At 46.7% G+C, this 288,358-nt stretch overlaps 1 protein-coding gene across 2 annotated transcripts; it reads left to right on the forward strand.

Annotated features, from left to right (window-relative positions):
• The first annotated feature begins 19,308 nt into the window (after positions 1–19,308).
• COPS4 (COP9 signalosome subunit 4) lies at positions 19,309–207,272 on the forward strand. Of its 2 annotated transcripts, none has more exons than XM_078676188.1 (10): positions 19,309–19,460; positions 66,658–66,737; positions 78,078–78,229; positions 108,979–109,082; positions 110,554–110,707; positions 115,491–115,641; positions 160,432–160,608; positions 176,912–177,027; positions 186,211–186,295; positions 206,820–207,272. In XM_078676188.1, exons 1-10 carry the CDS (start codon positions 19,387–19,389, stop codon positions 206,951–206,953), a joined length of 1,227 nt encoding a protein of 408 aa, XP_078532314.1. In that variant the 5' UTR covers positions 19,309–19,386; the 3' UTR covers positions 206,954–207,272. The 2 variants fall into 2 exon arrangements, with proteins under 2 accessions (XP_078532314.1, XP_078532315.1); XM_078676189.1 differs by lacking the exon at positions 19,309–19,460 and adding an exon at positions 19,712–19,783.
• The last annotated feature ends 81,086 nt before the right edge of the window (positions 207,273–288,358 follow it).

Raw genomic sequence — 288,358 nt, forward strand, 5'->3', positions numbered from 1 at the left:
CGCTTGGATCAATACAATGCCGTTTTTGTAAAGAGTGATGGTAAGGTCAGCTCGCAGGGTTGCGGAGGGCGCTGTTGTGAGCTTAGTGCCTTAAGGAATGTTCCTGGTTGAGTGCACATTATGGAGGTGCACAAAGGTATTGCGCCAAGAGGGGGTTCTTCTGTAGTAGAAAACAAGGTCATTGATTACTGTGCCGTTGTCCGCACTGAAACGCAGGTCAGAGATCAGAGTCTCAGGGTGATTTTTCAGGGTGAGGTGCTTGAAATATTTTGCTGCGGTTTTGGAGAGGGTAGGGCGGTTAACCAGGGTGTATGAGTGTACTCCAGTAGCGGTCAGGCCAAGACCAACCATGTTGACAAGGGTTGAGCACTAAAGGAGAGACCTGGGTCAGTAATCAGCAGAATTCCTTATGTTCGTAGTTATTGGGATAGTAACTTAAGAATTTTGATGGGTTGTAAGTGAGACAAAATTCCTGGAGCTTTCCAAGGACCAGCAGGCTTTTGTTGATTGCTATAGCAGGTCAGTGCCACTTCAAGATGGCCGCCACCTGAGCGAGCATGGCTCAGGGTGCAGTTGTGGGCTCTTGTTTGTTGTGATGGTGCAGTCCTCTTTCTGTTACAATTGCCTGATCAAGCCTGGCTGGGGTGCAGCTGTGGACCCTTGTTTGTTTTTATTGTTCAGTCCTCTTTCTATAGCCATTACCAGGATGCTGCCATTTTCGTTGGAAGACTGTCTGAGGCAGTGTGAAGGGGCAGTTTTGTGTACAAAATGGCTGGGGCAACAAAGCTGCTGTTGTGCCATAGACTGGCAGCTTCAAGGTACCGCCAAAACGCCGATAATAGACCCACCCCTGTGGCGGACTGCCAATGCACACTGCTCACTCGGTGCCTGCCAAACTGTAAGGGGGGGGGGGTGGGCCCTCATCCGCTGTCACAGTCAACACTCCGCTGGTGCTCTCCAGGAGCAAATCCTCAGGGCAGGCGCACCGCTTCACAGCCTCCGAGCCTACTGCTGCTCCAAGTGTGGTCACTGTGTCGGGGGCGGGGCCCTGGCTTGAGCCGTGTGCTCGTTCAAACAGCCCCTCTCAGCTCCAGTGTGTCCCAGCTGCCCGAGCACGATCGGAAAGGCAGCGCTGCATGATGTCCAACCGCTCCGGGCACGATCGGGAAGCCAATGACCCCCTTCCAAAGACCATCGGGGTTTTTGTGCTGTGATTTGAATAGCGATAGGGAGAGCCAATGAATATAAAAACTGTTTATGTTTTCGGATTGTACCCATGCCAACACTGGACATTTGCAAAAACAACAGTTGATGAACAGAATGCAGAACAATGTCATACATTCACCCCAGTACAGAAATCTGGGCCTAAATCCATCGTTTTTTTGCACTCCATACCACCCCAGTTCAGACATGGCCATATGCAAATCAGCCTTGACCCTGTGCCTCATGGGAACAGTCCAGCTCGAACTGCCAAGCCATGTCTTTCCTGGACCGGAATCAAGCATCCTAGGACCGGGTTCTGGCTATCAGCCGACTTCAGCCAGGATAGCTTGACTCCAGTGGTGTGGAGAGCATGGGACTCACGTCTGAGCATACCCATCCCACTCGGGGTGACAAATGCAAAAACAACAGTTGATGGACAGAATGCAGAACAATGTCATACATTCACCCCAGTACAGAGATCTGGGCCTAAATCTATCGTTTTTTTGCACTCGACACCACCCCAGTTCAGACATGGCCATATGCAAATCAGCCTTGACCCTGTGCCTCATGGGAACAGTCCAGCACGAACTGCCAAGCCATGTCTTTCCTGGACCGGAATCAAGCATCCTAGGACCGGTTTCTGGCTATCAGCCGTCTTCAGCCAGGATAGCTTGACTCCAGTGGTGTTGAGAGCATGGGACTCACGTCTGAGCATACATCCCACTCGGGGTGACAAATGCAAAAACAACAGTTGATGGACAGAATGCAGAACAATGTCATACATTCACCCCAGTACAGAGATCTGGGCCTAAATCCATCTTTTTTTGCACTCCACACCACCCCAGTTCAGACATGGCCATATGCAAATCAGCCTTGACCCTGTGCCTCATGGGAACAGTCCAGCCCGAACTGCCAAGCCATGTCTTTCCTGGACCGGAATCAAGCATCCTAGGACCGGTTTCTGGCTATCAGCCATCTTCAGCCAGGTTAGCTTGACTCCAGTGGTGTGGAGAGCATGGGACTCACGTCTGAGCATACCCATCCCACTCGGGGTGACAAATGCAAAAACAACAGTTGATGGACAGAATGCAGAACAATGTCCTACATTCACCCCAGTACAGAGATCTGGGCCTAAATCCATCGTTTGTTTGCACTGTCTGTCCATCACCTGTTGTTTTGCAATTGTCACCCCGAGTGGGACGGGTATGCTCAGACGTGAGTCCCATGCTCTCCATGCCACTGGAATCAAGCTATCCAGGCTGATGAGGGCTGAAAGCCCGAAACCGGTCCTTGGATGCTTGTTTCCAGTCCAGTGAGGACCTGGCTTGGCAGTTCGGGTTGGACTGTTCCCATGGGGCACAGGGTCAAGACTGATTTGCATATGGCTGGGTTCAAACTGGAATGGCATGGTGAGCAAAAAAAACGATGGATTTAGGCCCAGATCTCTGTACTGGGGTGAATGTATGACATTGTGGAGTGTGGAATTCACAGAAGAAGACTAAGACAGAGGTGTTAACTATACAGCGGAGTTGTTCTGTAGTCCCCTGCTCCAATTAATAAAATGTTATTTTCTTCATCAGAACTATCTCACTCCAAGGAAGCTCAGTAAGATATACCGTCTAAAGATTAATGTCCTAGAATTAAAGGGTCTGCAGACAGTTTTTATCATAAGGTGTAGGACTGCTTGAATCTACTGGAAATATATAACTGAAAGAATAGTACAAATGGTGGGCAGAAGAACAGACTATACTCTGAGGGTGGGCATGCTGTGCCTGATACCCAGACCCAAACAAAGTAAGTATGAATGCAAGTGTACAGTTTGACCATAGTGGTGACAAAATGTTGCTTAGCCATGTCAGGAAGATCAACAAAAGCACTTGACAAAAAAACCAAATAGTTGAGGGAGACAAAGAAATGGGCGTATGCAGAATGTAGAACAGGAGAAACTCAGACATACACCTACAGGTACCAGATAGGGGAACCAACAGTGTTGGAAAAGGAAAGGCTTCTTGATTATAGGCCACCCAGACTGACAGGCTCTCACGACTGACTAACAGACTGTACTAGCGAGTGATTAACATTTATATATAGATTGTATAAGAGGCAGAAGAATATCAAGGGATGCAGCACACACCTCTTACTGGAAGGGCAAAAACAACTTTGAGCGTAGTAGACTTACCACTGGCGACAGACCGAGTTTACATAGGGTCCAAATCAGTATCCTATGGTATTGTATAGTTGTGACTACCCACTAAAACAGGATAAAGCTGCCCCAACACCGTTTTTCTGTATTGTTTATTGAGTTGTGCATCTATTTTCCGCACTTATGAAAGCATTGGCTATGTCATAAAGAGAAAACCTTAAAATAACAATGTACGTGCTTTAGGGTGATTTTCATTTGCAGCACAACAACATGTAGTTGGTATGAGAATAATATACAAAAAGGTTTATTATAGAAAATCAATAATTTGGAACAATGTAGCACTGAAGATACTGCACAGGTGTGGGTCACATTTTTTCTGAGAGATGATAAACAGTCCACTTCCCCCTGTGTCAGTAATGTTCTCAACCAGATTCGCTTGTGAGCTCCTGGTAGCTCTCCAGCTACCTGCCAGTAGATAGATAGATAGATAGATAGATAGATAGATCGATAAATAGACAGATAGATAGATAGATAGATTTCTTATTCAGTTAAATGAACAACCGTAAAAGATATAAAACAGAAAAAAACAGATAAAAATACACATGTAAAGAAAAATGCATTATACGCAAATCTTGAGACGTAAATGGCAAATCAGGTACAAATAAAACAGTTGATCCATTTGTCGTGTAGATATATGAGTGAAACCAAAGTGTACAGATGTTATATAAACAAGTAAAAAACCAGGCGGTTAAGACCAAGCCCCACGAATCTTGACAATGTTGCTATAGAAGTAACCCATATTTACGCAATTGTGAACGTCTCCTAAGATGGAGAGAAACAGCATTGCTGGCCTTACTTGGGGAAACCGCGCCTCTCTAAGGATAGGAACCATAACCTTTTTCATTGAGAGGGTGTATAGACTGTAGAACATGACAATGTGTATAATAGACTGCACTAAGATTTTGTCACACTCACAACGGCCTAAAAATGCTATCTGCCACCCAACCTTTAGGAAAACTTATCAGTAGGAAGAAAGAGTTCAACCTGAACCTGGATAAAAGCGGATGATGGTAAACATTATTCATCAAAGTCAGGTATGGTTCGATAGAGCAGTTTTTGTCAGACAGAAAGCCTGAACAGATGATTTGCACAATTGATGATTCTCTCTAAGAGGGGAGAGACTAGATTAAAAAAACGTTTTGGGACCCACAGATAATCAGCTGTAACAATTTTCACAGGCTGCATAAAAAGGCCGGGGTGACTCAGGGCTGTAAATGCAGACTTAAAGGAACTCAGTGAAGGGATGGCTATAGAATTATCCAAAGAGAGGCAGTCTCTGATTATCAGTTTATTAAGGATTGGATCACTCTTGATCCATATTGAGATCCAACATAGTAACAGCCTAAGTTTAATAGTGTCTGAAATGTAACTAATACTAAGTTCCTCGTACACAGCAAGTGTAAGGGGACTTTAGGGGACCCCCCAATAGCTGCCTTAAGAACGTATTTTCCTCTAGCTGTATGTATTAGGCCCCAGTCATGATACCCCCAAATATCACTGCCGTAGCAGGCAGCAGAAACACACTTAGCTTTATAGATATGAGTCAAATCTTTAAAAGGTTTCTTGCCCACCCTTAATCTGAAATCCACAACCACTCCTCATGGTCTGGCTAATGTAAACGTATTCGATTGGAAGGAAGAGACCCATGAGGAGTTGTTGTTGAACAAGATGCCCAGATAGTTGAAAGAGTGGTCTGGTTGATCTTAGTTTTGAGATAAAAATTACTTTTCGTTTTAGTGGGCTTAACTCCCATAACCATCACAAAGGACTTTGAAGTATTCACAGATAGATCAAGGCCTTCCATAAAATTATAGTAAGAATCTAGAAGCCATTGAATGTTTAATACTGTTCTTGACATAAGGACGGCATTGTTGGCGCATAAGAGGGCTGGTAATGCCCTTGAACCCATGTGAAGGGGGTCTCCTTGTACTTCCCGCAATGCAGCCTCTACGCCATTGATATAGATGGTAAATAGGTAACCTGTGAGTAACTTTCCAGTGTGCAGCTCAGCCTACTAAATTAGAAGCTTTTGCTTGGTTGAATTAATATATGTATACCAAAATTGAAATGTGTGTATTTGAGATAAAAATGTGTGTATTTGAAGAGCCCATAATTTCAAAAATATATTTAGAGCTGGTATTTGAATGAAAATCATGCAGCATTGGGATGCTTTTTAATAATATTAGTACCTTGGTGCCAGGGAGCATTGTAGCTGTGTTGTTACGATACCACTACATTATAATTATCATTACCACTGCATTACCATTACCGCTGAAGAGGCATTTCAAATTGACTAAGCCTTTTTTTAGGTCTGGTATTAGCCAATACCTTTTGATTTTACTAAAATTATATGTATCATATACTTACTTAAGGGGGCTTTCAGCTGCCTCTATTCATCCATTGATCTGTTGTTGTGTCATTCACATTGTACTTCCACCCACTACAGCATACTGCATGGGGAAATGGGTCAGCCTTTGAGCGACTGCATTTTGCCCTTTCACAATGAGCACATTCGCCCACAAGGTAGTACCATCAGTGCTTGTGTTTGTTATTTTACTTTATATTTACTTTTGTGTTGCCTTTGTGTTTAGAGCTTGAGGTGAGAGCAGGACCTTTTTACCAGATGTGAGTAGAGGCCTCATTCCACACTTGATCAATTCCTATCTCCTGCCAATGTTGCTGTAAATTCCATTTGAAGTATCCTTTGTGTATCTTATCACTGGTATTTCACAGCATAACATATTGTGTCAATTCAACACTGGTCTGTATTTATTTCTTTTCTTTTTTCTATGCATGCAGTACACAAACTGAAAGCTTCAATATTATACATGTGCATTCATAAGCAGACAATTCTTTAAATCACATTTATTCTAGATTCAATTCCACCAATTGTTCTTTAATAAACTTTGCCCAGGAAGAAAATCAGCCTTACTTGTGTTTAATTTGCAGCACTTGTAACACCTTTTGTTATTTATTTCTGTCTTTTTTTGTTTCCTTCTTTCTTCTGTTGGTTTGTTTCTTCCTTCTTTCTTCGGTTGTTTCTTTCCTCCTTTCTATCCTTCTTTTCTTTCTTTCTTTCACTTTTGTTCCTTCTTTCTTTTGATATTCTTTCTCTTTCCCTCTTTTACTTCTTTCCTTCCTTTCTTTTTTCTTTCTTTCCTTCCTTTCTTTTTTCTTTCTTTCCTTCTTTCATTCCATGTTTCCGTCTTTCAATCTTTTGTTCCATCTTCCTTGCCTTCTTTCCTGCATTCTTGCAGTTTTTCTTTCCTTCTTTCTTTCTTTTTCTTTCTTTCAATCTTTCCTTTCTTCTTTTTTCTTTCTTTCTTTCCTTTCATCTTTCTAGCCTTTCTTTCATCCTCTCTTGTGTTATTTCTTTCTTTTTGATTTTTATCTTTCTATCCATCCTTCCTTCTTTCTTTTCATTTTTCCTTCCTTCTTTCTCTACTTCCTACCTTCTTTCTTGCTTTCTTTCTTTCTTTCTTTCTTTCTTTCTTTCTTTCTTTCTTTCTTTCTTTCTTTCTTTCTTTCTTTCCAAGAGGTTGGCAGCCAATGGCAGAACAATTAACTTCTTTAGGTCTGTGACCTTACTAAAATGATGTGTATGACATACTTATAGGGGTTTTCAGGCACACTTGATCCATTTGTCTGATGTTGTGTCATGCACATTTTCTCCAACCCACTCAAGCATGTATCAAGGGGCAATGTGTCAGTTCATTTCAGCCATCAGCTGGCTTTACTATGAGTTATGGCATGCTGCGATTTCACAATGAGAACATCCACACACAAAGTAGTTTCCTTCAGTGCCAGGGAGTACTAAGGTAATGTCTGCTTTTTTAGTCCACAAGACATGTTTATCTTTTGTCAATATGTTTTTAGATTGACATACACCCAGCAGCTTCCTGAACAATAAAGTTTTGCAGAAACTATGACAAAACAAATCAAGAATTGCCAAAAGGCTGACACACAATGCCAGACATATTGGCTTTGCCAATGCTTACTCCATTACTGCTGGCAATCATACACTGAGGTGATCATGGCTGGTAATACTGCATAGGGTGGCCAAAACTGTAATCTTGTCTGATGTGTACAACAGTCATAACATTAATAGCTCAGGATGATTTTCATTGAACATAAGTAGCCCTTGGTAGTAAAAAGGTTGGAGAACCCAGTTCTAAATCTCTCTCCTGTAGAATACCTCAGGGCGTCTCTCTTAGCCCTACACCGTTTACTCAGTATCTCATTATGTTCGTTTTATTTATAGAACCCTTTGGTTTCTCTGTGATGTCCTGTGCAAATGATATCCAAAGGCTCATATTCTTCGCAAATTCTCTGGGGTGTGCCCAAGAGAAAACATGATCCTGCTTCCTAACAATTGCCTCCTGGATTGGTCTAATTAAAACTCCATAGTGACAACATAGAGGGCCTCATCTTTAGGGAACCTCTAGGGATATGGTCTTCTTTTGGTGATGGGGGAGCTGGGCCCTTCGCTCACTCTGGGTTGAGCCATCATAAAATCTTGGATTAGTTTTCAACTATTTTATCTCATTCTTAGAGCAGATGTAGCATACTTTTCCACCTGCTTTTCCAACATCCTCATAATATGCTAAATAATCAATTTTCTCCCCTCTTGCAGTCATAAGACTTCTGTAAATTTAATTATCTTCTCACGACGAAAGGATGGACTATCTATCTTGGACTTCCTGCCTTGTGCATTTACTGCCTTCAAATGATTAAAAAAACTCCAGAATGACTCATCTAAAGAATGCCACCTTGTTTCACCGTCTCTTCTCACTGTTCTACTGTCTATCGCCTTCTGATTGCCAAACAGTATAACTTTAAAGTGTTGTGCCTAGATCTTTGTGCTCTCCACAAAATAAATCCTCTGCTTCTTTAGCATTGAATCCCTCTTTATATTCCTTCCAGAACCCGATGCTCTGCAGAAGCCAACTGCCTGTATCTACTTAAAATGAGACAGGTACTAGTTGATCCTTTCTGGCTGCAAAGTACTGGAACTCTTTGCCTTCCTAGCCCCAGTGACTCCGGACTTATGTCCTTCTAGAAAAATGTGAAATCTGCCTTTTCCACATTAATGGAGTTCCTTAAGTTATCGCTTAGAGTCAGGCTGCTCTGTTGTCTGAGCAAGGCATTTTAGATATTATTTTCAATCATTTATTCAATAGCACAATAAATAAAAAATATGCCTAAACTGTACCATTTTCCGCAATTTCTGAAACGCCCTAGGAAGGTGGGAAGACGAAGAAACCCAAATATCTTCTAAAAGTATTGTGAAGGACTAGTGGGTTGACAGCAATGCAGTTAACCAAGCGTTTTTAGGGCTCGCCCGTCGCGATGCAGGGCGCAGCGCTGCCCGCACAGGCGAGCCGTTTTGTAGGGGGTTTAGAAACGAACCCTGGAAACGCACACGCTCGTGCGTGTGCTTATCTTTTTGGGTTACGCTATTGGGCTTTGCGTGTGTGTTTTTTATAACAGAGCCCGCAATAGGCCAAAGGCGGGCGCATTGCTCCGCCCGCGGCCTATTGGTGTCTGTTACATACACCAAAGCCCATGTGGTTTCAATTATCGTGCCAGACACGGGCGCGATAATTGAAAGCACATGTCCGCTGTGGCCACTCGCTGGCGTGTTTTTTTTTTTTTTACAATAGCGATCGCGAAAGCGATCACTTTCAGTGCCGCTTTTTTTTTTATTCTGGTTTAATTTGGAGGAGCCTCCTCGAAATGCGAAAGAGGCTCTCACGTGAATGTACTGGCTGTGAATCTTACTGTACTAATGGACACGTGGGCAATGCACACAGCTGCAGACATCATTGAGAGCTATCTGTCTTTCTCTAATATCCATTTTAAAGCGGCGGGGGCTTTAGATTATGACATTATTGTATTCCCAGCACCAGCACCAGTCAATAACTAACGTTATTTAACCTTAAAGAGCGGCATGAAGGCCCGTAATGTGGTTGGCACATGAATGTTCTGCCTGCTGCCTCCTATAATATCCCGGTCGGCACTTCCGGAAACCAGGAAGCTTAGAGCCTATCATTATAGCGCTGCACACGCGCTCTCCGCTGAGTCACTAATGTGTTGGACAAGTTTTAGATGCATGCGCGTTTTGCTGTATTAATATTATTAAATTTAACATATTTTTACAAATGTAGCTGTGCGTGCAGGGTGCTGTGGGTGTTCATAAAGTGCAGCTCATGCTGTATTGGCACATGAATACCTATCCACACCATGATACATTTGAAATGTGATGCATGCCCCTTCGTTGTATTCACAACATGTTACAGTGCAGTTTACCCTGTGTTTACAGACGCCGTTCTCACCCATCCATGCCAAGGCGCCTGGCGCTCTCTCCTGGTCCCTCCTCTAGGTCTCGCAGCTGCTTCCCACACCTGGATCACCCCTCTATCGGTCTGTGTCCTCCGTGGCTCTCCAGAGCGACCCCTGGCGGAGAGTGAGAGTCCGTCGGCGCTGCCCTCTGAGCGCAACCTCTCACCGGCTGCTCCCCGGCATTGTGCGGGTAGCCTGCACTCCTTGTTGTGGCTCTCCGACCTTTCTGGGGTGTCCCTTGGGGCTGCTCCGGATCCCCCCTCCTTGGGTCTGAGTTCTCTGCTGCGCTCCGGCCCCCTCTTCGCGGTGAGTTCGCGGCTGCAGTCGTCTGCTCTCTTCCCCTGAACTCGGACTCCCTCGGCCTATTATGCCCGCACACTCTCTGATCCCTCTCCTAGACCCCGGAGGTCTCCGCTCCGCCTCCTTTCCCAGGCCCGTGCTTCCATCTTCACAACTTATCCTCCTCGCCCCCCTCCCCTGTTTTGGACTTCCCTTTCCAGAACCCCCCTCCCCTGCGCCGCCTCCTTCTCTTGGTCTCACCACCCCATGCTTGTTCTTTTTCATCCTCACTCTTTGAATCTTTCCCTCTCTCTTCTCTCATCCTTTTCTCTCTCCCTCCTCTGCCCCAGATCTTGTTCTAATCTTCCTCCGTGTCCTCTTTCCCACTCCATCCTCTCACATTCCCCCCTCCTCACATTGTCTCCCCCTTGCTAGCTTTCAATGTTCTGGTTCCCCCTTCCCTTTCGTTGTCTGTTCTCTCCTTCCTGCCTCTTTTTACCCCCTGTATTTGCCCCATTCCTCTCCTTCATCTCTTCTTCCTGGAGTGCCTTTACCCTCACTGTTCTCGTCCTTCCTCCTTTCTGGCTTCTCTCTCTACGATTTCTCCTCCACGTATCTTTCTTTCTGTCGCCTCTTTCTCCCCTCGTCCTCTCTGCTTCTCAGCTGTCCTTGTCACGTTCTTTTATTTTGGTCCCTTCTCTTTTCTCTCCATGAGCACCTATCTTCTCCCATCTTTTCCCCCTCCTTCTCTCCTCCTTGGTGTCCTGTCTTTCTGTTTTCAGCATCTCCTCTTCTCATCTGTGTTCCTTTGGTTCACTTCCTCTTCTATCCATCTTTCTCCCTTCACCCTGTACCCCGTCTATTCAGCCCCCCACTCCGTATCTTCGCTGTTCATTAGTTCTATCGCTTGCTATTGTCCTCAGATTCATCATTTTCTTTTCCCTCTCCCATTGTCCCCTGTCTAGTCACTCACTCTGGCTATCGCCTTTCACCTGCCTTGTTTCTGTTTGGCTTCTTTGCCCTGTCTTTTTTTACTATTTGTTTCTCCTTCTCTTCCTCTCGTATGCCTCCTGTCTGCTCGGTTTCTCTCTTTGCTCAGGCTTGTCTCGTTCTTTCTTCTCTCTGCTGTATATCTTCCCCTTGCCCTGCCGCTTCTCTCTTTCACTTTTATAGGCCAGGTCTCTTTCCCTTTCTTTTCGCATTTGAGTCTCCCCCCCCCCTTTTATAGCTTCTGCCTCTTCCATCACCTCTCTCATCTACCTGTCTCGCTTCCCACTCCTTCATTCTCTGTACTCACCAACTCTTCTGCAGCTCTCCCTTCCTCCATCCTGTCTCTATTCCCTCTCTGTTTTGCTTTCCTTCCTCGCCCCACCTGTTTCTACTTCTCTCGACTCTTTCCATATCTTTCTGACATCTCTCTTCCCATCTTATTTGTTTTACTCTAACTCCTGTCTCCTCTTCTCTGTGATTTATCTTCTTTCCCTCACCCTCTTCACTTCTCTCTATTATGCACCTCCCTGCTGTTTGTTCCATTCTTTTCTCCGGTCATCTGCATTTTATGCCTCTCATTTCCAACTCCCTTCCAATGTTCCATCTTTTCTCCCCTCTCTCATATTTTCCTACCTCTTAACTTTACATTCTCTAGTAATTGGCTGTCTCTTCTTTCCTTGTTTTCCCTCTCTTTTCTCTGTTCGGCCTCGTTTCACCCTCTTCTCTTGTCTTCGAGGCCCTTGTTTCTTTTTTCTGTCTTTTGTCTTGCTTCCTCAATTATTTTCCCTTTTCTTTTCTCTGTTCTCTTTTCTTCCCTCTCTTCCCTTCCACTTTCATTCCATTCTCTGTGTATGTGTTCTGCCTCCTCTTCCCTCTTTTTTTTAATGTGCTCACAACATGCAAATCGCTGATCTTCACTCATACAAAACCTCCCCATCTTTGAGACTAGTGTAGTTATTTAAGAACACAAAATCCTTCAAAGGATGAAATGGCTGTAGTCAGACATGAGAAATCAAAACAAGCATTTGCAATGCAATAGGTCTCGCATTATTAAAGTTTGAGCTATTGGTGTTGCATTATTTAGCAAAGCCAATAGCTCAAACTTTAATAATGCGAGACCTATTGCATTGCAAATGCTTGTTTATAGTGCATCATATATCACTAATTGTTGACAAAACTAGACTAGAATTACAACCATAAATGCAACCTTTAAACACATCAAACAGATTTACCTACTATAGGTAAACCTGTGTAATGTGTATTAAATAATTTTTAGTCTAACTCTGAATTTGACTCCGCCTTCAGCATTAGAAGTGTTAGCCATCCCATCACCCTTGAAATGTGGTTTAGACAGAAAGATGAGAGGCAATACAATTTATATGGTAATACTACAATGTTCAATTGTGTACGTAGAAGATTCTTCATTCCTTAGATTAATTTGACAGGTACAGCCAACGCATTTCGCTCTAGAGAGGGCTCCTTCAGGGCAAATTATTTTAGTGAGCGCTGTCCAAATATTCTAGGTGGGAAACGCAAGCATTGAATTATGTCAGTACCGTCCCTTGGTCAATCATAATATTCTTTTAGTGAATCAAGTGTTACACTGTGGTATCCTTAATAAAACAGGTAAGATATAGATCAGTGGTGCCTCGCTTAGCGCCTCTGGCGTTTCCGAGTCTGTGGTTTATTTCGATTAAGTGACAGTATATGACGGGACTATATGTGTTCGGTCTCCTATGCTACATTTGATGTAGCCATCAATTTAGTCAGGGAAGCAGGGACAGGAGCCCTCATGGTGAAAGCAGATGATGAATCAGCGTTCAGGCTGTTGCCACTGTACCCCGACAGTTTTAATTTGCTGGGGCTCCAGTTCAGAGGAAAGCTGTACTATGACAGGTGCATGCCCATGGGATGTTCAATCTCCTGTGCTTATTTTGAGGCATTTAGTTCCTTTTTAGAGTGGGCAACAAACAAGTTACAGCCGGTAAGTGGCAAGCTCCATTATCTTGATGACTTCTTGTTGTAGGCAAGGCAAACTCATCCGAGTGTGCTCAAGCATTGGCAGCCTTCTAGTTCACGTCGCAAGGATTAGGAGTGACATTGGCTGCAGAGAAAACAGAAGGCCACCCAACTAAGGTAACATTTCAAAATTTTTGGGAATTAAGTTGGATTCCTTGGAAGGGGGTCACGTCTCCCAGTTGAGAAGGTACAGGACTTTGCAGCAGCTATTGAAAAGGTATTGGCAAAACAGAAAGCAACAATAATGTATATTCAAGAGTCATCGGGTGAGCATGTGTCTCCGGTACAATATTGAAATAAGAGCAAAGCATGTGCAAGGGGTTGAGAACAAGGCAGCTGATGCTCTTTCTCGCTTGCAGTGGGACAGGTTCTGGGCAGAATGGCCAAAGGGGCAACAGGAAATGATGCCCTTCAAAGAGGAATACTGGAAACTAATGCATGAGAAATTCAACTGCAAGGCATAGCGGAGAAGGCTCTGGCTGTTGGAACAAGGCAACAGTATTGGCGTTGTGTGGAGACTTTTCTGAACTTTACAGCTCACGTGTCCCAATTTTCCAAACTATTTTCAGAAACTGGTGATGCAGGACAATCAGTTTGTAGTTTGGGTAAGGGGAGCCAGTAAATCTAGGTCAGGGGTTCTAGAGCACCTATCAGTGATAGCATATCATTCAAAGCTAAAGGGTTTTGATGATCCCACTAAAGGATTTGTTCTTAGGGAAGCCTTAAAAGGTTGGGCCAGAGGGGAAAGCAAAAAGCAGGATACCAGGTTTTCGATTGATTTAAAACAATAATACTTCCGATTGACTACCTCCCTTTTAGTGTGCCACTCGGACTTTGAAAGTACACTATTTCGTTTAACTTTCTCTTTTGTCTTTTTGGGGGCTTTTCGCATTAGTGAACTAGTAGCCAGAGCCAAAGGAGATACAAGCAGCAGGGCCCTGTTGGTTAAGGCCATATGCTTAGGCACACACAATGTATCCTTACGGGTGAGACGCTCTAAGACAGATCAAGTGGGAAGGGTACAGTGCATTACACTGAATAAGATGGAGGGGTACAGCCCATATTGTCCATTGAAGCTTCTGGCAGGGTACTTGAAGGAACCGGAAGGGGTTAACAGTGACGCATACCTCTCACCCATAAAGATGGGACTCCTGTAACACTTTATCAGTTCAAAAGGGTGTTACGGCAAAACTCCAAAGGGCAAGGCTCTAAAGGCATCACTATAATACAACATTCTTTTCGCATTGGGGCAGCAACCAGAGCCTTCCAGGAAGGGATGTCAGCAAACGCAATAAAACGAATACAAAGATGGGAATCAGATAGGTTTTGGGTGTACATTCGCCCAAACACTCAACAGACAAATAATTAAGAGGCAGGTTTGGGTGGGCGAGTTTTTAGGGGACAGTACCACAACTATGTATACAAAGTTTATACTTGTAATGAAGGGTTTTAACGACTCATTATTTACCTTTCTGTGCTTCTGTTCTACTTCAGAGTGTAAAACCGTGTGGGTCGTCTGGCACTCTTACATGTCCAGGGCTGCAAACATAGCTCGCAACAATGGGTGGAATGCGGCATTCCTGTTTCAACGAACGGACAAGTGTGAAATGGTTTGGACAGATAGGGTTAGAGTGGAGAGAATTGGACAGTGTCATTCAAGCGTGCCAAACCCACTCAAAGGACCCGGATGTTTTAGAAATTCATTTAGGGGGAAATAACCTTCCAGTGATGGGGAGGGGTACTACTTCACATGCTAAAGAAAGATCTCACCAATTTAGCCAGGAGCATGGATGCCACAGAACTTGTATGGTCTGAGATCATTGCTAGAAGGGTATAGGCTGGTGCTCGCTCCTAAATGGGCATAGAGTAGTCAAGGAAGAGGCTAAACAGCCTCACAGGCAAATTTCTGTGCTGGGCAGGTTTACGAAGCATTAGGCATAGCCTAATTAACTTGCAGTAGCCACACTATTTCAATGCGGACGTGGTGCACCTATCCGATACTGGGATAGATGTCCTGCTGGGGAATATACGAGCAGCATTCAATGCAAGGGGCTGTTGGTTGTTTTGAAGAATTGGGCCGCAGGTATTGCGGGGGGCATCGTTGGCAGCGAAAGCTCCCAGCGAGGTATGGCAGTACTTACAAAGCGATCCGACAAAAAATAAAACAGGTTGCAAAACGGGAACAGGCCACAACAAACGGGACAGTCAGGACCCAGGGGGTACTGGCAAGCTCCCCAATTGCCTTGTTCAGGAGAACCAGAAGCAAACAATTAAATAAACAATTAAGGGCTGAGCCTGTGGCATGGAAGAAGTTGGGTGCTGGGTCACCGTCGCAGAGATGGGTGGGGGGATAGTTCACCCATGGTCTGGTGGGTTGGAAGCACATATGCTTGCTCACGTAACAAAAGTGTGGTAACACCGGAAGTGAAAAGTCACCCGGTCGGGTTGGAAGCAAACTCTTACCCTGAAGGAGATGTGTGGACACCGGAAGTGAAAGGTCACCCGGTTGGGTTGGAAGCAGACACTTACCCAAAGGGAGTGTGTGGAAACCAGAAGGTAAAAGGTTACCCGGTCGGGCTGGAAGTAGATGCTTGCCCGGAGTGAAAGTGAAAGGTTGCCCCTGTGACCGACCGGCACTGAATCTAAGGCACAGTGCTTAGCTTATGGGTCAAGGACACAGGCACACCTAATAAGTTAAATGGTGTTCAAAGGATCGCTTGTAAGTTGAAAAATGCCTAATAAACTGTGCCTCAATTCTCCCATAAACATGAAATTGGTGTGGTCTGAATTTATTGGGATCCGGGTGGGGCGACTAAGTGGGGGGTGCCTCTGCAATGCCCCTTGGTTCGGCCCCCCACTCCCCAAGGGGAGGGGGATAGTGGCTGGACTGGGGGCCTTAGTGGAGGCCACCCCCAAGGAGCACAGAACCCAGACAGTACTGGGTGGGGACAAGGGAATGGAGGCAGGGAAGGAGCTGGACCAGCAGATCACAGAGCTGGGTCAGCTCAGTCATAAATTTAATCTTAGGAATTTGGCAGAGAGGTAGGGGTATTTAAGCCCAGGTGTCTGGCACAGGGTCCTCTTTCTCCTGTGAATTTTACAATAGAAGACCCACCCACCTGCTCAGGAACAAGAAGTAGAGGGGGGAGACAACAGGAAACATTTGTCGCAGAGGCATAGGTGACTTGCAGGAGGTCCTTTGGTATCAAAGGTTGGGTACAGGTTGCGAAACGGGAACCGGCCACAAACGGGACAGTCACGACCCCGGGGGTACTGGCAAGCTCCCCCAGTGGCCTTGTTCAGGAGAACCGGAAGCAAACAATTAAGTAGACAATTAAGGGCGGAGCCTGTGGCATGGAAGAAGTTGGGTACCGGGTCACCGTCGCAGAGCTGGGTGGGAGGAACGTTCACCCGCGGTCTGGAAGCACATATGCTTGCTCACGTAACAAAAGTTTGGTATCACTGGAAGTGAAAAGTCACCCGGACGGGTTGGAAGCAAACTCTTACCCGGAAGGAGATGTGTGGACACCGAAAGTGAGTGATCACTCGGTCGGAAGCAGATGCTTACCCGGGGAGTGAGTGGACACCAGAAGTGAAAAGGTCATCCGGTTGGGTTGGAAGCTGATGCTTACCCAAGGGGAGTGTGTGCATAGCTGCCAAGGTTTCAGATTGCCATGTGTGACATTTTTTAAATGTTAGTGAAATTATGAGTGACATTCAGACGACTATGAGTGACACTTTTCTGCGAGCAACAATCATGCAATGAAGACTAGGGAAACTTCTAAATATCAGAAATTACAGCCATTTGAGCAACAAGAAACTCCAAGAACAACTTGAAACTGCTCCGGAGCACCAGAAATGGAAGGACACTAACCGCAGTTGTAACCGACCACTCCCTGCTCTCACCCCCCCTCACCCCCAGTGCCGAGAGAGCGAAGATAAAAGTTAATCAGGGGCACCCATGATAAGGATGAGGAGACAGAGCAGCCCTGTGGCCGGGCCTACAGATTTACTGTGATTAACTCAGATCTGCACTTGCAGATAAACCAGGCTCACTCAGAAGGATAAATAAGACAGAGCTGCCCTGCCTGCAGATTTTAAACTATATTGATTGTATGTGACTGAAATGTTTTATTCAGAGATGATCAGACTGCGCGTGCCGCCGCCGCGCTGACACAAGCACTAATGAGCTGTGTGAAGTAAATTCCGGACAGGGTGCCTCTGAGGAATGACGCTACCTAGCCCCCCCCACCCCCACACCCCCCCTCGCCGGGCCCCAGTGCAGACAGCAGAGAGAACCCTGCCCTGCCTGGTAAAACTGTCACGTACTGAGTCAGGAAGGATAACAGAGCGAGCAGCCCTGCCTGGAGATGCTAACTCTGAACATGAGAAGGGACAGTGAGGGGATCACGGTACCCCCTCCCCCGCACTCCAGGTGTCCACATGGTTCCTCTGATGAGCTCCATTTCCATCACCAGATCTTTTATTTAATTTCGTTCCACAGATGCGGACCACAGGAGGTGCCGGATGGTCATAGTCGCCCCGGTGGCAACCTGGAGGAACGCATGTAAATCCGCCCAGAAATTAATGTTCATTAAGGGCACCTACACCCACACATACTCACTTACGCCCACACACACTTTACACACAGTGCCCAGAGCAGAGAGCCCTGCCTGGTAAAACTGTCACGCACTGACCCGGCCGTTAATATAATACCTTACTACTGCCCTAAAATCAATGATGAGAGTCAGACAGAGCAGCCCTGCGGCCCGCCTGCATTTACTGTGATAAATCAGTGATCAGACTGCAGATAAACCAGGAGGCTCGCTGACTCAGGAAGGATGATGAGACAGAGCAGCCCTGCATGCTATTGTGTGTTAAATAATTTTTTTCAGATGACTCATCGTGTAGTATAAAACACTTACTAGACCAGTTCAGAGACTCGGGGACCGGCGGCACAGCGCTGCAGCACTGTGACTGCACTGCTGTATGATGCACTCTGCAGCCGCACTAGCAGTCTTCAACTTCTTCTCCCGCCAGACACTGCAGGCTGCTGACTCACTCGTCACCCGCTTGGCCGCAGTAATTTGAGCCGCCCATGATCACCGATGATGGCTCTTGCACAGCGGGCGGCCATGATGAGAGTCACTCACTGTTCTGTGTCGCCGGTGAGTGAAATTAATTCACTTTTTCACTGTGTCACTCAGTCACTTACCGAGTTGGGGGTTTAATTAAAGTGTGGCGCTGTGCACCGCAGAAAGAAGAGTCAGCACTGTGCACTCGGCGAGGAGGATTCGACTGACTCCGAATGAATCCCCCGTCGTTCTGCCTCACTTCCTCTTCCTCAGACGTGAGGGCACTGGGGGTCACATCCGGATTAAATAAATCTGGGCGCCCTGGTAGGCCACAGTGACTGACAGCCAGTAGCATCGTGGACAGAGAGGGCAGGACCCGCGCCCCTCCCACCCCCTCGTCGGTAATTGGCAGCAGTGTGTGAAAGGAAAGCCGCGCGGCGCCAGCCAGGCGCACGCACATGTTGGGAAGATTTGTTACTTTGTAGCGCTCTCAGCCACTCCAGAGCTGAGCGCAGAAGAATCTTTAACTATTTATTGAACTCAGCTCAGCAAGCAGCTGCTGGCAGCACGTCTCTCTGAGCACTAGAGCCGGTGCACAGGTGCCGCTGGAGGCGCGGGCTAGCCAGTGGCAAAATGCGTGACAATGCATTTCAGTGCGGTGATGCGGAACACCGCACTGAAATGCGTGAGTGTCACACCTGTTGCATGATACTTGGCAGGACTGTGTGTGGATACCGGAAGTAAAAAGGTTACCCGGTTGGACTGGAATCAGATGCTTGCCCAGAGTGAAAGTGAAAGGTTGCGTCCCCAGGTGATAGGGCAGGGGCAAATGGAACAGCACTGAATGTAAGGTACAGTGCTTAGCTTATGGGTCAAGGACCCAGGGTCGCCTAAAAAGTTAAATGGTCTTTAAGGATCGCTTGTAAGTTGAATAATGCCTAATAAACTGCGGCCTCAATTCTTTCATACACATGAAATTGGTGTGGTCTGAATTTGTTGGGATTCGGGGGGGGTGCCTCTGCTAGGGCTGTCGCTAACTAAACCTGGCGTTAGACCGAACCTAAACATCCATTCATTCGTTCACATACCCGAGGGTGAATTCTTACGTTAGTCCCTCTTCTCTTTCAGTTAAGACCTAAGCACACATCTATGCGGCCATCTTGAAACGGGTCATTTTTCCCCGGGTAAACCTCTTTTAGCTTCTATTCGGTAGACGGCTTGGGCCCACGAGAGTAGTCGCTGCCTGTGACGTCACGAGTAGCCGACGTTGGCAACATGGCGGCGACTGTGCGGCAGGACCTAGCGCAACTGATGAACTCCAGTGGCTCCCACAAGGATTTAGCCGGCAAGTGAGTTTTACGGGCGCCGTCGGGGAGAAGAGGAATGTCATGGGCTCCTACAGAGAAGAAGGGAGTGCGAGAGAGGGATGATACTTGTCACTAGGCGTCGCACTGCGGACGCCGCGCTGTGCTTCGCCTGCAGAGGGCGCTGCGCTCCAGCTGGTGCTGGCGGTGTACCTTCTGTGCTTGACCTGCAGTGGAGATGGGAGAGCGTGGGCAGGGTGTTAGGACTGGGCCTGACAGCTGCCCGTGAGGGCAGGGGAGGGCGTAGGAAGCGATCAGAGGATGGAGGGTGAACACAACTACTATGTCACTAGACCCCGCGAGCTGGGGTAAGTGCTGGTAGACATGCAGGGGCCAAGGCTTACTCTTACAGGTGGAACTTCCCTGTGTTGCCCCAACTTTGCGCCCATGTTTTCGTAGTTTAATGCCCTTTATCACTCTCGAAGCTTTCTTCTACAGGACTCAATTTTAATTAAAACTTTCTTGCTGCGGCCAACGAATTTGTTCATTCATGTCAACGCATCTACATTTAGAGTTCAAGGAGATTTGCTAGAATGCGTCCTACGTTCGCACTGTTTACTACTCTAACAGTCTAACTGAACGAGAGACTTGAGTGTAACTTGAGCTCCTTCAACGTAATCATCATCAGTCCTAGCATATGTGAATTTTCACCAGTGTTTCTGTTTCGATTCACTTTGAAGCAGCCGAATGTATTATGATCTCCATGCATTTAAGTGCTACTTTCAAGACGCTACGTTTATTTAATGATGTTGAATTCCGAAATCCAACTGCCCTAATTTTTTAGTCTAAGTAGTCTAATATATTCAGGAAACCTAATAAAGTGTACGTTTTAATATAAAATGAAAGTCTCGTTTGAAAATACTTTTTAATTGTAATTGGCATCAGGTTTGTAATGAAATTAAAATGTATTTCGATGTTTCCTAGATAAAATATTTAAATTAGGTGATTGTCAAACGTCTTAAATTTGTCATTTGCGTTGACTTCTCTAGTGAATCGCTGTCAGTTAGTAGTATATACCGATAGACTGAAGTGATCTCATGCGAGTGTTCTTGTATAGTGGATCATGCAGACTCTTTAGGAGTTTTTGAGAACTTGTAGGGTGCGGTAGTCTTGTTCCCTTACCATTGCCCACACGTTTTCCTTGGGGGTGTGAGACGATAGTCAATGCACCATGATAATTTAGCTCTTTGTAGCCGAAGAGACAACCATAAGGAGTGACAGTTTTATGCAAAGTATTTTGATTCTGCAGTATTCATCGAAATATTATTGCAGGTATCACAGTTTTTGGAAGTAATATCTATTCTTTTCCACCTGTTGCATATGATCACTTAATTAGGTCTTTGATCTATTGGTGAATCCACTTTTTCCCCTTCATGCCGTTTTGGAAATTGTACTCATTTTGAGTTTAAACTACACTTGTGTCCCAGGAACTCTGGAGGGATTGTTAATTAACAATTTACCAGAGAAAAATGAGTTGTACAATTAAACTGCCTTGCAACAAAATCATACTCGCATTGCAAAATAGGTAATGCTAAATTCATCAGGTGTGGGGAATTTAATAAAGTTTCTACTTGTCCAATGGGCAGGTTGCTTCTTAAATCTACTTGTCCTGTAAAAAATCAAGTCCCTTTGGTGCCACATAGTATGACAACAAACTATGACAGCAATCTCGTTATTTAAGATCCCTGATAATAGCCCCTTTGATTATGCCAGAGTTCATATAATAATATGATTTGAATACTAAGTCCCTTATTTTGTTACCATTCTGCCTACCAACATACTGGAGATGGAGGTAGTGGGAAATAATAGTTCCAGGATGGAATACCCTTTTCAGATTTGCAAACCCACTAACTTGCATGTTTTAAGGTTTTCACCAGATCTTCTCTAATCTTTTCCCTTACAGAGAGAGGTTGTACATTTACTCTTGACAAGGGTAGAAATAAAACTTCTTGCAGGTTGGAGGAAAAAAATGGTTGAAGAGAAAGTTAACTTGTAAACGGTGAACAGTTTTGCATGAGCAAATCTACACATAAAATGCAGTTCACAAATATTTTCTACAATGTCCTAGTCTACTAATGGAAATTCTTGTGAATTCATGAAAGCCATAAACCTACATTAATGCAAGGAGATATACCATGGGTGCACTTTTGTCCATGGCAGCTCACACAACAATAAAGTTTTACAAAAACTGTGTCAAAACAAGACCAACATTGACAAAACCAAAAGGCTGACTACCGATGTCAGAACATATTGGCTTTGCTAATGCTGGTTTATTTTCATATTTCCCATAATCTTGTTGAAACTGGTTATGCTTATTTTCCATTGTGAGTAATATTTGGAAATACTAGCATGCAGAAACACGTTTTTACTAAATAATGCCTTAAAGAAAAGGTACCTATAATTTCAAAATAGTTTTGCAAAACGTTTATTTTTTCTTGTTGCATTTTTTGTGAACGTTTTATTATGAAAAAACAAAGAATACATTTTGCTTTCAGGCGTCTGCAAATATTTACATCATATCGGGGAGCACTATACGTAGCTTCATATTGTTAAACTTTGCAAATGTGTGTACACATTTTTATATTGGAACTAGTCAGTAGTGCAGTCGAGCTTATAACATTTCCTTAGAGCGCTCAGCGTTCACCCTACTAATAAAGGCTTCGCATTAATGAACCATAAATACAAGTTTGAACAGCATTAACTTATGGACAAAAGCATTAACTTAACTGCTGACAGTGTCCTTCCAGATCTATAATGTGGTGCTGTAAACTGTCAGCCAAATGGTTTGTGCTGCAGGGGGGTTGGGCCTACAAAATAAACATTAAACCATGGGGGGCAAGGGGAGGGTGTTTTTACCTAACCGAGGCCTGGTAGATGTGGTTTTGGACATGCTGATCACTCATCCAAAGTATCTGGAAAAGATGAATTAGCTTATTGTGCTGTTAACTCACCAACCAAGTTGCTGCTATATTTTTGTATGTCTACCTCCATGCATCTTCAGTAAGCCAGTTAACACAATGTTGCAGTAATCAATTTGGACTCATTATTATGAGTCTTAAGGCATTAACCAGGGTGGCTGTGTCCATTATGGGATAACTATAATAGTTGAGGCAATAGCATTATGTTTTAGTTGGATGTTAGCTTTACCACCCGGTATGTTTCAAGATTGAAATATTATGTAGTTCGAGGCTTGAATGATGTTCAAGCCTGCTGGCTCGTTAGTTTGTGATGTTATTGTTAGTGTCCGTGTTTGAGATGATGTGCTAGTAATTTGCGGATTTGGCGTAACTGATAATGCCTGATTTTTCAGTTCATGCCAGTGTTTTTGGAGAAATAAGAATCGGTCACCAAGGTGACATCTCTGTTCAACTGCTCGTTTTGCAATTGGCCAAGGAAGTGATTAAGCTGTGTCTGGACTAATTTGTCCAGTATAGGGGCCTGTGTTGGATCTCATGGTCACAGATTCAAATACTGGTGGGTCCCCTCAGCCTTTTATCTAGGGTCAGCTCTAGGGCGGTGCGATCGCTGCCACCTCACTAGGTGCTGCCTCCAGGGGGTGCTAAGTTTGCAGGTTTATTTTGGTTTTAAAAGCACCTGCTGCCGCGTTCCTTGCCTTCAGCAATTTCCAGGCAACAATAAAAATGTCAAGATAACTCCTGTGATTAATGTTCTACTTAGAGATAGATCAGAGTTTTGGCTAGTTGAGGTTTTGACTGATCCTAAAATAGCACAGAGGGTTAATATGTGTGCTGCCAAGAACGTGTACCATGTAGCTCACAAAGTGCATATAATGTAAATAGGTCAGTGGGTTACTGCTTTTCTACGAGACATCCTTTTGATACTTGCTGTTTAAAAGTTAAAATCCTAATATAGAACATTAACTGTCATCAAATAACTGCAAGCACCCTGCAAATTGTAGCTTAGAGCATACATCAATTTTGCAAAAGGTCTTATTTGGGTAGAAATTGATTCTTATTAAAGAGAACCCCCCAACTACGGTGTTCCTTTATCAATTCTGAGTTTGTGCTTCTCCAGACCAAGCTATCAAACTATACTGTCTACCAGTATGAATAACATGTCACTCCTACACCTTATAGTCCACTGGCTTAAGTAAAATTTCCTATACACTGATTTTTACACATATGATTGATTGTTTCTGTGTAGTGTGTGCGTGTGATGCAAAGTGCTCTGACAACCTACCCTGATATGAGTGAATCTATATAATGAATTAAATGCATCTGAAAGAGAGTGGTTATGGAGACTTGAGGGGTGATGTTAAAAGGTGGTGGTGAGGGAATCTGTGGTGGAGGTAGTCTCCACCTCCACCACCAAGGAGGGGCACTAACAAAGATTGTCACACCAGTCGCCACCAGGGCTGAAGCCAGCACTGTTATCCTTCTGAGGTCGATAAAATGAGTACCATTGAGTTGGATAACAATAAGCATCTGTTATTCAGCACCAAGATGCCCTGCTGGCTGAACATTATTTTATAAAAATTAAAGGAATGGGATTTCTTTAGTGCGACAGTGGGACAATTGAAATTATCGTTGGTCATACATTTAGAAATAAACTGTGTCTTCTCAAAAATTGCATGAGATACACATTTGAAGTAACAGCCCCTATGTATTCTAGTTTCACCCTAGTTGCTGCTGGGCAGTGACAGTATTCAGTGTAGAAAGATATATTGCATGGGACCCATATGTGAGCCCAAATATAAACACAGCTACGCGAAAGAGAATGAATTGAGAACGATACTAACATTCATTGATATTAATCAACTTTTATTTCACAATGCTTAGCCTATCCACTGAAAGCAGCTATTAAAAATAACTAAAAGTGTCAACTTCATAAATAAAAAATATTTGCTTTATTTGCCAGGCATAGCCTACAGGTGTTGTGGATCAAGTACACCTTGTACAATTTCTTGCTTTTTAGTGAACAGAACTTTCTGGGGCTAATGGTTTTACATTTATCAATCTATGCATAGGCTTTAAAATGCCATCATAATTTGAATGTTTTTAGAAACCCAGTATAGTATCACATTTCATGGGGCCACATGACTGTATTGCAGTGTCCATTTGTGTGTGTGTGTGTGTGTATATATATATATATATATATATAATTCCAAACAGTTACCTCATGAGGAAGAGCCACTTAGGTAGGTAAAATAACTTCTTTATTTCACACGAAGGCTGCATACAGGAGGTGAAAATGTCATCTTAAAAATTGAACTGCTAATGATGCCAGACGCGTTTCAAATCTGAATGACCCTTTTTCCATGGCAGCATTTGAAATTGCATCACAAAGCCGGTTTTTCTGCAGCTACTTGTATTCAACATTCACCGCCCCAGTGGGCGTGGCCACTTCACAGGCCTTCTGGTCTCTGTAGTTGCACCCATCATCTCAAGTGAGTCCGTTTTGTGTGAGGCATAATTAATTCGTAATAAACCACAGTGGGAGGGATGTACACCTTCAAAACATCCTGCTGCATGTTCGTTCCTTCATGCGGAAGACCCACCCTCCTTTCTGGCGACGTCGAAATAACTTCACCAAAGGAACGCTGCACTTTCCAGCTGGGCTCTTCCGCGACCGAGGCAGGCCGCACAACATAATTCCAAGAAGAGCCCAGCTGGAAAGTGCAGCGTTCCTTCGGTGAAGTTATTTCGACGTCGCCAGAAAGGAGGGTGGGTCTTCCGCATGAAGGAACGAACATGCAGCAGGATGTTTTGAAGGTGTACATCCCCCCCCACTGTGGTTTATTACGAATTAATTATGCCTCACATAAAACGGACTCACTTGAGATGATGGGTGCAACTACAGAGACCAGAAGGCCTGTGAAGTGGCCACGCCCACTGGGGCGGTGAATGTTGAATACAAGTAGCTGCAGAAAAACCTGCTTTGTGATGTAATTTCAACTGCTGCCATGGAAAAAGGGTCGTTCAGACTTGAAACGCGTCTGGCATCATTAGCAGTTCAATTTTTAAGATGACATTTTCACCTTCTGTATGCAGCCTTCGTGTGAAATAAAGAAGTTATTTTACCTACCCAAGTGGCTCTTCCTCATGAGGTAACTCTGTTTGGAATTTTTTATATATATATATATATCTATCCAAGAAAGAAGTGACTCAAACAGATATATTCACCAAAGAACAAAAATATATTTCCACTACAACGTTTCAGCTTCCGCCTTCCTCAGGTAGTTTCAAGATGGTAAGCTCAGTGGCTGCACAGATGACACAGCTGAATTTTCAAAAAGCATCATGAGTGAAGATTCCATTTGGAATGTGGAATCAATGCAGTCTTGAGAGTTCTTGAGATATGCAGTAATCAGGATGTGTTGTCAGTAATGTTCAGTCCATCTGGATGCAATGATTTTAAACGGTACATCCAGAAGTTTTCCTTGGAGTCCAGTAGTTCTTCCTTTGAGACATGTTCCACAGGGAAAATCTTCAAATCTGATAGTGAATGATCCACAAGGTTAAAATGATTGGCTACAGGCTGGTCAATTTTCTTATTAATTATGGCTGATTTGTGGTTCCTGAATCGTGTGCGGAGGTCATTCATTGTTTGGCCTACATATTGTTTTTTACAGCTTTGTCGTTGGCACTGAATCACATAAATAATGCATGTTGAGCGACATGTAAGATGCTGTCTTATTGCATAGGTCCTTCTGGTAACATAACTAGTAACTGATGATGTTTGTAAAATGTATTCACATGTGAAGCACCTTTTAGAGTCACAGCAATGAACCCCTGCATTTGTTACAGCTTGCTTAAGTTCTGCTCTCACAATAAGAGATCGTAAATTTGGAGCTCTGCGGTAAGCAATGACTGGCGGTTTTGGAAAAACCTTTTGCAATTTTTCACAAGTGGACAGTAAGGGAAATGTTTTTTGCATTATATTTCTGTAGTTGGGAGCTGATGGATGATAGTCAACTACAAATGGAGTTCTGTCGCTTTTGTTTCCGGCGTTGGTATTCCAAATAAGTGCTTCTCTGGGTAACTGCAAAGACTTGTCAATTTGTTGCTGTATGATATGAACAAATTGACAAGTCTTTGCAGTTACCCAGAGAAGCACTTATTTGGAATACCAACGCCGGAAACAAAAGCGACAGAACTCCATTTGTAGTTGACTATCATCCATCAGCTCCCAACTACAGAAATATAATGCAAAAAACATTTCCCTTACTGTCCACTTGTGAAAAATTGCAAAAGGTTTTTCCAAAACCGCCAGTCATTGCTTACCGCAGAGCTCCAAATTTACGATCTCTTATTGTGAGAGCAGAACTTAAGCAAGCTGTAACAAATGCAGGGGTTCATTGCTGTGACTCTAAAAGGTGCATCACATGTGAATACCTTTTACAAACATCATCAGTTACTAGTTATGTTACCAGAAGGACCTATGCAATAAGACAGCATCTTACATGTCGCTCAACATGCAATTTTTATGTGATTCAGTGCCAACGACAAAGCTGTAAAAAACAATATGTAGGCCAAACAATGAATGACCTCCGCACACGATTCAGGAACCACAAATCAGCCATAATTAATAAGAAAATTGACCAGCCTGTAGCCAATCATTTTAACCTTGTGGATCATTCACTATCAGATTTGAAGATTTTCCCTGTGGAACATGTCTCAAAGGAAGAACTACTGGACTCCAAGGAAAACTTCTGGATGTACCGTTTAAAATCATTGCATCCAGATGGACTGAACATTACTGACAACACATCCTGATTACTGCATATCTCAAGAACTCTCAAGACTGCATTGATTCCACATTCCAAATGAAATCTTCACTCATGATGCTTTTTGAAAATTCAGCTGTGTCATCTGTGCAGCCACTGAGCTTACCATCTTGAAACTACCTGAGGAAGGCGGAAGCTGAAACGTTGTAGTGGAAATATATTTTTGTTCTTTGGTGAATATATCTGTTTGAGTCACTTCTTTCTTGGATATTTTATTTCTTTGTGACTCATTGTATCCTTTGGGATCCAGATTTTTGCCCTGGCTGGCTGTTGTTTTCTTGTGATCCTTCATCTTCAAGTGTGTATATATATATATATATATATATATATATATATATATATATATATATATGTATATGTATATGTATGTCAGGTGCTGTGTCTGTCAGTTTGAGAATTCAACCATATCTGAAAATGAGCATAAAGTTTGATGCTCCTTGTTAGGCTTCATATGTTACCATTAAGGAATATGACAGGAGGTTGGGAAAGAATTAGTAGACGTAAACAAACATGCAATTTTTGTACTCAGGAAATTTCAAGATTTTGATTGTTGTTTGTCTGCCCTGCTCTGTACTTACTGCGTGTTAAGTTCTTAGTCGCTGTTTAACCACAATAGTATTCATGCTATACATAAAGCATATTTATACAATAGCGCCAAGAAACCGTCTGGTGAACGTGCACTCAAGTAATACCCTTTAACATAACTGAACCTATACAACCCAGTAAAGGCCTCGATGACATGACAAAACACTCAATCAAATACCGCAACAAAACAACAATTAAGAACATATTCCTGGAATATAAACGGCCTAGGGAACAAAACTGACGACATTCAGCTTTTTCTATATCTCCAAAAATGTGATATAATTGCACTCCATGGGACCTGGCTATATCAACCGCACCAAATTCGGGGTTTTAAATCAGGGCTTTAAATCATATTATCTACCAGCGACAAGAAACGGCAAATATGGTCACCTAAAAGGTGGCCTAACAATATACACCGCCATAAAGAGCTTCAACGAACTAAAGAACAAAGACGCGAAACAGTCCGGCAACAACAGCATTTTTACAATAGAACTGGAGGTACGGGGAAAAGAACAAAAACAAAACACTGATAAATGTATATTTACATCCTTGTGAGAAAAAAGCCGTGATGAACCTCCTGACGGTAGAAGTGATAAAAACACTGGCAGAAGAGGCAACATCCAATCTCATAGTAACAGGGGATTTCAATATGCATCTCGTAGGGCCCCAGAAAAGGGATTGACTTCTGGAAGATCAGTTCTTGGCGTGGGGCATACCACAACAGGAGCCAAGCAAATGGGGCAAACAAAATCGGTTGGCAACGGACAGCATAAAGGACTTAGAACATCTCAACCTGGTAGCTCTAAATGACCGCTTCAAAAATGACCCCCCCCCCCTCCCCGGCAGCCACTTTTCACAACTCAACCGTCAGCTCAACTATAGATTTTTTTCATTTTCATCCCTACAACTTTTCGGTAAAGTCACAGACTTCCAAATAGGAACAAAGTCAGCCAGTGGCCATCAGCCGCAAGAAATCACTCTTAACTTCCAGGGGGTAGTGCTAACCACGCCAGTAGTAAACTTAGGATGCTCCCTTTCGGTGGTACATAAAAGAATAAAATGCAACACGCAAAACCTGGAAGTCTTCGTTAACGAAGCGAAAAAGCTGTGGGAAAGAAGCACTGCAAACCAGACAGACAACCTAAGATGCTGGGAGCAATTTACGAGCAGTCTTGGGTTAGCCCATACAAGGAAAACTAAGACCCACACAACACTGTAAGCTCTAAACTCTCAAAGTCTTACAAAGTGTCCTCACTCAATGGGTGGCCATGACAAGGCTATAAAACAAAACGCCAATCTAAAGCATCTCGAAAGAAATATCAACAAATTATTGCGCTAATTACACCGAGATGGACTGGACATCGCGGTCCAAAAGGAACTGCAAAAACAAAAAATCTGCGAAAAGAAATTAATTTGGCATGTAAAAAGGGAAGCAGAGGAAGAGCTATGGGCTAAGCTCCTTCATGACGCAAAAGGAAATAACACTAGCGGAAGATTCTGGAAAATGGATAACACCCTACAGAACCCAAGAAGTCCCAGCATTGATTCTGATCTTACTGAGGAAGCTTGATCCAAATACCTCCAGCTTCATTTCAACACAGCACCAAAGTTCGCCACAACTAGGTAACTAGAATGCGACAGCAAAATCCAAGCTCGTGCCCCACAGTTGGTCACTACTTCACTGGCCTTCACTGAAAAACAAATCATACGTAGGATAGCGAAAGGGAAGCCAGAGGGGGCGCCAGGACCCAACGGGATCCCGCCCATTTTGTATAAAGGAAACCTGGAATACTGGGCAGCTGGACTACTACCACTGTTTAAACAGATCACAGACACCGAGACAATTCCAGCATCATGGAAAGGTTCTATAATAGCTCCAATTCATAAGCAAGGTGTTAGAACCGGGAGTCTCTGGTTGGCAAAGGTAAGTACCTTGGCCCAAGTAGGGACCCCTAGCTCCGGTCAGGGCGACGGAATAACCCTCTGAGATAACCCCTGCTCACCCTCTAGGTAGCATGGCGCGAGCAGTCTAGGCTAAACTCGGAGACAATGTGGATAACATTTGCACTTAACACAACAGCAATTCCCAATCCACCACAAACTGAGACCACACAGGTAAGTATATATAAAATATAACTTTATCTAGTTTCAGCATGTAAATGAAGCAGTTGCATGATAATCACTTCTTTAGAACACATATCATTTCTAGCTTAAAGGGTGCACGTAATTCTCTAGGATGGTACTTGTAAATAGGCAGTTCTGGTCATTCAAAACAATAGTCTCAGGTTCCTAATCATAAAATAGTCTCTAGTCCCTTAAATCAGCACTTTAGAAAATATGGCCACTGATTTGTACCTGTGATGCTCTCAGCATGAGCAAAGACTACAAGGCCCACGTGTACTTATATCCGTGGGCTTCATGCGCTGTGGCAACTCCCTCGCGAAGCCCAGGGACTCTTTTTCGTCCCCGGGGCAGCCTCGCGTCTTCCTGAGATACAGGCGCACCACTGCGCACCAACCGTGCAGACTGCACGCGTCCCCGCCCCGGCCGGTCCCCTTTCCTCTCCCGCCCGCTCTCGACAATCCAATGAGCGGCGGGGGAGGCGGTGAAGCTCACCTGATGGAGGGACGGCGGGCCAGGGGTGCGGGACGCTTCCAGGTCCCTCGGCGGGGTCGGAGCTCTTCCCCGGTCCCGGCGGTGATTCTGGGCAATCCTTCGGCACCTCCCGCAGCTTCAGCGGAGGCAGCCAATCCGGTCGCGGCCCTCGGTCGAGCCCCTCTGAGCGCGAGGCCGCCAACCAATGGCAGCGCGGCCTCGCCGATGACGCTCCGCGGGCTCAGCCAATCACGGCACACCACAGCTGATGATGCTGCGCCGCGCGGGCCAATCCCGTCGCGGCGTTAGCGAGGGGGCTCGGCTCCCTCAGCCAATGGGGTCGCGGCGGCTTCGTTCTTCGCCGCGGCCGCTCCTGGTCACGAACAGCAACTTCCAGGGGTGATCCTGGCCCCGGGCTGCGACGGTGATTTGGCGGCAAAGGGTTTTAAAGGGCGCTGGTCAGAACTAGACCCCCCTCTCGACCTTGCCACCACCGGGGAGCAGATTTCACGAGGGGAGGCTCCACAAGCCTCCAACCCTCACGATTAATGTGCCGATGAGCACACCGATCTCCTCCTCACGCTCCGCAGTCCAGCACCACGCGTCCCGGGTCCCAACAGCACGATTTTGCAGCTGTTTCCTGGGATAGCTTTAGGAACCTTTAGCCCTGGGTTCCAAGCAGGAGGCCAGCTCTTCTCAGGCCCTTGGAGATTCAGTTGTAGACACAGCACACAGCAGAGTCTTGGCAGTTTCAAGTAGGCAGGGTCACAGCACACAGCAAAGTCCCTTTCTTCTCCTTAGCTTCCAGGTGGACAGCAGAACAAGTCAGCCCTTAGAGCACACAGCAAGGCAGTCTTCCTTCAGTGCTCTAGCTGTCCTCCTTCCAGCGAGGGTTCCTTCTTGCTTGCAGAATTTCAGAATCTAATTCTCTGCAGACAGGGGTCCTTTCCTTATACCCCCCAATGTCTTTGAAGTTCTTTGTGCATGGAGGCCCTGGGTCCAGTCTAAACCAGTTCTGGGGGTTGCGGAGCACTGAGGTGTCTCTGGCTTTCTTCTTCCTGTCAGCTTCAGGGCCAGTGGGGTCAGTTGACCACCAGGAGAGAGCTAATGTGGGGGAGGTAGGCAGGCACAGCCCAGCACTTATCTGGCATTCCTTCCTCCCTCCTCCTAAGCAGGCAGATGTGCCCTTTCATCCCCGGGATGGCTCCGACCCTCTCCTCTGGGGCTCTGCAGCCCCTTCCTGTCACATCCAGACCAGGCAGACATTCCACAAACCCAGGCACACAGAAAGGTTTAGACAAGAGAATAGCCACTTTCTAAAAGGGCTATTCTCCAACCCAGGATTTAAAAACACCCTTCACTAAAAGATGTGTCATTAAATTCTGAGTCCAGGGATATCTTTCACTTATGTCCCATCTTGTTCCTATGGGGAGATAGGCTGGTATCACATGGGCCCAGCCCCCCTCCATGTTACTCTATGGAGCAAGATAGCCTTACAGTAGTGAGCACACAAAATGGCTGTAGCCCACTACCAGAGCATAGTACCTGCACTAGCACATGCTCTACCTTATCCATACACTGCACCCTGCCCAGGGGGGTACCTTGAGCCTTCCATAGGGGTGACTGATGTGCACAGACAGGGAAGGATTAGGCCTAGCCAGTGGGGACACTGGCCAGGCTGACATGGCAGTCACTGACTGCACACAGGCCCTGCACTGGCAGGCCTGAGTCACCTTTTAAAAGCTACTCATGTGGGTGGCGCAATCTGCGCTGCAGGCCCACTAGTAGCATTTGTCATCACCAGCCCTGGCACACACAGTGCCCTCTACTAGGGACTTCGTGGTGATACAAATATGCCAATTAGGTATACTCAATCAATATCACAATTTACAGAAGGAGCACTTACACTCTGACACTGATCAGCAGTGGCAGAGTGTCCAAAACATCTAAATCAGCAAAAACGAAATCCAGCACAGCATCAAAACACATGAGTCAGAGGCAAAAAGATGGGGGAAGAACCACGCCAAAAGGTGTCAGGTCTAACACGTGTCCCCTCCAGCTGAAAGTGGGGAGAACTACCCAACCTCTTGGGAGTCCTCATCACTAAGGCGGAAGAATCTGGACAGACCGTCAGCGTTGGCGTGTTCTGTACCAGGGCGGTGCTCCACCGTAAAGTCCATCCCCTGTAGGGAAATGGACCACCTCAACAATTTTGGATTCTCACCCCTCATCTGCATTAACCATCTGAGGGGCCTGTGGTCGGTCTGAACACGGAAGTGAGTCCCAAACAGGTAGGGCCTCAGCTTCTTCAGAGCCCAGACCACAGCGAAAGCTTCTCTTTCAATGGCACTCCATTTTTGTTCCCTGGGGATCAGCCTCCGGCTAATGAAAGCCACAGGTTGGTCTCCTCCCTCGTCATTGATCTGTGAGAGCACTGCTCCCACGCCTTGCTCTGAAGCGTCAGTTTGCACAATGAACTCACTTGAAAAGTCAGGTGCCTTAAGCACCGGTGCTGTGCACATGGCAGTTTTGAGGGTGTCAAAAGCAGTTTGACAGGCCTCAGTCCAATTCACTTTCCTGGGCTGATTCCTAGATGTCAGCTCTGTCAAAGGGGCCACAATGGTGCCATAGCCTTTGACAAACCGTCTGTAATACCCGGTGAGACCTAGAAAGGCTCTCACCTCAGTCTGGGTCTTGGGGGGTTCCCAAGCCAGAATGGTATCAATTTTTGCCTGTAGGGGCGCCACCTTGCCGCTCCCCACCTGGTGTCCCAAGTACACCACAGATCCCTGCCCTATCTGGCATTTACTGGCCTTGATAGTGAGGCCTGCCTTCTGCAGAGCCTTCAACACTTCAGTGAGGTGTTGCAGGTGTTCCTCCCAAGTGGAGCTGAACACCGCAATGTCATCCAGGTAGGCTGCGCTGAATTGCTCCAGCCCTGCCAGTACCTGGTTGACCAATCTCTGAAATGTGGCGGGGGCATTTTTCAACCCAAAGGGCATGACACGGAACTGGAAGTGTCCTTCCGGCGTTGAAAATGCTGACCTCACCTTTGCCCCGTCAGTTAAGGCAATCTGCCAGTACCCTGAAGTCAAATCAAAAGTACTCGGGTACTGGGCAGCTCCCAACCGATCCACCAGCTCATCAGCTCTGGGGATGGGGTGCGCGTCAGTCTTCGTGACCGCATTGAGCCCACGGTAGTCCACGCAGAACCGAAGTTCTGGGGGGCCACCGGGGGTAGCAGCTTTCTTAGGCACTAAGACCACTGGGCTAGCCCAGGGGCTGCTGGAGGGCTCAATAACCCCAAGCGCCAACATCTTGGAAACTTCTTCCTTGATGCTAGCTCTGACCTTGTCAGCCACCCTGTAAAACTTCTGTTTCACAGGCATGCTGTCTCCAGTGTCCACGTCGTGGACGCACCATTTGGTGACACCTGGGGTCAGGGAGAACAGTGGGGCGAACTGACCCAACACTTGGCAACAGTCCTCCTGCTGTTCTGGGGTCAGGGTGGGGGAGAGGACCACACCATCCACTGACCCGTCTTGCTCCTTGACTGCCAGGAGGTCAGGGAGAGGATCACTATCCTCCTCCCCGCCAACATCTGTAGCCATGAGCATAGTCACTTCAGTTCTTTCAAAGTGGGGTTTGAGGCGGTTCACATGTAGCACTCTCAGGGGCTGCCTGGGAGTCTTCAGGTTAACCAAATAGGTAACCTCGCTCTTGCGCTCCACCACCTCATATGGCCCAGACCACTTGTCGCGGAGCGCACAAGGCTCCACTGGCGCCATCACCCACACCTTCTGACCAGGTTGGAACTCAACCAGAGAAGTGTTCTGGTCATACCACCTCTTCATTTCCTCCTGGCTAGCCTCCAGGTTCTCTTGAGCGAGCTTCCTGAAGCGCTTGGTCTGGTTGCGAATGGCCAGCACATAGCTGAACACATCCTGAGGGGTTTTCCCACGGGATTTCTCCCACCCCTCCTTCACCAGAGCCAGAGGCCCTCTGACAGGGTGGCCATACAGCAACTCAAAGGGACTGAACCCTAAGGATTTCTGAGGCACCTCCCTGTAGGCAAACAACAGGCATGGCAACAAGACATCCCATTTCCGCCTCATGGGCTCCTCCAGGCCCATGATCATGCCCTTCAATGTGCGGTTGAATCTCTCAACCAAACCATTTCCTTGAGGGTGGTAAGGAGTGGTGAATTTGTAGGTCACCCCACACTCACTCCACAGGGACTTCATATACTTAGAAATGAAGTTTGTCCCGCGGTCCGAAACGACCTCCTTCGGAAATCCCACCCGGGAAAAGATCCCCATCAGGGCCCGGCCCACCACTGGGGCGGTGACTGTCCTGAGTGGAAGGGCTTCCGGGTACCGAGTGGCATGGTCCACCAAGACCAGGATAAACCTGTTGCCTAGGGCTGTCTTGGGATCCAGGGGCCCCACGATGTCAATGCCCACCCGCTCAAAAGGGGTGCTCACCACGGGAAAGGGTTGGAGGGGTGCCACGCGCTTCCCTCCACTCTTGCCACTGGCCTGACAAGTCTGACAAGACTTACAAAAGGCAGAGACGTGCGTCTTCATCTGGGGCCAGTAGAAATGGGTGACAAGCCTGTGATAGGTCTTGTCTTGCCCCAGATGTCCTGCGAGAGGCACGTCATGAGCCAGACCCAGTAGGAAATTCCTGAAGCGCTCCGGTACCACCAGCACACGGGCTGCGCCGGGCTCAGCGAACTTAGGCTCACTATAAAGTAAGTCATCCTCCCAATAGATCAAATGCTCCTTGGACCCCAGGCCGGCGGCCTGGTCTGCAGCCTGCTGCCGCACACCAATGAGAGAAGGGCACTCCTTCTGAGCCTGGCAGAATTCCTCCCTGGAGGGACCACCCTCTTGCTGCCACTGGGACAGCTCAGGCAATTCCCCTAGTTCGGCCACCTGCTCCCCCTGTAGGTTCCAGGGCATCCCCCTCTGGGTCTGCCTCCTCCTGGACCGTGGGAACAGTGGGGGCCGGTTTCCCGCGCCCTCTACCCCTTCCTCTCTTGGCAGGTCCCTGGGCCACTGTTCCAGGCTCCAGTTTTGCTAGACCGCCCTCTCTGGCTGTCATTGCACGGGTGGACACACAGATCCACGCAGGCAAACCCAACATCTCCAAGTGAGTCCTGTGCTCCACCTCCTTCCATGGGGAGCTCTCCAGGTCATTACCTAATAGACAATCTACAGGCAAGGCATCACTTACAACAATCTCCAAAATACCGGAGACTCCTCCCCACTCAAATGGAACTTTCGCCAGCCTGCAGTAGCGCACTGAACTGTCAGCTGCCACCACAGGCCGGAGTACCTGGGGAACGATTTGCTCTTCAGACACCCACTGACACCTAACAGATGTCACGCTGGCCCCTGTGTCTCTCAGAGCCTCCACCACCTGTCCATTGATGGTCACCTTCTGCCCGTATCTCTTAGTGTTTTGGGGCAGCAAGGTTTCCTGGGCCATCTCTTGGTCTCCTAGAGAGACAAGGGTCATCAATGCTAACCCCTCCTCCCCACTAGAAATCAAATCCCCTCCCAAAGCTACACTGGCTATCGCCGGAGCTGGAGCTGGAGCACCAGTGGGTGCAGATTTCTTCTTTGGACAGTTTGGAGCAAATGCCCCACCTCCCTACATGCATAGCAAGTGAGGGTCTTCTTGTCCTGCGGGCCCTTATGGGGCCAGGACTTCTTAGCCTTGGGGGGTTGAGACACCTTCTCTTGGGAACTACTTTGGGGCCCTTTAGAAGACTCCTTTTGATTACCCGTGTCCCCCCCACTCTTCTGCTGGGGACCCTGTCCACCTTTGGCTGGGGTACTTACCACCCCCTTGTGGACCCTGGTGCTAGTCCACCGGTCCGCCTCTTTAGCAAGCTCACTGGGATCAGTTAACTTACTATCCAAAAGATGCTGGCGCAGCTCTGGGACACACAAACTACTTAAGTGCTCCCTACTAATCAAGTGACACAACCCCACATAATCAGTAACTTTGCTGCCCTTCATCCAACCTTCCAGTGCACGCGTGTACATACTCACACACTCCACCCAAGTACTTGAATCAAGCTTCTTGAAGTTCCTAAACTTCTGGCGGTACTGTTCAGCAGTGAGCCCATACCTGAGGCACAAAGCCTCCTTCATGGCGGAGTAGGACAAAGCATCCTTTGCTTCTAAGGGTGCCAAAACATCCCTCCCAGAGGCCTCAAAATGCTTCCACAATCCTGCTCCCCAATTCTTTTCAGGCACCTCATTCATCTTCAAGGCAAGTTCATACGCTCTGAACCACGCATAAATATCCTCACCCCTCTGATAATTCTGTACCAGATCCTTTGGTATGTATACCTTACCCGCCTGTACTGGTTGTGCGCTGCCACCATTAGAACTGGACCCCCTCTCTTTATATTTGAAATCCAATTCCTTCATGCTCCCCTCATGAGCCAATTGGAGCTTCTTCTCCTCCAAAGCGAGAGCATGCCTTCTCTCCTGTGCCGCTCTCTCCTGCGCCTCTTTCTCAACTTCTAGGCGCAGTCTCTTCTCGTCGGCTTCCGCTTTGAGCTTCAAAAGCTCAATCTCATGGGCCCTAGCTCTCTGATTCTCCTCCACCTCCTCTGGAGAAATAATCCTACTGGAGTGGGTGCTGCCGGCCCTAGACGCTGGCTTCGCCACTGGCAATTCACTGGGCAAAAACCCATTCTCCTGTGTGTCTCCCTCTCCAGTAGCCGCTTCCGGGGCACCATGTTTGGCCTCCCACCAGGCCCTCAGAGCTGTCCGTAGCTCTTCCTTATTTGCGCCGCCCCTTACTGGGCATTCCAGCTGTCTGCAGAATTTTCTCAGTTGCTCCTTGTTATAGGTGAGCAACTCCTGGCTTTCAAATTCCACTTCCCCTTCTGCATTCATGCTTTGCGCGGTCTGAGACATGTTACCTCCTACCCTTTTTCAACTAAAAAGGTTTCACCAAAAAGAAAAAATCCTGCGCAACCTGTTCCGCTAAACTAGACTAGTGATGTACAAGAAATCACTGCAGGTCAAGTGCAATTATTAGTTCAAAATCCGCACCGCGAGCCACCAATGTTAGAACCGGGAGTCTCTGGTTGGCAAAGGTAAGTACCTGGGCCCAAGTAGGGACCCCTAGCTCCGGTCAGGGCGACGGAATAACCCTCTGAGATAACCCCTGCTCACCCTCTAGGTAGCATGGCGCGAGCAGTCTAGGCTAAACTCGGAGACAATGTGGATAACATTTGCACTTAACACAACAGCAATTCCCAATCCACCACAAACTGAGACCACACAGGTAAGTATATATAAAATATAACTTTATCTAGTTTCAGCATGTAAATGAAGCAGTTGCATGATAATCACTTCTTTAGAACACATATCATTTCTAGCTTAAAGGGTGCACGTAATTCTCTAGGATGGTACTTGTAAATAGGCAGTTCTGGTCATTCAAAACAATAGTCTCAGGTTCCTAATCATAAAATAGTCTCTAGTCCCTTAAATCAGCACTTTAGAAAATATGGCCACTGATTTGTACCTGTGATGCTCTCAGCATGAGCAAAGACTACAAGGCCCACGTGTACTTATATCCGTGGGCTTCATGCGCTGTGGCAACTCCCTCGCGAGGCCCAGGGACTCTTTTTCGTCCCCGGGGCAGCCTCGCGTCTTCCTGAGATACAGGCGCACCACTGCGCACCAACCGTGCAGACTGCATGCGTCCCCGCCCCGGCCGGTCCCCTTTCCTCTCCCGCCCGCTCTCGACAATCCAACGAGCGGCGGGGGAGGCGGTGAAGCTCACCTGATGGAGGGACGGCGGGCCAGGGGTGCGGGACGCTTCCAGGTCCCTCGGCGGGGTCGGAGCTCTTCCCCGGTCCCGGCGGTGATTCTGGGCAATCCTTCGGCACCTCCCGCAGCTTCAGCGGAGGCAGCCAATCCGGTCGCGGCCCTCGGTCGAGCCCCTCTGAGCGCGAGGCCGCCAACCAATGGCAGCGCGGCCTCGCCGATGACGCTCCGCGGGCTCAGCCAATCACGGCACACCACAGCTGATGACGCTGCGCCGCGCGGGCCAATCCCGTCGCGGCGTTAGCGAGGGGGCTCGGCTCCCTCAGCCAATGGGGTCGCGGCGGCTTCGTTCTTCGCCGCGGCCGCTCCTGGTCACGAACAGCAACTTCCAGGGGTGATCCTGGCCCCGGGCTGCGACGGTGATTTGGCAGCAAAGGGTTTTAAAGGGCGCTGGTCAGAACTAGACCCCCCGCTCGACCTTGCCACCACCGGGGAGCAGATTTCACGAGGGGAGGCTCCACAAGCCTCCAACCCTCACGATTAATGTGCCGATGAGCACACCGATCTCCTCCTCACGCTCCGCAGTCCAGCACCACGCGTCCCGGGTCCCAACAGCACGATTTTGCAGCTGTTTCCTGGGATAGCTTTAGGAACCTTTAGCCCTGGGTTCCAAGCAGGAGGCCAGCTCTTCTCAGGCCCTTGGAGATTCAGTTGTAGACACAGCACACAGCAGAGTCTTGGCAGTTTCAAGTAGGCAGGGTCACAGCACACAGCAAAGTCCCTTTCTTCTCCTTAGCTTCCAGGTGGACAGCAGAACAAGTCAGCCCTTAGAGCACACAGCAAGGCAGTCTTCCTTCAGTTCTCTAGCTGTCCTCCTTCCAGCGAGGGTTCTTTCTTGCTTGCAGAATTTCAGAATCGAATTCTCTGCAGACAGGGGTCCTTTCCTTATACCCCCCAATGTCTTTGAAGTTCTTTGTGCATGGAGGCCCTGGGTCCAGTCTAAACCAGTTCTGGGGGTTGCGGAGCACTGAGGTGTCTCTGGCTTTCTTCTTCCTGTCAGCTTCAGGGCCAGTGGGGTCAGTTGACCACCAGGAGAGAGCTAATGTGGGGGAGGTAGGCAGGCACAGCCCAGCACTTATCTGGCATTCCTTCCTCCCTCCTCCTAAGCAGGCAGATGTGCCCTTTCATCCCCGGGATGGCTCCGACCCTCTCCTCTGGGGCTCTGCAGCCCCTTCCTGTCACATCCAGACCAGGCAGACATTCCACAAACCCAGGCACACAGAAAGGTTTAGACAAGAGAATAGCCACTTTCTAAAAGGGCTATTCTCCAACCCAGGATTTAAAAACACCCTTCACTAAAAGATGTGTCATTAAATTCTGAGTCCAGGGATATCTTTCACTTATGTCCCATCTTGTTCCTATGGGGAGATAGGCTGGTATCACATGGGCCCAGCCCCCCTCCATGTTACTCTATGGAGCAAGATAGCCTTACAGTAGTGAGCACACAAAATGGCTGTAGCCCACTACCAGAGCATAGTACCTGCACTAGCACATGCTCTACCTTATCCATACACTGCACCCTGCCCAGGGGGGTACCTTGAGCCTTCCATAGGGGTGACTGATGTGCACAGACAGGGAAGGATTAGGCCTAGCCAGTGGGGACACTGGCCAGGCTGACATGGCAGTCACTGACTGCACACAGGCCCTGCACTGGCAGGCCTGAGTCACCTTTTAAAAGCTACTCATGTGGGTGGCGCAATCTGCGCTGCAGGCCCACTAGTAGCATTTGTCATCACCAGCCCTGGCACACACAGTGCCCTCTACTAGGGACTTCGTGGTGATACAAATATGCCAATTAGGTATACTCAATCAATATCACAATTTACAGAAGGAGCACTTACACTCTGACACTGATCAGCAGTGGCAGAGTGTCCAAAACATCTAAATCAGCAAAAACGAAATCCAGCACAGCATCAAAACACATGAGTCAGAGGCAAAAAGATGGGGGAAGAACCACGCCAAAAGGTGTCAGGTCTAACACGAGGCAACACAAAGGACCCTAAAAATTATAGACTTGTTACCTTAATTGACAACAAGGCCAAATATTATGCTGGTCTTCTACTAGAGGAGCTCACGGAATGGACGAACAAAAATGCTGTGATCCCCATCACCCAGACAGGCTTTCGCAAACAAATGGGAACAACCTCAAACATTCTGGCTTTATCACTTCTTATTGACGCCGTTAAACTAGCCAATCTGTCCCTTTATGTATGTTTCATTGATTTCACTTCAGCGTTCGACAACATTAACAGAAAGCTACTATGGGAGAAGCTGGCAAACAGGAAAATTCCATCAATCCTACTAACATTGCTGATGTTAATACACACGGATACGTGGGTACAAGTAAAGCTAGGACAAGGAGGCCGCCTGTCAAGGAAAATACGGACGACCAAGGGCCTCAAACAAGGGTGCGTGTTTGCTCCGACATTATTCAATATATTTGTCTGACCTTTCACAGAAGCTCGACGAAAGCAACTCTCATGCCCCAGGCTTAGGTGGTCTTACCCTCTCTAATCGGATGTACGCTGATGACATCGTGCTGATCAGCCGGACGCCGATAGGGCTACAACATCTAATCAGCACGACATACAATTACTCGACAGCGAATAGCCTAAGCATCAATCTCTCAAAAACAAAAATAATGAGGATAAACGCTAAGACATCACCAAGGTCCGCTGGTACATGGGAGGATTCACACTGGAAACAGTGGAAGAATACAAGTACCTGGGCGTAATCGTGGACAGAGAAGGTTCATTTCAACAACAGAAGGAAGCAATAAAATGGAGAGGAATCAGCACAGCGATCTCACTAAGGAGCCTCAAAACGAAAGCAGTCGGCCGTAGCTACCCCCCACTGCTGCAAGTGATTCAGGCAAAATTAACACCGGCCATTACTTATGGGAGCGAATGCCCCCGCGGGAGGGACGCACAGCTGTTGAATAGCACAATAGCCAAGGCTATGAGAATGATCTTCAATCTGCCCTATTATACCTCGCAGCCCCAAATAAGGCTCTAATTCGACCTGAGAAACCAAGAAGCAGAACGAATGGGCGCCTATGTTAAAAGATGGCACAAAATCCAGAGAGGAGAAGACTCAAGTCTGAATTACCATGTGTGGAAAGAGATAGGAAGCAAAAACAATTGCCCAGCTGCAAAATATCTAAAGCACTCGATAGACTCCTTGGAATTACAAGAAGCCTGAAAGAGCATTGGGTCCCAGAACACCTTTAAACAGCTAGTAAACAAATCAGTGAGAATAATCTCGCTAATAGAGGACAAAGCAAGTCTAGCCAACAGGGCTCACGGCTGGACAGTCATCCAAAACTACACCAGTCGCTCCTGCCAAAGCTATTTAGGAGTCGAGTTCACTCAGCGCACAAAGGAGAAGCTTATACACCTATGGCTCGGCATAATTCCGTCACAAAACCATCTTCCCCCATGGAAAAGTCCCCAAATGACAATGAACTGCGGAATATGCGGGAATTCAAAAGAGGACATCCTCCATTTAATATGCACTTGCAAAAGTCTGGACATAGAGCGCAGATACCATCTAAAACCGTTCCTAAAGAAGTTAGGAATAAAAACATGCCGGCAGACGGTCAAGACATGCTTTGATGGCAAAAACATTCAACTAGCAAGCCGTCTTGTCAAATTTCTGGAGAAAGCGGAAATGAAACAAGAAGGACAGAATTACTCACTCAGCACGGACAAGGAACAACCACCCGAATGCAAGTTTGCACATAACAAAACAGCAGAAACAGTCTGCAACGAACCAATAAGGCTCCGTCGAAAACCAATCTTACAAGCGTCAATCTAACCTGACAGTGCTGCTTAAACCTGTCCCTAGAACATTGCAGGTGAAAGACTTTTAACACAGTCACTTTAGGCCACATAAAGGACTTTTTCTATCTTTAATCTACGCACAGCGCGAAAGAAGCTTAACCTCTTCAGAAAGCACCTTTTAGCCACATGAAACTTGTTTTAATGTTCTTTTATAAAAAAAAATTAATAATTGTATCAATAAAAACGGCGGCAACAGATCATTTTTTATTTAATGTATTATATGCTACTGATTGCAATGGTTTTAATTAACTGAGCAATACAGATTTAATCACTTACTTACAATCCAGTAAATAAAATTGTTATAAGATGTTTTTTAAGTATGTTTTTTAAAACTATATGGAGGTTGAAAAAATGTTGTTTTATGAAATTTTGTTACCAACACCATTATGCTTTAAGTCAGTTGGTATTGTGCAGTATCTTTGTGTTTGATGCAAGGTATAGGGGTGAGATGTATGCGTAGGGTTAACTTTATTATTGTATTTTATTTATTATAAATATTTTGCTATGTACTTTGCGGTTTCAAGAAGTCTGTCAACATTGACATTTCTTTTGTTTTCAGGTTATTGCTTACTATTTATGTATTGTAAAGAGGGGTGTCATAGTCTTACTTTTTTTGTGGTTTCAAATTTGTGGCTAAAACAAAGGATGTTGTCATTTGTACTTGAATGTTCTGCCTTAGTAAATTAGTATATCACAGATTGATGCTTCAATGTAAATGGAAGCATTAATTCTGTGAGTGAATTATCTTTTTTGTTGCTTTCTTTTACTGGTTGTTACTGTCTATGCTTTCAAGAGCTAGTGTTGAATCACTTTTTTCTGGATGTTATATCCATTGCATTCCTACCAAATTGGACACCCCTCTCCTCTGAAAGCGAATTGTAAAAAGGACGTTGAGAATAAGCTATTATGTTGCAGATACAAATAAAATCTCAACAGTTGCCTCCATGTTAGCTTCTTTTTTTATTTTTGTTTATTAAATCTTTTGTTTGTTTCTTCTGGGAAATTGTGAGTAGCAATTATTCTTAGTGGCTGATTTGAAATCGGATACATTATATCATATCGTATGCAGGTGTTGGTCCCAAAGAGAAACCCATTGTTTGAACGAATCTGTTAAACACGTAAATAGTTATTTCAGAATATCAAATAACAATCCTTGTTATAAACCTATGTCCCTGTAAGTGGACACTTTGTGTTTTCAACTTACTAAAAAAGAATGCAATTAGCTGATCATTATTTTTTCCTTTTTTTTTAAATTTTTATTAAATGCTTAAACATTTCTTTTCATTCTTAATTCTTTTTATATAGGTTTGTGGTACATTGTGAGAAAATGAGCCTTCATTAGTGATTGGCACATTTATTTTCATTTAATTCCAAATAATTAAAAACATCTAACCGTTCCATTGTTCATTTTTTAAATAGCCAACACCTAGAGTTTGAATCAGTTGTATACTTACGTTATTTAGACAAAAATGTTTGCTCCAGTTGTTTTTTATTTTATTATGCTTCTGAAAAGAAACCATCTGGAAGTAGATCAGCCAACATAAACATACACTTGGAATATTTGAAGAATCTTAGGCCAATATGTTAAGAAGTCCATGAAAATGAAAGATTCAATATAACCACAGGGGGTGGCAACCGTTCACCCAAGATGAAATGTATTCTTTGGTTTATTCATATGTAAACAAGAATATATTGTATAATCTCCTTATTTTTCTCAAATATTTCAGATAGTGCATTCAAACAAAAAGTCTGTACTTTTCAGTGAACATGTTGGTTTGCTGTGACCTTTTAAGGGGCAAGATTCAACTCTGCTTTGTAGGTTCTTAGTAGTACAGAATTGTTATTTCAGTGTCAGAATATGGAGGTTAGGTGTTCTATTGATAGTTAAGTACTAACCTTGAATGTTGTTTCTTAAACACACTGGTAATATTAATATTGTGTTTTTTTAATGGGGGGTACATGTTGCACCTATATACACATTTTATTAAGTTATTTTGATGGAGCCATAAGGGCTTGATGCAGAACTAGTGATTTGGCTATGATTACGTTTTTTATCTTGATTATTTGTGTGTCGAAGACATTGAGGATGTGTTATTTGTACTTTTCAAAATCAGTGCTTTTCAGAGGACACTGTTTAAAGATTTACTTTTCCTCTGCTGAGTACCTGACATATCCAGATATGTGTACGCACAGGCTCATGTGTTGCACATTGACAACCACTTGAACGATCTTTGCTGTAACTTCAAGCTGTTGATGCAAACAAATAGCTAGGTTCATGACCAACGTCACACCATTAGCCACTGTGCCAGCTGACATCAAAGCCAATGAGTTTAACCTCCTGCATTGCTGCTTGAGTTCCACTTAAGGCATTCTCAGAAAATATCTCCAAACTGCAATCCTCATTCAAAAAGGCAGCCCTTACTTCAAATATCCCTTATGTAAAGATAGAGAACATGGTGTTCCTGCACCAACGACCTCAGTGCCTCACTTCAATTGATTGCCCCCGCAAGCATGGGATATTGACTTCTCTTCAAAATAACATGCGGAACCACAATATTCCCACCCATGTACCACTCTCTGGATTATCAGGAGGCCCTCTTAACTGTGGTAATAGCCCTACTTTGCATCTGTTTGGAAGATAATTTGTGAAATTATCTCGAGTCCAGACACGGAGGACAAACACTGTGTAACGGCAAGGCAGTATTAGAATTGTGTTTTAAGGCTTTTGCTTTGGTCCCTGTTAAAGAGAAGATAAAGATTAAGAATTCTTTACAATCCTGTAGGATGTGCTACAGTATTTACCATCAGAAACTATATTAGCATCCAACTTTAAAAATAAATAAATGCCCTGTGATTTATAACCGGATCTCCAGCTAAAAAAACTCAGCAATGTCACCTGAGATCACAATCCTCCCATTGGGGTACAAAACACTTGGCACGACATCCTTCCAGGACCTAGGCCCTGCGCTATTGAACTCTTTTACCTCATCTTGGGCTCGAGGGTGAGCCTTTAACATTTTTCGAAGAACAAACTTCTCACAGTCTACAAGTAGGAGCAGGGTTCTCCCTTCCGTGCCTCCCTAAAATTACCCAAATATCAAACACAACAGAATGCCCCTTGTGCATTAAATAAATCTATTAATGATGCATCCCCCTATTTGACCTTTTCCATTAAAAATGCGAAAAGGAGAGAAAAAAAGTTTGATTGTTCTACACTTTTATACAGATACCATATCTATATCTCCTTTAGGGTGGAGTAAACAAACTCCATCACAACTTCCCTCTAAAACACATAATCACTAAATATGTAGACAAAGTTATAAAACATACAATAAAGGAAGGAAGCCCAAGAGCCAAGGGATAGTGTCCTGCAAGTCCAGCTGTCTTCAAAATGAGGCGTCAGTATCTTCCATCATTCAAATTCATTACTGCCCTCTAGAGCTCATTGTCTGTTGACGTTTGTCCCCTTTCTTTTTTTGTATTTTTTAAATTTCTTTTTATTGAACAATCAAAAAAGTGCTCATTGCATACAAATAGCAGTACACAGATATGTGCTTCATTGTCAGGCAGAAGTGCATTACATTATGATCTTGAACATTTCCAAGGTTAGCACATTCTAGTCACATACCTACATCATGGTGTTGGTGGTTCGTCAAGGGAGGGGACAAGTGGGGGTTCACACACATTCCCTCGATATTCATTCCATTTGGTCCAGAGCGCTGTCCATTTTCGGGGACAGCCTCGGGCTACATACACTGTTTTTTCGTGTGTCATGCACCAATCCTTGTCATCTCTCCATGCGTTGAGTGTTGGTGGCGTTGCCGCTCTCCAGAGGCGAGCGATGTTCCGCCTGGCAACCATCTGTCCCAGTGCTACCCAAGTTTTCCCCTTCGCATTTAAGTCCGTATTCAGGAGACATTTTTTTAATCTCTAGTCGAAGTCCACCCCCCATACGGTGCTCATACATTATGAACTTTTTTCCAGTAATGTTGGATTAGTGTACACTTCCAGAGTATGTGTAAGAAAGTCCCCTTCAGGCCACATTGCCTCCTACACATTCCATCTGTGCTCCTGCCCATAAACACCAATCTGCGCCCAGAAAGGTACGCCCGATGTAGGATCTTTAACTGGATCAGCCGTAGCTTGGCAGAGATGGCTACTTCCTTAGGGGAAGAGAGTGCTTCCTGCCACTCCTCATCGTCTATTTCTAGACCCCCCCCCCCCAATTCGTCCCTCAGTACCATAAGGGGATCAGCAGTGTGGTGTATGAGCTTTTTATATGTAAGGGAAATTTATCTTCAAAGGGTGAGGACTCCGGGAGCATTGCCCCTGCCAGGATGTTTGCCTGAAGGGAGTAAATGTAAATGTAAATGGATTTGTATAGCGCAAATCACCACTGGTTTATAAGCGCTTGCTTAGGGAACCCGTCCTGGTATTCCCCTGTGAGAGAACCCCGGCAGGGTATCCGCAAGGTGAAAGCCAGGCATCCCGCCGCGAAGGGCCGTTGTGGAGATTAAGCAATCTATTGCCCAGAGTCGCAGAGTGTGAACCCATGAATCGATTAGGCACCGGAGCGAGAATTGTCGAGTCCATGGACATTTTAGGTCTCAAGACCCCGCCGAGCCGGGAATTGAACCCTGGTCCCGGGCTGACCTCTGCTTCCAGGTCTGCCTCCTCTAACCAGTGAGCCACACTTCTCCACTAGGGAGTGTTGTACTTGTACGTACCGGGAATATTCTGAATCGGCCATTTCACGTGTCTGCTTTAGTGAAGCAAATGGTACTATTCCGTGAGGTCCCCAAAGGTCTCCTTTGCGTGAGAGCCCTATTAGGTCCCACTTATCGAACCCCTTGGTTCGGCCCAGTGTACCCAGGGATTCAGAATCCCAGAGCAGAGTAGCAAGCGTAAGTTTGTTGGCCCAGGTTGCGATATACCGCGTGTCAAATTTGAACCGAGTGTTTTGTGGGTCCCGTAAGGGGATATTTGCTGAGCTTGGAGTACAATGCCCTTGTGAAATCGCCTCCAGGCAAAGTCCACTTGTCCATGCAATATGCGGGGTCGTCTCCACAGCGGTATTTGCATTGGTTGATGGCTAAAAGGTGTGCCGCCCAATAATATTTTTTAATATCGATGAGAGCTATTCCCTCATCATACCAACCAAGTGTCAGTTTGTGGAGTGAGATACGTGGCTTCCCGTCCCACAGTAGGTCTTTTTGTGTATTTTCAATATTTTAAAAAAACTTCGGTGGGACCAGATCTGGGTAATTTTGGAGGGCATAAAGGAAACGCGGCAGTGCCATCATTTTAAAAAGTGCTGCCCGTCCCAGCAGGGACAACGGGAGCGTTTTCCAGGTAGCGGTGTCTCGGTTGAATCTCTGCAAGGGTGGGAGGAGGTTGCGTTCGTAGCGGGTCCTGGCATTAGTGGAAATGAAGATGCCGAGGTATTTAAATCCTTCTGTGAATCGGGCAGTCCTTTGGCATGGAGGGAGGACTTCCATGTAGGATGTATAACAATGACTTGCTCCAATTAATTTTGTAACTGGAGTTTCTTCTGAAGCTAGTAAATATGTGGAGAACTACATTTAATGACTTTTGGGGGGAGGTGAGATATCGGAGGATGTCATCCGCGTTTAGGGAGATACTGTTCTCCCATCCTGAAGTCCTTTTAAATCCCTGTATAGAAGAGTCTCTCCATATCCAGGCCTCGAGCGGCTCCAGGGATAGTGCGAAGAGCAGGGGCGAGAGCTGATAGCCCTGCCTCGTACCTCTACTGAGCGCGAACCCCTCAGAGGTTTTGTTGTTTCCGATCACTTGAGCCAGTGGTTCAGTGTATAGAAGTCGCACCCAACCAATGAAATTAGGACCAAAGCCAACTTCCTAGGGTCCGCCATCAGGTATGCCCATTCCAATGTATCGAATGCCATTGTTGCGTCTAGAGAGACTACTATTGCGTCTTCCTGGATAGAGGAGCTGAGCCCCAGCACTCCGTGAAGTCAACGTAGAATAAGGGCAGTGTTACAGTGTGGCATAAATCCCGACTGGTCCGGGTGGACAAGTTTGTCTAATACAGGCCTGAGTCTGGTTGCTAAAAGCTTCGTGATTATCTTGGGCTCTGCGTTCAATAATGAAATCGGTCTGTACGAGGCACATTCGTCTTTAGGTTTCCCTGCCTTAGCAATGGCAATCAGTGTGGCGATATGTTGGTCCCGTGGTAACACTCCCACCTCTCTACTCTACTGTCCTCAAACATACTTTTAAAACGTGCCAATTTATCGGGCTTGAGCTTGTACAGCTCAATAGGTAGACCATTTGGACCCAAGGCTTTACCTGGCCGGAGATCCCTAATGGCTGTCGCCAGCTCGTCATTGGTGAGTGCGCTCTCCAATGCTTCTCGATCGGGGTTCGAGAGAGTGGGCAGTCGGATGTCGGCCAGTAGGTTGGAGGAATCCTCCTCCGGTAGGTCCGAGCCCATTCGATAAACTCGCTCGAAGTGTTCAGCAAATTCGCAAACTGTTGTGAGGTTCCGTAAGAACCGCACCGGAACTGCCTTTTAGCTCCGACACTAGTCTGTGTACTCGTTTGTCCAGCCAGGCTATGAGTTTTCCCGCTTTGTCCTCCAGATCGTATTTGCGTCCGTACCTGTCTCTTGCAAGGGTTTTGGCAGCGTCGGGCGCTATCGCTTTATATTCGGCCGCCTTTATTTGCATTTGGTGAAGAGCAGCTTGATCTTCGCCGTCTTTTGCTACCTCCGCAAGACGAAGGAGGTCACCTTCAATTGCGACTAGTTGTTTTTCTCTTTCCTTTCGCAGTCCTGCTTGTGTCGAAAGAGTGTGCCCCCTAATCACTGTTTTAAACGCCTCCCACAGAATGGTAGGGGAAGCCACAGTACATTCGGTTTCCTGGAAGTAGTGCTCAATCTCTCGGGTAATGACGATTTTGGCCTCCGGCTTGCATAGGTGCCAAGGATTGGTAGGCGCTATACAGCCCACTCTCCCCTCCCCGATCGTGAGGTGAACCCACAGGGGGGAGTGATCAGAGATGCCCCATGCCAGGTGTTTGATTTCTTGAGTGATCGTGTTTAAGTGGAGAGGCATGAGAATATATTCCAATCTGGAGAGGGTGCGGTGCGATCCCGAGAAAAATGTGTACTGCTGGAGGGTTGGGTAGCATCTCCTCCAGAGGTCTGTGAGGCCAAAAGCTTCGATGAAATTAGAGAGCCAGTTTTGCCCAGCACTGATATCTCTTGGCTGGTGTCGATCTTGCAGGCCAGATGCAACTGAGTTGAAGCCCCCCCCATTACGAGTTGACCCTCTGGAAGGGAGAGTAGGAGCGTCCCAAGATCTTTGTATGATTGTGTTTGGAGACCTGGTGGTATATAGACTGTTAACAATGTGAGTGTAAGCCCTTCTTATTGTCCCGAGATCGCTGTGAAGTGCCCCAGGGGGTCAGGCCAAGTGTGGTTAATGCTTAGTGGGAGTGTACGCCTGATGAGGATGCCCACCCCCTTGGACCCGGAGGTGAAGCCTGCGTAGGTAACCATTTTGTATCCCATCTATTTAGTACCTTACATTTGTTTCCGATTAAGTGTGTTACCTGGAGTAGAGCGACATCTGGGAGGTGACTCCTAATGTGTTGGAGGACAATACCTCTTTTTATTTTATCTCCTAACCCGTTGACATTCCAACTCAAAAGTTTAAGCTTTTATCCCACTTCATACTGATTGTGACAATATAAAGTGCTATACAACCTGTGAGATTTGCAACACCACAAGATCGGAGTAGACAGTTTCTTGCATGACCAGAGCACCTCCCCTCCTTGACCACCACCCCAACCCCCACAATGAAAATCAAATACATTCAACCCAAGAATGACTTTTAGGTTAGCACCTCATGACCGATCGTGTAATTGACACGACCTTCGCTGGCAAGACTTCTAATTTATCCTGACTTTCCGGACGCTGACCGAGACGCCGACACCACCTGACCCAGCACTGCTATCAACCCACCCAGTCCTGATGACGATCCCAATTAAAGTGGATTGAAACGCCGTCGACTACTCAGCAAGACCATAGGCGCCCCTCGCAAAGTGGTTCACGCAGAAAAAACAACATCAGAATAACAATTTAAAAGCATCTGGAACCTTTCTGGCTTTTATGCACTGTACATATCTATGCACAAGTCACTTCGCGCCGTCCACGCTGACCACATTGTCACCTGCGTCGCTTCCGTGTTTTTCACTCACACACTTGAGCACCTAGTACAATTTGGGTTGTTTTCAATTTTGTATACCTGCAGTGCTGATACAACTGCTAATTGTTTTGACCCCCAGTCTGAATTGTTTATATAAATGATGCCACGAGCACTTGCTACAATCAAATAGAGTCTCCTTGTCTCACTTCGGATAATGTTGTATTCATATCCTTATTAATTGTCTTCAAAATTATACCAGTGGGACACCATGTGTTATATATATATATATATATGGTCCTAGGGGCCGCTCCCGGTTTGGGAATGGGCGCCTGGTGCGCTCTCTCGATAGTGAACAGTGAGGTTTTAGGTGGTTGAGAATTAGGTCTTCGAGGAAAAGTTCAACACCCCTCCGCACCTTCCGGGACTCCAACCACTCTAATGTTGCGACGGGCCCTCCCTTCTTGGTCTTCGAGCTTCAGTGGCATTTGACGATGCTGGTGAACCAGTGTGTTGACCCGGTCCTCGAGCTTCTTCGTGGAGGTTTGGAGGTCCAGGACATTAGCTTCGTTAGTTTTGACTTTGTCTGCAGTCTTATTCATATCAGGTCACAGCAAGTTCATTTCAATGGAGACTTTATCGATTTTAGTTTCTAGAGTGGTCCCCAGCCCCTGGATGGCCGCCATTATGGAGGTGAGAGATGGTTCAGTAGGATCTGCCTGATCCCCAGTTGCACCCTCGTCCTGTGCAGCAGACTTCAGGACTGTGTATTTGTCAAGTTTGTTGTCTTGGAACAGACGTGGTACCCTTCAGCTTCATTTTGGATAGTTGCGTGTTTTGGCTAAACAACAATGGGATTAGGGTTCGTCCCGTGGGATTGCGATTCCCCTCCGAGGGATTACAGTTCGGCCGCGCAATAATCCTTCACAACCGCTGTGCACGGCAGGTACCAAGAAATGTGCCTCCGCCCCCCCCCCCCCCCTGTTCCCAGGGGCTCCTCACCACCCAGCCCGGCACTTGCCTCCCCGTCTCGCGTTTTCCGGCTGTCCTTCTGTTGGGCAGACAGAAATGCAAAGTGCACCGTGAAAGAGTGCAGTCTAACAGCGTGTGCCACACAGTACAGATTACAGCTGGTGCCTGACGCTCTGGCACAGTGTTCCCAAGTTAAAGAAGGACGACGACCTCATGTCTCTAGCGGTGTTTCCCCCTTCACACACTGCAGTACCAGATGTGGCCACTCATTCGCTCAGGGCTTTACCGGTAGTGATTCAGTTCCAGGTTCAGGGCAGGCCGCATCCACGATGTGTGGCGCCGAGAGCCCTTCGTTGCATCGCCGCAATGCCGACGTCGCTGCGCGTCTTTGTTGTTGCCGCCCGCGTCGCTCCACTCGGCCTCCGGACGTGGCAGTGCGCTAGGCAGGCGGGCGGGCGGGTCCAGAAGAGCCCGCACCCGCCTGATGGTGGCGAGAAGTTGTGTAGACAGCAGTGCCGCAAAGTCCATTTAGTCAATTCACCCTACCAGTAACAGTCACCTGGATGGCCTTTCTGAAGTCCAGGGTCCGCGATCTCCGCTCCCCGCCAATTCCGCTGATAGTTAATCCGGCTACCCGGGTTGACGGCGGATGGCCGCCGAGTGTTACAGTTGGAGCCGGGGGGGGGGGGCTGGGGGGGGGGAGAATGGGGGGCCCCCACACAGGGGCAGCCCAAGTTTTTCAGCCGTCCCCCGGGACGCCGCTCTGAGAGCGCACACCAGCGGCCGAAGGCGTCTCTCCCAGGCCACTTTCGCTTTCGCCGGGTCCCCGCCTTAGCGGTTCCAAGATGCAGGGCGGCTTCCAGGTAACGGCTAGGGACCAAACCACGTGGCGATCCAGTCCCAAAATGCTTTGTAGACCCTGTGCACGTTAAGGGTCCCCTCCTGCAGGATTTTGGATGGAGTTATAGGTGGTTTAGGGCTCTGCTCCGGCGGAGCTCGTTCTTCAGGCAGCCATCGTTGTTGACGCCAAGCCACGCCCCCCAGTTTGTCCCCTTTCAGCCATTTACAGAGACCATCCTCAGTACTTGATGGAGGTTCGACAGTTATAGGGTATACTGTGAAATACAGCTTCACCAATTAATCAACAGTCTGTAAAACAATTTTCTTTTAAAGGTAGTGCATCTTAGATACTACAGAGAAACTTTGTAATACTTTGTTTTAACTACATCAGTTACAATCCACGAATTATTCACAGGTCGTCAACATAAATCCCACATGTTTTGAAGGGGGCTCCCATCACCTACTCTACATTATTTCTTTTTAAACATGTCACTTGTTGCATTCAGTACACCGTATTTCCTTAATCAATATTGTGATTCTAAACCTAACAAATAGTTCAGTTGTCTTGAACCTCATTGAGGCCCATCACATCATGATTGCAAGAACACTTCATAGTGTACACGAACATGAATTAAGAAATAATACTGCATAGTAATACTAGTCTTCCATACCAATTATTGCACACAATTACATGCTATTCGACTTTATCATAGTATGAACAACACAGGGTCTTGACTCTTAACCCAGCAAGGCTAAGTCAGATATAAGGAATAAACAACACAAATGCCAATACTGGAACTGACTTACAAAATTTTTAGTAGTAACCCCTATATGAATGAAACATAACGGTCCGTTTTTTTCTAAAGTCACTAGTTTGTTTATTTATTTCACTAGTCACTTTTAACTTTTTGTTTCTGAGAAGTACTTTTTTTAGGTGCATATACAAAAATATACAATAAGAAAACAATCAAATACAATAACATATATTCACTGTACATATTTACAACACATCCACCCCACGCTATTGACTAGTCCATTCACCTCACATTCACACATGCATATATATAACAAAAAACATATAATATGGCCCTTTGCCAAAACAAATATTTCAACGTACAATTTATGTACCCTACTAAATTGCTAATGTGACTATATTACATGAAAGTATACAGTTAGAACTCAATTTCTTATTATCCTAACACAGTCCTTCTAGCCTTATTATTGACTCAGGGCCAATTAAGGTCGACGCGTTTCGAACCCCCTGGTTGCGGGGCTCTGCCCAGGACCATAAAGTTCTAAAAAAATACAAGAAAACAAATGTGCCAGATTAAGTCACCTATTACATGAAACTGCCTCTTTATATATCAACAAGCAGCCGCCACCCGGCTCAAAACCGCCTACCTTTTGTCTAAGGAATTGAAGTCCCTTGGAAATTCATATGGTGTAGTCACAATGTGCTGGACAAAAAACAATTACATAGATACATTTATTATACATAAAACCGGCCTCTACAAGCTAGCCATGACTAATAGGGCGGCGGTTTAATGCAACTCACCTCCTTCAACTTGTGCTGAGCGGTGACACTAAATGGAACAGAAACTACCAGTTAGTCGGGAGGGAAACCTGCTAAATTGCTTAATAAAGTAACTGGGGTTAAGACTGACCTTAGTCATACGTTGAAAGGGCTCGTAGTGCCTAGAGAAAAGAAAGCGTGTGTCGATAATTAATGAACACAGCCCTTCGTTAGTGGTCACAGTTCTTTGAGAACATGGAAGTCTGAAAAAAACAGACTTACCCGGTCTCGGGTTAGTTGATAACTGCCGGTAATCGAATCACTAAGTGGTTCTGAAAAATAAAAGCGGGGAGGCTGGGTAAGAGCATTGTAAGATACCGGCAAGGCAAAGGAACAAAAAGATCCTCTAGTTTGCACTTACGTTAACGCCCGATGCTTTTCTCGAAAGAAATCCGGAGGTTTGCTGTTGGACGCCGACTTGTACGTATATCACGCACTAGTTCTGACCACGTGATCGGGTATTTTCTTAAAGGTGCATAGCCTATTGAGCTCAATGCAACTTTATTGCGAGCTCAAGCCAAAGTGAGTGAACAACTATTTAATAACGCCGTACTGCATGCATGCATCAGAAATAAAGAAGTCCTTTCCGTTAAAGAATCACAGCGTGTGCAACCTCTTTGAATTATCACTCGTCATCCCCGTGGTCATTGAAAACGTCATTATAAGGGCCAAGACCCCAGGGGCATGGGCATAGGTCTTCAAGCTTTTTCATTCCATGATAAAAGCCTTCCTAAAGCGTCCCGAGTAGTGTATACGTGGAATAAATGCGCTAACTAGAAAGTGTTACTTAGGCTAGACAAGGGGGCCTGTCATACACTAGCCTTATTGCGGGAACTGCATCATGCGTTCTGTCTCTAGTTGCAGCCTGGGCGAGCTGTGATATACATCCCGTATTAGTGCAGGTAGCTTACCAATGTCACAGGTATGGTGTCTTAAGGAGTCGTTCTGAAAATTTCAGTAATCTCGTTCAGACCAGTGAGGGCAGTATTGTACTTCATTATTAATAGCGCCTCCCGCTGTCCCAGCTTCAGATCAATATCACCACCTCGGGGGTCGCAATCAATTTTTGAGATGATGGTCCAGCGTAGATCTTCCTCCTTGGTTTTTCTGATAACCAATGTTGGACCAATGGTGCGTTGGGTACTTCTCTTCTTATGCACGATTTGTGCTGCGTGATCCGCTGGCGTGCCTCCTGCGTAGTTTTCCCAATATATAGCTTTGGGCAGGGGCACAAAATACCGTATACCACATTCCTTGTCTGGCAATTAGTAAATTTATCATGTTTCCAATGGATTCCATCAAAACTGAACACTGCGCCCTCCTCCGTTTGTGCACAACAGGTACAATTTCCACACTTATGATGTCCTGTAATTGGGGGTTGCCCCAACATTCCTCTTAGTGGGGGTTTAGTATCACGAGTTAAGGCAGCCCGTACCACATGGTTGGCCGCACTTTTCTCTTTTCTAAATGCGAACAGCGGTGGTTCTTGAAGGTCACAATGTAGATTTTTAACCAAGTGCCAGTTCTGCATTACCATTTTGCGCAGTTGGTGTGAGCTGGGGCCAAATGTGGTCACACACACCAACCTTTTCATATCAGGTCGTTCCTTCTTTTGTAACAAAGATTCACGAGGAACCCACCAAGCTCTCCTTAATGAGTGTTTTAAAAGTTTTTTGGGATATCCTCTTTCACGCAGCCGCTCCATCAATCCATTGGCATGCTTGAAATATTCATCTTTGTTGGAGCAATTGCGCCGAATTCGTAGAAATTGACCAAATGGCAAATTTTGCTTGAGGCTTCTAGGGTGGTGGCTTGTGTGATGGAGGGCTTTGTTTCTATCGGTTGGTTTCCGAAACAATGTTGTTCCTAATGTGCCTTCCGTTGCATACACTTCCACATCAAGAAAAGTGATACTTTAATTAGATGCAGTGTGGCTGAATTTAATGTCCTTAGTTCTTTGATTGAGCCATGTCGCAAAATCATTTAATGTCTCTTGGGTCCCCGACCAGATAAAAAATACATCATCGATGTATCTGATGTACTTAGCGATGGATTCAATGAACGGATTGTTGTTATAAACAAATTTGGTCTCATAGAGCCCCATGAACAATACTGCTAATTCTGGTGCAAAGGGGCAGCCCATGGCCACCCCCTTCGTTTGGAAAAAGAAATCAGTGTCGAACTGGAAATAGTTTTTTTGCAGAGCAAACTTGGCCAATCTAACCAAAAAACTTGTAGGTACTCTAGTAGGTTGTTCTCTTTGCTCCAGGTAAAATATTAAAGTCTCTAGAGCTTGGTCCTGCGGGATCTGGGTATACAATGAGACAATGTCCATTGTGACCATTAGCTGTCTGGTTTCATCGAATTGTATTGATGTTATTTCATTCAGGATTGCTGTTGTGTCCTTTAAATGAGCCTGAACATTTTCAATCAGTGGTTTCAAGAAGAAGTCTATATACCTTGCCACTGGTTCTGTCAATGATTCGCACCCCGATATTATTGGGCGACCTGGTGGATCATTTGCGTTCTTATGCATCTTGGGAAGAACGTAAAAAAACGGTATCCTAGGGTTTTTCTTTTGGAGGAAGGCCATTTCCTTTGGTCCTAGGATCCCTATATCATAGTGGTTCACTCACTTTGGCTTGGGCTCGCAATAAAGTTGCATTGAGCTCAATAGGCAATGCACCTTGAAGAAAATACCCGATCACGTGGTCAGAACTAGGGTGTGATATACGTACAAGTCGGCGTCCAACAGCAAACCTCCGGATTTCTTTCGAGAAAAGCATCGGGCGTTAACGTAAGTGCAAACTAGAGGATCTTTTCGTTCCTTTGCCTTGCCGGTATTTTACAATGCTCTTGCCCAGCCTCCCCGCTTTTATTTTTCAGAACCACTTAGTGATTCGAGCACCGGCAATTATCAACTAACACGGCGTAAGTCTGTTTTTTTCAGACTTCCATGTTCTCAAAGAACTGTGACCACTAACGAAGGGCTGTGTTCATTAATTATCGACACACGCTTTCTTCTCTGTAGGCACTACGAGCCTTTTCAACGTATGACTAAGGTCAGTCTTAACCCCAGTTACTTTATTAAGCACTTTAGCAGGTTTCCCTCCCGACTAACTGGTAGTTTCTGTTCCATTTAGTGTCACCGCTCAACACAAGTTGAATGAGGTGAGTTGCATTAAACCGCCGCCCTATTAGTCATGGCTAGCTTGTAGAGGCCGGTTTTATGTATAATAAATGTATCTATGTAATTGTTTTTTGTCCAGCACATTGTGACTACACCATATGAATTTCCAAGGGACTTCAATTCCTTAGACAAAAGGTAGGCGGTTTTGAGCCGGGTGGCGGCTGCTTGTTGATATATAAAGAGGCAGTTTCATGTAATAGGTGACTTAATCTGGCACATTTGTTTTCTTGTATTTTTTAGAACTTTATGGTCCTGAGGAGAGCCCCGCAACCAGGGGGTTCGAAACGCGTCGACCTTAATTGGCCCTGAGTCAATAATAAGGCTAGAAGGACTGTGTTAGGATAATAAGAAATTGAGTTCTAACTGTATACTTTTTTTTTTTTTTTTTTGGGTTATAAACTTTTATTCAGAGACAGTACATACACACAGCTCTATGCCTACAACCCTTGGGCCGGCAGCAATGTAAGTGAACTTCAAGACCATCATGTTAGGATCGGCAGATCTTACAGAGCAATAGCCCCCCAGGGAAAAGTGGACGCCCCACCTCTTCACCTCTGCTGTGCACACTTTCCCTAGGTACTATGGTCTTCCCATCCTAACCGCACCCCCCCCTCGTCAGTGCCCACCCAACGCCACGATGTGGTCAGGTGTGTTGGTGTGGAATGTCTGTCTAAACCCTGAAACCCAGTTTATAACCTCACCTACAACTACCCCCCCCGAACCTTCCCCTATCCCCCCCCTTAACTACCCCCGTGCTTGCCTCTGCATGACTCCCAAAACCATTTCACCTCCTAACCTGTTCTCCCAATCTGTAACCTACACTCTCCACCCGCACCAAACCTCAGTGAACCCTGAGTCCTGCGACGACCCGCCCTGCAAGTAGTACCCTGGAAAAAGCGTTCAAATGGCACGCTACCACTAGCCTCCCACAACCCTCGAAGTCCCACGCAGAGACACACCCATGCATTCACTAATCACCTAATCCGAGATAATCGAGCCCCGAACCTCAGTGTCCTCCTCCCCGACCTGGTTCTCCTCTTCTTCATGTCCCGAATCCGCGTCAGTCCTTCTGGTAGCATACGTCAGGTACTGATCCCAGAAATTTTTCGGTCTGCTGCGAGGAGGTAGAAGCTCGCTATAGAGCTGCGACTGAGTGCACCCATAGAGCATATCCCTGGACCACCTATCTTTGGTCGGGAGAGGTCCTCGCATCCAGCACCGCGCCACCAACCGTCGGGCCATGATTAGTCCCAGATCTGCAAGGCGTCGCGTTGCCGGCGGGAGAATCCTGGAGTGACCCAGAAGCGCCAACGCCGGGTCAACCGGTAATTCGGTCTCCAGTATGTAGCCCAGCTCCTCAAAAATGTCCGCCCAGAATCTGTTGATGCCCGGGCATGACCACGCAAGATGCATGAAATCCGCTACTGGGAAGTGGCAGCGCTCGCACTCCGCTGATTGTCGGAGGCCGTACCTGTGTAGGCGTTCAGGGGTGTAATATACTCTATGCAGGAATTTAAAGTGGATGAGTCTATGTCGAGCGTTAATGGAAACCCTTCTAGTATTGCGGCAGCAGTATTCCCACATAGAATCGTTGATTTCCGCCTGCAGATCCCGTTGCCATGCCGATCGAGCTTTGGAGGCAGTCTGTTGGCCGCAACGCTGGCCTATCCGATACAACCGGGAGACAAGGTGGCTAGGGGACGGCGTTTTGATAACGTACGTCAGTTCCGGAGTTTCAGGAGGCTCCTGCATGGTAACACCCAACAAGTCCCGTAACGCCGCACGGATCCTGTGGAAATGAAAGCGTTGCATTAGTGTGGCAGACGGCCTGGAACATGCCAGCTGTGTCCAGGTGATCGCCGTACCCTCTTTGAATAGATCTCCCAGCTTGAATATGCCCAATTGACGAAGCGCACACAGGACCCCCTTCTCCCGCAACGGCGAGAGCCACACTGCCCAGTCTATAGGGACAAGCGGGGAATACAGTAGGTCATGACCATGACTCCGAGCCAAAGAATGCCACGCATGATTAGTCGCCGTGATGGAGTCCAGCGTGCCAACCCGACGCGAGGCTGGTTCAAACACTGTGGCCGGAGGGGGGAGAGGGGCAGCGAAAAGGGTTTCAAGTATCACGTGGGGGATGTTGCGATCCCCGTGAGTCCAAGTATGCAAATGTGTTGCTTGCGCAACCCTGTAGTATCTCTCCAGGTCAGGCGCCCCTAAACCTCCTTGCTCATATGGAAGCGTTAGGATTTGCCACTGTATCCTCGGTTGCTTGCCCCCCCAGGCCAGCCGTATGAGTGCCTGGGTCAGCGTCTTGAAGAAAACCTTCGGTAGGGTCACCGGGATGGTATTGAACAAAAACAGGAACCGGGGCAGGACAATCATTTTCATCAGGGCTATGCGATCCGACAGGGATAACGGCAACCTGCACCATCTATCAACGTCATCGGACAGTTTGGAATAGGCCACCCCATAATTCTCCCTCACCAGAACATCTGGGTCCGGGTGTAGCTGTATGCCCAGATATCGGACCGGGTCATCCGACCACTGTAGTGGATAATCCATCTCAAACTCGCTCGTTGCCGGGGTCAGTGGGAATGCAACGGATTTGCTCCAGTTTACTCTCAGTCCAGATAACGCCCCAAACTGCACAACCTCCCGCAGCACAGAGGAGAGATTGAGCTCTGGGTCTCTAACATAGAGGAGGGTATCGTCAGCATACGTAGATATGCAGATCTTGTACGTAGGGAAACTGATTCCCTCGAGACTATGGTATTCCCTCAGTGCGCACGCTAGAGGTTCAGCCACTAGTGCATATAGCAGCGGCGATAGAGGGCAGCCCTGCCTGGTGCCCCTGCGTATTGCGAAGGCGTCCGACACTCTGTTGCCCAGGCGAATTCTAGCCGATGGTTCATAGTATAACGCACCTATCATCTGCAGGAAGGGTTCTCCCAGGCCCAGCTTCCGTAGTACTCTAGACATGAAGGGCCATTCGACTGAGTCGAACGCCTTTTCCATGTCCAAAAATACAGCTAGCGCCTTACACTCAGGTTTAACATGTTGCATTGTCCCCAGCACCGTGCGTATGTTGTAGGTAAGGCTCCTGGTAGGGATGAAGCCGGCCTGCTCTGGAGCGACCAATTCCGGGGTCAAGAGAGCCAGACGCGTCGCCAGAACTTTGGCGTAAAGTTTAGCATCGACATTTATTAACGAGAGTGGCCGGTATGAGCTCCGTTCTGTCGGGGGTTTTCCCGGCTTAAGGAGAGTAATAATGAGTGCCTCTCGCATGGTCGGCGGCATACAACCGTCCTGACATATGCCGTCGAACAGAGTCGACAGGTAGGGAACCAACTGGTCACTGAAGGCCTTGTAGAAGCTGACCGTCAGCCCGTCGGCACCCGGAGCACTGCCCGCGCACATACTGTCCAGTGCATCAACTATCTCTTCCCTCTGAATAGGCATCATCAGGAACTCCCTCTGTGCGTTTGATAGCTGTGGCATCGTAATGAAGCCTAAATAATCATCTATCGCCCCCTCCATGCCGGTAGATTTGGCCTCATAAAGAGTGGAGTAGAATTGTCGGAACTCGTCTAGAATTCGCTCTTCGTCAGTCAGGAGCTCCCCCGTACTCGACACCAATTCGCCAACTACAAGCTGTCGTCTTTCGCTGCGAACCATGTTGGCCAGCAGGGATCCAGGCCTCCCACCTTCGCCATAGGAGCGTGCCGTAGCGTATTTGCCCATGTGCTGGACCTCCCTATCAGCTTCCGCATTGTATTCTGATACTAGCTGTTTAATAATATCCAGTGTGTCCCCGTCGGGGCCTGCCTGCAGCCTCTGCTCCAGTTCCGCCAGGCGCGTTTCCAGGTGTTGAAGCCGCTGCCTGATGGACTTAAGGACGCTGGAGTGTTTGGCCATAGCTACACCGCGTATATACACCTTGAATGTCTCCCACAACGTTTGGAAGTCATCAACGGAGCCCACATTGTTGTCAAAGAAGTTCTGGATCTCCTCCGCGAGTTCGCCCCTAAACACTTCGTCTAGTAAAGAATATGGGGGAAAGCGCCACGTGAACGGAGGGAGGCGAGGCGTCGGCAGTTCGAGAAGCATGAGGAGAGGAGAATGATCTGAAAGTGTGCGGGGAAGTATCAGACAGTCCCTCACTCTACTAGCTAGAGGCCGCGACGCAAACCAGTAATCAATTCTTGTATGTATTTCGTGATAGGAGGAATAGTGCGTGTAGCCCCCTCTGGCATGGTGCCTATTGCGCCAAACGTCAAGTAAATCCAGACGTGCCAATGCAGTCTGTAGTACCGCTGCCGCTGCCGAGGGACTCCTATGTGGGCCCGCCGACCTGTCCAGCATCGGGTCAAGAACCAGATTGAAATCCCCGCCCCAGAGCATCCCTGAACATTCATACTGCTCACATTTCTGAGCCAATGTCGTGTAAAACTCCGGGGAGTCAAAGTTTGGGCCATACACATTCACCACCATGCAATCAAGACCCCTGCCCTTACATCTGCAGAGTACATATCTACCCTCGGTGTCGGCTTCCAGGAGCGTCAGTTTTAGTTTGGAGCCGGGGTTAACCCATATGAGAGTTCCCCTAGAGTGTGTTGTGAACCCAGAAGCTACACTACAATCCACCAGACCCTTGTGGAGAAGCATTTTGCTGGTCAAAGGTAAGTGTGTTTCCTGTAATAGCGCAAGGTCTATATGGTGTCTGCGCAGGTAACTGAGGACTTTGCGAAGCTTCCTGAAGTCATTTAATCCCCGAACATTCCAAGTCAATACTCTTAAGTGTGTAGGTTCCGGCTCCCTCAGTGCCGTGAGCTCTGAAGCATCAGACCCACCCGCCATGGCAGAATGTATTAAAGATATAGAGTGGGTTCACGTTAACTGCAACAACGCAGTCAAGCAGGAGAAACGGCAGGGGAGCAACAGTTGAATGTATATTGGGAGGTCCACGCATAGATTGGCAAAGCACATTATCAAGCAATAACAAAAAGAACAGTTCAAGTCCAAAAACAAACCCCAACATTCCACCCTCCTCCCACAGCTGACCCTCCCCAACTCGGCCACGCAGGTCCCTGTCCCACCCGCCCCTCCCCAGCCACCAGTCCAGAAACCCCATAGCCAACGGCTCGTGGGCAAAGGTAGCCAGCCACTACAGACTCACCTAGTAAGTCACAACTCTGGTGCCCTGAGACCCTACCACCCGTCGAACACCATCTAGTATGCATCAGCCCATCAAACCACAGATATCACTTCAACATTACCCCCGGTCATGCCGGGAATAGCGCCCCCCCCCCCCCCAACCCGACCCCATCGCTGCAACCACAACCCATCAAATAGTAATAGGCCAGCAAGAGCAGCAGTCACAATGGGTGTAGTCTAGCACAACAAGGGGCAATAACTGTGCCCGCCTCCCACGACCTCTTAACTGTGACATCTCGGCAGCAAACAGTTCCTCCGGATCCAGATCACTCCAGGCACACACGACCTCAAAAGGAGCAGTCTGCAAACCCTGCACCACAGAGCGGTCACCGCCAGGTCACTCCTGATTGTCCTCAGGTTGCTGACCAGCTCCTTCCTGATTATCCGCCTGCTCTTCCGGCTTGTCTCGAGCCCATTTCTTCAAAGCTTTTTGCAGCTCCGCAGGGTCCGTGAAGATGTGCGAATGTCCCTGCCTATTCACACGCAGCTTGGCTGGGTACAGCATGGCGTAATCAAGGCCCATGTCTCTGAGTCGTTTCTTGTGCGGCGCAAAGTGTTTGCGCGCCTCCTGTACCCGGGCCGTGAAGTCAGGGAAGATGGAAATCACTGATCCCTCGAAGTGCAGATCACCTTTGGAACGTGCCAACCGAAGTGCCGTGTCCCTGTCTCTGTAATTCAACAGCTTCGCTATAATTGGCCGCGGAGGGAGACCAGGATTAGGACGTGGGCCCAGAGACCGATGAGCACGTTCGACCACGAACATGGACGAGAACACTCCTTCTCCAAGCAGGTTGGTGAGCAGGGTTTCCACAAACTGCTCCATTCTTCCAGTCTGAGTGGTCTCCGGCAGGCCAAGGATGCGGAGGTTGCAACGCCGGGACCGTGCTTCTAAATCCTCCGTCTTGTCTTGCAGAGTCTTGATCAACGTCTCCGCCCGGCGCCTCGCGGTATCCAAGTCTGTCTGGGCCTCCTCCACCTCCGTGATGCGCCTTTCCGCCATGTCATGCCTCTCTGTGTGTTTGTCGAGACGCTCCGCCATGCGGTCCATCCTATATGACATGGCGTCCATCTTGGTCCCCAGCGCCGTGATGTTCGTTTGGATATTCGATTCCATGGAGCGCAGCATCGTTTTTATTTCCGAATTGTCCTCCTGACGTTCCCCCGTGGGCAAAGCCTCATCCTGGTGCGTTTGCGGACTCAGCACCTGGACCCTCCGCTGAGAGAAGGGGAGCTTGCTCTGGGTCCTGTCTCCCTTCCCCATGGCTCCTGTGGTCCTGGTATGCCTTCGCCTCTGCGTGAAGGGGAATCTGGCCACCAAGTAATTACTGCCGCCTTCAGACCACAAGATCAGCACTACTGGGACTTTAAGGAGATCGCCCAGCGCCAGCTATGGGCTCCGGGACCGTCGTGGTACCGCTGGGTCGGCGGAGCAGCAGGTCCGCCACCCTCAGATATTCAAACTGCCGTTAGCAATGCGGTGGGGCCTGGGTCTCGTGCTGGAGAAGCAGCGGGAGAGTGGGGGAGGCGCGCGGTCCCCTGTAAGCCAGTGCTCCAGACCAGGAGAGGGGCAGATCTCGGGCCAGGCGAGCCGTCCCGGGCTCCCTGGGTAGGTAGGAGGAGGGAGTCCACAAGTACCTTCGCCCCCCCTTCCGCTGCAAAAATCTATGACCGCTGCCGTGCGTGCCCCTGGCGCCCTGGGTCCGCGGGAGGCCACGCGTGCATTCAGCCCCCTCCCGACCTCTCACCGCTGGCTGGAGCGAGGTCCGGGTCCGCAGTGCAGGTAATGATGGCCGCACTCCCCGCGGCTACTCTTCCGGTGCTTTGCTGTGCCCAGCGGGGGGTCCCGACAGCCGCCCGCTCAGCCGCTCAGTCTCGGCCGCACAGTCTCAGCCGCACGTCGCAGCACTCAACGCGAGCACGTCGCAACTGGAGACCGCGGATCACGGGCCCTCCAAGAGTCTCAGCGATGCAGCCCGCCCACTCCGCCGGAGCTGAAGGGATCCGTCTCAAGTCGGGTCGGCCGGGCCCCCAGGTAATCCGCAACACTTTAGGGGGAGGGGGGGTCGCAGATCACGGATTGACGCAGGATAGTGTAGGATTAATAAAACAGTGTCGACGGAGCCCCGGGACTATGCGGCCATTTTCCGCGGCTGCTAGCTCCGCCCCCTTCTAACTGTATACTTTCATGTAATATAGTCACATTAGGAATTTAGTAGGGTACATAAATTGTACGTTGAAATATTTGTTTTGGCCAAGGGCCATATTATATGTTTTTTGTTATATATATGCATGTGTGAATGTGAGCTGAATGGACTAGTCAATAGCGTGGGGTGGATGTGTTGTAAATATGTACAGTGAATATATGTTATTGTATTTGATTGTTTTCTTTTTGTATATTTTTGTATATGCACCTAAAAAAAGTACTTCTCAGAAACAAAAAGTGACTAGTGAAATAAATAAACAAACTAGTGACGTTAGAAAAAAACGGACCGTTATGTTTCATTCATATAGGGGTTACTACAAAAAATTTTGTAAGTCAGTTCCAGTATTGACATTTGTGTTGTTTATTCCTCCATTCGACTTTATCATAACATTAAAACAACCTCCCCGCATCCTGAAGCAGTAGGCAAGGAATTTCTCATAAGTGTATGTACATCTTAAATAATAATTGCATCCCAAAGTCATTGCATTGTTATATCATACAGTTGGCAAACAGTACAGAGCACTTCATTCAAATTGATTTTCGCAGTAAAAAATCGGAAAAGCATAAGTGGAGATGAGAAAAGATAAAAAAAAAAGGAAACGTACCAGAGGCTTACGATAGAGCCAAGGAGGCAGTGGTTCAGGATAAGTGTTCACCTAATCACCTCTGAGCCTCTTCCATAGAATATGTGTTCGAAATTAAGTTAAAACCTTTGACTAAAAATCCTTGCTCATATAAATTACCCGTGCTATGAAAGAAAAATGAAACCGCATCTGAAATCATTTCATAAACATACATGCAGATGTAACAATATGTTGGTCAGAATTGAAAACCAGCTTGAACAAGGCCAAAGTCATTCAGCTATATGATGCCACTCGCTGTATATTTGTATAAACATGGTATTAAAATTCTCCTCTGTTCATCAGTTGCTTCCTAGGAACATAAAACAGCAAAAGACAAGGAGAACTTGAATATCTAAGAAAGTATACTGCTGATAAATCATGTTCCCCTGGAATCATTACATCGCCCCTAGTACTCTCACTTTATCCTCAGAACAACCGGTAACACTGTGTTCCTACTCGGAGAGTTGGAAAAAGCATTTCTGAATGAGGCTGCTAATTTAACCAAAAACTGGACTATCAGGGAAAGACACGAACAACTAGCAATACCTAACTAAAAACCACTTGCCATGGACAAAAGACTTTCACGATGCCGCTCTAAAACATGCAGGAAATCATTGTTGTGTCTCCAGCAGAATAACTGCTCTATGTACAACCTCAAATTATACCAATATTGTAAACAAATACACAATATATTTAAAATATTATACTTCTGAGAGGCATAGACTTCTTCATGGGACTCGAGGTGGCAGTTTTTCAGGTGAAGGGTTGCCCCCAGAAACACTCCAAGATATGGCAGAAGTAGGCAGAGTACAAGGGGGATGACACTTGAACCCGTCCATACTATGAGCAAACACATTGATGAGGGAAATACACCCAAATGCCAGGAATGCTTAACAGGCTTTATTGCTACATGCCATCTGTATGTCATACATTGTGGGTGGTGGTTTGGGGCAGGTACAGTGTCTCATGCGCAACTCTTTCTGTTCAATTATTGAAAAATGTTCCTTTTTGTTTCTGTTAATGTTTTCATCCCACCAAACCCTCGGGGGATTCGAAGGTATAGTTATATTATTTCTCTGGCAAATCTTGTATTTATGACTGGCGTTATTTGTTCAAAAACTCAATAAAATCTGTTAAAATAAAAAAAAATATATATATAAAATTCTGGAACACAATTATTATTATTAATAACAAATGACTCGGCATTCTCTGCCTGCCACTTGAAATAGCTGAAAGCATTGCAACTCACTGCATGCACAGTATGTTGCGCACACACACTGCAAATAACCTAACTCCCAAGAATGTATAATGATTAAACCGTAAACCATTTTGGTATAATACAAACCCAGCTACTAAAGTAACGGTTAAGGGTTCCAAAAACTAAATTAGCATTCTGGCTCTCAAACAGCCTTCTCTGTCAATCCTCACTAGGGCAGTCAGTCATGTGTCTAAATCCATCCATTAACAATTTGCACTACAGAGGATTCCCAGTCGCCGAAAACCCACTACTACTCTACTGTCCACATACATATTCCTACCTTTCCAGGGAGTTGTATAGCACATGGGTCTGGGAGCACTTGCTTCTTATAGATTCTTTTTATATTTCTTCAGTGTCCTTCGTTTAGTACTCAAAGGCAGCTTGACCGTTTAAAATGAATGGAAAAAAACGCTAGGCTCAGCTTTTGCATGCTATCAAAGTTTATTAAAGTTCAACAGTTCTTAGTTTTTTTCACTCTTGTTTTGACAGGTACCGTCAGATTCTTGAAAAGGCTCTTCAGCTGCCTGGGAACGAACAACTGGAAGCTTTAAAAGCCTTTGTTGAAGCAAGTAAGTCTTACTTCGGCTGCTTATTTGTTTTACAGTATTACACATACTTCTTGTATCAAGTTTGTGTTCAGTTCGATCATCATATTTTCTCCTCACCTAATGTATGAATTTGGACACTGGTATCCAGCGCTGTGTGTATCTTTAGTAATTCCACCAAGAATACTCTTCTCCAGTTACATTTAAGAGGTTCAATTTCAAAACCGAGCTCCTCAAAATTCTTTCTTTTAGGCAACGGTTGAAGTTGCAAAGTTTTAATTAGAATGTTTAAGTGAAAGTGCCTAAAGTTTCTCTAAAGGTCCACAGCATTTAAAAGATTTCAAGTTAATTCCCTTCCAGATCAACCATTTAATTGTTGCACACTTGGAGAGTTCATGTTTTGTGTGTCTAAGGGTGGTGACAGGTAGAGTAGACTTTGATTGCTGCTGATGTAAATTTTTCTCTCTCGGTGTGGCATGTACTGCCGAATGGTCTTTTCATGTAGTGTAAATGTTAGTGGGAGTTTGTTTGCAGGACACTGCCATCTAAAAAGTTACTTCAGAGTAGGGGCAAAGCCTTTGATGTACTCGAAAAAGAAGCTACACAGTTGGGCCTATTCTAACTGAAAAGCTTTCTTGAAAGGCCTTCTTGAAGTATTTAGAAATATCAGTAAGTAATTACGAAGTTTATTTCAGTGTGCGAGTAAGTTGCACACACACTTCAGGGGCTGTGCAGGTAAATTGTTTTGAGCATTGTACTTCACCACACCTAATGTGTTGGCAGTTGTCTTTGCTGCATGTCCGGTCACGTACTAATGGGTGTTGGAAATATTGATAGGACGAAAGATTATATTGGTTTCACTTTTACATATGAAAGCAAGTAAAACAGCCCTTTAGAGCTGTTGACCAACCAAAGGGGAGAACGTTTTTTGTAAATATAATTTCTTTAGTGGAAATAATTTTATTGTAACAATTATCGTGTATTTATCAATTATACAGTTTATTTTAATGTTAGGTGCAAAATGTAATTTTTAAAATCTGTTAATTGAATTTTGTCATGCAAATACAGCAGTACAGGATATTTAGTAGCATAAATGCTTCTGCTAGTCGTTCACAAATAACATACAGGTATCTTACAAGATGTTTGAATCCATCGGGTTTCCACAAATACTAGTAGCAAACTGTGTGTTCAATGCTTATATAACCATTGGTGGGATGGAATGTTGCAAGGGTGGGATTTTATGTTTCCTGTAAATGAACCCACTTGCCTTTCCTCAGGATAACTTATTTTCCCTGTTCCAGGATTTTCGAAGATCAGTAAAATTTGGTCCCACTTGAGTGAGCGGCCTTCTATGTAGACCTCTTCTTTCCTGCCATTAGTGCAAGACTTTCTGACTTTTCCCATCTTGCCATACTGCGCCGCCATTTGTCAATAGAAGGGGTGTTTTGGCACTAAAGTTTATAGATTTTTTTAAAAAACATATTTTATTGATTTTCATTGCGGCAATCAGATATTCATCATCACATTTAACAAACATTCTTCCCCCCCATTAATCAGGTATCCGTGGGTTCAATTACATATCACCTATTCTGCTAATTAATGGTCATGTCCAATGTTCCCCTTGCAGTACAATAAGAAACTGCACCGTACCGCCAATCCTCATGCATTGTGTCAGACAACCAACACTGTTTACATACTATGTCTAATCAAATGAACAACTGAGAACTCCCTCCCCTTTCCCCCCTCCCCCCTCCCTTCCACTGGTGTGTTCCTTATATCTACAACAATTCAATAGATAAGGCTCGTGCTGACAGAAAGCCTGGATATCCCTACTGGGTGTTAGTTACCCCCTGTGCGCCCCATCACTCTATTCCCTGTCTTCCCCAGTGAATTGGCTTATCAGCGTCTGAACCAGCTCCTCCCATGCTCTTGCCTCGTCCAGCGCCTTTTCATTATTCTGACGTCGCGCCTGCTGGAAGCGAATAGCACCCTCACTACTAGCCCACTTAAGCAGCTCAGCCCTCCATCTCTTGCTGCTGGGACCCTCTTTCGATTTCCAGCGCATCGTTATCTAAAGGGCATTGATGTGTACTGTATGGTCAAAATTAATCCCAGATCAATGTGTCTGTTGCCTGCATTCCCTATTTTAGGTCTTTGGAACAGGCCTGTGGTAGAAATAAACCCTCTACCCAAAAAGAATTTCAACTGCTCCCTGATTCTTCTACAATACACCTATATCTCGCTGGCCGAGGCCATATGGTAATATGATAGTCACAAGGAAATTTAATATCCTTTGTTCATCATCAGGAAGCCTCAGATCTTAAAAATGTTACCAGACCTGCAGATCTAGTAACTTGAATAATCTGCTTGAACTAACTGTAATGCTCTTGATCCATGAACTGGTCTCAAATTGTGTGTTCCGGGAATTGGGTAAATAATTTATTTCACAGTCACCTTTTTCTTCTTTATCACATGAGAGCACCTTCAAATATGGGAGTTCAGCAAGTCTGCTGTACATAAAAAACTCTTTGTTTTAATAGACAAAACCTTTGCTCCATGTATAATTCAAATCTAAGCTACATATAGGGTACACATGACCCCTAACTTGCCTCTTAGTTTAGTAATAGCTTTGTCATTATGACAGGTGCAGGAATGTTTCTCAGTTTGTTTAAATACTCTAACTTTAAATAATTATTTTACTAAAGCATGATGTGGTAACACACTGTCATTTTTAGTCGGCACATTTTACATTGACATGGCACCAAAATATCCCACTGACCTACAGTTTTACTGATAAAACTTTATAGCATACAAACTGTAGTGTTTCGAAATCGGGTTTCTGAAAATATTTATCATTTGCACATCACCAAGTAAAGTTCTGATTTGTTTTGACCCCATTAAAATGCTTATTTCCATCACACTTCTAAATGCCCAAAACTGTGCTTTTCCAATTGCAGATATATTTTGAAATATTTGTTCTGTTAATTTACAAGCTATTTAAATGTTTGTTGAAAAAGCTGACCTCCTTCACAGTGATACAGTTCACAAAATCATCTAACGTTGCAGTGAGAGACAGAACATTAAACAATTCTCCTGGATAAAATAATCAGTAATTTGTAAGCTGACATTTGATCTCTCCTTGAACACACAACAAATGTGGCCAGATACAAGAAAAAGATTTAAAGCCATATTTAGTGCTAATTCACTTTCTAACTCAAAAGAACACCTGTTCTTTGCCAGGTCAAGATCTCGCTCCAAAATGGGCAAATAGGCCACAAAAATAAAATCTGAGCCACCATAGAGAGTTGGTAAATATATTTTCGAGGCCTGAGCAGGTTTATCCACTTGGCTGACATGTAGGTCATGAATATATAGTTATATTGAGTGCATTTGAGTCTCCTATACATTGAAATCTTTTGCGAGTGTTTTAAGACTTTCCCCTATTCTTTGTTTCTAAGATATCTGCCCAGTTCGTTCTCCCATTTAACTTTAATATGCAGTAGATAACGTTTAGTCCTGTCTAACAGCAGGTGATAAAATCAGGTCACCAATTTGAGTGTTTTCTGCTGTAAACAATAATTGCAGCACCTCATGTGTTCTAGATCTGGCTCTTTGACATTACGTTTTATTCTTGACACCATCCGCCTCACCACCCATGCAGACGACCTCTCAGCCAACATGGAGCACCTCCACTTCCAGACCAATCAAACACCACCCTCCACTGCATCCTCATCTACAGACACCATGGACCCCACCCACCCTTCAGCGACTCCATCATCGACTTCATTGCACCCCATGCTCTTGCCTCTACAGACTACATCCTCCTCGTCAACTTTAACTTTCACCTGGACAACTGTAACGACAAAAACATCTTGTCCCTGCAGGTAAACCTCGCCACAGTTGGACTCAAACAGCTGGTCTCCCCCTCCACCCCAAACACACACAGAAGGACACATGCTCGACCCAATCTTCTCCACCAGCGACATCGTCTTTAGCCAAACCACCCAGCTCCAGTGGACCGACCACCGCTGCGTCCACTTCCTCGTCACCAAACCCACCATACACCACCACCACAACACGCCCACCGCTACCTTCGTAGAAGCTGGAGCAAAGTCACAGAATAATAGCTCACCACCGCTGTCGGCAAAACCCCTCCACCGACATCCACAGACTCCAACACTGCAGCACGCAACCTCCACAGATGGGTCTCTGACTGCATCAACACCTTGCCCCCGAAGATAACCACAAGCAAGCAACACTTCAAGAAAGCCAGCTGGTTCTCTCTCGCCCTTCTTGAGTCCAAACGCACCTGTAGACAGCTCGAGAATAGATGGTAAAGAAGGAAGACACTGGAAGACCCTTCGGCCTTCAAGACCGCTGTCACCACATACCACTACCTCATCAGAACAACAAAGAAAGTGGCCCCTACAAAAAAGGATCAATGCACTCCACAGCAATGAACTTTTCGCCCTGGTCAAAGAATTCACTAGACCCAGCACAGAGACAGTAAACGCCGCCCCCCCCCCCCTCCCCGGCGCCAAAAATCTTTTCAACAACCTGTGCACCTACTTCCACCTCAAGATCAAGGAGGAAAGTGACAGCTTTTACAGCTTCGATACCCAAGACCACCCCACCCACCTCACCCTATGATTCTTGACCCCAACAGACCCTACTCAGCTTGGACCCCTGCCCGCACCACATCTTCAACAAAGCAGGCATCCCCATCGCCCCTTAACTCTGTAGCAACATCTACTGCTCCTTCAACTCCGCCATCTTCCCGTAAGACTGGAAACGCACAGAGATCAACCCCTTGCTGAAGAAATTCCCTGCCAACCCGATGGACCTCAAAAACTTCAGACCCATCTCGCTTCTCCTCTTATAAAGCATAAATCACAATACAAGCAGCATTGTGAACTCCTTGTATGGCAACAGTACATTAATTCATAGAGCGACCCCTTACTTATTAGTCAGTCCCTTATTCCCCAACTGAAATTAACAGGTCAAGAATATCGGACTACAATTCCAAATCATCCTGCAATTTCGTATCTGGTTTGACCATTTTCATTATGATCTCCTCTTCTATATGGAACTCCCGCAGTTCCCTTTAACAACTTGTCAAGGAGGAGCCCCGCATTCTCATCCAGTGAATAGCAGTATGTCGCTTCACCAGCATCAACCCCAACATATCAAATTTATAAGTAAACTGCAGATCTCTTGGCATAGGTATTACATTGAGGGGTTAGTGGCAAAGCAAAAGCGCCACAGTGATTTTGACTAGTTGCTCCAATCTCTGCACCGTTGCCTGCCAAACCTATTGAAGCAGTCTACAGCTCCATTTCGTGTAGAAAGGCAGCGCCCACCTTCTCACACTTAGAACATGTGGATGATCTATCTGGATAAATTCTGTGCCTTCTTGCAGGGGTCATGTACATTTTTTGAAGAAAGTTAAAACGATATAGCTGAAATCTGGCGTTACTGGAAATATTCGTCATGAGTCCCCTGGTTAAAGCTGCTTCTCCCAGTTATACTCCGCTATGCATCACAGAGCCACATGTTCCATCTGGAATCCATATAATATAATTCCAAATCCAGGAGTCTGAGCCTGCCCTCCGATCTGTCAAGTTTGAGGAAAGGTAACTGAACCCTGCTTCTTTATCCGGTCCATACCAGCAAGACCACAAGAGAATCTATCACTTTGAACTCAAATCTGGGAGCGGCGCATAGCATGTTCTGCATATGATAAAGACGCGTGGGCAGGGGTACCGTTTACGCAAGTGCGAACCATAAGCAGGACCACAGGAATTCTGCAGCAGGAGAGGGCCAAATTATGTGAACGAGTTTAGTAAATTATGCAAAAAGAAAAGGCAAATTATGTGGCAGATTTTTGTAAAAGTATTACTTTATTATTTCATATTTTAAAAACTTGGTAGCAGTGTTGCTAGTCCAGTTTTGCAAAGGGCCTACCACTGTGCGGCAACACGTGTTGCTGCATTTTAGTAACTTTTGAACCTTTTGAGCTAGAAACTAATTTTGTTTTGGTTAACCTCTGCAGATTATGCGGCAGATGGTGGATTAGCTGACATGCGGCAAATCTATAATGATGCAAAAATCCACACAGCTGCACAATCACATCATTCCAGGGACCCTGCATATAAGAGAAAGAGGGAGTGTATACTAGAAATAATTGGAGCCCAAAACGCCTCATATGACCTTTCCCATATTGTACTTCTATTGATTTCTTTGGATCATGTTCACATTATTTGTCTAGGTATGCAACTCTCCATTTTGATATAAATCACAAACCATTGTCAGACTAGCGTCTATCCAGTGGGCCACCTTTTGAGGCTTGAACAAAACTCTATCATTTAGAATTCCCACCTGGGATATGGAAGGGGCATAAGAAGGTTTGGATATCAACTTCAGTTTTAAGCTTATTAAAGCCACCTTTTGTTGGCCTTCAACCCAAATGATGGCTCTCATAGTCTCCTCTACCTCTCCAAACCAGGACACTGGTATCCACGTGGGTACATTACTAAAATGATAATGCTATATTGGAAGCACCCCAATTTTTAGGTCTCGCCTGCCAATGCGCTTGCGCATTGCTGGCGAGATTATAGTAAGGGGAAAAGAAAAGCCTACCAAAGACCTCTGGAATGCGGTTTATGGCCTGTGCATATGAGGCATTCAAGCGCGAAGCTGGCAAAGACTTTCGCCAGTGCGCGCTCGGCCTCACTTCCTGCTCCCCCTCTTACTTTCGTTATCGCTTACACCCCATATGCTCATTCCCTCCCACCCTTCCGACTTCAAAGGATGCCCCCCCCCCGCCACGCAATGCAGAGAGCTTGTTTTAAATACAGCTCGCACTGTGCAATGTTGAGCCCATGCTGGGACTCGAAGCAGTTACAGCAGTTTCTTAGTCTGCAACTAAGGCCATATGCTCTCCCTTGGCTGCCGTGCTTCCGCCGGCTTTTCTAATTTTTACCACATGAGATCATTTGACTCGATTTAGAACAAAGCAAGTCAATGAAAAAGAATTTGTAGAAAACACGTTTCTTTTTACAAACCATATTCTCTCCGTCAGTGAAAGATATGGAAGCGCCATCGTCCCCGTTGAGATCTCTCTTGCTCTCACACTCCCTTTTGTTTGTTGCCCCAGACATGCCCATCTCTCTCTTCCTGTAATAACCTATCTCTCTTTCGTGCTCTCACACTCTCTCTTTTGCCCGTTGCCTAAACCTGCCCGCCTCTCACTCTGTCTTCCTTTAATAACCCCTCTCTTGTGCTCTCACACTCTCTTTTGTTTGTTTCCCAGACATGCCCGTCTCTCGCTCTCTTCCTGTAATAACCCCTCTCTCTCTTTCTCTCGTGCTCACACTCTCTCTTTTGCTTGTTGCCCAGACCTCCGTCTCTCCCTGTCTCTTCCTGTGATAACCCCTCCCCTCCTGTAACCCCTGTCTCTGTTTCTTAGTTCACACTTTCTTACCAGGCATTGTGAGCTCACAAGGGTTACCAGAGCTTGACTCCTGGGAGTAGTGGCCTGTGAGGGGTTGTCACGGTGTCACACACAGTCCTAGAATATTTGGGGGAAACACCGGAACAATAGTGTCACGTGGGATTTGTTCTTGTTTTTCGTTTGTTACCTAAACATGGTAGTCTCTCATTCTCTCTTTCTGTATTAACCTATCTCTCGTGCACTCACACTCTCTTTTGTTTGTTGCCCAGACCTGCTTGACTCTCGCCCTCTCTTCCTGTAACAACCTCTCTCTCGCTTTCGTGCTCTCAGCTCTCACTCCATCCCTAGAATATTTTGGTGGAAGTTATAAATTCCCGAGGTATTTTTATGAAGGGCTGAGAAGTTGCCATTTTGAATTGCAGAAAGCAAGTGTCTCAGGGCTGACGGATGCCCTTTATATCTCCTCTTTCAAGGACGGTCTGCTCCGTCCTCTTTCAATCCGAGTCTGTTATCACTGACACCATACTTGGATGTTAATCTCTTCAGTTATATCTTTTACTTTCTCACCCTGCCCATATCTCTTTCCCTCTCTCTCTTTTACTCTTTTTCATTGTCTTTTACAATCTTTCTTTTATGACCGAACAAGATGTTTCTCCCATTCTCTAGTATTTTTCTCTTTCTCTCACTCTTTGCCTTCTAAGTCTCTCTCAATCTTTGCCTTTGTCCATCTCCCCCTCTCTCCATTCATCCGTTCTTTTCAACTCTCATTTTCTTTGCCCCTCATTCTCTCTCAATCAAGCTTACGTGTTCACCCTCTGTCCCTCTTCAGCATTCCCTTTCTCTCTCTCTCTCTCTCTCTCTCTCTCTCTCTCTCTCTCTCTCTCTCTCTACCTGTTCTCTTTCGCTTTCTTCTGTTTCTAACTCATCATCTATTTTTCCCTCCCTCTTTATTACTTTTCTCTTCCTCTGTCCTTCCCAAGCTCTGTCACTGTCTGCACTCTCTCTTACACTTTTCATCCATCCATCCATCCATCCATCATCCATCCAGCCAGCCACGCCACACAATTACACTCTACTGAATACAACACACACTCCACACACTCCACACAATACCACTCAGTGCCACATAATTATATGCTACATAATTACACTGCACTCAACGCAACATACACTCCAAATACCACTCAGTGCCACATAATTACACGCCATATAATTACACTTCACTCAATGCAACATACTCTCCAAATACCACTCAGTACGACATAATTACACGCCACATAATTACACAGCACTCAATGCAACATACACTCCAAATATCACTCAGTGCCACATAATTACACAACACATAATTACTCTACTGAATGCAACACACACTCCACACAATACCACTCAGTGCCACATAATTATATGCTACATAATTACAATGCACTCAATGCAACATACACTCCAAATATCACTCAGTGCCACATAATTACACGCCACATAATTACACTGCACTCAATGCAACATACACTCCAAATACCACTCAGTGCCACATAATTACACAACACATAATTACTCTACTGAATGCAACACACACTCCACACAATACCACTCAGTGCCACATAATTATATGCTACATAATTACACTGAACTCAATGCAACATACACTCCAAACAATACCACTCAGTGCCACATAATTACACGCCACACTATTACTCTACTGAATACAACGTACTCTCCTCATAATACCACAGTGCCACATAATTACACGCAACATAGTTACATTCTACTCTATGCAACATAAATAAACTCCATATAATACCACACAGTGCCACATAATTATATGCTACATAATTACACTGCACTCAATGCAACATACACTCCAAATAATACCACTCAGTGCCATATAATTATATGCTACATAATTACACTGCACTCAATGCAACATACACTCCAAATAACACTCGGTGCCACATAATTACACGCCACAAAATTACACTCTTCTCAATGCAACGTAAATAAACTCCCCAGATTACCACTCAGTGCCACATAATTACACGCCACATAATTACACTCTACTCAATGCAACATAAATACACTTTATCTATCTGTCTATCTATCGCCCTCCCTCTGTCTATCGCCCTCCCTCTGTCTATCGCCCTCCCTCTGTCTATCGCCCTCCCTCTATCGCGTCACCATAGCATCACTCAGCACCACCACAGCATCACTCAGGGGCACCACAACATCACTATGTGCTACCACAGCATCACTGAACGCCACAGCATCACTCGTCACCACCACATCACTCGTCGCAACAACAGCATCAATCTGTGCAACCATTCAACAACAACTGGTTTAAATATGTTCTCTCAATGTTTCAAGCTTTATTACAAATGTCACAAAAAAAAATTAATATTTCACTTCTGTTCTTGGATTTTCGTCACAATAAAATACAATGAACATAATCTTCACAAAAGTTATTTACAAAAGCTATTGCCATTATAAATTACAATAACTTTTATTTAAGCATTATTAAAAAAAATAAAAGCCATTTTTATTTGTAATATCAATACATCTAAGTCACGTAAATACAACACATATTGCATTACAAATGCTATAGGTGTCACATTTGCGAAAGGTATAACTATTGGCATTGTAAATGACAAAGCTATTAATTTAGCTATTTTCAAAACCAACACATAAATAAAAAATTTGTCAGTTACAATACCAATAGCTCAAACTTTCCTAATGCGAGACCTATTGCATTGCAAATGCTAGTTATAGTTGCTGCCCTGCCAATGACTGATAGTTGTAAAGATTAACAGAAATTAATGCTACCTCTTAAATTCCTTATTGAGCTCCCAGATTGCTCCCATCAACTTCTCTGCATTAGATATATCCCCATCTACCAGTATTGTAATGTGTGTGGTTCCCACCCAATGCCCCAGTGGTGTAACATCCTAAGCCCCACCTGCCCATTTGGGTGTATGGTGTAGGCCCATGTTTTCAGCCAGTTGGCCGCAGAGGCCAGCCAGCTCAACAAATTCTTCAAGATAATCCACTGTAAGCTGTAAACCCTCTTTCCAATTTCTCAAATAATAACAAGTCGTCTGTATAGAGTGAAAGAATAGTGGTCCATCTGGAAGGGATATTTATCTGCCTTTTTTTCTCTCCCCTTATAACCTTATAAAAAGCTATATGCCCGAAGCAAAAAAGCAGAGAGGAGAGTGGGCAACCTGTCTCGTCCCTTGACAGATTAGATAAGAATGAATGGAAATTTTAAAGCGCGGACTTAGCCCAAGGGCATCAATGCGACCAGTTTTTTGGAGGCCACCAGTTTTTTGTTTTAACTCTGGTCGTGGGATTGCAGCACAAAAGCCTTATTCATTTGTTTCAGTTTTACCCAGGTGTCTATGTACCCCACATAAGAATGAGAAACTCTGAGCATAACATTTTTTCTCTACATTAGTCTCCTCTCCGGTGTTTCTTCCATTAGTCTCATGAAGTGTCTATTTTTGATAGCAGTATTTCTTGTTGATATTAAACTATTCTAGTCTCTGTGTATCGGTGATGTCATATGTTGGTGGAATCTCAGAACCAATACTTTGCTTAGAATTTTATGGTTCAGATTCAACATTGATAGCAGTCTATTGTAGGACTTATAACCTTTGTCTCCTCCAGTGGCGGCTCCTCTGCTAAGGCGGAGGAGAGTCACCACATTGCTAGAGCAGGAGAAAGGAAAAATAAAATGATAACTTTATTATCATTTTATTTTTCACTACGGGCTGAGTTAGGGTGGGGCTGGTGGCACAGGTGGAGGAATGGTTAGCAGACAGGCATGAAGCAGACCTCTTTCATAGTGGAATGTGCATGCCCTCATAAGCACTCAGCCAGTCTTTCTAATTCTTGTATGTGAATGTCTCTTTCAGTGGTCAATGAGAATGTCAGCCTGGTGATCTCACGGCAATTGCTGACAGACTTCTGTTCGCACCTTCCCACTCTGCCCGACGGCACAGCCAAAGACATCTATCATTTCACCTTGGAAAAGATCCAGCCGCGTGTTATCTCCTTTGAGGAGCAGGTCAGAACAGAGCAAATGTTTACAGTGCAAGGATATATTACTTTAAAACAGACTGTCGTTACCTTATTTTTTTGGTTATTTTAAATTGGTGTGTTCAAATATCTCTTGTTACAAGATCAGTAGCTAGTAATGATAAAGTAGTTAAATAGTGTTTTGTATGACAGTGTAGTTACTCATATATGCAAAAACTGCTATTCTATTTGGATTGTGTCCTCCTGTGTCATTTTGCAATGGTGGTGGAGAGGCTTTATTGTTGTGCAAAGCCTCTTTCCTTTTATAAGATTGCTAATTTCTACATGAGTACGATGACCAATCAGAAGGAAGCTGTGTGCATTAGTACACCGATCTCCTGTCTCCCTTTTTTTTAATTTTTGTCCTCATTCTTTTTTTTTTTTTTTTTTTGAAAACCTTTATTTGGACAAAAAGGATATACAAATACGGGCCTACAACCAGTCAGGCCGGCCACTTATATGAGAGGGCAAGCAATAAGTCCAGGATGACAGTGTACGGAATATAACACAGTAAATCGCAATCATTACGGCAGCAAAAAGGGGGGGGGGGAGCACAGACGGCCAGCAAAAAAACAATGAAGGTTAAATTTATAATAACACAAAAAGGAATATCGCAGGTTCGACTACAACACCAGACATTACCGTGTTCCCAGAGCGAATCATTGACCACAATAAGGCCAAAGGGTGACAATGTGAGAGAACAGTGTAGCAACGCACAGCAGTGTAAGAGCAACTATCAATAAATCAACGCCATAATTAGTTTCACTCACCTCATTCAGACCACCACCCATTAGCATATTAGAGACAAAACAGGAACCGGAATATTGACACCGTAAAGGAAAATCTAACCCGCCATATTGACCTTAAGGAAAGGAAAGAAAAAGAAGAAAAACAGAGCTGAAGGGGAAGAACACCGCGCTGATACCAGTACCCCATAGCAGAAACATTTAAGGATTGGGAACATCAGTAATAAGGAGGGCGTGAGAGTCGCGTTCAAAATGCAGCAGAGCCCCATAGAGGAAGCAGCGGGTATGCAAACCCCACCCACACAGCCCATGGGAGACAGGGACAGACGCGGCACCCCTATAAGAGACACAAAAGGGCCATAGAACTAAGAAGGAAGACAACGAAAAGAGTCCCAACCCACCCATCCCACCCAGCACCCCTGCAGAAGGCTACGGCCTAAACCCCCCCAGCAGCGTGCCTGTCGCCCTAAACCGAACCCGAAATATAGAAAAGACAAAGAAAAATAAATGAAGACGAAAAAAACAAAACAAAAAAAAAACATAAGGACAAGAAGGAAATAGGAGGGGGGAGTAAAGGATCAATAACAATATGTTCGGCCCCAACCCTCTGCCCAACCATGCAAACGCAATATTTTAAAACCAGAACGACACATTCTCGAGAATCGTAAAACACACTAGGGGGTCACCCACAACTCCATGAGTACGGGCCGGTCCGCCGCTAAGCTGTACCCCGGCGATCCACCGGGAATAAGTTGCCTCACCCCTGGCCTGTCTTAGTGACCACCACCACCCACCACATAGCGGCAGGAAATGGGCAACTCAGTATGAAGAAATCACTCGAATGAAAAGATATTAGACAAAGGTGTAGATCAGGGAGGGCCATCAACAGACAAGAGAACAGAAGTCCGGGTATACAATTCAAGCGTCCCAGAAAAATTAACCCGAGCCACAGAACACAGGAGTTCAGTCTCGCCATCCGAAAGAACCGGAGCTCCCCCGCAGCACAGGACAACGACCCCACCGAAGCAGAGATAGACGACAGTCCACCATGTCCGTTGGGTGCGCGGATAGGAACAGGCCCGAGTCCGGGGTCTAAGTTTCCAAACGCCAAACAGTGAGTCACCAAAGGTTCCAATGCCACCGGATTGCAGACCTGTCGATGAGCGGCAACAGTAGCCTTCGCCACGACCAGGGGGGGCGAGGTAGCGGCTCCATCGAAACAAGAAGATACAGTGGATAGCCGTCCACCCAAGATGGCGGCGGACCGCACAGGGTCCCCCTGGCACCGGGGGTCAGGGCCGCGTGCAGGGATCACAAGGCGTTGATAACATCACCGATAGTAGGCTCATGGCCACACAGCAAGGTCTCCGTGCCGTCCAACATCTCAGGTCCACCGATTTGGGGATATCCATAGCCCCGGTCGTCGGCCCCCATTTTGTAGTGCCGCCGCTACACCATTCTCTACGGCTCACGAAGCTGGCACACAGATGCGGATCCCTTCCGGATCCCCTCCGGCACACAAAGGGGGAAAAAATGAAGGGGGGGCGACCCCGCCAATGACAGCCTTGGTGCAGAAAGGAGAGCCGCCAAAGTCGGGGGTCCGCCGCACTAACACCTGTGCGGTCTACGAACAGAGTCCAGGGCGCATGGCTCCAGGATGGATGGACGGGACAGTGGCGGGGGGCATCCCCTCACACGATTAGTCCTCGGAGCTCCGCACCCCGCACCAGCACCACTGCCGCCGCGGCAGGCCCGGGCCGGGTCCACCGGGTTACTCGCACAACGGCCCTTCGCTGTCAGGCACCTCTCTCGGCCGGGGCTATCATCGACACCACCGCCGGGCTGAGTCCAGTAGGCGAGGCCCCGGTCCCGACTCCACGGAGGCCCCGCTCTCTCCGGGGGCAGAACTTCGGAATAACGGCACGCAGGAGCCTCCAGGTCAAACGGTGAGTACGAGCAATAATTCACGCATCTTTATCCACTCGAGTGTGTCGTCCTGGGGCAGGATAGAAAGCAGGATATGTGTTGCAGGCCGGATGGCTGACGGAGCCGAGCTACGAAGCGACCATTACGATCGCGAGCTTGGCTCCTCCCCCCTTTGTCCTCATTCTTGTTGCATATCTGCTGCACAAAGTGGGATGGCATCTGGCTGCTGGTGGTGCCTGCAGGTGCCTTCCTGGTCATTTCCGTCTCCCTCCTGAGAAAAGTGCCCATGAAGAATACCACACCCCTAACATCAATGTTGTACTTGAGGAGGAGTGCTGTTTTTTTCAAAAACTTTTGATTAGGTGTTAGCAACCGAGAAACCAGTAAGACATTGTAAGGAAATGCCTCTTTTTATATAGTCGACCCCATGTTTTTTAGACAGCTGGTCCTGTTTTTTATGACCGAGAATGTTCTGAAGCTTGCTAACTAGAACTCCGTGCCGGTGCCCTGACCCTAAAACATGTATATTAAATTGGCTTGTACACAATTGGCATAATCCCAGGTCTATGGTAAACAGGGTACTCTGTGCATGTATGTTGGAGGTTCACCCTAGGAATTGCAGCACTGGTTGAGCCACTCTGGGTGTGACCTTGGTAAAACGAGCCTCCCCGTCCGCCACCGTAGACTGGAAGAGTAGTTGTAAACTGCCAGTCCCACTTTGCCATTTAAAAGCAATGACCCACCCTGGGTGTGACCTTGGTAAAACGAGCCTCCCCGTCCGCCACCGTAGACTGGAAGAGTAGTTGTAAACTGCCAGTCCCACTTTGCCATTTAAAAGCAATGACAATGCCAAGCCCCCCCCCTGCAGTATGTGTAAATCACCCCTATAGCAGGTCTACTGAGCCCAAAGTCAGGGTGTAGTACATTTCACATGTATTTTACATCTTCTAACAGTAAAAACGCAAAGCTGTCATTTTTACTGTTGAAAGACTTTGTCCCCCAATTGGCGAGGACAGAGTTACATGCTGACCCATCAGCGGTGCCAACTCTGGAACTGTGATACCACAGTTGATACTAGATATCAAACTACTCGTAACAGTAAGCCTGACATTCTAGTCCAAATTATCGTAACTTGTTGTTGTGCAAAGCCTCTTTCCTTTTATAAGATTGCTAATTTCTACATGAGTACGATGACCAATCAGAAGGAAGCTGTGTGCATTAGTACACCGATCTCCTGTCTCCCTTTTTTTTAATTTTTGTCCTCATTCTTTTTTTTTTTTTTTTTTTTGAAAACCTTTATTTGGACAAAAAGGATATACAAATACGGGCCTACAACCAGTCAGGCCGGCCACTTATATGAGAGGGCAAGCAATAAGTCCAGGATGACAGTGTACGGAATATAACACAGTAAATCGCAATCATTACGGCAGCAAAAAGGGGGGGGGGAGCACAGACGGCCAGCAAAAAAACAATGAAGGTTAAATTTATAATAACACAAAAAGGAATATCGCAGGTTCGACTACAACACCAGACATTACCGGGTTCCCAGAGCGAATCATTGACCACAATAAGGCCAAAGGGTGACAATGTGAGAGAACAGTGTAGCAACGCACAGCAGTGTAAGAGCAACTATCAATAAATCAACGCCATAATTAGTTTCACTCACCTCATTCAGACCACCACCCATTAGCATATTAGAGACAAAACAGGAACCGGAATATTGACACCGTAAAGGAAAATCTAACCCGCCATATTGACCTTAAGGAAAGGAAAGAAAAAGAAGAAAAACAGAGCTGAAGGGGAAGAACACCGCGCTGATACCAGTACCCCATAGCAGAAACATTTAAGGATTGGGAACATCAGTAATAAGGAGGGCGTGAGAGTCGCGTTCAAAATGCAGCAGAGCCCCATAGAGGAAGCAGCGGGTATGCAAACCCCACCCACACAGCCCATGGGAGACAGGGACAGACGCGGCACCCCTATAAGAGACACAAAAGGGCCATAGAACTAAGAAGGAAGACAACGAAAAGAGTCCCAACCCACCCATCCCACCCAGCACCCCTGCAGAAGGCTACGGCCTAACCCCCCCAGCAGCGTGCCTGTCGCCCTAAACCGAACCCGAAATATAGAAAAGACAAAGAAAAATAAATGAAGACGAAAAAAACAAAACAAAAAAAAAACATAAGGACAAGAAGGAAATAGGAGGGGGGAGTAAAGGATCAATAACAATATGTTCGGCCCCAACCCTCTGCCCAACCATGCAAACGCAATATTTTAAAACCAGAACGACACATTCTCGAGAATCGTAAAACACACTAGGGGGTCACCCACAACTCCATGAGTACGGGCCGGTCCGCCGCTAAGCTGTACCCCGGCGATCCACCGGGAATAAGTTGCCTCACCCCTGGCCTGTCTTAGTGACCACCACCACCCACCACATAGCGGCAGGAAATGGGCAACTCAGTATGAAGAAATCACTCGAATGAAAAGATATTAGACAAAGGTGTAGATCAGGGAGGGCCATCAACAGACAAGAGAACAGAAGTCCGGGTATACAATTCAAGCGTCCCAGAAAAATTAACCCGAGCCACAGAACACAGGAGTTCAGTCTCGCCATCCGAAAGAACCGGAGCTCCCCCGCAGCACAGGACAACGACCCCACCGAAGCAGAGATAGACGACAGTCCACCATGTCCGTTGGGTGCGCGGATAGGAACAGGCCCGAGTCCGGGGTCTAAGTTTCCAAACGCCAAACAGTGAGTCACCAAAGGTTCCAATGCCACCGGATTGCAGACCTGTCGATGAGCGGCAACAGTAGCCTTCGCCACGACCAGGGGGGGCGAGGTAGCGGCTCCATCGAAACAAGAAGATACCGTGGATAGCCGTCCACCCAAGATGGCGGCGGACCGCACAGGGTCCCCCTGGCACCGGGGGTCAGGGCCGCGTGCAGGGATCACAAGGCGTTGATAACATCACCGATAGTAGGCTCATGGCCACACAGCAAGGTCTCCGTGCCGTCCAACATCTCAGGTCCACCGATTTGGGGATATCCATAGCCCCGGTCGTCGGCCCCCATTTTGTAGTGCAGCCGCTACACCATTCTCTACGGCTCACGAAGCTGGCACACAGATGCGGATCCCCTCCGGCACACAAAGGGGGAAAAAATGAAGGGGGGGCGACCCCGCCAATGACAGCCTTGGTGCAGAAAGGAGAGCCGCCAAAGTCGGGGGTCCGCCGCACTAACACCTGTGCGGTCTACGAACAGAGTCCAGGGCGCATGGCTCCAGGATGGATGGACGGGACAGTGGCGGGGGGCATCCCCTCACACGATTAGTCCTCGGAGCTCCGCACCCCGCACCAGCACCACTGCCGCCGCGGCAGGCCCGGGCCGGGTCCACCGGGTTACTCGCACAACGGCCCTTCGCTGTCAGGCACCTCTCTCGGCCGGGGCTATCATCGACACCACCGCCGGGCTGAGTCCAGTAGGCGAGGCCCCGGTCCCGACTCCACGGAGGCCCCGCTCTCTCCGGGGGCAGAACTTCGGAATAACGGCACGCAGGAGCCTCCAGGTCAAACGGTGAGTACGAGCAATAATTCACGCATCTTTATCCACTCGAGTGTGTCGTCCTGGGGCAGGATAGAAAGCAGGATATGTGTTGCAGGCCGGATGGCTGACGGAGCCGAGCTACGAAGCGACCATTACGATCGCGAGCTTGGCTCCTCCCCCCTTTGTCCTCATTCTTGTTGCATATCTGCTGCACAAAGTGGGATGGCATCTGGCTGCTGGTGGTGCCTGCAGGTGCCTTCCTGGTCATTTCCGTCTCCCTCCTGAGAAAAGTGCCCATGAAGAATACCACACCCCTAACATCAATGTTGTACTTGAGGAGGAGTGCTGTTTTTTTCAAAAACTTTTGATTAGGTGTTAGCAACCGAGAAACCAGTAAGACATTGTAAGGAAATGCCTCTTTTTATATAGTCGACCCCATGTTTTTTAGACAGCTGGTCCTGTTTTTTATGACCGAGAATGTTCTGAAGCTTGCTAACTAGAACTCCGTGCCGGTGCCCTGACCCTAAAACATGTATATTAAATTGGCTTGTACACAATTGGCATAATCCCAGGTCTATGGTAAACAGGGTACTCTGTGCATGTATGTTGGAGGTTCACCCTAGGAATTGCAGCACTGGTTGAGCCACTCTGGGTGTGACCTTGGTAAAACGAGCCTCCCCGTCCGCCACCGTAGACTGGAAGAGTAGTTGTAAACTGCCAGTCCCACTTTGCCATTTAAAAGCAATGACCCACCCTGGGTGTGACCTTGGTAAAACGAGCCTCCCCGTCCGCCACCGTAGACTGGAAGAGTAGTTGTAAACTGCCAGTCCCACTTTGCCATTTAAAAGCAATGACAATGCCAAGCCCCCCCCCTGCAGTATGTGTAAATCACCCCTATAGCAGGTCTACTGAGCCCAAAGTCAGGGTGTAGTACATTTCACATGTATTTTACATCTTCTAACAGTAAAAACGCAAAGCTGTCATTTTTACTGTTGAAAGACTTTGTCCCCCAATTGGCGAGGACAGAGTTACATGCTGACCCATCAGCGGTGCCAACTCTGGAACTGTGATACCACAGTTGATACTAGATATCAAACTACTCGTAACAGTAAGCCTGACATTCTAGTCCAAATTATCGTAACTTGTTGTGGTGTGCAAGTTTTGTAAAGTTGGCACTTTGTTGCCTTTAATCTACTGTACCCTTTACGGTTGCACATCGGTCGTCTGTCCCCATGACCGTTTTCTGCGCCCCCTGTGGAGACCTGTTAACAAGACTCGGGGAAAGGAAACCATGGATGCATGCATGAGAGAGTCCCCTCTCTCTTGCAGGAAGCCACTTGGGTGTTAGCCCAAAAGGCGAGCATCATAGGAGAAGACTATTTTGAAGGGTAAATGGCTAACACTTCGGAGAGGGGCTTCTCCACTGTTTAGGAAGGCAGACTGGCACTAGGGACAGAGAAGGGGAAGCCAGTTGCCAAACTGGTTTTCTTGGGGCATGTAGCCCCCTTCCTAGCCACACCACTAGCATGGGCTAGGGAGCGCTTGGTGCCAAGAAAGGGGTTCGCCAAGTTGTGAGTGGGTATAATGGTGCCTCCTTGGATTGCCAGATGCCACACTGAGCAAGAAGTGGTCATCAAAAAGGAGGGAAGCTAGTAGCCTTTTGGCTACTAGCTGTAACCTATACAGAGAGCATTTACTGAGGATAAAAAGGGCAACCCTGTCATCCAGACCTCAGCTCTTGACTGGTCTGGATGAAGGACTGCCATGCTGCACCAATCTCCTGGCGAAAGAGGTTACCCTGACATGGGCTGCACCTGGTGGCTAGCAGAGTAGCAGAGACTGTGCCTGCTGTGTCATGCTTGTGGAACATTTGTTTCCCAAGGCCAGCCAAAGGAAGAGACCCTAAGGGTCAGTCGGCTAATCTATTGTTCACCGCCCAGTGCCACAACCGACTGGCTAGTGGCAGCCCAGGTCACTGGTCCTTGCCGTTGTGCAGCACCAGGGATGCTCAGAAGCTGCGCCTGAGTCTACTGAACCTGAGGAGTCATCAGAATGCAGCTTGATCTCCAGAAGGCAAGCTACAGCCGGAAGATGGATTTTGCGGTGTCTGCGACACCGGGCGACTCATAGCCCGTGACGTTGTGGACACAGAAGTAGCTACAGGAAGGCCCCCCGTCGACCGCCCTTGCATCCACAGCATCTTTGAGCATCTTCTACATCCTTTATCCCTTGCATCAGGACCACTTCCCTAGAAGTCTGTCAAGGAGATAAAAATGCCTCCAGCTGATTGAAGACTGTTTTTTCTTTGGCAGTAACTGTTTCTGATGGCTTTACTTATTCCCCTGGCTGGCTCTCTGCAGGAGTTGGTCACTTCTCCACACCGTTTTGCTTCATGCCGAAGCTTTGGCACCGCAGAGAGCACTGCAGCAACACTGCACCGCGACCCTGGTCTCACCGACGGTGCCTGCTGATGCCGCCACCGAGTTGTTGCTCGCACTGCGACCTGTGGGAGCCGCATTCAGCACCGCCTCGCTTCACAACGACGCCTTGGCCTCCCCGACGCCACTGCTCCACGTCGAAATTAACGCCACTACTTGCACTGTGGTTCAAGGGCACCACTCGTAAAGTTACATGACGCACCACCCTCATCCCGCACCGCAGCTTTGGCCTACCGGCGCGGGCACCATCGACTCCCTTTCGACAGCGCTTCAGCAACGACGCCGCCGCTGCTTGCACCGTGACCTACCAGCACACTGACGAGCATCCCCTTCACCTCGCACCGCAACCCTGGTCTCACCGACAACGCCATCTGACGCCGCCACTGAGACCCTGCCTGCACCGCGACCTGAGGGCACTGCACTTTGCACCGCAGCACCCGACCCCTGCCGAGGCCAGTGCTCCTGATCACAACAGAAAGGAGCTCGACCTGCAACACGAGTGACTTCAAGGGCCTCTGCTCCCTGCATCTCTAACGGGTACTGCTTGCGTGTCTTTCCGACACCGTAGCTGGTCCGCGACGCCTCAACCAGCCTGAACTGTTTGGATTTGTTTGCTCACAACGCCGTGATAGCCCTGGACGGAGCTATCGACATCAAGGAACTGTTTTTAAAGCGTATTTTGATAACTGTAGATTTTTAAGTACTGTATTATGGATTCTTATAGTTTTTGGTCTTGTATATACAAATATTGGCTGTTTTTCTAAACTGGTGTGGTGTCCTTTTGTAGTGCTTACACTGTATTACTGTTGGTTAAGTGCAAATGCTTTACACACTGCCTCTAAGATAAGCCTGACTGCTCGTGCCAAGCTACCAAGGGGATGAGCAGGGGTTATTTTAGGAGTGTAACTCCCTTATCCTGACCAGGAAGATGGGTCCGTACTTTGACAAAGGTGCAAGTCCTTGCCAACTACAGACCCCCATTTCTAACAATCTTTCTTTCATATACCAATAACCATCAAAATAACTATTTAATAGCACAGTGTACAGTGATTCATTTTTAACATTTCATGTTCAGTTCACCACAGTATCTCCTAATATTCGGTTTGCTTGTATTTTAACTAGTGATCACACAAGAGTGTTCCTGTTGTCATTTCCATCATGCCTATTCTTGTGTTTTGGTTATCAATATCCGAATGACCCGGGCTTAGCCTGCACTCTAATGTGGGGCCTCCTCAGGATGGTCGCACAAAAGGAGGTGTCAACCATTCTGTTGTATGGGTCTCCTATACGGAGCTCAGGTAGAGTTCAGTTTTGTTTCCTCATCCCAAGCAGTGAACTTGCTATTGGGTCCCTGGCTCTCTCAGTTTCACTTTTACACAGCCTTCACTTAACTTCCTATGCAAATAGGAGCTTTGGCACGCCTCTGTGCCACACTTTCAAGTTTTGACCCTTACTAGATTTCCAGGTCATTGCTATCTGCTGTATTCCTACGTTCAAGGCAAGATCTATGATCATGCTCGTTATTTTGTATGCCTTTGTTCCTTTAACCGCAAAAAGAAAAATTGATGGACATAATGCAGAACAATGTCATACATTCACCCAAGTACAGAGATCTGGGCCTAAACCCATTGTTTCTTTTCTCCCATGCCATCCCAGTTGACATCCAGCGATATGCAAATCAGTCTTGAACCTGTTCCCCATGGGAACAGTCCAGCTCGAACTGCGAGGCCAGGTCCTTCCTGGACTGGAAACCAGCATCTTAGGACCGGTTTCGTAACTAGCGCCCGGAGACTTTTTAGTTATTTTTGTATGTTCTGCTGGTCACACCATTGATGGTCTCAACTACTTGTAACCAATACTCCTAATATTTCAGTCTAGCTTCCGATTACATGGATAAAGTCTGAATTGGATTCTCTGCACCTGGGGCATTTTGCTAATGCATCTGCAGGGAATTTTTTTTTTTTTTTAATGTAATGTAAGTTCGGTGGATATAGTAAAAACTATTCAATTAAATTGGGCATTTCTTTTTATTTTAGGAGCAGTGTTTAAGAATGTAACTGGCATGTGTCCCATCTCTATCTCTATGGAGCATTTACCTGCTCTAGGAGTTCCCAAAACATAGTGATTTAAGCTCTTGGTGTATGTGTGGTTGCTCTTTTTGGCCTGTCTTCCAGAATGCCCTTGTAACTCCCCTGGTTGCACCATATAGGCGAGGTTGTTCTCCTGGTAAATCATAATCCCATTGTATATCTTCAAACTCCCTTAAACCCCACCCCCCACTTCTCACTTTCCCCCCTTCTTGTATAGATCTCCTACCCTGGTCACCCCATTTTCAGCTCAGTACTTTATGGCCTGCAGACACGTTAGTTGCAGTTGTCGTGTATTTGGTACTTGTGTGAGTCCTCAGTGGGCTTTCGCAGCAGTATCTACATGTTTTAACAACTGTCACTCCCTTACTTTCCCCAAGGTTTTGGTAATCTATTTAGCAGAGTATTAATCGTGGGCTCTCTTAGGATTACTCTCTCAGGGTCTGCCATCTGTATTATTATCCATCTTGTGACCCACTGCAGCGAGTTGCCAAATAATACAGTGTGAAGTCAGCAGCAGTTAAAATGCCTTCTCTCACTAGTAGTTTCAGTTTCGATAGTGCTACACTGCGTGTATTCTTATGGCAAATTAGCTCTTTCAATATGGAGTATACTGCATGGGACATCCCTTTGGTACCTTAACTGAGAGAGACAAAATAATACAGTAGCTTGGTAGACCCAGCATTTTTGTGAGAGCTGTATTCCTCATTGATGCTATTGCTGCATTTATATGCCCTTCCAGTCATTAGGTTGGTCTCTGCCCTGTAAATATGCACCCCAGGTATTTCATTTTGTTTGGTTCTCACTTACAGCCATTATTAAGTTTCCAGGCTCATTGTGCTTTGAGACTTGGCATACCGGGTACACAGTAGACTTGTTCCATTTGACTTATAACCCAGATATGTCACCATACCTCTCTAGGGTTCCATGTCTCCTCTGTTGTTTACCTGTCTGCTTTGCAGGTATATTAACATATCAGCATATAGTATGTGAAGGTTTCTTTACTGAGACTGTGATACCTCTGTAGTACCTCCCTTCACATGACCTGCATGCATGCAAACTGCTCTATCGCCCTGTCTAACATTATATCTGGTGTGCCTCCCCCAACACTGTAGAGTCTCAATATTATCAATCTGCTTTGGACATGTACCATAGGATTAGTTTATAGAAGCTTAGTCCATATACTGAATCATTTCCCCAATCTCATTGCCTCCATTACAGAGTAAAGATAGCCCTAGGTTTAGGTCACAGCCTACCAGGTTTGCTAAATAAATCTTGGGGACTTTCAGAAACTTGACCATGGAATGCATTCCGCTCTTTGCTTACCATTGGCTTTGTGGTTTATAACTCGCATGTTCTAGCTTTTTATTTGCTGCCTTTATTTGCTTTCGGCTGCCCAGCTTGAGTTCCTCCCTCTCGCTGCCCAAACTTTGTTTACTGTATTCTTCCAAAAACTTGTTTTCTGTAATCATGCCTTTAAATCTTGTTCTTGTGTTATAATTGCTATGCATTCGAAGACAGAGGTCAAATGTCAGGCTCTTCTTTTCTTTCTCTGACTTCAGAGTGAGAGTTTACGAGACAATCCTGCTAAATACCCATGTAAGAGGAGAGGGTGTAGAATGTTTCTTTTACCAGCATAAAAAAAAACGTACTGTGCTGTTGTTTCAGAATATTTCAGAATTATTACAAACAAAGCACATTTTTCTGTTAAGTGTGGTGGAAACAAATATTTGAATACGATCAATACAAGATGACATTTGCGCACGTTATCGTTTGTGTGCAGTAAAATCGTATTTTGGTGCAAATGTAATGGTCCATTTCAATTGAAAATGTGTTGTCTGTAATGGCAGTGTGCCTACCACACCATGCATACTCCACACTACGCCACTCCACTCTTCCACGGTATGCCACTCCACTCTATGCCCCCTACACTCCAATATGTCCCACTGACATCTACTCCACCCAGAGTTTCCCACCCTAATCTACCCCCACCCAAATGTGTCCAGCCCACCCTAATCTACCCCAAAGCACTCCAATTTACCTTACTTCAATCTACCCCACTCAATTTATTCCACTCTTACCCAATCTACTCTTTTCCAATCTGACCCACTCCACTCAATCTAATCCAATCTACTCTCCTCTGCTCCAATCTACCCCTCTGCTCCAATCTACCCCTCTCTGCTCCAATCTACCCCTCTCTGCTCCAATCTACCCCTCTCTGCTCCAATCTACCCCTCTCTGCTCCAATCTACCCCTCTGTGCTCCAATCTACCCCTCTGTGCTCCAATCTACCCCTCTGTGCTCCAATCTACCCCTCTGTGCTCCAATCTACCCCTCTGTGCTCCAATCTACCCCTCTGTGCTCCAATCTACCCCTCTGTGCTCCAATCTACCCCTCTGTGCTCCAATCTACCCCTCTGTGCTCCAATCTACCCCTCTGTGCTCCAATCTACCCCTCTGTGCTCCAATCTACCCCTCTGTGCTCCAATCTACCCCTCTGTGCTCCAATCTACCCCTCTGTGCTCCAATCTACCCCCCTCTGCTCCAATCTACCCCCCTCTGCTCCAATCTACCCCCCTCTGCTCCAATCTACCCCCCTCTGCTCCAATCTACCCCCCTCTGCTCCAATCTACCCCCCTCTGCTCCAATCTACCCCCCTCTGCTCCAATCTACCCCCCTCTGCTCCAATCTACCCCCCTCTGCTCCAATCTACCCCCCTCTGCTCCAATCTACCCCCCTCTGCTCCAATCTACCCCCCTCTGCTCCAATCTACCCCCCTCTGCTCCAATCTACCCCCCTCTGCTCCAATCTACCCCCCTCTGCTCCAATCTACCCCCCCTCTGCTCCAATCTACCCCCCCTCTGCTCCAATCTACCCCCCCTCTGCTCCAATCTACCCCCCCTCTGCTCCAATCTACCCCCCCTCTGCTCCAATCTACCCCCCCTCTGCTCCAATCTACCCCCCCTCTGCTCCAATCTACCCCCCCTCTGCTCCAATCTACCCCCCTCTGCTCCAATCTACCCCCCTCTGCTCCAATCTACCCCCCTCTGCTCCAATCTACCCCCCTCTGCTCCAATCTACCCCCCTCTGCTCCAATCTACCCCCCTCTGCTCCAATCTACCCCCCTCTGCTCCAATCTACCCCCCTCTGCTCCAATCTACCCCCCTCTGCTCCAATCTACCCCCCTCTGCTCCAATCTACCCCCCTCTGCTCCAATCTACCCCCCTCTGCTCCAATCTACCCCCCTCCGCTCCAATCTACCCCCCTCCGCTCCAATCTACCCCCCTCTGCTCTTCTCCCAGTCTCCCCCGCTCCAGTCTCCCCCCTCTCCGCTCCAGTCTCCCCCCTCTCCGCTCCAGTCTCCCCCCTCTCCGCTCCAGTCTCCCCCCTCTCCGCTCCAGCCTACCCCCTCTCCGCTCCAGCCTACCCCCCATCTCCGCCCCAGTCTACCCCCTCTCCACCCCAGTCTACCCCCTCTCCACCCCGATTTCACCTAATTCAACCTACCCCACTCTCACGCTAATCTACCAAGCTTCCCCACTCAAATCTACCCTACTCCATTTTACCCCACTCCGTGCCAGTCTGCCCCTCTTCACCGTACTCTGATCTACCCCATTCCACTTTACCCAATCCAATCTACCCCACCAAATTTTTGCTGTGCTGACAGCATCCACACTCGTGTAAAACCTGGCTAAAACCCATTGCCAAAGCCAATAGCTCTTGCATAGGAGAGATCGATTGGCTTCACCCATGCTTGTTTCAGTATCAGTTCACAGTATAAATGTATTTGGAGAGTATTCATTGGACTCTCCAGTATTTGTATTAGATTTCTAATGTCCGTCTCTGTATTGTGCCCGGGGATTATACCATTCCCAGTGGGATCGGCACCTGCACTTTTTGGAAGGAGTTAAGTGGCTAAAAATGTGCACAATATTTTCATAATCCGTGTTGAGCATTGTGAAGGGTCTGTATGTGTTTCAAGTTTCTCTCTTTCCTGCTTTGGGAATGATACTATGATGGCCTCTTTGATCATAGTGGGTTTTTCCTGATTTTCACTGCCATGTTCTACAATTCCACTACTATTGCTGCCAATATAGTTGCATAGACATCAGTGGGTAAGCCACTTACTTTCCCTCTTGCCTTTCCCTTTACTGCTGCATTCACAATGCACACTGCAGTGCCTCCTCAACGATTGAGCCTCATCTTGAGGTAATGTCACTCCGGCTTTAGTCCTGAAACCTCCATATAGTAATGTCATTTGGGGCCGCATACAATGCAGCATAACATTTCTCAAATCCTTCATTTATCTCTCTGTGAGTATAGTATCTCTCCCTATTCTCTTAACTGCTTGTAAACGGTGCTCATTTGTTTTTTCTGGGTATGCTAGCCAAGCTAATAGCCTCCCCATTTTAGCTTGATCTTCTTGGAATCTGAACAAATATTCCCTATAATAGAAAGTCATCCACTTCTTGTAAGTTACCTGCTGTTCCAGTTGCAGGGATCAGGTTTCCCTTTTCATTTTTCTTTAGTGCCCACTCTTGTCTTCCTCCTTTGTGGGTCACAGGTGGTCTTATCAATGCTATTGTCCTAAAGCAATGCCCTCGTTTCACAACTTTGATGGCCTCCTACTCCACCAAGGCAGGTGAGGCAGTACCTCTAGTTTCTCTAAAATAATTTTGGATATTTAGCTCTCTTTTTTTGATGAAAGAACCTCTACTTTTTATTTTCAATTTGGGATTGCATTTCTCTGTTTGACTCATTTTATCGGTGACATTAGCTGTGGGTTATTATGAGAAAGGGTCCTGACCAAATATTCTATGTCGTTTATCCTGCATATATATAAGGCGCTCCTACTATTTTATCTTATCTAATATTTAGCTCGTGCGTACTAGAATATTCCAAGAAGTTCCTGATGTCAGGGCGGTGATTCAGTCATGCCTGCTGTGTTTGTAAGGTGTTTAATGTTGTTGCTGTCTTATGTGTGCTGGATGTGGTGTATTTGCACTACGGAAGTCCACATCTGCAACGCAATTGACCTCTCCTCCCTCTAGTTTCCTAGTGGAGATGCTAGTTTCCAGGATAGCATCTTACTTGTTTTTTTGTTTCTGCAGTCATCCTTTTTGCTTGTGCTTATAGTGAGCTGGTCCAGCCAATCCTTTCTCTTTAGAGTGCTTTTCCAGTACAGTGTATGCCTTAAATTTTGACTGACTCAGCATTGGAGGGGGCGCGGGCCTTTGGCTTGAAGGGTGGAGACCATGGTTTCTTGCATTTGACCTGACAATCCTTCTTTATGACAAAAGTTGTTTCACTTACCGCAAATATTTTATATTTTACTTACCCTTCTCCTGACGGTCCAATTCCAGTGGATAGGTGCCTATTTGTACTCACAGGCGTAGCTCCTGTTGTTTATGGTACTCCACCTATTGCTGTTCCTCATGTAGTTGCCTTCTTAATTGCCCCCTACAGGTAACTGTTTGTTTAGCGATTCTGGTTCTCTCCCCGTCTGGACATCAGATCTGTTGAGTTTTATTGTTCTCTCCCTTCTTCATTGTTTCTCTGACCACTCTTTATCCAATTTCAATAGGTTGCGCGTAACCCAGGAAGTTTTTGGGCTTTCAGTGCTGCCTTCCACCTGCTGGACTCTGCAGGGCAGATTATCAGCCCACAAGGCTTCTAATTGGTGGTGCTCTCAGGGTCTCGCTTCTCTCTCCATGGGGATCAGTAGCCTCCTTTCTTTTGGGCTGCTCAACCTTCAGTTAGGGGGAGGGGATCTACCAGTACACCAGTGTATGTCTGGGTCTGCTCTTCACTTGTCCCAGCTCCCCACTGCTAGTCTCCATGTGCTTCAAGTTGACACCAGGCTCGTAGTGCCTCTGTCAATCAGCCGAGGTAGGAAGTATTTCTTTTATTTGATTTAAATCATAAAAAGAGCGGATTAACCGCTAAAAACACGTTAACGCTTGTGACTTAAAATTCATGAGTAAAATAGACATTAATTAATGACTTCACATTAAAACCTTTTTGATCAGTGAAACAGAGGAAACAAAGAAAAACAACAGTGCACTTAGTGCTTTTAGTCTTATGCTAATTGTTCTAGTTTGTAGTGACTGTTTCTTATTCTTAAATTGGCTCAAGATGATTATCTAATCGTTTTTCAAAATCAGTTCCATCTCTTTCTTTTCTAGTGCTTTTGTCGCCAGGCTTAGGAACTTTAATGATTTGCATGCCAATTGCACTGTTGATCCTCCTAAACATTTTATTACTGCGGATCTGCAGGTCCTTATCTGCTCTTTTTTCATTAACGGCCGCAGCAGTTCTTTCCGTTTGGAGGATAATGCCGGACAAATACAAAGTAGGTGGAGCACTGATTCATTTCCTTGTCCACAGAGGCGGCAGTCCATTGAAGGCCAGGTGCGTTTCCATATTGGTGTTAGATCTTTAGTCGGGTACACTCCCAGTCTCATTAAAATGAGTTGCTGTTTCATTCGGTTTGCAAAATGTTCCAAAAGATATGATTGGGGCTTTAGCTTTTTATATGTTGGCAGCACCATCCATGCATGTGTTTTCTTGGATAACGTGGCTTTATCCTGTTCTTGGGACCTTTGATTAATTATTTTGTTGACCAATTGTTTAAACTCCGGATAGACTGTTATGGTGTGCCATGCTTCCTCCAACTTTAGAGCTTCGATCGATTTCTTTAGGATTGGATAAACGGAATTAGTCAATTTGGATTGTTTTTCGACCTCCAGCCAACAGTAATGTGCCAGAGAGTCGTCCTTTGCTGCCCGCATTCTCCAATAGTATTTTACCAGCGCTCCTTGTCTTGACATAATTTGATTTTTTTAGCCCAAATTCCAGTCTAATCCGATCTTGAGAGATGTGACGTGGAATATTAAACAATTTTTTAAAGAGGCTGGTTTGGGCGATATTCAGAGATGTTGCATCCTTTAAGTTTAAAAGTTCAGAACCGTATGTAATTGCAGGTAGAAATTTTGATGCCACAACCTTTAGTAAGTGAGTGGTAGAACTAGCACTGAGTTTCTTTTGCAAAGTTTTAAATGCAAATAATAGCTGTTTGGCTTTTATTTTTTGCTGTTCTTGGTGTAGTTTGTAATTAAGATGACGGTCCAAAGTAAATCCCAGATACTTGTATGTCCCCTCACGGTCTAAACAGTTGCTGTCGATTGTCCAAATAATTTTTGGTATTTTTTTCTGTGGTCTAGAAAAACACATGACCTTTGTTTTTAGGTTTCGCCTGGAGAACGGAGCGTAAGCTCCGCATCCAGAGAAAACTCTTGATTTCAGTAAGGACTCTGGAATACGCCCCCCTGTCCCATTGGCTAGCTCCATAAATGGAGGCTAGCCATTGGAACAGAGATCTGTCCGTCATTCACGGACCAGATTCGGGGGCGTTCCCGAGATTTTTTCCATCTCCACCCTTTTTGGCTCGTCATCGGGCGGTGGGCGTGTTTATTTTTTTTTTCTATCTGCAGCATCCTTCCTCACACCAGCTGGATGGCTTTCCATGTGAGGACGCAGACCTGACCGGCTCTCTACTCCGAGCCGACACAATGGAAGGTGATTTGTTGCCAGTGCCCATTCCCGCCCCTGCCCCCCCTCCCGCTCTCCGTGTGTTCGTTCCCGCCCCCCTCCCCCTCCCGCTCTCCGTGTGTTTGTTCCCGCCCCTGCCCCCCCTCCCGCTCTCCGTGTGTTCGTTCCCGCCCCCCCTCCCCCTCCCGCTCTCCGTGTGTTCGTTCCCGCCCCCCCTCCCCCTCCCGCTCTCCGTGTGTTCGTTCCCGCACCCCCCCCCCCTCCCGCTCTCCGTATGCCCCCAGGAGGGGCATGGGAGGTGAAACTGTCTGTCAACGCGGACCCGTTTTCGTGTTTTCTTCCGTGCTCCAGCTGGGCGTTTTTTTGCTGTCTGTTTCTTCCGGCCGGCCAATCCCTGCGCGGCCGGCCGGAAGTCCCGCCCCCCGCAGCCCGTGAGACAGGAGAACAACCATGGGGGGCGCTCTGCCGGGCTCCCGTGAGCTGAGGGAGCCCGGCGGCATCAGAGGCGGGAGAGCCCTGCAGCGTTATCCACTTCCCTGGTTCACGCACTGATGGCGGGGTGGGGTCGGGACAGGGAAACCAACCCGTACAGGCCGCCTGCTTCCCCGATCCGATGTCTGCGTCCAGAACCTCTCAATCACCGAGCTCTCCTCTCCTGTGGAAGGCGATCCGGTCTTCGGTACGTTTCCTCGGGTCCCGCATGACCGAACTGCTCATCTCCTGTCGACCGCTCTGCTCATTCTTAGCAAGCGAAGTCCTGTAGATGGAACTCTCTGAGGGGGACTGTCAGCAATAACACTTCCCTCGATGTCTCTGAACTCCGGGGTCTGTAGCGCTGTGAGATGGAGACGTTCGCTGAAACTGGAGCTTGTTTATTATTTGCTCTTACAGCATTCCTTGTACCAATTATTTAACTCTCATGCGATGGTCAGCTCCCTGTCTGCGCAGCATAGAACGTTACCATATTTAAACCACGCTGGCCGTATATTCAACAAATGAAAGTTTATTTCACAGTGCTGTTGCCTTATTTTACTTCGTTTAGTTTTATTTCCCTTGTTTCTAATAGCTGGTCTGGGGTTGGAATTTCTCACCCTTAGTGTTTATAACCGTTTATTTCCGGTGATCGTGAGCAAACGTCCCACCCGCTTAAAAGATAGTGTTTGGTGAACAGCAATGCCCCTGCCGCCCCTCGCAAAAACAGGATGTCCCCAGGGAACAGCCATCAATGAGGGGGCGGGCTCCGTGCACTTCCTGCTCCCCCTGCCACAGGCCTGTTTGTAGGAGGCTCCGCTGCGGGCGTGGTAGGTGCTCTGCAAAGATCGGTTTTGACTTTTTTGTCCCACTCGCCCATCTGATTTTCCTGAATGGTTTCTTGTTGGGGGAGGGGGTAGCAGCCAAATATACTTGAACGAGTGATATTTCTGCTTTTGGCTGTCTGTCAGGGAAGTTGGGTTGGCCACGAGTCACGTGTTATCTATCACCCATTGCTCGCTGTGAGAGACTGGGTTATATCCAAGCTTTGAGGGCATTTTTGCCACTTGCTCTGCTGGCCCGGCTATAGCGCCGAGAAATGTGTCTCCTTTTTTTTCGGTCTATGAAGGGCCTGGGCGCAAGGGTACATTTCACTTGCGCTCTAAATGTAGAGGATGATGCCCAGGGCGATTGTTGTATTGCACCCTGCAGTGCCCTCCTACCAGGAAAGGCAAGGGTGAGGGTTGTAGGTAGCAGGGAGTGCCATGCTGCCGGCGGTGGCCTGAGTAAGGGTTGTGCATCACTCTTGGTACTTTGCTGCTGATTCTGGGTAGAATGAAGGTTGTGTGCCACTTGCTGTGCACCGTGGGTGTGTGTGGGGGGGCCCTGTGTGTGTGGGGGGGGCTCTGTGGAGGGGATCTGTGTGGGGGGGCTCTCTGTGGGTGTGGGTGTGTGTGGCATTTGCGAGAGATTAAGCTATTGGCATTGTAAATGACAATGCCATTTATTTATCGGTTTTCAAAACGAACACATAAATAAAAAAATTGTCATTTACAATGCCAATAGCTCTAACTTTTCCAAAGGCGAAACCGTTGCATTGTAAATGCTTGTTTTTAAATGTATCTGTAGTTGGTTTAAGGTCTGTGTATTCTACTAATTTGTTGATCAGTTGTTGCAGCCCGCGAGGCGTTAGGGAGAGCAGCACAATATCATCTGCATATTGTAAGCTTACTATTCTCACGTTCCCCAGTTTTGGGGGGTCACCTAATGATGAGCGTAGGTTGTAGTCTAGATCAGCTGTATATATGTTGAATAGACAGGGGGCCAAAACGCACCCCTGTTTTAGGCCATTGATGGTTGTAATTTTGTTAGTTAGAGTTCGGCCATCTCCCATTTTTACTTGAACCCATGTTTTTGAGTAAAGGTTGATTATTGCATTCAGTAAATTTGTCAGTGCACCCCAAGATTTCATTTTTTCCCACAAGGCTTGTCTGGGGACCATATCAAAGGCCGCCTTGAGGTCTATTAAACACGCGTACAATACTTTTGAGTTTACAATAGCTTGATTAGCCAGGAGTGTTACGGCGGATATGCTTGTTAGGGTACCCATTCTGGCTCGAAAGCCCCTTTGTGTATTGGGGATCAGTTTGATATTCTCTACCCAATCTTCTAGGTCTTTAAGCAAGTTTGCCGCGTACATTTTTGCCTCAACATCTATGATGGCTATTAGCCCATAATTTGCGGGATTTGCGCGAGCCCCAGATTTAAATATTGGGTGCAGAATACTTCCTCGCCACGAATCGGGGATAGTGTGAGATTCTAAAATGTTCTCAAACAGTATGGCTAGATGGTTGGACCAGAATGCTGAATCTTTTTTGAATAGGGCGTTTGGCAGACCATTAGGTCCCGGCGCCCCATCTGAACTCTGTTTTTTTATGATGTTCTTTACTTGTTTTTGTGTATTCTGAATGTCAACTATTGATTGATCTGACCCTGCTGTTTCTGGCTGATCTTGTTGCAATTTTTCTTCCATTTGTTTTTTTTGCGAGTTGCTGTTTTGTTTCTGGTTCGGCTTGCTTGTCGTGTGGTATGGAGCATACATAGATGGTTTCTGTATCTCTGCCTGCCTCTGCTCTCTTTTTAGAGTCTCACTGGGGTTTCCTTGGTTTAATTGCATCGCCATCCGTATGTCATTTACGGTACTAGTCTGTGAGTTATATGTAGCTTCTACGTGAGCTCGCCATACATGCTCAGTTATATCGGAGTTGAAATGCCGTTTTTTCCCATTGGATAGAGCATTTATTTGGGCCCAAAACAGTTTGGAATTTTGTTGTTGACTTGCGTAGAGCATTTTTTCCAGAATTGCTCATTATATGCGCGTTTGGCGTCCCGGGTCTCTTTTTTTAGATCACTTTTCATTTTTTTAATTGTCGTTAAGACCTCCCGGGAAGGTTGTTGACCGTGAGTTCTCATTTGTCTCAATGCTTTGTTTAATTTTGTTTTTTTTGTCCTTGGAGCTTTAGTGTACCATTCTGACCCGCTGATCCGTGACGTGTTTCGGTTTTTGGGGCTGTGTATAAACTTTCTATTCAAGTTGTTAATTAAGGACTCCCACGCCTCTATCCCCAGTGATTTTTCACCTATAGTAGTCAGAAAAGCTGTGCAGAACTCCAAGATATTTGTCTATGGTGTTTTCGTTCCATATTAACCGGTTTAAATTATACAGTTTAGTAAATTGCGTCAGAGCTCTTGATGGTGGATGCTTTTTTCTGAAATCAATTAGTGTAAAAGTTTGGGGGTAGTGATCACTCTCTATTCTTTCTAGTATTTGAAAATTTGTGATACTGGGGAATAGGTCTGGATCTACTAAGGTGAAATCAATGGTTGCTCCTGATTTTGCCGTCGCTCTTGTGAATGCTGCCGGACTATCTTGTGGGCTTCGACCATTCAGCGTATATAATGCTTGTTTGTCTAGCAATACGGCACATTTCTTTCCAAATGTGTCACGTCTGGTTGAGTTGTCTCTCCTGACGGGTATTCCATTTGGTAGATTTTTCTCTTGTTCTTGCATCAAATTCATGTTGAAATCTCCAGTCAATATTATGTTGGCTTGTGGATATGTTGCCTTTAACGTTTTGATGGTGGCGGCCAGTTGTTGTATATCTCTCCCCTTGTGTTTGTGGGCTGGGTGGATGTATATGTTCATAATTATCAATGTACAAGCGGTATTTACTGCAAGTTTAATGCATTGCATCCAGCTAGAATTCAGGTCGATATTTTCTTCTTCCCATCGGATATCTGTGGCGATGTATATTGATAAGCCACCCTTGGCTCTTCCATGTGCTGACTCTTTTTTAGCTAAGATTAAATGTTCTTTGTAGCCTACTATAGGAGTAAATGTTGTCTGCCAGGTTTCCTGCAACAGCAATATATCGTACTGTAATATGAAGTCAGCAAAGTCAATTTCTCCTATTTTGGATGCTAGACCATTCACATTCCAAGAACAGATGTTAATGTCTTGCAATGTTTTCGCTTTTCTTTGAGATTGTATTCATGCAACTCCTTGTTGCATGATTTGAGATCTCAAATGTTGATTGACCACATTTTTGGCTTTATCTGGGTGTGAAATTGTGATTGTGATTTGTCTTATGAGTTTGACGTCATCCTTTAATTGTTCATGGGTGTCTGGTCCTTTAGCTCCTTTTAGGACGCCCTCTATGCGTGGAAGTTGTTGTAGGGGGCTCGGGTAACGAGGGGGTTCCACTTCGTTTAGTTCTATATCCCACTCTTCGAATGCCTCCTTGTGCCTCAAAATCTGTTCAGTGACTAAATGGTTTGTCCAAGTGGCTATTGTTATTTCTGCCCCCGTTTGGTTGGGAGTAGATTTGAATTCAATTCTTTCCAGGTCGCCAGATGTTATATGGCTCAGGGCAAGTAAAGATTGGAGTAGCTTTATTATTGCGCTTCGATTTAATGTGTCATGAGATCCTCTCGATTTGTAGTGTGGAATCAGTTCTATCTGGTTATGGGCGGTAGGCGATTGTTTTTTATTGTAATTGATCGGATTCCTTTTATTACTTCTGTTGGGGCTTGTCGCTGTATTTTGACATGCTGGGTTGATTTGACTTCTTCTTGGTGTATGTTTTCGATGGGGTCTATGGTACTATGTGGGTGTAAATTATTTTTGATTTCTTTATTTCTTGTTGATAATTCTCCTTTCCCACTTGTTACTGTTTCCTGCTTGGTGCTTTCTTTGTCCTTTAGAATTTGAGTTGTATCTGGTTTTAAAGTTTTTTCGTTTTTGACTTTGTCCTTTTCCTTCTCTGCTGATGACTTGAATATATCGTAAATTTTATTGGTTGACAGATTTCCCTTTTTGGGTTTCGCCTGCCGAAGGCTGCGCTCTGCGCAGCTTTTCAGCGCAGGTGAAATCCTATGTCGACAATAAGCACTTCTGGAACGTCCCCCGGCTCTCATTGGCTAGCTCCATAAATGGAGGCTAGCCATTGAGTGCCGGATCTGTCCGTCAAGGCCGGACCAGATTCGGGGGCGTTCCCGAGATTTTTTCCCAGGGCGGAGTTACGTTTTTTCCCGTTCCCTCCCCTTTCACTGAAAGTCTGTCCATTCCCGCCCCCTCCATGTGCCTTTCCGCCCCCCCCTCGCTGTCCTGTGCACGTTTCCCGCCGTCCGTGTCCTCTCCCGCCCCCTCCCGCCGTCCGTGTCCTCTCCCGCCCCCTCCCGCCGTCCGTGTCCTCTCCCGCCCCCCTCCCGCCGTTCGTGCCCTCTCCCGCCGTCCGTGTCCTCTCCCGCCCCCTGTGTCCTCGTAGGTGCTTGTTGTTCCATATGCAAACCCGCGGCTCTTCTATGGTGCCCATGAGCTCTCTTCAGTGCAGACAGTGCCAGGGCCCTGGTATAGACTGCCGCCCCACGCGCGAGGCTATGGCACGGTGGTGATTGACAGGTGAGTGTGTGATTTATGGGAGGCGCTGGGACTGGTTGTGGACATACATGTCTGGGAGGCTGCTGCGTAGTTTGTGGAAAGAGCTGCAACGAGACAGGTTCTCAGAGTTGCCAGGGCGCCCCGAGGAGGGTTAATCATCCCGGCTCTCTCCTGGTCGCACCCCTGGCGGCCCCTCCGGAGCCCACAGAGGCCCATTGAGTGCCGACCCTAATTGGTGTGCGCCCACCGTCTTCTCACCGGCGTCTCTAAGCACTAATTGGACCGGTCCCTCCTTTCCTCGCTGCCTTGGTAATTAATGTGTGCGCTTTCGAAGCAATTGATCCAGATTTAGGGTGCACTGAGGGGGGGCTTTTAAGTACCGTACCCGTCCGGGATGGGGCTGCTGGCCCATCACAGGGCACCTCCCCGGCCAAGCAGTTAAGTGCACTCAAGTGGACGGCTTTCAGCTTTATTTTTACTTTAAACAAACATTCTGCAGCGACCCCAGCACTGGGTTCAGAGCTCTTGACTGGGCGTTTCCCAGCCTCCGAGGGCTCTCGGTCCTGACGTGAGTTTCTAGAGGGTACCATAACACACACACACACAAACCGAGCTTTTTGTTCCTTCGGTTATTTCGTACTTTGGATGCATTTCACGTGGATCGTGGTTACTGTCCAAGAGCACACCTGTGCAGTGTATTGGAAGAGCCTGTTTCGTTTTACTTCCTTTGACTGCAGGGAACAACAACCTCTCCCAGACCTGAGCTTACAGACAGTTTATTACAAGTAGACCGAATGTATTTAATTGTCTTCACAGGTGTGAAAGGTGTTGCCAAAATAAACGCTTAAAGTACATGCTGTGGTACAGTCTCTCCCGTGGTGGTCACATTTGTTCTCGGTTTCTTTCCAAGCCCGTTTTATGCATTGTAGTGACGTGATTTGCTGCCCTCCCCCTGACCCCCCACCCTGTGCACGGTAAGCCCCCTAGAATGATGCTCAGTGTTTACTTCACTTCAGTGCTTGAAATGGGAAAACAGAAGTGCAGGTACTCTGTAGCGGACTCAGAGTACCTGCTTGTTTCGGAGAAGGGCCGGTACTCTCCAATTAAAAGTGTTAAGTCTCTCTTGAGAAGTGCAGGCACCCTCCCTCTCAAAATAAACAAAAGTGCCGGTACTTCGTACTGGGCAGGACCGGCCCATTTAAAGCCCTGTTTCCCTTGTACGAGGGAGGACTGTGCCTCCTTGCAGTGTGTCCGGGGTAGGTGCTCTGTAGGTCTGTGAGGGTGGCACTGTGTGGAGGGCAGTCTCCCGGGCTCGTGGTTGGCAGATACTATCTCGGTTTGTGCTCGGATCTTTGTTGGCCAGCTTCAGTTTTTTAGTCTGTATTTGCGCGGTGTTTGTCTGCGCTGTCTTTTTTTTTTTACCACAGTGGGGGGTTGTGCACAATTAAGGTTATCGTTCCAGTGAGATGCACCGTTTTAGAGTGGTGTCTGGTCACAGGTGTGTCTCCCAACACACCACTGCGCGGTGTTTCCCTTGAGCCTGACCTGTGTCCGCGTGGACCTGTGCTGGAAGCTCTTTCTATTCGCTGCCCCTGAAGGGATTCGTGAAAGTGTGTGTGTGGGGTGGGGGCTCTCCAAAAGGGGGGTGAATGTAGTAAAGTCAGAGGGACACTGCCCTATTCTCTGTTGCTTTAAACCAGGGCCTAGAACAAAACAATTACAACACTCCCCCCTTCAAACCACCCCCCCACACACACACATGAGTGATTGAGCACTATTAGACCACTAAACAATACAGAAACAAGTATACATCAGGCAAATACCCAAAATATTAAATCCTTTATTTAATTCAGGAGCAAAAACATACCAGCATTTTCATTTTAAAGGCACAGTTGGAGTTTTTCAAAATTGCATTTTATTTCTAAAAGCCAAATATATGCTAGACTCTTATATCACTTTGTCTTTTTTGCTCCTGATGCATGCTATCTTTCTGTTGGTGCATACCAGTGCTTCAATTGAGGCTAACAACTGTCCATACCGAGTATGATTATTGTACTTGCACTGATTCCATGAATCAAGCTAAAGATACCAACTTAATTTTTTAGTCTCTTATTTCAAATTCGTTCGCTTTTACAGAGCATTTTAAAATATTCAATTTAGCTTTTTTTAAATTTATGCATCCTATATTCATTTTCAAATAATGTTTAATTTTCTAAACTATTGTTGACCCCGGGGCTAGTGTCTCGGGCTCCAGGGGCTCTGCAGACCACAAGGTACTACCTGTTAACATAATTGAGACATAAGCACCATTATTTCAAAATTCTAAAATGAAGAACCCATTGCCCTCTGTTGATCCCAGAGATACTGTTCTACTAACAATATTAAATGTCATTGTTTATATGTACCTTGTCAGTGGATACAGTTTATAACACCAGGGATTCGTCAGTCAGAACAGCTCTACCTACTTTATTTCAGTATGACTATAGAGTTCTTGACATGTTCATTGTTGATTTATGTATGTTCTACTGTTGTACCCATACCACATACTTTGCTACTTTCATATTCCCAGGTGTTAGGTTGAGGTTGATATGTAATGAACACAAACATTACTAAGAGGTTTTGGCTCTGATCATTGCAGACAAATACTTAACAGTCCTATAGAGAGGTGTTACACATGTTTGGTGCTCATTCCTTCGTGATGTTGATTTCAGTGCTGTTCATGCTTCCCCTCCAGAATTGTTCTTGACTAATTCCCGCAGGACATTGGATATTTATCTGTAAACGTTAAGTACACATCAGCTTCTTCCTCCATTGCATTCTGATGTTTGATTTTGTTGATGTGTCTGCCACTGCTCACGGAACGGCCTCAGGGATTTAAAGCGGCATCTTGGGTGAATCTTTAAATGCCTTAATACGGAAGACAATCACATCAAACGAGTATTCCCAGAAGCATGCATAATGATGACTAGGCTCTTTGAATGTCTTATATTTCTTTTCTCAACCTTGGAGCAAACAGCGTTTCTCAGCACCAGAAGCAGGAAGACTAGTGGTGTAAACAAGCCTGCTGCAAGTGGTGCGCGGTGCTGTGGCCGGGTGTTTCACCCTTTTGGACTGTGGATATGGAGGGTGCTGTTTTTGTTAACTGAACTTTAGTCCCTGCTCCGTGAGGAACAGGGTCTCTGAGCCAGGTGGCACTAGGCTGTGAGTCCACCAGCATCTTCATGCGGACAGTGCAGTCACGGAGGGAGCAAATGATGCCCCTCTGCACTGCACAACGGCTGATGGTCTGTCCTCCAGTAAAGCAGAAATACTTTTGATCCGGCCAAGCTTTCTACCTTCAATGTGTGTTGTAGTAGGGAGTGCTAGGGAGTGCAGAGTGACTGCAGAATGCTAGGGAGTGCAGAGTGACTGCCGAGATTAAGCTAATGGCAATAAAAATGACAATGCCATTTATTTATCTGTTTTCAAAACCAACACATAAATACAAATTTTGTCATTTACAATGCCAATAGCTCTAACTTTTCCAAAGGCGAAACCATTGCATTGTAAATGCTTGTTTGTTTTGTTTTTGCCATCGTGAATTTTTATGGCCGCAATTTCTTTTGTTGTCAAGACTTTATGGTTCGTCATGCTGAGTATGTCACTATTACTTTCTTTATCTTTTTGATTCGTCGTGTTGACAGTATCTCTATCCCTTTTGTCATTTTTGTCTTGTTTTTCCTGGATTGATATCAGTGGTGCTTGTTGGAGGGCTTTGACTTTGTTTGTTTTGCGTTTGCGTTCCCGTTTCGAGAGAGGTTTTTCAAAGTTTTCTGGTTCCTTGCTTTGTGCCGATACCTTCGATGAAGAACTTTGATTCAGGCATGATGTTGAGGTTTCTGAATGCTGATGTTCCTCTATTCGTTCCCCGCCTTTCTCGGTGACTGAGGTATTTCTACTGAGGTATTAGTGGCTGCTTACCAGCTCTCAGCTTTTACAATTGTGGGTTAGGGGGGCTGGGCAGGATGGAGTCCTCAGGCCGCAGCTCTCTCGACCTGAGGGGTGGGAGTCTCTTGTCTCCTCTGCCTCTTCCAGCCCCTTGTTAATTTATAAAGGGAGTGAGGAAGGGAGGAATGGATACTGTCTCCTGCTCAGCTCTTCAATCAGATCCACTTCTCTATCCGAATGCAATGGCTCGCCCTGCTCCTCCTCCCTCTTTGCCACTGGGTGTGAAGCCCTATCTGTACTAGATTCCAGAGCTGCAGCTGTTCGTAATCCTGTGCCGCTGCCACAGGCTTCCTCCTCCTGTGGTCTATTGGTAGCCATTTTCTCATATCCAGGCAGCATGTGGTGGCTTCGGCCCCCAAGCTTGATGTCCTGGGTTAGGGGCTCTGCTACTCCATCTTCACTCTCCAGCACCTTCTGGCTGGTTGAATGTAAGTCAGACGCAGCCTTTTCATATTGCTGTAGTGACTGGCTGGGAGCTCTCCTAGATTGCTCCTTTGGCCATGGAGTCTTGGCCATGCCCTCTCTATTGAGTGAGGGATTTGATGTCCCTCATAAGTCTTCATTATCTGTATACAATGCATGTCTCAGTTCAAAAGCCTTTTCCCTGGGAGTGTGCTTAAAATTGTTTTGCGTTTTACTAGTCTCTCTACTGTTTGAAATGTGGACTGCATGGCATTACAACACTGCACAGGTTGTCCCTTACAGATGATGTAATGAAACCTCTTTTTTTTGCTGATTGTACTCCTCTTTGTAACGAAACTTGCTTCTTAATCCACATGGCTTTATGATACTGTTTAGCCACTATAAATCTGCAATTATGATAATTCAGGTGTCTTCTGCACTATGATTCTTAAGATCTCCCACTGTGTGGCAGAGTACAGAGTGGGATTTCTATTACCCAAGTGTATAACATCGCAACTGACCGCTTTGAGCCTAAGGCCATAACACCTTTTTCAGTTTATCTAAATTAGGCCCAGAGACTGAAACAAACATTTGAGAAACAACATCAAAAAGTAGCTCTTTGGATTAGACATTGCGCAGTGAGCCGGAAGCTACCAGGGAGGAACAATGAGTTATAGTGCTTCATACATATCACATTTGCATGACTGACATGCAATGAAACATGTTGATGACCTTATCTGCATGGTTACTTATTGATTCTAAAAATGGTACTGCATAAGGAAGTGATACCTTGTTAAGCCGTTGGTTCCCTTCCATGTGAGTAATAGCATTCTGACCTCTGATACAGTATGCATTCAACAACCATCCAAGTCCCCTCCAGCCACCCAGGTGGTTAGTGGTGCATCAAAGGGTACAGGTCTCTAATCTCATTTGTTTTGCATTATTTAAAAAAATTAACTGTTACTCTATCCGATCTTGTTGTTTTTGTTTAGTGCATTATTTTTTTCTGGTTCAAGTTAATTTTACTATCTGCATGATTAAAGAATGACTTCAGACTTATGCCTTTATGACCTTTTAATTCCTGCATTTTATATGTAAACAAGTGTGCAGGTTCTAGCTATTTCAGAAACCAAATAGTTTTTTTTTCTTTAAAATGTGCATACTACATTTAGTCTCTAATGTGACTTTACATTGTGGGAAATGATCCACATGTTACTATACTGCGCGGGAACAAGTGCCCAAAAGCAAACTCTTACCATGCACAACAGATTCACAATTCAAAACAAACTGCCACTGCTTTTCTGTGCTTTTCCAGAACTTAACTCAAGCACCCCATATGCACAGCACCACATTTCTAGTTAGCTCACTTTTTGACGATGCAGTTTACTGACGAGCTGTATGTCTGAAGCAATGTGTATAAACCATGCCAAATTCAACACAGTGAAGTATTATTCAATAAAGAATTGCTTTAATATATATAAACTTGCCACAATTTATTTTTGATCCAGCCCTCTAAATCAATTATGACTGAAATTTTCAAAATCTGGTAAAATAGCTCAGCAAGCTTGAATTGGGGCGAATTTGTCCTTTCATGCTGCTGAGATTGATCAAGCGACTTCCGTTCAGTGTGGTAATAAGCCTTCATTTATGCTCCATCAAAATAGTTGTTAGATTAGTAAATCTCATGAAATTCACATTATGCAGTTTCGTAGGTTCGAAATTTTGCATAATTTACTGATCCAGGACACTGATTACAGCGGAAAACATTTCCGGCGTAATAAACTCACGGGCACAAAATATTTTGTCCACAAGCCAGTCTTGTGCCAGTATCTCGCATGGCTTTTGCTAAAACGCAATATGCTCTCCAAATCAATTTCACGTTAGATATGCATTAATGCATTTTGTGTAACTAATTACATGTGATATTCACAACATTTTCCTGAAAAAATAAATTGCAGTTTCTCCCAGCCACCCAGATCAACTCACTTTGTGTTACTTGCTCACTAATAATAATACATCCAGGTGATGGAAGTCATGTTCTCAACGTACTGGCTATAGTCCGAGGCTTTTGCTTAATGATTGATAATGTTACGTTATTGTTTAGGACCCATAAGTCGCCTCACATTGGATTTCTTTTTATTTTAGGTTGCTTCCATAAGGCAGCATCTTGCCACAATCTATGAAAAGGAAGAGGACTGGCGGAATGCAGCCCAAGTGTTAGTGGGAATCCCGTTGGAAACAGGGCAAAAGTAAGCCTGTGCTTAATGTTTTGTGCTTTGTATCTGAACTACTTTGGAAAGTAGGATTATTTGAATTTCTTAAAGTAACCTATTGTTGTCATCCTGGTAGAGGCTTCGCAAAAAACTTCAAAGAGAAAAATTGTTGCCTTTGCATTACAATTCCCTACCTAATCCAGAACTAACCCCTGTGACATTAACATTTGATGCAGAGTGGAGTTCAAATGAAACCTGCCTCATACTTCGAGTCTGTGGAAGGGAGTAGACCTGCAGAGTAACAGTGAACCTGCAAAATGAGCCAAAGGGAAAATGTCATGGAGTTTGAACAACAAACCTTTTTTTTGTCCACTTGTTTTTATGGCAGAATTTAGTTCAGCAGCATTTTGTTTCTTTTTGTCCCTTTGTTACCCACCAAAGGCATTCCTGCCTGTCACCTTTGCCCCTCTTCTCCACATTTCGGCTGTACAGCACCTTAAAGTTCTATTGAGCATCCTCTGGCTAATCTAAATTAGGCCCCATCAGTACCACTGACCCTTGCAGGTTACCCCTGTGTATATATGTAGAGTAGCCATACCTGGTGAACAAGATTAAAAAAAATGTTTTAAGCCTGCCTCCATGTCACCATTTCCAGGCAATAGTGTAGATTGAATCATTCTGGCACTTTATTGCTTATTACATGCTTGCTAATCCGACAAACTGATTTATCCTGTTTTATACATTTCCACATGTCTGCCTGTGGAGACATTGGGATATAAACTTAAGATACCAATCTGTAGTGAGGTGGCTGACATACTGTATTTTGCCTGTAGCCCTTTTCGATGTACAAATCCCCAGCCATTCATCACCATGGCCTCTGCACAGTGTAAGTCGTTTTGGTGCATAAGTTCACCAGATGGTGATATTTCCACACTCATAAACAGAGGAGGTTTATCATTAAGATTGCAGAATATAATATAGTTGCTGGTTAACTTTGTCTGCTTCTTGTCTGGTCAGACTGCTCATAACAGTAGCTTTTCTTCATTGGTGAATAATACCTTCCTAAGTGAGTTACTCAGATATTGCACTTCTTGTTTTACAATCATGTGTGGCAATATCCACTAAAGTGCAGTCGTTTTATATCATATTTAATAATTCCTTGATGTTGTGAAAGCTTGTGTAGTGCTAGTGGCCCTTTCCTACATTCAAGGTGAAATGCACCTGTTTTACCTAACAAAGGTTTTAAATGAAGGTATGTATTTGAAGTTTTACAAATGTTGAAGTGCTTCACTCTTGTGTTAAGCTTGTGGATGTCGTCATTGTGTGCTATAAAGGTATGTGCTGTTACCTAATCTGCTTGGCCATGTGTAAATTTTTACATATAGCACATATTTATATTGTTGACATTGCATGCTTTATCTCACACACACAAAGAATTGAAACCCTTACACACTTTAATATGTGACACTTCATTTGAACATTCATGTCTATGATTCTTTACCAACAGGCAATACAATGTTGACTATAAGCTTGAAACCTATTTAAAAATTGCTCGTCTCTACCTGGAAGATGATGATCCTGTTCAAGCAGAAGCTTACATCAATAGGGCTTCATTACTCCAGAATGAGTCCACCAATGAACAGCTACAGATACATTATAAGGTACAATATTGTGTCCAAACAAATTTGGTATTTGTTTGCTCCACATCTTATTCACTGGAGAGGCAAAGTAATTAAAATGTTCAATCACTGTTACTCCCTTTCTGACTGCTCAGATTTATTTTAGACAAATATGATGTTCATACATCTGTAGAAAAAGCACATCTGAGCGAGTGCACTACTTGTGTTTTTCGTTAGTTCTATTGCAAGAGTTTACTTTTGCTTTGTTGCCTGATTTTTAATTTCAGCTGCCCGCCTGTGCACAGCACACCCTTAAGAAGTGATTTGGTTAAGCAAGACAATTGATACTTTTGGTTTTTTTTTTTTTTTTTTTTTGAAAACCTTTATTGTACAGAAAGAGCTCACAAATACGGGCCTACAACCCACCGGGCTGGCCACCACAGAGCCGAATGTCAGGAGCAATGCACAGAGTATCACAGTATACAAGGGCAAAGAAACAGGAGACATAACAAGCATCTTAGAGCAATCACAGGAGATAAGAATTAGAAAGGCAGTTTTCTCATTTTTTAAAGGACGGGTTAGGGAGCATAGGAATACGGCGGGCCTAGAGACAAACCAAAGGGGCGGGGCCGCGGCGGGCAGCAATACAATGATCGTAAAAAAACACAGGAGAAACAAATACGAAATAGGCATACCAATAAGCACCGGTCAAAACAACAGACATGAGGAAAGGCCATCGCACACCGTCCAATGCCCGCCCACCGCAGCTACCACCTATCCCACCGAACAGCACAGAAAAGGACCCAAATACAAGAACAATACGAAACGGACCCCCAATAAAAGGAAAGAACCCCACCTAAAGGGGGGGGGGGGAAAGAAGGGGGAAGAAGGAAAGGAAGGGACTCTTATCCAAACACCCGCCCCCGGGCGACGAAACAGGAAAACAATAACCCGGTACAAAATAGACATTAAAAATACAGAAAACACACCCAGCAAATCAGAATCATCGTGATACCGGAAAAATACCCCAGAAAGACACCAGGGGGACAGACGACGAGACAGAGCCCCGAAAGAAGGGATACACAAGGGCCATAGAACCAAAAAGGGAGAAGAAAGGAGGAAAAAGATCCCCCAAAAACAGCAACAGACCCCCCCACCCACCCCACAAGCCCACCCTACACCCCTGCAGAAGGCTACGGCCAACCCCCCAGCAGCGTGCCTGTCGCCCTAAATAGAACCCGAAATATAGGAGAAAGAAACAAGGTAGAAACAAAGGCAAAAAAGAAGGGCCAGGGAAAGGAAGGAACATTACACACGGGAGAGGGCAAAAAACAGTATTATCTGCAACCATCCCACCACCTGTGAAAAGGGGAGAGGCAGAGCCCACGGGAAGTTAAACGACATCAGGATAAGTTTCAGGAGTCCCACGAAGTTACACAACATCAAAACAGCACATGTCGGTCATAGATCAAAAACAAGTCTACCGCATATAATAAGTCATTTCAGCCCTGTCCGCTTTTGTCCAAGGTTGTAATCATCCAAACAAACAAAGTCCAAACGACGAGGGACACAGGGTTCAGGAGGAAATCCAGCGGCAGTCCTGAGGAGAAACGTGAAAGAAAATACGGAGGATATAAAAAAGTTACGGTACAATCTTCGCACCGCAGGCACAGTTCTATGGACAAGTCCAACGAGGCAAGTCCAGCTGGGTCGGCACAGGCGCCCCGGCCGGGGAGCCGACGTGATGAGAAACAGAAAGGATCATCGAGGCCTGGACAGGATGCAAACGGACCGCAGCCCAGCGGCTGAGGCAACAAAGCAGGACGACGAAGGGCGTCGGAGAGTCTCCAATTCAAGGATGCGGTCTCCGCCGGAGGCACAGAGACCAGGAGCACACCAGCCGTACCCTGCAACAAGGAAGCAAAATCCAACGATGGGGGCCCGCATAAATCGAAAAGTGGGTCCGCCTCCACAGGGGAAACAGGCGCAGCCACGGAAGTCCGCCAGGAGTATAGTGCATCCAGGACAACATGAAGTGCAGGAAACCCTTCACAAGAGCCGACATCCGGGCCGTGTGGCGGGCCCCCAGTGCTCGCCCAGGCCCGGCAGAGACTCCCAGGGCCGGCCGCCATCTTAGGAGCTCAGCAAGCCCTCGGTCGTCGGGGGCCCCGGCCGGAGCAACACCAAAGCAAAAGGAGGTCAGCCGAACTGCGGCGAGGCGCCCCAAGGCAGGAAGGAGACCCACCAGAAGAAGGATGTTCGGCGGCCCCCTCGTGCCGCCGGCCCCGTTCACCGAGCCCGGGCGGAAAATCCAAAATGGCCGGGCCGGGGAACAAAGGGGGGACCAAGCCGGATAAATGAGGAGGCTCTCCCGCAGGAGGCAGCGTCCGCACCTCGAGGCCCAGGCCAGTCGGGTCCGCCAACGGGCACAGCCGGCCTATTCGCACATCAGCCCCCGCAACCAGAACCACAGCGCCCGCAAGGGCCGACCATCGCGCTCCGCCACGTCCCGTCGCTGCCAGGAGGTCCAGGCCAGTTCGCCCCGAAGGCTCCGAGCGGGACCACCGCACAGGATCGACAGCACCCAGGATCACCGGAGCAACGGGTAAGTGTCCGCAAAGTGCCCGCGGTACCGAAACACCGCAAGGAGGGCTTCCCGGGGCAGGAGAAATACAGGATAATCGAAGAAAACAGGTGGTTGAACGGAGCCGAGCTAAAACGCGGCCATCTCGGTAGCGAGCTAGGCTCCTCCCCCTACTTTTGTTTTTTAGCTTTATTTTTGGGGTCTTGCGTAGTAATTACATTTTTCACAGCCATTCATTTATTTTGTAGGAGCAAATGAATTGGAATCGGCTGTAGTACAAAAGCAAATGGAGGGAAAATATATAATGTATTTGATATTTTTTTTCATCCAACATGTATGTATCCCAAACAATAAAAACCTCTGCGACATTTCTTTACCAATCCCCTCAGCATGTTTGCTTTAACTTGATTAGCCCTGCCAGACCATGCTTTCATTCAGTCCAACCCCTACAATAACTCACCCCACTATTGCATAGTCCATGCTCGGTACATTTCACATCCTTGCATTAGTCTGTAGATCTATTATGTGTTCTTCCTTCCCTCTTAACCCCCTGTTTTCCGATTAGAGTGCGACCTGTGTCTCTGTTGAAGTGCTCCTTGATACCCTGGAGAAGCTGTTTGGGAAAACCTCCTGTACCCTCTGGCCCACGAAGGTTGTTAGTATTGCGCCCAGGCTTCTAGATCATCCATCACTTTGTCGCCCGTGTGAAAGTCTAATATGTTTTTAATTTGCCATCCTCCATTCTGTGATATTTTTTGCCTATTGCCCCCCCTCCCCTGGACACCCACCCACCTCACTGCAATATGTTGTTTTGCCAGAAAGAGCACCAATTGGGGGAAGTTATGCACATATTTCCTCTCTTGGGGCGTGCCACTGTGCCCAACAGGTAGTGCTTGTGGGACTAGTCCAATGGTAGGACCGTTGATCCTCTGTTCCTTTCCAACACCACCTGCCAATAAGCCAGCACACTAGTACACTGCCATGCCATGTGTAAAAATGTAGCCTCTCCCTCACTACATGTGGTACATGCTGCTGATCGATCCTTAGGCATTAGTTATGTAAAATGAACACATTTAAAATGAAGCCATTTGAATCTAGTGTTTTCGGAGACCTCTTTGATCACTGAATACATCGTTTTCCAAATATCGTCTGTTAGCTGGCTCTCCCAGAAACCCTGGGTTTGGGCCTTTCCTAACCTTACAGCACCTACCATTCATTTTGCGTCTGTGAAGAATGTCCGCTATTTTAAACCAAAGTAAGAGTAAAAGCTTTGTGTTCTTCATTAAAGGGATGAATATTTCAATCCACGTTGAATTGCTGAGCCGGTAGGGTTGATTCCTAGCTTTCCACTATTTAAATTTTATCTATTTGTATTTGTCAGATTATTTTGTAGAGTGCAGTAGGTTACCACCATTTCTAAAAGGAAACTAATCTTTCACGTCATTTTGAATCGGCCATTGTCAGCTTTTCAGGTGTTGCCTAGGTACTTGTATGTTTCTTGCCAATGCTTGAGGTTTTTTAAGAATTAGCTTTTTCTCTCAACTCGTGCATGGTTGGCTATTCTCTTCACGCCCTTTTCTGTTTATGCCTAATACTGGCCATGTTATGTCTTTTGTTGTTAGGGTCTTTTTCATTATTTTGATTGTTTCCAAACATTCACAGTTTTATTTAACATAACACCAATGTATCCAGCGCAAATACTATACACGATTATCAGGTTGCACCAATGTGATAACATACATTATTAAGTAAGCATCACAGGTTACCATTATGAATAATATGGACATGTTCGGGTTCAAAGTCACTTCGATGCAATTTTATCTTGGACTTAGTAACTTGTCTCCCAATAGCTGAGCATGTGAATAGGTAAACCAAAGGGCGGGGAAATTACCTCAGTTGTATCTTGTGTAAATGTTTTTTGAACACTTGCAAACTTTCTTGCTTTTGCCTCAGGACTCCTTAAGTGCCAATTTCATTTATAGCTATGTGAAAGATGTACCGAGTGTACATGTTTGACAGGACATGGCTCATGCACACCTATTGCCTGTGGATCTTTCAAGATCTAGGCAATAGTGACCACATTTCTTGCCTGCTTAAAAATTCTCTTGGTCGGTAATGTGGAGAAGTAATCTGTGACATGCTGTAATGCACAGACAGCTGAAACTGCCTAAAAAGAATGAAATGTTCATCACTATGCACCGTTTACCGCTTCCTTTTTGTAATAGTGCCTTTTCTCGTCAGGTTTGCTATGCTCGAGTTCTCGATTACAGAAGGAAGTTCATTGAAGCCGCCCAGCGATATAATGAACTATCGTATAAAAGCATAGTCCACGAAACAGAAAGGCTGGAAGCTTTGAAGCATGCATTGCACTGCACCATACTTGCATCAGCAGGTAACCAAATAACATTATGCATATGTTGCGAGGGATCAAAAATACAAAAACAAATTGAACTTTTTTTGGTAAGGGAATTTTAGAATGTGTGAATTTGAGAACATAAGTTATGTTGAAGAGAAAAGCAGCTAAAATATTTCAAGTTCAAATTTGTTTTCTTCTGCGTTTGTGATTTTTACTAATTTAGTCACTACTTTTTTAAGTTCTTATTACCAGGCATGTTCGTGTTCTGCTTTTGTAATCCTTCCTAGAGCCTTTCCTCATGGTATTCTTGTTTCTTATCGTTATTACAACCATTTACGGCGTGGCATATAAAAGTAAATTCATTCAAGGCACTGTTCATTTTTGTTTTAGCTCTAACCAAGACCTTTTTATGTTACTAAAATTCTTTACGTAAAGTAGTTATTAATAGGGGCTTACAAACAATCCTCTTCATCTTTTGGCCAGTTGTTGAGCCATTTTCATTTGTCTTCTACAATCCTATTTAGGAATATTTAGCACAGAATATCAATTTACTTGAGTATCCTGGCCAAAATGTTGCAGTCCAAAGTATTGATGATGTAAGTACATATAAGTAAAGTTTAGATTTACTATTCTATACGCTTACCTCTTATATGTGGAGTAAAGTTTAGTAAATCTTTATTTTATGTACTCACCGCATCTGTATTTCAGTCGTCATTAGTTTGGCATCGATATTCCCTGCATCAATATTCCATACCTCCTCCTTTCCACTACTGCATAAGTGTCATTGGGCCAGCCCATTTCAGTCATTGTTACTTTCTGTTCAAGTAATAGATTTCAGCTGAAGCACAAGGATGTCACTTTCACTGGAAAAGACTTGTAGGCCATTGTAGTTTAAATATTTCAGTTGTAATTTATTATTTATTTACTTATTTGTTTTAATTGTGGCGAGGCCCCCACAGTTACCAGACTCTGCTACCAGGCCTTCACCACCACTTGCAAGTCTATGCAAGTGGCATAGTCTTTGAATAGGGTTTAAAACCAGTCAGATTTCCGTGCATGAGCAATATTACACTTGCATGAGTAGCCATCTTTGAAAGGGCTATGAAATCATTCTAATATGGTTACCAAGATCTATGCTTTTGTAAGCATAGGTGACTCTTTTTGAATTCTCTTCATTTTATTAAAAAATCTTCAAAGATGTTGGTCCATGTGTGCGAATGCATGCTCACACGGAGGCTGCATGTGTAGCCATTTTTCAGTGCACTGGCAAAGCTTAAATGAACCATAAATCTATTGGCTTTGCAGATGCTAATTTTTTTGTTCTGTTAAGTATTTAGTTTCCTCTCCCCCTGCTGCCCTTTGTGAAAAAAAAAATTAAAAAGTTATTTACACTATTCCATGCCCACCCTAGCGTTGACTGTCTTTAAACAGTGGCTGAATAATTGTCAGTTATCCTCTGTCGACTAGGTTTTGCTGCTGCGCCAGTGTAACCCTGCTTTTTTTTCTTCTTTGATTTCAGAGCTAGCCTTTTTTTTTCTTTTTTACATTTTTGATTTAATACTGTATGTATTACAAATACAAGACAACTTTGCCATGCACAAATTAGGGGCAACTCCCTCCAGATGCAACTCTAAGAAGAGCAAAGACTCAACCCCTGAGTACTGCCCCCTAGGTAGCAGTTGTCACTGTGGGCTCCTTTGGCGTTCATGTGTTGCATATTCTTCCCTCTTAGTGTCGGCCTGAGTACCGCCACCCTCCACCTCCATGGGCTCATCTATTAATTAGGTCATCGTGCTCACCCAGTCTGTGAGGTTCTCTTTCGCCCGCTTATCTGTCCGCAGGTTTTTTAATCGCAATTCTTCTGCTAGGGTCTATTCCAACATGTCTCTGAGCCGTATTTGGACTGTAGGCCCTTTATTGTGTATCCAGCATATCGCTATGCAGCGCTTAGCAAGTATAAGACTAAGTTTTGCAAATCTACACTGCATAGTTGAAAGTTTAGGTTTCGCTATCAAGCCTAGTAGGCAATGGTGGATGATCAGCTGGAGGTGCAGCCGTGTCACTTCCACAAGTCTCCTTACTTGTTCCTCCCCATAGAGTTCAGAGAGAGTCTTAACTTTCCAATTTTGACATGGTGATATCAGTATGCTGTACATTTTATTCCTTGCTTCAAGCTGGAATCCCAAATGATTTCAATTTTTTTTTTTTTTTTTACTTTTTGATTTCCCGCTCCCAGTGAATGCGATTACATCACTGAGATTTTTAAAGGCCTAACCAGAACGTGCTAGTTTTATATTGCCTTCAAATGTGGGTTGTTTTGCTTTTATGTACAAACAAGCATTTACAATGCAATAGGTCTCGCAATTGCGAAAATTTGAGCTATGGGCATTTTAAATGGCAATGCCTTTTATAATATTAAAAGGCATTGACATTTACAATAGGTCAAACTTTGGCAAAAGCAAGACCTATTGTATTGTAGAGCTCGGTGTCCGTGAAGCGGGCGCCGCGCCCAACATTATAGTTAAAATAAAAATAAAATTAAACTGTCCGGTGTCCCTAAAGCAAGTGCCTCTCTCTGCATGCAAGTTTATTAAAAAAATGAAAAGGTGAAAGAACGCACGCTGTCCTTGAAGCGGACGCTGCGTTCTTCTAAAAAGTAATACAAAAAAAAACGACTCTATTGTGTCGGGAGTGCTGTGGAGGTAGGGGGCAGCCATTGTCCCCATTGGTCAATAAACAAAATAGTGCTCACCCACTTCTAACACAGACCGTGTAACACGCCTGGTAAAAGGCCCAGTCGTTATTGGAGGGAACTAATGCAGACAAGGCGATACCAAGAAGGGACTAACAAGCCTATTAACGAATCAGAAGTCAGCATTTACTAAGGACAATGACACAAGCCAATGACAAATATGGGCGGAGAGTGGGCGGGGCTTCCAGTGCATACTCCAATACAGCATGACTCGCAGAGCCAACAGCACATGCGCGCTGGCTCTAGGTCCTATCTAAAAAACCAGGTTATTGGAGTGCGTTCTCTAGAAGAAAGTTTCTGCTGCTGAAGTAATCTCAGACTTGGGCCGACAGTTCCTAATGGGTTCTTTGGCTTTTAATATTGGACTCTTGTTACTGATAGCATTATCTAAATAGGCACCAAAGCAAGGTTGAATTGACAGTTAAATATTTGGTTTTACTAGCTTAGACGTTATTTATGGCACCTTTTGCATCTAACTCCTCCTATTCCATTCTTGAGCAAACTAATGGAGAAACATATATACCCATCTTTCCAACTATGTTGAACTGACTGGATGTTTAGATCATTCCCAGTCTGGCTTTAGGCCCAAATACAGCACAGAATCTGCATTGCTTACAGTTACAGATAACATCAGAATGACCCTAGATAAGGGCCATTCTATGATTCTGGTGCTGTTGGTCCTATCCGCAGCGTTCGACACAGTTTGCCATAGTATTCTGCTCAGAAGACTGGAAGAGGTTGGGTTAAGAGAATCGGCCTTCTCATGGATGAAGAGCTTTCTGGCTGATCGATCTCAGATTGTTAATCTAGGCTCGTATCGTTCGGCCCCTATGGAACTGACCAAGGGAGTACCCCAGGGCTCATGTCTGAGCCCAACATTATTTAAAATCTATATTGCTCCCTTGGCAAATCTTCTGAGGACACATGGGTTCATCCCTATATCATATGCAGACGATACTCCGCTTCTCTTCCCATTTAACAAATTCACGTCTGCGGTGCAGTTGGCCTTCTCTGATGGGATGAGGGCCATATCACACTGGATGAAGAATAACTTCCTCCAGTGTAACGTGGGAAAGATGGAAATCATGCTCTTTGGAGAGGCCCCCCTTCTATGGACACCGGATTGGTGGCCAACTGACCTGGGCCCTCATCCCGCTCCTAAGCTCCCAGTTAAAAATCTGGGCATTTGCCAAGATCAAGCCCTCCGCTTGAAGGAGCATGTTGCCCAAACAGCTGGCTAATGCTTTCATGTATCTGAAAGAGACACGTTAGTATTAGATTCCTTACCTTAGAATATCCCCAGGCGTCAGACTGGATCCGGAAACTTTTGCATAGCAGTACCCTTGCGCGTCGGTAGGCGTCGTCTGCGGCTCCGCGTCCGTCGTCGGCGTCTTGGGCGCCGTGATGACGTCGTCGGAGTACTTAGACGCCGCCTCCGCGTGCTGACGTCAGTTCTTCTTTTTTCCGCGGCAGCAAGCGCAGATCTGGAAAAAGCAGTAACCCTAGTCATTTTTTACTAACTTTTTTGATCCTTTTTGATCCTATTTCGAGTCTCTCGACTCCGACACGGTGCCTTTAGGGATGCCCGGCTTCAAACCTTGTGACGATTGCGACCGGCTGATGTCGGTCACGGATCCTCACCGCGTCTGTTTGTCGTGTTTGGGCGTCGACCACGACGACAAGGCCTGCTCCGACTGCCGGGCCCTTTCTTCGAAAGCCAGGCGGGAGCGGTCCCGTAGGCGCCTCGAACTCCGGCAGTCGGCCCCGCGCCGTGAGAGGTCCCGATCCCATGGGAGGTCGAGGGACAGGTCGCGGGCTCGGAGCCCTCACAGCTCCGAGAGTAGGCCGCACTCCTCCGGGTCGAAGTCGTCGTCAGGTAAGAGGCACAAGAAGTCCAAGCGGCGTCATCGCTCCTCGGACTCCCCCCGACGCTCGCGCGATGCGGCCGGGGGTTCGGGTGACACCGCCCACGCGGCTCCGTCGGAGTCGCGGGCGCCGCGTGCAGCTCCACACCCTCCGGTCCCTGGGCTGAACGCGTCGCCGGAGGAGATCGAGCGCTTCCTCATGGCCATGAGGAAACTCTCTCCTCCGACGGGCTCTGCGGCGCCTTCGGGCCCAGCGGACCCGTCTGGGGGCCCTAGCGGGTCGCGACGCCGCCGACGCCTTCGGGCCCGGCGCCGCAGGTCCCCGTTATCCCGACGCCGCCAGCGCCTTCGGGCCCGGCGCCGAGGGGTCCAGTTGTTCCGACGCCGCCGGCGCCTTCGGGCCCGGCGCCGCGGGATGCCGCTGGTCCTCCTTCGGGATCTGGTTCGTCGCCGGTGGATCTGACGACCTCCCCGGCGCCGGCCTTGGGCGGCGCCGTCCCCAGTTCCACCTTCGTTCCTGTTCCGGCGTCGGGACGGCCCCGATGGGCGCCGCTCTTGACGCCGGTTGGAGAGTTCTCTCTCTACGAGCAGGCCCCATTGGATGAGAACCCTGAATTTCAGGAGATGGGTGATGAAGAGGACTGGGAGGGGTCTGAGGACCCTCTGACCAGGGAGTGTCAGTCTCATGAGGACTGGACAGGAGAACTTGGGGAGGCCAGTGGCCTGGACACCTCTCCAGACACTGGTTTTGTCTCCCCTCCTTCCGTGGCATCGGAGGAGGGGGCAACTTATAGTGTGGTGCTGATGAGGGCTGCCAAGGCCTTGGGCCTTGAGCTCCCCGTCGCGGCCGTGAGGACTAACCTCCTCACTGAGGTCCTTAAACCGCAGTCAAGCTCGGCCGAGCCTCTGCTGCCTTTTAATGAGGCCTTGACCGACGTTCTGCTGGGCACTTGGTCCAAGCCCGCTACGGGTTCGCCCGTAGATAGGAACGTGGCCAGACGCCACCGCCCAGCCCCGGGCGACCCATGTTTCCTGTCCTCCCACCCTACCCCCGAGAGCCTGGTCATCCAGGCCTCCAATTCCCAGACCGCATTTCCGTCCGCCCCCCCGGACCGGGAATCCAAGAGGTATGACCAGTATGGGAAGAGGATCTTCTCATCACTTAGCCTCGGCCTGCGGTCTTCTAACACCGCCTGCCTCTTGGGACGTTACACCCACTCTGTGTGGGATAAGGTCGCGGAAGTGCTGCCAGAGTGTCCGTTGGAGGTACGGGCCAAACTCGGCCAAGCCCTTGTGGAGGGCCGGGATGCAGCCAAGTATTCCATCCGGTGTGGGCTGGATACCACTGACTCGCTGGGTAGAGCGATGGCAACGACGGTGGCGGTCAGACGCCACGCATGGCTGAGGTCCGCCAACTTCTCGGCAGATGTCCAGAACACGCTTATGGACATGCCGTTCGATGGCCGTCGCCTCTTTGGCGACAAGGCAGACCATGCGCTTAAGCGTTTTAAGGACTCCAGGGCTACGGCCAAGTCCTTAGGCCTCTCGGGCCAGCGCCAGCAATCGGCTGCCTATCACTCCTTTCGTGGCCACGGAAGGGGTGCGCCCACACGTGCCGCCAGCCACGCACCGCAGGGCAATACCCAACGCGGTGGCGGCCGTGGGAACCGCCGTCCAGGTGGGCGGGGGCAGCGGCGAGGTCAGTCCACACCTTCCCCCGCAGCATCCGCCTCAAAACCCTCCTAGTCCGTGCTTTCAGGCCCATGTGACGCCAGTGGGGGGCAGGGTTCGCCATCACCACCTCCACTGGCGCACTGTCACATCGGACAGGTGGGTGCTGCAAATCGTCCGAAGGGGCTACTCCCTCACCTTCGAGGCGACTCCTCCAGCCATGCCACCGCAGAACCACCGTGTATCGGGGGATCACTTGCGACTTCTGCAGGAGGAAGTTACGGCCCTCTTGGCCAAGGGGGCCATCGAGCGCGTTCCTGGGCCAGAAGTAGGGTGTGGTTGCTACTCCCACTACTTTCTGGTACCCAAGAAGGGCAAAGGGGGCCTACGCCCAATCTTGGACCTACGGAACGTCAACGGCTTCCTCCGGAAGGAGAAGTTCAAGATGCTGACACTGGCTCAGGTCCTGGCTGCCCTGGACCCAGGAGACTGGATGGTAGCGTTGGACTTGCAGGACGCTTACTTTCATATCCCCGTCCTGCCTGCCCACCGGCGCTACCTGCGGTTCATGGTGGGCCACGAGCACTTTCAGTTTACCGTGCTCCCCTTCGGCCTTACCAGCGCCCCACGGGTGTTCACGAAGGTGATGGCGGTGGTCGCAGCTCATCTGCGCAGGTTAGGGGTTTCAGTCTTCCCCTACCTCGACGACTGGTTGTTGAAGGCGGGCTCGCCCCAGACAGTAGTCAGCCACCTCCAGACTACGGCAGATCTCCTGCACCAGCTGGGGTTCTCCATCAATGTGCCAAAGTCACACCTGTGTCCCTCTCAGAAGCTCCTCTTCATCGGAGCGGTTCTGGACTCGGCGCAGTTTCGGGTTTATCCACCCGAACAGCGGGTCCGGGATATTCAGGCTCTGATTCCCATCTTTCAGCCGTTATCCCGGGTTTCGGTCAGGTTGACGCTGCGGCTTCTGGGGCTGATGGCCTCCTGCATCCTACTGGTGCATCACGCCAGGTGGCGGATGCGGGCTCTACAGTGGGACCTGAAGTTTCAGTGGGCCCAGCATCAGGGCAACCTATCCGACCACGTCCTGATCTCGGAGGGCACTGCGAGACAGCTGCAGTCGTGGCTTATGGACCGCGATTGGGTCAGCGGCAGATCCCTCTCCCTTCCCCAACCGGAGCACGTAGTTGTGACGGACGCGTCCCTCCAGGGCTGGGGAGGCCACATGGGAGAGGCGGAGATCAGAGGCCTCTGGTCTCCGGCGGAGACCCGGCTCCACATCAACCTGTTGGAGCTCAGGGCGATTCGTGTGGCACTGAAGGCATTCCTCCCCTCTGTCCGGGGGAGTGTAGTGCAGGTGTTCACGGACAACACCACCGCCATGTGGTACTGCAACAAACAAGGCGGGGTGGGGTCGTGGATCCTTTGTCAAGAGGCTCCTCGCCTTTGGCAATGGCTGGAACGCCAGGGCGTGACCCTGGTGGCTCAACACCTGGCAGGTTCTCTGAACGCCAGGGCGGACGAGCTCAGCCGTCGGTGCATAATGGATTACGAATGGCGTCTGAACTCGGACGTGGCGCAAGGCCTCTTTCAGTGATGGGGAGAGCCTTGGTTAGATCTATTCGCCACCGAAGAGAACACGCAATGTCATCAGTTCTGCGCGTTAGAATTTCCAAGGCGGCACTCGCTCGGAGACGCTATTTGTCGCGAGTGGAGTTGCGGTCTGTTGTACGCCTTTCCGCCTATACCACTTCTGCCCAGAGTGCTGAAGAAGATCAAGCGCGACCGGGCACAAGTCATCCTTGTGGCTCCGGACTGGGCGAGAAGGTACTGGTATCCAGAGCTACTCAGTATGTCAGTCGATCCCCCGGTTCGTCTGCCTCTTCAGGAGGACCTTCTGTCGCAGCAGCAGGGGACGGTCCTCCACCCGAACCTGTCCAGTCTCCACCTCCATGCTTGGAGATTGAGCGGCGACAGTTGAGGCCATTTGACTTGCCTCCTGAGGTCTGTAACGTCATTCTGGCAGCCAGGCGTCCCTCCACAAAGTCGGTATACGCCTGCAGGTGGAACAGATTTGTGGCATGGTGCACAGCAAAGGCTGTGGATCCTCTTTCTGCCCCTCTTTCTGAGGTTCTTCTCTTCCTTCTTTCTCTTGCCCAGCAGGGATCTGCTCTGGGCACTATCAAGGGCTACCTTTCGGCCCTTTCAGCCTTTCTCAGGCTACCTGATCAGCCTTCTTTGTTCAAGTCCCCTATTGTAAACAGATTTCTTAAGGGCATCACTCACACGTTTCCTCCTGTTCCGTTTGTGATGCCTCAGTGGGACTTGAACCTGGTTTTAACATTCCTGATGTGTGCTCCCTTTGAGCCACTTCACAACTGTCCTCTTCGCCTTCTGACTCTGAAGACTGCTTTCCTGGTTGCCATCACCTCTGCCAGGAGAGTGAGTGAGCCTCAGGCTCTTTCTTGTACTCCACCTTTCCTTTCTGTCCATCCGGACAAAGTGGTGCTTCGTACCAAACCTTCTTTCCTGCCCAAGGTTGTCACGGCCTTTCACATCGGGCAGTCCATCACCTTGCCTACCTTCTTCCCGCCACCGCATCCCTCTAAAGAGGAAGAGCGGCTCCACCGTCTGGACCCAAAACGTGCGCTCTCATTCTATTTGGATCGCACACGCCAGTTCCGGGTGGATGACCAACTCTTTGTTGGTTACGTGGGCGCTAAGAAGGGGAAAGCGGTGCACAAGAGGACCATCTCCCGGTGGATCATCCTGTGTATCCAGGCATGCTACTCCTTGGCTAGGAAGGAGCCCCCGGTTGGGCTGCGGGCTCATTCTACCCGAGCGACGGCGACCACCACTGCCCTGGGCAGGGGTGTGCCCTTACAAGACATCTGTCAGGCAGCTACGTGGGCATCGCTGCACACGTTTGCAAGACACTACTGCCTGGACAGTCAAGTCCGGAGGGATGGCTTCTTTGGCCGTTCCGTCCTCCAGGACTTTCTGGTGTGATTATTGGGTCGCAGACCCACCACCGGGGTTGGTATTGCTGGGGTATCTATTCTAAGGTAAGGAATCTAATACTAACGTGTCTCTTTCAGATACACAAGTTACTACTTGTGTAACGATATATCTGTAAGAGACATTAGTTAGTATTAGATTCCTTACCGACCCGCCCATCCTCCCCGTTCTGCGAACCAATATCTAGGGTTAGGGTTGTCCCCTTCAGGGCCCTAGTTTCAATGGCACCAGTGTTGGTTTTTAACATGGCTCTGCGTTTCTGGCGCGGATAAGCTGTGTCTAAGAACTGACGTCAGCACGCGGAGGCGGCGTCTAAGTACTCCGACGACGTCATCACGGCGCCCACGACGCCGACGACGGACGCGGACCCGCAGACGACGCCTACCGACGCGCAAGGGTACTGCTACGCAAAAGTTTCCGGATCCAGTCTGACGCCTGGGGATATTCTAAGGTAAGGAATCTAATACTAACTAATGTCTCTTACAGATATTACGTTACACAAGTAGTAACTTGTGCAATAGGCCTGCTCCGCCGAGTCTTCCCCCTGCTTCTGGATTCTACCCGCAAAACTCTAGTCCAGGCACTTTTACGAAGTCACCTGGACTATTGTAATGGCCTGCTGATCTCGGCTAATGATGCCTCACTCAGCAGACTGCAGGTGGTTCAGAACATGGCAGCACGGCTGGTCCTGAATGTTCCACCCCGGACCCCTTCCCACCCTCTCCTTGTAAAGCTGCATTGGCTTCCTATCCGTCAACAGATTAAATGTAAAACTTGCTGCACTATCCACAAGGCACTGCTCAACCTGGGCTCCCTCTGTCTCTCCAAGAAATTCCTGCCCTATGTACCACAAAGATCCCTCCGTTCAGGTGCCAAACACCTTCTGGTGGTACCTCGAGTAAGAAGGGCTAGGTTAGGAGGAAAAGCTCTCTCTTCTCTCGTTCCCCGCTTCTGGAACGAGCTCCCCCTCCCTCTAAGACAGTGTCCAGAACATCTGCAATTTAGAAAGCGCTTAAGACCTTCCTGTTCTGTGGTCACTGATCCTGCTGGAATCTGCTGCCTCTCCTCGCAGTCTGCTTCAAGAGCAGAGACACCCCTTTGGGGGTCGATTCTAGCGCTATACAAACAAACAAATAAATAAATGATTATGGGTTAACAGTAGTATGACTGGATCATGTACTGACTTTCTCAGGCACTTGATTTCTTTGGCTGCTGTACTTTCATTGAAAGGCTTCAGAAATTGGGTTATGTGATCTGAAATGCTTGGGTGAGGGAGTCACTGGTGCCTCACCTGCGCACTTTACTAACAAAGAGCTAACAAACAGTCATATGATAGTTGTTCCTCATAGATAGGAAACAAAGAAGCAAATGCTGGTTCCTTTGTTTCTCGTAACACCTTTCTCGGATCTAATGTACATCAGTCACCACAAAAAGAGGTGTTTACTTTGAAGGGCCACAATGGACACTCTCTGGTTAATATGATAAACACATGTGAAAGAAAAATTGCAGACAAACTTGTCAAAATAGTGTTAGAAATGAGACTTCTGATCTTCCTGTGCTTTCTCATCAGTGAGAAATATATTCCCACCTACAAGGTATTAGTCTTTGATGTCATTCAACCAAGTGGTCCTATATCCACACCATGGTTTAGTTGCATGGCTAATTTGGAAATGCAAATCCGAGGGAGGGTCGGCCAACTCAAGTGCTGTAATATATTGCATGTGTGTATGATTTTGCCCCTTTTTGACATGGTCACTCCCACGTTTTGCCATGTATCTGATGCATTTTTAACTGATGTGGACTGGGTTCCTGCTGTCCAGGTCCCTAGCGCCAGATCTCTTTCCCTAAAACTGAACAATTGTTCCCCCAATTGGCAATAACCTTAGCACCCTCTGTAAGTCCGTACCTTGGGCAGGGAGGCTAAAGAGGGTCCCTAAGGACTGCAGTATGTATTATGCCACCCTAAGGGACCGCTGAACACCAACAAACTGCCATTGCAGGCTGCCATGGTACAGAGAAAAGTGAAGACACAACATGGCACACCTCCTATGTGCCATGCTGCAGACACTGCATGAAGTATGGGAAAGTCATCCATACTGCAGGCCTTACAGCCCCAAGGCAGGGTACACTATACTACATGTGTGGACATATCTGCATGAGCAGATATGGCCCGGTGATGTCTAAGTCGATTCTTAGATATCACAAGTGAACAGGCAAGCCATTTTGAGTACATGTGCTCAACACTGGTGTTTACGAGTTCCCCAGCAACATGATGGCTTCACTAAACTAGAGAGATTTGGTATTAAACATCTCATATTATTAAACCCACACGGATTCCAATGATGGCTTTATTATTACAAGTACCTGAACAGCACCTAATAGGCGGCCCCTTAAAACCTGCTGATTACTAGTATGCTGGCTGATTGGTGTAGACTAGCCTTCTACCAAAGACAAGCTTCTGACCCACCTGCAGGTGAGTGCTCTTGTTCTCCGAGGGCATAAACAATACCTGCTCTGGCCGGAGGTGTTGTCACCTCCTCCATGCAGGATGGCTAAGTGATCAGCATATCAAGGCAAGAGGCTTCAAAGGCCTCTGCCGTCTTTGATATGCGACGCAAAGCTATCCCAGACTTGGGAAATGCCATTCCCGTGCCTTTTTTGGCACCAGTATAGGTGGAAAAATTAGCTAGTCATGAGGCATGACTGCACCAAGTCCCAACAGTTGTGACCAGCGACCCGTCCTGCAGCTGACCAGCTTCCAAGAACCGTGGGAGGCTGCCAGCACTTAGCAAATTGCCAGCAATCTCCCTTGGAGTGTAGGAGCTACTCCCCTGCAGTCCGCAGGCACCGAAACCGCAAAGTTGTGCCTACAGAGTTGCTGCTTCCTGGCCAACCTGATGCAGAAGCCCCCCAGGAAGAGGCCCCCTGTGCTCCTGAAGGACAGATCTGTTCCCTCACTGAGTGGGAGGATACAAGGACCAACTGGAGTTGTACAGAACCAGTACCTGGGGTACTAGCCCCATTGCTGCAAACAGTTGTGAAAAGACAGTCAGCCACAAGGCCCTAGGATGTACAGAGCCCAGCCGACCTTTCCACTAAGCACCTGAGTGCCCCAGGTCAGGTACCGATGAACTGTCTCTGCCCCCTTGTCCTAAGACCCTTGTGACCAGGATCCCCCCCCCACACCCCTGTGTAAAAGCTCCCGGACTTGTCCTCAAGTCCCTCTATGCAGACTCTAAGTGGCCCCCTTCTTTTCACATGTGTAACCTTCACAGCTGCTAACCCGACCAGCCCTTCTGCACCCGGACACCCCAGGGCAGGTAACAAGTACTGCTTGTGGTACTTTGGACCTTGGCCCCCAACAACTCCAACTCCTGAAGGACACCCTCGAAAACCGATCGCAAATAAATGTATGCAACAAATCCCTTTTCTCCCATAGGGAATCATTGCTGCATAAAGATGCATTGAATTGTACTATTTACTTGAAAAAATGTATATCTAAAAAAGTGCTTACTTTATAACAAAGTTCTTGGTATCAAAACTTATATAAAACTAAGTTATTTTTCTAAATTGGTTTTGGATGTATTCTTGAGTGTATTATTTATTGCCTCTGTGAGTACAACAAATGCTTAACACTACCCTCTGATAAGCCTAACTGCTCGGCCACACTATGACATAAGAGAGCATGTGGGTTATCATTTGTGCCTCTGTAAACCAATTGGAGTTTGCCTGGACTCTTTAAATAGTGGACCTCGTTTTGATCCTCTGTATAAATACCCCCTTCCTATAGTGGGGAATCCCCACAGGTGTTTAGATGTGAGGTTCGTTTTTGGAGTTTATCTGTAATAATTGTGTGAAATATGAAGGGTTCGATTAGGAGGCTAATGCCTGCGATGGGGTGAGTAACAGAACATTTCCATTACTTGAGAACAAGAGACTTACTTCGAGCCTCACTGGTTGGTGCTACATCAACTTCATCAAGAGGTACTCAAATGATTTTGGATTGTCGTGTTTGAGGTAGTTAATCTTCTCGGACATGAAACCATTGTACAGGTACTGATATATTTACAACTACAGGACTAAGGCAACAGGAAATACCAGAGACGTGCCACTGTTTATAGACCATCATATTCCCCAGTTTCATGATTTTTGTGACTATTGAGTAACACACCTATGAATCCAGTTTTGCGTTCCGCATATCCTCGTCCCCCCCCCCCCACAAAATCATGAGGAGGGGAATTTAAATGATCTTCGTAATGAGCTCTAGTCTCCAGTGTTTTTTTTCCAGCCATAACAATCTTCAGTGTATTAGCATTTTTTGCTCATTCTCTGTGAAAAATTTGTGTTTGGCGACAGGTGTGAGGCAGCACAAACAATATAAGAAGGTAAATTCAACTCCATCACAATTGGTGCATTTAGATGTTTATGGCACATTATAGTGGGGATCTATTAAACTAGATAGCTCAGCTCACATTTTAGGGTCAAACTGTTATTGTTGCAATGCCACATGTCTTCATCTTTTTTTTATAAAGTGCTAGTACATTAGTAGAGGATCCAGTGAATATAGAAGGTTGATTCAATAAGTTCCACTCCAACATGTATGGGAAAACTTGCGCACTGTGGTCCATTTTTTTGGGTCATGAATGACATTGTCAAATTGATGATTCTCTGAAACGTAATTAAAAGCAATAGGTAATTTTTTTGTTATTAAAGAACTGAGCAAAAGTGTTTAGGATGCTCAAATCAGTTGAGTACGTAAAAGTAGTGGGCATACTGTCATCCTACAGGCTTCCATACACTCATGAGTGAGGTCAGTCAGTACCTGACAGTTACTGATTTTGCCATAGGATGATTTTCGGTAATCTGAAAGAAACAGGTTAGTATTAGATTCCTTACCTTAGAATATCCCCAGGCGTCAGTCTGGATCCGGAAACTTTTGCGTAGCAGTACCCCTGCGCGTCGGTAGGCGTCGTCTGCAGGCGTCCCCTGCGGCTCCGCGTCGTCGGCGTCGTGCGCCGTGATGACGTCGCTGGAGTATATAGACGCCGCCTCCGCGCGCTGACGTCAGTTCTTCTTTTTTCCGCGCCAGTTAGCGCAGATCCGAAGAGCAGTACTCCGGTCTTTTGACCTAGTGTTTGTTTAACTTAATCTTCTACGGTGCCGGTAGGATGCCTGGGTTTAAGAGCTGCGACGAGTGCGACCGCATGATGTCGGTCACCGACCACCATCGACTCTGCCTCCGGTGTCTGGGCGCGGACCACGACGGAGTCCTGCGTCGACTGTCGGGCCTTGACTGGAAAAGCTAGGCGGGAGCGGTCCCGCAAGCTTCTCGAGCTCCGGGTGTCGGCCCCGCGTCGAGAGCGGTCCCGGTCCGGTCGGAGGTCGAGGGAGCGGTCGAGGGAACGATCGCGGAGCCGCCATGGGCGCTCCGGGAGTCGCCACCATTCCTCCGGCTCGTCAGGTAAGCACAAGAAGTCGGGGCGTCGCCATCGCACCCCCGACTCCCCCCGACGCCCGCGTGCTGCGGCCGGGGGCTCGGGTGACCCCACCCCCGCGGTCCCGCATGGGTCGCCGACGCCGTCTACCCCACACCCGTCGGTCCCTGGGGAAGGCGCGTCGCGTGAGGAGATCGAGGCCTTCCTCATTGCTATGAGGGCGAGGTCTTCTCCGGCGGGGCCTTCGGCGCCTGCGGGCCCGTCGGTCCCGTCTGGGGGCCCGAGCGGTTCGGGTGCTCCTGCCCCGGCGCCGCCGGTGGCTCCGGCCCCGGCGCCGCTGGTTCCCTCTGGTTCGTCGCCGGCTGGTCTCCCGGCCTCTCCAGCGTCGGTTCCTGTGGGACAACCCGTGGTACCGCCCCCGCGTGGTGCAGCGACTCCGCCGTCGGCTCCGGCCGGCGTCGGGTCACCTGCGCCGACGCCGCGCGGCGCCACCCCCCTTTCCTCCCCGACTCCGGACGCGGAGCCGGACCGGCGTCGATCGGCGCCGGATCCGACGCCGATGGGGCCCGTTGACCCCGATGTCTATATCGTCGACCCAGAATATGGGTATGACGAGGAGGAGTATGGAGAGGGTTGGGAGGGGTCTGAGGACCCTCTATCCCGTGCCTGCCAGTACGATGTGGACTGGGTAGGTGATCTGGGTGATGCCAGTGGCCTGGACGAGTCGCCCAACCCTGGGTTTGTCTCTCCGTCCCCTGTGGCGTCTGAGGCAGGTGCTGCCTATTCGGTGGTCCTGATGACGGCTGCCAAGGCCTTACACCTTGAGCTCCCCGTCGCGAAGGTCAAACCGAATATTCTGACGGAAGTGTTTAAACCGCAGTCATGCCCCCAGGAGCCTCTGCTGCCGTTTAATGAGGCCCTGACGGATGTCCTTCTGGGCACCTGGTCCAGGCCCGCTTCTGGTGCGCCGGTTGACCGGAACGTTGCCAGGCGCCACCGTCCATGCTCGGACGACCCTGCCTTCCTATCCACCCATCCCTCCCCGGAGAGTCTGGTGATCCAGGCCTCCACTTCACAGTCCGCATTCCCGTCGGCTCCGCCCGACCGGGAATCAAAGAGGTACGACCAATTTGGTAAAAAAGTGTTTTCCTCTTTGAGCGCTGGACTGCGGTCTTGTAACACCGCGTGCCTCTTGGGTCGCTACACCCACTCCCTGTGGGATACGGTCGAAGAGTGTTTGCCGCAATGCCCCCAGGAAGTGCGGGACAAGCTCACCCGGGCCTTGGTTGAAGGCCGGGATGCGGCGCGGTACTCGATCCGTTGTGGTCTGGACACAACAGACTCACTGGGACGGGCCATGTCCACTACGGTGGCGATTCGTCGCCATGCCTGGCTGAGATCTGCCAACTTCTCGCCAGACGTCCAAAATACGCTCATGGACATGCCATTTGATGGCAGTCGCCTGTTTGGTGACAAAGCGGACCACGCGCTGGAGCGCTTCAAGGACTCCAGGGTCACGGCCAAGTCCTTGGGTCTCTCGACCCAGCGCCAGCAGACGGGTTCGTTTCGGCCCTTTCGTGGCCAAGGGAGGGGAGGTCCCACACGTGCTGCCAGCCACGCGACGCAGAGCGCTCCCCAGCGCGGTGGCGCCCGTGGTTTCCGCCGTGGTGGCGGTAGAGGCCAGCGTCGTGGTCAGTCCACGCCCCCCTCCGCTGCTGCATCCAAGCCTTCCTAGTCCGAGCTTTCGGGCTCACGTGACGCCAGTGGGTGGCAGGGTTCGCCATCACCACTCCCGCTGGCGCGCGATAACATCGGACAGGTGGGTGCTGCAGCTTGTCCGAAGGGGCTATGCCCTCCCCTTCGAGTCCGCTCCTCCAGCCATGCCACCGCAGAACCACCGTGTGTCGGGGGACCACTTGACACTTCTGCAGGAGGAAGTTACGGCCCTCTTGGCCAAGGGGGCCATCGAGCGCGTTCCTGGGCCAGAAGTAGGGTGTGGTTGCTACTCCCACTACTTTCTGGTACCCAAGAAGGACAAGGGAGGCCTACGTCCTATCGTGGATCTACGGGACGTCAACGGCTTCCTCCGGAAGGAGAAGTTCAAGATGTTGACTTTGGCTCAGGTCTTGGCTGCTCTAGACCCACAAGACTGGATGGTAGCGTTGGACTTGCAGGATGCGTATTTTCACATCCCCGTCCTGCCGGCCCACCGGCGTTACCTGCGGTTCACGGTAGGCCACGGGCACTTTCAGTTCATCGTGCTCCCATTCGGCCTTACCAGCGCCCCACGGGTGTTCACGAAAGTGATGGCGGTGGTCGCAGCTCATCTGCGCCGGTTAGGGGTTTCAGTCTTCCCCTACCTCGACGACTGGCTGTTGAAGGCGGGCTCGCCCCAGACAGTCGTCCACCACCTTCAGATGACGGCAGACCTCCTGCACGAGCTGGGGTTTTCCATCAATGTGCCGAAATCACACCTGTGTCCCTCTCAAAAGCTCCTTTTCATCGGAGCGGTTCTCGAATCGGCGCAGTTTCGGGTTTATCCTCCGGAACGGCGGGTCCGGGATATTCAGGCTCTGATTCCCATCTTTCAGCCGTTATCCCGGGTTTCGGTCAGGTTGACGCTGCGGCTTCTGGGGCTGATGGCCTCCTGCATCCTTCTGGTGCATCACGCCAGATGGCGGATGCGGGCTCTGCAGTGGGACCTGAAGTTTCAGTGGGCCCAGCATCAGGGCAACCTATCCGACCATGTCCTGATCTCGGAGGGCACTGCGCGACAGTTGCAGTGGTGGCTTACGGACCGCGATTGGGTCAGGGGCAGATCCCTCTCCCTTCCCCAACCGGAGCACGTGGTTGTGACGGACGCGTCCCTCCAGGGCTGGGGTGGCCACTTGGGAGAGGCGGAGATCAGAGGCCTCTGGTCTCCGGCGGAGTCCCGGCTCCATATCAACATGTTGGAGCTGCGGGCGATTCGCCTAGCACTGAAGGCATTCCTCCCCTTTGTCAACGGGAGTGTAGTGCAGGTGTTCACGGACAACACCACCGCCATGTGGTACTGCAACAAACAAGGCGGTGTGGGGTCGTGGACCCTTTGCCAGGAGGCTCTGCGCCTCTGGCAATGGCTGGAACGTCAGGGCGTGACTCTGACGGTTCAACACCTGGCAGGTTCTCTGAACGCCAGGGCGGACGAACTCAGCCGTCGGTGCTCGGTGGATCACGAATGGCGTCTGAACTCGGATGTGGCGAGAGGCCTCTTTCAGCAATGGGGAGAGCCTTGGTTAGATCTATTCGCCACAGAAGAGAACGCGCAATGTCATCAGTTCTGCGCGTTGGAGTTTCCAAGACGGCACTCGCTCGGCGACGCCTTTCGGCGCGAGTGGAGTTGCGGTCTGTTGTACGCCTTTCCGCCTATACCACTTCTGCCCAGAGTGCTGAAGAAGATCAGGCGCGACCGGGCCCAAGTTATCCTTGTGGCTCCGGACTGGGCTCGAAGGTACTGGTATCCCGAGCTACTCAGCATGACAGTCGGTCCCTCGATCCGCCTGCCCCTTCAGGAGGACCTTCTGTCGCAGCAGCAGGGGACGGTCCTCCACCCGAACCTGTCCAGTCTCCACCTCCATGCGTGGAGATTGAGCGGCGACAGTTGAGGCCATTTGACTTGCCTCCTGAAGTCTGTGATGTCATTCTGGCAGCCAGGCGTCCCTCCACGAAGTCGGTATACGCCTGCCGGTGGAACAGATTTGTGGCATGGTGCACAGCAAAGGCTGTGGATCCCCTTTCTGCCCCTCTTTCCGAGGTTCTCCTCTTCCTTCTTTCTCTTGCCCAGCAGGGCTCTGCTCTGGGCACTATCAAGGGGTACCTTTCTGCCCTTTCCGCCTTCTTAAGGCTACCTGATCAGCCATCTTTATTCAAGTCCCCTATTGTGTTAAGATTCTTGAAGGGCATCACGCACATGTATCCTCCAACCCCGTTCGTGATGCCTCAGTGGGACTTGAACCTGGTTTTGACTTTCCTGATGTGCGCTCCCTTTGAGCCCCTTCATTCCTGTCCTCTCCGTCTTCTCACCTTAAAGACGGCCTTCCTGGTAGCCATCACCTCTGCCAGGAGAGTGAGTGAGCTCCAGGCTCTTTCTATTCAACCTCCTTTCTTGTCTGTTCATCCTGATAAGGTGGTTCTTCGGACTCGACCTTCTTTCCTGCCCAAGGTAGTCTCTGCTTTTCACATTGGGCAGTCCATCACCTTGCCCTCCTTCTTCCCGCCTCCGCATCCTTCAAAGGATGAAGAGCGGCTCCATCGTCTGGACCCAAAACGTGCGCTTTCGTTCTATATGGATCGCACACGCCAGTTCCGGGTGGATGACCAACTGTTTGTTGGCTACGTGGGTGAGAAGAAGGGAAGGGCGGTACAGAAACGGACCATCTCTCGGTGGGTCGTCCTGTGCATCAAAGCATGCTACTCTTTGGCTCGGAAGGAGCCTCCTGTTGGGCTGAGGGCCCATTCCACTCGGGCCACGGCGGCTACTACTGCCCTGGGCCGGGGAGTCCCTTTGCAGGACATTTGCCAGGCGGCCACGTGGGCCTCGCTGCACACCTTTGCGAGGCACTACTGCCTGGACAGTCAAGTCCGGAGGGACGGCTTCTTTGGCCGTTCGGTCCTCCAGGACTTTCTGGTGTAGGTTGTATTGGTTCGCAGACCCACCACCGGGGTTGGTATTGCTGGGGTATCTATTCTAAGGTAAGGAATCTAATACTAACCTGTTTCTTTCAGATGAACAAGTTACTTACCTTCGGTAACGATATATCTGTAAGAAACAGTAGTTAGTATTAGATTCCTTACCGCCCCACCCATCCTCCCCGTTCTGCGAACTGATACCTAGGGTTAGGGACATCCCTTTCAGGGCCCTAGTTTCAAATGGCACCAGTGTTAGTTCTCACATGGCTCTGCGTGTTCTGGCGCGGAAAAGCTGTGTGCAAAGAACTGACGTCAGCGCGCGGAGGCGGCGTCTATATACTCCAGCGACGTCATCACGGCGCACGACGCCGACGACGCGGAGCCGCAGGGGACGCCTGCAGACGACGCCTACCGACGCGCAGGGGTACTGCTACGCAAAAGTTTCCGGATCCAGACTGACGCCTGGGGATATTCTAAGGTAAGGAATCTAATACTAACTACTGTTTCTTACAGATATATCGTTACCGAAGGTAAGTAACTTGTTCGTTTGACATCTAATTCAATATAACAAGCAAGTCATCAAATTTGCATTTGATTGAAAACCCAACCCTTTTGTTCGGTTATTAGAAAAAGCCACAGTAGCGAGACTTTGAGACATTTAGACAGTTTGCTTGCTCTTGTTGCAAAGTACATTTCTCGAATATAAGGCATTATTTGACTCGAAAGCCATCCTTTGACTTCTTATGGTGACTTTTAGACATTGGAATTCTTTGCCCATCCTTGTTCAGCTATTGGCTCAAGTCTTTTTTTTTTTTTTAAATGACTTGACTCATCCCAGTGGAGTACTGAGTTCTAACCTATTGTTATTGACTGTATGGGAGTTCCCTTCTGCCTCCACTCAAGTGCTTGCATCAGACTGCAGGAAGAGACAATTTTATAACTATTTCCCTCACTTCACTCCTGCTAACTCTCGCTCATGTGTGTCAGTTTAATATGCTTTTTTAAAACTTTACAAGGTACAAGATTAAACAACCATAACTTCTTTATTCAGGCCAGCGTATACATTGTAAAAGAGCAGCAAGAGCAACAATACACAATAGTTTCTACTTGGAGGAGTAGGATATCCACAGTACAGCATCAATCTCAAACCAAGTGCCAGTAGAGGTCATATCCTCTCTAACAATAGGCCTTGAGAAATCTACCTGCCCACTTGTGAGTCATATTTTATGAAGGTGAGCTATTTTTGGGGCCTAGTGGCAAGCTGACAAGGAACAGGTGCCCTGTTCGCTCAGACAGGGATTGAGCAATAAAGATGCCTTTAAATCTTGTTTTTATCTTGTCACATTTGCTCTGCCTTCAGAGAGGTCAAAAGTCCGTTTGTCACCTAGTGAGTGGGGGCAGGCAGGGGCTGTCCTGTGTATAGGGCCTTCAAATCCTTCCGCATGGATTCTTTAATCTGGGTATCTGTCACAGCTGATGAGGCCCAGGCACAGTCCCTGAACATAGGCTTAAGGACAACCTGGCACATTGGGCAATGCTACCCCTTTCCCTTCTCTGTAGATCCGCCATCTTTAAAATGGTGGCCCTTCCCCAGCTCTTGCATCAATTCCAGAACATCCCGTTTCTCATGCTGGTGTCCCTCTTTGCCTGAATTGATTCCCTACTGTGTGGCATCGTGTGGGATTCTGGTCCATCCTGTATCCCCCTCTCCAAGTGCTATAGATCCACATATAGGGCATTACCACTACTGATGTACGGCCCTATTACATGACCTGACAGTTAGCTGTGTTGAGTTACTAGTGGTTCGGGGGCTTCGATGATCTCACATATGCGACGGAGGATTGGGCTCTGGGCTTGCAGTTACATCTATTGTATGGGGGTGATCTCTTGCGATCTCCTCCTCCGACTCAGGTAGTGCTTCAAACGTGGAGGGTTGCAGGTAGGTCCATAGGGTGGGTGCAAGGTGACTCACTTGGGAGACACTCTTGCGAGAGGACATGGTTTTTATCATAAATCAAATTGTTATTCTGCACCTGCTAGTAATCAAGGTACTCTCTTCTATCAAAAACGTAATCTAGTTGTGTGTGCTGCCTCGTGACGGAGCCTGCTCCTCTTCGTTACAAACTGTCTTCCACCATGTTGCACCTTCCGGTGTTCTAGAAACGAAGCACACTACTTTAACAGCCCATAGCTGCATGTTCACCCTAAGTATTGGTGTTATACAAACCATTCAATTCATTCCATAGTATACTTTTAATGATATTTCAAAAATCTTTTCTTTTTCCCATATATTACTTGTACTTGATCGTACTTAGACTTTCCACAACATTCCAGCACATTGCTTGTGGTATTGCAAAATATACTGACCTAAATATACAATCATTCACAGCTTGCAACTTGTATACAATTCCCAATGCATTATTATAGTAGCTGTAGAAAAGAGAAAACTATAATACCAGAGTCTTAAAAAAGAAAACGCCTGTGTGCATCTTCATCTTCGTTTCATACTTGTAATCATTGTGTGTACTAGTTCCTGTGAAAAACCTTGCGGTCCACCACACACCATGATTATTTTCCTCATTGTGCACTATAATAACTATGTTACTTTCAATAATCAAAATCAGAGAAACTAATACACACAATGATTACAGGTGTGAAACTGAGGTGAAGTTACACACAGGTTTTATTCTTAAACCTTTGGCACTATGGTTTTCTCTTTTCTACAGCTATTTGTTTCTAAAAATGAATACTGTTCCTAACTTTCTTGGTAATTAAAACTGTTATTTTGTTTACAGCTTCACCGGAAGAAGGGTAAAAAAAAATGCATTGGGATTTGTATACAAGTCGCAAACTGTGGTTGTATATTTGTCAGGATATTTTGCAATATCACAAGCGATCTGATGTAGCGTTGTGGAAAGTCTATGCACGATCAAGTACAAGTAATATATGAGAAAAAGAAAAGATATTTGAAATATCATTAAAAGTATTTGTATACAATTAATTGAATTGAATGGTTTGTATAAAACAAATACTTTAAGTGAGCATGCAGCCTACGGGCTGATGAAGTATTGTGCTTCGTTTCTAGAACACAGGAAGGTGTACTAGGGTTGAAGGGCGCCATTTTATGCCAGTTGGTTGTGCTGCAGGGGTTCTCTCGTTGGTACCTAAAAGGTATCTCCAAGTTGGGGGATGTCCTTGATGGGAACTTACTTAAATCCTTTGCCTCCTTTCAGGAGGAGTTCCAGTTGCATTGGACACAATTTTACAGATAGCTGCCACTCCGGAATGCACTCTCCCCCTATATCACCCATTTAACTGACATTCCAGAGTTCTGTCCCTTGGAAGCCAAGATCTTGTTGACTGACATTCTCCAGCACAAGGTTTCCAGCATTTACCGTTCCCTGGTAGTTAATACACTGGACACCTTTCCGGCCCATAGAGAGACATGGGTTTGTGACCTAGGCCCCCTGAATGACGAGGACTGGAGGGCAGGCCATGCCTCCTCTTGTAAGGCGGCCAATTTTGCCTCATTTAGCGGTGCTACTTATACAGGGTCTGTTATTAGATAAGGGGCCTCATTGCTTCCGCCAACTGTTTGCGATGCCAGTCTGAAACAGGACACTTTCTACACATTGTCTGGGATTTTGTTTTTCTCACTCCTTTCTGGAGTGGGATCTTTGTTGGGAGAGGGGAATGGGCCTCTCTTTGCCGAACACACCTCGCTTCATATCTCAGATTAGGTCAATGGTAGCAGATACCATTGAGCTCTTTTGTGGTTGGGACTGGTCGGGTGGTGCATGTTTGATCTTTTCTTGTGCTCTGTCTACTCTCAGGAATCGTGCTGAATGTGGATACTTTATGGCTTTCAATTTTTTTCTTGCGTTTCCTTTCTTGTTCTTATGATGGCGGTCGCTAATGACCAGTGTGCCAGAATTACCAGTACTGTTACTCTGGTGATTACTGTGATGTATTTACTGCAGATTATGTACTGTACTGTGCCGCCTTTTATTCTAAATCCCAATAAAAAGTTTGTGGGGAAAAAAGTCAGTTTCTCTTCTTACAATGAGTTTTCTTTCTCTGACTGCAGCCTTAGAAGATTTTGTAAAGTAGATTGTCTGATAATTGTGCTGTACAAAGAGTGTGGATTGAAAGGCTGTAATGCCAGTTTGGTTTCTAACACATTGTAATAGCTTGTAAGTGAACTGTACAAACATTTCAAATTCAAATGTTTTCATCTGCCTGTTGATTCCTCCCTTTTTGAATTATCCTAATGCGCTGGATTCCACAGAACTTTTTCTCCTTAGCTCTCCCATGTCGATGAGGACATCACTATGGAACGGCTCCCGACGGCACTGTGTGACGTCATCGGAGCCATAAAAAGATCTCATCGGCGTGCTGACGTCAGTTCCCTTTTTTTGTTTTTTTTTACAGCGTCGACTCATACGTTTTTCCAGCATCTCCATTTCTGGGCGATTTCTTCAATACTGTTTTGCGACGTTGTAGCCTCTAAAGACGTCTCCTCCTAGGAAGTCAGGATTCAAGCCGTGCTGGGAATGCGGAAGTCAGATGTCCATCACAGACCGGCATGAAGATGGTTTATGGTTCTTGTCTTTGGATCACGACGTCGGGACGTTTTCATCATGCAAACAGATTAAGCTGAAGGCCATGTTATTCATGGCCAAAGTCAAGAAGCAGAAGAGGGTTTGTAGAAGGGATCGGACCCGGTCGGAGTGGCCAACGCCTCTCACGTCCAGGTCGTCTAAGTAGCACAAAAAGAAGATGTGCCATGGTTCTCGGCGTCATTCCTCGAAGGATGAGACTCTGAAGTCAGTGTCCTCGAGTCCTAGAGGACGTCATAGAGATGAGGTATTGCCGACACCCTCTCAGAGAGTGTCTCCTCTCAGTGCCCAAGGGCTGTTACTCCCCAGCTCCGTGATCTGTTGTTCCTCCACCGGTGCCAAGGCCTGTGACTCTGACTCCACCTCCACGGCCGGCGTTGAGAACTCCGACTCCACAGCCAAAGCCAGTTTTAGTACCTCCACATACGGCTCCAGAGCCCTTTTAATCCGGTTTAGACGTATCCAGTATTCCTGACTCTGGGCTCAGATAAGACGCACTACTTGAATGCTGTGTTTAGCATTTTTCAAAGGGCTGCGACTCCTTCTGATGTGCCTGTGGGCCCCATGGGTCCATTGGCTTATTCTCTGGGAGATTTTCCTCCTAATTTTCCAAAGGCACCTTTCATGCAATTTATGCCTATTGCCGTTGCCTTTGCAAGAGGGACGTGACCCTTAGGATGGATCATCCCCTGTGCCATCTGGATCTGATCCGGTGCCGGTTCATCCTCAGCTGGCTCCATTACATGGGCCCTTGGATGTTCCTGCAACGCCGGTTCCAAAGTAACTGGAGCTGCCAATGCACATTCTGAGAATAATATCTTCTAGGGAGGCACAGAGGCTTTTGAAAGAGGCGGAATAACAGTAAGAACATGAGAAGGCTAAAGAAAGGAAGATTTTGGAACTTGACCCTGATTTTAGAGGTCTGTAAGAGGTAAGTGGTTTGAATACCTCCCCTGAGTGGGAATTGGTGTCTCCTAAGGGTTTACCACTTCCTGAGGGGATTACCTACCATGAGGTAAGTCACAATGCTGAGGATTTATTGGAGTTGCTGCTACCCTCTGCTGAACTGAAATCTAACATACTCACTGAGTTTCTCCATTCTTCAGCTGCTGCGTCGGAGCCGTTGTTGCCTTTCAATTAAGCTTTGACTGAGCCTATTTTAGAAATCTGGTAGAAGCCAATGTCCTCTGTTGCAGTCTCGAACAATAGCTAGGATATATAAAGTGGCTCCAGCTTTTTTGTCCCCCACATCCTTCTACCGAGAATCTAGTTGTACAGACTTCTTGCTCTTATATATTGTCAGCAGAGTCGTTTCCATCCACGCCTGCTCATAGAGAATCTAAAAGGATGGAGCAATCGGCCAAGAAGGTTTTCTCCTCTGGTATTGTGGCCTTGAAGTTTACAAAAGTTACTTGTCTTTTAGTACGCTACATTCATGTTTCATGGTTTCAGCGAAAGAGGTTGTCCCAAAGTTGCCTACCGAGACCTAGGGGCATTTTTCTGAACTTTTGAAGGACGCTCAGGCGGCTGCTCGTCAAATGATCAAATCTGGGCAGGACATTGCAGACTCTGTATCATGGGCAGTGGGGTCTTCGGTAGCAGCAACAAGGTATGCCTGGCTAAGGGGGGCTGTGGGGGGGGGGAGAATCCGGTTTTTCACCAGATGTACAGGCTACATTGTTTGGACTTGCCCTTTGATGGGTCTCGATTGTTTGGATCCAAGGCAGACTCTGCGCTGCAATGTTTTAAGTACAGAAGGGCAACTGCAAGGTCCTTCAAACTTCATTCCCAACCCCGGGGCTATAGACAGTTCCGCAGGTTTCGAGGATTTTTTAAGAATCGGTCCTTTTGTGGGAGACGATAACGGGAGCAGACAAATTTCCTTCACAATTGTTAGAGGAAGGCGCAGAGGTTGCCAGCGTTTTTCTGCCCCGCAGCAAGTCTCCTTCTCCTCCTCCTGTGCCTCTCCATCTGTTGTTGCAGGGAAGCCACTCTAGCTCTGCCATCTTAAAGCATGCTTTTCCCGTGGGAGGACGGGTGACCTATTGTCTACCTCTCTGGAGGTCTGTTACCACAGACCCCTAGTTTTTAAACATCTCTTAAAATGGGTATGCCCTATCCTTCCGGGAGTTCCCCCTCCTTTCTCTCCCCATTAAGGCCTTTGTTCAGAAGAGCATATTATGCTTCTCCAGCAGGAAGTACTGTCATTGCTTCAAAAGGGTGCAATACATTTAGTTCCAGAGCAGGAAATGGGTCAGAGGTGCTACTCCCGGTACTTCCTGATTCCCAAAAACGATGGTCGTTTATGGCCGATTCTCGACCTCAGGATTTTGAATTTTTAACTCTGATAGGAGGAGTTCAAAATATTGACCCTGTCACAGGTTCTTCATGCGCTGGGGAAGGAAGACTGGATGGTGTAAATCTATTTACAGGATGCGTATTTTCGCATTCCCATTCTTAAGTCGCTTTGGAAGTATCTCTGTTTTATGGTGGGGACTTTGCATTATCAGTTTGCAGTCCTTCAGTTTGGCCTTACTTCTGCACTTCGAGTTTTCACAAAAGTGGTGGCAGAACATCTCAGAAGATCAGAGATTCCTGTGTTTCCCTATCTGGACGACTGGCTCCTCAAAGCAAAGTCGCCAGGGATAGTGTTGTATCATTTGCTGGTAACAACACAGCTGTTGTTCAACTTGGGAATTTCAATAAATGTTCCAAAATCTCACCTGGTGCCCTCTATGCGCAACCTGTTCATCGGGGCAGTACTGGACACTACAGTGAGTTGTGCCTTACCTGCCCCCACAAACGATTCAGGACATCCAGGCTGTGATTCCATGGTTTCAGAATTAAACATCTGTTCCAACCTTGAAGGTCTTGTGCCTGCTAGGTCTGTTTGCTTCCTGAATTTTGTTGGTCAGTCATAACGCTGGCATATGAGGGCCCTCCAGTGATCCCTCCGCATGCAGTTGCTTAAACACAACTGAGAACTCGAGGAATTGGCCAGAATCTCCAAAGTCACTGCTACGGAACTGCAACGGTGGAGTGTTCCAGGCAGCCTGTCTCAAGGGAAGCCGTTTCACCCTCCTTCTCTGGTGGCCACAGTGATAACAGATGCCTCCAATCTAAGGTGGCGAGCTCATCTGGGGGATCTGGAGGTCAAAGGTCTTTGGTGTCCGGAGGAAAAATTGTTTAACATCAATCTTTTGGAATTGCAGGCGATACGTTTGGCTCTCAATGCCTTTCTTCCTTCCCTTCGTGATCAGTCTGTTTAGATCTTAACAGACAACACTACAGCGATGTGGTATATCAACAAACCAGGAGTAGTAGGGTTGTATCTTCTCTGCAGAGAGGCTCTACGATTGGTCCTGGCTTCAGGACCATGCAATTTACCTAATCGCAAATCATCTGGCCAGTCGGCAATATTCGGCCAATCACGAGTGGCATCAACATCCGGAGGTGGTACTTCAAAGTTTCCGGATGTGGGGGGTTTCTTTGGTTTGATCTGTTTGCCACTCACAAGAACGCACACTGCCCGTCATTCTGCAGTATCCAGTTTCAGGCGCAGGCAGCGTTGGGGGATGCATTTCAGTTAGATTGGGGTTCACAGCTTCTTTACGTGTTTCCCTCCATACCCATGATTCCTAGAGTTCTGAGGAAGATTTGCCAAGACCAGGCCCAAGTCATCTTGAACGCCCCGGATTGGCTGCGAAGGGTCTGGTACACAGTCCTCCTTTGCCTCTCCTTTGCCTCTCCTTTGCCTCTCCTTTGCCTCTCCTTTGCCTCTCCTTTGCCTCTCCTTGCACCGTCCACTCCGTCACCCTCTCAGGGCAAACCTCCTCTCACAATCGCTGGGGCAGGTTCTACACACACACCTCCAGAGCCTGCACCTTCATGCCTGGAGATTGAACGGGGCAACCGTAGCTCTTTCTCTCTCCCACCAGATGTGGTGGTTGTTATTTTATCGGCGGAAGACACTCCACCAAAACTGCCTATGCTGATTCCGGCCCGCCTTAGGTTTGTACAGCTTAAGATTCTCCACAGGATCTATGTTACCGGTCCGCGCTTGGTCAGTATGGGTTATGCTTCGGAAGGGCTGTGCAGTCGTGGTTGTGGCCTTCCGGGCACCTTTCTTCACATACTCTGGGAGTGCCCGTGGTTGTTCGTTTCTGGAATCGAGTGCATGCAGTAATGGAAAAGGTCACGGGTGTTGTGTTGTTGCCTGAAGCCAGACGATGCTTGTTGAACGTGTGGGAGCCGAATGACTATGATTTGTCACATACTCAGTGGGTGACCCTCGGCAATATGATCGCTAAGAGGGATATCGCCCAGTTGTGGGGCTCTCAGAGGCCACCCACAGTTCTGGCATGGAAGGAGAACATGGATTGGTGTATGTTCAGGGAGAAGACGGTGTATGTGGCCCGTGGCAAGCCCCGCAAATGGGGTAAGATTTGGGGTCAATGGAACTCCTACAGGGAAGACATATGCACGCCCCCCTTTACACAATTGGTGGCGGATCCTCCCTCCCCTTGCCCGACATTCCTGCTATCATGTTGCTTCGATTGTCTCTGGACTCGCTGAATCCCTCAACCCTCCCATCCTGTAATGTCAGTGATTGTATTATGATCGCATGCTTTCCTCCCCGCAGGACGCTTCGCCATTCGATTGCTTGTACTGCCTTGATTATTTCTTTTTGCTTATGTTGTTAAAAGTTTCAATAAAAAGAAATACAAAAAAAAAAACTGCCTATGCTGGCAGGTGGGCTAAATTTGTGAAATGGTGAGGAAAGAAATCGATTGATCCCTTAAAATCACATTCATCCGCTGTTGTTAGTTTTTCTCTTTCCTTGGCGCAACCGGGTTGCACTGTGGCAACTGGTAAAGGTTGCTTATCTTCCTTGTCGCCGTTTCTTTGTTTGCCAGACCAACCCTCTCTGTTTAAATCTGCTATTGTTATGAGATTCATTAAGGGTCTCACTAATAGGTTTCCTTCCACTCCCTTTATTATGCCTCAGTGGGATTTTAATCCAGTTTTGTTTTTGATGGGTTCGCCCGTTCAACCTTTGCATAGTTGCCTTGTTAGGTTACACACAGTTCGAGGCATGTGGGCTGCTGAATTCATATCTGTGCATAGATCGCCGCCTAGTGTTGGGTCCAGATGATTGCACTTTGTTGTCTTGGAAGATTCTTCGAAGTATCACAAGATAGGTGACTCCTCCCCTGGACTACAGTGCGGATATGCATCTTCTCCATCCTCAGATTGTTTTTTTCCGCCATTGGGTTCGGATGCTAACTCCTATTCTCCAACTTCGGAATCGAAAACAAAACTTTTCTAAAGGCCAAAAGGCCTTCGACTTCGACGGTATTGTTCTCGTTCGGTACCTCTCTACTCGATCCACCTTTCCATCTCGACTCGGTCGTCGACGCGAGCCGTTGGGCCTTTTCGACGCCACGTGATCCTACCGTCGATGGAAAGAAGCCCGTTTAAAAGGTGCCCACAATGCCACTCCAAGTTCCCACATACTGACAAACACTCAGTATGCAACAAGTGCCTTTCCCCAGACCATAGTGAAGAAACCTGCCCAGCCTGCGCCTAGTTTCGGTCGAAGAAAACCATACGGATCCGACGGGCCGCCAGGCAAGAAAGGCAGCGACAGGCACCGGAACCGGACAACATCTTCGATGATGACCCGAAACTACCTGAAGCTCCAGACTCTGACCTAGAGATCGTCACCGTCGAGGACTACTCTGACTCAGAGGACGAGATCCCACCGGGGCAAATCGTGAGTACTCTGCCCCCGACACCAATTAGTCCGTTACCAAAGGCTCCGGTCGAGGCATCGCCAAAAGGCCTTAGCCAAGATCCTAGAAAAGTTTCGCCAGCCCCGCCATCTGGCTCGGCTCCGAAACCAAAACCAAAACCTCCAGAGACCCCCGGGCCAAGTACCATCACTCCAAAGAAGGTTCCAGAGCCAAAAAAGGTCGTCGACCCGAAGGGCGTCGAACCGAAAAAGGCCGTACAGCCCAAAAGCGTCGAGCCAAAGAAGACTGTCGACCCCAAAAGGCTGCTCAGCCAAAAACTGTCGACCCCCAAGAAGGTAGTCGAACCGAACAAGGACACGCAGCCGAAGGGCGCCGAACCAAAGAAGGTTGCCGACCCGAATAAGCCTACTGCTCCAAAAACCGTCGACCCGGCAAAGGTCGCCGACAAAAAGGGTGCCGTACCAAAGCCCATAGCACAACCGGAAAAACCTGCTGACCCAAAGGCAAGTGCTCCGAAGACACCAGTCGATCCAAAAAAGAACATCGACTCGGAAAAGGACACTCAACCCAAAAAACCTGCAGAGCACAAAAAACGTGTCGATCTGAAAGTTCTGGTCAACCCCAAATCCCTCGCCGACCTGAAAAAAGGGCCCGAGCCGAAGAAAAAACCAAAAGTCGTCAACAAACAAGGTGTTACCGACCCAAAAAAGTCTAACACTCAACCCAGGACTGTAGAGGAAGAACTCTTCCATTCAGACCCATCAGACGACCAGGCAAAAATATATATATAAATCCAGAGACTGGTAAAGTTACCATCCTGCACAGGAAGAAGAGGCCATTGGACACTGGCTCTCATTCCCCTATTCCATTAAAGAAAAAGGACTTTGGGACTTCTCCCTCTAGACCCTTCATCCCTTTTCAGCCTATCATGCCTACCACACCTTTTGTTCCTTACTCTACTTACTCTCCTTCTCACCACCTGGACAATGAGGGTAACATGGGGGACGAGCCACAGCCTCAATATGATTTTCCACAAGATCCTCAACCACAAAGGAACCATGGGAAGAGCCAACAGACTCTTACAACACCCATCCCATCCCTGATGTACCCTCTTATCCAACTAAGCCATCACCTACTGATAACACCATAGTCTTCAATCAACTCATAGACAGGGCAGCACAATACCACAACGTAGACATGCATAATGACCCTGTCGAAGAATACTTCTTATTTGACACCTTCCCTACTTCAGAAAAAAGTGTCAGAACACTCCCCATGTTAAAGGGAGTTCTAAAACATGCACCTGACATGTTTAAAGATACAGCCAGGGCATGGGTAATCAATCCCAGAATAGAAAAGAAGTATAGGGCAGCTCCTACAGACCCTACTTACATCAGAGGGCAGTTACCACTAGACTCACTGGTAGTGGCTAATGCACGTAAAAGGGCCAACTCCCAAACAACAGGGGAAGCACCTCCCCCGATAAAGAATCAAAAATACTAGAGGCATCAGGCAAAAGGGTAGCAGCACAAGCCTCCAATTCATGGAGGATTGCTAATACACAAGCCCTACTGGCTCGTTATATGAGTGTGCATTAGAGAAGTGTGGCTCAATTGTTAGAGCGGCAGACCCTGATGCAGTAGTCTGGCTGGGACCAGGGTTCCATTCCCGCCTCGGCGGGTCTCTGGCTCAATTTCCTCGGACCTGATAATTCTCGCTTCGGTGCCTATTCTAATCATGAGTCCCACTCTGCACCTCTGGGCAATAGCTTGCTTAATCCCTACAACGGCCCCAACAACGCTGAGGATGCCTGACTTCACCTTGGGGGTGCCCAAGAGTGGGCTCCTCACAGGGAAAGGCCAGGAAGGGTTCCTCGGCGGTATTCGTACAAGCGCCGAGATGCCTACGGGTAGTCGTGCGCTATACAAGTGCGTAATCATTTCATTTCATCAGCTAGAGAGCCTAATGCAACACCTACCTGAGCCTTTTAAAGCACAAGCCGATGACCTCATACAAGCGGGAAAATTCATAACAAACGCCTCCTTCAAATGCGCGCTTGACGCAGCAGACACCGCAGCTAGATCAATTAACAGTAGCGTCTTACTACGCAACCATGCATGGCTGCGTATTTCCGGTTTTAAGAATGAGGTGCAGTCCACCATTCTTAACCAACCAGTCAATCAGGACTTTCTATTTGGGCCTGCTGTCGACACCATTTTGGATAAAATGAAAAAAGACACAGAAACCGCAAAATCAATGGGGGCATTGCAATTTCAGCAACATAGAGGCTCCTTTCGACGCTCCTCATACAGAGCAACTACACGAAGAAATACCTCGCAAACATCTGCCTCATACAAAAGTAACACACAAGGTTTCTTCAACAAGAACACAAACAGAGGAGGTTATAGGGGCAACAATAATAAGGGAAGAGGACGTGAAGGCAATAACACCAGATCCTCCACTGCCACAAAACAGTGACTTCATCACGCTACCTCCAGACCACCTAACACCGGTCGGAGGCAGACTCCAACAGTTCCTACCTGTCTGGCACGCAATTACCACAGACAGGTGGGTGAGAGAAATTATTCAGTTTGGTTATTGCCTAGAACGGACTTCTACACCACCAAACATAACACCTAGACATCGTCCTATGTCCACGGAGCACATCACCCTGCTCCAACAAGAGGTGAATTGCATGCTGGAAAAGGGGGCCATAGAGCAAGTCCCTTTCCACCAGCAAGGGACAGGAGTATACTCCCCATACTTCCTTATTCCCAAGAAGGACGGTTCCCTCAGACCAATATTGGACCTCAGGCCCCTAAATCAATATATACTATCGGAGCACTTCCATATGATCACACTACAGCAAGTGCTCCTGTTGCTACAACAAGGAGATTTCCTAGCAACACTAGACCTCAAAGATGCGTACTTTCACATACCCATCCATCCAGCCCACAGAAAATATCTCGGGTTCACAATAGAAGGTCAACACTACCAATTCAAGGTTTTGCCCTTCGGGGTTAACACGGCTCCAAGAGTGTTTACAAAATGCTTAGCGACAGTTGCAGCACATCTCAGAAGGCAACATATCCATGTGTACCCTTATCTGGACGATTGGCTAATACAAGCAAAATCGTACCAACAATGTGCAAAACACACGTCTCAAACACTTCAGTTGCTACACAGCCTAGGGTTTTCAATCAACTACCCAAAATCGCATCTGCAACCATCCCACACACAGCAATACTTGGGAGCCACTATAAATACCTCAGTGGCAAGGGCATATCCAAACTCAGCAAGGATAGCCAGCATGCAGATACTCATTCGCAAATTCCTGCCACAACACTCTCTACCAGCTCGAATCTTTATGCAGCTCATAGGCATGATGGCCTCCTGCATATTCATTGTCCCCCATGCCAGACTCCAAATGCGCCCATTACAAGAATGCCTAGCACGGCAATGGAACCAAGCTCGAGGACAACTAAAAGAACTAGTGTTGGTAGACAGTCACGCTCACAACTCTCTGCAGTGGTGGAACCCACAAAACCTTTCCAAGGGGCGACTGTTCCAAGAGCCGGTTCCACAACTAGTACTAACAGCGGACGCATCACTGACAGGCTGGGGAGCCCATCTCCTTCAATACACTGTACAAGGGCTCTGGACAAACAAACAGAAAAAGCTGCATTCAACCAACTAGAGCTGCTAGAGATATTCCTAGCCCTGAAAGCATTTCAGAAATACTTGTACAGCAAGACGTTGTTGATCCGGACTGACAACATGACCGCAATGTACTATATCCAGAAACAGGGAGGAACGCACTCTCCACAGCTGTCCCATCTGGCACAAAGCATATGGAAGTGGGTGATTCCCAAAAACATTTTTCTCCCAGCAGAACACCTTCCAGGGAAGGACAATCAGATTGCCGACCTGCTCAGGAGGCACAGCCAACAACTACACGAATGGGAGATTCACCCCCAAGTTCTCCAGCCATTCTTCGAAAATTGGGGTCACCCAGAGGTAGACCTGTTTGCCACAAAAGAAAACTCCAAATGCCAGTACTTTGCCGCCAGGTTCCCACATCTGTTGTCACAGGACAATGCGATATGGATGAACTGGTCAGGCAGATTTCCGTACGCTTTTCCCCCAGCACCACTGATCCCGTTGGTGGCACGCAAACTGCGGCAACAGTCACTCACGCTAATCCTAGTTGCTCCCACATGGGCGAGACAACCGTGGTACACAACGTTCCTAGAACTTTCAGTAGTTCCTCATCAAAGACTGTGCCTTGCTCCCCATCTTCTAACTCAGAACCATGGAGAAATCAGACACATGGGACCTCCTTTCGAACCGCTACACTCATGCGAACTACAATTCTTAACGTGGAAGGTTGCATTCTTAGTTGCCATTACCTCACTCGGAAGAGTGAGCGAATTACAAGCACTAACAATTCAAGAACCTTTAATGCAAATACATGCCAACAGGGTGGTTCCTTGAACCAACCCTAAATTCATGCCTAAAGTTGTATCCAATTTCCATATCAATCAGTCAATTGAACAGCCAGTACTCTTTCAAAATCCACAGTCAGTAGCTGAGAGAGCCCTACACACACTGGATGTAAAAAGAGCTCTGCTTTATTATGTGGACAGAACTAAATCATTTAGAAAGACAAAACAACTATTTGTTGATTTGCACCACAACACAAAGGAAATCCTATTTCAAAGTCAGGAATTTCCAGATGAATAGTTAAATGCATTCAAATATGTTATCAAAAAGCAAAACGCACTTTAACCGTCCCCCCAAGAGCACACTCTACAAGGAAAATGGGGGCATCCATTGCTTTCCTAGGAAATATTGCTCTTGAAGACATCTGTAAGGCAGCCACATGGACCACCATACACACTTTCACAAAACACTACTGTGTAGACGTGCAAGCAAAACAGCAAGCTTCTGTAGGCCAGGCTGTCCTCAAAACTCTTTTACAAACTGCTGCAGCTGGCACAGGTAACCACCGCTAGAGGAGATAGTTCTATACAGTCTATGCACAGATATGAATTCAGCAGCCCACATGCCTCGAACGGAATATGCTACTTACCAGTATGCATCTGTTCTTGGCATGTAGGGCTGCTGACATTCATATCGCCCGCCCTCCTCCCCGGTGCCTGTCGCAGCTGCAGCATTATCTCTGGCATGGCCATCTCTTACTTTACTATCTCCATCTCTGCCACAATGGCGAAAAACAATCTGAGGATGGAGAAGATGCCCATGCGCACTGTAGTCCAGGGGAGGAGTCACCTATCTCGTGATACTTCGAAGACTCTTCCAAGACAACAAAGTGCAATCATCCGGACCCAACACTAGGCGGCGATCTATGCACAGATATGAATGTCAGCAGCCCTACATGCCAAGAACAGATGCATACTGGTAAGTAGCATATTCCTTTAAGACTATATTTTTAGTGGCAATCACTTCAGCTAGGAGGATGAGTGAATTGCAGGCTCTTAGTTCCAAGCCTCCTTTTACATATTTCGATGCGGATAAGATGCTTCTTGGGACCAGAGCTGCTTTCCTGCCTAAGGTGATCACTCCATTCCACTTCGGGCACTCCATTACTTTGCCTATTTTCTACCCTCCCACTCATCCATCTAAGGAGGAGGGGAGACTTAGTTTTTTGGACCCCAAGAGAGCAGTTAGATTCTACTTGCGTAGAACCAAAGACTTCAGGTTGGATGATCAATTTTTCATAGGATATGCGGGCAAGATGAAGGGCAGAGCTGTCCACAAAAGAACGCTGTCCAGGTAGATAATCCTGTGCATCAATATTTGCTACGCCATGGCCAAGAAGGAGCCTCCTGAAGGTATTCATCTTATTCTAACAGAGCTAAATCTTCCTCTTGGGCTTTGGCTAGAGGTGTCCCTGTGGTCGACATTGGCAAAGCGGTAACTTGGGCCTCCCTCCACACTTTTGTGAAGCATTATTGCTTGTATTCAGAAGTAAGGAAGGATGGCCATTATTTTCTCTTTCTGTGGCACCCTCCTCAGAGTATGGGACTGCATGTGGATTCAGTTCAAAAAGTGAGGAACCCACAGGCAGATGTATCCATCAGAAGATCAAGTTACTTACCTTCAGTAACGCTTTTTCTGATGGTTACAGTATCTGCCTGTGGATTCCTCATTGACTCACCCACCTCCCCCGTTGCCTGTCTGCTTATACCGGAAATTTAGAGATCGTATTATCTTTCATACATATATTTTATGTGGTTTCCTGCTTAAATCATTAGGTTATTTGGATTTGGGAAATATCTAAAGTGTGGCATTTCCTTACCTCGTTGTATTTTGTATACTGTGTATATTATTGAAAGTGTTGTTAGTTCACCAGTTTCGCCTCAATGGTACGGGAAAAATGGGTGTCACTGACATCAGCCCGCCCACGAGGTCCTCTTACGGCTGACATCATCCGGAGTCATTTGCGTAGCCGTTCCACTGACTTCCTCGTCGAAGTGAGAGCTAAGGATAAGAGATTACGTGGAATGCTCCGCATTGGGATGATTCAAAAGGTAAGGAATCCACAGGCAGATCCCTTATCCACCAGAAAGCATTACCAAAGGTAACTAAATTGTTTATATATTTCAGTAGGTATGGAGCAATTTGTTTGTAATTCTGTGTCATGAAAAAGATTTTAATAGGCTAAAGACAAATCAGAACATTTTATTTGGTGATGTGCAAATGACCAATGTTTTAGCTTAAAACCAATTTCCAGATTGTTTATACGCTATATAGTTTTATCTGTAAAACTACATTAGTGGGAAGGTTTATGGCCATTTCAATGGAAAATGTGCGGCCTAGAAATGAATTGAAAAATATTCCTGTCCTGATGACCATGCTAATAGTGAACTAAGAGGCAAGGCTAGGGTGATGTGTATCCTACATGTGAGCTAGATTCTTATTATACATGACGCAAATGTTTAGTGTTTTAAATCAAACAAAATAGAAATGCTGAACTCCCATATTTGAAGATGCTCACAAATGTGATAATGAAGAAAAGGTGGCTCTGTAAAATAAAATACTTGCCTAGGATTACACAATTTGAATGAATGAATATAAAATGTATAAAGCGCTAAAACTTAGCCCAAGGGCGTCAAGGCGTATTACGGAACTAGTGGGCAGATGAGCCGGCATGCTTATACTGAGATCTGCGAAAAAAGCCAGGTTTTCAAGGCTTTACGGAAGAGCGAGTGTGACACCTGACCCGAAACTCTTCCGAAGGGAGTTCCACAACTTGGCAGCAACAGTCGAAAAGGCTCTACCTCCCCATCGAACCTTGTTAAATCTAGGTACTATGGACAGGTCCTATGTCCAGACTGAAGCTGTCTAGTTGGAACGTAGTGCTGAAGTATTGCCTTGATACCCTCAGGACCTGTGCCATAAAAGGCATTATGAGTTAGGCAGAGCGTCTTGAAGAGGATCCTATGGTCCAAAAGAAGCCAGTGTAATGTCCTGAGATAGGTCGAAACTGAGTGAAGTTTTGGAAGACTATTTTACAATAGTCCAGTCTGAACTTTATCAGGGCAATAACAGCCTGTTTACGTGAGTCAAATGAAAGAAAATAGGAGATTTTTCTGAGGATTCTAATAATCCCAAAACAGGTGGACACTGTCCTATTGACCTGCCTGCTCGAGGAAAGTGAAGTGTACACTAAGATCCCTAGATTTTTCCCATGGGATACCGGGCAGGGACAGGCGCTAAGTGAGTCCGGCTACCAGTTGCTGGAACAAATGTCCAGTTTGCTGCCGAAAATCAAGACCTCTGTCTTCTCCCCATTCAATTTCAGGAAATGGGCCATCCTCCAGGATGATACTGCCTGCATACAATTCCTGAAGTTATGGGCCGAGTCTTTGATAGTATGAGTGATGGACACCATGATTTGGGTCTCGTCCGCTTAGGACAACACCTCCATCCCAATAGACCTCACCACTTTAGCAAGCGGGGCCACATAAATATTGAAATATGTAGAACTCTGGGACAAGCACTGAGGAACCCCCTAAGACATGGAGTTAAAGGCCGAGTAGAATTTGAAAATTTCACAGTCTAAACCCGGTCACTAAGGAAGGAGGCCAGTAGCCCCAAAGCAGAGCCCCCGATCCCGATCTCTGCGACGCTCAACCAGTCTCAGAGGAGACAGGGTATCAAAAGCTGCGGTGAGCAGCGTGGTGTGCCCTCTGTCCACTTGAGTACGGATGTTGTTAAATACCACAGTTAGGGCAGTTTCTGTACTGTGATGCCTTCTAAAGCCATGTTGTGAGCTATCGAGAAGTTGGTGCTCCTTCAGGTAGGCACTAAGATGGGAGTTTAGATAGGTTTCCAAGATTTTAGCTGGAACAGGAAGCAATGAGATTGGACGATAGTTTTTCAGTTCTGAGGGTTCAAAAGAAGGCTTCTTTAAAAGTGGCTTTACCACAAGGTGGGGTACTGTCCCTCTGAAATAGCAATGTTTAATGCCACAGTTAGGTGAGGAACAATGGGTTTGCGACCAATTTCACCTTAAGGGGGCAGGTATCCAGTGGAGAACCCAATTTAATTCCTTCTAGAAGCCGATCAGTAACGTCAGGCGATAAACAAGGAAAAGTGAGTAGCCTAGGGAGTCCTTCAAAACCACCTCTTGGTTAAGAAAAGAGATAGACTTAGCAGGTAACCCCACGTTGGAGGCTTCGAGCAAGGAGTAAATATCCATGATTTTGGTACGAAAGAAGTCGAATATTTTATCACAGAACTCCTGAGAAAACTCTGAAGGGTCAGTGACTGAGGGGGGGGGGGGGGAGTCAGAGAGTTAATGATATTAAAAAGATCCCTAGAGGATTTCATTGACTGTAATCTTTGAGTCCGCTTTATAATTCTTCAGGCACTGTTTGTGCAATTCCCTACCTGATGGCCCTCCCTTCCTGTCTGCGGCACACCTGTCTCATCTTTCTGAGTCTCTCAGAAAACCAGGGAGATGAGGGCTTTCTTCTAGCGGAGTAATGCTTACGCACTGGCGCCAGGATGTTTATTGCTACTGTCAGTTGTTTAGATAGTTCGGTTGCTGCCCGATTCGCATCCTGGTGCCCAGAGGGCTGAAAGTGCAAGAGGTTGATGAGTGCCTCTTTGCTAATGAGACTAAGGTTTATCCTTTCCTCCCAGTTACTCTTTGCAGCAATACCACTTCGTGATGTCAAACTGCGTAGGTCAAAAGGGATGGCATAATGATCAGACTCCCATGAAGATTCGAGTGTCATTAGCAAAAATACCATCTAGGATATGCCCCGCCAGATGGCTGGGACTTCTTACCAGCTGTGTGAAGCCACAGCCGCTCAAGGTGTCCAGAGGGATTTGAGTGTTACATAGTGTGTTATCTAATTGGAAATTAAAATCACCCAAGAGAGATTAGATCTTTCCAGGTAGGGTTCTAGAAGGCTGCGGAAGTTCTGGCTTTAAACAGCCCTGTTGTCGATCGCATAAGACACCAGAAAAACTTTGTCGGATGTAAATTAATTGAAAAGTAAAGGGCTGGTGCGGTCAAGAGCTGAGTACGGCAGACCAAGGTCTCTCTGTGGAGAATGGCCAACCCCGCCTGCCAACCCTATCCAGCCTAACAAGGCGGTAGCCGGACGGGATTCCATCCACAAGGTCAGGACCTGAAGAGTCCGTGGCCCATATCTCCGTAATGAAGACCCAGTAAGGCTTTCTTAATGAGGCAAAGTCTCTGAAGGCCAGTTTGTTCTTAATAATGGATCTTGCATTAATGAGAAAACCCTGTGCTATGTGCTCTTTAGAAAGAGACATTAATGAATCATTGCTAATGGGAATATTCCCAAATCTAGTCTACTTCACATCGGCACTTCATAAAGTGCATAGTTTTTTTAATAGGAATTCATGGTCCATAGTATGAAGGCAAGGAGCTGTTACCACCCGAAGGTCTAACAGTTCCTTTCTAGTATATCTAATCCATCCCACCCGATCTGGCAGAGGAGAGGCAGCATTTCTGGCGCAAGGCGCAATCTTGGCGCGGATAGGCGCAGACGGATGGGACTAGCAGCTTAATTTACTTTAAATAGCCCTTCCTTGTTGCAAGCAAATGTTAGATGACTCCTGGAAAGGCCCCAACTTATGGCCCGTCCCTAGTCAGGCAGGCACCAAACCCCATGGGGAGAGTGGGTAACAACCCGCAGAGCCGGTTTTGAGTGACCACAGGGCAGAGGGGTATCCTCATTATCCAGGCCACGCCTGTGGGTGGGCACACAGGATGTGCACCAGGGTGGAAGGTTCCCACATCTTGTATTTTCAAAGTGAGGGGCGCCTTGGGACTATTTGCAGCAGGACAAACAGGAAATGCTGAAAAAGTGGGTAGTGTTCCCTCGTGGAATTTTTCCCCATTGATTAGGGAGTGCCATGGAGTCACCTCTACTCACTAGCTGGAATCTGTATAAATGTGGCATTTCCAGGCACCATCCACACAACACTTACTGGACCTGCAGAAGATCAGAAGAGGACTGGACCTGCTGCCTGTGACCTGAGAGGAGCACTGAAAGACTAAAACTGCCCCCTCTTGTACCTCAGGGCAAAGATGTGGACTCCAAGAGTCGATTGACTGACCCTCCAATGTGGCTACTGGGGCACAGCAAGCTGCAATGAGCCCTTTTCCAGGAAGTTTCCAATTGATTAGTGGCAACAGGACCTATCCTAGACTTTGCTGTTAGCCGTTGCCTGAGTCTTTAAGTACGTTTCAGTGAGGTCATGGGGGCTTTAGAAGTGTACTCGTGTGGTTGTTTGGGAACTTTACACCACTGTTCCTCCAGAGATTCAGATGTTTGAAAATATCTGACCTACAGTTCCACTGCTTCTCATTGAATTTCAGCTTCGTCCTGTACAAAGCTCTCATCACCTCGGAAAAACTGACCAAGTCCCCATTCTGTGAGAAATATCTAAAGCTTCTTTGCTTAAAGTATCTGGCCTTTGGTTCAATGGTGGTGGCTACAATTTTTGTGGCGGACCCTTTAAGGAAGATTTTTCTTCTAAAAAGTCCCTATCTGCTTTGAGACTTAAAACCGGTTCTGTACTTTTCACTCCCCGACTTTCACCAAGACGTGCAGTTGTTTTATCCAACCAGGGCTCCATTGTGGTTGGCTTTAAATCACACCAAGGTCCCGGTCTACCTCAATTGTCACTTAAATCTTTGAAAAATTATATTTGTTTCCCTTTACTGGATACTTGCCATTTTGGTCTTGCTTTAATCATTTTGTTCTCATTGTTCTAAAATTAGAACTGGAGGAGGCATCGCCATCATCCACAGGAACACCATCCGCATCACGACCAACACCGACGACACCCTCGCACCCGCCAAACACCTGCACTTCCAGATCCACATCAACCCCAAGACCACCCTCAGAGGCACCCTCATCTACAGACCCCCAGGACCACGCACACAATTCAGCGAAGACATTGCCGACTTCATCAGCCCGCACGCCCTCCTCTCCACTGACTACATCCTCCTCGGGGACCTCAACTTCCACCTGGAGAACAACAACGACCGCAACACCACCACCCTGCTGGACAACCTCGCCAACCTCGGTCTCAAGCAGCTGGTGACCACCCCCACCCACTACACCGGACACACACTCGACCCCGTGTTCTCATCCAGCAAGGACATCACCTTCAGCCACGCCACCGGACTCCACTGGACGGACCACAGCTGCATCCACTTCAGCTTCAGAAGGACCACGATCCACCACCACCAACAGGTGGCACGCAGAAGCTGGAACAAGATTACAGCCGACCAGCTCGCGAACTCCCTGAGCATGAACCCTCCCACCAGCGCAACTAACCCAAGCCAGGCGGCCACCAACCTCACGAAGTGGATCAGCAACTGCGCAGACGACCTCGCCCCTCTGAAGATCCCGCCTAGCAGACCCGGCAGCAAGAAAGCCCCATGGTTCACCGACGAGCTCAAGAGCTCCAAGAATTACTGCCGAGCACTCGAGAAAGCCTGGCGCAGAGACCCAACACCGAACAACATGACTGCCCTCAAGCTCGCCACCCGAAAACACCACCAACTGATCCACGCCACCAAGAAAACTGCATTCAAGGAACGACTGGGCAACAACGCACACAACAGCAAGGAACTCTTCAACATCGTTAAAGAGCTCTCCAACCCCAACGCCGGAAACAACGACATCACCCCTTCGCAAGACCTCTGCTACTCCCTCGCCTCCTACTTCCACAACAAGATCGCGGACATACACAACAGCTTCAGCACTCAACCGACGCACACCACGACTGAACCACCGCCCCCCACCACCACCCTCCACGCCTGGACCCCGATCAGCACCGAAGACACCATCCGCACGATGAACTCCATCCACTCCGGATCTCCGACCGACCCCTGCCCTCACCACGTCTTCAACAAGGCCGACGCTGTCATCGCACCCCACCTGCGGGACATCATCAACACCTCCTTCAACACCACTACCTTCCCGGAGAGCTGGAAGCACGCCGAACTCAGCGCTCTACTAAAGAAGCCATCAGCCGACCCCACCGACCTCAAGAACTACCGCCCCATCTCGCTGCTCCCGTTTCCTGCAAAAGTCATCGAGAAGACCGTCAACAAGCAGCTGGCCGCCTTCCTCGAGACGAACGGATCCCTCCACCTCTCGCAGTCTGGCTTCCGGGCCAACCACAGCACCGAGACCGCCCTGATCGCAGCCACCGATGACATCCGAGCCCTGCTCGACAACGGAGAAACAGCGGCCCTCATCCTCCTAGACCTCTCCGCGGCCTTCGACACTGTCTGCCACCGTACCCTAGTGCGGCGCCTCCGCAACGTCGGAATCCAGGAGAAGGCACTGGAATGGATCATCTCGTTCCTCGCCGGAAGGACACAGTCCGCCTCCCCCCGTTCAGATCAGAAGCCACCGAAGTCATCTGCGGCGTTCCCCAAAGCTCCTCGCTCAGCCCAACCCTCTTCAACGTCTACATGAGCCCCCTCGCAGCCATCGCACGCCAACACAACCTCAACATCATCTCCTACGCCGACGACACCCAGCTGATCCTCTCCCTCACCAACGACCCCGCCACCGCCAGAGCCAACCTACACGAAGGGATGACCGACGTAGCCAAGTGGATGATGAACAGCCGCCTGAAACTGAATTCGGACAAGACGGAAGTCCTCATCCTGGGATCTTCACCCTCCGCCTGGGACGACTTCTGGTGGCCCCCGCCCTGGGCAACGCACCCAAACCAACAGACCACGCACGCAACCTGGGCTTCATCCTGGACTCCTCCCTCTCCATGACCAGACAAGTCAACGCCGTCTCCCCGTCGTGCTTCAACATCCTGCGCATGCTACGTAAGATCTTCCGGTGGATCCCCACCGAGACCAGGAAGACGGTCACCCAGGCCCTCGTCACCAGCCGTCTGGACTACGGCAACTCCCTCTACGCCGGAACCACCGCCAAACTCCAGAAGAGACTCCAGCGGATTCAGAACGCCGCTGCACGACTCATCCTGGACATCCCCCGACGCAGCCACATCTCCGGACACCTGAGAGATCTGCACTGGCACCCGGTCAACAAGAGAATCACCTTCCGTCTCCTCACCCACGCACACAAAGCCCTACACAACCAAGGCCCAGGATACCTCAACAGCCGCCTCAATTTCTACGCCCCCACAGGCCAGCTTCGATCGACCGGCCACGCCCTCGCCTCCGTCCCCCGCATCCGAAGAGCCACCACAGGAGGAAGGTCCTTCTCCTACCTGGCCGCCAAGACTTGGAACTCCCTCCCGACCCACCTCCGCCTGACCCAGGACCACCTTGCCTTCAGGAAGCAGCTCAAGACCTGGCTGTTCGAGCAGTAGCGGACCCCCCTCCCCTAGCGCCTTGAGACCCTCCGGGTGAGTAGTGCGCTATATAAATGCTTTGATTGATTGATTGAGTTGTTGAATTTTATTATATTTTATGTGACTATTTCTGCTGTGTGTGGACTGCTTAAATACTTAACATGTTGCCTGTGATTAAGCCTAACTGTTTGTGTCACATTACCCAGGATTAAGAATAGGTTTATTTAATTTATTTAGTGTGACATCTAGCAGGTGCTGGCCTTATCCTTTGAGGGGGGCTCTTTTCCACCCCAAATATTAATCCACTTTCCTACAACCACCCTCTAGAGATTGAGGGATTGCTTTGGTTGAGGGGTTAGCAGAAAAATGAGTTTAGGACTACACATTTTGGTGTCTGATTTCAAAAAATTGACCAGCACAAAATCCTTTCCAGATGCCTTATTGGCTTTATGGATGTTTAAGGTTCCCATGATTTCTCTTAAAAGAAAGGTATCAATGCCATGTCAGTAGCCACTCGCTCCTCAACCACTAGCATGGGCTAGATTCTATTCTACAGAACTTTCATATAAGGAGACACCCTTCTCGCCCCCCATACCCCTTAAAATCTTTCAATAATCAGCAAATATAAACTTGAGGTAGATTCATCTGTAACCAAAATGTCTGCAGTCGTGTTTGCACATTACTGGTATAAGGTTCTCCCAGATCTACTTGCATGCGAACTTCTTTATACCCATTATTTCCCTAGTGTGAGGGCAACAACTCGGCCTTTTCAGAATGGCAAACATCAGAGGTTTCTGGTTTCTTCAAGTAGACTTGTAGTATCCGCTTGCCTCGCATATCCAATTTAGAAGTGAGTTCACCGCTTGTGTACAGTACTTGGTGGTGTGAGCTTCAACCACTGGTTTGATTATCATTTTTTAAAGTATTGTGGCAAACTTTCAGCCAGTTGGAGTATTCTAAACAAAGAAAGTATGCTGAAGATTCATATCTTCCTAGGATTGACCTTTTTTCACACACAATGTAATTGTAATTTTTCTTGTTATGTTAAGCATTTTGGAGAACTGTCTGTTGAAAAACTGACCTACAACTAAACATTTGCCAGTTGCGCAACAAGATTGATGATGCAGAAGCAATATGTTTTAAGGTTTCTGCTGAAACTTTTATTTCCCCTAGGACAGCAGCGCTCTCGTATGCTTGCCACGTTATTCAAGGATGAGAGATGCCAGCAGTTGGCGGCCTATGGGATCCTGGAGAAGATGTACCTAGACAGAATAATTAGAGGAAATCAACTGCAGGAGTTTGCTGCCATGCTTATGCCTCATCAGAAGGCCACAACTTTAGATGGCATGGGTATGTTTCTTTCTGTTTCTTTCTGTAACAGAAGCTGTCTTTATTTTCACAATAATGTCCTATGCTAACTGGCTCATCTCTGAATCCAAGCATCAGCACTTCAGAGTGGTCCTGTAAGAGAGATGATTTTATAGCAAAGGATGGAAAGTATACCTTAATGTGACACATGACACTACATAGACTTTGGCTAGGTAATACCTGCATTCTGTTTACACACACTGGATCTAAAGCTAGGGTTAGAGTTCAGAGTGACAGACTGGCAAGACGTACTCTCTTATCAGTCTGGAAAATTGTGTTTTGCGGCATGTAAAATGCTTTTTTGTTAAGAACCTTTAACTCGACAATCAAATCAAGCTATATCTGTTTCTTCAGTTGTGAAAAATGATGTATGGCAAATGGTGCAGTCAAAGATTGCAAGACCAAATGCTGCAAGATGATTTTTTGAAGTATTACAGATGAAGAACCAAAATTACTTTAAATTGTAAAACAAACTTCAGGAGCAAGTTATACAATTTATGAGCTTGCACACTAAAATAGTGTTGCAAGATGCTGTGCTGGCAGTGTAGATGCCACTCCACATGACTAGATGCCACAAAGCAGCATGCTAGCCCTGCATTGTGAGGCTACTCCCTCTTCTTTTTATGTATTTGTATTGGCATTTCTAATATACAACAATTGGTCATGAAAGCAGTTGTCTCAATACACACATCATGATCAGCATATTACAATTTCAGCCTACAGAGGCGTACATGCTTAACTGGGACTCCCATAGTCAGATGGAAGAAAGTATAACATCCTTACTGAGCATAAAGGTGGGAAGTGGGACCGAGACTTCAGTCTTAACCGTACTAACACGTTGTATTATACATTGTTAAGATGGTTCATGCTTACTAAGTTTCCTGTCCAATATATGTCAGTTGCAGGGCATAATTTTCACCAACAAATTGAATCCCCACTGCTTAGTAAGTGCTGTCCCTAGGTGTAGGGGAAATGCTTCATAACTATAATGTAATCTAGTGGAATTGTAGAGGCCAACACGTGTAATGAATTAAACTGAACTTAAAACCAACTGTTATGTCCCTTTCTGTTAATCTAATTTGAATGGTGTAGAGTGTCCGGTATACGAGGGTGCAGTGTCTCTCCACCTCCCTCCTAAGGTAGAGGTGGGGGGCTGTGTAAGGACAAGACTGCTTACGCTCTCCTGTAAAATAGCTAGTTAGTAAACCAGAGGGGAACAGGCCCAGGGAGGTGCAGTAAAAGCCCCCTTACTCTTGAGGTATAAGTTTCAGAAGAGGGGAACTTCAGCTGCTATAGTCAAGTCACTCCTACACTTCCGAGTGTGTGTGTGTCCTCTTCCTCATCTGTTGCTTCCTTGGGGGTCTGCTCCATTCTCTGTTGGTCGTGTTTCCTGCTCCCCTGTATCCTCAGCCCTATCTTCCCCGTGGTGCTCCCAAGCCTTCAGTACTTCTGCCCATAGTCTCATCCAGGAACGTCTGCGCAGTCCCTGGGCATCTTCTTTTGTCAAAGCTCTTTCCTCTGCCCTGGGCCAAGTTGTGACATCCCTCACCCAAGCATGGCCGTTGGACCATTCCCCGATTACCAACTCAGTGGTATTCGTCACTTGGCTAACGCTTGGTCTTGGAGCTACCTTCTCTACCTTTCCTCTTCTTGAAGGAGACCTCTTGCCCTTGTTTAAACCCAGTTTCCCACTTACAGGTGCATGTTTCTGTTTTGTCTGCCCTGTTCTCCTCTTTAAGGATTCTAACCGGTTACATAATGTCTCAACCAACACAGCTTTTTGTTGCAGTCGCAAGATATTCTAGCATGTGTACAAGTCCGTACATTGGACTGATAGTATTTTTAGTTCTGTTAAAGCTGTGGGGTATTTTTTTCCCCAATTGAAAACATGTTGACCCTTCACCCATTCACTTTATAACTGGTTATTCCACCCCTAGCCCCCCTTTCTCCCCAGTCTACTCTCTTCCTTTGTGGGATGAGAACTTTTCCCTTTCCAAAATGTCACCAAGATCCATGCTGTCTGGCTTCATACCCTTTGTAGTTGAACGGGGAGGGTCTGGCCTCTAGGAGCTATCATTAAGGACCACATTTTCTAGCAAATCACACATTATGCAGCAAGAAAAGGAAAATTATTTTGCCCCTTTTGTGGCAGTATTATTTAACTGTATTAAATTTTTATGTAAGTTGACACTGTCTGGGCAGAGTTTTTATCGCGTTATCATATTAACACTTAGATACAGTAATCAGCAATGGAGAGGTTACTAGTTAGTTTTTGAATAGAGCCTGCCACTGCGCAGCAAAACGAGTGACAGTAGATTTAGTCACTTTAGATCTGTGTGAGCAAGAAACAATTTTGTTAAAATCTCAAATAAAATAGATGATAGATTGTCTAGCAAGTATGGCAAATCCATATTTATGCCTAAAATGCTGCAGCTGCAAAATTGCATAATTTCAATGCCCTAGGTGGCATCCATATGCCTGTTGGCTGACTACAAACCAGGTCTGCACTGTCATTAATTTCCTGATTGGACAGATAAATGTCTACTGCCCATTCAAGGAGAAGAGGGCTCCATGCTGCATAACTTATGGCGCTCATTCAGAATAAAACCTGGCTAAAAAATTTTCATACTGTCTGAAATTGGGACTGGGTGAAGTATCTACTATAGATTAATTGCTTTGCTCACTTTCCAACTTCAGATAGTTATTAGTGTTCATTTTGTAGGTTCACAGAAAGCTGTACCCCTCTGGGAAGTCTTGCAACCCACGTACTCTGGTTAGAGGTTTGACCTGTCCTCATAAATAGATCCCCTTGCCTTCATCAAGCATGAAACAAGTACAAGGATGTTGGTATCTGGGATATGCGGTTCACCTGTGGCTTGGCGATTAATGATGGGGGCCATTTTGTAAATGCTGCACAACATGGTGCACTGTTTTGTGTTGGGTGATGTCCTCATGCACACTTCCTGGTCACCCCCCCCCCCCCCCCCCCCCCCAAACTATAGTATATTATGGGTGATGAAGCCCTCTGGACCAATCAATTTATCCACAGTAGTTTCTCATCACTCCTCCATTACTTGTTTTATGCCATTGCAACAGGGAACGGCTGTAGTTGTTTGGTCTGAGACTAATATTGTTGTGACTAGGGGCTCAGAAACCTGGAAAATGGCAATGATAAGGACATAAATGCCACTTCTATTGCATGAGCAAACACACATTTAAACTAAACTGAATCTCTTGTTGACTGTAGAATACTCATTTACCACATTTGCAGGAGTAAATACTGAACCTCCCAGCCAGCAATTGATTTGTACTTTGTCTTGTTACCTGGACAGCCTGCGCTCCAGTGTAAGCTGAAGGTGCAGCACACCATTGGAGTGCTACCCTGACTCCAAGCATTTAAATTAAACTGAATCGTTGGTAAACTGTAGAATCCTCTTTTGCCACTGTGTAGGAATAAGTACTGAACCTCTCAGCTGATTTGCTTTGTACTTGGTCTCGTTACCAGGACAGACAATGCTTCAGTGTTGCTGCACACTATTGGAGTGCTACCCTGAATCCAGACTGGCCCTTTGTCTGTGTAGCCAGCAGAGTCTCCTTTCTGCTGTGACCTGCGGAACACCCACCTGCCTGCCAAGGAGCTGAACTGCACCCCAGGGTGAACAGAATAAAACTAGAGGAAGACCCGCAAGTGGTCTTCCTCGACTTCCCACATGCGTCTGACTACATTTGGAAGACTCAAAAGCAGGGGTCCTGCACGCCAGTAAAAAGTGTTATGCAGCTCCACATCAATGCTGTTCGGCTCCGAAAGTGATGAACTGAGCTGCACAAAAGTGCCACTCATGTGCGCTAATGTTGATTCCTTTTTTTCTGCACCTTCAGGCACGGATCCGGAGCTCCACTCCTTTTTCCTTTCAGTATAAGTGATTTTCTTCAAAAGATTTTCCAGTATGCAAGGGATGTTACCCCCTTAATTGATTGGATTCAAGCTCTGTAGGGGACTGTCAAACGAATGTCTGTGACAGATCCCCATGGGGAGTGCTTTTTGTGCTCTGGTTTTTCTCACAACTCCAAAGCCTGAATACTGTTCGCAGATGATCCCTAAAGCTATACATCTGCTCTGTGTGGTCAAACACAGGAAGGCTCCATGACGGTCCGCTCCTGAAATAGTTCCCAAGGCCAATCTTCTCCACGCTCGAAGTATTCGGGTAAGTCAGCGTAGAAACATAAATAGTTCAAACATGAGACAACCCCTTCCCCCTACTCTTGTTCTCCAGATAAGGTGCAATAGCATGACTGTGCCCCAGATCTCACTCCTGTTCCAGCAAGGAGCCCATCCATCTCTGGTCCTGATTAACCTAGAGTTTCCAGGTCCATCAGAGACATGACAGCATGTCGAGACATTTCGAGGGATGGGCAGCGGATCTTTGGAATGCTTCTGTTTACGTGTGGTGCATTTTGGGCCCAAAGGATAATCGGGGACACCCAGTCCAGCTACGGCAGGCAAGTTTGCCCTCTGCACCAGCTTCAGGTTCTGTTCCAGCATTGAAACCAGCACCATAATCTGCACAGATTCCTCGACCGGGACTCCAGGCCAGTGTCGTCTTGACCGGTGCCATGTCCTGACCTCGGTGTGCTGCAGCCTGTACTGAACTGAGTCTGACACAGTTCTACCACTGCTCAGTCGTGCACGTTGCACCACCGTTTTGGCTCGGAGTAAAACAATGGTAGGGAGGGAATAACATTGTCCCACCCTATGATGACATCAACTGGTACATGGACCTACAGGATGCCAGTTGGCTGAACACCTCACAGATACTGGGTTGGCTTCCACTCACTGAGCCATCAACAGAGGAAAGTGCTTTATTTGCTAATGTGATCTGGAGCGCTGCTGAGGTTTTTCACCTTCTCACTTTGATGCAAGAATAAGTGTATTGTCCAGGGTCCTACAACCTGGCCAGGCACTGAACCTCTGTTGCCCGTCCATGAAGCTCTCACTAACACACTGCTAGGTACTTGGGCTAAGCCATGTATGGTCTTGTCCCCAATCAAAGGGCAGGTCGCCTGACGCCATTGATCGGCTCCAGGACACCCAGACCTGCTAACACACCACCCAACACCTGAAAGCTTGGTCCACCAATAGTGTCAAATTCTTTCCAGTCATGTCCCCGACAGGGATTCATAACAAGTGCATTCCTTAAGAGGGCATATGTTCTCCTCAGCCAGCCTTACTTTGAAGTTGGATAACTCTAGCTTTTTGCCAGGTTGCTATACCCACTCTATGGTACATGGTGGGTGAGGTCTTTCTTAACCCAAACCATTAAATATGTTTGAGATGCGGCTACATTTGTTAACTGCTCAGCTTTGGAAACCAGCCTGGTGCTTTGACACCATACGTGGATTACGTTTTTATATTGAGAGTACCAAAGCAGATCAGCTTTATGTGGCATTTTCTTGGGTGAAGGACAAGACGGTGCTGAAACAAAACATCTCTTGATTCTTAGTCCTCTGCATTAAGATATGCTAAGTACTAGCTAAGCAGCAGCCTCCAGAAGGCTTAAGGACTCACTCCACCAATGCCAGGGCTGCTACTAGTGTGTTGGCTCGCGGAGTGTCTGTCCTGGATGTCTGCCAGGCAGCTGTGTGCTACACAGTGCACACCTTCATAAAGATCTACTGCCTCAACAGTTAGGTCTAACGAGATGGGCATTTTTTCCACTCTGTCCTGGAGGACGCTTTAGTCTGAGCTAACTTCCCTGACCTCCCAGGAGGAGGAATCACCATCGTCCACTAAAGCACACTCTGACTAGCCACGCACTCTAACGACCTAATGATGACCATGGTACACCTCCACTTCCAGATCCAGAACAACCCCAACACCACCCTCCGTGGCACCCTGTCTACCAGTCCCCGACCTCCCCCTCTTCACCGATGCCATTGTAGACCTCATCGCACCCTAGGATCTCTCGTCCACTGTTTACATCCTTCTCGGAGGCCTCCACTTCCACCTGGGCAACCACAGTGACCAGAACACCACCTCCCTCCTGGAGAACCTCGCCAACATCGGTCACAAGCAGCCAGTCTCCCCACTGTCCCAATCAGCCGTACACACACTTGACTGTCTTCTCCGCCAGCGGGAACATCCGCTACAGCCACACCACCGAACTCTCCTGGACCGACCATCACTGCAGTGCACCACCTTCATCATAGCCACCCGGCCCGTCGTAGCTGGATCAAGGCCTCCAAAGAACTTCTTGTCAACTCCCTCAGCACAAAGACTCCGCCAACACCTACGGATGTCAACACCGCAGCACGCAACCATCACCAATGGATCTCTAACTGCGCCAACCCCTCTGGCATCACTCAAGAAAAGACCAGGCAAACAACACTCCAAGAAGACCAGCTGATTTACTCCCGCCCTCCACGAGTCCAGACACACCTGCAGTCGCCTCGAGAAGAGGAGGAATGACAAAACCCTACAAACTCAAGCAACCTTCAAATCCTCCATCAACGTACACTACCTCCTCCACTAAGAAAGCGGCCTTCCAATCCGAATCAACACCAACGCACACACCAGCAAAGAACTCTTCGCCATCGTCAGGCCAAGCAGCGAGACCACAGATGTCCTCCCCCCGCACACACACAAAAGACCTCTGCAGCAAACTCTGCACGTTCTTCCACCACACCATCAGGAAGATCTACGACTGCTTTGACACCCTGGTTCCTCCATCGCACACAGCCAAGCCACACCCCAACAAACCATGCTCTGGTGGACCCCACTCACAACAGAAGACCCGCTCAAGGCCATGAAGAGCATCCACTCAGGAGCCCTCACGGATCCCTGCCTGCCATCACACCCCATCTTCGCTGCACAATCATCTGTCCCATCGCAACCGCCACCTTCCCTGATGGCTGGAAACACACCAGGATTAACCCCCTGCTGATGAAGCCATCCTCGGAACCGACTGACTACAAGAACTTCACATCGATCTCCCTCCTCCCCTTTCCAGCCAAGGTCATAGAGAAGGCCATCAACTCCCAACTCTGAGTTCACCAAAGTGAACCACGTCCTGGACACCTCCCAATCTGGCTTCCAATGCAACCACAGCACAGAGACTGCACGCCTCATCGCCACCGAGGACATCCGCTCCCTCCTCGACCGGGACGAGACCGCAGCCCTCCTCCTACTTTACCTCTCAGTCTCCCACTGCACTCTAATCAAAAGACTCCCCAACGCCGGCATCCGTGACAAGACTTTGGACTGGATCCAATCCTTCTTCACAGGCTTGACCCAGTGAGTCAGACTGCCACAGTTCATCTCAGAACCCACGGAGATCATTTGTGGAGTTCTCCAGGGTTCATCCCCGTCCCCCACCCTCTTCAACGTCTACATGGTCCCCCTTGCTGCAATAGTTGGAAGCCACGGGCTTAACATAATCTCCTATGCCGACGACACCCAGCTGATCCTCTCCCTCACAAATGAATCCACAACCTCCAAAACCAACTTCCACAGTGGAATGAAGGCTGTTGCTACCTGGATGAAAGACAGCTGCCTCAAGCTCAACTCAGACAAGACCGAAGTACTCATCCTGGAACCCACCCCCTCACCCTGGGACGACTGCTGGTGGCCAGCTGCTCTGGGATCTCCCCCCACCCCGACGGACCACACAAGCAACCTCGGAAACATACTGAACTCGTCACTCACTATGAACCACCAAATCAACAGTTTCCTCAGCCTGCTTCAACAAGCTCTGCCTGTTTCGAAAGAGGTTCAGACGGATTCCCACAGACTCCAGAAAGATGGTCACCCACGTACTCCTCACCAGCAGACTATACTACGGCAACAACACTCTACGCCCGCGGCACCCAGAAACAGTTAAACTACAGAACGTCAAACGCCACAGCCACGTTGGTCCCTGACATCCCCTGCTGCATCACGCAGCACCTCTGACAACTCCACTGGCTCCCAGTCAACAAGAGTCACTTTCAAGCTCCTCACTCACGCCTGCAAAGCTCTACATGACGAGGGACCAGCATACCTGAACCACCACCTCACATTCCACGTACCCACCCTATCTCTCCAATCCTCCCAACTCTCCTCCATCCCCAGGATCTACTAGACCAGAACTGGAGAAAGGTCGTTCTCCTACCTCGCCGCCAAGATCTGGAACACCCTGCCCCTCAGGCAATCTGCGTCTCTGACCCAATTCAGGCAGAATCTCAAGACCTGGCTCTTCGAATGATCCTCCACCCAGTCCGACCAACAGACCCCCTCCCCCAGCGCCTTAAGACCCTCATGTGTAAGTAGCCACGCTCTACAAGTCTCTGATTGCTTGATTGCCATTCCACAGGGAGGTATTGATTTGTTATCATTTCACAAGATGAGAAATCTATGGATAGAAATATCCATCAGAAAGACAATGTGCTTAACTTCAGTACTACTCTTTGTGGTGGATACCCTATCTAACTGCAGATTCCTCACCCACCCCCCTCCTTCCTTCCTGTTCTGTGGTATGGTTTCTTCCAAATAAAAAGATCCCCATTTAGGAATCTGAACACTGGCTATATCAAAGGAACAGAAGATTGCATGAATGAAATGGACTTCGGAGCACAGGAGTGGCGCTTATGTTAGGCTCAGTTTGTCACTACTGGAGCGGTATCGACACAGTCGCATGGCACCACCTACGAGCATGCAGGAGCACTGCTTTTGAATTTTCTGAATTCAATCTAGCTCCTGGGAGAAATTCACCAGGTGAGGGCATCTGCTGTTAGAGTATCCACAAGAAAGAGCGTCATCTAGGTCAAGTAACTGGCCCACCACATAAAGACATCAAGCATGGTAATCCATTCGAGATTCCTTCCCTTAGAATATTCCCCAGGTGCCATACTGGATCTGAAGTTTTTCTGATAGGTGGCATTGTATGGCTTTGCAGTGGATCCATACCCGCCCCAGGATTGGCAGTGCCGAGCCATATTTTAATGCCATGTCTGGACACTTAAAACAGTTCCTCTTTATGCACACCTTGCAGTGTGGTTCTGGAATTCCACTTCCAAATTTGTCAGGTCGTTCTGACTACTCCCAATTTTTCTGTGTTCTAGGGAAGGATGACCCCATTGAAAAGGACAGATTCAAGCCATGCTGTGACTGACTGCAGGAAGCAGATGTTGGTCACCGATCCACACAATAGGTGTCTTTGGCGTCTGGGCTCCGAACATGATTCTATATCATGTCATAGGTGCGTTCTCATGCACCTGAAGTTAATTCAAGGCAAAGCTGTATGAGGCGATCACAAACAGTAGCTGTGGTGATGTGTAGGTCTCGCTCCCGCTCCAAGTCCCGCACCTGGGCTTGTTCTCCGTCCTGGCTCTGTTCCCCCAACTGATCCACTTCCTGCTCAAACTTTTTTGGTGAGTCCAAACCTTAACACATTGTACCAATACAATGGTGTAACCCTGTGTCCCTCAGAACTGGGTATTTGTCAGAAAAGCTACAGCGGTTCTGTTGGATAAACTGATAATTCCTTTACAAAGATACGTAAAATCAAATGGTATCATTCAACTATGATACTAATGGAACACAAAATAAACAAGAATGCACTTCATGGAATATCAATTTTACTTCTTACCGGATAAGACAATCAGAATATACATTTAGAAGGCTGTCAATAAATAAGTGTATAGCAAACGGTGACATGAATCTTAGTGAGGTGAGGTGCTCAGTGACTTTAGTGACGTGACCGTATTATATATAGGTGTAAAAATAAAATATATTCAAATAATCAGGATGGATTTATAAATGAGAAAGAATGGTCCGAACAACATTAATCAATGTCTCAGGTAATTGGCAAAAGTGCTAATTATTTACAATCATAACAAGTCCTCCTGCAGCGGCAGTCTTGATGTAGAATGCATTCTACATCAAGACTGCCGCTGCAGGAGGACGTGCCATTAGGTTTGACCGGCCTGCTTTCAGGGAAACATAAATCATGTTTACTCCACTATGGCTGATGTTTAATCACTTCTGCCCGCATTCTAAATAAATGTACACGGTGATCTGACGACTCCATATACCACGTTGTCTCCACCATCAAACTCCTACTTAATTGGTCCGTTAGTTTCCTGAATTTATCAGGTCACCATTAACCTTGACCTGAAGAGGTTCCTCTGAAGGGGTTTACCCCTCCGTTTGGGCTGTCTACAACACCTTAGCCTCGAAGAAGACCCGCATTAACATCTATTAATCAGGCTGTTGTCGGGGTCTAAACGTCGGCGTAAATCGTTGACTCAGTTACAATAAGTCTTGTGGTTGTAAATAATTAGCACTTTTGCCAATTACCTGAGACATTGATTAATGTTGTTCTGACCATTCTTTCTCATTTATAAATCCATCCTGATTCATCACATTATTCAAAATGGTTATGCCCTGCATTTTCTTTACTCCATGCCAAATATCCCCCTTGCCAGAATGGATTTTAGAAGAGCATCCGTCTATGCTGCTTCAAGAGGTATGCCTGTTGCTCTTCAAGCTGTTAGTGATAAGGTACTGGACTCGGGGACAGGTGGGAGTTGTTAATCTTGCTATTTCATCTGTAAAAAGGATGGGGGCCTCTGACCTATCCTGGTCCTCCGTCTCCTGAACACAGTCCTAAGGAAGGACAGATTCAAGATGCTCATGTTGGCCCAGATCCGATCTGCTCTGAACCCAGGCGACTGGATGGTGTCCTTGGACTTGCAGGATGCATATTTTTATAGACTGATTCTGCAGTCCCACAGGCTTTATCTGCAGTTTATGGTGGAGCGAAGAGCATTTTTAGTTTACTGTGCTCCCTTTCAGCCTTGCCAGCGTCCCTTGGTGTTCACGAAATTGATGGTGGTGGTTGCTGCCCAGCTTCGGAGGTAGGAAGTTACTGTATTCCAATACCCCAACGACTGCTGAAGGTGGACTCGCCATAGTCAGTCGTGGACCACCTCCAGGCAATGGAGGAGCTTTTGACATTGTTGGGTTTCACCATAAATAATTAAAAGTCCTACCGGTTTCCCTTACAGAGGCTTCTATTCACTGGGGTAATCCATGGATTATGGTGGAGCTCTGGGCTTTCCCTCCCCAGCAACAAGTGCAGGGCATTCAGGCCACGATCGTGATGTTTCAATGTTGCACCTGAATCCAGGTGAGGGTGGCTCAGATGCTTTTCGGCCTCTTAGCCCTGTGCATCCTCTTTTGTTAACCATGTCAGGTGGCACATGTGCCCCTACAGTGTCACTTGAAGTCCCATCGGGCACTGCACCACGGATGTGTTTCCAAAAGCATGTAGTTATTGAAGGATGCCGCTCAATATCTGCTGTGGTGGTTGACAGACCTTAGTTTACACTGCAGCACACAATTATCTCTTACCCTACCCAAAGCTGATAGTGGTGACTGACACATCACTGTTGGATGAGCAGGCCACTTGAAGGGGGTGGAGATCCAAGGACTCTGGTCTCAAGTGGAGGTCCGTCTCCACATCTGTCTGTAGGCTACAGGTTGTTTGCCTGGCCCTGAAGACCTCCCTGCCATCATCAAGGGAAGGACAATGAAGGCTCTAATCGACCCTACTGCCAAATTGTTTAGGCGAGCACCCCAACTGAGGTTGCTCGCATCTGATACTAGGGTAAAATCTGGAACATTTCCGAAAATAGCTTTCCTGTTCCATGCTTGAAGGTTTTTCAACCACCAGTGAAGGTCCTCTCGAGCGTCCTCCGAGAGGGGAACTGAGCTTCGTACCACAGGCCTTTTCTCAGGCCTAGAACTTTTAGTCTTTGCCGACCCCTGTAATGAAGAGGACCCAGTGAAATTGCCTGGATAGAGGATCGCAGGCGACCTAGAGCCTGGCTAGGTCTTTCAGACAGATTGATTCTTTTGATAGGGTAAGAGAGACAAGTTTCTTTATCTTGGTAACCTTCTTGTGGGGAAGGATTAGGTTGGAGAGAATGGTATTTACCTGGAAACCGAGGAATTCCAACTCTTGTGTCGGCACCATGATAGATTTTTCCATATTTATGATGAAGCCCAGGTTCCGAAGGAGGTCTACAGTCATTTGTAAATGTTTGTGTATTTCCAACTTGTCTTGAGACATAATGAGGATATTGTCTAAATAAATTATTAGGCTAACCCCTCTCTCTGAGATAACTGACCACTGGCTGCAGGATCTTGGTGAAGCACCAAGGTGCTGAAGACCAGCCGAAGGGGAGACACTGGAACTGATAAAGAGTTCCTTTCCAAGTAAAACGAAGGTACTTTCGACAGTCCTCGTCCATGGGGATTGTAAAATAGGCATCTTTGAGGTCCAGTTTCACCAGCCAGTCCTTGGCTTGCAAAATGTCTCTCAAAAGACCCTCCATCTTGAAGTGTCTGTACATTAGGAACTTGTTCAAATATTTTAGGTTTATGATGGGACACCAACCTTTGTCCTTCTTTTGGACTAGAAAGACAGTACTTAAAAAACCTTTCGAAATCTTTGATAAGGGGATCTTTATAATGTCTCCTTTGTCTAACATTTGGGAAATCTCCAATTCGATCAGTTTTGAATTTTCCTTGTGTAGGGTCATCTCCCTTGGGATCTTTAGTTTGAACGGTTCTTCCCAAAAATCTATCTTGAAACCCACTACAGTTTCTAGAACCCACGGATCTTGAGTAATTCGTGACAAATTGTGTGCAAAATGTTTGTCTTCTCGCTACCCTTAAGGGGGGAAAGATGATTTCGGGCTTACCTTGATAGGATTGATTAGTGGACCTTGATCTCCCGCCGCAGGATCTTGAACCCCTTCCTCTCTTGTGGTAGAAATTAGAGTTGGAGCGGTAGCCTCTATAGGGACGAGAGGCGCCTCTTTCATCTTGGGGGTAAAAATGTGACCTGTAGGAGCTGCGGCTGACAGGCCGTCCCCGCCTGTCAGCCCTTACAAAAAGTGGGCGTCCCCCAAAGACTCTGCGCATGTTTGACTGGGCCCTACTGAACACGTTAAGGGTGGACCCATACTTGCCAAGAGTTCTAACAAAATTGTCACCAAATAGGAGTCCCTTAGCGTCGCACATGTCCTCCTTAGCGGGTACGTCGGCAAGCTTGGGGTTCATTCTCAGGAGAACTGCTTTCCTGCGCTCAGTATTCAGGTTGGCGTTGGCATTACCAACTAAGCAGATTGCTCGCTGCGACCAACCTCTTAGAAGCTCGATGTTGACCAGGGTGTTGTTGGTCCTAGCCTCTTCGCTCATATCGAGGATCTTGGACAACGGTCCAAGTACATCAAGTAGCTTGTCCTGGCATTGCTTCAGGTATTTTTCGATTCCCTTTCTGGGGTCTCTCCCAGATTTGAATAGGAAGGTGATCAATTTGGGGTCAAGATTGGGGGTGCTGCAAACCTTTTCCTCCAAAGAGGGGTGAGGGCACTCATTCCGCAGCAGATTGTTTCTCTATCCAGGGGCTCCTTTACCCACTGGGATAGATATTTTCCCACGTGATCCATTGTCCTCTTTCAGAGCTGCAGGGGTGATGTAATAGGATTGAACATCTCCCCAAGTGGGGTCTTGGACCACAAAGGATGAGGTGAAAGGTTGATCCAAGTCCTCATCAAGATCCTCCAGAGTATCCTGAGGATCAAAAATGAACTCATCCATATCTAGGTTCTCCTAGTCATAGTCTGTGCTTTTGTGATGGATATGCAAGGAATCATCAAGGTCATTTGTACCGTAAAGGAAACCGCATTCTATCATGCCGCTATGGGCATCTCTTCTCTCTGTCCCAAGGAAATGGGATTTCTCTTTTGTGCTGCCATGTGCACCAGCATCTATTGTAGCGAGCGAGAGATACACCAATCTCCATTGCATGGGTAAATGCCTCCTTAACATGTTTTCTTTTTTGGGGTACCTTACCCCCGTTTTTGGCTCCTGAGGTAGAGGGAGAGTCTCCGTCCGAGAGAGAAAAATAGACCTCGATAGGGGACACCCTCTTCCTCTTAGTCAGAGCGGCGTCAACCGCTTCCCTGACGGAAGATTTAAGCTCTTCCCCAATGAGCCTCTTCAGGCTATCCCCCAGAAGCTCCTTAGGGGGCTGTTGTGGGGTATTGGCGTCAGGATCCATACTAAGCTCAAGATATCTTCAGATAAAATATGTATGATTAATAAATAAAAGAGCCTTTATAAGGCCTACTCACAGTTGTGCAGGTAATGCACTCAAAATCAGTACCAGACTTTCTTTAAAGGACAGATTCCTTATTTCTCTGTAGGATAGTTGGCGCGCAGCGTGAGATGAGGCCACCAGGTGGCGATCTTGCTCTTTCTTGTTACTTTATAAGTATCAGCGGAGATTGGGACTGAAAGGGGCTCCGGCTCGGTCAGGCACCGTTACACGCTCGAGACGAGGGGGCGTAACCAATGCAACCCGACACCGAGCCCGAGGGTGGAGCATTGCGTTTTCCTGATCGCTTGAAGCATTAATGGCACGCTCTCGCGTCTCCCAGCATGTTGCTAGGGGATGCGGGGATTAAAACACGCAAGCTCCGGTCCCATGAACTCCTTTTTGTGCGCTGCCGCCTGTTTAACAAGACCTAAAAATAGAAAGGAAAACCACGAAACAGGCTTAAAGATATAACATTGCCCGTGCGGCCACAACTGCTCATATAAATGACGCGAGCAGCAGAGGACAATTTCACGAAAATAAAATCACTTACCTGTTCCTTCTAATGATCGCAGAGCAATCGGAAGGCAAAAACTAAATGAAAGCCATTCCCTGCCATAAATTGGACAGGAGGATGGTGAGATGAAAAGGAATGATTATTAATACAGGAAAAAGGCAAGGCGAGGTAGGACAGAAGTCCGATACTTATGTTCAATTAATACAGCTCGCCAAGGTAACATAATACACAAGAGTATCAAATCAAAATAAGTACAATTAAAGAAAGTAATGCCACAAATGAAAAAGGTATACTTAGCTGTGTCAGAGCAGCGAACAAAAGAGAGGAAGATGGGGAGTGTGCCCTGTCTCCTTATGATGTTGCTAACGTTCTAGTTATTGTGATGTTTTTACATTCATTAAAGGGCTACATGTTGGGCAGCAAATGAAAGTATTTGCATAATGGTAGCCTCCGGTCTTGTAATGAAATGTTCTTGGTCGGGTTGTATTTGTGTGGGTAGTTTGATTTTTGGAATATTCTTATTGTGATTTACACCTTCTATTCAGGTTATGGCATCCCATTTTAGACATGGCACTTTTAGTCCGGCATTGGTACCATTATGTGGTACCCATAGTTGGCCCAGGACCCCAGTAGGGTTAAGAGTCCTTGCCTCTATATCCATTTCCAACCAGCCCACAAATTACTAGAACTAGAGACTGAAGTGCTTCCAAATATTCATGAATTTACTCAAATCCAGCTTCAGAGTCTGTTACCATAAATTAATTATAAAGGCCCTAAAAACATTTGTGGTCATATCGCGCCCCAGTACTTTCTGAAAAGTTCAGGTTTTATGTGAATGCAATACTCATCCGTTTTAAATAAAGTATTTTAATTTTTTTAAGTAAAACACTGACTCGTTATTAGTATTTTCCAAATGTATTTACTGTCGCGCTCAATCTGAGCATCTATCCTCTGCTCTCCAGGAGTAAGCCTTGACTTACTGAGAGTCAGGTGCCCAAAAGAAGTAACTTGATTATCTGTGATACATCCCAGATACAACCTCTGACTGCTTCTGACTGCAAAAAAGGTCTCACAGTAAGGAATGTGAGTTTTCATGTGGATACTAATCTGTTATCAAGTACTGTCATTGTTCATGTGTAAATATTGACACGCTTGAACTCTGGTATTGGTCAGTATCCATGGCTTCCAAATGCAGTAGTGCAAAAATTGTACCTGTAAGCTTGATCCTTTTCGTATCAAACCATCGTATTATAGATACTTGTCTTTTGCCACACTCTGCACTTTGCTCCGTTGAAACGCTGCGACCATTTCGAGAAAGTATATTTTGTCATTGGAGAGCTGGCCTACTCGGGAGACGTTTTAAACTTTGTTCAGCTGGATTTCAGGAGTGTACAATTAATTTATCTGTGTTTGGCTACCCTTTATTGTTTGTTTTTTCATTTTTATTAATATTTACCTTTCATATTTTATCGAATATTTTGATGTACATTAAAAAAGAGAAGTAATATTCAACTTCAAAACAAGTTTACCTTTTTAATTTGCTGAGTAATGTGTGCTCCTAATCAGTTATTGTTCCCATTACAAAGTAAACATTTGAGTGATGGTTATTATTTCTGTTCCCCAGGATCAAGTATCTTGGATCGAGCGGTGATCGAGCATAACTTGCTGTCTGCTAGTAAGCTGTATAACAACATAACCTTTGAAGAACTTGGTGCATTATTGGAGATCCCAGCAGCTAAGGTGTTAATTTGTTTCTTACATTTAAGAAATTTGGGCATTGTGAGGTGGAAGAAATATGATTGAAAAATAATCTGATGCTTCAGCTGCAAAATGTAAAGCAGGTGTTATCACACATAGGGGTATTCTTGTGACCGAGCCCCTTCAGTCCTAATAAAAAGGGAATTCCTTATTATGGAATCCTTATTATTATTTATCAACTGTAGGAAAGTGGACTATTATGTGGTGTGGTAGTGAGACATTCACCATTTAATAATGTCGGTATCTCTATCAGGTCCAATTGTGTTCTTTAACAGAACCCTTACTTCAGTTCTGGGTAGCTTTGGCATAGAGCAGTTGGCTTAGTCAAAGAAACCAGCATGTAGAAGTATCAACACAGTTAATAAAGAAGAAACACAACACAATTAAAACCCAACACCAATTTATTAAATATTGTTTTTTTATCTTTAAATAGACTATAAAACAATGAAAATATGTTGAGGGAAACCAAGGTTATGAATGTTCATAGGTACGTAAATCACTGTAGTTCTCTATTTGGAAATACAATAGTTTCCTGCCTGGTTCAGCAGTCTCAGGGTCCTCTGTGCACTTTTCTCCTTTATCGCAGTCCAGCCAGGAAGGGGTACAGGATGCTGAGGATGCTGAAGAGATTCGATGAGTGTTGCAGGGCCCACCCTGGTAGTCATGAGCATCGGGGTCGTCTCTGCCTTCAGGCCTCGACCTCCCAAAGTGTAGCAGTGGAGGTCCAATTGCCACTGGTGATCTTGTCTCCCAGTTACAGCAGTCTCAACACTTAATTTCCGGTAAGCAGGTCTTTTCGGACTTGGGGGACATCTCAGGAAGGTAAGACTGTCGCCCAGCAGACACGTGGGCATCCACCTCAGGAGTGCAACTGAACGGAGTAGAAAATATCTCATTGAGAGTCCTTGAAGACTACCCCAATTTGGAAGCAACTGATGATCGAGAGGAAGAGGAAACAAAAAGTACCTCCTGGGTTGAAGTTGAAAGACGCCAATGGTTGTAAAGCTTCAGAGCCCACCTAATTTCTGAAAAAGAGGCTTCAACATCAAAAAGAAAAGTCTTGATACCAAACAATGGTCTCAATGTCAAAAAGAAAAAAAAAACGCTTTGAGATGGAGGCACTCATAAATAGGAAGTAGTTTGACGACTCTCTCAATTGATTCAAAATCTTCAGAGAGGAGGTTCAGGAAGAGGTACATACTGGGTTGAAGCCCGAAAAAGAGGAGGAAGAAGAAGTTTGACGAAAGGAAACAAGAAAAAGATCAGTTAGGCCTTTGAGCCATCAGAAGCCGGTGTTGCAGGATCTGTTCGCGGACGCCTCTGAAGAAGGTGTTGCTGGCCCTCAAGACCTTTCTGTCCTTCACGTGACATTGAAATGTACCATGCACTCATTAAGATTGCAGCTGATACCGATGCAGTCAACTTGGATGAGAAACAAATTGATTTACTAGAGAGGGAGAGACGGTAGTGGTGTATCCAAAAGGAAGAGACCGCACATTCACTGTTAACAATTAAATATATGCTAAGTGCTGGAAGTGTAACAAAACTTCAATTATGAAGACGGAGTGCTGTACAGACCACTATCCCCCACTACCAAGAGAGATATTAATGACAATCAAAGATTGGCCAGATACATATTAAACAAGAGGGTCAGGTTTAGCACAATCCTAACATGTAAGTATATACAGGCAGATTAATAAATCTCCTAGTTAATTCTCAATACACAAAAGGTTTTTCAATGACATTGATGGTTGGACAACGGAGTTCAGTTTCTCATATTCTTTATTCAAAATTCCATAGGAGTAAGCTTGACAAAAAAACAGCCGACACGTGTTTCGTCAGCACTAGGGGTAAGTACTAAAGACTTTTTCAAGGCTGTGAAATAAGACAGAAAAATATCATATAATATAGATTTAACAAATATGTAACAAAGTAATAACAAAGAAAAACGAAGGAAAAAAGGGCCTAGAACATAACATATGTTGTACATTAATAGTTCTAACAATGGAGAAAAAAGTAGAAAGAAAAGATAACCCAAGTGATGGTGATGTTGAAAGAGAAAAAAAAAAGAAAGAAGAAGGAAAAAAAAGAAAGGAGGAGGAAAAGGAGGGCAAGACGTGATTAGATGAAGTCCAAAAATTAACAAGTATAGAAATATACCAAGTTCCATGGCATTGCCACCATTAGACATGATCCACGTGGTGGCAACAAGACCACGGCTCTAAGGAGACTTGAAACCAAATGGTTGATTAGATTACGAGCTGTTGACCAGGGACTGAATACTGACAGAGAAATGCATGTTTTTGTATGAATACCAATGTCATGGAATCATATTTGCCATTGTTTTATATTACAGATAGGATGTTCATTTCTTATGCTGTATTTACTGAATCTGTTATATGGTCTATTTTGTTTTTCGTCTCCCCCCCCCCCCCCCCTTTTTCTTTTGACAATATGGAAAATTTGTAAAACCACTTATTTTATGTTTTGAATTTATCATGTATGTACCACCCATAATAGTAATGGCAGTAGATCTGCAGGTTGAGACTCTTTGATTTTGTCCATCCAGTACAATGGATCCTGTTAAATGATCTGATCTTATGATATGTGATCCTGTTACACATTAGTAGATTAGTACTTCTATGTGTTATACGGCTAAACTAGCCCTAACCTTGCCTCGCTCGGCTTCTTCTGCCGGAGCTCTGGCAATCTTACATTGGTTACCGGTCCAGCAGAGGATCTCCTATAAGGCTTTGTGCCTGATTTTTGGTGCACTGCATGGTCAAGGACCAATACCACTGCAAAACCTCTTTTCGTGGTATCAGGCTGCCAGACCTCTGAGATCCGCCTCAGCGTTCTTAGTGAAAATCCCAAGAATAAACAGAGTGAGAATGGGCGGCCGCGCCTTCAGTTTTACGGCCGCCACAATGTGGAACACTCTACCTTTAACACTGAGGAGCAGTCAAAATTTGATTTTATTTAAAAAGGACCTTAAAACCTTTCTCTTCCCTAGAGCAGAATAAATGGTAGAGCAGATGGTGGAACTGATCTCAGCGCCAGGATACCCGCTGGGTGACAGCTGCGCTTAATAAGCATTAAAATACATACATACATGTGTGCCTAATGTCAATAGACGAACATTTTGATGGCAGCCTGACATTCAGGGGTTTGTGAGTAACATTCCGACTGTTCTCTTTCACATCTCAATTTTCTCATTATCATTTGACTGTGTGGTATTAACATGCTTACCAGCATAGTCACTAAGTAAAATACGCCAATTGTGGCGGTCTATTTTATTATTTTGTTATTTTTCAATTTTAGATAAAGAATATGAGAAACTGAACTCCGTTGTCCAACCATCAATGTCATTGAAAAACCTTTTGTGTATTGAGAATTAACTAGGAGATTTATTAATCTGCCTGTATATACTTACATGTTAGGATTGTGCTAAACCTGACCCTCTTGTTTAATGAGAAACAAATTGAGCCCTGCTCAAAAATCTGCTGCTGTCACAGAGGAAGAACCAGTGCCTGCCAATGTTCCCAACATGGAACCAACCTCTGCCAAAGCAGTGATGCCCAGAGTTGAGAAGAAGCATAGGCATTCTTCTCAAGCCCCCTATGTACATACAAGGAAATGTAGCAGGTGACTCCATAATGGTCCCTGCAGCACACGAGAGCTAACAAGACTGCTACAGCGGGAGCCCCACTGGACAAGGGTAGCAAGAGGGTGGAGACTGTGGGCCAACAGATGGAGAGGCCAATGGCCACCCGATGGCGCGTAGCCAGCTCCAATGCACTGCTCAACAAGTAGGGACACCAAAGTTGGGAGGAAAGAAAAGTTTTTTCTGGAGTAGTACAGGAAGAGGGCGAAGGCAGTAATCCAGGATGGAAAAAGCCATATCCAAACACATCTTAAATCTGTTCTGGATACATCGGATGCAGGCAATTGTCCTCCGGTTCCACCCTAAGGAGACGACAGGCTGAGGGTGTCTGAGTTTAAGCAGGTGACTATAATAAACATGCTTTTCAAGGGTGAAAGCATATTTGGGAATGCAGTTGATGAGTCACTACCGAGAATTAAGAAAGACAATGAAATTGCAAAGTTGAGGGGCACCTTGCTGTTCAGAGATCAGGTACAAGGAGGTTCCACTCCAAGAGCAAAGGTACCTACAAACAGAGGGTTGCAACTTATTGCCCCTCATGATGTTTTCAAGCCACAGATCATCACTGAAGTGGCAATACCCCATGGAAAGAGCCAGGTGGAAAGGTCACTTTACACAGGGGTGGGACTAGCAAGCAAGGGACTTAACACCAGTACACCCCATCCCCTTTACACACAGCATCAGTACGCTGCAGATTCTGGGTTTGTCCTCCATGAGTGGAGGGCAATCGTCCCTGACAAATGGACACTGATCATAAAACAGCATGGCTGTAGTATAGAACTGGTGCGAAAGAATCCAACAGTCAAGCCAAAGGCTAGACCTGTAACAGGAAGAATTGCCGTGCCCGAGACAAGAGGGCAAAGTACTTATAAGCAATCAAGCAATCTAAAGGGTTTGTAAGGAGGAACACCATCGAAAGGTCTATTCAATTTGATCCTGATGCTAGAACCAGAAAAGACTGTCAGACCCATCCTAGACCTGCGTGTTTTGAACAAGTTCACCAAAACACATGGATTGAAGTTGGCTGCATTAAAAGAAGCCATTCTGCTGCTGCAGAAAGACTACATGGCAATCATAGACCTCAAAGAAGGCCATCTGCACATGCTGATAAATAGCAGACAAAATAAGTTGTTGGGGTTCATAGTGGAAAAGGGACATTACCAGTTCAGAGTACTCTTTAGGAATAAAATATGCACCAAAGATTTTGACAAAATCCCTTGAAGTGGTGGCAGTGCATTTGAGGAGACATGGGATACATGTCTATCTCTACCTGGCTGATTGTTAAAGGCAATGTTGTTTAGAAAGTGCCAGTAGAGCATTGACCCTTCACAGATTAGGTTCTTCCTGAACCTAGAGAAATCATGCCCAGGCCCAGCGAAAGAAGCACATTTATCTGAGGGTGATACAAAGAGGCAGCACAAATTATTCTCGGCCTTTCTCCACAAACTCATATAAGCCCCCATTTGAAAGCGCTCCACTGGCTTCTGATTGAAAAAGGTTTATTTTTTAAACCCTGGTCCTGGCTCCTAAAGCCTTGCATGACAAAGGATTTAGTCATCCTACGGTATCTGGCCAGAATTCTAAATATCCGCTGGGCCAGGACTAGAGGCAGATCCTTTGCTTACCTTGGGTCTGTGGTCTAGAATAAGCTTCCCCCGAGCCTTCGTACCACATCAGAGATTGCCATCTTCAAGAATAAATTAAAAACATGGCTCTTCCAACGAGCATGATTTGACGTTCAGGCATTGCCGCAAGCAGCATTACAATTAGCAGTGGGACACTCTTTGAGTATGCTTGCGCATTATAAATACCAGTCATCTTCAGGGCATTTAAAATTACATCCGTTTTTTGCCTAAAAACATACATACTAATTACTGCTCAAACGCATTTCTCATTGTTGGTATTTCCTCATTTATGTTACCGCACCCAACCATATATGTTAATTTTCCCTTGGAAACAGTTTTTTTTTTTTTAACCGCTTGCCAGGCTTTTTTAACACCGTGCCAGGCCTACTTGTCAGCAGTTGCAGCCTCTAGGCCGAAGCAGAGGCTCCTCAGAGTTGGACTCCTCTGGAGGCAGCTGCGGGACCAGACGTTCAGGAGCTTACTGTAAAAAAATGCCAGACAGCACAATGACGTTTTGGTGTATAACTTCTTTATGCAGCTTACAAAAGGGACTGCACCAGAACTCCTGGTGACCCCTCGTACCTCATGATTACATGATACTAATAGGCTATGTCTGGGTGTTCCACATGATGGAACATCCAGGGGTTCTCCTCAATAGTCTCTCCTCCCGTAGTGTCCAGGCACACTCCTTCCCTCGCTGAGCAGACAGGCGTCTAGGACTCTACAGCAAGTCACAGACTTCAAGTAATAGCCCCGATCTCTGGGAAGACTGGCAGTGATGCAGACACCAGCCCTGGTTACCCCGCCGTCCTTTGAGTCCTGTTCAGAGCAGTCCTTTACTTGGTGAAGAACCTGAAACTGAAATCGGAGTCCTTTGTATTCCATTTTTATACATATTTTCCGGCCATGGATCCTCTGTCTCAGGCTTCAGGACCGGTTTGGAATGGCTCCCTTTCAAACCACCTTTCCAGGATGCTCGCGAGACCTAGCCTTTCTGTAAAATGACACTTCTCCCAACATTTGAAATTTTATTTAGAATTTTCTAGAGCATGCAAGTGCTGTAAGGCGTTTTACGCTAACATGATCCGACTTTAAACCTAGTACTAATGAAGGAGGTGCACAAGGACTATACGGAGAATAAAAAAACAAGTTTTCAACTGCTTCTGATATAGGAGTAAATTGGCCTGACATTTAAGATGCAAAGGGATTCTATTTCATAGTGTACAGGTGGCATAGACAAAACTGTGACTACCCCATGTTGTTCTCTTAATTCAGGGTGTGATCAATGAGCTTGAGAAGGCTGAATTTACTTTTGAGGTACTCTAAACCATGTAGAGCTTTATGCGCTAGGCACAAGGCCTTAAAGGCAATCCCTTTCCTGAACGGAGCAAGTGCAGCTCCGTCAGTGTATTTGTAGCAGACTTGAATTTAGGGATTTTCTTAAGTATCCGACAGGCTGTGTTTTGCAACTTCTGGAGCTTATTTAATGGTTTTTGTTTAGTACCAAGATAAAGTTAGCTGCAATAGGCAAGCCTCGATAAAGCTAGGGAGATGACCACTGATTTTTGCTAGTCCGGCGGGAGAAAATGTAAAATTTTCCTCAGCAGGCTTATTGTATAGAAGCATGATGATGACAATTTGTTAACCTGCTTCACAAAAAACAGATTAGCATCAAATACTATAGCTAGATTTTTATACTTTATAAGGTAGTAGGGGAAGAGGGCCAAGACTCTGAAGCCGCCAAGCTTTTTTTTCCCCGTAGTTTTATATAGCGCAAACTTGACCCAAAGATATCCGAGCGCTTTACACAAGCACCAGTTGCTTTACACAAGGACACATTCTTTTTCGTTAGGAATGGGGAGATTAAGTGATTTGCCCAGAATCACAGGATGTTGCGAGCGTCATTGCAGAGACTCAAATCCGGTTCCCTAGATTTGAGATCGACTGCCCTAGCCGTTCAGCTACATCTTCTCCCCAAGCTTGATTCCTGACGGAATGAAACCTCTTTCCCAAGAATGAGGACCTCTGTTTGAGAATCCAACTTTAAACAATTGCTGCTCATCCAGCTAATACTTGTTGTCATACACCTATTAAACCGTTCAGCAACTTCCTCCACATTGCTGGTGAATGACACAACTATCTGGGTGTCATCCGCATAAGCTACTGAGGCAAAGCCAAACCAGGGGATTAGCTAGGCCAAAGCGGCCACAAAAATGTTAAATATTGTGGGGCTAAGGAATGGAGCTTGGGGGACCCCGCAAAGCAGGGAGAACAATTTTGACTTCCATTCCCCAAGGGCAACCTTGTGTTCTCTGCCTCCTAGAATTGAAGAAAGCAAACAAAAGGCTGGGCCTGTAACCCCTACCTCTGTTAACCGTTCCAAAAGGACTGCATGGCTGACCATGTTAAATATTGTGAGGCTAAGGAATGACGCCTGGGGATCCCCGCAAAGCAGGGTGAAAGATTTTGACTTCCATTCCCCAAGTACAACCTTTTGTTCTCTTCCTCCTAGAATTGAAGAAAGAAAACCAAAGGCTGGGCCTGTAATCCCTACCTCTGCTAACCTTTCCAAAAGGATTGTGTCGCTGACCATGTCGAAAGCTGCAGGGAGATCCAAAAGGACCACCGCAGCTTTCCCACCACTGTCCAGAGTAGTTAGAATCTCTTCCGAGACTACAACTAAAGCAGTCTCAGTGCTATGACTAGACCTGAAGCATAACTGTGCTTCGGTCAGAATTAGATTTTTCTCTAAATGTTCTGACCGGATTTTATTTCTCAATGACTGTCGCTGGAAAAGGTATTTGCGATATAGGTCGATATCAAGGGATTGCTTTTTCAAAAGAGGAAGAACTACTGCCTTTTTCCATTTTTCGGGAAAGCAGCCCTCCTTAATGACAGTATTGAACAGTAATCCGAGAGCCGAAGCTATCTTGTCAGCTGCCTCATGCACCACCCTGGGCTGACAGGGATCTAAAGAGGCTCCTGACTTGGTTTGTCTTATCAGCGCGATCACTTGGTCAACTGTTGAGGAGCTGGCTCATCTGTCTTTCTGAAATATTAATCTGGGATCGACAGAAGGACAAGGCCTCTAGAAACTTTCTCTCCATTAGCGTAAACAGAAATCCCACCTCTCACCCCTACCATCTACCAAATAGCAATGCTCAGGAAGAACTATTCAACAGCCCCTTGCTAACAAAGTCGTCATGGAATTTCTTAAGAAAGCCCTGTCTGGATCCTCCGGCCACAGGAATGCTGACAAGGCAACACAGTTCCACTACGTGGGGAAGCTACACTCATTCCCCATCTTTTGCCATGCTAAGACCAGGTACATCAAAAGGGTTCCTACTGGTTTCAGTACTCGTACACACACACAGACACACACTTCCTGTCTGTACTACTGCCATACATGTGTCACATGCTCACTCAACGTACAAGCACTTGACGTGCACACAGGATTTCAGCGACAGGTTTGCTTAGATTGAACTATGCAATATGAAGCACCCTTCTCAAAGTGTTACCTCTCTGTTGTTGTATATATCAGTTGTCTCTGACTCTTCGATTCACATGGAGTCTTGTGTCCAATGCAGCACTAAGCAGTTCCATTATTCATTATAAGCAAAGAAACCAAGACCAGCATTGTAAAATTATCACCAAGGAAATTTTTGCATTTTATTAATTTAAAGATTCAGAATTAAATGCATTTTTGTTTTGGTTGGCTTCATTTGTTTTAAGCACAGAATTGTGTACTTTCACTCTCCAACACAGACCATTGGGCTTTGTTTTACGTTTTTTGGAAAATCTCATTCGGTTTGATAGTGTCTTGTGGGTTGTTCCTCATTAAGTCTGATCCATTTATTTCATTTGTTTTTTTAACAGGCGGAAAAAATAGCCTCTCAAATGATCACAGAAGGACGTATGAATGGGTTTATTGATCAAATTGATGGAATAGTTCATTTTGAAAGTAAGTTTCTCCACTTTGTTCAGAAGAGTCAAATGATGTAAATAATCATATTATTGTACATAAGTAAGCGAAAGAAGCTTCTACTGTAAATGGCAATGGAATACTTTGTTGCCCATGATCATTTTTCCATACATATACCAACTCTGAATTATTGGCATATTCAGGTTATGTAAGCTGTGAAATTTTTATGTGGTACGTATGTTATGTTATGGATTCTTATATAGGTCATGACTCACCCGGGGGCATCTCAGCGCTTACCAATGGGAATTAAGAAAAGGGGAAACAGAAAAAGAGCTATTTTATGAAACAGTTTTAAAACAAGAATGTTTTTAATTGTTTCCTGAAAGACATATAGGTGCTGGATTTACGCAGGGCTACTGGTAATGAATTCCAGTATTTGGGGGCTATAAACGAGAAAGCTCTGCCACCTGTGCGGGTTAGCCGAATGCGGGGGATCAACAGGAGAACTAAGGCATTCGATCTTAGATTGTATTCATTTGATTGTTTGGAAAGTTTGTTTTGGAGATAGGATGGTCCCTCCCCTCTAAGAGCTTTAAAGGAGAGACAGCATATTTTGAACAAGGATCTTTGTTGCACCGGCAGCCAGTGCAGTTGTCTAAGCAGGGGGAGGGATGAGGTTCCAGGGGGACAGTTTAGAACCATTCTGGCGGCGGTATTCTGTATTACCTGCAATTTTGCCAGAGTGGTAACACCTACTTCAGCCAACAGGGCGTTTCCGTAATCCAACCTGCTCACTACCATTGCCTGTACTATGGTTCTACGGTGTTCCAATGGTAGATATGGAATGATTCTGCGTAGTAGACGCAGGTTATATTAACATGATCCTGCGATGTTTTTCACATTGTCCTTCATGTTAAGCTTAAAATCCAGCTGGATTCCCAGGCTTTTCACTGATGAGGACGGCATTGGTGCATCACCCAGTTGGGGGGGGGGCACCAGTCAGGAGTCCAAAGGTGGGCATCCTTTCCTAAGAGCATCAGCTCCGTTTTTTCCGGGTTGGTATACAAACATTAAACCAGTGTAAAGTATTTTGAACGGCATGATGTTGCTGTCGTGTATTTCTATAGGTTCTGAATCGATCCCCCTATTCCTGACCCTATTCTGGTTAAACTACCTAGCTAGTTAACTAACAGTCAGCCCATGAGGCAAGAAATTCCCCATGATGCAGATACCGTTATCTGACGCAGTCACACTACGGCACAGGAACGTGTTATCTGATTAGGTCATAACGCTTGAGATCTAATTAGACAAGCGATATTCCTCCAGCCCCTGATAAGGCATACGACGTTCTCATAACAAATCAAACCTATGACAACCTGGATAATCCGTGCGGCCATTGTTTTGATTTCACAGAGAACTTTAGTAAAGAATGTGCTAACGAGCAAGTCGTATGACATCTTTATTGACGTACCTATGTCCATCCTTACGTCAATCCCGGCACCTTTAAGGTATAAATATTGCCGATCTTGCCCTATGCAAAACACACGCGTGGTGACAAGACGGAGCAGCCATACTTGCCGAAGCCGAGAGCAGAAGCAGACCCCGCTGGCAGCAGCCCCGCCTTCCTGACGCGCTGAGAGACGCGCTGCTATCTCAAGCCGAGAGACCCAGCACCGGCGCTTCCGGGTAGCCCTCGCAGGCAGCCTGGAATATCGAGAGCAGAGAAAGAGATACCATTCCTCATTCATCCTAAATTCCAGGTACAGAACTGAATAACCCCTCCTAGAGAATTATTTAGTTATTCACTTGGCAAAAACAAACTTAACTTAAACTGTAACTTTCTATTCCCGCCCACGCATTAGACTTAGGTCAGGTACACGGGGTAGGCGTATTTAGAAACACCAGTTGAGCACGTTTAGTCAAATGTATATGTAAATATATTTTAATCATTTTAAACATCATATGGCTCAGAAACCATATCAATGTTTTTACAGTATTATTTTATACTATTGCTTCTAATGTATGCACTTTACTTAACTATAAGTATCGCAATAATATCGATCCATTTCTCTTGTACGAGAAAAGAGACTGATCAATAAATAACATCTTTTTATTGAACACGCCCGTCTCTTCCTTTTCTCTACATTCTGATGAGACTAAGAATGCACGTACTGACTGAGTAAAATAATTGCCTTGTGCTCACACGACTCTTGAGATTGACTCTTGATTAGGGGAGAGCAAAGTTGTCATGTTCTATGGTTGTCAGAAACTAAATCCCTTCTTGTCTAATCAGGGGAGTTAATCCTTCCTTGAACATTCGAGAAAGTTTCTAGCGAACTCTGAGCTTAGCTGGCAAACCCAAAAATTAAGTCTAGTATCGACAGTAGTAGACCTAGTTAACGTCTGGCCTAGGCCTTTACTGCTGTAGGTACTATTCCAATGCGCAGAGCCTATTGGGAAAATAGGAACTACACTACATGGCGCCCAACGCGTTTGGAAAGGGCGATAAAACTAACGTAAGACATTTAGAGTAACTCAGTCGTGCTTTCTCACTCAGACCCCTTTTCCCAAATACTCCAAAGACGTCTGGAGTGGGTGAAAGGTTATAAATCCTCCAAAACCTCGCAGGAGGGAACTCCTATGTATGGTTCTTGGTATAGTCAACGTTGAAGGATAAAACAGTTCCAAAATATTGTGCATCTAATCTCTGTTTCCATAAAGAAACCTGATCTGCAAATAAACATAATACCATCCTGTCTGTAAAATGGGAGACAGTGATGGAGAAAGAGAAGCAGTTAGATTAGCGGCTGAAATAGCAGCAGCTGATAATGCTGCACTAGATGCGGACGCGGATATAATACTCATTCCGGTCGCCAAAAGGAGATCTATAACCTTAAAACTTATAGAAAATGGACTGACACCTAGAGGTGGCACAGTCATATTCGTAATCGAGGCACACGAATATCGGCAGACAGAGGTATACTATACATGGATACATTTTCCAGCAGCAAATGCTGTAACAAAGTACTTCCACTATTACAAAATAGAGGTTCCTCCAGAAACGTACACTCCTTTCGAGGAGGTGGAAGTACCACTCAAATTCCAAGAGCATTTGCTCTTATTTGATGGCGCCCTAAAACATAATAATCACATTACAAGGCTCGGTCCTTTAGGAAGACCAGGAGCAACGTGGCCGGTCTTAGCCGGATACACACCACATCCAGACATCGACGAGATGCCTGCACCAGAGCTATTAATACAGCTAAAACAACTACTAAAAATTCACAGACAATTAGTTCAGTATGTAATGCGGACTTCTACAATTCAGCCAGCGATTAAACTACCACAGCTGACCTCTCACCAGGGGAACACAAATAAAATTACACCACAGAACATCCAATCCTGCCTAGGTAAGGTTCCAGCTAAACGGGAACAGATACCATTCTGGTTGGCACAGAAAATCACCCAAATAGAGGCGGTGTTTCCTGACACCACCCCGCTAGAAAAACACAGGATTCTGACTATATGTCTCCCAATGGGAATCGCACCACACATTGAGGACTGTGACACTTGGGGTACAGTCTTTGCTTCCATCTACACAAAAACGCACGGTGTCCCATCCATTTCGGTGATACCAGATGTGCTAAAACAAATTCAAGATGAATACGGTCCAGAACCTGCTTTAACTCTTGGTATGAAATTACTGAAAGACTTCAAGCAGGTCTCGGCTATATTACTAGCCAACATAAAAGGTGAAGCAGCAAACGTGGCGATCCGCCAGAGGTTAAAAGAGACAGATATAGCAGACCAACCAGCTGAAATTGCCAGAATCATAGAAAAATCCTATGAAGAACTAGGCAGAGATAGTCTAGGTGGAATACCGGTAAAACCGCAACTGACTACAAGTCCAGAAAAAATATTTTTTAATAATAATAATTCACCAAAAAAGAACTGGGATGGAAACAAACAATCCAATCCAAAAGAAAAGAAATTCCAGTCCAGAGGAAGGTCTCCTAGGCGAAGAGAGAAATCTCCAAACCCGAGACAAAGGTCACCTCAGAGTGAACCCTCTGGGAATAGATATAACCTTAGAAATAGGGATAATATTAAAAAACCTGATAGATATCAAGACATTGATACACGTCCCTCTCAATCTTTTCAGAATTCCTCGCAGAAATCGGAAAGAAGAGGACGATCAGAAGAGCACGCCAAGTCCAAAGACAAGGAACCTGCTCAACTGAAAAAGAAATCACAATTTCCAAAAAAGAAGGTAGCCAGTATCAAGGTAGTTAACAATGCCGAGAATACTGAGGACACAATTGAAAAACGGAGAGTGGGCTCAGACAATGCTAGACAGCGCAGCAGAGGTGAGCATAGCTCGCAAAGTCCTTATGAATCATCTGGAGACAGTGGACACGAATGAATACCTTCAAGTGGAAACTGCAGATACCAGAGTTAGCAAGCCCCACAAAATATACGAGATAACATTACGTATAGAGGGAGATAAGACTAGGAAAATAAGGGGACTATTTTGGGATAACCTATCCAAAGGCTATGACATCCTTCTAGCTGAAAAAGACTGGCCACCGGAGTTTGTCAGGGAGTGCCCTCATGGCGAAGAAGTAATTATGCCTGCCTTCTCGAATCAAATACCGATTCATAAAAAATACACACTTGCTAGAAAGTGGGCAGTGGCCTTAGCACCTGCTTTATACAAAAATCATGTAGGATGGGATGAGGACTCTCCTCCTCACAAAATCCAGCTAAAATCACAACCAACTGCACAAAGGCAGTACCCAATTAAGCAAGAAGCTAAAAAACAAGTAAATGAAATACTAGATCAGCTAGAATACCAGGGGGTGATTGAAACTTGCACCTCACAAATGAACAATCCTTTGTTTCCGGTCTCCAAACCAGACAATTCATACCGTCTAGTTTTGGATTACCGACACCTTAACACATGTTGCAAAACTTTTGCAGTGCAAAACTCACACAGTGCTGCACTAATGAATAACATAGTGCGCAAAAAATACAAAACAACCTTGGACATCTCCAATGGATTCTTTTGTCAAAACATAGCACCAGAGAGCAGATATTTAACTGCATTCTCAGTAAATGGCACTCAAAAACAATTCTGTCGGTTAGCCCAGGGGTACAAGAACAGCCCGGGGGTATTCTCAGCGAGAGTAACAGAATTACTACAACAATATGATGATGAAGCATTATCTTATGTCGATGACATTTACTTAACAGATGATGACTTGGAAACTCACTTGAAAAGAGTGAACACCATAATACTTGGTTTCGCTGCAGAGGGTTACAAATTCAACTTCAAAAAGTCCAGAATTGCCCATCTGACGGTCCTATTCTTAGGATATGAGTTATCAAGTGAAGGCAAAAGCCTGGCAGACAATTTCCTAGAGAAATGTGCCGTAATCCAAGCTCCTAAAACACTAAAAAACCTACAGTCAATTCTAGGCTTCCTAAATTTCGGAAGAACTTACATTGCTAATTACGCAGAAAGGGTCAAGCCCCTTTACGATCTAATTAAACCAGACTTTAAAAGATCCAGTTGGACTCAAACACACACAGAAATTTTGAGATCCTTACAAACAGACATGCTAATTAAAACAAAATTAGAAACCCGTGATAATACACGCAACCTTGTGATCCGAGTCATCCCAGGGAAATGCGGATACACATACCTGACCTCTAATGAGGGAGAAAAGGTACCAATTGCATTCAAATCACATTTGTACACAAAAGCTGAACAGAGATTCAGCAACAAAGGAAAAATGGTTCAAGCAGTTCAAACCGCAATAGCTAGAGAAAAAGACATAGCTGATGGTAGACATATCACAGTCAGAACAGCTGAATCAGCCTTCGAGGCGTTAACAACACCGTGTAATTTACCAACAACAACATTGGATCCAGATTGGTTGCAATGGGTAAATTCAATCACAACGGACAAAGTATACTACTTCTTTGATCCAGAACTAGAAGAATTAAAAAATCTAAAATATGAAAAAACGTATCCTCTGCCAATCGACATTCTGCCTCTAAGACATTACGCCTGTGTAATCTATACAGACGGACATGCTCAACCCTCCGTTTGGGGAGAACATGCATACAATCCCACATGTGAGATTACAAAAGAAGTGTGGCACGGAGGTAAACTAAGACCTCTATTAACAAAATCACACTCAGTAGAAACTAATTCAGAACTACAAACTGAAATATTAGCTTTGAAAATGGCGCTAGATAATGCGGATCGCGAATTCCCGACACTTATAGTGTCAGATTCATATTTCTGCGTCAAAGCATATAACAAGGATTTGCAGACATGGATTCAGAACGGTTACAAAGATGACACAGGTGCACCAATAAAGCAGAGACTTCTCTGGGAACAAGTAGCTCTTTTGAAGAAAGAACTACCAAAGACTCACGTGACTCACTCACTGAGTCATCAACGTGATGGCGTTCACGTTGTGGGGAATTCATTGGCTGAGACAGCCGCAGCGGCAGCCACTAAATCGGCTCCCGTAGATCGAAAAAAGCGTACATTAAAATACATTGACGGCGAAACATTGCTGGCGGTGAAAACGTCATCAAAAGGCGACTGCTCAGCGTTACCGATCAACTATCCACTCAATTATACATACATAATCGATGCAAACTCCGTCCCTTTTGCTCGAATCCCTGGAGTGGGGGATAGAGTGATTCCAAACATGGACAGGAGAAACTTGTTAATCGCAGACGCACACATGGGCGAGGGTCACAGACACCTTAAATTAAAAGATTCTCTGGAAGAATTACAATCACGGTACTGGTGGCCAGGCATGAGCCTGCACTACACCATGTTTGTAAAAAACTGCCCAAACTGTAACAGAGATCGCAGTGGGGAGAGAAGCAGTTTAATACCTCGTCGTATCAAGGCAGATAATATTACCAGCAAAAAGAATGGCTTGCGATTAACATACACAGGCTAGTTCCACTTATAATGTAGATCCACAGCACTCGGCTGACGTCCGGACTGTTATACAAGATTTGCGAGTCTAAATGGCATATACGCTAAGAGCATGCTACGTTCGACCAATTTTTCTTTTTCTCAGGCAATCCAGCCTGGGGGGGGAAGGAATGGCCAAATGAGCACAGCCCAGCGGGAATCTTCTCACTTCCTTCCTGAGGGTATGGGATGGTGTAAAGAAAAAACCAAGACGGAAAGCAATCTATAATAGAAAGGATATTAGGTTCGGGAGCTGGGTGGGTCAAACATCTAATAAGTGTCCAACGTAGTCTAAATAACTTGCCAAGAAATTCTCTGAAGGGATTCAGTCCGTACGAATTATTATTCGGAACTAGGATGTTGATCTCTGACCTCGACAGTCAGACTTCAGTGGTAACAGAAAAAACCTTTGATGTCAAAGACCGTTTGGCTATTTTGCAGGACTTAAACAAAACAAGAAAAGACCTGAGCAACATACAGTTGAAACAACAGCCAACAACCACTGAAGATTCACCACCTGTCCCAGCAAGACCTGTCTGGATTCCAAAAGTCGGGGATCTAGTCAGGGAAAAGATCGCGGTAAAGAAGGAATTTGGGCCTTCTTACAGAAAAGCAGTTCCTGTCTTGTCTGTCAACGGGACAAGATCAGTTGTACTACCGCCACTTGCTGGAAAAAAGGAGAACCGAGTTGTATCCATCGACCTGGTAAAACCACAACATGTGGCCGATAACAAACAGTAGGCCAAGTGGACTCCCAATAAGTAGCAGAACACCAAGGTTTGCTACCAGTACAGAGGTCCTAACAAAGAGGCTCATCACATTCGAAACGCCTACAGAAGAACAACAAGGACTATGCAACAATGCAATAGAACTTAGACCTCTGAAAACCCAAATAAAGACATTTAGTAGAGACACACCAATCTATACAGAAGTACCAAGTGAAAATGCAAGAAACAAAAATCCTGAACCAATTGGAACAATTGACAGAACTGCATCCGGTTACTTCATCAACTTCGATGATTCCTCTGAAGGCTTCAGCGAACAAAAGACACAGCCATCATCAAAATCCTTTAAAGACAAAGCAAAGGAGCTTTTGAAACAACTAAAAGAAACATATCTGATTTCTCCATGGATTGAATTTTGGGTGGGTTTTGGTGCATTTATCCTCATACTTTGGCTCATCATGGTATTTACCTTGGGACGCTTCATTGAGGGAAAATATGCTAAAATGGACACAGCAAGTCAGAATATCAACTTGGTCCTCAAACCACACACATCTTCACACGTCGAGAAACGAGAACTTTCTTCAGAACTTTCTTCAGCCAACTTCACAGCAATTCCAATACCTGGTGGGGTAGCCTGGGACAACACTGACTATGAAATTTATGGTCCGGTCGAGATCCTGAAATATCCACACCAAATCAAGATCTCTTTGAGTGACTTTGCAAAACCAAACTCATTTGCTGATGATTGGGACTTTGAAAGTATTAACAATATGATGTCTGACTTAGTAATGTCTGCTAAATTTACAAAACATGATTATTTGCAGGGTTCTACAAATTATGATAGTATGTATTGCTATAACCACTATGGTAACCATTTCTTGCATAAATCTGCACAACCTAGAAATGTTTTAAGTTATAATCAATGGGAACATTGTGCTACACCTCCAAAAGGGAGCTCTAGAACCGTATATGACAAATATTCATATTTTTCAGGTTTTAACATAACTAATGCTGAAACATTTTATTACAAATTGTCAAACAAGACAGGGATGAAAACCATGATAACCAACACAAAATTGATATATTCAGATTCTTTCTTTGAAAAAATGAATACTTTTGGATTTGATTATTGGGACAAACATGTTGATTTGAAAAGTGTTTGGGGTACAAAAGAATGGCAAGTACAGGGTTTAGAAGCTTTGTTTAGAGCCTGCATGATCCCAGAACAAATGATATTTTTAAATGACACCGTCCAACAAACCACCTGTCTTGGCCTAGCAAAAATCAAAGATTTAAATAACCTGTCTATTCCAAAGCCAACAATGTTTAGCAATAACTCTGATACAGATGAAGAAATAGACATAAACCATATACTTAACCAAAACAGAACACATCCTGATTGGAAACAATGGTTGATCTGGCCCACAGATACAAATAACTGTCAAGATAGATTCCTGAATAAAACACAGGGTTTCAAAATGAACAGGCCAGACCCTAGATATCCTCAAAGACATCACCCAGGGATAATAACAACCTACAGTGTGGGCAAATTATGCCTCCAATGGCTACAGTATTCCACACTGCCTGAAATTAAGCAACACCTAACTTTACTTACTGAAGGTGCTGACTTGCGTGATTTCATACTGGGACCACGCAAACAGCGTCATAAGCGTTTCATAGCAGCCTCTGTATATGCAGCATACAATGAGGCCTGGAAGGTTACTCAAATTGAGACAGCATAAAGAATACGGGAAATTGACCGTATTAATTTGGAAAAATCACTTTCTGTAGTGGACAATGGGTTAATGACTCTGTCCTCCAGAATTTTTTCATTGGACAGCATTGTGTCTTCAGCAATCGATATATTATCGCAAGACTTACTATTATTACAACATGGTCAGTCACAATTGCGTTCTATTGTACAGCTTGGTTGGACGTTACAAAATCTGCGTTCAGGCTATGTGCCTTGGCGTTTAATCAACACAACGTCACTATTCCAAATCTTTAACCTTACTGATAGACAAATCGGTATGGCGCAGAAGGGTGCTGATTATACAATCTTGAGCATTGAAAAACTAGAAAGATTACCAATGACAATGTCAGAACGACCTGTCAGTGAATGGATAATACACGGAATCATAAATATTCCAATCTCAACCTTCAGGTTTCAATACTGCCAAAAATATATACAGGCTGGCATGTACGAGAAATTGGGAAAAGGGTACCTTAAAACAACTTGGAACCTGCCCTATTCACATGCATGTGTCAGTAACAAAGGACAGAAAGTGTTTCTTAGTGGCAACAATTGTGCTATGTCACTGAGCGGCACGCTTCTGTGTAACGGTATTAGTTTGCACGGAGCCTGTGAAGGGAATTCATACAACCTTTCATGTCACCAGCAAGGCGCACCTGCAACTGAAATAGAACCATTCTTTCAAAGACTCTATAATGGGAGTTACATTCTTATTGTAGACCGCAGATGCTGTAGTCTTATGCCCGGGACTCCTTATCTCGTCACTACGACGGCGAAGGTCAAGTGCTGTGGACGTTCTTTGTTCCCCAGCTCCTTTCCAGACAGGGAGGCAAGGGCATGGCCCGGTCTGAAAATTACTTCTATTCGAATAGACACTTTAAGCAGAATGAAAACAGTGCTTCTTCAGACGCCTACAAGGCTCACGTCATCTAAAGAAACGTATGATCTACAAGTCGCAAGGACGACTGCAGAGATACATACATTATTATCAACCAATTCCCCCGTACATTTCGCGGAAATCCTGAGCGAAATCTTAAATATTTCTGATACCACAGGGGTCTCAAAGGTATTTAAGACAGTATTTTCGATGGCATTAACACCATTCAAAGCCATACTGGGTATTTTTCCAGACTTCGTCCATTCGATTTTTGGCGGACTTCCCCTGATCCTAGGACTAATTGCAGGAATCCTATTCCTGGTCCTTATTTTTCGTTATGGCAACCCATGTCACAGAACAAAATCTCACGACAATGGAAGATACGATCCTAGCCATTGGATACCGGGACCGGATATCAAAAATCCTGGGACTCTCCCGGCTTAGAGACCTAAACATGACTTGGTTTCTATCATTTCGACCAATGTGGCAAAGGTGTGTTTTACCTGTACTAAGGTGTCTGCTATGCGGAGAAGAATGCGTGTTAGACACCTGTCTGACGCTACAATCGGATGCGCCAGTGGATGCAGATACACTGTTGGTTCCTACCAAGGTTCACGCACTGTGCTGCCCTCAAAGGCTGCCAATTCTGATGACGGCATTCCTGGAATCTTCACCACTGCGATTGAAGAGTAGTGAAGTTCAAGATGAAAGCAGCATCGAACAGGTACGACCTTCTGTCAGCAATGCAAATCAGAATGTCAATGGAGACAATCATGCGCACGAATGCATGGTTACCCCTATTTCCGACTTAGTGGAACTTTCCCATGAAGCTGTTGACAGTTTTTTCGAAAGCCTGAATGATATGATGTTCTCTCCGGAACAGAAATAGAGACTTTTGAGTAAACTCGCACGCGGCGTTCCCTGAATTCGGCCTTCAACTTTAATAATAAAGTCACATGAACAATTACAATCCAGTTCACGTCAGCAACTTTTTTCAGCAAGCCCCTAAAATATTTTTCTATATATTTTTTCCCGGGACACTGATCTTCTGCTTAAAGTAAGAAACTATTCCTAGAGAACTAAGATTTCTATTTTTTTAGATTCTTTATAGACTTTATATAGACTTTAGCTGCCCACTGGTATGTTCACAATATATTTTATGTGATGAAATGGTTTCGACTTTTTTTCTGTATAGCCATATTAAGAGCCATTTCATGTGTATTTCTCATATACCAACAAACAATAATGCATAACAATGCGTGTTTACTTTTGCATTTAATTCATAGCTTAAGTGCATACAATATATATGACTGCAATTTTTCAGTATATTTGAAAATTTCGAAATGCATTTATGTATTTTGGGGTGGTAAGGTATACACTATACTCTATAGTATGTTGTACTATGTTATACTATGCATAGATTAGTAGATATGACCATAGTTAGCGTGGAGTGGGTGTCGTGTATTTCTATAGGTTCTGAATCGATCCCCCTATTCCTGACCCTATTCTGGTTAAACTACCTAGCTAGTTAACTAACAGTCAGCCCATGAGGCAAGAAATTCCCCATGATGCAGATACCGTTATCTGACGCAGTCACACTACGGCACAGGAACGTGTTATCTGATTAGGTCATAACGCTTGAGATCTAATTAGACAAGCGATATTCCTCCAGCCCCTGATAAGGCATACGACGTTCTCATAACAAATCAAACCTATGACAACCTGGATAATCCGTGCGGCCATTGTTTTGATTTCACAGAGAACTTTAGTAAAGAATGTGCTAACGAGCAAGTCGTATGACATCTTTATTGACGTACCTATGTCCATCCTTACGTCAATCCCGGCACCTTTAAGGTATAAATATTGCCGATCTTGCCCTATGCAAAACACACGCGTGGTGACAAGACGGAGCAGCCATACTTGCCGAAGCCGAGAGCAGAAGCAGACCCCGCTGGCAGCAGCCCCGCCTTCCTGACGCGCTGAGAGACGCGCTGCTATCTCAAGCCGAGAGACCCAGCACCGGCGCTTCCGGGTAGCCCTCGCAGGCAGCCTGGAATATCGAGAGCAGAGAAAGAGATACCATTCCTCATTCATCCTAAATTCCAGGTACAGAACTGAATAACCCCTCCTAGAGAATTCTTTAGTTATTCACTTGGCAAAAACAAACTTAACTTAAACTGTAACTTTCTATTCCCGCCCACGCATTAGACTTAGGTCAGGTACACGGGGTAGGCGTATTTAGAAACACCAGTTGAGCACGTTTAGTCAAATGTATATGTGTATGTAAATATATTTTAATCATTTTAAACATCATATGGCTCAGAAACCATATCAATGTTTTTACAGTATTATTTTATACTATTGCTTCTAATGTATGCACTTTACTTAACTATAAGTATCGCAATAATATCGATCCATTTCTCTTGTACGAGAAAAGAGACTGATCAATAAATAACATCTTTTTATTGAACACGCCCGTCTCTTCCTTTTCTCTACATTCTGATGAGACTAAGAATGCACGTACTGACTGAGTAAAATAATTGCCTTGTGCGGTAAACACACATTACAACGCATTTTTTACAACGCACTACCATTACAACGGGACTTTTACAACGCAAATACTATTACAACGCATGTATTTACAACGCAGTTTTTTACAACGCAGGTACTTTTACAACGCATACCATTACAACGTAAGTATAAGTAAGTATATAATTATATTTAAAATGTTATATGTTAGTTTTTTTTAAAGGGGTATTTTTAGGGTTCAGGGTCAGTTTTGTGTTTTTGGGTAAAGGGGTATTTTTAGGGTTCATGGTCAGTTTTCAGTTTTTGGGTAAAGGGGTATTTTTAGGGTTCAGGGTCAGTTTTCAGTTTTTGGGTAAAGGGGTATTTTTAGGGTTCAGGGTCAGTTTTCAGTTTTTGGGTAAAGGGGTATTTTTAGGGTTTAGGGTCAGTTTTCAGTTTTTGGGTAAAGGGGTATTTTTAGGGTTCAGGGTCAGTTTTCAGTTTTTGGGTAAAGGGGTATTTTTAGGGTTCAGGGTCAGTTTTCAGTTTTTGGGTAAAGGGGTATTTTTAGGGTTCAGGGTCAGTTTTCAGTTTTTGGGTAAAGGGGTATTTTTAGGGTTTAGGGTCAGTTTTCAGTTTTTGGGTAAAGGGGTATTTTTAGGGTTTAGGGTCAGTTTTCAGTTTTTGGGTAAAGGGGTATTTTTAGGGTATAGGGTCAGTTTTCAGTTTTTGGGTAAAGGGGTATTTTTAGGGTTCAGGGTCAGTTTTCAGTTTTTGGGTAAAGGGGTATTTTTAGGGTTTAGGGTCAGTTTTCAGTTTTTGGGTAAAGGGGTATTTTTAGGGTTCAGGGTCAGTTTTCAGTTTTTGGGTAAAGGGGTATTTTTAGGGTTTAGGGACAGTTTTGGGAATTTTAGATAAAGGGGTACAAGAAAAAATAAAATAAAATTAAATATAAATTAAATTAATAAAATTAAATTAATTTAAATTAAATTAAATTAAATACAATTACATTAAATAAAAATAATTTTAAGTAATATACAATTAAAATAATTATATATACTTACCAATACTTACGTTGTAATGGTATGCGTTGTAAAGGTACCTGCGTTGTAAAAAACTGCGTTGTAAATACATGCGTTGTAATAGTATTTGCGTTGTAAAAGTCCCGTTGTAATGGTAGGCGTTGTAAAAGTATGCGTTTTAACATCATATATCCCCTTGTGCTCACACGACTCTTGAGATTGACTCTTGATTAGGGGAGAGCAAAGTTGTCATGTTCTATGGTTGTCAGAAACTAAATCCCTTCTTGTCTAATCAGGGGAGTTAATCCTTCCTTGAACATTCGAGAAAGTTTCTAGCGAACTCTGAGCTTAGCTGGCAAACCCAAAAATTAAGTCTAGTATCGACAGTAGTAGACCTAGTTAACGTCTGGCCTAGGCCTTTACTGCTGTAGGTACTATTCCAATGCGCAGAGCCTATTGGGAAAATAGGAACTACACTACATTGCAACAGAAGGCAGTTTTCCTTTTTAACTAGCACGCGTCATCTCCAGAAGAACACCTGCTTTTAATTGCAAGGGGTATAATCAGATTCAAATATCCAGTGTAAGAGGTTTGTAAAAGGAATGCTCGGGATGTGAAACTTGGCGATCATGTCCCTCCCTCAAGAATGGATTGTGTGTACCTTGTAGTCCCGTAGCTCTTCTTGTATTTAAATCATATTTGCATTTATTTAGTACTTATTTCTCCTGATGAGGCGATGAAGCACTTTGCTTTGTTGCAAGCTACTCCGGAACCCAAGGATTGTGGTTAATCCCATGGTTATTGGTTATTATTGGCATTATCAGTTATTGGGATTAGTCTGGGGCTCCCAGGAAATTGTTGTATTCATTACCTCCAGTTTCTTTGTGGTAGATTGACTTAATAGGATTTAGATGTATGTGATCATTAGTGAGTTCATGCACATGGCTGGTGGGATGAGTAGATGGGCTTGAGGAGGTTTTGTTATTGTAGGGAATTGTTATATAGAAGAACAATTTGAATAGGGAGATGAAGAATAACCAGTTTGCAGCAATTAAATAGATTAAAACAGACCAGCATGAACAGAGTAGGTTTTACTTAAGATAGTAAAGCATGCAGAGGAAGGAGGGTCATTTGATAGAAATGGAGAACGACCAATCCATTTTTAATTCAAGGTCAATGTTTCATGCTGAGTGCTAGGGAAAACGGAGGTAGGAGGCTTTTGAGATTGTATGCACTCTGAGGATATAGAACCTGTATAAAGAAGGGTTGATGGTTATAATGTGAGATGCGTTGTCACATCTTTGGTGTATTGGTTAGCCGGCTATGGTGTTGAACAGTTTGGCCTTGTCCTTGATGGGTTACATTAATAGTGAAGATTAGTCACGTTATTTTTGACTTTGTACTAGCCTTTCTCTAATGTGTTATGTGGTATGTCTGGATAGCTACTCCTTTGTGTTTGACAGGTAAGATTTGGATGAATCGGCCATCTTGGTCATTTGTAGCGATCATTATGTCATGTATTTGTTTAAAACGGGTGCTTGGGTGGCATGTTTGTAGGGGGTCGGGTTGATTTGGGTTTTCTTGATACTAGTATGTGTATGTTTGTAAAAGGGTTCTGCTTACGTGTTTCTCTCCATCTTGCAGGGGTTCTTCAGGGGTATCTGTCTGTAACTGGAGAGTCTAGAATTTGTGAATGAGATGTAGATTCTTTGATGGATCACCTTGGTAAAATCCAGTTCTTAACAAGCATATGTTGAATAGTACAGCAGAGATAGTAGATCCTTAGGTGGGCCTTCTTTTTTCATTGTGTGTGTACATTGTTTAAAAGGGAGAGCCCTTCATTAAGATAGGAGAAATAATAAAGAATTAATACTGTCACTCTGTTTCCATCAAGCCAAGTCAGGGACATGAGTCTGAGATTTCAGGTTGTTAGTGAACTGGGAAAAAGAGCCAACATTTCCCAATAGAAATAAAGCCTCTTGGCTGTTTATGTCAGTTGTGGTTTTTAGGTCGCCTCATATTGCAATTACAGTAGATTATGTTCCGCTTCCTGTCAGTAATCCTTTTAGGGAGTTTGAGAGTAAATGGTCAGATGCTCTCCTTGATTGTATATTCGATTTGCAATTGCCTGTAAAAGTCACACTTATGTCTCAAGTAATCTTGCTGTAGTCTCGTGTTTCATTGGTACCACCAATAAAGAATATGGGCACAACTACGATGAGAAAATGTTGCTGTGCATTAATAAAGATTTTGGTGGGGAGGTTTGACCTGGTTTTTGAGGAGGATACAGCTCTAGAGTGTTTGTGATTCGACATATTTATTCTTTTGGATTCTACTGTTCTTCTCCAAAAAGCTCCCTAATTTTACCTTCAAACACTTAGTGATCCTTGAGATTTGCAGAACTAAAGTTGAAATTTATGCCGGACTCAATCACATTCCAAATCAAATCCCAGCCTCATCTCTTTTGGTTTAGCAGTTCATTTTACATGGAGTTCAGAATGTATTCAGTATATAATTACAGGCTTAATAATATCAAAACCGTGTTAGTGCGGAAATTACTTAGAAGCTACATGATCGAAGTAGACCAATGGTCCATAACGAAATAACACTTCCTCTGTTGCTGTGCTGCTTTAACCTTCAGTCCAGTCTAGGCCTTTGCCAACATATAGGCTTGTCCATTGCTCTTTAAAAATAACACTTGCCTGCATTTGGACATCCTGGAATAAAGTAGATCGAAGTTTCTGTGCTGGTTAAGCAATTCAAATAGGCTGTTTCTTCAAAACAGTTAAACCTATTTTTAGCTCAAGAGTAAATATAATGTGGAAAAGAAGTATATACTACAACAGTAGTGTTTGAGGTAATCATCCACTGTTCACCCTCTATAGATTGTTTCTGTTACTTGTGGACTATTCACATTGTCTCAACTGTATATAGGTATACCAGAATATTGATTTTCATATCAAAGTAAACTGATGAAAGACCAAGGTTTACTTCCTCCACATTACATGATTTGTTGTATTCAGTTGCTGTAGGGCAGCTGAAGGTGCGGTTTTCAGTAATCGAGTGATGTATTGGATTTGACAGAAAACAATTGTTTGGGTGAGAAGAGCACCACCTGTAACTCTGAACAGGAATTTTCTGGGCCAAGAATCTTCAATGTTCAAAAGACTGTTTCCCGGGAACGCATGTTCCAAATCCTGTTATTGAATTTCCAGATTTAGTCCCACTATCTCCAGGGGTACCTAGTTGCCTTGTGATGTTCATGTCTTGCCTGAAATCCTCTAATGGTAAGTTAGGATGAAATTGTTCAACAACGGTGGTCACTGTACCTCAGCACAGATCTTGATCACTGCTTCAAATTTTGTTTGGTATTTTGGAATATTTTACATTAAAAGGGACTCTAATTATTGTCCTATATGCATCATTTTTTGTGGGCAAGACTGAAAATATATGCAATTCTGTCTGTACCTTCAGGGACCGGTGTTTTAGAAGAATTGAAAATGATGCCCATAATTCAATGACTATTTGTATATGCTGCACTGTTCCCCTCTGATGTACAAATCTGTAATTTTACTTTTGGTCCTATGATCTCAGTTTAGGTTATATTCTCTTATTCTGTTCTCACCATTTCTGTTTGTGTCCCAGGCAAATTTTGTATTCTGATAAACTGAATGTTCATACAGTTGTTAAATCACTAATTATATTTATAATAAGAAAAATTCTTTATATTATAAAGAGGCAAGGGGCCAAGCTGGATGGCCCTTGACACAAGTGTTTAGACCCCTTTCAAGCCAGATCAGAGGCTCTAGAGAAATCAGTAAGATAACAATGGGGATGGACCTTGCAGAAAGCATAGAGTGAAATTCTATTTTCTTTGAAAGACTCCGACACAGATCTTTAAATATTCCTTATATGACCAACAAACTGGGGCCCTGTCAGGCTTTAGGATAAATTAAATGAAACAAAAATGATCCCAACTACAGAGAATGATCCCTGGGGCAAAGAATTGAGAAATATTTGGATAAGGGCAACCAAATCCCTCGGATGACACCTGAAAACATGGAAAATATTGGACCAGGTGAATGCTGCAAAGATGTCACTAATCATTGTGAACGTCCTACATGCCACTTTTGCTGCATGAAGCAGGCTTCAAGAAGATGTAAATGTTGCTCACTTTATTCCTTCTATTCAGCCAGTGGAACAAAGTTTTTCATTTTGATAAGTAGAATGAATTGGCCATTGCAAAACAATTAAAGAGGGCACAAGCGATCATAAAATTAACTACCAAGCTACTCACTCAGCATGACCAACAAGGCCGCAAACGACTTTTGGTGAAACTCCAGTGTGGCCGGAGAATGAAACGTTTGTTGTTGGAACTCTATTGGATGCATCATATGTTGCCTTTGCAAACTTTCATAATCCATAACAAGGAGCTAAAGAGGGAACACACACCAAGGGTGGTCTTCAACTTGAAATGTCAAATAAAACACAAAGGCCCTTGGTGTGACACACACTACTGAATGCACTGTCTACAATACAGGGTCCCCTATGCTGTATTTAGAGACTAGACTAGTTCTAGTTTTAATGTAGGAATACCCCTGTGTGTGTTATATTTAAAAGAAAGGAACAGGTCTGATCGCCAAAAGGAAGAAAGATTAAGTAAAAAGAAATAGGAAGCGCCTCACATAAGCAACCACCAATGAGCCATTGGCAGGGTCTCACCAATTTGCTCACTTTATCATCATCATGCAGCTTTCCTGTTCATGGGAAGGAACCAACATTTGAATGAGTTCAGAAGAATGTTGTGTGTGTACTAACTAAACTATCTAATTGTGTTTATGTATGGCACACATCTCACCACCTTCTTTGGGTGCTCTTAGAGGTAGCCGGCTAATCTTCCTCACACGAAAAAAGAGCCAAACTGTACTGGTTAATATGATCTAAACATGTTATGCCATTTTTAATCATAAGTGTGGGCATTAATAATTAAAGACCGTTTCCTATGACCTTTTGCAACTCATTTTTTTTTTCTTGTGATGAGCACAACCCGCCCCCCCACCCTCCCCCCCCCAGGCTCTTTTTAGCCCCTGGGACCACCACCTCCCCAGGGCTTTTTTATAAAAATGGAAGCCACTACCACATCCTGTCAGATCACCAAATACCCACTCACCCACCCACCCATAGTCACTTACACAGCCAGTGACTCACCCATACAGTCATCCACACAGCAACTCAGACATCCATACAGCCATTCAGACACCGACTCTCACAGCCACTCACCCAGCCATACAGTCTCTCACGCAGTCACTGATTCACAACTACAGCCTCTCACTCAGCCACTCACTCACCCATACAGCTACTCTCACACATTTACCCGTACAGCTACTCACGCACCCACTTATTCACTCATACAGCTACTCACACACCCAGTCTCACACTGTCATACAGCCACTTAAATAAAATATGTTAGAAATAGTACAGATCACCCATTTGTTGAGGATGGAAAATGTAAGACAAAGTGATCGACGCACCAGAAAGAGCATATGTACTCGTGTATGTTTTATGTATATCCTATCTATGTAAAAAAAAATACAATACATTTTTTTTTTTTAAATAGTACACAAAATATGCACATTTTGTAGTACCTTAGTATATATGTTTAACACTCATAAATATTTAGAAAACACAATTGCTGGATGATGTAATCAGTTATGTCATTTGAGCTATCATCAGTAATGTCATTGACAATATTATGAGTGATGTAATATGTGAGGTCATAAGCAGTGCATTTGGGGGGCATAAGTTATAGTTCAGCTAACTATAACTGGAAAACTTCACTGGTTTTGTACAAGTGAAATTTGAGGCGAACTATAACGTTCCTGTAGCCTTTGTTTTTTTCCCCAATGAATTACATATATATATATATATTCGGCTCCCATGATCCACCAGGTTGCCACCTGTATAGATACGCGGCCCTCACGGGGATGGTTTTTCCAAAGTTTTTATTAAAAAACCTTTAGCACATCAAAAGACGCGTTTCGGCGTTTAGCCTTTGTCAAAGGCTAAACGCCGAAACGCGTCTTTTGATGTGCTAAAGGTTTTTTAATAAAAACTTTGGAAAAACCATCCCCGTGAGGGCCGCGTATCTATACAGGTGGCAACCTGGTGGATCATTGGAGCCGAGTGTATGTGACGAGTACACCCCCGTCAAGCGGGCACCCGCTTGCGAGTGCGGCAGGCTGGTGTTGTTGGAGCTACAAAATATAAACATATATATATATATATATATATATATATATATCCTATATGTGACTGCATAAAAAGTGGCACATCTTTTCGGATCTGCTTCTTTATGACATGTAATTGGCATGGGGAATGGTATTTAAGGAAGGTCAAGACTTTTTAGTCTCCCATCAAGTAGTTCTTCATGCAATACATAGAACCTGGTTTGTATAGTTACTGTTTAATTCTTGGTTTTTACCGATCAGATTTAATTTAAACGTTATTAATGATTTCAATGTACGCATTACTCTTTATGAACCTTGATTTCCTACTCATGATAATAGAGAATCCTTGCAAGGTTGAAAAGAAAGCAGAATGATTACGTAGAATCAAGAGGTGAAATGAGGTGCAAAGCTGAGAGATTTAATATATTGGTGCACTCTGTTTCAGCTCGTGAAGCTTTACCAACGTGGGACAAACAGATCCAGTCACTTTGCTTTCAAGTTAACAATTTGCTGGAGAAGATCAGCCAGACTGCACCTGAATGGACTGCACAAGCTATGGAGGCTCAGATGTCTCAGTGATATTCAATGTCCATCGTTGCCAGGCGTCCTATACATTTGATATTTCATCCCTTCACCAGTCAACGGAAAGAGAGATATTTTGTCTTCAAAACAATCACTTAGTGTTTAGCTGTTATTTCATTGTTGCCTGTCTTGTTTTAAAAATGTCTTTATGGTGTGCATTTATGTGTCTGGTGGATGCACTTTTTATTTACCCTAGACCTTGCACACAGTTCATTGTGGGACTCCAGCAGCTAAGGAAGAACCCTGCATGCTTTTCCATACTTTTACCTGTTGGGGGGACAGGAAGGGGAAGCAAAATAAAATGTACTCTGCAAAAGTGTCCTTGTTGATTGTTTTAAAATGAAGCCGCAATAGTACAAATTTAGCAAATGTATTTTGTACTTGTTTATAATTACACGAAGATGCCCGTGTTGCTCCTTCCCTTTTTTTTTTTAACCTCTTTAGAGAGAGAGGGGAAGTTGTGTAAATGTGTTAAATCACTTAGATCTGTCTAAAGGCTTTCCTAAACCAAATGCCCTTTTATCCCTGTACCTCAGGAACCTTCTAAATAGTTGACTATAAATAATATTCTTTTACCCATTGATAATTAAAACCTTCATTTATTTTTTTACATTCTTTAAGGTAAAAATTCGACTTGTAACATGGTTCCCTCATATTGCGTCCCAAAACATTTACTTTAAATTAGAAGTGCCAACCAAAGAGCCTCATGTCTCTCTGACATAAATAAATCTGTTTCAGCATCTTGAGCTAATGCCTAACACCACTGAGTATAGTTCTCATGGGAGCCAATCAATCCATTCACCTAGTTAACCCACTAAAACGATGATCATAGGCAAGCAAATGGAAAACTCCGTAACTATTAGTAGCTACTTCAACTCTGAATATTAATTTCATCTCGGTCACGTGCATTTAAACAAAATACTCAAAGTATTTTACCATGAGCTACCGTATGAAAAGGCATTGTCCTGTGAAAAATACCTGCACTCCTCCCCATGGCACCTCCTTCTTCTTTCCTCAACATGGATATTATATCTGGCATATGATATAAGACACTAGGTTTTTACACAGAGCAAAACTATTGTGGAAAGTGGGAAATCTGCTCTATACTTGGCCATTTCACCTCAGCCATAGAAATGTTGAGCTAATTCTACATCCTGTGGTAAAGCAGATGTCAAGCTGGAACAAGACCAAAATGTCAATGTGCAGTTAGTGTCTCAAATGAAAATGTCCACTCCTCGCATTACTCTTTAAAAGCTCAGCTCACCTGCTATACTGCTACCTATCCACTCTTTCAAGGGGTCATATTTACCTAAAACTCCCTCATTGCAGACTCTCTCTCAGATGTTTAATTTCTTAAAACACAAAAAGGAAAATGCTGGATTCTCTGAGGCAAAGCCTTGAAAACTAGTAGAGGAATTGCCACATCTCTGCATACTGAATTTTTGGTTTCCAATTTGAGATAGTCTTGAACCTTAACTTTTTCGTGAAATACAATTTTGCTGAAAATGTTTATATTTAAATTTAAGGTGATGGGTACATGCTCAAAACATCTTTCCACATCTCTTCTTCTTGAGAGCAGACATATAAGAGGCTGTAACTCCTAAAACGTGCCCCCAGTAATAGATCTGTTTGTTGGCGTCTAAGTCACGAATCCCATTATGTTTGGGGTGCAAACAATCTGCCAAGAAATCCAAGGGTTAAAGTAGGCCAAAACAAATTATTTAAGAAAAGTCATTGATGTGAAACCCTCAAAGTCAAATCTTGAAATTAAAAAGGAGAGTGATAATTTTTAACAGTAAGTATCTTTAGGATAGCACAAAACGTGTCCTGCCTGTAGAAAGGTGGCTCTGTATATACTATATCAAAGTAAGGTATAGTGTGCACGTAGTCTAGTGGATCCCCAAAGGCCTGCAGAGGTAAAAGTACACACCACCTTACTCTCTATTTGTGGGGTGGGCAGTAAGGCTTTATGAGAGGGTAGTGTTAAGCATGTATTATACACACTCAGGCAAGAAATGATGTCACACACTCCAAAAGACTCAACTCAGACCAATTGTTTGTATACAAAATATTTCTTTAGTTGTATTTTATTTTTAGAACCATGCAGGACTTGGTACAGGTAAGTAAAGTTGTCCTTTTCAAAACAGGTTGATGAGAATATGCAAGCTGGATGAAATTGACTTTTACAGGTTTCTAAAACATTTAAAGGCAGTTGTCATAATGTTGTAATTACTTTTGAGATTTATTTTTAGAGTACTTGTTAGATTTCTTTTTCTACTCAGTGTGGTATGCCTAGATATCACACTGTGACGAGAAGGCAAAAGAGACACAGATGATGGACGGAATGCAGAGCAAATCAAACATTCACCTCCAGTCAAGAGATCTGGGTTAAATCCATTGTTCTTTTGCTCACCATGCCACCCCAGTTTAGACCCGGCCATATGCAAATCAGGCTTGACCCTATGCCGCATGGGAACAGTCCAGCCCGAACTACCAAGCCAGGTCCTCCCTAGATTGGAAAAGAGCATCCTGGGACCGGTTTCGAGGCATCACCCCTCATCAGCCAGGCTAGCTTGAATCCAGTGGCACAGTGAGCCCGGGACCCATGTCTGGGCATACCCGGCCCACTTAGGGCTGGAATGTTCCCATGGGGAACAGGGTCAAGACGGATTTGCATATGGCTGGGTCTGAACTGGAATGGCCTGGGGAGCAAAAAACCAATTAATTTAGGCCCAGATCTCTGTACTGGGGTGAAAGTAAAACATTGTTCAGAATTCTGCCGATCAATTGTTCTTTTGTAGATATCACAGTGGGACATTTCCTCGACTTTAACATTAAAACAGTTACTTGGGTTTCCATACATACGCAACTCAACACTTAAAACTTTTTCAGAGGAAAAACAGTCAATGCAATCCTATGGAAGACAATGTGTTTATTGCTTTGCAGGTAAGCAATCTGTTTTGAGAGTCGAGTTTCTGGGTTAGAACAAGGGTTCCTCCGGGTCAAGGATGCATTCAAAGAGCACCCTCAGCAGCACTAGGGCGGCCAGGTGCAGAGTGCTGAGGCCCAATGTTAAGCTATGTGGCTAGGGGCTCCTCGGTTGGTGGCTGCTCTCGGGCAAGCCACTGGTTTGAGGGCGCAAAGCTTCTAGGGTCAAGCTCAGGACAAAGGGGGATCCCAGGCAGCACACAAAGGTGCACTCACAGCGGCCCAGGCGGCCCGGTGCAGGGTGCTGAGTTGCCGTTGGGTGCCCGGTTGGTTTCATTGGGAGATCTCCAGTCGGAATAAAGATTGCAGGCTCAGGCAGGGAGGCTTTCTGGAGGCAACCACTGGCTGGAGAGGTACGTTGGGATGCTAGGGGATGTCTGGACTCAGTGTGTTGGGCCACCCAAGGACGTGGGGCGTCAGGTGCAGGGGTGTCTAGAGGCGTTTAGTTTCCTTACCAGCTCTGGTCGCGGTTGGGGGTCGAACCCTCCAGGTAGAGGCTGCAGCCATCGTCAGGAGGCTTTAGGTAGGTCAGGGATCACCAGATCCTAGGTCAGGCTCGCTGGGGGGACCTCCTTGTGGTGTTGGGCCACTCGGGCTATGTGCGTTGGGTGCAGACTGGCAGATTCAGCCAGAGTCTGGTTCTTGAGCAAGTCCGGTGTTCACGAGAAACAGTTTTTGCAGGGAAGGTCCTCCGGGTTCTGGGTGGCTGCTGGACACGCCGGGGTTCCGCTGGAACAGGTCGAGGTCGGGTCAGGCGGGTTGGGCTGGGTCCAAGGCAGTTGGAGTCCTCCTCCTGTTCCTTCAGCACGGCTCTTCAGTTCTTCTTCTTCTTCTTGGTTGTCTGAGAAGGCAAGTTTCATGGTCGCCCCTAAATACTAAATTTAGGGGCGTTTCAGGTAGGTACAGGTCTGAACCAATGGGTCCCTTCCTTGGAGTGGGTACGCCCCCTTTTATACCATCCTCCAGTGGAAGAGGGGCATAAGCCTCTCTCTGGTTGGCTGGTTCCTCCATCTTCAAGATGGCAGGGACTAAGAGGTGTGCTTCAAAGGTGGGCACACCTCTCCTACTATCTTGGTTTTCCCGCCAATTCTCCCTTTCAAAGTGGGGTTCAGAACCGATGGGGGCCCTGCCCATCCTGGGGGGGGAGGCTTGGCACATCTGCCCAGGATGTGCTTTGTTTCAGGATCCAGAGAGCTGGAGGCTCTCGACCCAGAAGTCCAGAAACATGTCTGGGGTTGCAGCCAGGACACTAGATTTAGGTCGTTTTTCAGGGGGCATCTCTAAGATGCCCTCTGAGTGCATTTGGTATTAAATCCAACAATGCTAGTGTGGGTTTAATGGGCTGAGAAGTTTGATACCAAACTTCTCAGTCTTCAGTAAAGCCATCCTGGAACTGTGGTGTTCGGGGGGCCAAACTCTCAGTCCCTGGTTTAAAATGGCCTTACTGGACTTACAATACCTGTGAATGGCACATGTACTGTAAGGCCCCAGGGCTCATGCCACTGTGCCCTCACCTGTGGTATAGTGCACCCTGCCTTAGGGCTGGAAGGCCTACTTTAGGGGTGACTGACCTATGCCACAGGCAGTGTTTTGGTGGGCGTGGCACACAGGGAGGTGTGCCATGTTGACTTGTAGTATTAGGGTCCCCCCTGGCACACAGAATGCACTAGCAGTGTGTATGGTTCAGGGAAGGAGTCTCTGATGGTGGCAAAATATGTTTCATCTCTGAGTCTTTCTCTGGCTACAAGGCCCCATTGTGCCCCTAGCACCTTTTACATGAGACTTATCTGTAGGCTAGAGGAGTGCCATTGTTGGAGCAAAGGTACAGTTTTGGGGAACGAGCACAGGCCCTAGGTACCTGATTAGCAGGAACCCAAGGCACACTTAGTCTAGAAGCATCAAATATCAGGCAAAAAGTAGGGGCCAATCAAGCAAAAAGGGGTACTTTCCTACACTGCCTGGCAAAGTCTTTCTGTGTTTGATTATATAATGTTAAGTAGTTGAGCTTCAATATTTGCTCCATGTGCCCCAAAAATCTTTAAAGTCTTTGTAACACTAACCATTGATGGCAACATAGACACTTGATTTGGCATAAAACCTGTGAATCTGATCAATCTCCTGCAATTTCTCATTGCTGCTTGTAAAAAGGCCTATTGAACATGATTGAAAAGTTTTCTCTTTTTACAGCAGTACGAATACTAGTTGATCTTTATTAAGTATCGTGGCGAAAATGATAAACAATATGTCTCATTAAACACGTCTTTCATTTTGTGATAAATGTGCAATAACATTTGAAAGCACATTCTGATTCCACAAAAATGTTAAAAAAAAAATATTTAGGTCTCCCCTAAGCAGCGCATGCACTGTCTCTTTGCTGTATCTATTATGTATGCCTACATTCCGCCCATCGCTTTTAATTTGCTTTGCATGTCCTTCGCAAAGGCTTGCCTCACTGTGGTCAGTGTTGTTTATATGTCCCTCCTTTTTATATGTTGACCCCTCCCATGGAGTATACCTAGGCTTTCCTGTTTTCAGTTTCTATTTTTGGTAAATTCTGGTGGGGTTTTTTCTGTTTTTTCAATACCTTAAAAAAACTGTGGTTATCGGTGGTTACATATTTTCACACCATTAAATATCAGCAGTCACAGTGTTTTTCCAGTGTTTATGGAATTTTAATTTAATTTTAATTATTGCTTGCTTTCTGCACTGATGGTGCATGTGTATGGATAGCGTGTGCACAGGGTATAAGAGGTCCAAATACATTTTTACTGCACCAGAACGGACTACAAAGTCAATAGCATTCTTAATTAACTCTGAAGATTGTAAAGATGCTTTCAGCATACCATCTAGCAAGATACAAGGATCTCTTACACAGAAGTACTTCAGCTCAGGAATTGATTTTGACAGACCATCATACAACTTTTTCACATACTTAGCTGAGGTACTGCAAATACAAACAATATCACTCCAATCTTTATTGAACTTGGTACATTTTTCAGCAGCATTCCAAGTGACACTGCGTTCTACGTTATCAAACGCCTGGTGTCATGTTTTCACCACTATCTCAGATGCTTGGTGACAACATTCTTTTTACATATACCTGTCACAACATCTTGCATTGACTGTTTAAAGCTTGAGGTGTTTACTTACAATCCATCAATACTGACTCACTAGAAAAGGAGGCTGATGTATCAAATGATTTTACCCATTCTCTGCTGTGGGTAAATGTGATGGTACATTTTGGGAAAGATTCTTATGAAACAAGCCATTTTACCTATCAGTGAAATCGAATGTAGCCAAAGTATCAAACATGATTTTGATATTGCCTAATTCTCTACAGTTTATAAAATAACTAAAAAAGACCTAAAACATGCTTCTAAACACTGCATCTTTAGACCAAAGACCACAAAACTGAAAAAAGCAGAAAGAAGAAGAGATAATATTTTAGTGACATTCCTAAACAAAATTCAAGCAGAATAATGTTAGCCCAGTCTTTCTTGATGCTACCTTCTATAACAAAGTTACATTGTATTGGCCCCTTCAGGAAGAAATAAAAATGTATTTTTCACTCATCTGTAACTTTCTTTAAATCGCACTTAGTTTGTGGTTGCAATGGGTTTTCTCAGTGTTTATATGTTTACACCGGTGAAGGCTATTTTCCTTTCGGTGGGGTTTTATCAGTTATTACAGGTTTAAACCTAAAACCAGATAGCCTAAGTATACCCCTATTACGTGTAGGCTTGCCCTGTTGTGCACGTAGGCACACTATTTTGTTTCTTCCCATGTTTTAGAAATGTCTGCTTTCTTCCTGTATACGTTCACCCATCCCGATTGCTGTAGTGCTAATAAACTTATGGCTCGTCATTTGTCATCTTCATCCATATGTAGTTTACAAACATCATTCTGTTGGCTGTTGTCACTATTATATTTACATTGTTCAGATCGGCATATCTCTGCATTTTTTTTTCTGTAGACACAGGGAGAGCCAACTCCCAGACTCAAACCCAGATCACCAGTCCCAAAGTCTGCAGCTCTGGATGTTATGCCCCTGAGAGCCCCCACCATGTAATCCATGTTTCCATTGGATTTCCATAAGTGCTATTTAAAACTGCCTACCTCCCAAACTAAACCTTGCCAGTCCTGTGTCCAGTGGGAGCTGGGAAAATGTGGGCCAATCGGAGCCCACACGTAAGTGAAGGCAAAAAAATGGGGCAGTGATTCACAATGTGTCCTTCTGAGCAGGTTCATTTTGTGATTATTTTAAATATGGGCATGCGCAGTCTGTTATAGCATAGTGACTGACCGCGCAGCGGCCTTACCTAAATGGTAACAGCCCGGTCAAGTGTCATTCATCAGGGGGTCAAACTAACGCAAATGCACTATCATCGCAATACCACACTGAAATAATTTGTCATGCAATTTGAAGTTCTACCCGTCAACCTCCGGAATCGCTTGTACTGCATCTTTAAAACGACATGCTGGCAATGCACATTGATAGGCCAGTACTTCGAAACTGCTGCCTCTCTTGTATCCCACTTGAGTCGAGTAGGTCGGGTGTTGCCAGGTTATGTTTTTGGGCGGCAGCCCCCCAAGAGGCCTTTTTGCGGTATTGGTCACGGAAACATAATGTTTGTCACGACGCCGTGCGGGAATCACGTCGTCCACCACTTTCGTTTCACTTTAGTCTTTGCACAAGCAGTCTTCTTAACCTGACTGCTATAGGAAGACCGTCATTCTGGCACATCCCCGGCTGTAGTTGCATGCCACGGCATGAAGTGCTGGATTTTAAAAGATCCCCTGTCGAGGGTTGGGAAGTAGCACCACAGTTCAGCAGCAACCGGTAAGCATCCCTGCACTGCAAGTTTGTTTGATTGTTATCTCATAGAGGCTGTCCCGAGTTTTGCCAGTCTGGGGGCTGTAGGAAGGTGGAATCCGACTGCATGGTTACCCCCACTTTTTGCCTCGTATTATGATGGTTTTTTAATTCGTTTGGCTGCGATCCTGCTATCCAGGGTCCCAGCCTATCGGTTTCCCTTTCTAAATTGATTGCATGTACATTAGGTACACTCCAGATTGGTTACTGGGTTACCCTTGTAAGTCCCTAGCAATCTTCCCTCTAATTTTTTTCCTCTGTGTGCGGCAGTGGAGGGTCTCTTGGCGCTGCAATCATGGCTATGTGCGCCAGGAACCAGACCACGTGCGTGTGCAGCGCCAAATGTCACTCCAAACTTTGCCTTAAAAAAGTGAAAAGCTGGTGGATTTTCACACAAACAGCTCCATGTTAAGGGTCTTAGGGCCGATTTGCATATTGGATAACGACGCCATGACATTGATTGGTTACACAGGCAAGTACACTCAAGGTTTAGAAAAGCACAAGACTCCAAAAGATGGTACCATCATAAGATTTTACTAAATATTTTTAACTGGAGCACTGTTCATTGGGTGGGGAAATGTTGAGAGCCTATACAATATCACATATACAGAATAAGTTACAAAATTACATAACATTTACAATTTGATGTGAAAGCTACTGAGTAATGTTGGGCTATCCCGCCAGGGATAGTTTGTAAAACTCAGACATCCACGCAAACATGGACTGTGGGAGAGGGACTTTCAGACAAGTCAAGTGGCATCACTAGATGGGTGACAGGGTTGCTTCTCATGGCGATCCTTGCCATTTTTCCAGTGCTGATAAACTTTATCAAGGTCAACTTTCCCATTCAGGAGGTAGGCCTTTGTCCTCATCAGCATATCCAAATGCTTCTGCTCTAGTCTATTCCTCAATTAACTCTTGATAGTATTCATGAGGCTGAATCCTCGTTCACAATCTGCACTAGATGCTTGAAATGTTGCGCAGACATCAACTAGCTGAGACACCACACTATATTGAGCAGCATTGCGTACAGTGAAATTCACCATGTCTTGAAATGTGGTAAATAAACCACTCTTTACATGTTCTGCCACCACATATTTATAGTCTCTGTATTGTCGAACAACATCTTCTGGTGTTTCACAATCACCCAGGACCAAGACATTTTTATACTTTTTTGTGTTTTTCAGTTCATCCTCAGGGAACCTTTTTTGCATGTGCTCCCAAAGAAGGGAAACAAAAGACAGAATAGGCCCACTGTCAAATTCTTGCCTTTCCTTGTACAACACCATCATTTCTCTTACATTGCTGCTCCAAAAGACAGTGTCCCCCAAATACTGTTCCTTAATTTGGCCAATCTTTGCTCTTGCATACTGTACAGCTTCGACAGTAGTCAAAGAACTTTTTTGGAACAGTTTGCACAATGATGCAAATTCACTCAGAATGTCATTAAGTACTGCAAGGGAAATATGGTAGTTTGAGTCAGATAGCTTTTTATAACAATATTTAGCAACTGGATCATTCTCTTCAACTTTCTCATGCTCAAAGTACTTAAGAACAGCCTCGTAAATCCGAATTAGTGCACCAACTGCAAAATGCCTCGAAAGCCACCGGACTTCATTCAGTGGTCGAAAAGAGACCACTTCACAGTCAGTGACTAATGCCATTTCATCCAGCTTCGACTTCTTTGCAGGTGATCTGGAGAACACAGTGTAGACAGTCCTCAATAATGTCTCCATCTCTTTAATCATTGGAACCCTCTTCCAGGCATCATCAACTCCCAAATCTTCCCGATGAGCGACACAATGCTGCTCAACTAGATGGGGAATAGATTGTTTAAGGCGAGTAGCAACACCATTATTTTTACCGAACATCACAGACGCACCATAAGATGTGAACATGACCATTTTCATGAGGTCCAGTTCATTGGCAGTGTAAAATTCCTTCACAGCAGTAGTGATGGCCTCAGCATTACAAATAGTCTGCTTCACTATGCCCCCAAACTGTGTTTTGTGCTCTGTTGAGGTTACAGGTCGGTACTTGAAGTACAGAATGAGCATTTTTGTAACAGAAATATCTGTGCTCTCATCAATTCTCAATGTGTGATACAAAGCGTTACGAAGTTCTGTCATACCTTCACTGTGTATCACGCTATTGATGGCCTCAAGGAACTCAAAGGCATAGTTCTTGCTCCTCCAGCTGTCTGGTATCTTCACATACAAAGCTAGGAGGTCATGGATGTCTTGTACAGATAACATTGAAGTATTCATCTTGACTGCTGGCATCACATTGTTGATGAGAACCTTTATCTCCTCAGGCAGGGATCTGTGTCGTTCATCTACTTCCATCCTATTTGCTTTGTCAGTGGCAGTTTCTGTCAGCATTGCCCGCACTCCAAAACCAAACCTGGCAGCAGCACTTCTGTTTCTCAATATCACCATGACAGCCTCGTGAACGTTGCTAATTAGATGGCGTTTCAGGTAATCCAGTTTCCAGCCATCACTCCATTTATTCCCTGTGGAAAAGTCCCCAACAATCTTGGCTTCTGCACATGCTATGCAAATTAAGCCCACGTCTGGACTTTATTGAAATAGTTCCCCAAGTTGCACGCGAACCTTGCTTCGTGATTTCTGTGTCTCAGCCTCCACAATTTCTTTCATCCACTCTTCCTTGAAGACAAGGCAACATTTCTTCCTTTGTGGTGAAGCATCACACTCTGCAGAAGGTACAGCTTTGCGCTTGAACATATTTGCAATAACTGGGTTTAGCCTGCTATGCCACAAAGCCTGCAAAATAAAGGAACAAGGTTAAAGTTGATGCCTATGTTCATGATTGCAATCGGTCACATAATACTGAGGCATCTTCGGCAAAACGTAGAGTGTAATTACCTGGATTTTTCTGTCCACTGTAGTGCCCTTTCAAACTTCTATGTAGCACTGTCCGTAGAGCCTGCAATAGAAGTAAAGATTGTTACAGCACATTGTGAATTTGTAATACAGAATTATACCATGTGCACCATATGGGGACTCTACCAAACAATTACCTGTTGTGCTAGTACTCCCGTATGTTCCGTCAAATGTGTGGGGTACTGTCTGTGAAACCTACAACAGAAGAAAACATGGATAAGGTATGTTGTTATATTACAATGTACAAGATGCACCACAGTTTAACTCTACCAAACAATTACCTGCTCTGCTTGTTCTCACGTATGCCTGTTCAAATGTGTGGGGTACTGTCTGTGAAACCTACAACAGAAGAAAACGTGGGTAAGGTATGTGGTTATACTACAATGCACAAGATGCACCACAGTTTACCAAACAATTACCTGTTGTGCTTCTACTCACGTATGCCCGGTCAAATGTGTGGGGTACTGTCTGTGAAACCTACAACAGAAGAAAACATGGGTAAGGTATGTTGTTATATTACAATGTACCAGATGCACCACAGTTTAACTCTACCAAACAATTACCTGTTTGTTCTGCCTGTACTCACGTCTGCCCGTACAACTGTATTTGTAGCACAGTCTCACAAACCTGTAAAAGAAAAGGGGTGCAGATTGTGAATCTATTTACCAAGCACCCCCCAAATGCAACGTGGAACATAAACAGAATTACCTTGTCTTTGTGGGTACTCACGCCTGACCATTCAAATACAAATACCTTACAAACTGCAAACCTGCAATTGAAGACAAGATGGTTAGCAAAGGCTTTTAAGAGTTACAAACAATGAATGGGACTGGCCCAGATACTCCACTAGGAAAAACGACCAAATAGTTACCTGGGATTCCAGTTTAGGCAAATAGGCAAGTGCCCCTGTGCTTCATTATTAGCATCCATTAGGCTAAACTTATCTGCACCTCCCCACACAATCCAGCCACTCTCCTGCATTTTGTTTACCTTTTGCCATGTCAATGTTTTAACGGAGACGTGTCCCATTCACACACATTTGCATGTAATCACATTTACAATAGACCAGTGGAGTGGTGTATGCATGGTGTGGTAGCGCACTACCATTACAGACAACACATATCCAATTCAAATGAGCACAGCAACTGCCACCACCAAACCTAAGGAGTTTGCGTTTCATTTGTCTTCATCTTGGTTGATCTTGTATTGGTGAGTGACTGTATGTATGAAAGATTGTATGGGGGAATGAGTGGATGTGTGTGTAGACCTAGAAATCAGTGAGTGCGTATGTGGTAAGTGGTTTTACTGTGTCAATGGTTTCAGGAAAGGTAGTTTGTATTTAACACTAGGTGTATCATGTGTTAGATTAAAGTGTGAGGAGGTGTATTGTATTATCACATGGATGATGTCATTTGAGATGTCATCAGTGATGTCACTAACCATGTCATGAATGATGTAATATGTGACATCATCAGCAGTGCATTGCGGGCGCGCGAGTTATAGTGAGTCCAACTAACTATAACGTGGCAATTTCAATGGTTTTATGTCAGTAAAATTTCCAGCTAACTATAACTGGTGTCAAACCTATGGTTTTTTCAGTGAATTTAATAGGTTTTTAAAATGCTAATTCCTAACTATAACTGGTGTGAAACCTATGGTTTTTTCAGTGAATTTCATAGGTTTTTTTTAATAGCTAATTTCTATAGCTATGAAATATATTTTTTATAATGAATCCTATATTGTATATTTATGTAATACTATTTTTTTTATGTATATTCATGGTTTTTTTTTTTTGCCCTGGAGCGCTCCCGGTGCGCGTACCGGTGAGCGCACCGGTAAGCGCAATCTTGCGGCGCGCCCCGGTGCGCGTACCGGTGAGCGTCCTGTTAGCGCTATTTCCGCGAACGAAAACAACATCGTGACGTATCGCGCAGACGCGTGATGCGTCTTATGACGCACGGCGTAAGCACCCCCGGGCGTGCCCCGACGCGCTTACGCTACGCGCCCCGGGGCGCGCCCCCGGGTGCGTAGCGTGAGCGCGTCGGGTCATGTGACCTGAAAATAACACTTTTCATTGGTTCAGAACAGTTTTGTTTTCCAAATGATGAAAGCCCCCACCTTTTTTCCTCATTCTCACTTTGTTCTTTGAGTGAGGAAGACCTGTTTCTATTCATTGAGAAATGGCTACAGTAGCAGCAGGAGCATCTGCACCACCACCACCACCACCACCAGGACCACCACAACACCACATTGGTGGTGAAGAAGAAGAGGAGGAGGAGGAGAGGCAGACAGAGCTCTTGAGGCGGAAAGCCGAGAGCAAGGAACAATTTTAAAGATTACTTTTAGAATTGCTATTGTGATACTCTGTGTTTTTAAAAACGACTTTTAACTCTTGCTCCCCTTCGTGATTCCCCTCCCCGCGCAGCCGAGTCAGGCGCTGCAGCGGGTTGCAGGAGAATCGACGTGACACCCGGGCACCGCCCACTGACACAGGCCATGCCCCTTTTTCTATTTAAGGCGCGCTTCCTGGCCAGCGCTCGTAGCAGACAGAGCTCTTGAGGCGGAAAGCCGAGAGCAAGGAACAATTTTAAAGATTACTTTTAGAATTGCTATTGTGATACTCTGTGTTTTTAAAAACTACTTTTAACTCTTGCTCCCCTTCGTGATTCCCCTCCCCGCGCAGCCGAGTCAGGCGCTGCAGCGGGTCGCAGGAGAATCGACGTGACACCCGGGCACCGCCCACTGACACAGGCCACGCCCCTTTTTCTATTTAAGGCGCGCTTCCTGGCCAGCGCTCGTAGCAGACAGAGCTCTTGAGGCGGAAAGCCGAGAGCAAGGAACAATTTTAAAGATTACTTTTAGAATTGCTATTGTGATACTCTGTGTTTTTAAAAACTACTTTTAACTCTTGCTCCCCTTCGTGATTCCCCTCCCCGCGCAGCCGAGTCAGGCGCTGCAGCGGGTCGCAGGAGAATCGACGTGACACCCGGGCACCGCCCACTGACACAGGCCACGCCCCCCCTCTCTGATATATAAGAATGTGTTGCTCCCGGAAGCGCAGCGGGCGCGGACCAGGGGCCACAATCCCTGGTTCCCACATAACCCAAGGCAGGACATACAGCTCGGCAGCCCTCCACAACATAGGAACTACTGCTGCTGCACACTGTACATACATTTACTCACCAGCTGAACTCCCCCTCCGCTGCCTTGGATGCAAACACCCCTTTCACAATGCCACATCACCAGCTGTGTCACAGGAATACTGTATGTATGTACTTAACTGCCGGTCCCTACCGAGGCACAGCACACAAATTGCCCTGCTGTTAGAGGAGCGCAAGCCAGATGCCATCTTTTTGACAGAGACATGGCTTACATCGCAATCTGAGCCAGACATAGTCTCAGCCTTACCCTCTGGTTTTCAAATCTACAGATTAGACCGGTCAGAGGGGAGAGGAGGAGGCCTGGCTATCATACTAAAAGACCAGTATCGCTGTCGCACCACAGCTGAAACTATTCCTGAGTGCGAGAGCTTAGCATTCAGCATAGACTTTAATGCGAACAACTCCTTCTCCGGCACTCTGATATACCGCCCCCCAGAGCCGGCTAAACTGTTCCATAGGTCTCTTCCAGATATCATAGCCAAACGAATTATGACCTCTGCTAACTACACGGTCCTAGGAGACCTTAATTTCCATTTCAATTCCCCTACAGATCATACTGCCATGGAACTAACAGATGACCTAGCAGCCTTACAATTAACTCAGCTTGTCACAGCCCCTACCCATGAAAAGGGTAACCTACTTGATCCGATTTTTAGCAACTGTACCGAGTTGGTGGTGGGCCCACCCACTCGTCTACCCTGGTCAGATCATTTTCTAGTCCCGCTTACCTGGCTTACCTGCAAAACCCCCCTGCCTACCCCCCAAGTCATAACGAAGAGGAATTGGGCTAAACTACCTATGGAGTCCTGGATAAGTAACCTAGATTCCACCCGCCCATCTCCCGGCACAGACCCCAACTTGGCAAACAAGAATTATGAGGGCTGGATCACAAACTCACTGGATACAATTCTCCCTTTTCGGAGATCCATATCAAAGAGGCTGCATAAATCAGCACCTTGGTTCTCTGACACGTTAAGAGAAAAAAAACGCCTCTGTAGGAAACGAGAAAGAGCGTGGCGTCTAGATTTCCTACCTGGAAAAAAGTCCCAATATAGAGAGGCAATCAAGGCCTATAGAGAAGGGGTCAGGGCGGCCCAGGCCACTTACTTTGCGGACAAAATCATGGAAGCCAAATCCAAACCCAAGGAAATCTTTCACTTGGTAAAAAAATGCACTAAAGTGAACATAGCACCCCCCTTGGCAAAAACTCAAGAACAATGCAATGAGCTAGCGGAATTCTTTTATAATAAAGTCACCCAGATCTACTCTTCCTTCCCGATAGCAGCCACAAATCCAGGAGCAACCAACCAAACATCTTCGAGTCACCTCACCCCCCAGATCAGCCAAATCTTGAACATTTCCCCCCATTAGACCTTGACACCCTTAACCGATTGGCACGCCAAGTCAAATCTGGCTCTCCTCATGACCCAGCTCCACCGGAGATCTTGCTCCAGGCAAGTCAAGCCACCCTGCCCGTAATTCTGGATCTATTAAACTCTTCCATCTCCTCCTGTACAGTGCCCACTGTATGGAAGAGAGCCATGGTACGGGCACTGTTAAAAAAAACCAACCTTGATCCAGATGATCATTCCAGTTACCGTCCTATCTCACTTCTCCCCTGGGCAAGCAAGGTCCTGGAGAAGTACATAAACACTCAGATAGTTCAATTCCTTGAGAACAACTTGCTATTGGACACGACCCAGACAGGCTTCAGACCTAAGCACGGTACTGAAACCGCCTTGCTAGCGGTTACCGAAGAATCACGCAGGATACTAGATCAAGGAGGATCAGTGGCAGTGATCCTCCTTGACCTAAGTGCAGCCTTTGATACGGTCAGCCACGCCACCTTGCTGAACCGTTTACGTAACATCGGAGTAACAGGCGATGCACTGAGGTGGCTTGAATCCTTCTTGACTAACAGATCTTTCCAGATCTTTGACGGAGAAATAGTGTCAGCCAGCAAATCACTGAGTTGTGGGGTTCCGCAGGGCTCCTCCTTAAGCCCTGCGTTGTTTAACATATATATGAAACCGCTGGCTGGGGTCGTCGAACCACACGGTATTAAGATCATATCGTATGCCGACGATACCCAGCTAGTGGTTTCTCTGGCGCAAGAGAGCAACAGGCAAACCCCGGAAGGCCTGATGAAATGTTTAGAGGATGTCAAGGAGTGGATGACAATTTCCTCTCTAAAACTTAATGGAGATAAAACTGAGCTCATGTTCCTGGGCCCAGTATCACCATTGCCACTCATCTCCCTATGGCCCCCCTGTCTGGGTACCCCTCCTACCCCTAAGGAAAGTGTAAAAAGCCTAGGAGTATGGCTGGACAAAAGTCTCTCTTTTACCACTCAGGCCACTAAGCTATCTGCCACATGTTTCGGCCTACTCAGAACACTGAGGAAAGTTCTACCCCTTTTACCAATGGTAGCCAAACAAGTGGCAGTACAAGGCCTGATTCAGTCCCGGCTAGACTCAAATAACGCCCTATACGTGGGAGCCCCTGAGATGACCTTACGAAAGTTGCAGGTGGTACAGAACTGTGCAGCCCGTACCTTGCTACAGATCCCACGCACTCAGTCAGCTAGATCCGGACTAAAAAGTCTGCACTGGCTGCCAGTGAGACAGAGTGGCATTCAAGGCACTATGTATTGCCCACCGGGCCTTCTGGAAGACAGGCCCAGTAATCAACGACAACCTAGTCACTCGCTACTACCCAAGTAGAAATCTTCGCTCTACGGAGGCCTTCTTGGCTGTGGTACCCAGAGTTAGGAGAGCTAGGACCGGAGGCAGGATGTTCTCCCTGAACGCCTCGAAGTTATGGAATTCACTTCCTCTACAACTCCGGTCCAACTCGAACCTGCTCTCATTCCGCAAACAACTGAAGACCCTTCTGTTTGCAAGGTCCACCGAGCTCTAACCTCTTCCGCACTGCCCACCTCTGTCTACATACTCAGCGCTTGGACGCCCATTGGGCAGCAATCGCGCTATACAAATCAACATACAATAGATACAAGTTCCTGCGTGAAGATAATACCCCCTATAAACCTAAGGAGCACTTTGTGTGGGAGTTTTTTAAAATCCCAAAGGACCAAAAGAAAGTCAATGCGCCAAAGGTGACATGTCTCATCTGTGGCACTGTACTTTCCAGGGGGAACCCTGCCAAAAAATATTCATTTGGGAACCATACAATGCTTCGCCACATGCAACGCAGGCACCCTAACAACTATGCTGCGGCAGAGGTCAGAGAACTGACCAGAAACCCCCCCAATCTTCTCCTAGCACCTCCAAAATAAATCAACCCACTCCATCGGGTCCAGAGACAAGGGAGATGGTCCCAAATATACAACGCCAGTTCGGAGATTACAAAATAATTTGTATATTTTGCGGGACTACAATTTCCTATGGTGAGCCAAGCATCAAACTCATCAACCGTGCTGGAGACAACCACAACTGCTGAAAGAAGCCTTAATTTTTTCCTGATTTTTTTTTTTTGCTCCAGTTGATCCGTTTACAATTCCCTGGTTTTTGTTTGTCTCCATAAAAACTACAAAAAAAATATAAAATTGTTCATAAAAGCCAAAAAAAGTAAAGTTCAAAAAAACAATAAAAAAAAATAAAACAACAAAAAGAATAAAAAAACTGTTCTTTTTAGAACTACCTCCAATTTATAAAAAAATGCTACATTTTTAAAAAACTGTTATTCTTTTTTCTCTATTGTACGCTCCCCGGTGCGCGTACCGGGCGCTCCCCCCGCGTAAATCGGAAAAAAACCCATGTTTTTTGCCTAGTGGGTCAGGGGGGGGTCTACCCTGCCCCTTTTGGTCATTTTCCCCCTTTGTTTTTGCCACCTCTTGTGTCTTGATCCTACCGAGACACAAGATGGCGGCCGCTCCAGACTGTTTGGAATGTTGACAGACACCCGAGAGCCAATCAGCTTTCCACTCGCGTAGCGCGCTGGTGCGCGCCCCAGTGCGCGCTTATAGATATATATATTTTTTTGAACCTAAATTCCTCAAAATCCACTGGAGCACATATCTTGAGACATAGCAAAGGCACATCGGGCTACCAGTCCCTACAATTTTGCCAAGTTTGGTGGAAATCCATTCAGCCGTTCGGGCTAAAAGTGAGTCCAACCACCCTATGGAAAATAACATGGGGAAAACACGTTTTGGGACCCCCCTTTTATCTCGGCCCCCGCTTGACGAATCCCCCCCAAACTTTCAGGGGGCGGAGCGGAGCTGGCCATTTTCTTGGAGAAATTCAGCCAATTCCGTCCATCAACGCCAAAGTTATTCCCAATAGAATGTTGCGGATTTCCTATGAAAAGTAGGTCCTAACTATAACTACCTACTGGCGACCGCCAGTAGGTAATATATATAAATGGAGAGCATTTGCTCAGATAATTATGGCAAATAAATCTGCACTGCAACACGATTAACGGTGTGATGGCGACTTAATTCCTGTTGGATTATTATTTGTACTGGAGAAGGGGTCTGTTCCTGTGTTATCCGCGTTTGATAGCGGTTAAGGACTTCTCGTTATATATATATATATATATATATATATATAGTTTCCCTCTTCTTCATTGCTTGATTTTGCGCACAAGAAAGTGTCACTCATAGTTGTTGAAATGTCATTCATAATTACACTTAAATTATAAAAATGTCACACATAGCTATCTGAAACCTTGGCAGCTATGCAGAAGGAGTCGAGAAATGTCAATCATAATTACACTGAAATTTTGAACATGTCACACATAGCAATCCGAAACCTTGGCAGCTATGGCTTTCTCTACCCAGACCAGCTGCCTATACCAATAGTCCTTCACATCCCCTGTCCTTAATTCCTGGGGTCATTCGTTGCCCCGAGGCAGTAGCAGCAAGAGTAGAGCCATTCATGAAGCTTCCTCGGTGCTACCCATCCCTCGTACTTCATTTACATGGCTTTCATCGCTGTATTGTTTTTGTTAGTAAGGCGAGGCTGCGGGACAGATTGAGTGCGTTTATTTAAGTATCCATGTTAATTGCAGCCCCTTCATGAGCTGTGATTAACATGGATACTTAAATAAACGCACACAATCTCCCCAGCAGCCTCTTGTTACTAACAAAACAACATGACATTTTTAAATATATAATGATATTTATAAAACCATTCTGAGAACTTGATGCAGATCTAATTTAAGCAGTAAAAATCAATTCACATACATTTCGCTTCTTTATGCCCCCAAAATTAGTAACAAACAAAACAAATGACAATGTACTGTATGTAAAGTTCTAATGTTTGAGTTCTGCAGACAAATGCAAATGCATTCTTCATAGAGCAGTCGCAGTTTGGCAATATTTTGCAAGCAATATGCAGTCTTTCTCTCTTCATGGTGATCAATTTCTTGAGTTCTGATCTCCTTTGCCTTCACCAATGGATTGATGATGTATTCTGATTAATCTGAATATTCCCTTTCAAGTTGCTTGTAGCCTTAAAGTCACCCTTCAAAACCCGGTTAGTGTTATTGACCACCAAACGCGAGGCAAGATCCCAGTAGCAGCCCCCTTATTGTTACAATGCTCTGGAAACGGAATGGAACGTCAGAAGTAGTAAGAGATTGATTTAATGCAACAAGTAGCCCAATCCTTGTATCACTCATTAGGGCCCAGCAGAGAGAGAAAGAGAAAATGAAGAAACAAAAAGGAGGCAAGCTATGCACACACTTAATAAATGTCCAACCATGCACATGAAGGAACCCTTTCTTGCATTATAAAGCTAAGGGGGATGCAGTGACTTTCAGAGATTGAGGGTATAGTCTCTAACTGTAAAGCGCTCTGTTACCTTCGGGTCTTGTTAGCGCTATAGAAAACTTCTAAATAAAATAAATAAAAATAAATGATACGATAAATCAGATTAGATAGCAAATAATGTTTCATTTACTTTTGATGTGTTTAAATGTTGATATAATTACATGTTATGGCTCAAGATAATGCTTTAGGGAACTCAAATTGGATACGGGGTCTGAACTGCACAAGTGACATTGCAAGTATAGAGGGATCTTATTCCAGATACTCAGTGCATAGAGGGAGGTATTGTAACTCCTATTTTTCATTCTTTTTTACATCTGCAAATTTTCAATTCCGGCTATGTTTGGTCTTTCTTAGCCAAACTACCCACCAGAGTGATCTAATATTTCAGTTAAAAAAACAGCTGGTGCACCAATTCTCGCTTCTTTTCTGGTGATCCAGAAGGTTTTGTCATTGATGTGAAATTCGAGGAGCAGCCAATGAAGATATTTTAATGTGGCAGCAATATGGTTGCACTTTTTCAGTCGTGTGATGAGTTGAGAAGCAGCGTGTAGCACACTCTTCTAAGAAACGAGAGTTAAGAGGAGTGAGCAATTAAGAATGGTTTTTCCTCAATCAGGTGAGGAAAGAAGAATGATCGGAAGGTCATTATTATACCTCCTGCAGAATTAAGTGGTGGCACCAGGATTTCTTACTTCTACTGGCAATATGTCCGTAAGTTGCAAGCGCAAATACTTCGGAATTGGCGTATGTGCAAGTTAGTGGAGGGACGGATTCATTCAGTTTCATGTGCAAGAGCCACAGATGGACAAGAGCTTGTCTGCTGCTTACAATGAAAAGAATGTAGTCATGGGCGGATTCAAATTAAGGCAGGTGTCCAGTTCTCTATGAAGCCGTGTCATGTACTGAACCAGTCGAACTCACAGGAGCGAGTGACTTTTAGCCATCGCTTTCAGTCAACAGCATGACAAGTAATAAACAGTTTTTTCATAGGGCCTACTGTACGCATTATGTACTCTGGAAACATGCTAAAGCAATAACCATCATTGTCAGAGCAGGTAGTTTTCTCTTGGGTTACCGTCTAAGCCTGGGGTAAAATTATATCTAGGATGATCTAGGCAGATGTACACAAAATTTTAGGAGGCATGGCTCTGTATTCAAAGACAAGACAGCACAGCGGAAAATGATGCATAAAGATGCAGTACAAATAGGAATACATTTATAGGGAGCGTGACTTCTGAAACAACACGTCTGGACTCTAGCGGTCTGCTAGTCACCTCACATTTATGTGCACACAAATCACACCGTTCTATTGATCTTCTGAGGGGTTACAGAGAAACAAAATAATCTCTGTACACCGTTGCTCAAAGTGTCACACTAGGATATGCAGTACAAAATGTGAATTTTTGACGCGATAAAGAGAAGGAACACGCACATATGATTTCTTCCATGTATGCTGGGTGCCACCCATAAAGGAAAGGGTTGATGTTCATAGTAGTACGTCAATTTCATTTTTCGGCAGGATTGGAACTGAAACTCTATGTTTTAAGAGAGAGAATGGCTGCATGAAAACATGAGGCAGTGCCTGCTCAAGATCTTTTCAGTGCTGCCGTGAATGGGTGTAAAAGGCAACTACTACTGAACATAGTAGGTATATCGGAAGGAAAAGTAATCCCGCGAGTTTCTTCCGCTCTAATAAGACCACTGCGTTTCATTTCTCAGACTTGGCAGGGCCAGCTTCATACAGAGCCTGGGATGACAACACAAGGTCCTGAACTGGAATCTGGAGGAGTACAGCGGCCTTATCAAACACAACAATATTAACGTCCATCGAGCAGAGAGTTACAATTTATTTTCTATAAGAAACGCCTCACTGGAACACAAACTTGGCAAGATTAGATTTGTTGCCTCTTTTACTTCAAGCAGAATAGCAGTCTTGTTAATCCTTCTACAGCGGTCAAGCATGAATATGGTCCACAGCCCTAGAAAATGTGCATGTTTGTATAGGATAAAGTGCACTATGCCATGCATTATAAGGATACAGCAAGTCACCAATGCGCCCCTCAAGCATACAGAGCAGCGAGGCTGAAGGCCAGACTCCTTTTTAAGGCCACGGAACTCCAAGTTTATTCTTAGACCCTTAAGCCGAGAGCACTACATTCCTTATACGTGTTGGTGCCACCCTGCTAACAAAAAGTCTACTGAAAGTCACTTCAAAAACAGCTATAGCTCATAATCTGTTACGGTGCTACTAAGCGATTACTGCTTTCGTGTAACGGACTATGGCTGGCCTTCTTTCTTCTAATGACCGAATATCAGAAACACTGATCAGAAGAGTACAAAAGTAGCGCCGATTGTATTGTTCTTTCATAATGCGAGGCTGCGGGGGAGACTGTGTGGAAACGCAGTTAGGTATCCATGTTAATCGCAGCCCCTTCACGAGCTGCGATTAACATAGATATTTAAACAAAAGCACTCAATGTTCCACGCAGCCTCGCGTTACTAACAAAACAATACAGGAAGTTTAGAAACAAGGCAGATTAGCCTAAAAAACACATGCCGTGTTTCTAAACTTGCTGGATTGTATTGTTAGTAACGTGCGGCTGCGGGGCACATTGAGTGCTTTTGTTTAAATATCCATGTTAATCGCAGCTCGTGAAGGGGCTGCGATTAACATGGATACTTAACTGCGCTTCCACACAGTCTCCCCCGCAGCCTCGCATTATGAAAGAACAGCGAGGAAACAGTGCGTGCCGCCGGAGGGAGTCCAAAAGCACCAGAAACAAAAGAAATACAAGGGGGCACATAGCACTTACCTCCGCTCCCGAGTGATACCTTTCACCGCCGTTCACCGCCATCCTCCGCAATCACAAAATGCCCGTTTTTTGTGCCGCACGCTTTTTAAAAGCAGCGGCGCGAATACTCTCGCGGGATGTGCGCGCTCCACAAATGGGAATGCGCGCTCAGGGGTTGACAAGTGCGCGAGCGGGCGCGCGCCTTGTTGGGAACAGTGGTCCCTAGTATATGGTGCCTAAGTACCAAGGGCATAGGTACCCCAGAGGCCTACCAGGGGCTAAAGCATGTATTATGCCACCCCTGGGAAGCCTTCCAAAATGACACCACAGGTCTGCTACTGCAGCCTGGGTAAGGTGGTACTTGTACCCCTTACTTAGAAATAGTATACCTATATCTACCTTTTAAAACAGACACCTATAAACCTATAAGTCACTCCTATGGCAGGCCTTAACAATCCTGGAGGCAGAGTGCTTGGGGTTTCTGTGAGAGGGTGCCCTAGCATGAGCTGAGCCCCTCTGCAGCTTTCTTAATCCCTTCCTTATAGTTGTTCTGTGATACAGCCATACCATATACTCTTAAGTGCATTATAACCTGGCGGTGAATGCCAACTTTGGAATGGCCGCATCAAAACATGGCGTGTTTGGTGTCAAACACTTTGGAATACTACCCCCCCCCCCCCGCCAGTTCTGCCGGCCGGGGTAGCATTCCACCCTTCTAGAGGGAAAAGACATGTACACACTGGTCTAACCGGTAAAAGTTAAACAGAGCCCCAACATCACAAAGTGGATGCTGCTGCCACATACACAAGTCTGAGCTCCTGCTGCTGGGCAAAACTCTGGCAGGGGAGGCCTGGACAATAGGTTTCCTGCCCAGGGAGGTGTAACCACCTCCGCAGACAGGCTTTGATGTATTTGGGCAGGGCGGGTGCATTCAGTGAATGCTTTCCAGACAGTGCCTGGGCACACAAGGTGTCCCAGTGCATTTCCCAGTTCAAGCCGGTTGCTGGGGCACTCAGCTTCAGCGTGAAACTGGACAAAGGGGAAGGGGTGTAACCACCCCCTCCCCAGGGCCTCCCATAGGTAGGAGCTTAGAGTTAGTCCATCCTCTAAACTTGGTATAAGTATAGGAACCCAGTCCCTAGGCCTTTAGATTACCCTGGACGAACCTCTGCAACATATATCTTGGACCTTCGACATTCCATTTCGACTGGAAGACAGAAGGAATCTCCCTTGGGGTCAAGGAGTGACCCCCCTGTTCAAACAGGCACCAAAAAGCATCTTGCCGGTCTGCATTTTCGAGACTCCCGCTGGATCCCGAAGAATCTGCGACACAGGACACGGACTTCCAGACATCTCCGAGGCCGACACGAGTCCCCAGCACAGCTGAGACCTGTAGGACCTGTAGCCATCACGAGAGACGTGGGACCGGAACTCCTGGACATACAGCACATTTGCTAGTGCATCGACACCCGAGCTTTCCCGAAGTTGTGCATTGGGCTACTTGTGGTCCAAGCCCTGAGCACCTTTTGCACTGAAGTTTGTGGGCCTACGCTCCACAAGTGTTCCGTGGGCCCGCTTCCTGCATTTCTGCTCAAGGTCCCTTCGCGATCCCTGGTCCGTCGACTGGTGGGTCCCCACGAAGGAATCTTTTTTTGTTTCTTGGGCTTTCCTGGTTGCTACAGACGTGCTCTGACTCCCCTCCAAAGGGTGAGTCCCTCAGACCTTGCTTGTCTGCTCCGAAGCCAATCTTTCCATTCAGCGTGGTTTGCTGTTGCCAAGTTTTGTTGGGTCAAATCCGGATACCGACGCTGCAGCACTCGACATCCGACGTGGGACAGCTCGAATCCAGTTCCTGGTTGTCGTTGATGCTTCCAGGTCCTCGTGGCTGAAGAGTCCAGCTTCACCTACATCACCTAAAATCACCCGACATCGGTTGTCGCCTTCCTGGTCTCTGGCAAGTGACCCAGACTCTGTCCCCTCTGCTTTCAGGTTCTTCAAATCTTCAATACACCCGTGGATCCTTCCGGACACTCTTCCTCTGGTCGCCTGCAGCACTAGTTTGCAGCTCTCCATAGGAAACGACGACGAAACCTGACACGAAAAGACACCTATGCACCCGGCTTCCCTGGGTGAGGTAACACAAGTACTTCGGTACTCCAGTGGGTCTTGACTCTCGAAGTGTCCAGTACTGAAGGGGTTTGTTCCTGATCCACTCCCAAGTGTCCTTTTTCTTTAAAAATCTAATTGCGACGTTCTACATAGAAGTCAATGGTGATTCGCGGCTGTGTTTAGACACTGCACGCGTCCCCCGTGGGTTTCCTGCGTCCCTACCTTGGGTGGTTCCTGGTCGCCCCAGCGGTTCTACAGGCCCTAGGCCTTGCTTCTAACTCCCTCGTGGTTCTTATATCACTTTTTTAGTATATGGTTTGTGAGGGCCCTAGGGCAAAACGTATACTGTGCTAATTTACTGTGTGCTATTTAAGTACTTGTATTGTACTTTTGCCTCTAGCCTCATAAAGAGACTAGAGGGGTGTGTTTAGAATAAATACATATATTTTATATATATACCTGGTGTGGTTCTCCTTTCATTTGATCATTCATGAGATTATAGACTGGTAAAACAAGCTGCTTTACATTCCTTCAAGACTTCGCCGGTAAGCTGCTCTCCACCGCTACCACAAGGATAGCTTTCTATAAAGGTTGTCTTAAACCTATCATCAATAAGGGTCGTTTGGACTGGTACAAGGTGCCCACTAGAAAAGTGGACAGCATATACCAGGCCAACTTCTCATAGGGGCTACTCGATTGTGTTTAAGAATCTGGCAGATTGCCTAGCATGTTTTAGAGACTTACAAGAATGTGAACTTGCCAGTATGTGCTGGATGCAGTGTGCAGAGTTAATAGGTTGGATAGTTCAGTCATTTGAGAACCTGCTACTCAGACCTGTCTGCAAGTCAGGCTTAAAATATCGATGGGTTCACTCAACCATTCATTCTTCCTGTTAGTAAGCTGAGTAGTATCAGGCCGGGATGAGTGCCAAGATACTGCCCCAGCCTTGAGTGATAGTGAATCCATTTCTGATGATAAATAAAGCAATTTGCAATATTTTACATTCCTTCAGACCAAGTGAAGAGTTGCTCCTTGTCTGTTTCTGTTAATATTTCCATAAGTGTTTCCGACTCAGGCGTGTTACAACTGGATTTCTAAAACGTATTGATAACATCTATAAGAGCGATAGTGGCACTATAAGAACAACATACATATATTGAAAAATAAATTCAATACAAATATCACTGCCTTTTTATGTTTCTGTAAGAGGTATTTGCCTGCATACACCATAGGTGGACCCGAAACTTTTTTAGCAATGGTCATGACAGCTGCTCTGCTCCCATGCATCACTTTTGTTGGGGCCAATAAAAGACCACTGTCTGTTAGTTACTATGCAGCTCTGTCCCACTCCTACTAGGCCTGCTGCCAAATATACGTATTGGGGTGTCTCTAGGGGGTACAGGACTATGCTATATGCTGTTTACTTGCATTGAGGCACTTGTCTTTCTGTCTGTGTGTTACAAAGCCTTGGAGTGATTTCCCGAGGCAACCATGTATTCCTAAATCAGACAGCATGACCCAGTGTGTAGTAATTGTATAGCTCTTCAATCCCTGGCGGCACAGCACCCAGGATAATGTGCTGCATGACTAAGTACTTATAAGATCCCAAAGTCGAGGCCTATTGGCAATGCCGGTGTTTGTTTACATTGTGTTTGAGCATTTGAATTGAACAATAATTAGAACATTGGAATGTTGGAAGCTCCACTTAACACAATGAAGCGACTATGCCAATAATAGCTGCTTAGACCTCCTTATGCATCTTTTTTTACCTAATACTGATCTTTATGCTTGTCTGTCTGCATTTTTACAACCCTCAATGTGTGGAATGTTCCAATAACATTGTAGTCCTTCTGCCTTGGGCTATACTGGTTGTTGAAGGCCCTTTCCCTAGTTATGAGTCCTCCTGTTCCATGGACTTAAAACTCTCATTCAGGGCTTTTAACATTTAACTCTGATTGTTTGATGCAGCTGTTTTTTTTTCATACTACTTATACTTCAGCAGTCTGATTGGCTGTCCTCATGTAAAAAATATTGTTGCCTTTAAGTGATGCGAGCGGGTCTCAGACCAGCGCTGTGGAAGAAAATCCTTTTCAGACAAGATGGGTGTGCCCCAACCACAGGAGGCAGAGGGGAATCCCAGAAGGATGGAAGATTTTGTTTACATTTGTTTTTATTATTATTATGATTTTTTGAACGTTACATGACAGCCAATATGCATATTATATATCTCCTTTTGCATACTATCATTTTACTAGTCAATACATTTATGGTGTTTTACAGCTTTGCCATTGGCGCTCTGTTGCAAGTCCATATTTACAACAAGGGGTGGTGATGGACAGAGTCTCTGAATTAAGCAGAATACTCTCACCCAGTCAAGAGATCAGGGCTAGATCCAACACCGTTTTTTAGCTCATTGCACCATCCCAGTTTCAGAACCTGGCTGTATGCAAATTAGTCTGTCCCTGGCCCAGTGCATCATGGGAACAGGGCAGACCAGACTACAAAAGCCAATTCTTACACTGGGAAGGAAACAAGCTTCCGGGGACCGGTTTCTGGCATTTCAGCCGTCTTCGGCCCGGCTTGCTTGAATCCTGATGGTGCAATGAGCAAGGGACTCACATCTGAGTATACCCTTCCACGCTTATGGTGGACAAAAATATTTACAACAAGGGGTGGTGATGGACAGAGTCTCTGAATTAAGCAGAATACTCTCACCCAGTCAAGAGATCAGGGCTAGATCCAACACCGTTTTTTAGCTCATTGCACCATCCCAGTTTCAGAACCTGGCTGTATGCAAATTAGTCTGTCCCTGGCCCAGTGCATCATGGGAACAGGGCAGACCAGACTACAAAAGCCAATTCTTACACTGGGAAGGAAACATGCTTCCGGGGACCGGTTTCTGGCATTTCAGCCGTCTTCGGCCCGGCTTGCTTGAATCCTGATGGTGCAATGAGCAAGGGACTCACATCTGAGTATACCCTTCCACGCTTATGGTGGACAAAAATATTTACAACAAGGGGTGGTGATGGACAGAGTCTCTGAATTAAGCAGAATACTCTCACCCAGTCAAGAGATCAGGGCTAGATCCAACACCGTTTTTTAGCTCATTGCACCATCCCAGTTTCAGAACCTGGCTGTATGCAAATTAGTCTGTCCCTGGCCCAGTGCATCATGGGAACAGGGCAGACCAGACTACAAAAGCCAATTCTTACACTGGGAAGGAAACAAGCTTCCGGGGACCGGTTTCTGGCATTTCAGCCGTCTTCGGCCCGGCTTGCTTGAATCCTGATGGTGCAATGAGCAAGGGACTCACATCTGAGTATACCCTTCCACGCTTATGGTGGACAAAAATATTTACAACAAGGGGTGGTGATGGACAGAGTCTCTGAATTAAGCAGAATACTCTCACCCAGTCAAGAGATCAGGGCTAGATCCAACACCGTTTTTTAGCTCATTGCACCATCCCAGTTTCAGAACCTGGCTGTATGCAAATTAGTCTGTCCCTGGCCCAGTGCATCATGGGAACAGGGCAGACCAGACTACAAAAGCCAATTCTTACACTGGGAAGGAAACAAGCTTCCGGGGACCGGTTTCTGGCATTTCAGCCGTCTTCGGCCCGGCTTGCTTGAATCCTGATGGTGCAATGAGCAAGGGACTCACATCTGAGTATACCCTTCCACGCTTATGGTGGACAAAAATATTTACAACAAGGGGTGGTGATGGACAGAGTCTCTGAATTAAGCAGAATACTCTCACCCAGTCAAGAGATCAGGGCTAGATCCAACACCGTTTTTTAGCTCATTGCACAATCCCAGTTTCAGAACCTGGCTGTATGCAAATTAGTCTGTCCCTGGCCCAGTGCATCATGGGAACAGGGCAGACCAGACTACAAAAGCCAATTCTTACACTGGGAAGGAAACAAGCTTCCGGGGACCGGTTTCTGGCATTTCAGCCGTCTTCGGCCCGGCTTGCTTGAATCCTGATGGTGCAATGAGCAAGGGACTCACATCTGAGTATACCCTTCCACGCTTATGGTGGACAAAAATATTTACAACAAGGGGTGGTGATGGACAGAGTCTCTGAATTAAGCAGAATACTCTCACCCAGTCAAGAGATCAGGGCTAGATCCAACACCGTTTTTTAGCTCATTGCACCATCCCAGTTTCAGAACCTGGCTGTATGCAAATTAGTCTGTCCCTGGCCCAGTGCATCATGGGAACAGGGCAGACCAGACTACAAAAGCCAATTCTTACACTGGGAAGGAAACAAGCTTCCGGGGACCGGTTTCTGGCATTTCAGCCGTCTTCGGCCCGGCTTGCTTGAATCCTGATGGTGCAATGAGCAAGGGACTCACATCTGAGTATACCCTTCCACGCTTATGGTGGACAAAAATATTTACAACAAGGGGTGGTGATGGACAGAGTCTCTGAATTAAGCAGAATACTCTCACCCAGTCAAGAGATCAGGGCTAGATCCAACACCGTTTTTTAGCTCATTGCACCATCCCAGTTTCAGAACCTGGCTGTATGCAAATTAGTCTGTCCCTGGCCCAGTGCATCATGGGAACAGGGCAGACCAGACTACAAAAGCCAATTCTTACACTGGGAAGGAAACAAGCTTCCGGGGACCGGTTTCTGGCATTTCAGCCGTCTTCGGCCCGGCTTGCTTGAATCCTGATGGTGCAATGAGCAAGGGACTCACATCTGAGTATACCCTTCCACGCTTATGGTGGACAAAAATATTTACAACAAGGGGTGGTGATGGACAGAGTCTCTGAATTAAGCAGAATACTCTCACCCAGTCAAGAGATCAGGGCTAGATCCAACACCGTTTTTTAGCTCATTGCACCATCCCAGTTTCAGAACCTGGCTGTATGCAAATTAGTCTGTCCCTGGCCCAGTGCATCATGGGAACAGGGCAGACCAGACTACAAAAGCCAATTCTTACACTGGGAAGGAAACAAGCTTCCGGGGACCGGTTTCTGGCATTTCAGCCGTCTTCGGCCCGGCTTGCTTGAATCCTGATGGTGCAATGAGCAAGGGACTCACATCTGAGTATACCCTTCCACGCTTATGGTGGACAAAAATATTTACAACAAGGGGTGGTGATGGACAGAGTCTCTGAATTAAGCAGAATACTCTCACCCAGTCAAGAGATCAGGGCTAGATCCAACACCGTTTTTTAGCTCATTGCACCATCCCAGTTTCAGAACCTGGCTGTATGCAAATTAGTCTGTCCCTGGCCCAGTGCATCATGGGAACAGGGCAGACCAGACTACAAAAGCCAATTCTTACACTGGGAAGGAAACAAGCTTCCGGGGACCGGTTTCTGGCATTTCAGCCGTCTTCGGCCCGGCTTGCTTGAATCCTGATGGTGCAATGAGCAAGGGACTCACATCTGAGTATACCCTTCCACGCTTATGGTGGACAAAAATATTTACAACAAGGGGTGGTGATGGACAGAGTCTCTGAATTAAGCAGAATACTCTCACCCAGTCAAGAGATCAGGGCTAGATCCAACACCGTTTTTTAGCTCATTGCACCATCCCAGTTTCAGAACCTGGCTGTATGCAAATTAGTCTGTCCCTGGCCCAGTGCATCATGGGAACAGGGCAGACCAGACTACAAAAGCCAATTCTTACACTGGGAAGGAAACAAGCTTCCGGGGACCGGTTTCTGGCATTTCAGCCGTCTTCGGCCCGGCTTGCTTGAATCCTGATGGTGCAATGAGCAAGGGACTCACATCTGAGTATACCCTTCCACGCTTATGGTGGACAAAAATATTTACAACAAGGGGTGGTGATGGACAGAGTCTCTGAATTAAGCAGAATACTCTCACCCAGTCAAGAGATCAGGGCTAGATCCAACACCGTTTTTGCCCCAACCACAGGAGGCAGAGGGGAATCCCAGAAGGATGGAAGATTTTGTTTACATTTGTTTTTATTATTATTATGATTTTTTGAACGTTACATGACAGCCAATATGCATATTATATATCTCCTTTTGCATACTATCATTTTACTAGTCAATACATTTATGGTGTTTTACAGCTTTGCCATTGGCACTCTGTTGCAAGTCCAGCATGCGATAAATTGGCATAATGTCTTGATGTTTGAACGGAAGAAGAAAGGGTTAGAACAGAAAAACTCAACTGCGATCAACATGAACAATTATGTTGAATAACAGGCACTTCATAATCCACGAATCACATACATTGTGAATATGCATCACCCCAACCAAAATGATGACATAAATAAATGTCATTGAATTGTTCCAGCCATCCACCTTGGCATGTATGGTGTGAATTGCTAAATGCCAGGGGCTGTCAGTGACCAGGTGTGTTATCGCATTGTCCTATAAGACCTAAATGGGCGCCAGCTGTGTTGGTGTTTGCTCGTCGTCGCTCATAGTTGTGTCTGCTACAGACTCCGATCCCTGCAGCGCGAAAATGTGATAGGATTACGTCCCATATCGCATCTTCATGGCGGAGTGTTATGCTCTCCGCCTGTGCGCAGCATAGGTGGGAGTGATACCAGGCCCTTGCTGCTGGGGAATTTCCAACGACGTGTGAGCAATCACTTAGCCACTATGAGTCTAGGTCTACATATCTAGAAGTCACCTTATGTTTCTTAGATCTGTGGTAGAGTCCCAGGCGGCATACTTTCCATGCCCAGTCTAATGTTCGCTCTGTACACTGGGCCAGACGCCTAGTGACCTCTCCCAAATATGCTCGAATAGCTGTGCATGACCACAACATATCTAGGATGTCATGGAAGATTTTGTTTGATCGCTTGAAAGATAACGAAATCTGCGTGCCTGTTCGACTTTTTTGAACTGGTTAGGGAAATGTTCCCAAACTAAATAAATAAAAATGAAAATACAAAAAGGAATCACTACAAAAAAGTCTCATTGCATGGACCAGGCCCAAAGTTTGCTGTGCGCTGCAGGGTTTGTGGCCATTGTGGCTGAGCGCAGACATTGGTCAGATGCCACAACTTGAGCTCAGAGCCAACTGTGGGCAAGCAGTAGCCATACTCATCAGGCTTTGGTCCCATGGGAACTGAGTGTACATGTGACCAAGGATTAGGGTAGGACAGGTCATGGTGAGGTCGGGAGAGGTCACCCACCACCCACACTCCTGCCTCCTCACAGTTATCCAGGCCCGCTCAGTTCCCCCCATGTGGCAGGTGTCGAAGCTGGGCTATGGGCAGGTCGGGAGAGTAGGGGGCTCTGCCACCAATGCGTTGCAGGTGTTTAGCCCAGCACCATGTCACTGCCTTGGTTTCTTTTGTGTCTCACGCGGCTCTTCTCTGTATGCAGAATAGTATTTTTGCAAGTTCCAAGGCCGTCAGGGTAAATGGGTGCTGCGCTCTGTCGGGGTGCCTCCTGGTTGCCGGCCATTGGATCAACCAGTTAAGTTGTGCCGCTATGTAGTAGGCTTCAAAGTCCAGGACTGCTAGCCTGCCAGTCGCTGAGGAGCCCTGCATCGTGGCCAGCGCCACTCGTCTGCGGCCCATTCCCCATATGGACAATGTAATCAATGAGTCCATGTCCCTGAATGTTGCGTGGGGAATCCATACCGGGAGTGTCCCCAAGAAGTACAACAAGCGTGGCAGTGCTACCATCTTCAGGAGGGCCGCTCTGCCGGCAGTCGACAGTGGTAGGGTCTTCCAAAACTCCATAGAGAAGCAGAGGGAGCGTATTGCTCTGCCTATGTTGCCCTCCAGGAGTTCAGTGGGTCCGTAATATATTTCCACCACTAGGTATGCCAAGCAGCTGGGCTCCCACTGGAGGCTGTCCAGTGCAGTCGGCGGAGGTCTATCAGTCGTCACAGGGAATAGCTTTGATTTCTGCCAGTTGACCTCAGTTAATCTGCGTACATGGCTATATGGTGCTGTGTCTCTCTCTCACCACCAACCCTCTGTAATCACGTCCTGCTCTCGCTCTGCAAGCCTTCAGCTCCAGGACGAACAGTAGCCGGGATAAGGGGCAGCCACTCTCTACTGCCTGACTGAGGGAGATGGTCTTTCCGTGTGCATTCTGGCCATCGGGTTTGTGTATAACAGTTTCACCCATGCGGAGAAGCCACCTCCGAGGCCCAATGCGTTCAGCACCTCATAAAGGAAGTGCCATTCAAGGCTATCTAAAGCCTTCTCAATGTCTACAGTGTACAACTCCGCTGCGGTCTAATGATAGTCCTCTATATCCATGATGGTGAGGAGCCACCTTATGTTTATTGCTGTGTTCCGCCCTGGGATAAACCCAGCTTGGTCTGGGTGGACCAACTTTGGCATGTGTGGTAGTAATCGGGTAGCTAAAATCTTACTTAATATTTTGTAGTCCATGTTCGGCATGGATAGCGGCCTATCAGCCATGCGATTATGCGCCAGTTTTCCTGGTTTCAGGACCGGGACAATGAGCACCTCTGGTGCTCTAGGTAGTAACCCTGCAACTCGAGCACCAGCCTTCAATGAAACAGACCTGTGGGCCAGGTCCCCAATATACGCAGCATAGAACTCATCTGGGCCTGGGGTCTTATTATGCACCATGTGCTTGATAGCCGCTCGCACTTCTTGCAGAGTGATGTCTTCACCCATCGCCTCTGCCTCCGGCGCTGTGTGTGCCAACTGCAGTCCCTCTAGATATTCCCGGGTTGAGGTTCTGTCGCATGGCGTTGTACCTCGATATAACTTCGCATAATATTGCACAAAAATGCAGTTGATCTCCTGTGTGTACAGTCTATGGCCCTCATTATCGCCCAACTCCACTATTGGGAGCTCCTGCCAACGGGGTCAACTAGCCACACCAGAAGGGATTCAGCTTTATCCCGGTCAGCATGCGTGCGATCTAGATATTGTTTGTAATCAAAGCACCTAAGTCTTTCAGTCTGTCGCACCTTTTCCTATCTAGCTACATGTACTTCCTGTTACACATCTGGGTGTCCTGGCCTACTGTGCTGTAGCTCCCTGAGAGTGTTTTCAGCCTCCCCTACCTCCCCCATCTCTCTCGTCATCTTGAAGATTATCATCTCCTACAACCGAATAAGGCTGGTTTCAGGGCCCATCACAACACGGAACTGTTATCCTTTCCGTGATGGATGAACTGAGACTCGGGGCAGACAAAAAAACACTGTCTGCCCCGGTGCTGCTAGACTGCGGAATTCGACACGGTCAAATACGACCAATTACTGTCGTGGTTGGGGGCCCTTGGCAGTCAGGGCACTGCTCATGCCTGGCTAACTTCATTCCTTAACCCCTTCCGCACGCATGACTAGCTGAGCTCGTCATGAGTTGTGCCGCTCGCACGCTGATGACGAGCTCAGCTCGTCATGTAACGCGTTTTTTTTAAAATAGCCGCACAGCGCGAAAATCGCGGCCGCACGCATGTGGTTAAAAATCGTTCCCAGAGAGTTCAACGGGCAAACTTGGTTTCCAACCCAGCAGCTCTCTCATGCGGAGTGGCCCAAGGCTCAGCACTTTCACCCCTCCTTCTCAACGCCTATCTGCAGCTCTTGATCTCTGCACTGAACCAGATGGAGTGCCGGATTTACAAGTATGCCGACGACACCCAAATCATTATTCAAATCGACAACTCCCCTACGGCATATGTAAGAATGCAAAACATATTAAAATTTACAGTCAACTGGATGTCCGCCAACTCATTAAAAATAAATCCTGATAAAACAGAGGTGCTGGCGATCACCACAGCTTCCAGCCCCTGGAATGACCTCCTTTGGCCCAAAAAATTGGGGCCTTCCCCTAAACCGGCGGCGGCAGTGAAAAGCCTGGGCATCAAAATCAATGCCAAACTCTCTATGGCACAACAAGTCTCGGCAGTCGTTGGCACTTGTGTGGGCCTCTTAAGACAACTGCGTAAACTGTCTCCACTCCTCACCTCGGCCACGCTCAGACGGGCAGTCTCAGCAATGATCCTGTCGCTTCTGGACTATGGCAACTCTCTCTATGCAGGCCTTACTCAACAACTGCTGGCTAGATTACAAACTGTCATGAACGACGCAGCAAGACTAATCTTTAAAAAACCAAGACTGGCACACGCCACACCACTGCTACGTGATCTTCATTGGCTCCCAATTAGGCAGAGAATCCTGTTCAAGGGTCTCTGCATTACACACAAAGCTCTGTACAGACAAGCCCCAAGATACATCAAGGACCGCATAGTCCCCTATGTCCCCAGTAGGACACTCCGATCAGCAGAGGCTACCCTTCTGGTCTGCTCCTGTTTTAAGCTATTTTCTATGGGAAGGCGAGCATTCTCTACAGCAATCCCCATGGCCTGGAACAACCTGCCAATTAGCCTCCGCAAGGAAATGAACCTCCTACCCTTCAGGAAAAAGCTTAAAACTGTGCTCTACCTGGAAGCATGGGGCACGTCCTAGCAGCCGCTCCCCCCTTCTAGTCCGTGCACACCCTCTGTCATGCACTTAGAGACCTCTGGGTGATAATGCGCGTTACAAATTTAAATAGAAATGTCTGACTGCCATGTTTTCTGCTATGCATTGCCCCCGTAGGAGCACCTGCCATCAGAGAAGAGACTGTCCCCGAAATACTGAGTGATCCTCTCCTGTATCACCTCCCTGAACACCTGGTCCTCCAGTACATCTGAGCAGAGTTTCCAGGTAGGAATTGCAGGCCTAGGGTGCGTCCACCCAAGGCCTAGAATGATCGGGTTATGGTCAGATATCGTCTGGGGCAGATATTCTGCCGTGTGTACTAGGCGCTGCATATCCGCAGTGCATAAAAGGTGTCTACACATACATGGACTTCGTGCTTAGATGAAAAATATGAGTACTCACGGTCATAGGGATGGAGAGTTTTTTCTTGGAGTACAGTAGCCCCCAGTGGCGCTGCCGGTCACTAAACACCCGCGCTGTGCAAGTTACTGGTGAATCTCGTAGTGGCGGGTGGGGCCTATCCATGTGTATGTCAGCTACCCTGTTGAAGTCCCCCCCCCCCGTATTCAAGTGCTTGTCAAGTATGCTGGCCAGCCATTGGGGCAGGTGAGCAGAGATAGCAGGCTGGTCAGTGTTAGGGGCATAAATACTCACTATATTCAGGTCACGTCCTTCTAAACAACCTTTAACTATCACATAGCGACCCTCTGGGTCTAGTAAGGGGTCTATAAGATAAAATTGGACCCCTGTATGTAGCCAATTCTGGGCCTCTCTCACGTAAGTGGAGTACGTGGTATAAAAAGCTTGGCCTCTCAATGTCTCTGCAATGCCAGCCCCTCTTTCTTTGTGAGATGTGTTTCTTGCAGCAGGGTTATTTGCACTCCCCACATTTTAAGATAGGAAAATACTTTATATCTCTTCAACATAGTGTGCATTCCCCTTATGTTCCATGTCATGCCTGTATATGTCTGTGTACCTGCCATCTGGTACTGCAACAAAGAACTGGCGCCAATCCTCTTCCCCAGACTTCTCCTCCAGTCAATAGTGAACTTCCCAGTATTGAGAGATCGGTATGGTAAGCGGTGTGACTCCGAACCACCAAACGTTTGTAATACCAAACAAGATCCACAACTCCTGCTCCCCAGGACAAGTAAGTTGTCGCCGCCCATCCAAACCATTAATTCGATTTTGCAAGCAGATCACCTACAGACTGGTGCCTCAGGGGGGAAGGCCCATTGCACCTCCAGCCCTTAGGTCCGCCACCTAGCTCAGAGAAAACGGAGAATCCTATTGGGTCTAACCCCTCAATAAATCACAGTACCTCTTCGCCAGTTCTATGACATCTTAATGTCCCTCAGCCCCCTCTTGCGTTCAGTACTCCTCCAGGTCTCTTAGCTGATGTCGGCTGTTTGCGGTGTCACCTTCGGGAGTTCAATACTCCAGAGTCACAGATACACATGATCCCTGTTTGGAGTCTGACTGTAGTGCTGTTTCATCTCCTTTCCGCTTACCAGCGCCACTACCTTCATTGCATTTTGTCTCTCCATTTGTACTTCTTCCTGTGTTGGGCTAGTGCATCCCTCTTGGCCATTCTGCTGCAGAATCTGCCATTGTGCTTTTCCCGCCTCCGGGCCTCTCGCGGCAGAGCCTCGCTGCAGCAGAGCTCCAGTCAGTCCCAAGCTTCCTGTGGATCGCGTAAAAACTCAGCTCCATCTGGTGTCGACACTCGCAGCTTGACAGGGTAGAGCATTGTGCACTTATAGTCCAAGTGACAGAGTTTCTGCTTCATACACTGTAATGATCCTCGCTGCTTCTGTACCTCTCTGGAGAAGTACGGGAAGATTCACACTACCACAGTATTCACTGGGAGGTCTCCCTTTTGCTGCGCTTGTGCCAGGATGTAGTCCCTGTCTCTGTAGTGCAGAAGCCTCGCCACAACCGCCCTGGGGATGGCAAAGGAGGGTGCTGGGGGGCCCGGGCAGTGGCTGCCTCGCCCCTACTAGGTGAGCTCTCTCTATTGCATAGAATGCCGACAATCCTACTGGTGCCATTCTGCGCGCAGCCATTTTTCTAGGTAGTACACGGTGTTGGCCCCTTCCACCTTTTCGGGCAGGCCCACTAGCCTGATATTGTTTCTGCAGACCTGTTTTCGGCATCTTCTTCCTGCATCTCCAGTGTCTGTTCTCTCGTTTCCAGCGCTGCAAGCTGATTTTTCAGTTGTGTTACTGCAGGGGAGTCTGACAGCTGGCGTTCATTTGCTGATACTCGCTTGGTTAGTCGTCTGTGATCATCTCGAAGAATGCCTAAGTCCGTGCTTATGGAGTCCATCTTGTTATTGCCTGTGGGATGTCTTGTGTCGGATCTTGCGGGCACTCAACTTGGAAGGTAGGGCTCTCATTCCCTTCTTGCGAGCTTTCAGTTGGAGGTCTATCCCTTTCTCGCTTCATTATTTTCCCCATTTTGTTTCTCCCCACTGGATGTTGTCGCCTATTGTGTCTCTACTTCTCTTGTGCTTCGAGCGGGTCACCACTTCTGCTCTTCCGGGACTCTTGGTGGCAGGCATTAACCTCTCTTGCGCCTTCCGGGGCCGTTGCACCCTGTGTGGGGAGCTCTCTACTGAGTGGGACTTGTTGCAGTGGGCTTGATTCCAGTCTCGGTCTGCTCTGGCTGTGGTGTTCATCTCCCTGTGTTCCTGCGGCCTTCTAGTGACAAGTGTTCTAGTTCAGGGTCCGCTGCCATGGGCTGTGGGTTCCTCTGCGCGACCCCTGGGTTAGGCCTCTCTTCAGCCCTTTAGTTGCTTATCCTACCTCCGCTCTTTCATAGGATTTTGTTAGTCTGACTTCCCCCTTTTCTGTTCTATCGGGTCAGCGCTGCACAGTTACTGTCTTTGGTTGACTACTCCGAGGAGCCTCTGCCCTGTGGGCCCTGTACTATGGCTGGTGGAGGTAGCCCTCTCCCCTATTGCTGCTGGGCAAGGCCTCACCTCAAGCCCAAACGCTGGGTACCTGAGTCCAGTCCCTGTCTTCCTGAAGTACGGTTCAGTGCTCTCTGGTTCCGTTGTTTGAACCGCAGGTGCTGTCCTGTTCAGGCTCATTCCTCCATTCTTCTACAGGTCTTCCTCAGTTTGCAGCAGTGCAGGTGGGCCTTGGCCTCCGCTGTTGGTGGCTTCTCTATACGCACAGTGCACGGCTGGCCTACCTTGTTAGTTCACAGAATCCCAGTTGTTTGGTTGTCCGGAATTGCCCCGCAGGTTCTCTGCTCGTTTCTCTACTTACTTGTCTTCGTCAGGGGCCTGGCGAGCACAAATTCCATTCCCCTGGTCGCGCCCTCTCATTCTGTCATGGCTGAATGGTTTGAGCTGTGCCATCGTTTGCCTCCTTCAAGGTCCGGGATGTACCGTCGGCTCCTGATCCGAGGTTGGAGCTGATTTACCTCTCCCCTCCGAACACTTAGCCGCGCCTTCAGGCTCAGGGGGCTCCCCTGAGATTCAGCTCTGTCTGTTCCGGAAGCTGCTGCCATCTTGGGAGACTTGTGGGTCGGCTGCGCTCTGACGCCTCACATTCAGCTGCTTCTTCACCCCCAGTGAGCACTCCCTGGTCGCTTTTAGGGTCAGGATTTTGTCCCGGGGAGGGGTCAGGATGGAGCTGGATGGTGGCCTGCCAGTCGGAGCTCTCGAGCAATGCTGCTCACTCTGTCAAGCCACCCCCCTCATCAAGGTCTCCAGAGTTGCAGTTGTTGTCAAAGTAGACCCAGAGAAAACAGAAGTAGCGACACAGTAACTCAAAAGAGAGGCTGCTCTTCGCAGCTTAATTCGCTAAGACATTCCCCTGTTCCTAGACTATTTCAGAGGCAGAGCTTGTTGACCTTCCCCAAGAAGACCCAGCGCCCTCAGCACTCTAGGACCCAGCACAGATCTCGAATCCAGCGCAGTCACCCAGGCCCAAGGTCAGTTAGCAGTATCCTGAATTGCTGGCTCCTGGGATGGACCCTGCTGTTTTTTACTGCAATGTTGTGTCTTTTACTGGGCCCTCCGGGTCTCCTCTGAAACTTATTCAGGTCCCATGAGTCATATGGGTTACACCTTTGATGCGATGATGGAGGGTTATACTTTGGAGCATTTTGACCCATTTCAAAGGCTGCTTTCATTAACTTTGGTTCTGACGCCCACTCAGATGCCAGCCTCTGCCTCGAGGTTGTTGCTACGACCAACGCAGTCTCCCCATAACATTTGAACAGGCTCTTCACCATCTGTGACAGCCCAGCTCTTGCCACAACTGACACCTTTGGCGCAGTTCCCAATGCCATTGGGCCAGGATTCTACCTGCATCAATTTTCTCTGAAGGAACTTCCTGCTCCAACACACAGATCAAGAAGAGAGGCACAACATCTTATAGAGGAGGAACCACATATTTTGTGTGTCCAACCCACTTGAGGAGCCCTCTCCAGACATGGATGATGGTGGCGTACAGTCCTTCCCCATGAACAAAGACTTCACAGTGCTTAGGGATGCAAGTGACTTTGACACATCGCCTGAGTGGAAACTATACTCCCTCACTTGCCCAGAGGTCACCTCTTACCACACAGTTATAAAATGTTGTTTTTAAATGCCAGCAAGGTCCTTGAGCTCCAACTCCTCTCCATGGAAGCTAAAGCTAATTTGATATTTGATATTTGATATTTGTGGGGTATTTCTAGAGCGCGACGTTCGCTCCGGAGGGAGCATCTTGGCGCTTGGGAACCTAAATGAAACCAGTCCAGGGGGTTAGATGGAAGCTTTGGAGTAATCGTCCGGGAGATTAAAAATCCATGTCTTTAGCAGCTTTCTAAAGGGTTTTTCCTGGGTTTGTTGTCTGAGGGTTTTGGGCAGTTTGTTCCACGCTTTAGATGCAAGGAAGCTAAGGGTCTTCTCACCCTTCGTTTTCAGTTTGTATTTCGGGAGAAGAATGAGGTTGTCATCGGTTGAACGAAGGTGACGGCTGGGCACGTAGTGGGGAAAACGCCTGGTGAGGTATTTAGGGCCTGTCTTGTTGTAGGCACGGAAGGCTATAATCAGGATTTTGAAGAGAATCCTTTTGTGAAGGGGGAGCCAGTGAAGTGAATGAAGCGCTGCAGAGATGGAGGATCTGCGGGGTAAGCCCAGGACGAGACGGGCGGCTGTGTGAAGTACGCTCTGCAGTTTTAGGAGGGTGCTCTTTTTGACTCCTGCAAGCAAGCCGTTGCAGTAATCCAGTCGCGAGATTATGAGTGCGACTGTCACCGTCTTTCTGGCATCGATGGGGAGAAAGTCGAAGAACTTTCTCAGGGATCTGATCGTTCCGAAGCATTTACCTGCGATGGTTCTGGCGTGCTGGTCAAAGGAGAGTTCAGAGTCAAAGATTACGCCGAGGTTCCTGGCTGACGACACCGTCTGGGGAGGGGCAACAGAATTATCCGGCCACCATAGTGCTGGGCAGAAAGAGATATTTGTGCCAATCGGGAGGATCTCTGTTTTGCTCGAATTGCATTTCGGGTGGTTATTGTCCATCCATCGAAATACTTCGGTCAGGCAGTGTTTCAGGTTGAGTTCAGCTTTGGTAGATAGTTTGTCAAGTGGCACAATGAGTTGTGTATCATCGGCATATGAAGTGACGGGTATGCCGAATGATTCTATCAGATTAAGGAGGGGAATGAGGTATACGTTAAAAAGGAGAGGGCTTAGGATAGATCCTTGCGGAACACCTGAGGAGACAAGTTTGTCTTTGGAGTGGAATGGGCCCAGAGTGACAGTTTGGGAACGGTCCGAGAGAAAAGACGTAATCCAGGATAGGGCGGTGTCGGATTAACCAATGTCCCTGAGTCTACTGATGAGGATGGTGTGGGAGACGGTGTCAAACGCCGCCGTTAGGTCGAGAAGGATTAGGATGGAATTTTTTCTCTGATCTTGTAGAGTTTTTATGGTGTCAGACAGTTCAATGAGAGCGGTTTCTGTCGAGTGCTTGGGGCGGAATCCGGATTGTTGGGGATGAAGAAGGTTGTTATCATCCAGATAGCGTTTCAGCTCGCTATGGACTAGGTGTTCCGTAATTTTTCCCAAGGCCGGGAGTAGCGAAATTGGGCGGAGGTTGGTGAGATCCGTCAGGGGTTTATTTGCTTTCTTCATAAGGGGTTTGACGATACCTTTTTTCCAACGGCTGGGTACTGAGCCTGAGCTAAGCGAGGAGTTGATTAGGCTGTTGATGGTCGGGTTGACCTCATCAATTAGTTGGTCAAGTATCATGGGGGGACAAGGGTCGGACGGGGCGCCAGATTTGCAGGCCAAGATGGCTTTTTTCGACTGCTCAAGAGTGACAGGGGAGAAACGACTTAGTGCAAGGCCTAGGGGGACCAGTGGAGGGGACACTGGGGGAGCAATGGGGGGGGGGAAATTGATTTGGAGCGCGGCAATCTTTTCCTCGAAATAATCAGAAATTTGATCGCAAAATTTCTGGGAAGGGGGGATTTCAGACTGGAGTACCTTTGGATGCGTGAATGATTTAACAATCGTGAACAGAACCTTTTGTTTTTGGCCTGCGTTTTTTATGGCATTGACATAGTGTTTTTTTTTAGCCAGTTTAATTTCCGAAAGGTAGTTTTTCCTTGTAGCGATATAGGAGGAGCGGTTAGTAGCCTCGTATGTCTTCCGCCATTTTCTTTCTGCCTTTTTACATAGCAGATGCGCTTTTGCAAGGTCTGGTGTGAACCAGGGGGCATTGATTTTAGTTTTGGTTTTGCGCCGGGAAATACAGGGGCGTGAGGGCGGGATTCTGGATTTGATTTCTTGAGTGATCCAGTTTTGGAAAAGATCGGCGTCAGTGTCGACATTGCCGGAGAGAATAGGAGCTTGAATTTGCATTAAAGGATCAAGAGTGATGTTATCCTGGACCTTTTTCCAATTGATATAATTATCGGGGTGAAAGGCAACTTTGTCACGATTGAGTAGGTTTTTGCTCAGGATATGGAATGGGATCAGGGAGTGATCAGACCAAATCTGGGGCAAAGGGGAAAGAGTGATCAAGGAGGGGGAATTAGTGCAGACTCCATCAAGGGTATGACCTAGAGAGTGGGTGGGTGAGGTGACGAGTTGCCTGAAATTGAACATCTCGAGGGTTTGTACGAACTTGATGGTATGAGTATCTGTTTTCGATTCTAGATGGAGGTTAAAATCACCAAGGAGGGTGAAGAAAGGGTATCTAAGGGAGAGTTGTCCTAAAGAATCGTACAGAGAGTCGAGAAACTCAGATGCATTGCCGGGTGGGCGGTAGATAAGTCCGCCAGAGAACGAAGTGTGTTCGTTCAGTTTAATAGAGAAGCCTAGTCCTTCAGTCTTTTTCAGAGGCTCTAGACTAAAGGTGTGGCAAGGGAAGGAGTCTTTAAGGATGATTGCAACACCTCCGCCTCGGCCCTTGGCTCTATCTTCCCTGAAGAGGGAGTAGCCCAGGGGAAGAGCAACAGCAATATCAGGGTTACTATCTGCTGTGAGCCATGTCTCAGTTATCATGAGGCAGTCGAGGTCGGACTCCAAGATGAGGTCGTGTATGTCTTGGTTGTGCTTGCACATAGAGCGAGCGTTGATCAGGCCGCCTTTGAAGGAGGGTAGAGGGGCCTGAAGTATATTGGCCGATGGGACAGCTGAGTGGAGCTCTGTGGACCAGTGGCAGAGTTTGCAACTAACTAGGCCTGAAAAAGCGGTTGGGTCGAGTATACATGGACAATGCTTAGAGGGCTGGAGTTGAAGAAGATCGCTGGGTTGGTAGGAGATACGGGAGGTGAGTTGGGCAGAGTTTCCTGCGCCTGTCGCGGTCTTGGCGCGGACGGGCGCAGACGGGCTTGCCTTGGGCGCGCCTTCGGCGCGCAAACGGCGCTCCCGCTGCGCTCGTCCGCTGCGCGTCCTATGCACGCACATTTGTGGGGTGAGGAAGGGGGTGTGGCCTCCAAGGGGGCGGAGTCAGCGCGCACGCCGCTGGTGATGGCGGCTGCAGGCAAGGAACTGAGAAGGCGCGAACAGCTTTTAAAATCAGCTGAGCGCTAAGGTGAGAGCGAGCGCTGAGTTGTGCTTCGTTTTTAAAAGACAAGAAAATAGTGACACCACACAAGAGACAGAGTGCAGTGAAATGTACAGTTTTTTAAAAACAACAGAGTGCCTCCAGCCCCGGCTTTCCGCCTCAAGACTGGGTCAAGGTTTACTGGTGATCGCTAGGAATCAGCGGGTTAAGTAGGGCGAGTAGGGGGCGTGGCCTCCAAGGGGGCGGAGTCAGCGCGCACGCCGCTGGTGATGGCGGCTGCAGGCAAGGAACTGAGAAGGCGTGAACAGCTTTTAAAATCAGCTGAGCGCTAAGGTGAGAGCGAGCGCTGAGTTGTGCTTCGTTTTTAAAAGACAAGAAAATAGTGACACCACACAAGAGACAGAGTGCAGTGAAATGTACAGTTTTTTAAAAACAACAGAGTGCCTCCAGCCCCGGCTTTCCGCCTCAAGACTGGGTCAAGGTTTACTGGTGACCGCTAGGAATCAGCGGGTTAAGTAGGGCGAGTAGGGGGCGTGGCCTCCAAGGGGGCGGAGTCAGCGCGCACGCCGCTGGTGATGGCGGCTGCAGGCAAGGAACTGAGAAGGCGCGAACAGCTTTTAAAATCAGCTGAGCGCTAAGGTGAGAGCGAGCGCTGAGTTGTGCTTCTAATATTACATCCTACAGCTCACTTTGCAGAGCCCTACTACCATTCAATGAAGCTCTGACGGAGTCCATTCTGACTGTGTGAGAGAAGCTCACCTCTTCTTCCACCTTCAATTGTGTTGTATTGTACTGCATGCTTTAGTATAGCGCTTACTACAGGTATGCGGTGCGCTGAAGCGCATGGTAATAGGGTCGCGGTCACAAAATGCAGGGTTAGCTCCTGGCGACTCTGCCTTCTTAGCAATGCACCCATCTCCAGAAAGCCTTGTTCAAATGTCCTGCACCTCCAAACTCATCAGGAGCTTTTTGCACTACACTTACTGGCAGAGAGTCTAAGAAAATAGAACCGCTCTCCAATAAATCTTTTTGGGCTGGTAGGATGACCCTGAAATACCTCAACTTAACGGGGCGTTCTAAGCATGCCCTCTGCAACAAGGGAGAATTAGTTGTCCTGAACTTGCTGGAACACCTCCAACCCCCCTTCGCAGATCTTATTTTGCGGCTATCTGGCTTCTCTTCACAAATGTTCCAGTTGGGCCTCAACACTGTGGACTCTGTGACATGGGCCATGGACACATCCAAATGCATTCATTGCCATGCTTGGCTGAGAAATTCAGGATTTTTTCAGGGGGTGGTCAATTATCTGGTCAATTAATTGCACCTCTTTGGAGCAAAAGCAGGCTCTGCTCTCATGCGGTTCTAATCGAGCAAGACCACTGCAAGGTCGCTTGCTTGCAAACTCAACAGCAGGACTTTAGACAAGATAGAGAAATTAGAGGATTTTGCAAAGGATTCTCCTTTTGAGGCAGACTGCAAATTCAGGCCTCCCAGCAGCAACATGCCAACACAATGTACTAACTACTGAGGATGTGGTAAGTTGGAGACTGTCCCTTGCCTTTCCCTCCCTTCTCTTCCTCCCTTCTCTTCCTCAGCCACCATAGGGACGCAGCCTTGGTTTCCTCTTTTTGGACCGCAGTGCATTGGTTGGAGGATAAGTATTCTTTCCAAAAGTCTGGACGGTATTAACTTCAGATGGTTGGAGGATAGGTATTTTTCTTTCCACAAGGCTGGACAGTCATAACTTCAGACGAATGGGTCTTGCAGATTGTAGAAAGGGGTATGACCTACCCTTTCAACATGCCTCTTCTTCCAATCCACCCGCTACTTTTGCCTCTCCAGCAGACCTCCTTTCTACCCTTCAACAGGAGGTAGAGATTTTACTTCAAAAAGGAGAGGTGGACCTGTTGCCAGAGCAGGACCAAGGCCAGAGGTGCTACTTCCTGTGCTTTCTGGTCCTGAAGGACAGCAGTCTTCCTCTATTCCGGGACCTCGGGGTTTTGAACTGGTTCCTGTGAAATGAAAGGTTCCAACTGTTGTTCTTGGCACAGGTGTTATTCGCACTGGAAACAGAAGACTAGATGATGTCTGTTGACCTACAGGACATATATTTTCATATACCAATTCTGCAGTTGCGTAGGATGTATCGGATTCATGGTAGGATCTGTACATTACCAATTTCCAGTTCTTCCCTGTGGTCTAACTTCCGCCTCAAGTGTCTTCACAAAGATGATGGCAGTGGTTGCCTCCCACCTCAGACATTAGGAATCCCAGTCTTTCCTTACTTAGACGAGTGGCTCCTCAAAGCCGGGTCCCTGGAGATGATGTGCCACCTGCAAGTCACAGCGGCTCTGCTGTTCAACTTGACCTTTTCCATCTAGAAGTCCCAGTCTCGCCTGGGGCCCACCAAGTGGATTCTTTTTTTTGTTTGTTTATTGGGACAGTACTGGACACTGTCAAATCAAGCCTTTCCACCTCCTCAGAGGGTGCAAGATATTCAAGCAACAATTCTGATGTTTAAGAATGTATCACAAGTTCTAGACATGATGGTCTTGGGTCTGCTTGGTCTTTAGTTTCACAGACAGACAGACAGGCAGACAGACAGGCAGACAGACAGACAGACAGACAGGCAGACAGACAGACAGACAGGCAGACAGACAGACAGACAGACAGACAGACAGACAGGCAGACAGACAGACAGACAGGCAGACAGACAGGCAGACAGACAGACAGACAGACAGACAGACAGACACACACCAGGATAGCAAAACATAGCATAGAAAAACATAGTATAGCATAGCAAAACACAAAAAAACATAGCATAGCATAACAAAGCATAGCATGACAAAACATAGCACAACAAAACATAGCATAACAAAGCATTGGATAGCAAAACATAGCATATCATAACAAAACAAAGCATAGGATAGCAAAATAAAACAGCATAGCATAACAAAACAAAACATAGCATAGCAAAACACAACAAAGCATAGCATAACAAAACACAACAAAACATAGTATGACAAAGCATAGCATAACAAAACAGCATTACATAGCATAGCATAGCAAAACATAGCATTTTTTTTTAAACAAATTTTTATTGATTTTCGTACAACATCATACAAACACATATTCAATAACAGTCCCCAACTTCATGGTCTAGGTCAGGATAACCTCCACTTTGGTCCCCAATAGCCATGCCCTGTCCAGCCCCCCCCCGCCCACTCTACCCCCACCCCCCCTTGTCAGTGTACCCCCCATAATCTCTCCATTCGTGCAGCATAAGCCTTCGTGTGACAGTGTGCAGCTCCTCCCTGCTCTCCCATGTTCCCGGCCCCCCAACCAGTGGAGGACCCAGATGCACGCAAGGTCGTGCAAGGTGCCCAGGCCACCCCTCGCCCCTCATCAGCGTAGGTCATCCAACCCCGCGTGGTGTAAATTGCCCCAGTCTAGCGGGCCTCGCCCTCAGCTAGTGACCCGGCATTCTCCGCCCTATTCTCCCCTGCTTGGCTCGCCGGCCTATCCAGCCCCTCACCCTCAGTAGCTTCTGATAGAGAACCAAGGTCCGCCACCAACGCTACCCACGCCCTGGCCGCATCTAGCGCTTTATCATTATTAGTGCATCTGGCTAATTGCAATCGAAGAGTCCCTTCACTAGTTGCCCACTGCAGAAAACACCCCCGCCATCTCAGAAAGCTTGGGCCCCCCCTGGCCTTCCAGTGCCACGTGAGCTCCCTCTTGGCTAGGATCAACCCCAGGTCAAAGAATTTACTCGTAATTTTTGTGGCTGGAGTGTGCGGGAACCAGAGCAAAAGGCAAGCCTCCATACTTGCGTCAACTTGGCGGCCCGTAACCTCATTTAAGCAAGACATAACATCAGTCCAGTAGGTACCAAGCCCCACGCAGGACCAGAACATATGCCCAAAATCAGCGCCCTCCGTACTACACCGGGGACACACCGAATGCGCTCCACCAAATATCCGCTGGATCATGGCCGGTGTCCAATACGCCCTGTGTAAAGTAAAGTATTGGACCATCCGAAACCGAACATTACGCGTGCCCTTCCATGCCCGACGCACAAGCTGAGTCCACACCGTCTCCGATATCTGTTGGTCAAGATCTCCCTCCCAGCACTCCCGCAACCTATCGAGGGGGGGCGGCACATCCAGCGCCCGCCTCCTGTACAGACAAGTGACAGCCTTGAAGGTGCCAGCAGCCATCGTGACGTACTGGCAGCCCAGAGATACGGGTGGTTCCGCCAGGCCCATCTTCCAATGTTTCCGAATCCCAGACACCAGGGCCGCATGGAGCAAAAAGTCACCCCTCGGCAGGTCAAAGGCCTCCCGTAAGTCATGAAATGGCAGCAGCCATCCCTGTACAGGTCCCCCACCATATGGATCCCGCGGTCTTCCCAATCAGCCAGAGCCGACCAGTCCCCTCCATGCGGGAGGGCAGTGCACATGCCCAGAGGAATCTCCGGGGCATATGGGGTAGGAAAGCCCGCTCGTCTCTGGCTGCGCAGCCAGCACTGGCGAAGGGTATGCTCCTCTAAGGTCAGCTGATCCAGCCGGAGCCCCTGCTGGAGTACAATGAAGGACAGGACATGCCGCTGAATAACCCTGCCCTGTGGGCCGTCTGGGCCCCTGAACTCTCGCGCCACCGCCTGCGTGAGCCATTGTAGCTGTGCTGCCAAATAATACCACTCAAAATCCGGCACCGCCAGACCTCCCTCCTCCCTTGATCTTTGCAAAGTGTTCAAGGCTACACGCCTCCTGCCCGCGCCCCAGATGAACCCCACCACCATCGACCTTAGACTCCGGAAAAAGGAAAGCGGGATCCGCACCGTCAATGTGCGGAAAAAATAAAGCAGACGCGGGAGAACCACCATCTTTAACAGCGCTATCCGTCCGGCTGCAGACAGCGGAAGAGTACGCCAGAAGCTCAAATTGCCTCTGACGCCTCTCAACGCTCTTCCCACATTCCCGTCATACAAGAGTGAGTGGGTGTGGTAGATGTAGACCCCGAGGTACGGTAGGCATTCCGATTCCCAGCGCAATCCCTCAAGCTCCGCAGGCGGAGTACTACAAGGGGCCAAGGGGAATAAGCAGGTTTTGGACCAGTTTACACGCAAACCCGATAAGTCGCCGAACTCACGGAGCATGGTCCGTGCCCCCCGCACCGAGGCATCCGTGTCAGCTGTGTACAGCAGAAGGTCGTCGGCATACAAGGAAATATAGTGCGGTACGCCGTGCAGGGGCACGCCCTCGTAGAACCGTCCCTGCCGGGCCCTCGACACTAGTGGCTCAATCGCCAAAGCAAAGAGTAGCGGGGACAATGAGCAACCCTGTCTGGTGCCCCTCTCCACCGCGCATGCCGCAGATACAGAGCGGCCCGTACGTACCCTGGCAGTAGCGGAATCATACAGCAGCTGCGTCCATCGGACGAAACCGTCCCCCAGCCCGAACCGACGTAGCACGCTAAACAGGTAGGGCCACTCCACGCTATTGAATGCCTTTTCGATATCCACCGATAACACGGCCGCGCCTGAGGGGCCGTCCCCCTCCACTCCCATGACCCGCAGCAGTCGCCTTATACTTGCCGAGGTGTTCCGCGTGGGGATGAAGCCCGACTGATCCGGGTGCACCAGAGTGCACATATGCACAGACAGACGTGTGGCCAGGATCCTGCTCAGCACCTTATAGTCCACAGTGAGCATCGAGAGTGGGCGATAAGCCGTCCGCGCAGTAGGGAGCCCGCCCTTCTTTAGCAACGGCACTATGATCGCCTCCCTCGCCGACGACAGCAACCTACCTCGCTCCCTCGCTTCTCCATACACCAGATGTAATCGAGGTGTCAGGAGGTCGACGTACGAGGCGTAGAACTCCACCGGCAGCCCGTCGCCACCCGCGACTTCTTCCTGGCCATGTGTTTGATCGCCGCTCTAATCTCCCCCAGCGATATAGCATCCCCTAGCGCCTTCCCCTGTTCAGAAGCTAGCTGCGGTAACTGTGCCTCATCTAAGAAGGCATCCGGCTCTGCCGGAGCGACCGACAGTCTGCTCCGATAGAGCTCCGAGTAGTAAGCCAGGAACTGATCATTAATCTCCTTTTGGGAATAGACTAAGTCCCCCGTAGGTGTGGCCAGCGACAGTATCGGCGTGCCTCTAGATTGGGGGTTGGCCAGCCATGCTAACATGGTGCCAACCCGGTCCCTCTCAGCATGTGCCCGCACCATGTACTCTCGATAATCATGGCAACGAAGCCTTTCGATTTGGGTGGCTACCCGCTCCTGTGCCATCAGCACCTCCTCCCTATCGCTCCTGCCCTCATGACTAGCCTTCTCTACCTGCCGCAGTGAAGCCTCTTCTCGCTCTATGTCATCAAGCAATGTCTTGCGTATCCCCGCCGAGGACGAAAGACACGTGCCTCGCACCACCACCTTAAAGGCGTCCCACTCGGCTGCCCTGGTGGTCGCGGTTCCTGCATTCTCCTGAAAATAACGCTCAATGCACTCCCGGACCTCGGTGTTAAAAACCGGGTCTTCCAGTGCCAACGGGTTTAACCGCCACGTGGGGACCGGCTGCCGCTGCCTGGACCAGAGGACCGTGATCAGACAAGGGTTGTGATCCGATATGGTTCTCGCCAGGTATTCACTACTGCGCTTGAGTTCCTGAGCCCCAGGGGTACAAAGTACAGTGTCAAGTCGCACGTGAAGGTCATGAGGGGTAGGATAAAAGGAGTAGTCCCTGTCAGCCGGGTGCTGCGTCCGCCAGGCGTCTAAAAGACCCCACTGATCTTGCCAGGTCTTTCGCGCTTTGGCCACCCTGTGCACCACTGATTGCTCCAGCGGAGGATGTGAGCGATCCATCTCCACATCCACCACTGAGTTAAAGTCCCCTCCCATAAACACCGTGCCCACCAGCAGGGTGGCTAACCTCTTCGACAACGCCGAGAAAAACGCAGCCTGATCAAAGTTTGGTACATAAACGCTGCAGAGCGTGACATCCCTGCCATCCATACGCCCCAGCACTGCCACAAACCTCCCATCTGAATCTACCACCGTAGACATGGCCTGGAAGGGGACACCTGCGCGCACCCAGATCAGCGTTCCCCGGGCATGAGCGGAATAGGTAGTATAAAACAGTTGCCCCCCTCTATCTACGCTGCAGCGCTTGCCCCTCTGCTTGTGTTAAATGCGTTTCCTGCAAGAAAGCCACCTGAACCCCCCTGCGGACCAAATATGCATGCACCTTATAGCGTTTTCTCATGGAGTTGAGCCCCCGCACATTCCAGGTAATACATTTAAGTTCAAGCCTAGCCGCCATCTATAGGCCTGTAGCAAAGTCCATTCCCACACATTCCTAAAGGTACACTGACAATCCCCTGCAACATAAAACAGCCCCAAGCAACCCCCAGCCCACCCACCCCACCCACCCCACCCACCCCCAGAACAGGCGTCAAACAGTTGCTACCCATCCAAACCTTACCCCCGTCAGCGAGGGAAACTCTGGAGTTACCAGAGACTCACAGGTTATGTGAGATAGAGGGGTGATTCCAACCCAGCCAAGCCAGTCAGCAAGAGACCCACCACCCCGTGATAGGCCGACCCCGACTAATGACGGCTTCTCCCCCAGCTGCGCCCCCACCCAATCGAGTCCCCAGTCCAGTAATGCCCTCCAACACCTCGGCAGCACCCTGGCAAGACGGAGGAGATCCCTCCACCCAGCGCCCCAGGAGTGATTCCCCACTATCCCCGGCAGCGCCCACCCTGCAAGCTGAGCATGCCCCCTTACTGTACTGCTCACAGCTCCCTGAATGTCATTCGTCCATGAGCCCAACGGCCGTCTGTGGGGTAACTAGAGGAAGCTCCCCAGGATCCTTCTCCGAACCCCCGTCTGAACCTCCCGTGTCCACTTCATCTGAACCCAACCGGGATTCCGAGTCCACCAATGGAGTCTCCGTCGCCGCTCCGGATATTTCCGAGACCGCCTGCAGGGCAGCCTGCCTTTCCAATTCCGTCTGCGATGCCAAAGGGGATGGCCTGTTCTGCACGCGTCTCCGGTTGCGCATACTCCTGCGTGGCTTCGGTCGGGCCTCCGTCGCCTCCGCTCAGGTGCCAGTGCCATCCTTGCCCGCCCTGTACCGCTCCAGCCATTGCCAAGCGTCGTCCGGGGTGTCGCAGATCGTCGCCACTCCATCCACCATTACTTTCAGGCGTGCCGGGTACAGCAAGGAGTACTGCACTCCTTCGCGGAGGGCCTTCTTAACTGCCAGGAAGGAGAAACGACACCGCTGGACCTCCTGGGAGTAGTCGGGAAAAAGGGACACAGATGCATTGTCCACCCTATATGGGCCGGCCGAGCGAGCTTGCCGCAGGATAATGTCCCGGTCCCTGAAGTGCAGCAGTCGAGCTATCACCGGCCGGGGAGGGCGCCCCGGGGCAGGAGGTCGAGCCGGCCCCCTGTGCGCCCTCTCCAGTGTGTAAAAGGGCGTCAGTCCCTCAGGAACCACCACATCCCGCAACCAGCCTTCCAGATAGGAGATCATGTCGTTCCCCTCAACAGTCTCCGGCAGACCTACCATTCGAATGTTATTGCGCCTATTGCGCCCTTCTGCATCAGCCGCTCTCCTCTCCAAGTGCTGCACCCTGCGTGTTAAGTCCTCCATCGTGGCGTCCGATGCCTACTGGGCCGGTTCCAGTGTCTCCAGCGTCAGCTCCGCGGCCTTGACTCGATCCGCGAGCTTAACATGGTCCGCCTTCAGGAGGCCTAGGCCTGTAGAGACCTGCGCGATGTCCTGACGCAGCGCTTCTCTGGTGTCTCCTATCGCTTTGAGGATCTGATCCATCTGTTGCTGCTGTAGCCCCACCGCCTGGCTCTCCGTCGGGTGCTGTCCGGGAACGTCTGCGGGGTCCTCCGTCGGGTCAGCCGGCGCCGCGCCCGCTCCCTTCCTAGGCTTTTCCATGGCGCAGTTCTGGGCCTCGCCAGCCTTGCCTAGCGTCAAACGTCAGCCCCGTGGCGCACCTCCGAGGGTACCGGGATCAGCTTCCCCGTGGATCCGGCCAAGTGAGGAACCAGGGCCGGGCGCTCGAGATGGCTCCGGGGGGTGCCGCAGGTTCACAGGCACTCGTCGCGGTGAAGGGGTACCGCCCGCCAGGTTCGGCGGCCGTCGATGAGACCCGCCGGCGGGGAGCAGCCGCCGCAGGCCTCCAACAGTCCCAGAAAGATCAGGCCACCGGCATCCGCTTCTGGGGGAGGTCCAATGGCGATCCCAGCGCTCTGCCCGTGCTCTCAGAGGCCGCTGTGGAAAGGTCGCGCCCGCGGGACTATCCCGCTATCACAGTGCGTCCAGAGGTCCGCCAGCGCCCAGGGCTCGTGACGCAGTTAGCAGAGTGTCACTTCCCAAAGTCTCACCAGGCTAGGACTGTGCACCCTCGGCCCGGTCAGAGGCAGGCCGCCGGCCCTCCAACCAGCAGCCCCGCACCTCAGTGATGGCGGTCCTAATAATTCCCGGACCCGCGGCGGCCCTGCTCCTCAGTCGGGGCTCATGATCCCACCGTCGCGGGGATGCGCCACTCCTCTCAGCGCCGGCGTCCGCTGAAGCCGGTCCAGGGAACGCTCCTCCTCAGCCTCAGGCCGCGTCGCCGTCCGGGCCCAAGGACGTCACCACTCCCCAAGATCGGTGCCAGCGCTCCCTGCCAGTGCTCCGGGCACTCAGGCGCTAGCGCTGCCCGTGCTCTCAGAGGCCGCTGTGGAAAGGTCGCGCCCGCGGGACTATCCCGCTATCACAGTGCGTCCAGAGGTCCGCCAGCGCCCAGGGCTCGTGACGCAGTTAGCAGAGTGTCACTTCCCAAAGTCTCACCAGGCTAGGACTGTGCACCCTCGGCCCGGTCAGAGGCAGGCCGCCGGCCCGCCAACCAGCAGCCCCGCACCTCAGTGATGGCGGTCCTATTAATTCCCGGACCCGCGGCGGCCCTGCTCCTCAGTCGGGGCTCATGATCCCACCGTCGCGGGGATGCGCCACTCCTCTCAGCGCCGGCGTCCGCTGAAGCCGGTCCAGGGAACGCTCCTCCTCAGCCTCAGGCCGCGTCGCCGTCCGGGCCCAAGGACGTCACCACTCCCCAAGATCGGTGCCAGCGCTCCCTGCCAGTCCCCTGCCAGTGCTCCGGGCACTCAGGCGCTAGCACTGGTCGCCCGTGTTCGCCCTCGCTCGGGGGCCGTCACTAGGTCTGCGCCAGCTGCCGCTCCCCCACGGTTTCCGGGGCTCCGGAGGTCGCCTCAGCAATCGAGGCCGGGGATCCATGGGTTGTGGAAGGCCCTAAGCAAGATGGCCGACCGCCGCGATCGGGACTGCTCCCAGATCGCCAAGATCCAGGCAGCCGGGGGTCCCCCCCTTCACCCAGCCGCCGCCGAGGTGTCCCATAGTGCTTAGGGACCGTGCTGTGCCAGCAGCGCCGCCGGGGGGGGGGGTCACAATCAGGATAAGTCCGGGGTTCGGCCTTGAGCTCGGGTCTCAAGCGACCATGCCCAGCGAGGTCCAAGCCACGCCCCATAACAAAACATAGCATAGCATAACAAAACATAGCATAACAAAATATAGCATGCCAAAATATAGCATAGCAAAACATAGCATAGCAAAACACAACAAAACATAGCATAGCATCACAAAACATAGCATAGCATAACAAAGCACAGCATAACAAAACAAGACAGCATAACATAATACATATCATAGCATAACAAAACACAACAAAACATAGCATAGCATGTCATAACAAAGCATAGCATAACAAAACATAGCATAGCATAGCAAAACACAACAAAACAAAACATAGCACAGCATAACAAAACACAACAAAACATAGCATAGCATAACAAAACACAACAAAACATAGCATAGCTTAACAAAACACAACAAAACATAGCATAACAAAGCATAGGATAGCAAAACAAAACAAAGCATAGAATAACAAAACAAAGCATAGGATAGCAAAACAAAGCATAGCATAATAAAACACAACATAACCGCATATCATAACAAAATATAGCATAGCATAACAAAGCATAGCATAGCAAAACACAGCAAAACATAGCATAGCATGAAAAAAACATGACAAAACATAGCACAACAAAACATACCATAATAAAACAAAGCATAGGATAGCAAAACATAGCATATCATAACAAAGCATAGGATAGCAAAATAAAACATAGCATAACAAAACAAAACATAGCATAGCAAAACACAACACAACAAAGCATAGCATAGCATAGCATAACAAAACACAACAAAACATAGCATAGCAAAACAAAGCATAACATAACAAAGCATAGCAAAACAAAACATAGCATAACACAACACAACAAAACATAGCATAGCATAACAAAACATAACATAAAGCATAGTATAACAAAACAAAACATATAGCATAGCAATACATAGCATAACAAAACACAACAAAAAATAGCATAGCATAACAAAACAAAGCATAGCAAAGCATAACAAAACATATCATAACAAAGCATAGCATAGCATAACAAAGCGTAGCATAGCATAGCAAAACACAAGAAAACAGCACAAAACAGCATAGCATAACAAAGCATAGCAAAGCATAGCATAGCATAACAAAACACAACAAAACATAGTATAGCATAACAAAACAAAGCATATGATAGCAAAACAAAACATAGCATAGCATAACAAAACATAGCATAACAAAACATACCATAGCATAACGAAACATAGCAACACACAACAAAGCATAGCATAACAAAACACAACAAAACATAGCAAAACAAAACATATAGCATAGCAAAACATAGCATAACAAATGCAACAAAACATAGCATAACAAAACATAGCATAACAAAACATAGCATACGAAAACAAAGCATAGCATAATAAAACACAACCCAACAAAACATATCATAGCACAACAAAGCATTGCATAGCAAAACACAGCAAAACATAGCATAGCAAAACATAGCATAGCATAACAAAACATAGCCTAGCAAAACACAACAAAGAATAGCATAGCATAACAAAGCATAGCATAACAAAACAAAGCATAACAAAACAAAGCATAGCAAAACAAAGCATAGCATAACAAAACATAGCATAGCATAACAAAACATAGCATAGCATAGCATAGCATAACATAGCATAGCATAGCATAGCATAGCATAAGAAAACATAGCATTAAGTTTGATAAACTCATAGTAGCGGGCCTGCTAGCTTTACCGGGCAGTGACTGTAAGCAACTCCGTCAACCCCTTGGCAGTAACTCGGTCACCTTTTACTCTTGTATTGCAGTGGCTTCATTTATTAAACAGTACCCATATTTATACTGTTAGCCCTTTATTTGTGCAAGTTTCAGGGTTCACAAAACTTAGATGCATCGAAGTTCATAACTGAGGCTGTTAAGTTCGCGCTATATAAAACCCCAAGGATAAATAAAAAACATTGCCATTTACAATGCCAATAGCTCCAGCTCCAACAAATGCAAGACCTATTGCATTTCCGATGCTTGTTTTGAAAGGGAACGTAACGGTACTTCTTAGCGCTGCTGCAATACAGTTAATGGGAGATAACAGGCACTTCTCACGACAGCGAGTACTCGCACTTCTGTATTTCCAAATAGAATGCTGAGCTAAGGAAAGAGACTCTTCAAGCTTGGAAGAGGGGTGGGCGGAGGGGGCAATCAGCCTTAGCAAGATGAACGGCTGTCCTGTGCGGATTGTGGACAGAACAGGGGAGAAAGAGGTGGAAAGGAGACTAGGTAGCCCCAGGCAGGCGCGCAACACCCATTGGGCTCACCGGGCTTCAGCCCCCCCCTGTCACCTCCTCTGCCCGGGCTAAGATGACACGCACTGAAATGGTGCAAGAAGGCTGCGCATCCGATCCTAGAATGTGATTTCTATTATGCTTTCTGAGAGTCCCAGCAGCCCGAGCCAGACAGCCAGCCTCTGAACAGTTTCAGTGAGGGAACCCCCCTGTCCCCACCTCTTGTTTTCCTTTAGAGTGGCACCGCTGAGGAGAAATCCTTGCCTGAAGGCAGGGATTTCACCTAAGCACTTGATGGGTTGTGAGCATGGGGTGCGAATATGTGCACAGCAGGGGGAAGGCATGGCCAGTTAAGGTGACACGTTTCCTTTGCAAATGAATTTCTGCTGGCATCATAGCCCAGGGTGTGCTGTCTGTGCACTTGTATAGATGTGTATTCCATACAAGTGCACAGACAGCAAACCCTGGGCTATGACGCCAGCAGAAATTAATTTACAATGGAAAAGCATCACCTGCACTGGCCATCCCTTTCGCCCTGCTGTGTGTGCACTTGGATGGAATTCATATCCACGGCGCTGCTCACTAGATGAATGGTGAACAGGGCCATGGATCTTTCTATTTTCACATCCAAGGGCACCAAGGAAGAAGCAGAGGAGGCCCAGGCAAGGAGAATCCAAGAGACATTTGACCCCCACCTATCTACTCTGAGACCTTCGGGAGGGGCTGGATGCCAGGACGCAGTGCTGCTGATCAGCCAGTATAGTATCAGAGGAGCAGGCAGCAGTTTTTTATGTAAGTTCCAGTAACTTTAATGCATTTTTCAGCACAGCATTACCTACTGCCTGCATATCAAGGTTACTGTGAATGTTGTTCTTGACTTACATACATGGAAACGTCAAAGAGGACAGTCCCCTCCAAATTTGCAAATGTAGTGTAAGTTTGTAGTGTTAATTTTTTTTGGGGTGCTAGTGGGGAACTTTAGAGTTCAGGGTAGGTGTGGGTTTTAGGGTGCCAGTGAGTAATTTTATGATTCAGGGTGGGTTACGGATTGGGGTGCCAGGGGGTAATTTTAGGGTTCTGAGCGGGCATGGGTTTTGGGGTTCCAGGGGGCAATTTTAGGGTTCAGAGTGGCTATGGGTTTTGGGCTGCCAGGGGTCATTTTAGGGTTCAGCGTGGGTATGTGTTTTGGTGTGCCAGGGGTAATTTTAGGGTTCAGGGCAGGTGTGGGTTTTGGGGTGTCAGGGGGCAATTTTAGGGTTCAGGGTGGGTATGGGTTATGGGGTGCCAGGGGGGAATTTATGGTTCAGGGTGGGTATGGGTTATGGGGTGCCGGGGGGAATTTATGGTTTAGCATGGGTATGGGTTTTGAGGTGCCAGGGGTATTTTTAAGGTTCAGGGTGGGTGTGGGTTTTGGGGTACCATGGGATTAATTTTAGGGTTCAGCGTAGGTATGTGTTTGATAGTGCCAGGGGTAATTTTAGGGTTTAGGGCAGGTGTGGGTTTTGGGATGTCAGGGGGCTACTTTAGGGTTCAGGGTGGGTATGGGTTATGGGGTGCCAAAGGGGAATTTATGGTTCAGCATGGGTATGGGTTTTGGGGTGCCTGGGGTAATTTTAAGGTTCAGGGTGGGTATGGGTTTTGGGGGGCAAGGGGGGAATTTATGGTTCAGCATGGGTATGGTTTTTGGGGTGCCAGGGGTAATTTTAAGGTTCAGGGTGGGTATGGGTTTTGGGGCTCCAGGGGGGGGATTTTAGGGTTCAGGGTGGGTATGGGTTTTGGGGTGCCAGGGGGTAATTTTAGGGTTTGGGGTGGGTATGGGTTCTGGGGTGCCGGGGGGGTGTCATTTTAGGGATCAGGATGGGTATGGGTTTTGGGGTGCCAGGGAACATTTTAGGGTTCAGGGCGGGTATGGGTTTTGGGGTGTGAGGGGGTTAATTTTAGGGTTCATCGTGGGTATGTGTTTTGGTGTGCCAGGGCTAATTTTAAGATTCAGGGTGAGTATGGGTTTTGGGGGGCAAGGGTGTAATTTTAGGGATCACTGCGGGTATGGGTTTTGGGGTGCCAGGGGTAATTTTAGGGTTGGTATGGGTTTTGGGGTGCCAGGGGTAATTTTAGGGTTCAGGGCGGGTATGGTTATTGGGGTGCCAGGGGAGTAATTTCAGAGTTCAGGGTGGTGATGGGTTTTAGGGTGCCAGGGGGGCAATTTTAGGGTTGGTATGAGTTGAAGGGTTGCAGGGTTTAAAGGAAATGTGGGTGGGTTTGTGTGTGTGTATATGTATGTATATATATATATATATGTATATATATATATATATATATATATATACTTTACTAAAAAAAAAGCCATTTACAGGGATATGTAAACCTGTACACATATATATATATATATATATATGTAGCGTAAAATAGTTATATTTTAAAACAAAACTTTTACCACGCATATGCTTTTGTTGTAAAGGCATATGCATGGTAAGAGTTTGCATTGTAATGGTATTGTGTTGTAGCAGCACTCGAGTTGTTGAGTTGTTACAACTGCGTTGCAAAGACATGCATTGTGATGGCATGTGTTGTACTGTCATACATTCGTGCGATGCTGAAGCACTTATCCATGCATGTAGCAGGTTACACCTAGTGGGTGTGTGGTTGGAAGAGTGTTGTCTTTACTTAAGCCTCTGTGAAAAGCATCTCCATGCAGTTCATGATGAATACCAAGGTGCAGTTATTGAGCTACGGGACTCCGTGCTTAGTTGTGTGATTGATGAGGAAGTGTGCAAGATAGGAGACCATTTCTATAATATATTTTATGCTGGCAGCTCTCATTAGCTCTGCAGGTCCCTTTGTTATGCTGGTGGTTTGTTTCTTGTGTTCTGGTTCCTGGCTCCTGCCTATGATGGGGGAAGCAGTAGATGGTTCAATCTGATCTTATGGATCCGCAAGAGTTAGCAGAAATAATACATGTCATACTCTGGTAACTTCTTATCTAGTACTACAGACCTGCACATTACGTAATAATCTAAAATTAAATTTAGTTCCGGAATACCTTTCTAAAAATAATAGTTGCACGATTATAGACTCAAATTGGTTGCCCAGTTTGTGATGAATTTTTCAGCCCATAATAGATGCAGACACCTCTCAGTAACTTTAATTTCGGGTGTCAAGAAGTTTCCGCTAGCAGGTGCTCTTCGGTTTCAATAAGTTTCAGATTATTGATGAGGCCCAATACACACACTTTTTTTAAGCACGTCCAAAGTATGTTGATTGGCTCTTCGAATGTGAGATTTTCCTGCAGGTAATGCAGTGTATCAAAAATGCATGTCAAGCAGGCGGGGTATTTGAAAACACCATCTTGGTTACTCAAACATTACTAGGGCTGGACTTTTATATGTGAGCGCAGAGCTCAGGCAATTAAGGGCTCCATGTGTGAGCCTCTATCCTGACTTGATACATGCAATCATATTGTGGTATTGAGCTATTTAGAGGGTATTTACATTGCTTGCTGATGTGACCACTCCCTAATATCGCAATTATGAGAGCATAATATCCACATTTGGTAAACACACTTTTCAATGAACTCTGTAACCTGCTGGTACATCAGGTAGGTGTGTGTTATCCTATCTGCTATCCTTTCATCCATCAATCCAACCATCCGTCCTTTCTGATTTCAATTTATTCTGCCAACCTTACACCGAACCTATTAGCCACCATCTCAGATATCTATTTACTCTACCATCCCTTCACCAACGCATCCATCCTCTCACATTTAGATTTACTATACTTTCACCCTTGTATCCATCCATTCTGATTTCCTCTTACGCTGCCATAATTTTACCCATTTAATTGGGATTTACTTAACTTACTCAAAGGCCACTTTTGTGGTTTTGCGTGGTTTAGTAACTCCAGAGTAATGAGAGGCAGAGCATTGAGCTGCATTGAGTTACCTTGCGTTGGGAAGTTGTTCCATGGGTGGAGCTAGGGCATTCCCACACATCTGTCTATGGATTTTGACACAATCCCACAGTTACTTCGGCCAGTACACCTGGGAATGCTGCCAAATGGTGCGCCTCCCAGGCCCAAGCGTTACGAGGAGAATTCTCTTTATTTATCCTTGTTGCTTCCTTTTTCCATGTGAGCTGCATTCAAGTATCCGTTCCTTCACAGAAAGATTCTTGCTCATAACGCAGGCACCGTTGCACCATGATGTCTGCATTGGCACTATGCAGCACCAGTTGAAGGAGACAGCAGAAATGTGTCATATTTTTATAAATATGGCACATTTCTGCTCTCTGCCTTTGATGCAACACAGCACAGCGTGTTCCCTTGCCAAGTAACTTCATTGTTGCATTACACATCCTGGCACGATTTTCTGGGCTACTGCTTCCTGTTTCAGCTGCACTCCAAAATCCTAATACAGATATGTTGGAGTGCATAGGACAGATTGAAACAGTCAAGCAGGTGATTCAAGAAAGCAGAGACAAAGCTGAAGAAGCATTTAATGAGATTTTCGTTAAAGCCCAAACCACAGCAGGGGAACCTCTGACAATGCCACGCCTTACTGGCAGGCAGACACAACGGGCCAATTACAAGACTAGTGATCCTGAAGCTTACTTTAGGATTTCAATATTTTTACCATTTATAGACAATTTATTGTATGAATTGTCAGAAAGATTCAGCCAGCATGTGAAAAAGGCCTGTACAATGCAGTATCTGGTACCAAGATTTGTCACCCAAGAGTCTTTTAAAAATTTGAAGGATGCTCTTGACAAATATGAGGACGATTTACCTGGTACACGCGAGGATCTTAAAAATGAATATGACATGTGGGTAATGACATGGCTGAAGGTACCTATTGAAGAAAGGCCAGGGAATATAATGGATACCTTAACTCATGCTCACATTGACTTCTATCCCAACATATACTGCCTGCTAAAATTATTTTCCACTTTGCCAGTGACAACCGCATCCCCAGAAAGGTGCTTCAGTTGTCTTCGCAGACTGAAAACTTATCTCCGGTCAACAATGGGGCAAGAACGACTCTCTGGACTTGCAATGATAAACATTTCACAAGCACAGTGTCCTCCTATAGAAGCAATTGTTAATGAACTGGCGAAAAAGGGTCGTCGCCTTGAAATGGCATTGTGAAAATTGGTTATAATGTGTTCCTAAATTGCTATGTAGTAAAATGTATTAAATTGGCCTTTTAATTCAGTACATTCTGTTCCTTTTTCATAAGACAATAGCATATAAATGCATCAAATTAACAAAAATGTGTGCTTTAATTGTTGTCCAGTTTCAAATGCAGAATTCACCAAATTTTTTTCTCAGCTTGACCTGAGCATTAACCGATCCTGATTATCTGCCATTTTAGCTCCGCCCCATTCATTAACATTAGCCATCCCCCTTCATTTGCCATGTCAGCCCCCCCCCCCTCCCCCAAATTAAGACCTAGTTGCGCCCCTGGCCCCAGGGACCAGTTTCTGAAGCGGAATACGAAAATGATGACAAAGTGAAGTAAAACTTCATTTTTAACTCGAGTCCGTGAAATAACTTAAAGAGCACGGGCCTCAGACTTGATAGATCTATTCGCGTGTACCTCTTTATTTACTGCCTCAATAGTTCCATCACTCACCCCTCCTGTGTGTTTGCTCCCGTACGCTCTCCTTTTCATCCTATTGTTTAGTTCCAACCCCGTTTCTCAAAGTCTCATGAATCTTTTCTTTAACTTTTTTCCCGCCACCTCTCTCCTCCTTATCTTCTCACTTTATCTTTTTCCCTTATTGCCCCCTTTTCCCTTCTTTAAATCCTCTCCGGGACTTCCTCTCGCTCTCTAGCCCTTCTCTCCTCGTAATCCTGTCCAACAACTACAAACCTAGACTTCAATATCCGATATTAAAATTCCCTAAATATCGGAAATGCCGAGAGCAGGAAAATTACATACCGACCCCGGTGGGTTGTTAAATATGTGATGGGCGTGCGCGCGAATCAGAGAGTTCTTCATTAAATACGCATTCCCGGCGCTGATTGGGAATTAAACCGCCGCTCAAAACACGAAAGAGAGGCTGGGGGAGTAACAGAGAGGTAAACAAGGCTGGAACACTCCTCCGATGTTTCTGGGCCTGTTGTAAGTACTTAAATATGCTGTTCAATGCAAGTTTATGTACACCAAATGAATACATGTGAAAAGGCGGGATTTCACCTCTAGAGTCTGCTTACCATTCTCCAGAATCCCGTCACAGGTCGACTGGACCTTTTTACCTGTCATAGAGTGAATTTAGGTAATCTAATCACAGCTAAACAGTTCAAATTCAAGATACCGAAATACTTTCCCCAAAGAACCACTGACTAAAGACTGAATTTAAAAGGTTTATTACATAACCAAAAATAGCTGGAGATACAGGCACCTCAGCAAGAGGTTCAAGAGATAAACAGGTACTAATACAAACATAATCCTACGGAAAAGTCTCAACCGGCTAATGAACAGAACGAGAATCAACTCCAAAATCATTAAACTAAACAGAATAGCTATGACTTGAGTTCTGGTACTCATCAAGATGTAAGACATAGATTCAGATTAGTCTGTCCCTACTCTATGCTAGATGACATCCCTACTCAACAATAGCCCAACCTAACCAAAAGGTGTCAGCCGTGGAGACTTCCTAAGAAGTTCGCCACCTTCTCTCTTAGACTAGAATTTCCATCTCTGCTGCTAAGCTCCTTGCCCATGCGACCGCTCTCTCTAGCTCCTCAGCCATCTGCTCTGTCTCCACCCTCGGGGTGCTGTCCCTAATACAAAACCCCACCATGTTAATGACACGCCTATAGGTACGCCCCTCTAGAAGGCGTTGGGTTCTGTAAAATTCCATATGGCGTGGATCCATCTGTGTCTGTTCAGCCGGCCTTGGATCTCAGGCTCTTCATCCTTTCAAGTTGCCTCCTTGAATTCCGGGTCTACTCCTCCATGTCTAGGTCTAGAATCCTAACATACACACACAATGGGCCCTTCTACTCTACTATCTGCTCGATGAGGCGCCTGCAAAGGAATACACGCAAGTAGCTCACAGTCTACAGATATTGCAACATTTTATAAAGGTCATTTATTTATTTATTTATTTATTTTTTAAAACCTTTATTCGTATTAAAAGGATATACAAATCTGGGCCTACAACCAAATTGGCCGGCCACATTACGGAAATCGGGCAAAAGATCCAGAGCGAGCATTACAGTATCAATCATTAAGGAGCATGAGCAATACAATCCCGGAAAGGGGGAAACACAGAAGATCTAGGCGACCAGCAAACAGGAGCAGAGAAGGTTAATTTTATAATATGGGGAGAAGGAGTACGACAGGTTCAGTGTCAACATAGAAGAATCCGAATTCCCAAGACAAACCCTCAACAACAGTAAGGGGGTATGGGGCCGCAATACAGGAGAGGCAACACCGTATACATAGGTATAAAAACAGTTGCGTTAAACACAATCAACATGCGATCACTATCGACTTTGCATGCCCACCACCCAATAGCACATCGGAACCAGAACGAAGGGATCGGATGGATATCTTACCAAAACTAACCCGTCATACTAACCTTGGGTAAAAAGGGAAGGGGAGGAAAGAGGGGGGGGGGAGAAAAAGGAAGAGAGGGAATTGAAAACAAAAAACGAAAGAGAAGAACGCCACGCCGACACAGGCGTCCCGCGGCGGGGAACACAGGAGAGAGCAGGAGCATTAGCAACAAGGAGGGTATGGCAGTCGCCATGGAAAACAGCAGAACTATAAGAAGAAGATCAACGATGCTACAGACCCACCCCCAGTCATACCACGGGAGGCAAGGACAGACGCGGCACTCCTATAAAGAAATACAAAAGGGCCATAGAACTGAGGAAAATGAACATCAAATAGGACCCAACCCACCCATCCCACCCTGCACCCCTGTAGAAGGCTACGGCCTACCCTTCAGACAGCGTGCCTGTCGCCCTAAACCAGAACCCGAAATGCAGTAGAGAGAAGAGAAAGGAAGAATAAATGAGACAAAAAGAAGACATGAACACAAAGGAAGAAATGGGAGGGAGGAGCAAGAGGGCGGAAACAAATACAGTCGGCCACAGCCCTCCGCCCAACCTTACACTCGTTTTACGAATGAACCAGAACGACACGATCTCGAGCGCCATAATACTTACAGGGGGGGACCTCCCACCGCGCTATGAATATAAGCAACTACACCACAAGTTCGTACACCAAAAATCCACCGGAAGTTGTGCACATCACCCCAATCCTTTCTTAACCACAAACCCCACCCACCACATGACAATGTGAAGTGAGCCACTCGATGCGAGGCAAGCACACAATTGAGAGAAAGTACGATAAAGACGTAGACAAGGGGGGTCAATCAACCCGCAAGTGAGCAAAAGTTCAAATAGGTAGTTCAAATGTATCAGCAACAGCAGCACGGGCGGTGAAAAACAGGAGTTCAGTTTCGCCGTTCGGAAACGCGGGAGTTTCCCCGCAATGTAGAAACACGAACTCGTAGATGCAGAGACAGGCAGCAGTCCAGCATTCCTCCCAGGCACCCAAGTGGGACCGGGCTCCGGCACAACATCCGAGTCCCCGATCTCAATACTTCGAAGAGCAAAGAGTTCCAAAGCCACTGGCCCACTAAGTGGTCGATGAACAGCGGTAATAACCCTCGCAACAGCCGAAGGGGGCGAGGCAATGGAAGCACTGGGACAAGGGGGATGCATGAAGAAGCGTCCATCCAAGATGGCGGCGGACCGCGACGAGCGTATAGGGGCATTGGGGGCCAGGGACGCGTGCAAGGATCTCAGGGCATCAAGAACATCTCCAATTGTAGGCTCACGCACACATGTCCAGGCCCCCGTGCAGTCCGGCAACCCAAGTCCGCCGCCACGAGGTGATCCATATTCCAGATAGGCGGCAGCCATTTTGTGAAGTCAGCCCCTTCACCACCCTCCGTTACTCTCAAGACGGTTCAAAAATGTAGGACTTTACAGAGCTCCGGGGGGTCCCAGCGATGGCGGCCTCGGTGCAGAAAGGGTACTCGCCCAATGCGGGGGTCCGCCTATATTAAACGCCGGCGCTCCTCACCAGCAGAGTCCAGGCGCAAGGGTCCAGGGTCGCCGGACGCAGCAGCGGCGGGGGGGACCCCTTCACATGATCAGTCCCCGGAGCATCGCGCCCCGCATCAGCCTCAGGCCACCAGGACTGGCCCGGCTCAGGATCACCGGGATGTTCGCACAACGGCTCTCACCAGTGGCTCACTCTCTCGGCCGAGGCCGACATTCACAGCAATACCAGGCTGGATCCCATAGGCGAGGTCCCGGGCCAGGCTCCACGGAGGCCCCGGTCCATTCGGGGGGCACAACTTCGGAACTGCGGCACGTCGGAGCTTCCGGGAAAGACGGTGAGTATGAGCAAAGCGTTATGTTCCCAGTTCTTCGATAATGTGTCGTCTCCGGACAGGATATAAAGCAGGATATACGAGTCAGGCCGGAGGGCTGACGGAGCCGAGCTAAAAGGCGACCATTACGCTCGCGAGCTTGGCTCCTCCCATAAAGGTCATTTATAAATCATTTCTACAGGTAAATGTCAAGCAAGGCATTCTCCAACAGGCCTACACCAATTCCAAAGGAACTAAGCCACTGCTTGTTTTATAGGCCCAACGCTTTACATTGGCATTCCTTCTTCTTAGTTCGCTAGGCCTCCAACCTTAAACAGCAAATGCATTTTCTACTTTAAGCAAATCATTATATATATATATGTAGACCGTTACATTTCAGATAAAGCGGATCTCAAGTTCAATTGCATTGCTAAACACACGTTGCATAAGAAGAAGGTTTCATTTTAAAAGCATCTATTTTCAGCAAGCATGGATTGCACCTTGTAATGTTGGCTCTGCACATTTTCTGATACCAATTTACTTTAGTACTCTCTCATACATTGCATCTAAACATGATTAACAGGCCTCTACATATGCGGGTGCTGACTACTTGTACATATGCTGCACCCCTACAAATTTCACTTTAAATGGCGCTCTCTCAGTTCCCCCCTTTGATGACCCGTGTCATCACCACCCTCACATCATCCTCGGGGTAAGAACTAAACTAAACAGAGCTTGTGGCCATTTTTCCCCTCTTGAGCATCTGCAATGCTCTCAAGATACGGTACTGATTGTCTTGCAGCCTTTCCATTTGTATCTCTTGCACTCTCATTGATCTTGCCAACCGGTTCGACCTGTACCATTTGTACAACCTCACTAAACCCCACAAAGCAATCACACATGCCACTGCTATGAGGAGGGGTCTCAGTACAAACCCAAGGAAACCCTTTCCTAGGTTGGCAAACCAGTTTCCAACCTTTCCAAATCCCTTGCCAACGGTCTCCCATGCATTCTCTTGGATCAAGTCCTCAATCTCATAATGAATAGCAGTAATGTTGGTTATATACGTCTCCAGATCCTTAGAGTTGTCTGGTATATAAGTGCAGCATTCCTGAATCTTCAAACGTTTACAGACTCCGCCCTCTTTTGCTAGGATGACGTCTAGGGCAAGACGGTTCTGTAAAACCATTGTCCTTATCGACAACATCTCACCCTCGACCAACACTAATGACTTGGCTGTATTCATTGACAGTTCATCCACCACAGTTGCTAACCGCCTTATCTTGATGTCATTCAAAATGACTCCCAACATAGGTATCACTGCTCCAAACACATCTCCAATAATTGCTCCAGCACTCTCTCCTCGCCTTACCCTCCTCTGGGACCCTCCCTCCAAGAGAGCAAAATCCTCAGTATGGTAAATCTTTGGAAAGATAATTGCTAGGTAACACGTTCCATACCACTTCTCTGGCAATCTCACATACGCATTCTTTCCACAGACAAAATATACAGTAGGGATCACCTGCACCACACTCTTCAAGAAATCCTTTGTGTAATACTCTAACGTAAAGGTGTGTTCACACGTGGTATGACCTACATACACATTCTCATAATAAGTCTGTGGACGGTGAAGGCACAACTTCCCTTTCTGTACTTCATCTAGAGCTATTGGACCATAACTCCCTCTTGATTTGTGCTTCTTCTCCTCTTTGGTCCAATCTACCTTTCCTTGTCCTGAATCTCGCAACTGTTTTTGCTTCGTGTATCTGTCTTCTACCTGCTCAATAAACTTCTTTTCCACCTCTGACAATGAACAAGTCAAATTGTGTCGGTGTGCATACGGGGTGTCTAGCTCTTGTGTGGGAATGAAAAAATATCCCAGTCTGTCTTCTGATTTATAATAGTCCCACTTATTCAAGTGCTTGTAATTTGGGACTTCTGGTAACACAGCATCATAATTTGAAAAATAATATTCAAAATTATTTCTACCATACAATATGCTAATCAACAAACTACATCAAATTCCATATGTCAATGGAAGGTGATGGTATCTAATACCCTCATCTACTGAAGCTGGCAATTGCATACACACATAACAGTCTTTCGCATCCATTGCATCAATGTATTCATACAGCAGCTTTGCATATGCGTTCTGCCCAAAATTTCCTTTAGACAGATCTGTATGTAACCTACGACTTTCTGCAGCCAGTAAAGCCTTTTCTCTTCTTTCTCTTTCTTCCTTCTGACTAGGGGTGTCAGGTGCCGGTGTCCCCTCAGCCTTCTCTACTTGTTCGTGTGGTGCAAAATAGGAAACTGAAACTACTATAACTATAAGGAGAATCACTCCTGCTAAAAGGGTGCCTACTATGCACTTGGCTCTACGATTCGGGTTTCCAGGCGCCATGGTCTCGGCTCAAGCAGTTCGTTCTCAGAAAGCACCCAAAGTCTCTTTTCTTTGTTACTTGAGTTTCTTGAACCACACCTGGCAACAGAAGTTCTTGTTTCAGTTCTTCTTTTCAGACAGCCCTAACCCTTCTCCGTCCTCTGTGGAAAGTCCCTAAATTTCTTCTTCTTCCACTCGGCTCTAGGTTAGTTTTAACAGCTATTCACAACAGTCTTTTCAAAGGTCTTTTCAAAGTTCTTTTCAAAGCAAAGCACAAAGTCAATCAAATTCAAAGTTCAAAGTTCAGTTCACGGCTCTTAATAGTCTATGATTATACTTGATCCGATTGCCTGTAACACATAATCCAAAAGTTCCATGCGAAGCACAACTACATCATAGGCTGGCATGTCCGGAACAAAGGTAGGAAATACCAGTCTTTCCAGGAGTAAATCACGTATCTTGCTTAGGAGAGGGGGATTAGGAATGGTGAGTGTCAGGATACCTTCAATTTCGAGTCCAGGTATCAACAGCACCACTTGCAGCTTAACATTGGGGATTGTGCTGGTCACCTCCACTGACCTCACCCTCCCGGACCTCAGTACCCCTGGCATTGGCAATCCTAACATTTGTGAAAGGATAGGTCCACTCTGGAGTGGCATATCTTTGGCACGGTACTCGCACCCTCCTTGACCTTCTCGGACCACTCTGTGCAGCTCCTTCGTTTTCCCCTTCGAAATCGGACTCTTCGGACACCGGGGCAAGTTCTCTTTCGGAAGCCAATCTCACATTCATTCGCCTCCGTCTTTCTGGCCAATGAGCTTCTGCACCTCTTGCTCGCCGGCCTCTTGTTTGCACTCCCTGTTCGTCTTCCCCATCAGTTTCTTCTGTACTCTGATCACCTTCTCCGCCACTTCCTTCTTCTGGGGCGGATTCAGTGTCGCTGTCATCGTGATCATACACAGCTTGATCAGGGGAGTTCCCAACTTCTACTGGCACCCCCACAGCTTGACTTGTTCCCTCTTTCGGATCCTCTTCGTCGTTATTGTTCTCATCCACGAGAAGAGCTGTTCCTTCTTCAGGTGCTGGAGCTCGTCGGGTGTGAAAAGCATGGACCCAATTCGGCAATCCGCCACACTTCACGGCAGTAGTGGTTACGAGTATCACCTGGAAAGGTCCTCTCCAGCGTACATCCAGGCAGCTCTTCCTCACGTGCTTTCTCACGAATACCCAGTCGCCCGGGCACAGGTCGTGACAAAGGTCGCTAGCAGCCGGAACTTCAGCAGCCTGCACCTGAAGGGACACAGAACGGATGACATCAGATAGTCCCCTGCAATAATCAAGAATCAGGTCATCTGTGATATTCAGCAAGGCAGTTGTAGGAATAGATGGCAGTCTCATAGCCCTCCCCATTAGGATTTCATGAGGAGAGACCCCTGTCCTCCTATCCGGGGTACTACGCATACTCATTAATACCAATGGCAGTGCATCGGGCCATTTCAGGGACGTGGATGAGCACACCTTTGCCATTCGGGCTTTTAGGGTACCATTGATCTGCTCTACCATGCCAGAAGCCTCTGGACGGTAGCTACAATGCAGTCTTGGATCAATGTTCAGAGCAGAGCAGAGCATCTTCACAATTTCGCTATTAAAATGTTTTCCTCTGTCCGATTCCAGAGAGGTCGGAACCCCGAATCGTGGTACCAATTCCCTCAACAATAGTTTGGCTACAGTGAGTGTATCGCACCTACGAGTGGGATATGCCTCAACCCATCTAGAGAACACACACACGATCACCAAGACATACCTAAGGCTGTTACACTTCGGCATTTCAATGAAATCTATTTGCATCCTGTAAAAAGGTCTGCCGGACCTTCCAATGTGACTCAGTGTAACTGGTGTTCTTTTCCCAACATTTATCTGTTGACATGTCACACATCTCTGACATACTGCTTCCGCAGCCTGTCTAAATTTGGGATTGTACCATGTCTGTCTGAACACACGCAACATCGCATCCCTTCCCAGATGCACAGGACCATGTATCTGTCGTGCCATCGCACTCACCAGCTCATTCGGCAACACAGCTCTTCCATCAGCTGAAACCCACATGTCCAAATCTCCCTTGACACAACCAGCCGATTCCCACACCTTTTTCTCATAATCTGACGTCTGACCTTGCATGTCTCTCAACTCTTCCCAGGTATCTGCCACCTCAAGCATCATGCTTAGCTCAGTTCTTTCCCTCGGTCCCTCAATGTGTTGTTCAGTAAAGGAGTATCCCTGCTCTGCACAATAGCGTGCGACTTCATCAGCATAACGATTCCCCATTGTCACAAAGTCCGTGCCTCTGGTGTGAGCGGTACATTTTACCACTGCTATTGCGGCAGGACCTTGCAACGCCTCCAGCAATAACCTGACGAACTCTCCATTCCTGATTGGGGAGCCTGATGATGTCATGTAACCCCTTGCGACCACAACTGTCCGAAGTCATGAACCACCCCAAACCCATATTGGCTGTCGGTGAAGATGGTAATCCGAATTCCGTTGGCTGCCAGACAGGCACGCGTCAACGCAATGATCTCAGCCACCTGAGCGGAGTGTACTCCTTCCAGGCAGGCTGCTTCAATTATTCCAGAAATAGTACAGACAGCAAATGCTGCTCTCAACTGACCAGTATTGTCTCTTATGCATGAGCCATCGACAAAATAAATTTCATCGGGGTCTGTCAATGGCACATCAACAATATCCGGCCTAGGTTTGGTGCACAGTTCAGTTACATCAAGACAATCATGGTCTTCCCAATCATCATCTATATCATTTGGTAATGGCAACAAAGTAGCAGGATTCAAGACAGAGCACCTCCTGAGGGTCACATTCTCCACAGCAAGTATAACCTGCTCGTAGCGTGTGAGCCTATTGTTGGTCAAGTGCTGCGTCCTGGTCCTGGTCATCAACAATTCCACAGAATGAGGTACATGCACTGTCAGTGGATATCCCATCACTATGCTTTCACATCGTTCAATGCTGACACCTGTTGCAGCAACGAATTTGAGACATCCGGGCAACGCTGCGGCTACTGGGTCTAAGGTAGCCGAAAAGTAGGCAACTGGTCTACGGACTCCTCCATGATCTTGCACTAGAACAGCTAAAGCACATCCTTCCCTCTCGCAGCAGAATAATGCAAATGATTTGTGGTAATCTGGCATCCCCAGAGCTGGAGCACGACACAAGTCCTCTCTCAGCTCAAGAAAAGCCATCATACAATCTGTGTCCCATGGTACCGGATCAACCACGTCCTTGTGCGTCAGTTTCTGCAAGGGTTTCTCTTTCAGGGAAAAGTTTGCAATCCATTGTCGGCAATAGCCAACCATGCCCAGGAACATTCTTACCTCTCTCTGGGTCGAGGGCACAGTCATTCTCATGATCGTTTCAATTCTGTCAGGCGACACCTTCCTCTTTCCCTGCTCTATTCTGTGACCCAGATACTGCACTTCTTGCAGGCAGTACTGTAACTTGTTAGGTGATACCTTGTGTCCATTCTCTCCCAAATGGTTCAACAAGGCGATGGTGTCAATCCTACAAGCATCTTCGGTATCTGACGCAACAAGGAGGTTGTCTATGTACTGTACTAGAACTGAGTTCTGTGGCAGTACCAGACTCTCCAGATTCCTTTTCAGCAACTGATTAAAGATGGATGGGCTCTCTGTATACCCTTGAGGGATACGGCACCATGTTAATACGCGACTCTCTATTTTGAACGCAAAAAGAAATTGGCTTTCCTCATGCAGTGGGATGGAAAAGAAAGCTTGACACAAATCAATCACAGACAACCACTCAGCTTGGAACGGTATCTGAAACAGTATTACTGATGGATTCGGTACCACTGGACAACATGGGACGACTATGTTGTTAATTTTTCGTAGGTCCTGCACTATCCCGAACTTCCCACTTGGCTTCTGCAAGCCCATTATCGGAGAGTTACAGGGACTGCCCATAACCTCCTTCAGAATCCCTTGTCTAATCATGGACTCAATCACGGGTTTTATTCCTTCCAATGTCTCTGGAGTCAGCTTGTACTGTGGTGTTCTAGGAAAGTCAGCATTCTGTTTCACTTGGATTCTGACAGGCGCTACTCCTTTGATCAGTCCTATCTCCTCCCCCGTAAAGTCCCACACCTCCGGTGAGACTGAATCTCTCAAATCCCAGGGAAGTTCTTCCACAGTTATGGCAGGGTACAATTCAATGCACATGTGCGTGTTTGCAACTTTAAAATCAGCATCGTCCTCATTAGTCTGCAATTCTACTCCCTTGGGGGTACAATAGATGGTGCAATTGAGTTTACACAAAAGATCTCTTCCTAGCAAACATACAGGACTGGAATCGCACACTACAAATTGGTGTCTATCTCTGAAACTTCCGATCTTTACCGGGACTGGCTCAGTCAATGGGTTTGTCATTCTTCTGTTCGCTACTCCTACCACTTGAATAGTTTGTCCTGAAAGGGGCAAATTTGGGACCACCGCAGACCGCACAGTAGATCTGGAAGCACCAGTGTCGACCAAGAAAGTGGTGGGGTGCCCGTCTACGTCAGCCTCTACAAAGGGTCCCCTCTGATCTACCTCCAGCACTGCTCCAAGGGTACAGTCTTCCTCCCCATTCAGGCACCGCCCTGACACTGGATCAAAGAAATAGTGCTCATCTCCCTCGACTATGAAGGGCATCGGCCTGTAAACCTTGTTCCCTGCTGAAATCTTAGGTGGTTGAGGAACCGGAGCCCTAGGGGCCGATGTCCCCCCTTTTGTCATTTGGGGCTTAGTCACTGTCACCTTCCGTATCGGAGGGGCTTCGACTTCCTCCTCCTCCTCCTCCTCCTCTTGCACCTGATTGTCCGGATTATGGGGGCACTCGCGTCTCCAATGCCCGACCTCATGACACTGATGTTATGTTATGTTATATGCGGATTTGTAACGCGCTCCGATAGTCAAGACTGTCCTGGCGCGGGGAAGAAACTGGATCAGGGTGGAAAAAGGAGTCTTCTATTCATGAACTTGAAAGAGGTGAGTTTTAAGCAGTTTTTTAAAATTGGTCAGATTGGGAGCGTGTCTAAGAGCGTCTGGCAGGGCGTTCCACATTTGAGCTCCCTTTACCGTTAGAGATTGTCCACCTAGGCGGACTCTTCTGAATCTGGGGACGACCACCTGCTTTCTGGAGGTAGATCGCAACTGACGGGTCGGGAGGTAGAGAGTGAATCTTTTGGCTAGATAGGAAGGGCACGGTCCATTGAGGGCTTTATAGACGATGACCAAAGATTTAAAGCGCACTCTTTGTGCCACAGGAAGCCAGTGAAGCTCCTTCAGCTGTTTGCGAATGCTGAGTCTCCTGGGGATGTTAAAAATGAGTCTCACCGTAGCATTCTGGACTACCTGTAACCTTCTGATCATATAGTCAGGAGCCCCTATATAAAGGGCGTTGAGTAGTCCAGACGGGAGAGAACCAGAGCTCTGGCTACCGTTTCTTTGGCCGTTTGAGGGAGGAGGGGAAAGAATTTGCGCAGAGTGGTCAGGGTTCCAAAACACATCCCCGCCAAGCGCGAGATCTGATCGCGGAAACATAAGTCGGCTCCGAACCAGATACCCATGTTCTTGGCTATCCCAGTCTCTCCCGTAGGGCATGTTGATTCGCTGGGCCAAATAGACTCCTTAAAGTCAGTGGGGAATTGGCCGTAGAGCAGAATTTCTGTTTTTTCCTCGTTGCATTTGAGGCATGATTTGGCTAGCCAGGCAAATACAGAGGATAGGCATTGGCGTACTCCAGAGGTGCACAAATTCTCTTTTTTCCAGGTGAAGAGAAGCTGGGTGTCGTCGGCATAGGCCATTATCTTAGCACCCCAGCTCTCCGCCAGCCGGATCAGAGGAGTTAAATAAATATTAAATAAAAGGGGACTTAAGGTCGACCCCTGGGGGACACCAGTTTCTACCTTTCTATTGGAGGAGTGATGTGGGGGTAACCAAATCTGTTGGGAACGGTCAGATAGGAAAGACCTAATCCAATCTAAAACCGTGCCCGAGATGCCAATGTCCTCCAGCCTAGATAAAAGCTGGCGGTGGGGCACCGTGTCAAACGCGGCAGAGAGGTCCAAAAGAATAAGGGCCGCTCTGCCGCCTCCGTCAAGGCATTCCCTAATGGCCTCAGCCATTTCCACCAATGCAGTTTCTGTACTGAAAGAGGTGCGGAACCCTGATTGGGCCGGATGAAGAGCCTCAGAGGATTCCACGAATCTCTCAAGTTGCCGGAATGCCGCCTTCTCGCAAACTTTGGCAAGGGCTGGTAGGAGTGATATGGGCCTGTAGTTGGAGGTGATCGATGGATCTGCGGAGGGTTTTTTTAACAGAGGGAGAAGTTTGGCTTGTTTCCACTTGGTGGGCACAGTTCCTGAAGTTAGGGATTCATTAACCAGGGTGGTGACCATGGGGGTAATTACTTCAGCTATTCCATTCAGGACCCTTGCAGGGCAAGGATCTATAGGTGACCCTGACTTCAGAGTTTTTAATAAGGCCATAACGTCTATACTTTCAACCTGAGTGAATTTGGTCATTTCCACTTTAACCCTTGACATTAGAGAAAGTGGAGGAGAAAGAGGTTGGCAATATAAAGCTAGATCCGTTTGCGAGGCAGGTGGCTGGTTAGGGTTATTCAGACTGTCTTGAATTTTTTGAATTTTCTCGATGAAAAAAGTGGATAGTTGTTCGCACCATTCTGTGGAAGGCGGAATTGCCGTCTTCTCTGCTACAGGGGCAGTAAAGCTTTTAACTATGGAGAACATTTCTCGACTGTTGTTTTTGGCTTTTTGGATTCTAGACGCATAGAATTCCCCTTTAGCTGTTTTAATCGCTGCGTAGTAACTTTTTTGGGCTGCACGAAGTTTCGTTTTAGCAGTGGGACAATAGTTCTTTCTCCATACTCGCTCTAACGCCTTACATCCTGTTTTTAAAATTTTTAATTGTTCAGTATACCAGGGGGAAGTAGGGGTGATCCTATGGTTGTTTTTACCTTTGCTTTTTGGTAGTGCCTTAATGGAGGAGTCTATCCAGGATGAGAAGTTGTCTACAGCTTCATCCAAGTTTTGTGCTTTCATAGGGGTGGAGTGGGTGAGGGCCTCCACTAGATCCGGAATATTAATTCTTCTAGGGCGTTCCTCAGTCTTTAGAGTGGGTAACACACGAGTTTTGTTAATAAACCAGGAGAAGTGAACCAGAAAGTGGTCTGACCATGAAATGGGGTATGGTGGATCGGTGGAAATGTTAGAGTTGGAATATACCAGATCTAAACAGTGCCCCCCTTCATGAGTGCCAGATTGCACCTGATGAACCATCTGAGCCAAACTACAGATTTCTTTCAGCTCTTTAACTCCGGGAGCAGAGCTCGTGTCCATATGTAGATTAAAGTCTCCCAACATTAGGAAGTGTGGGAATCTGAGTGCACGTTGGATGGTGATCTCCTCCAGGGATTTGATAAAATTGCCTAGAGGACCCGGAGGGCGATAGAGCAATAGTCCCCCCAGAGTGAATTGCGGGGATAATGCTAGGAAAAATTCCATGGCTTCTCCATCCTCAACGTGCATTGATAAGGGCAGCCTGAATAGGTGGGTCATCCGCTGTGGTAAGCTGGGGGAAGGAGGGATTAAAGGGACTAAATTTGAAGAAGCAGTTAGGACAGATTCGTGAGATGGAGTCTGAGACATCCCAGTGGGCGCCATTACATAAGAGGTTGTGACTTAAAGCTCTCAGTTCGTCTGAGTTGTAGGTGATAGGGGGAGTAGTCCCATGCAGTGTTGAATCAGCAGGGTTCCTGGCCCTGGGCACTGTCGGGGCGCGGACGGGAACAGACGGGCTTGCCTTAGGCGCGCCTTCGGCGCGCAAACGGCGCTCCCGCTGCGCTTCCTGCCTAGGCACATAATAAGGGATGAAAAAGGGGGGTGTGGCCTCAAGGGGGCGTGGTTAGCGAGCACGCCAGCGATGGCGGCCGCTAAACAAACAATTACCGCTGCAGCGTTAAGTCGGCTGCGTGGTGAATGGGCAGTGGAATTTCTTCCCAAAAGAGGTCAGGTAGGCTTTCAAATTTTTAAAACAAGTCACAATGCAATAAACACACAATTTTTAAAATCAAATATAGCGTACCTCCAGATCCAGGCTTCCGCCTCAGGACTGGGAATCAAGTTTCTGAGGTCGCTCGTGTATCAGCGCCTTTTAACAGGGCGGGGGGCGTTTCCTCAAGGGGGCGTGGCCTCAAGGGGGCGTGGTTAGCGAGCACGCCGGCGATGGCGGCCGCTAAACAAACAATTACCGCTGCAGCGTTAAGTCGGCTGCGTGGTGATTGGGCAGTGGAATTTCTTCCCAAAAGAGGTCAGGTAGGCTTTCAAATTTTTAAAACAAGTCACAATGCAATAAACACACAATTTTTAAAATCAAATATAGCGTACCTCCAGATCCAGGCTTCCGCCTCAGGACTGGGAATCAAGTTTCCCAGTGATGGCACTTGGTCGTCTTTTTCAGAGTCGCTATGTCTATCCTAGGTCTCGGACCTTCTTCGTTGTCTTTTTTCTGTCCCCCTGTCTTCCTGCTCATGGTGCCATTTCCTGACTGGCCCTGTCCTCCCGCTTGCATCTGGACTAACATCAGTTTATCCTTAAGCTTCTTTGTCTTCGAGTCTATCTCATCACTGCAGTACCTTGCATACCTCAGAATCTCATCTAAGGGCTTGTTTTGCCAACAGATCAAATGTTGCTGTATCATGAGGCAGATATCAGGCCTCAATCCCAGCACGAACTTGGATACGAACTGTCCCATATCTTTTGGATCCATCACATCTAATCCGCTGTACTGTTTAAAAATCAGCAATAGCCTCTCATAGTACTCATGCACCGTCTCTTTTGGTTCCTGCCTAGTCCGATCTATTTTTACCCAGTCTATGTCCTGTGGTGGTACCTTAGTCTTCAGCCACGTGATCGCCTGCTCTTACTTTGCCATTACCCTAGGTGACGGCCCATTTGTGGCTGTATCTCGCTCTGGCTCCGCTGTGGGCCATTCGACACTGACTTTGCACGCTATCCACAAATCACTTGGAACCACAATGTCAAACAGTGTGTTTAAATCAATCCACAGGACCTTTGAGATTTTAACGAACCTCTCTACCTGCTTGTACCATTCCACTGGGCTCTCTCGCAACTTTGGGAAAGTGTTAGTAAAGGCAGCCAGATCTCCCCTGCTCCAGGGTACATGTACATATCCCCCATGGGCCACCTCCCGCAAGGGGTACGCTTCGGCATGCATCAACCCTCCTCCCGGGGGTGTCCCAATAACACTCCGCCTAACAGTCTTTTTCTTTGACCACCTTTCCTCCCATCTCTCCAAGTTGGACCATGTTCGGATTCCCATGATCAGCTCCCTGATATGGGTTTTTAACCCGATCACCCTCTTTTCTTCCAGGTCTTGATCTGAGTACTGTAACCTATGGCCCCCCTGCAAAGCTTTTATCTTTGTCAAATCCACCTCATACTTGTTCGCTAATTCTGAGAGTTTCTCATGAGCAGTCCTAGCCATCCGAGTGACATCCTTTGCCACGAACAATAGCTCATCTGGTTCGTAAAGTTCAATTCTTTCTAGCGGCAGTGTACCTTCCACTATTTCCTCTACTTCTGACTTTAGTCTCAGCACGTCTAACCTTCTTGCCTTTATTGCCGCTCTCAGTGTGCCTTGGCTAGAAGTTTCCTTAGAGTCCCTCCCGCTGCCGTTCTGACTCTCTCTTCTGTTCTCTTCAGGTGTGTTAGGAGGAACCCTTCTACCCTCACAGGTCTCGCAGTCCCACTCCTGCCTGCTGTTTCCAGAGGTGTGGTGGGACGTCCCCCTGCTTCCCACACCTCCGCGTTCCCATTCTTGTCTGCTTTCGCTAGCTGCACAGTGAGAAACCATCCTATTCTCTTCGTTCTCCGACCCAAACACATTCCTTGACCTGTCGCTCTGGGTATCTACAACTGTTTCCCAAGTTCTCAAATCTGGCCTTAACTCCCTCATCGACTTCGGCCTTGGTCCTCTCAGATCCATCGATCCCCTCCAACCCCCTCTGTCTTCCGAAGGGTCTGCCGATGTTACCAAAGGGGTGCTCCGTTCTACAGGTCTAGTTAATGTCTTCCACCCATCTGTCACCTGAGTTCTGCCATCGCTTGCACTCCTCTCACTCCCCATCTGGGGTGTACTCTCATTATGGGTCTGTTCTGGATTGTACACTGATACTATGGGACCTATGGTAACCGGTACTGTAAGGGCATCTGGCAGTTTCTGAGAATGGACACCATCTTCCACCCGTACCTTCTGTACTGTAAATCTTCCCACTACTCTCGCTACCGGTGAGGGTGGAGGTGCCTTTTCTCCCTTATCTGGGGTAAACTTGTCCCCTGGGGTTTCCCATCCGTTCCCCATTGGAACTCCGCCTTCCCCTGTTGGGGCTTCCCAGTGCTTTCTCGATGGTTGCGTTCCCTCTAGCTCTGGATTGTATGGGGTGGCCTTTCTGACAACAGCCTCTCTATTAGGCTGTCGTCCGTCTCACTGTCTTCATCCTCTGTGCTCTTTTTCTGCCCATCCCCTGCACTTTCCAGCAACGGATACAACTTATCTACTGCAATGGTCTGTACCCTCCACCTCTTTTCCATGGCATCCCATCTCGCATCTTGAACCGCCCGTACCGATCGTTTTACTCTTTCCTGTCTCCTGTCTCTGTTCCTGTCGTGGGCTGCCCTGATCCATGCATTTAGCGCTTCAAACTGTGTTGGTCTGGGCAAAGGTCGCAATGCAGCCATAATCGCTTTCAACTGGTATAACACTTCTAGTCTAAACGTTCCATATTTAGGAAAAGTCAATTCCTCATTTCCATCTGTCATCTTACACCAATTATCAAGCCACAATATGGTATGCAACCCAACATTCGCTGCCATATAATAGGCTGGAGTATCCTCGGGTGGAGCCTCCTCCCCGCCCCGAGGTTCTATCTTGTTTTCTCCTTTGAAACATTCCCGCAATACTTTAAAACATTTCATGATGAAACCCACAATGTTTCCTTGTTTACAACCCTCGTTTACTTCCTGATGACAATCCACCAATCCCAGCGCGGCTTCACACTAACCGCCCTATCCCAGCGCGGCTTCACACTAACCGCCCTATCACAGCGCGGCTCCTTCTGACGTCACTCGCCTCCGTTTCGCAGCAGTTCCCCTCCTTTCTCCGATGTCTCGCCGGTCACGCATGCGTCCCAATCATACACTAGAAATGATTACTTCCGACCAAGCAACCACTTCTTTGACTGTACGGCCACAGTCTAACTGTAATTGTCACCTTTCCCGGCAAATGCCTGTCCGCGAGCGAACAGACAATCACCTCAACTGTTCAACACCCGGTAACTTCCGGCCAGCGTCCGTTACCTACACACTCCTTTGGGCGATCAATGGTACCTCATGACCCCCTTTCACAACAGTCGACAATTACTTTGGATGTTCGATACACCCGAACCACTTAAGCTCTCCTTGAGTTTAAGATTTTCACCGGTTGCGCGCTCACAACCTGATCTCCTTTCACACTACAGGCATTCAGCTCCGCAAGACATTACAACACAATGACACAACATAACACCGCAATCTAGCAACGCATGACCCTTTTCATACTCACTCTCCTCCGACCTGCTGCTTTCTGCCGCACTGTTACTCTCCGTCAGTTTCCGTGGAACGCCATCCTCCGTCCGTGACTCTCTGGACACTCTTCATGTTCTTCTCTATGGGCCTCGGGGAAATCTCAACCTACTTCTAGATTACCCTTACTCCAGAAGAGAAACCATCCTAAACTGCTACCAACTGAAAAGGCGGGATTTCACCTCTAGAGTCTGCTTACCATTCTCCAGAATCCCGTCACAGGTCGACTGGACCTTTTTACCTGTCATAGAGTGAATTTAGGTAATCTAATCACAGCTAAACAGTTCAAATTCAAGATACCGAAATACTTTCCCCAAAGAACCACTGACTAAAGACTGAATTTAAAAGGTTTATTACATAACCAAAAATAGCTGGAGATACAGGCACCTCAGCAAGAGGTTCAAGAGATAAACAGGTACTAATACAAACATAATCCTACGGAAAAGTCTCAACCGGCTAATGAACAGAACGAGAATCAACTCCAGAATCATTAAACTAAACAGAATAGCTATGACTTGAGTTCTGGTACTCATCAAGATATAAGACATAGATTCAGATTAGTCTGTCCCTACTCTATGCTAGATGACATCCCTACTCAACAATAGCCCAACCTAACCAAAAGGTGTCAGCCGTGGAGACTTCCTAAGAAGTTCGCCACCTTCTCTCTTAGACTACAATTTCCATCTCTGCTGCTAAGCTCCTTGCCCATGCGACCGCTCTCTCTAGCTCCTCAGCCATCTGCTCTGTCTCCACCGTCGGGGTGCTGTCCCTAATACAAAACCCCACCATGTTAATGACACGCCTATAGGTACTGTGGAAAAGTAAATTTTGCCATGTTCTGTGTCCCTACGTGTCGTCCATCATATGTTATGTGTGCATGATCAAATATGCATATGTATTCCCCATGTCCGATTAATGACGCAATTATAGTTGTGTCCACCTCTGGTATGCCAGTTTCCAGTCTTCGTGAATACTACGAATATTAGGCCTATGTAAAGCTACGTTGCCACGTTTCTCAGTGTGCACGTTATTTCATTGTAAAGTCCCCGTCTCTAGGCCTCAAAAGGGCCCGGACACCAGATTCAGCTCCTGTCTCCTGAAGCCTCGCTGAGGAGCGATACAGCCCCCACCTGTATCCTCGACCCTTCACTTACTTCCTGCCTCGCAGTGCCCGGTCCAGCCTGGCTCAGTCTCTGAGTCTGCCAAGAATATGTTATAGTTCCAGTTATCAGTTCAGTCCTCCTTCTCTGCATTCCTAAGCTACTGAACTGCATCAATAGTTTCCGTCATTGTCTAGCCTTTCCGGCTCCACGTTAGAGAAATACTGTATTCAATGGTCATTTAATATTCCTCATCACGCACTACATGTAGAATAATGCATGGTCCAGTCTTAGAATCAAGTTAGCCTTTCCCCTCCTGACTTCCAGTTTATATCAACATGTTCTCTAAACATCAGATACTAGATACTGTTTAGGTACATGTCGCCCTGACTCTCCAGACTTCAGTCTCTGCTCCTAGCACAGAGTTCATAGCCCCCAGCTTCTCCTAGTGATACATCATTGCTAGTTTGCGCGCACCACTAGGTTAGAGGTCCCGGCTCCTTAGGTAGCCCCCTCCATGGTTTCCGCCCCATTCATGACATATTCTGTTACGTTTGCATCACATGTCTATGTATACGCCCTGTTACACCTTCTTTTTACCCTTATCTTTCGCGACTGCTACGCGTCACGCCTTCTGCTCCACCCACTGTTACGCCTATTGCAATGTAATGCTATGTGTTTGCGTTATGTATATATGCTCATGTATTGTTATTAAAAGTCAGCGCGCTCATCCCAGGTCGAGCCCCAGCAGCTGCTGGGCCCTGTCATCCTGTCATCTTATTACTATGCAGGTTGTCCTGATCCTGTCCTTATGCTGTAATAAACCTGCAAAACTCCCACTACCTCGAATCTTGACTCTTATTTATTGAGCTATCTGTTATGATATATGTCTAGTCAAAAAGAGAGGTATTATTTATTTATTTACCACATAATGGCGCCCGAACAGGGACTTGCCCTTTCCCC

This window comes from Lissotriton helveticus, chromosome 2_1 (assembly GCF_964261635.1).
Source record: "Lissotriton helveticus chromosome 2_1, aLisHel1.1, whole genome shotgun sequence".
NCBI classification, from domain to species: Eukaryota; Metazoa; Chordata; class Amphibia; order Caudata; family Salamandridae; genus Lissotriton; species Lissotriton helveticus.

Coding starts and splice junctions, on each gene's coding strand:
- COPS4 (XM_078676188.1), top strand. CDS start 19,387: ATGGCGGCGACTGTGCGGCAGGACCTAGCGCAACTGATGAACTCCAGT. Junction 160,609..176,911: donor CACAACTTTAGATGGCATGG/GTATGTTTCTTT, acceptor TCTGTTCCCCAG/GATCAAGTATCTTGGATCGA. Junction 177,028..186,210: donor TGGAGATCCCAGCAGCTAAG/GTGTTAATTTGT, acceptor TTTTTTTAACAG/GCGGAAAAAATAGCCTCTCA.